The sequence below is a fragment of the Myodes glareolus genome, chromosome 12, assembly GCF_982192425.1.
Source record: "Myodes glareolus chromosome 12, mMyoGla1.1, whole genome shotgun sequence".
Classification (NCBI taxonomy): Eukaryota; Metazoa; Chordata; class Mammalia; order Rodentia; family Cricetidae; genus Myodes; species Myodes glareolus.
Window position 1 is genome coordinate 4634038 of NC_142037.1, and position 288358 is coordinate 4922395.

At 40.8% G+C, this 288358-nt stretch overlaps 2 protein-coding genes and 2 pseudogenes across 4 annotated transcripts; 2 read left to right on the top strand and 2 right to left on the bottom strand.

Moving 5' to 3' along the window:
- Nucleotides 1-5906: 5906 nt before the first annotated feature.
- On the bottom strand, nt 5907-118599 carry Gng2 (G protein subunit gamma 2). 3 transcript variants are annotated; one of them, XM_048426481.3, is made up of 5 exons: nt 118320-118599; nt 103764-103804; nt 102789-102834; nt 21756-21871; nt 5907-9325 (listed from the first exon to the last, which is right to left on the bottom strand). In XM_048426481.3, the coding sequence occupies exons 4-5, from the start codon at nt 21840-21842 to the stop codon at nt 9197-9199; spliced, it is 216 nt and encodes a 71-aa protein (XP_048282438.1). In that variant the 5' UTR covers nt 21843-21871; nt 102789-102834; nt 103764-103804; nt 118320-118599; the 3' UTR covers nt 5907-9196. The 3 variants fall into 3 exon arrangements, with proteins under 3 accessions (XP_048282438.1, XP_048282436.1, XP_048282437.1); XM_048426479.3 differs by lacking the exon at nt 102789-102834 and having other exon boundaries at nt 118320-118471; XM_048426480.3 differs by lacking the exons at nt 102789-102834; nt 103764-103804 and having other exon boundaries at nt 118320-118477.
- A 27766-nt stretch (nt 118600-146365) lies between these two features.
- On the top strand, nt 146366-147071 carry LOC125395209 (tropomyosin-2-like; annotated as a pseudogene).
- A 34-nt stretch (nt 147072-147105) lies between these two features.
- LOC125395208 (U3 small nucleolar RNA-interacting protein 2 pseudogene) lies at nt 147106-233112 on the top strand (annotated as a pseudogene).
- Nucleotides 233113-274306: 41194 nt separating this feature from the next.
- Saysd1 (SAYSVFN motif domain containing 1) lies at nt 274307-281612 on the bottom strand. Its single transcript, XM_048426488.3, has 2 exons — nt 281338-281612; nt 274307-274835 (listed from the first exon to the last, which is right to left on the bottom strand). Exons 1-2 carry the CDS (start codon nt 281545-281547, stop codon nt 274509-274511), a joined length of 537 nt encoding a protein of 178 aa, XP_048282445.1. The 5' UTR covers nt 281548-281612; the 3' UTR covers nt 274307-274508.
- Nucleotides 281613-288358: the final 6746 nt, after the last annotated feature.

The window sequence follows — 288358 nt, forward strand, 5'->3', positions numbered from 1 at the left end:
TCCCCTCCTGAAAGTCTTCAAGAAATAAAGCAACTATTTGCATCATCCCTAATATAATAAATCTTCTTGGTTTTTCCTTGTACAGGCTCCATGGTATCAAGAAATATTCTCTGTGCAAGGCAATCCTAATAGTTCTGCTGACACTGTCTAGGCCCCAAGTTAGCTTAGTGAATAAATGGCTAAGTATTGACTTACAACACTGATTTCTTCATTCAAAGAGGTAATCCAGGGGATTGATGTTGACAAACTGTGTACTTTCTAAAAAGCAACACAGTCAGAACTTTTCCTAAAACCCTCCCTTTTTTTCACTTGCACTCCAATCTACACTCTAGGATAGTAATTAAGAGCAGAGTCTTTGAAATCAAGAAGAATCTACATGATGAATTCATCTGCTGTTTGGGAGAATGCCAATCTCTCAAATCTCCAGTTCTTTATCTACCAAACAGGCTGGATTTGTTTGAGTACTTGGTATGTCAAGGCCTGGGTCTGTGGGTTGAATGCAGGAAGTTTATTGAGAGAAAATGTTGAGAAAGAGTGAGTGCAGCAGACACAAATGTAATAGGAGGAAAGGAGGCCCCACTGGAGGGATGTTCTCCATTGTTGGAGCACCTATTACTCTTACAGAGGATCAGGGTTCAGTTCCCTGCACCCATGTTAGTCAGCTCACAACTGTCCAACTCCAGCTGCAGGGTATCCACCCTAGGGGCATCTGCATATAGATATAGTCTACATATACATACAGAGAACTAAAAATAAAAATAAAATTTAAAAAGTTTTTTTTAATTTACTTATTTATTTATTTATAAAAATTTCCACTTTCTCCCCTCCTCCCAATACCCTGCCATTCCCCCCACTCCCTCTGCTCCTCCCTCTCCAGTCCTAAGAGCAGTCAGGGTTTCCTGCCCTGTGGGAAGTTAAAGTTCCTCCCCCGTCCCTCCAGGTCTAGGAAGGTGAGCTTCCAAACAGACTAGGATCCCAAAAAGTCAGTACATGCAGACGAAACAAGACTATGAAGAAAAGGAGGCAGTTTGAAGATGCAGAAGTCACTGAAGTGCTTGTTGGGTTGGTTTCTATTGCAGTTGACTGGGAACAACCCTGTGAGGAACTCTCAGGTCAGCTATAGACTGTGCCCAGAATGATCCTTCTGCTGGGTGGAGTTGCTGACATTGCCCCAGACTCTTCTTCCTCATTGGCTGAGGATTGTTTCAGGGCAGAGGAAGTTGGGAGGAAGGGAAGAGTAGGAGAGATTGGGGGTCCTAGTTTCCTCTGGGAAGCTGTATCCTGCTGAGAACACTCTGCCACAACTGCTTCTGAAGTCAGAAGTGGGCCATTTATGTGTTAGGAGGCAGGAAAGGTATCCGCTTCAGAAGATGCATGGTGTTCCTTGAATTACTGTGGGAATTGAGTGGAACATTGTGTACAAAATGTTGGGCCTAGAGCTTGATGCTCAGTTAAGTACTTAATGCATGTTCACTTTATTGTGGCTGCCTTATTGCTCTTATCATCTTCATGGTTTTTCTCATTGTACTTTTGTGAGTGGCAAACAGGTGACAATGTGTGGCTTAGAGGTTTCCAGGAATGACATAATCCACAGCCTGTATGACTTGCATGAACTATGGTCAAGTGTGCCAATAGTGGATTATTATAGAATAGCTGCCCCTTAGGGGGACACTGTTAGCTTTCTTATAATACATAACCTCATGTTAATACTATGGTAATACTATGGAAAGAATAATCTTATACTGTATTATATAGGGACTAAGGACAAGGAACAAAATCATGACATGTTTGACACAGATGAAACTTTTAAATTTTTTCTACCCATAGGTGCTTCTGCAGCTGCAGAACCCTTGGACAGCAAACTCATATTGAATTTCACTTTCTCTTTCTTCCTTTTTTTTTTTTTTTAAAGATGCATTAACAAAATTTGAGTAAGGATAAAGTACACTCAGTCAGTTCTCAGGGGTGGAAAGCCAGCTACCATTGCTCTAAAATAGCATATGACAGATAGGACATATCTGCTAGGATAGAAATATTCTGTATCTGTGCCATTCAATATAGTAGCTGCTTAGCTGCTAGCTGAGTGTGGCTATTGGACACTTACCATGGGATTATCTTATCCGAGGGATTGAAATTTAATTTTACTGAAGCCTAGCTAATTTATAGCTAACTGTGAATAGGCAGAATGGAGAACAATCAGATGGTGATCTCAGTGACAGAGGAAAAGGCCCTTTCCTCAGCCCTAAGCCAAAGATGAATTTTGCAGTCAGCCTTGTAAGCCTGTAATCACTGGCCCTAAAGAAGCCCACTGACCCCTCAGTTATCCCTGAGGCCAAGGCATCACTGGCTGACAGAATGCCCTGGCCATAGCATGGGGCATGGAACTCATTTACACAGGTCAGGAAAGGGTGCCAAGATCTCCACTCAGCTTTGGCCCATTGTTTTGTGTGGAGAACTTCATTCTCAGTGGCCTTAAGACTGCAGAAGGAATAAAGGGAAGTTTCCAAAAGGGGTATCCCTTACTCCGGAGATGGCTACTCTGATTCTCACATGGTGGACTATTAACCATCACCCTTCCAGTTCATAATCCACCTCTGCTTTCCTCCCAGCTTCCTGGGTCCTTGGTAACTGGCAATTGACTTTACTTTGCGATTAATCCACAGGTTCCTTAAAACCAGAACAGTGTTGTCTACTTTGAAATATTGCAAAATATTGGTCTGTTTGGAGGTGAAAGGGGTAAAGCCATCCAAAGACAGCACAAACTTCAAACTGGCCTCTGAAGAGGAGCAAAAGGAAGTTGCTCAAAGAGTTGTGGCTTTTTATTTGTTTGGTTTTTGATTTTCAGAGACAGGGTTTCTTTGTGTAGCCTTGGCTGTCCTGGAACTCACTCCATAGTCCAGGCTGCCTCCTGAGTGCTGTGATTAAGGGCGTGCACCACTATTGCCTGGCTTAGGAGGCGGGCTTTGTATCAGTTATTTTTCCTGCCACATTTAGTGGCAGTCCAGAAGTGGGTAAGCCCATAAGCAAAGGGGTTGAGGAAGTAGAGAGTCACAGGGCAGTGAAAGAGGAAAGAGGCCTGGTGAGACAGAAAGATTGCAGAAGCAGGGCCTAGTGCCCTAGAGCCTGTGCCTTACAGGAGTACCTCCAAGCAGAGCACCATGGGATTCTGAATTTGGCGATAACAGTCTGGCAAGGAGTTCAGTTTCCTCCGAATCCCTGTTCTGCCCTCATGGCCACACTGAATCTTCCCGCAGTCTATATTGTGAGGTCATTGTCCAGGGACATGGCCAGGCACTTTTTCTGGGACTGTCATTGTCTTTTTCCTGCAGTTGCTGGTCTGGTCAGAGCTGACAGTATCACGATGCTCCAGAGGGAAACACAGAGGAGGACAGGGACATGTGAAAAACTCAACTGAGCACTGGGATCCAGCTGGGCAAACAACGGACCCGCTTAGGCAGTTAAGAAGATCTTGTCTCCCATTCAATCAGGTTGAGAGCACTGACTACTCTCCTAGAGGATCCTGGTTCAATTCCCAGCACCCACACGACAGCTCACAACTGTCTTAACTCCAGTTCCAGGGCTTTGACATACCCTCACAGACATATATGCAGGCAAACACCAATGAACATAAAATCAAAGTAAATTATTTTTTAAAAAAGATCTTGCCTGACTCGGGAAGCAGATGCAGGCAGATCTCCGAGTTTGAGGCCAAGTTGATTCGCAAAGTTGAGTTCCAGGATAGCAGGGACTAAACAGAGAAACTCTGTCTTGAAAAATCAAAGGGGGAAAAAAATGATCTTGCCTCCTGCAACCGAGGGAGCCTGATTATTACAGACCTCTTTGGTTCCATTGCTGAGAGTGGGAGGCTGTGAGAGTGATCGTAGCAGTGGGTGTGGTCAAACTCAGACTCAAGGGTTTGAGCCAGGGGCGTGGCTAGAGAGGAAAGTGTTTTCAGGAGTTGAGGCAGGGCTGCCTAGTGTTTCCATTTTCGAGGGTTGCCAGCAAGTAAGGGCCACCATTCTTCATCACTGCCTCCTCCATGATGCCTTTCCGTCTGCTTTGTTTCATTTGGTTTAGACACTTTGTTTTGTTGCTCGTTTGTTTTTGGCTTTTTGAGACCGGGTTTCTCTGTATAGCTCTGACCGCCCTGGAATTCATTCTGTGATCAGGCTGGTCTTGACCTCAGAGATTATCCTATCTCTGCCTACCGAAGGCTGGGATTAAAGGTGTGTACCACCACACCAGGCACTTTGGCTGCTTTGTAAGACAAATAAATTCAGTAGTCTTCCCTCAGTTTTATAACTTGGAGAGGTTAGGTGTCTTGGAGATCACATGGGAACCTGGCGCCTTATTCTGATTCTTCAGTACAATGGGCTCATAGTGAATGCCAAATGTGCTCAAGGCCACCAGTTACCATCAACCTGTAACTTAGCTTAGGGCTGCAATTTACCAGCTACAGTGGGAGTTCTCACTGGGGAAAGGTTGGGAACCCAATGACCCTTTCATTGAAATCAATTCTGTCTAACTCTCCTGATTCTAAATAGAAGAAAATGTAGATTTGGGGCAGAACCGAAGGGAAAGGGATTTCCCTTGGCAAATTACTTGCAATTTGTGGGTTGGAGCTGACCCAGCTCCAATTCCCTCTGTCGTTGTGAGCACTGTCTAAAATGTGACTGGCTTATTAAAGAAGTGCTGGAGGGGATCCTCCCAGAGGGACTGAATGAAACAGGAACAGAGCCAAAAGCTCCCCCCCCCTCCGCATCCTCCTGGCGAGGGTTCAGACCAGGAACTGCCTGGAACTTTACCTGCTGTTCTGTGTTCACCCTTGCAATGCTTGTGATCTGTGCCTTTCTTCAGCATTAATGGGAAAGCAAGCATTGCTGGATACTTAGAGAATAAAACTCAGATGGTAAGCAGCATGCAAAAGAATGCATGTTGTTAAGTCACCATCAGAGAATATGAGTGTGTGTGGAGGGGTGCAGAGCAGGATCTTCCCGTTTAAAATACATCTCAGGTGATTCTGAGGCAGGCAGTCAGCATTTGAGAAGCAGTGATGGACTTGGAACAGTCGTGCACCAACTCCACCGTGTGGCTCCTTCACCTCTGGGTTGTAGCTGCTTCTGTTGCTAGTACAAGTCCTCAGAATCCAGTGCTTCTTTCTTCACTAGCAGTAGCTACTACTGGTGCAATCTGAGGGATCATCAGAAGGCTTTCTTAGAGGGGGTCTGGTGGGATAGACCTACAACCCCAGTTACTGGGGGGAGGTAGGGTTGAGACAGGAGGATTGCATGTTTGAACACTGCCTGGGGTATGGGATGAGTTCGAGGCCAGTCTGAGCAATACAGCAAGATCCTGTTGATGTTTTAAAAAGTAGAAAAAGAGCTGAGCATATAGCTCAATGACAGAATGCTTTCCCAGCATTTATGCAACCTTAGGTTCAAATCTAGCACTGACAGAAAGTCTTTGCTGACTGAGAAAGGTCTTTGAGGAGACTGCTGAATCTAGAATTCAAAGGTTCTATCTTCTCCAGTACAGTTTTAAAATCACAGACGGATAATAACACACCCCACATACAGTGAGGGCAGGGGTGTAGTTCGAGCAGGTTAAAATATCTACACAACTAGAGTCTCTGTCTCTGTCTCTCTCTCTCCCAGCCTTCAGAGTCCCGAGCACTCTCCCTCCCTTATTTCTTTGCTCCCAAGGGTTGAACATGAGGCATAGGGACCAAGGGAGAAGTTTTTAGACAGAGCTTCAGATGAGCTGTATTTTCTCTTTTTAAAATCTGCTATGTACAGACTCCTAAAGAAAACCATGGATCTCTGTTTCCCCATCCCCGCTTCCCCAGGTCAGCACTGACATGGGAAGTGGTCCATAGATCTTTGCAATGAAAATGACCCCATAGGAAATGAATCTGAAAATTCCATTTATTAAAACAAATACATGGTTTATGTGGGACAGAGATGTGCACACTACATTCAGGTTCTCCTACTTTAACATTCTAAGCCAGGCATGAAGACTCCCACCTTTAATCCCAGCATTCAAGAGTCAGAGGCAGGTGATCTCGGAGTTCGAGGCCAGCCTGGTCTACAGAACAAGTTTCAGAACCGTCAGGGCTACATAGTGAGACCCTGTCTTGAAGAAAAAAGCAAACAAACAGATAAAATCCAACCCAAAACACAACAGCCGCCCCGCCATGTTCCTGTTCCCTTTTCTTTAAAGGTACTTTCCAGAGATCTTATACAGGAAAAGTATGGAGATCTCTAACAATTGTTGGGCTATGAGTCAGTATTTGACACATAATATCCATCATTTCCAGGAGCAGTGAGGAGCAAGCACTAGGGAAAAAGGAAAGGTATAAAAATCTCCTAAAGCCCACTGGCTTGATTTTCTCAAAATTCATTATGTGGATATAAGCATATGAGGAAAAGTATGACACTTAATTTTTCTTTAAATCCAATGATTTAAATTTTATCTTACTTGCTTTCAAATTGAAAAACATTTTAAATTGGAGTTGGTGTTGAAAATGGTTTAAGTATTTTAATAGACATTGCATTATAAGTATGACATTTAATATCTCATAATTCCATGGCAGATTTTAACTACTATGCATATAGAAATGAGGTTCTTAAATAACTGAGTTGGTTTTCTATTAGTTATCTTAAGATAAAATTATGCTGATGAAAATTATGGTTGACATTCAAAAGAATTAAGCTCCTTGGAGACCCAAGTAAATGAAAACTTTTCCTCTTTAATAAATACAGACATTAATAAGTCAGAACTGATTTTGATTATAGCTCTATACTGAAGGATATGAAATTGTGAAAGAGACAAGATAGTTTCCTGAAACTTCCTTTCAGAAGGGGAATGTATTTCCTGCCTTCTCATTCTGTAGGCATGCTCACAAAATATTCATAAATCCTTTTCATTGTTAGACCTGTACAAGGTGTGTCGTGAAGACTGTGATTACACTTTAATAGCTGCAGAGGTCTAAATTTGCACAGAAGACCAGAATCCTAGTGATGCCCTCTCACCAGCAATGAGTACCCCTAGTTAACACATGAACACATCTTTTTGTTTAAATGTGTGACACTGTCAGCTGACTCCACGGTATTCTCAGTTGCACATGATGTAGTTCTGTAAAGACTGATAGCTTTTTTTTCAACCACTAAATCTTCATGAGCATCCCACCAACGATAACAAACACCCAAGATCTGACCAGAAGAGAATTCGTGGAAATTGCATTCATGCATTGATAAATGTTCTGGTATCCTCTTCTTCCCACCTCAGGCATCAGTTTTTATTGGACGTATTTATTCCTTTATCTGAAGACCCATAAAAGAGTTAAGAAAAATATTTACCAAATCTATTTCAAAATGGGTCATTTCATCTTATTCTTCCCACAAAATACCCCTCCTCCAAACACACAACACACTTTTAAAAAATGAGGGAGAGAATGACAAGAAGAGATAGTAAAGTTAACTTGGATTTGGTGGTCTTTTAGGATTTGAAAACAAACAAGATGTACAGGAGACTCTCTTTGACTGGGAAGAATGCAGAAAGCATATAAAGGCTTCCAGGGCCTTCCATTGCTGCTGGAGGCTACAAGTACAATGGAAAAGAAAAGAAAAGAAAGGAAAAGGGGAGGAGAGGGGAAAGGAGAGGAGAGGAGAGGAGAAGGGAGGAGAGGAGAGGAGAGGAGAGCAGAGCAGAGCAGAGCAGAGCAGAGGAGAGGAGAGAAGACTCAGTGTTTTTTGTGGGAAGAGAGAGTGCTGGCCAAAGGAAGCTGCAAATAGGGCAAAGAGGCTCTGACAAACAGAGTAGAGAACAAAGCACTGATTGCTTTGACATTTTGCAGAAGTGAAAAATGAGGACCATGTCAGTGGGAAGAAGGGCCGGCTGTGGGGTTACTCAAAGTGTGCTTGGGGTGTTTTGTCTCTCAAACAGCTGGTATTCTGAGGGTGCACCTTCTTAGAAGCTGGGAGTTTATTCCTTCTGATGTGTGAGTTAAAGAGCCATAGTTTTCTAGTTATCAACATAGAAAATATCCTTTTGCATATGATTTTCATGATTCCTGGAGAGTGATATTGATGATATTCCGACAATGCCTTCCTAAGTCATGGTGGATCCCTGCCCGACATTCAGTGTGGGTTTACTGCACTATCCTGGATCCTGGGTAAACCCAAATGCTGTGGATTGGGGGAATCTGATGTGAGGTGCTTATACCACAGTTCACTAGGAGGTATTTCAGGCATGGCTAAGGCGCTGAAGTGATCTCAATTTTCAAAATACAGAGAACTTTTTCTCCCCTCTCTGGCATATTTTTCTCTCTCACTTTTCTTAGCTTTCCAGTTGAACAACAAAACTTCTGAATGGATGCAACATGGGAACATTTTCATGCAGTATTACTCAAAAACTATCACAAAGATATGAAAGCACCAGTCACAACACATGATTTACATTTACTTGCAGAATCAAAACTATTATATACAAATATTAGGAACAGTGGTAAGAGAACACAGACAACCGGCATTGTGTGTGTGTGTGTGTGTGTGTGTGTGTGTGTGTGTTTGTGTGTGTTCTTTTTTTATTATTATTCTCGTGGAGACATACCGTGGGGAACATCTTCCTAAACATCACAGCTATTCAATTATCCTTAGAGTTCAGTTTAATACACAAACCCAGCCTTATCTCCACAGTATTCTAATAGGGAGGGGTAGAGAAAGAGAAAGGGAAGGAAAAGAACAAGGCACGAAAGACTAAACATGGATGCCATTAAATAGAACTGTGGCAACATGAGACAGCAGTTTATCAGAGGGCATTTAAAGACAATTCTCATTCCCAGAAGGTCAGTCATATCTCAGCTCAAGACACTGGCTTTATTGTTTATTTTGTTTTTAAATATGAAGCAGAAATGTAAGATCTTAAAGGGATAGCAGAAAAGAAGTGACACCGATTTTGTTTTTTACACATTGCCCTGCTCCAGACAGGTCTGCAGGGTCAGATCTCTAAAGTTGGGATGTGGAATCGGCTTCCATTCTCACAAGGGGACAATTCTTTAGACATGCACAGCCTGGAGTGTCCAGGATGGTTCTCCTTCCTCTCTTTAAATGCTGCAGACCAGAAAGGCGCCCACCTTGATAGAAACTCTACATTAATGTCCCAGGAGCCCCGGGGTCTTCATCTTCCTCTCAGAGACTTAAAGGATAGCGCAGAAGAACTTCTTCTCCCGAAAGGGGTTTTCTGAGGCCGGGACCGGGGTCAGCAGTGGGTCTTCCTTGGCATGTGCCTCACAGTAGGCCATCAAGTCCGCAGCCGCCTTGGACACCTGCAAGGGAAGGCAGAAACTTGAAAGGACAGACAGGCATGGACCCAAACACCCCCGGTGCGGTTGCTCAAGTCTCAGCTTTCTGGTCCACCACGTTTGTGTTCATTCAGTTCAAAGGCCAAAGACTGAAAGTGAAGGGAGACATTCCACCTGCATAAACTTGGCTTCTTGACCGCAGACAAGGGATCAATGGAATTGAGCTGACAGGACTGTTGCCAGGAGGTGAGAATCTAGCGTAAAAGGAGCCTCAAAGGCCAAGGTCACGTAACATCAGGGTTCTGCAGGTGCCAACCCTGTTATTCTACTTCTGTGTCCTACACTTTAGGTGCTGTACCTGGTGGCAAGGATTATACAAGTGAGATAATCCAGAAAAGACATCCAAGACCTCATGTACAGGAAGCTTTTCACAAAGGATTGTTACTATATATCTGTAGATAACATATATATTATAGAATACATATACTCATATATGTGTGTATATACATATCTATAGCTATTCTCCTGCTTTTCGAAATTCTACTAGGAATGCCAAAGCTAGACTGGTACTACCAAGGAGGCATAGTTTCAAGTATACACACACATGGTGATATCATGCAGTACTGAATATATACATTACAGTATCACTGTTTGTGGTCTCCAGTAGAGGTGCTGCCCTGCTTTTGGAGAAGATGGGCTGCACATCCCAGCTCCTTGTGAGAAGTTGCCAGTGGTGCTTTCCTTTGTGATTGTTGCACATTTTTTTGTTACTTGGGGAGGTAAATTTAATTCCACTAAGGTGTCCTATCTGCATGCAAAGCACTCAAATCCCTGGCTAGTTCCAAAGGTGGAAATTAATTCTTCACACATCTTTACCTAACTTGATAATAGCAAAATGAAAGGTAATTGACTGTTCGAGACACAGCTTCCCGAAACAAGAGCAAATGTCAGACTTAGAGTAGGAATCGCAGCAATTTTTTCTTGTCACGACTTTTACTTATTTGAGCAATATTCATTAAACTGGAGCTTAACTGCTAAGTAGCAGAGATTATAAAACAGCAATACTGAAATCACATTTGTTAGGAAGAGATCTGGTACCATCCACACCTACTCACCCACGATGCTCACATACAAACACGTGACATGAAGTTTCTGAAGCAGAAACTTTTGTGAGATTTTATTTTTATGTGTATGAGTGCTGCATGCATGTCTGTGTATCCTGTGTGTACATTGTTCCAAGAGATCAGAAGAGGGCATTTGATCCCCTGGGACTGGAGTTACAAACTGTTGTGAGCTGCCATGTGAATGCTGGGGACCAAACACAAACCCAGGTCTTCTGGAAGAGCAACCAGTGCTATTAGTCACCAAGTCATCTCTCTAGTTCCCAACATGCTTTTTATGACCCAGAAGATACTAGAATGAGAAAAATTAATAGCATGGAGTTGCTCATAGTTTATATTTGAACAAATTATTATAAATGATTTCCTTTTCAAAATGTATTATATTTTGTTTCCTCAACTAGATTGCAGTCCCCTTGGATGATAATCTAACACAACATCAGAATCTTATTAATAACTCAATAATTGCTGATATCTGTGACCTTTGCTATGTGTCAAAAGCGTGTAAACCATGTTATACCAATCTGTAGATTGTATTGTACATAGTCTGTAGAGTAGTACCATGTATCTGTAGAGCAGTACCGTGTATCTGTAGAGCAGTGCCGTGTATCTGTAGAGCAGTACCGTGTATCTGTAGAGCAGTACCATGTAATACCGTGTATCTGTAGAGCAGTACCGCGTATCTGTAGAGCAGTACCGTGTATCTGTAGAGCAGTGCTGTGTATCTGTAGGCCTTTAACATCCTCATGCTTTGTTCTTTCTGGTTTTTCACTCCTGTTTTTCTAGCATTTTTTTGAGGGGGGGTGGACAAAATCTTACTATGCTGCCTTGGCCTTTGCTATGTAGTTCAGGCCGGTGTACAACTTGGGATGCTCCTGTCTCAATCCCTTAGACACCAGGCCTACGGATGTGTTCCGTCATATCCAGCACTGTCCTCACCGTGTGTGAATTCTAGGCCTCACTAAGCAAGTGCGTGGCTTAGGTCTCAGCTCAGAACAGCCAACTGTGAGTGTTCATGTTCCTGATTTAAACTCTGCTTAGACTATCACAGTTTCCCTTACCTTAGTGTAAATTATGCGACAATCTGCCTAGATTTTATGCTCTGGGCTTAAACACTTGGCACGTGAATTATTTTTATATTTATAGGCCCAGTGTTCTATGAAAACTTGTCTCAGCACTTCAGAATAGTTTTTACCTTTTCTGTCCTGTTGATTCATCCTCCAAAAATGTGCTACATTGAGATGCCTTGCTGTCATCTCCATAGAGTAAAGCACCATCTTCTCTGTGACAACTGAAATAGCTGGTTATATAAAAAGTCTGTAATTTGGATTCCCCAATGGGCCTGAGGATAAAATTTAAAGAGTAACCTATGAACTTTGATGATAAAAACTATTCCTTTATTTTTTCTAATGTCAAATGAAAATTTATCATCTCCTTTCTTTATAAACAGGGATGCAAGCATGAGCTGTGCAGGCAAGACAATCAGTTAATGAAATCAGATATTTTCAATCATATTACGGTCATCTTTACATCTCAACATTGTATTTATATTTACCCACTTTATGGTTATAGACATGGCATTAGACTATATAATAAAGGAATATATCTATAACCATATTATATATATATATATGTTTTGAAAATATTTTTCAAGGTATGCTATTATCTAAAATATTTTAGAAAAATATTCTAATACACTGTATTTCAGCATAATTAGTTTCCTTTGTAGTTTAAAAAGCATCACTCTGAGAAGGGGACCATAAACTTCAGCAGACAACTAGTTAGGTCAAGGATACCAAAATGTTTAGGAAGCTGAATGACTGCTTTTGAAGCTGTCACAAATGTTGTCATCATACTCTGGATGTAAAGACAGTTTAAACATTCAGATTGCCTTATGTAACTTCCATTTGAAATCGTCAGTTGTTCCCCACTATACTTCGTAGAAACAAAAACATCATATAGTAGCTTGTGGATCCAGAAAGTTTGGGACTTGGTCCTCTCTAGTTTCATAACTTCCTACTTTCCCCCATTAATTTTGAAAACTCTGTAGTCTTTTCTGCCTCATAGTTTTGTGTATCTGATTCTGAAACATTGTCTTTCTTTACATCCTCTGCAGTCGGCTTTATGTTTTTTTCTGCCAGTAATCAATAGAAACCCAGTTCCTGACAGGGCACTCAGTGATCACCTTGTCCAAACTCACTTTCTTCATCTTTTTCTGTCCAACTGTGAATCTTCTCATTCACGGACACCATGCCCCTACCAGTATGATCATCTTCTGAGCTTGTTTATTCGTATTTTCTAACTCTGAAAGTACTCTTTGGTATGAAGGCAGTAATTCCTGTCTTATGCATTGCTGTATCTTCAGTGCTAACACATAAAAGAGACTCAAGCAATTACTGAAATAATTCTCAGATGTAACCTTAGTCAACAGATATTTCATTCAACTACTAGTCACCATGTGTCTAATGCAGGTTCTACGTGCTACAACCATCAGAGAGCACAATACAGAAAAATGCCTGTTCTCAGAGAGCTCTCAGTAGTCCAGACTTCCACAACGGATGGTGATGGAGTAACAGAGACTGAATTCTCCCACCTCAAATCAACTGGACAAATAAGGAAATATTTTCATGATGGTGCATAGGCAGCATATGACAATATCACCTTCATTCTGTCACCTCGGCTACAGCAAGGAAGAGGGAAGTCCAGAATATGGCAGTCTTCATGAGTTGAAAAAAAGGGTAACAGAGAAGAAAGAGTTACATGGGGAAGAGAAAGTTTCAGAGGCCCAAAGGGCTCCTCTTGACTCTGCTGAGCACTGAGGAGAACCTGTGTGAAGGGCATGTAAGGCTCTTCAAAGAGCAGTAAGGATATCCCTGGAGATGGTACAGGATCTGAGCAGTGTTTGTCTTCACCAGACAGAAGAGAATGCCTCTTCAAACACAAAATTTCGAGTAAGGACTCCAGAAAGGTATATTCTTTCTGTGGTAGAGGCTGAGGGAGGGGGTTCTTTTATCAAAGTATTAAAGTCCAAATAGATTTAAATGTTTCTGAGCAACTTAACTGCACCCCACATTAAAACTCAAAAAATGTAAAGGAATATTAAAAGTTACAGTATGCTTCAAGATCAGATTCACAGTGTCTAATCTCTACAAAATACTGCCAACTGCAAAGAAGCAGCAGGAGAGTTTCACTGTAGTGGTGAGACAGACATATGACTGATAGGATCCATGAAATGGGTAGATAAGGATGGGGCCAATGAAACTATTTAAATATTCTCTATATGATCAAGAACACAGAAAACATGAAAACATGACCAAAAGAGACATGGAGGATGTGCAAGGCATCTTCTGTGGCAAAGAGGATGTGCAGAGTGGAAGCTTGGTTCCCTGCAGGAGAGGAGGCAGACAAGGTTGAGACAAGGTGTTGTCTCACTGTCAGTAAAGGGGGTTAAAATTGTAGAAATCAAAAAATGATGCTGCTCCTTTAAGGAATAGAATAGGACTTGGTGGTTTGGGTATAAATACATGCTTATATATACACATACATACAGACAAAGGAAAAACAGATACGAAGTGTACATGAATGCTTATGTGTTGTGTGTCTATATGTGAGCATGCATGTGCATTTTCTAGCTCCATCCAGGGAGAGGACCTGGGAGCAATTAACATGCTGCATATCTAGATCTTTGTTTTTAAAAGCTGTTCTCAAACGAGTCAGGGCTCATTGGAGGAAAGGATGACTCCAAGGCTGGGCAAGGAAAATGGAAGGAGCACCTGCTTTTGCTCCAAACTAGGCAAGTGCTCAAGAAAGGAGTGATTCACACCAAAAGGACCCAGTAACTAGCTCTGAACCCATGATAATTTAACATAAAAATAATAGACTACAAGGGTTGAAGTAATGGTTTGTGTGGTTAAGAGCATGACTGCTTTTCTAGCCAAACGGGGTTCAATTTCCAGTATTCACATGGCTGCTAGCAGGGGATCTGGTGCTCTCTTCTTCCCTCCCAGAGTGCCATACACATACATGGTGCACAGACTCACATGCAGACAAAACATGAGCACATATAAAATAAAATAATGAGAAATCTAACAAAGATTATCAACCATTGATTAAAAGGGGACACCCTGAGCCCATAGCAATGTAATTAAATACATTTAAAAACGGAATGTTTTTGAGGAATAAGAGAATTAATTACACAATCTAGAGCGACCCAAGAACTGAAGACCTGCAAAGGGGAAAAGAACTGCTTTTCACAGAGAAACATTGAAGACAATATCTTAGTCAATAATCAAAGTTAACATTACTAGTAACTGATAACTCAAAATCAAGTCTTACTTGAGGGAGGAGGCACAACAGAAGAACACTTCATATGGTCAAAGTTTTCTAACTGGAATTTATTCAGAGAGAAATAGCAGATAAGGGGGACAGCAAAATGGCTCAGTGGTTAAATGTCCTTGTGGCCAAGCCTCCGGAGTTTGATCCCCAGGGCCCACGTGGTGAAAAAAAGAAATGTCAGACAAGCCCAAACTGAGTGACCTTGCATAAAATAAATGGCCCACAATCTTAAAATCTGTCAAAGTCAAGAAAGCAACTGTGTTACACAGGACAGTTAAGTGCAAAACAGGATTTTCAATCAGATCCTTTACTAAAAAGGGTATTATTGGGGTAATTTTCAATGTTTAGATGGCCCATTCCTTAACTTATTCCAAGTGGTAGGAAAATAAAAGCCCTCGGCACTGTACCTATGACTTGTCCATAACTGAGATGTGATGTCTCTAGACCAGGAGGTTACTTATGACAGCAGCATTTGTCTTCCAAGACTGACAATTGCTGAACTCCAGCTATGCTTAACCTCACTAAATACAAACCAAGGAGCAAGGAGAGGGGAACTCTGGACAGCCCCAATAAAAGCCATCAGACTATGGCTGTAAACTCTGAAATAAAAAGAACCTGTTCTAGGTAGACAGAGATGCCTTGATGTCTCTGAGAAGTTGCAGAAGAGGCAGCTTTCTATTGAAATAAAAAACAGATCTCCCACCAAAATTAAATGAAACGAAAAGATACAGTTCCATCTATACTACATTCCAAAATTGAGTTTCCTCCTCAAATCGATGTCACAGAATGCATGCAGGCTATCAGGCAAAGAAACAAACCCCTGAGAGGCCATCATTGCCTCTGCCTGTGGGAAGTTGCCTTGTGTTGGAGGGTCTCAGTCATGAAGTCGCTTCCTCAGTCGGCTCACCTGCATTAATGCAGTCATCCAGGGCTATATCAGTCTCTGGTGCAGCTGGTGTTACAAGCTTATTCCATCAGGTTTGGCTAAGACTCCGTTTTCCCTGAAAACTAGGCTATTTTAAAAAATTAATTTCCCAGGGATTTGAAACTTCTAAGGTTTTATAGTACAAACGAGGATCTCAAATGCTTGTATTTTGTGTTTTGAAAATTTTTAAGTAAAAATGGAACTAAATATATATATTATAATATCATACATATATATGATGAGACGTCTTATGGATAACATGTCAAAACACAAAAATCATTTACATTTTGCATGTCTCATGCATATAACCTGAGATAATGCTACATAGTATTTTTGGAAAGCTTTTGATTTTACTACGGTCTGTCAAATGAGGTCAGTGTGGAGCTTTCCTCTGATAGCAGTGTCTTGGTGCTTAGGAAGTTTGGGAAGACTGAGTTTTTTTCTTTTTCTTTTCTGTTGTTGTTGTTTGTTTTTGTTTTTGATCTTTTGAGACCAGGTTTCTCTGTAGCTTTGAAGCCTGTCCTGAAACTAGCTACTAGCTCTTGTAGATTAGACTAGCCTCAAACACACAGAATCTGCCTACCTCTGCCTCCTGAGTGCTAGGATTAAAGGTGTGCACCACCACCGCCTTGCTAAATTTGGAGTGTTAGGGTATAATGTTTTCCTAGTAGCTATGTACAATGCATAAGGCTAAGTATATACTTTCTGATGGAAAAATAGTCCTCGATTGTTAAAAACTGTACCAGCCCTCAAGAAACTAAAGTCTCACACTCATATCAACACAGAACAGAATTTAATTGAAAACATTTGCTTCAGTTCCAGAAACTGCAAAGACTTGAGGCTGACTGTACTTGAAAGTCTGTAAGTTCTTTGCATGCTTTATTGATTTTATCATCCATAGAGATGTTCTCAATTGTCCTATAAAGAGGACTATAGCATATTCTTTCTAATAAAAGTAAACATATTGCTTTGAGAAAGGAATATTAAAGCTTTCAACTTAAATGCTGGAAAAAATATTTGCAAAGCCCCAAACCTAGGCTATGCCCCCACTCCCAATCTCTCTCTTCAGAGTCTTGCTGTGCAGTTCAGGCTGTACTTGAACTAGCAGCAATTACCCTGTCTCTGTCTCTCAAGTGGGATTACAGGTGCACACCACCAGACCTTGTCCTGGTGGAAACTATCTTGTCTCTCAGTACAGCACTCTTTGAAGTTCAATTCCTACACACTATGAGTCTATCATTATAAAGATGATCTAGTTATTAGAAATGCCTAGACTTGACTCACTAATTTATGTATTTTTTCAATCATTAAAATTAGCCTACCTGTTTATTTTTGAATTGTTTTAAAAGGTGCACTGCAAATGGAATTTACTTACAACCACACTATGGTACACAATAATTTGACTTTAAAACCACCCATCCTACCCCCCTTTTATACAACATTTGAATTCTCTCTAATTGATGCAATTTTACTTATCTAATTACGTTCACACAAGAGTCATCAAAAAACCATGGAGAACACAAGCACTGCTTTTACCTTTCAGGGCATGCAGTCTGTTTGGAACAGTTTAGTTAATAAAAGTTAAAGTAGCAAATTTGGTAGAAATAGAAAAAGATTCATGAATGGGTGGTGATTTGAGCTGATACTTAGTGAAAGTATATGATTTGCACAGACAAGAGGGGTTTGGGGTGTGGTGTTCCAGGGAGGAACCCGGAATAACCAGGAATTACACACACATTGTTAAAGCAGTAACGAGCATTGGTTGAAAGGAACATTGGAAATAATTAGGAGAAATGAGTAAGTTTGAAATCTTTATGTGAGATTAGTTTATGAGACTTATCAGTTAAGAAACGACCGTTTCCTTCATACTCCTAGCCTTGGATCCGCCCCCTTCCTCTAGATTATTTTTATAATGGTAAAAGTTGACTCTGTCAAATAATATCACCCTAACTTACAACAGTCCCTGGCCACTTTCTTATCCGTACAGGAGGGTTAATTCCTAGGAACCCTGATTTCACACTGTGGTGTGATCTTGATAGCAGGAAAGTAAAGCTAGAGGTGTCTGCGTCTTGCTAAACAGGAACGCAGCCAATATCTGCTACCCTTATGGAGACAGTGGGTGGCCACCTTGGGTCTGTCATATGCACCAGTCATTCCAAGAATCCACTCTTCCCAGGAAACCCAAATGGCTCATTATGGAGCACTCATGGTTCCCAGTGGCTTCCAGTTGTCCCTTCAACTGCTGACCCCACTGCTTTTCTGTCCATGTATTCTGAAACACCTTATATCTTCTATAATTAATCCTCACTTTCTGCTTAAGCTAGATAGCTTCGGTTTCTATTTGATACCCAAAGAGTTCTAATATGGTGATAATAAGATAGTTCCTGAAACCCTGCTGTCCTCTACTTCTGTTTGTGCTCCCTGCCCTCCTTGTTCTACTGTTAGTGTTTGTATATGTCCTGCTTTAGAAATTCAAGTGCCATTCCACAGCCCCTCACTACTCTTCCACGCTGACTCCCTTGTTTTCATTCCCTATCCTTGAAGTAAATGCTAAGGAAGAGAGGAAGGTCGTAAGTGTCATTATTATATGCCTAGGGCTTATGAACAGATAAGTCCAAATCTCCCAGGAGATGTGATACAAAGTTTCAAAACAAAAAGTGTTATTCAGGTCCAATAGAGCAGGCTGGATCTTTCTAGAGACCACCTGAGGGATAAGGTACCTCTTGCTTACATGAGACCTTTAGAAGCTCCAGGCAGCTGTACTCTATCACCTCTTATTAAATTACCTTAGCCATAGCTGATTCTTCCAGAAGTGCATAAAGCTATCATATAATGAGGTAACTGCTGTACCTGGAAAATCATCAGCCTGGCATCCTCCAAAAGTCCCCCCCCCTTCCATAGAAAGAGGGTGGAGAAGTTAGAAATCTTGGGGCTCTTGAAAGACCCCTGAAAGCAGATGACCAGCTAGCTAGTGTCAATATAGTTACAATTTTACCCAGCGGGGAAACTAAAAATAATCTGTTACTTCACCCCAGCATGCCTGCCTGGCTGTGTGATGCAGAACAAATGTCCTAGTGCAGGCGGTTGCTGGATTTCCATCAACAGAAGGTATGAGGGCCACAAGAAGATTTCAGACATGGAGATAAGACTGCCTGGGAGGTGGTCACCTGGTGCATGAGCTCGCTCTCTCTCTCTCTCTCTCTCTCTCTCTCTCTCTCTAGCTATTTATTATTTATATCTCTTCAGAGGGCAATTAGGAGTTGGCTTTGACACCTTTGGTAATTATGCTTCCTGGATATTTTTGCTTATTTTGATAGTAAGTCTTTGTTCATATCTTTTGTAACCCCTCACTGTGAGACAGATTATCAATGTTAAGACATGTTTCTGTTCATTCCTACCTCTAAAAACCTATTAAGTACTGGCAGTATGGAAAATAATTTATTAGACAATAAATTAAATTTAAATTGTCAATAAAATATTTATTAGACAAATAGATGAATAAATGGACAGATAAAAAACATCAACCTCACAAGGAGGTCCTGGAAACCTTTATCAAGAACCTAATGATTGGTTTGAATCTTAGGGAATCAGTATCATTTTCCATTAATGAGGTGAAGAGGTGGACAGTCAAAGCTTGGAGGTTCCTTTTGAGGGAATCATAAGTGGTTGACAGTTTAAGATTCGCTGTACAAGGGATGCGGAACTGGGGTAGAACAAAGTTTCCAGGGGGAGAGGAAGATGGCTGAGGAGGGCATTTCAGCACCCTTGCCTGTGATCATCTTTAGCACCCATCAGAACGCCACACTCTTCCTCAAGAGCAGTGTCTGGGGATTCTGAGGAGTGACAGAAAATGCCAGCTCCAGCAGAGTTTCACAGAGAGGCCAAAATCACTATTTCTCAGAAGGAGGATGCGAGGCTCTTGCATTCCCCTTAAAGGAGAAAGGAATGTCCCTGGGACACCTCCCTTCTCCTAACAGCTAGGGGATGAAAAAGAAGAGGCAACAAAGGAGGAGAAGGCGGAAGGCGACAGAGGAAGAAAACACACAGGAAGGAGCCCTCATCTCATTCACAAGCAAAGAAGAATAAAAGCCATGGCAAACAGAGCAGGATCTGATTGCAGCATGGCCCTCCACCAGGAGTCCAAGTTTACAAAGGAGGTTTCTAGTGGATGGGACATGTCCTGGATGTTTGCCCAGATTCTTTGTGAAGATGAATGAGCACCTCTTTCACTATCCGGGACTGAGGAAATGGTGGTGAGAAGGTTCAAACCTTTTGCCCTGAGGAGGCCGTTCTTAATTGTGGCTATTATATTCGAATTAACTGAAAAATAATAATTAAAAAAAATACTGATGCCTGACTCTTAAACCCAAGAGATCCTAATTTAATTGGCTTTTGTTTTCGTGTGCTTTGGGAATTGGTCTGTTTATAGAGTCCTTTGGGTGATATAAACATACACATGGGCTGAGAACAACTGCTTTAAACCAGGAGCCAGCAAACTTGTTTCATAAAGGAACAGAAGGTCATCATTTGGAGTTTCATGGGCTATGCAATCCCTGATAACACTTCTGTTCTGTGGCTGGAGTGTGAATGGAGCCACACACAAAATATAAATGAATGAGTATACTTGTGTGTCAATAATACTTTATTTATAAAAACATTGTGTGTGGCATACCCCAATGTATTCACTGAACAATCCAGACTTTTTAAAGTGTAGAGAAAAAAAGAAAAATACTAAAGTTTTTTTTAAATGCATTTATAATAATGTTCTATTTTATTTTATTTGAGTACAATGGGATATGTTTCTGAGCTCTGTTTTCTAAAATGCTTTTGAGAAAGTAAAATTGATTATTGGCAAAATTTATCTTACCATAATCCATCTTTTAATAGCTATCTACTCATAATGACATAGTGGGGTTAACTTCACATTTAAAATATGCCAAACTAATGGTTTGAACAAAAACCTTGCATCTCAGCCAACCTCAACAAGCTGATGAAGTCTGAGGCATGAACGAAAAAGTAAATTACTAACATTCATTAAACTTTTCTGCTATTTTATTATTTTAGAGAAACCAAGTATGACTTTGTGCTTGTGGAGGCCAGGGGTGAATGCCAGACATCTTTCTCTATCACTCCTCCCTCCCCTTATTTTTTGAGACAGGGTCCCTAACGGAGCCTAGGGCTCACTGTTTCTATTAACTGTCAGGCTAGCAAGTCCCTGAGATCCGCTCGTTTCTGTGCACTAACACATTTGGCTTTTTTCTTTTTACATTAATTTAAATCACCCACCCACACTGTGTGTGTGTGTGTGGTATGGTGTGGTGTTATGTGGGTGTGGTGTATTTATTGTATTTGGGTGTGGCATATGTAGTATAGTATATGTGCAGGGTGTGTATGTGTGATGTGGTATGTGGTGTGGTGTGTGTGTGTGTGTGTGTGTGTGTGTGTGTGTGTGTGTGTGTGTATACTACAGTGCACCTGTGGAGGGAAGAGGGAGTCAGTTCTCTCTTTTACTAAGTGGGTTCTGGAGACTGATTAGATTGTCTAGTTTGGTAATGAGCAAGCGGCTTCACCATGGAGCCATCTTGCAGGCCCCAGACTTGACTTTTTGCGAGAGAGTGCTAGAGAGCCAACTCAAGTTTCCACGCTTGCACAGAATGTGCTTTGCCCACTGAACCATCTACTTAGCCTCAAGTGTGACTCTTGTGCTTTGAAGAAAAAAAAAATTTAGTAAGACACAAAGATGAAATTTTTTTCCAATGGTGAATGAAAAAAACAGAATAGACTTATAAAACAGTCACTTAGTCTTAGGTACTGAATGTGACAGAAAATGTTAGAACCCAGAATGAGAAAAGCATCCTGATTGGATCAGGGAGGTGACTAGAGGGTGGAAGTCTCAAGTGCTCTCCTATTCCCTTGGGACACCCCAGGAAGGTAGAGGTACCTTAAAAAGATGAGTATCACCAGGATTATTAAACCCACTCCTATTCTTTCTGATATTGCCCATTTTTACAGAAAAATCAAATAAATGGCTGCAACTTAGTCAAGCTGGATGAACTACAGATGATGATACCCTCACCTTTATCCTGTCGATGTTGGCTTCCATCTTCAGCTGTTCCACCAGTTTTCTGGCTTGTGCTATGCTAGCAGTGTTGTTACTGGCCATTGGAGAGCAGGATTTGGTTTGCAGGCACTCTAGAAAGCAAAGAGGAAGACTGCATTAGAGAGTTCACAAACTGCAGAACATACATTTCTTCACAGCAGACAGACCTCAGAACAGTGACAGGAACTTGGCCCAGTTCCCTGGTCATCTATATCCCAGTCAGCATTATGTATAACTAACAGGACTTGATTTCCCTGTCCCAAAGACATGTTCACCAAGTCAGACAGAGTAGAATATACTGGTATGATACGTGAGTGTGTGTGTGTGTGTGTGTGTGTGTGTGTGTGTGTGTGTGAGAGAGAGAGAGAGAGAGAGAGAGAGAGAGAGAGAGAGAGAGAGAGAGAGAGACTAAATCAACTTGATTTATAAAATGCTCTGAAAGTGGTAGGATACTGGTGTATACTACCACTGTGTGGTTGCTGTGGCTGCTGTGGGTTGTGGGTGCTCTGTTGTCAGAGGTTGGGTAAACTATCCTTACAGAATGAGAAGGCAAGCTGAGCTGAGAAGTAGGAGAAAATTCAACGGTCCTTCAGTCTCAACACTATTTCCCGTATTCTGATAGAATCAAGCTCCACCCTGCTGCTTAGATTGGTTACCACAGGGACACTACACTAGGACAGCAGGGGTGGTGGTGGATGGGAAGGGTGTAACTTTTCAATGCCACTTAATTGTACACTGTGAAGAGCCATCCCTCCACACTTGGAACTGTGACCGAGTTCACAGTTGTTTTTCCCACAATCCTTCAGGAACACAACTGCATTGTCAAGGGGAGACAGAACCATATCTAAATTGATGTCTAAAGGACATTAATTAGTTTAATAGCATTTTTCTAAACTAAACACAAAAAACTTCTTCTGGGTCATGGAAACTGTGCCCTTGTGCTTTGAAAATTACGTTCTCTCTCTGTTGTAGATCATGGGACAGCATCTCTGCTACAACTTTCAGGGCCCCTCATATGGTGGGTCCCCACAACCCTTCCAAACTTTTCCTAATTTTATTTCTACTCTCTTTCTTGACCCATCATATCATTTTCCTCTATTATTATTGTTCCTTTTTAAAAAGCATTCTGCTTTGTGTTTGGAGTCTTCCCCCAGATTTGATGGGATCTTGCTCTTATCAAGGTTCCATGCTATTGGTGCGGGAGAATTGTCTGTATTCTGTCAATCATGTATTTTAATAAAACACTGATTGGCCAGGCAGGAAGTATAGGCGGGTCAACCAGACAGGAAGTAGAGGCGGGGCAATGAGAATAGGATAAGGCTAGGGAGGAAGAAACTCCCTCGGCCACTCCTGCACAGATCACTGAAGAAGCAACATGTAAGCTGCCCCCGCTGGAAAAGGTACTGAGCCATTATGGCTAACATAGATGAGAATAATGGGTTAATATATGTTATAAGAGTTAACAAGAAGCCTGACCTAATGAGCCAATCAGTTTATAATCTTATGAAGTCTTGTGAGTGATTTTCTTTGGGCTTTCCAGTTGTGGGGTACTGGGCGGGACAGAAACCCCAACAAGCTGGCCCTCATGTTACATATGGCGCCCAGACGTGGATAACTGAATCCACAGAAAGCTTGAGAAAGCTTGGGAAAGAATAGAGTAAAGCATGTTTTGTTGGTAGCAGCAATTTCTCGGGTCTACTTTGCTTGCTAGAGGCAAGCAAGGCTCTCATCTAAGAGAGGCTTCCTGACTCAGCTTTAGCTGCAAAACTTTGTAGCTCATTAAGAGGTCCTGCCACGAAACACTTAAACGGTGTTGGTGAAAAACTGAATGCATGCTTTTCGGTTTTCAGCCGTAGCAGGAAAAAAAAACCTGCGCTGTTTTAAAATGCCGTCTTTCTGGGCTGCCCTGCCAGGGCAATCTCTGACTCTTTCAGGCAGGCAGTCTGACTGAGAGTGGTCTGTGAGCAGAATGCTGCAGCTTGCTTGCTGACAAGGACCTTGAAACGCCATAGAGTTGTGACAGTGAACACAGCTCTGGCTGGTACCTCTACCATGAGTCTGGAAAGCTAAGAAATGGACTGGGTCTAGCCATCAAAGCCACGGTTTTAGACTCATGTGGTCAGAAAAAGCGATATACAGTAAAAAGAGAGTCAAAGAGGAAGGAAAACCTCTAAATGGTTTACTATGAGTTAAAAATATATGTAGGCTAAAGGTTAAAGTTCTTACGGTAAAAAAGGAAGAAAGAGAGTAGTTGGGTGTGGTGGTATACACCTTTAATCCCAACACAAGGGAGGCAGAGATAGACTGACCTCTGTGTCCTCAAGGTGTGGTAGTACACACCTTTAATCCAGTGCCTGGGAGGCAGAGACAGACAGATCTCTGTGAGTTTAAGGTGTGGTAGCATACACCTTTGAGCCCAGCACTAGGGAGGCAGAGACAAGTGGATCTCTGTGAGTTCAAGAACAGCCTGGTCTACAGAGTTATTCCAGGACAAAGATATATACAGAGAACCTGTCTCAAAAAGCCAAAAGTTAAAAGAAAAAATAAAAGAAATAGAGGTTAAGATAAAGTTGCATAAAGATGAAAAATACACAGAAAATCTTGATACTGTATGCTATTATGCTCTCTTTGACTTGTTTGAATGCTGAGGAAGGAGCAACAGCTGCTAAAAGACTTTTGTTTATAAATGCTGCTGAATTAACCCAAGATAGGTATTTTGAAAATACCTTGGATTCAGAACTAAAGTCAAAGGGTATGATACTTTGGAGAAGGGATTTTGCTTTTGTTTCCACAGAAAATGAGAAGCTGTGGATTCATTCTGAGTTAAGAAAAATCAGGTTCGAAAAAGGAAGGCCACCTGAGAAATCTCCGATAGGAACAGATGGCCCAGAAGACAGAATTCTACATCCAGAACAGGTTCAAGACTGCTGCCTGAGATGATCAAGACTCACAGGATACTTCAGTCAGGACTTGATTATAACTCTACATTTTCTTTAGGTCCCCATAAGATTATCAGCACCCCCAACCAGCAGGAAGTAGCCTGAAATACTACGCCCATATTCCCAACAAATGGACTATGGGTATTTTCCTTTGTTTAAAAAAAAAAAAAAAGAGGGAAATGGTGCGGGAGAATTGTCTGTATTCTGTCAATCATGTATTTTAATAAAACACTGATTGGCCAGGCAGGAAGTATAGGCGGGTCAACCAGACAGGAAGTAGAGGCGGGGCAATGAGAATAGGATAAGGCTAGGGAGGAAGAAACTCCCTCGGCCACTCCTGCACAGATCACTGAAGAAGCAACATGTAAGCTGCCCCCGCTGGAAAAGGTACTGAGCCATTATGGCTAACATAGATGAGAATAATGGGTTAATATATGTTATAAGAGTTAACAAGAAGCCTGACCTAATGAGCCAATCAGTTTATAATCTTATGAAGTCTTGTGAGTGATTTTCTTTGGGCTTGCCAGTTGTGGGGTACTGGGCGGGACAGAAACCCCAACAAGCCAGCCCCCTCATGTTACATGCTATCATTTAAAGCTACCCCTGGAAGTTACTGACATTTGGCGGGGTAGCAATGACCTAGAGCTTTAATTTAACTAGAGTGTCAGACCCAGGAAATGAAGCATGATACACGCCATTGATTGACACTGATAGTCTTGTTCTTGATTCATTATACTACAAGTTGTAACCCTGGCTCTCTTTGGGAAACTTTATTATGTAGGGATAGAGTGGGACAAGATTCTTCATCTCAAAAAAGAACAAGGGCATAAAGAAAGCCTAAGGCATGAAGAGTAAACCATAATAAGTCATAGACAAATTTACCTAATCACTAAAATAAAATTCTGCTTTGTTGTCATTTTAATTACCAAAAAGCAAAAGATATAAATGATCTTTCTAGTATTAAGAAAAAATGATATGAGATTCCCCTCTGAATACTGTGACTATTAGTTAATAAAGGAACTGCTTTGAGCCTATAGCAGAGCTATAGGGAAACAGAGCTAGGCAGAGAAAACTAAACTGAATGCTGGGAGAAAGAAGGGCAGACTCAGAGAGAAGCCATGAAGCCTCCACTGGAGACAAAGGTGCTGAACTTTGCTAGTAGGCCATGACCTTGTAGTGATGCACAGATTAGAGGAGATGGGTTAAATTAAGATGTAAGAGTTAGCAAATAAGAAACTAGAGCTAATGGGCCAAGCAGTGAACTACATTTAAATAACATAGTTTCTGTGTGGTTACTTTGGGACTCTTGGGCATCTGGGAAATAAACAAGTGGCCTCTTTACAACAAATTGGCACCCAATGTGGCCAACTAAAATTCACATAAAACCTGAGAGGACTTGGAAAGGAATTCTAGACACTAAAAAACAAAGTTTAGCCACATTTTTGTTCCGAATGGGCTTTGTTTGCTGATTGATTGCCACAGCTCTCATAAGAGAGGTCTTTCCAATTCAGTGATAGTAGAAAAAAAGTCACACCATTTTGAAATGCTGTCTTTCTGGGCCATGCTGCCAGCTCAACTTCCAGTTCTTTCAGAAGTCCGAGCATTTAAATGGGGTTTGTAAGAAGAGTGTTAAAACTTGCTTAGTGACAACAGAGACCTTGTGTGCCTGAAAATGGGGTAATGTGCATGGTCTGCAGAGGCAATAAATGGACTTCCACCATATTGAACTATGCAGAGCAAGCAGGAAGTACTGGAAATACCCTAGAAACGCCACAGCTTAGATTCTTAAGTGTTTAGCATTTTAAGAAGTGCTTCTAGTCAAAAAATATTACAGATATGCAATGAAGACAAATCCAGATTTAAAAAGATCTCTAAATGGGTCACAGTGTTGAGTAATTGTACGTAGGCTTGGGAGAGAGAAGGGAAAGAGTATAGTGAGTTGGAAAAGAAGTAAATTGTTTTTAAAAATAGTCTTTAACGAGACAGAGTACAGTCAGAGATTAAAAGGAATACAGAAAAATAAACCACATAAAGATGGAAAATTCATAGAGTCTGGATTATGTATATTAATGTGTTTTCTTTGAATTTTTTGACTGTGAAGGAGCTAAGTAACCAACATATACATTTTAAAGGTAATCTTGATTTCAGAATTTGGGACTAAGGATATGTTGCTTTGAAAAAGAGGTTCTTCTTTTGTTTCCACAGAGGATGAGAACTTATGGATTGCTTCCAGACTAATATGGTTTGATGCAACAAGACCCCAGAAATGTCACTATAAAAAAGTACTTCACCCAACTGCTGACGTAAATGAACCTAGCACACAGGATACACCATGAAAGACCCGATTAACAATGCTCCTAATCAGCAGAAAGTAGTCTAGAGGACTATGCCTATACTCCCAAATATTGTTTATAAATGTTTATTTACATTTAAAGGGGAATATGCATTAGAGATTTGCATTGGTATGGATTTTGGTCTATTGATACAAATTTAAGGTCAATTTTGTTATCCTGTGTGTGTGTGTGTGTGTGTGTGTGTGTATGTCTGCTCTTGGTTAAGGTATTGTGATTGTGCAGATCATTTAAAAATGTAATGTATAATTAAGAAATATAGGTTAATAGAGAGTCATTTATAATAGTCAAGCCTGTAGTCACGTTAGTTAGATTTTCTAGATGTACAGAGATGTATTTCAGATGGATAAGGACTCTTCAAACCTTTCAAAGACTTCAGAACATGGCATTTAAAGTGTTTTTAAAACTTAGAACTTTTTATGACAATGACACACTTCTGCTCCTGGCAGTACCAATCTAATTTAAGAGGAAGATGGGCATCAAAGAGGCTCCTGGTGGAGTTTGTTAGCCATTTGGGCAAGAAACTGCTCTTGTCTAAACTGCTTTATGATATGCTGTGTAAACTGAACATGCAGGACCCACAGAGAGATGACTGCTGAACTTGCCTAAAGGTGAGATGAACCTTTGAGGTTCCTGGTTCATGAAAGAGTCTGCTAGACATTCTGCAGGACATAGAAAATAGTGACTGACAAAATGCCAATATAGGTGGAACTATCTTTAAAATTTCCTGCTTCATGGAAAAGTCTGCTGGATACAATGGGCCTACAGGTGAAGATGGGTGCTCCAATAGTACAGAAGAACTTTGGGTGACTGTCCAGTCAGTGAGATGTCTCTGTCAATTCTAAAGTTTTGGAAGTTGCTTACAACACACTTCCTGTTAACTTAGGTAATATTATATCTTTCTGCAGTCTTTGATGGAGTTGAAGAATTTATAGTTATAATTTTCCTTAGTTATGATAAAAAATAAAGTATATATAAATATTGTAACTGTAATTCTTGCTTGATAAAAGCTTTGTTATATGTAATTTTATTATATTAAAATTAAAACCTTCCTTTTTATTTAAACAGGAAAGGGGAGGTGATGTGGGATTTCCCTCTGTATGCTGTGAATATTATTGGTTAATAAAGGAACTGCTTTGGGCCTATAGCAGAGTTATAATAGGGGAACAGAACTAGGTGGGGAAAATTAAACTGAATGCTGGAAGAAAGAAGGGTGGAGTCAGAGAGAAGCCATGGAGCCTCTGCCAGAGACAGAGGTGCTGAAACTTTACTGGTAGGTCATGACCTCGTGGCAATGCACAGATTAATGGAGATGGGTTAATTTAAGATGTAAGAGTTAGCAAATAAGAAGCTAGAGCTAATGGGCCAAGTAGTGATTTAAATAATATAGTTTCTGTATGATTATTTCGGGAGTCTTTGACAACCAGAAATAAACAAGCAGACTCCTTACAACAGAAAAAGTCTATAAATTATCTGTTTAGTAATTTTTCATATATAATTCTTCAAGATAAAAGAAGACATTATGTATAATTCTCTCTTGAGTCCCTTCTGAGACAGTTAGAGTAGTGTGAATGCTGCAAAACAAGCTTCCCAATATTTTCAGTGTAAGGCAATTAACTGTTCCCTCAACTTTGTTTCAAAGGATTTGGAGATAATACAATATGAGGGAGGAATTGAAGCAATGTCTGAAGCAACAAGGAACTCCAAACTGTGCCTTCAGATATTTGAAGACAAAGAAAGGGAGAAATTCTTTTAAAAATAAAGAAGGAGGAAAAGAAGAAGGAAATAAGAAAGAAAAAAAGAAAGAAAGAAAGAAAAAAGAAAGAAAGAGGTTTGAGGGATGGTTCAAATCGTAAATGAACTTGCTGCCAAGTCGGATGACTTCAATCCCTTGAAGGCCCACATGGTGGAAGAAAAGAAATGATACCAGCCAGTTTTCCTTAGATCTCCATACGTGCACCCTATGCATACACACACAAACACACACACACACACACACCACCACCACCACCACCACCACCACCACCACCAAATAAATTTAAAGGCTATGATTTAATCAGCATCATTAAGAACCTAGTCATTGCACAGGGAGAATGTGTTTCCAAAACCCAATAAATATTTAAAAATCTAGCAAAACTTTACAAAGTCAAGATGGAGTATTTAATATCCCAGTCAACCTGGCGATAGAAATGGCCAGGGCCATGGTCCCTGAACAATGATTTGTGAAGCTAATGTTTTTGCTGAACTAGAATTCATTCATCACATTAGAATGCAGATAATCATAGAGTGACTGGACCTGCCTGGACCTGATTTAGAAGTCTTGGTCAACTATTCTTCTGTCTTGAATTGAAACTAAATGATATAATAACCTGAAGCACAGACCATAATTTGCCTCCCATCACTCTTTCCTCTATTAATTAGCAACGGCACTTTTTTTTATTCCTTTCCTTGAGTGTATATGTGTGTTACCTGTTTGTGTATGCTCATAAGTCATATGTGTATGGGTATGTGAGTGTGTAGGCTAGAAGCCAATGTCAATTGCTCTTAACCTAATTTTTTGAGACAGATTCTCTCATTGAATACAGAGTTTACTGAATTTTCTAGGCTGGCTAGCCAGTTAGCCTCATAGGTTCTCCTGGTTTTACCTTCCCAATCCTAGGATTACAGGATAGGCCTCTGTGCTCAGTGTTTTTACATAGGTTCTTGGAAATGAAACTTGGGACTTCATACTTGCTTGTAGAGCACTTTACCAACTTAGCTGTTTCCCAAGTCAACATTCTTTTCTGTTTCATAGAGATTACAGGAACCCTGAAGCATAGCTGAGTATTATCTACTCAATGATCTGTTTTCCAGCCTCCCTTACAACTAGAAATGATTCTCTAAGTTTTGGTCAAGGAGTGATTTCCTTGACTGAAGTACTTAGCCCTCATTGTCATTTTCCCTCCTGTTTCTGGCAACCTTGAACATTTCAGGATGAGTAGGAAGAATGTGCATTTTTTTTTCTTTTTAAGTTTTAGGGTCATACCCTTTCTTTTTTAAATAAAAATTCATTTAAAATTATGTGTCTGTTTGTGTGTGTATGTACACGTGTATGTTTGTACAGGTAGAGACTAGACGAGTGTGAAAGATGCCCTAGAACTGAAGTTACAGGCAGTTATGAGACACCTGATTTGGATGTTAAGAACTAAACTCAGATCCTCTGGAAGAACAACAAGCTCTCTTAGCTACTAAGCTGTCTCTCCAGGTCCATAATTTGCCTTTTGATGGCATTGTAGAGCTACCGGGCCAGCTGTGGACTTGGCTACCTTTTATGTGAGAGAGAAGCAAGGGGCATTTTGCTCACAGTTCTGTTACTGAGAGTGGTTGCTGACCACTCCAAATCAGCTATTAAACAATTAAATGTTCCAGTCTTGTCTCTTGGATTCTGGGCGGAGTCTGTGTCCTAATGTCTTTCCATGATCTGGAGGGAATGGATTTAGAGTGTGCTGTTTTGCTATTGCAGTAGTGTTCTATGGACATTCAACTACTGAAACAGCAGAAAATTATCCTGCAATCTGGGTATCTGAAATGTGGGATGGATCTCACTAGGCTAACATCCAGGGGTAAAGAGGATAGGCGGGACTCTCTCTGGAGGGTGCTGGCCTGGCGAAGAACGCATTTTTATTTTCTCTCGGCTTTCAGGGCATTCTCTATGGCTGAAGAAGGTGAGCTGAGTCCTTCTCACATTACTTCTTGGCTTTCTGAAGTCATATCTGTCTTTGAATCTTATTCCTATTCCTCCCACCTCTGCCAGTATCCCTGTAACTCCATTGTGACTTCCCAGTCATCCCAGATACTCTTCTTCTCCTTAAGTCAGCTGGTCAACAGCCTTAATTCCATCTGCAACCTGAGTCCCCTTTTACAGGTTCTAGGAATTGGGACCTGACCAAGTTCAGGGAAGTTGAAGTAACCAATTCTTTCTCATTGGATTTAAGGCCCACTTCATGAGATAGAACCCATAACCAACACTGTTAAAATATCCCCAAACCCAAGAATAGATAAGTCATGAGTCTAGGGGAAAAACTCAAACTGCCATTCTGCTAAAGGAACAGCAATACATTGACTTCTAATGACATTCTGCTATATCCACATATCAGTGTCTTATTCACAACTGGACATTGTGCAGAGAGTAAGAGCACACAGCCCTAAATGGGGTGCTCGCATTTAAGTCTTCCCCTCGGGGAACTATGTAAAAGAGGAGATGGAAAGATTGTAATGGCTACAGGCAATGGTTGACTCCAAAAAATCAGTGTCTTCTAGACATCACAGGACTGATGAACACATGAACTCACAAGAGACTGTAGTAACATGCACAAGACCTGCCTGCACAGGCCCAATCCAGAAAGGGTCGCAGAGAAATAAGCAGACTTCAGCCCCTAGCCAAGAAGCTGCCTCCAGTTGATGCCCAGGGGCAAAGGATATATCAGCTTTCTCCTATGGAGTCTCACAGGATATATTAACCACACTTCAGGGCAGGCCCTACCCCATGCGCAGGAGTAGTTGGCTAATACAAAACAAACTATATGATACATTTGTAATCTTTTTTTTTATCATTTTGCTTTTTTTTTTTGTCTTGTCAGCCTTTTACTTGTTTATTTCAATTTCTGGTGTGTGTGTGTGTGTGTGTGTGTGTGTGTGTGTGTGTGTGTGTTTCTTGTTTTGTTTTATTTTTTTAAAGAGAGAGGAAAATGACTGGGCTGTGGTGGCACACTCCTTTAATCCCAGCACTTGGGAGGCAAAGGCAGGTCTCTGTGAGTTCGAGGCCAGTCTAATCTACAGAGTGCTCTACAGCCTGGTCTACAGAGTTTCAGAGGAAACCCTGTCTTGAAAAACCAAAAGAGGTGTGTGGAGGGGAGACATATATGTGGGAAGGATCTGGGTAGAATTGGGGGAGGAAAACATTAAAATGAAAGAGAGAGAGACAGAGAGGGAGAGAGAGAGAGGGAGAGGGAGAGAGAGAGAGAGAGAGAGAGAGAGAGAGAGAAGGGAGGGAGGGAGGGAGGGAGGGAGGGAGGGAGGGAGGGAAAAAAAAAAGAATTAGGCCCTGGTTTTCTGAAGTTCATGCCCCTAAAGAATTTGTACTTGTATTGAGACTTATGCAAAATTTGAAGATCAGTAAAGGTTAACTTAAGTCTCTCAATAGCAAATTCACTGAAACCCAAAAGCAAGTTTCAAAAGGCTTTGAAAATGATGTGGAAGAAAACACATGCAACCCTGCCTTACGACTACTTCAGAAACATGATGTGAACTTTATTTGGGTTTATCTAAACTAGCAGTCCTCAACCTGCAGGTCATGACCGTTTTGGGGTCACATATTAGATATCCTGCATATCAGATATCCACATTACAATTCATAACAGTAGCAAAATTACAGTTATAAAGTCGTAACAAAATAATTTTATGGTTAGGAGTCACCACAACATGAGAAACTGTACTAAAGGCTTCAGCATTGGGATGGTTGAGAATCATTGAACTCTATAAAGCCAAATACTACAAAAAAGACCACAAATCCAGAACCAAGCCCAAACAAAAAAAAAAAAACAAACAAAAAAAGACTGAAGCAATATGGGAGAAAGAAGAGATGGACCATTCTCCTGTTTAAGTGTTGTAGGTTTAAAAAAAAAATTAGCCTATTTTCTAAGCTTTTACACTATGCACACACATATCACCCCCCCACACACAAACACATACCTATTCTGAAAAGAGACTTCTACATCACTAATTACTATTAACACCTTTGCTGTAAAATTCACAGTATATAATTTATGATCTTAAGTCATTTTCAAGCATTACTTCAATAGTATGAAGGACATTTTCAATGTATAGAACCATCACATTATTCATTTCCAGAACATTTTTTATCTGAAACCTCTACAAACAGTAATTTACACTTCCCTTTCTCCAGGCTTCACCATCACAGTTCCATTTTTGGCCTGTGGTGGTTTGAAAAAGAATGGTTCCCATAGGCTCACAGATTTGAATGTTTAGTCATTAGGGAGTGGTGCTATTTGACAGGCATTAGGAGGTGTGGCTTTGTTGGAAGAAGTGCATCAGTGGGGGTAGGCTTTGGGGTTTCAAATGTTCAAGCCATGCCCAGTGGCTCTCTCTTCCTGCTGCCTGCCGATACAGATGCAGAATTCTCAACTACCTTTTCAATACCATGTCTGCCTGTGTGCCACCATGCTTCTTGACATGACGATAATGGACTAAGCCTCTCAAATTGTAAGCCAGCTTCAATTAAATATTTTCTTTTATAATATTTGCTATGGCGATGGTGCCTCTTCACAGTAACAGAACACTAAGACAGTACCTCTGCGATCTTGACTACTTTAGGATACTTCTTGGGAGTGAAATCACAAACTTGTCTATTTTGTGACTGGCTTATTTAATATAGCATGAGGACTTCAAGGTTCATGAAGGATGCAGTGTATGTCAAATATTCTTTCTCTTACAGCTGACTGGTATTATGTGCATATATCACATCTTAAAAATCCATTCATTTGTTGAGGGACATTTTGGTTACTTCCACATTTCAGCTTTTTTGAACACTGCTTTGAAGTTGGGTACTGCATACATTTTTCATACCACGTTTTCAACTCCTTAGGGTAGAACACAAAAGGGGAGTTATAGTTTATATATGTATATGTAAAGATATAAACATATAAATAGAAGTAAAATATAAAATATATAAAAACAGACGATACAGACTACACAAACATAACAAGAATGCATAAATATGCAAAATTATATACAATATATTAATATATTTGATATACAGTATGTATTTTGTCTTTGTAACTACAATATTGGTTTCTAGCATGACTATGCCATTTTTATTTCACCAAAAGTGCACAAGAGTTTCAATTTCTGTACATGCTAGACAGACTTGTTATTTTCTGTTATTGCTTTTTCAATTGTAGTTATATTTTAATGGATGAAAAGTAGTTGATGTTCATGTCTGTGATCAGTGCTGTTGGACATTTTTTCACGTGGAAATGGTAGCTCTCTTGCCTTCTTTGGAGGAATATCTGCTTGAATCTATTGCCCATGTTTTCAATGAGGATTTTGTTGTAGAAGTTGAAAGGTTTTCTATTTACTCAGGATATTATGATAAATACCTTACATATTTTCTCATTATATGGACTGCTTTTTTATTCTCTTTAGATTATCCTTAGATGCATACCAGTTTTAAACTTTTGTGGAGGACAGTTTGTCAACTTAATGTGGTTACCTGAGTCACACACAAGGAACAATGGCCACATTCATTGTTGCAAAGCTTTTACTCCGTGATGTCTTCTTGTACCAGATTTATAGTTTTAAGTCTTACAATCACACATTTAATCTTTGACTTGGTGAAGGGGTTGGGCTAGAACCCAGAGCTTCATTCCAACACTGAGCAATGTCCCAGCATTATTCAATCCATTCTTAGTTAATTTTTGTTCATCAAGTCAGGTGTAACTTTACTAATTTACCTATGGCTATCTGATTTTTCCAATACCATTTGTTGAAAACAGTATCTTTCCCGCCAGTATTTATAAACTAGATTTTTGTCTTTCCTCCTAACTTATATGTTGAAGCTTACTGCCCTCTGCCCCCCAGTTTAAAGGTGTCCTGTAACATGAGGGGCCTGCGTGTTGGGGTTTCTGTCCTGCCCGGGTACCCCACAACCGGCAAGCCCCAAAGAAAATTACACACAGGACTCCTTAAGATTATAAACTGATTGGCCCATTAGGTCAGGCTACTTATTAGCTCTTATAACTTATGTTACCCCATTATCCTTATCTACATTAGCCACATGGCTCTGTACCTTTCTCAGCTGGGCAAGTTACATGCTGCCTCTTCGGTGGTCTGCGCAGGAATGGCTGAGGGAGCTTTCTCCTCCCTAGCCTTATCCTATTCTCATTGCCCCGCCTCTACTTCCTGCCTGGCCAATAATCAGCGTTTTATTAAAATACATGATTGACAGAATACAGATAATTCTCCCGCACCAGTGTCCCTTTGGGAGGTAATTACATGAGGCAGGGGAAGACTTCAAAAATCTGATTAGGAGAGGGAAGAGATGGTCTTGTGGTCTTGTCCCCCTTCTCTCTCTCTCTCTCTCTCTCTCTCTCTCTCTCTCTCTCTCTGAGAAAAATGAAGAAAATCTCGACATCTGCAAAGTAAGAAGAGGATCTGAGACTGTAGTTTTGTTGCAGACCAAACTGAATAAGATACATGTGTACACTTGTCACAAGTCATCCAAATGCATAAAGCATTATTTTTGAATGCTCTATTTTGTCCCATGGTCTATAGAGAGGTGGCCTCTTTCTGTGCCTCTGCCATACTGTTTTGACCACCACGGCATTGGTAGGTTTTGAAAATAGCAAGTGTATGGACTACTTTAATTTGTCCTTTTGTATGATTGTTTCAGATATTTGGGGTTTTATATAAATTTTAAGATGGATTTTTCTATGTTGGAATTTTGGTAGGTATTATTATATAAAATTCTTTATAGTAGTATTGACATGTCAGTGGTCAGTCTCCAATCCATGGTTCTAGGATATATTCATTTTTTGTGTGTGCCTTCTTCAATCTTTTTCAGCAATGTTTGTCAGTTTTCATCACATGTTTTATTTCTTCAGTTAATTACTAATTATTCCTTTTTGGTGCTATTATAAGTGCAACCATTTTATTAAAATTTCCCTTCAGACTATTTTTTGTTAGTGTGTAGACATGACACCTCACTAATTCCCAACTTGAGTTGGAAGCAATTACATATATGGAGAAGCATGGGTGATGAGTGGTGTTGCATTTTGTAAACACAATGGTCTTAAGAGTATTTTCCATCTGAAGCTTAGGCATATCAGCAGAGAAGCACCAGCACATAGTTGATGCTTGGCTAACATTCCTCTTTCATTTTACATGTAACTCAAGTTAAACAGCATTTATTTTAAAAGAGAAGAAACTAATTCTAACTTGCTAATCTCTGAAGTAGCTCTAAAAAGAAAGGAAAATTCTGCTGAGATCATGCAGACAAAGCTTCAAATTGCACAAACCTCTTTAAAACAAGTGGCAAAAAAATTACTTTTTTGTTAAAGGTTGGGGTGTGTCGTAGCTTGAATGCACTTGGGCCCCATAGGTTCATAGAGAGTGGCGCTATAAGAAGATGTGACTGTGTTGGAGAGGATATGACTTTGTTGGAGGAAGTGTGTCACTGTGGGGGCAGGCTTTGAGGTTTCCTATGATCAGATACCACCCAGTGTCACAGTCAACTTCCTGTTGCCTGCAAGATGCAGGACTCTCATATACCTTTCCAGCACCACGCCTGCCTGCTCCCTGCCTTGTTGATAATGGATTAAACCTCTAAAACTGTAAGTAAGCCCCCCAATTAAATGTTTTCCTTTACAAGAGTTGCCATGGTTAGGGTGTCTCTTCAGAGCAATAAAAACCCTATCTAAGACAGGATATGTCTTAGTGGTAGAGTATTTTGCTAGCAGGCCAATTCAATCCTCAGTACAACAACAACAATGAAACAAACAAAAACCGAATCCAACTCAACCAAAACCAAACCCACAGTGATTATTTCTATACGCTGCCTCCCTGCTCTCTCATCAGCCTGGTCCTTGGTGACAAACTAGAGTTCTATAGAGCCCAGCCCAACTCTGAGCCCTTAAGACTCCAAGAGAGAAGTGCTGGGCAGTGGTGGTCATCTCGCCCAAGAGTCTGTAGGGCAGAAAGAAACAGAGTCTGATTTTAGTTAGACCTCAGAGCATTTCTGGGAGGCAACTGGGGAGATGGACAAAAGTCGGCAAATGCTGGATCATCATTCTTTAGACAACAAACCATGCTGGGCCTAGCAATTGCAGTAGCCATGACGTCTGCATCTCTTGGCAGCCATCATGTTGTATGCAATACATATAGTTACATTCTTGAATTTTGATCTCTCTCTCTCTCTTCTTTCCCTTTCTCCTTTTCCCTCCTCATTTTGAAAATGAGGCAATTTTGAATATCTTTATCCAAACCCTCTACTTGACCCATTAGCAATGATCAAAGAAGGCATTCGGAAGTGTGTGTGTACTTCTGGTTGTGACAATAAATGGAGTGGTATGTAATGTGCTGATGCAGACACTCTGTTCTTTGCAGCATACCCATAACAATGTGGTACATTGTTCCAAATGCCCCTGGTGCCCTGGTGGAAAAACACTCAAAAATAGCCATTGAGTCATACACAACAAAGCTGCTCCCAGAACACACATCATGCAGAAAGCATCCACTACCTACTTGTAGAACCTGATATTTTATGATTCTCATGACTCTCATAGTGATGAATGAGTGTTAAGAGCTCATGATCCTCATTAGCATTGCTGTCCATTAGATCTGTGCTTCCTGCTCATTTAAAATAGAACATAGTCTCTTTGTGCAGTGTCCTGGTAGACTAAGATTATGCTGAGCTGAGTCTGCCCATAAGGAAAACAAAAAACAACAACAGAACCCCCTCCAAACCCCACAAATATCTCTAAAACAGTCACAGGGATTATATGTGAGGGACTGGTAGAAGTCTGCAAGAATGTCACATCCCACCTGAATTCCAAATGCAAGAAGCACACACAAAGCATTATTGTATTCCATTTATGAGTCTCCACCTAATCCAAGGACCAGAAAAACTATATGGGGGTGATAACATTTATTTTTTTCTCAAAACACATTCAGCACTTTTCTTTTCTTCAGGAGGCATATTTCGGTTAAAGAACTGTACATTTTCCTGTCACTTGGGCTTTGTTAAAAACCATATAGCTTTTGAATTCATGGCATAAAGATAAATACATGTTTTGAAATTGGGATCTTTGCCTTGGAGTGTGTAGGTTAATTGTAGAGTATTTTATTCTTTTCTTTTTATCCTTTAATAGTTTTTATTTAAGCATTCAGACAAATTTCCTTAGGAACTTTTATTTTAATTACAACTGTGTGTTTCTCTGTACCATGCTTTTATGTTTGCAGTAGGTGGGGAGGGGTTGATTAGTTTGTTTTATATTAAATTGGTAATAAGCAATTTATAGATCTAAAATACCAATTATAGGTTATAGTTTCTCAACCACTTGATGATGTGGGAGTCCCCTCTGTATGCTGTGAATACCATTGGCTAATAAAGAAACTCTCTTAGGCCTGTGCAGGGCAGAATATAGGTAGGCGGGAAAAACTAAACTGAATGCTGGGAGAAAGAAGGCAGGGTCAAGGAGAAGCCATGTAACCCTGCTGGAGACAGATGCTGAAACTTTATGCAGTAAGCCACAGCCTTATGGCAATACCCAGATTAATAGAAATATCTTAAATTAAGATGTAAGAGTTTGTCAATAAGAAGCTAGAGCTAATGGGCCAAACAGTGACTTAATTGATACAGTTTCTTTGTGGTTATTTCAGGGCTGAGCAGCCAGGAACAAATAAGCGGGCTCTTACAACCTGGTAATGTCATCGTTATTTTCATTTGTTGGCTAGCAATATCATCGGTGTTTGGTGGTTTAGTTCATTTTAAAATGGAAGACTAATTGTTAAGTGTACCAATTTAAAAGTTTTCAGAGATTCTACAGTGATTTATTTACATATATACCTGTGTTAAGGAATCACACCATAATCATCCAAGTTGAGCTTGGGCACTTTGGCTATTAATCAAATTTATTGCAAGTACACTGACATCAAACTGACATTATATATTATATACAACACATATCATAAAGGAAATTCTGCATCATATATTATATATACCATCAAACTGATTGTATTTTATACTATATATATATATACACCAATGAGATTAGCATATATACTAATTCTTGAAACAGAACGCATAAGAAAGGAGGAACATGAATCAAATAATCCCACACTAGCTCTTAATAGGGTATACTAAGGTTTTCTTTATTAAAAGGGAAACTCATGGATCACAACGAGGAAACAGGAATTGAACCCAACATCCAGATGTGGCAAGCAGAAAGAGGCCAATGGGAAGAGGCCCAACTGGAGGAGGCCAAGCGGGCGCTCCTGTGGGATTCTGGTACCCAAAGCCTTGCCTCTCAAAGGCCATTCCCCATCACCTCCCCCTTTTGTTTAAATAAGAGAGTTCCAAACCCAATACAAAACTATATATAATAAGAACAGATATCAAGTATAAAAATTAGTATTACAACCAGTATAAGCAATACTAAGCAAGAAACAAATGCTAAATGTTTCAATAATTATTCTATCCTAAGCAGGTTAAGTCTTGTATTAGAAATGGCTTGGCTAGATCATAAGAGGAAGGTAACTAAGACTATGTAATCTTCAACCCTATTGAAGGCCTGAGAAGGGAGATATTATCTGAGTAAGCAGGAAATGCAATCAAGCAGCTTCCAAAATATTCAGTAGATGACAGAGACAACTGGCTACCTGGACAATCACCCATATTATTTAAAGCACTGCTTGGCCCATTAGCTCTAGCTTCTTATTGGCTAATTCTTACATCTTAATTTAATCCATTTCTATTCATCTGTGTATCACCACGAAGCTATGGCTTACCAGGTAAAGTTCCAGCATCTGTGTCTGGTGAGGCTACATGGCTTCTCCTTGGCTTCTTTCTCCCAGCATTTAGTTTATTTTTCCCCACCTAGCTCTGCTCTACTCATCATGGGCTCAAAACAGCTCCTTTATTAACCAATGGTATTCCTAGCATGCAGAGGGGAATCCCACATCACACAAGTATTCACTCTGTTAATCACTATTATTTTATTATTATCATTATCATCATCATCATCATCATCATTATTATTATTATTATTATAGTGAGTAAGCTCACACTAATCTATATATTTTCCCATTTAATTTCTTTTTTCTTTTTTTAGGGTACAATAAGGTTTTCATCATTAAAAGGGAAACTCACGGATCACAATGAGGAAACAGGAATGGAACCCAACATCTGGGTGTGGCAAGCTGGAAGAGGCTGCGTAGGTGCCCCTACAAGCTTTTTGGTACCAAAGTCACAACCAACCTGGTCCAGCCTCTCAAAGGTCATTGGCTAAGGAGGTTACTCATCAAATACTAGATTATATATGCTTACAATTTCACCACCAGGACACTAGTGAACTTAATGCCAGTGGCTGTAGTATAAATCAAATAATGATAAAACATGAATTTGTCAGTCTTATGGTAGATTTTGGTCTTGTATTTCTTCCTGTTAACAGTTGTCCACTTGGACTTGGAAACAGCAAAATAGCACATCGATCTCTGCCAATTAGCACACATCATTTCCTTTGGTTCCCCAGCAACAAGGGACAGTTTAAATCAATAAAAGATGTATCGTGAGTTATTGCTTCTCCCTTAACACTGTCATGCCCTGAGGTATCTGGTTTAGAATCCACATTACTTTGCTGATTCAGTCCCAGTCATGTATTTCAACAACTGGGTGGTCACAAAGATCTTCTTGGTGTCACAGTGTCTTGGTTTCCTTGCCTTTGCTCACTTTTGAGCAGCACTGTGAAGGTTTGAGAAAGAGAAAGAAAACAGATTGGGTCATGTATGTATGCAACGTGTGTGTGTGTGTGTGTGTGTGTGTGTATCCACGCCAACAGCATGGAGAAGTTTGTATGATTTGAGGCTTCGAGAGTCACTGACTTGTGTGTAGGAAACAGGGAAGGCAAGGGATGAGAGACAGAACAAAGAGGGTCAGGAGGAAGGGTGTGGAGGCTCCCAAGAGCAGTCCCCAACCCTGAATCCTCTCTCCTGGCTCTTGTCTTTCACTAAGGAACAAGGAGTTTGTGTGGATACATTTTACTTGTACACCAAAAGTTTGCCATGTGACACAGTTGGGCCAGGTTCATTCAAGCATTACTCTACTTAATCCACAGCAGGGAAATGCAAGCACTATCTCCTCCTAGGAAACTGAGGCTTGGATTGTGTGCATTTTCCAGTTCACAGCTTCAGAAGCATTGGCCTGCTCCTAATCTGGGTCTATGGCACCTGTTCAGTCATTTTCATACACATAAAGGCCATTTCTTATGCTCTGTGAGTCTCTGTAGCTAATGTGAATGAAACCAACAACCAGACCTGCTATTGGGCCAAATGGGAAGAACACTGGCTCAAAAAATGACTTCAGATCCAAGCTCAATTTCCACAAGATTTCCCTGGGAAGTGAATGTGGCTTAAGGAATGAAAGAAGGCAGGCATACTGGTTGCTGTTCATTCTGCAGGGGGGCTGCTTCCATTGTGTGGGTGGAGAGGAAGACAGAGCTTCCCTGCAAATTGCCTTTGCCAGAAAAGACAGCTCTCTGCTTCCCAGCAACCTACTGGGTTTTGTTTTTTTTTTAAATGTTAACCTCTACAAGATAGAGCCTTCCTCATGGACACAGGTTAGGTGATTGTCATGGCCTTCACAATAAGCATAGGCCTTGATTAAAATATTTCCTTTAAAGTCACAAATTTTGTAAAAAGAAACAGAAGGGAATAGGTTGTATTGTCACTCAAACATGATATGTCAGCTTTAAGTTTTCATGTGTGCCTTGCATAAGGCAATGGCTTGTTTAGGTAAATGGGAGCTGGCATTATTAGATACTAAATAAGTTTTGTTCCCACCAAGAAAAGATTAGTATTCCGTATGATATATGTTGGGTTTTGTTTGTTTTTTTTAATAAATTCTACAGATGAAAGCCTAGACCATAAACCTGAGGACAGAGAAATACAAACTAGTTTCTATGGTAACGACTGTTAACCTACCATGCCTAATCCTCCTTAATAGCAGGCAGTGGGGGTTCTGACTCGCAGCAGCCTTCTGCTTCCTTTAGGAGATTATCTATTGGCTAATTAATTTCTTTAAAAGAAGCTATTGCCTCATTCTTAAACGTTTAGTAGATCCCAAATCTAAATTATGGTTCCTGGAGTTCCGTAGATTTCCGTGGCTGAGCTGCCATGTCGAGGCTCCAGTGTCTCCACTGGCTTACGAAATGAGACAAGTCAGCAGGTCTCCAGAGATGCCGAGCTCTCCAAATGCGAACTGGGCCTGTTCCACTCAAATTTGTTTTCATTGCTGTATTGTTCGGGTGTTCCCTTGATGCAAGTGACAAATGACACAAGACTGAAAGAGCAGGCATCGGGAGACAGGAACACTGGATTCTAGTTGGTACCGGAGCTGTACTAGGATGGAAATGCAAAAATGCCAGTCTTCCTCAGCTTCTCTCGCTTATCAAGAAAGGGAACATTTCACAGGTGGGCCAAGACCAGTGTAAATTATCGAGGACTGTGCCAAGGACAGAGAACAATGACTGCTACTGTCTATGGAACGACCACTGAACATGGTGACTTAAGAATACTACATACACATACATGTACATACACATGTACAGCAAAGGACATAGACAAAGAATCAAGGAATAAGAAAGGCAAAGAAGAAAAATCTATGAACTCTATTAAGAAAGAACTTAATAAATGAGAACTTAAATAACTCAGGATGGGGTGGGCATCTGTTTTGGAGGAGGGGGTAAGGAAATCCTCACATCTACCATTGAAATTTCTAATTAATATGGACAACCTGTCCTATCAAAAGGATGGTGATCATTTGAAAATCAAGTATTGAATACTTAATGGGTGACATCCACAAGCAACAATCACATGGTCTATTAAGTTTCTATAGGAACCAGGGGGTAAGCAATTTTAGAACAAGCTGTGAGCTTCCTCAATAATGATTCTAGGATGACAGCCTCTCTTACACAGTTCCCTTTTGCAGGATAAACCCATGTCCACAAAAGGCAGCTGTAATGGTTTCTTTCTTTACTTCTTTCTTACTTATGTACTTTCTTTCTTTTGGGGATGGAGGAGGTTTGAGACAGGGTTTCTTTGTATAGCCCCAGCTGTACTGAAACTCAGTAGACCAGGCTAGCCTTGAACTCAGTGATCCGCCTGCCTCTGCCAGGCCTGTTTCCTGCATGCAAAGGACTGACACCCCCAGCAAGTATTTCTAGCCAGAGAAATGCTGCCTACCCTGGGCCCACATCAACATCTCTGATCTTCAGGCAAATCCTCTATTCTCCCAACACCTATAGCACCCGCAGTGATTTTGTCATGTATCTTTTCTGTAACCTTCTAAGCTCCTTTGACCCACAGCAGTCCAGAAACCTGCAGTACAATCCTGCAGAAACCTCCAGGATAATACAAACCATTTCTCTTTTTTGTTATTGCTTGCTGACTGGCACTATTAAAGATCATTATTTTGCTCAGACATTTATACACTAGATATTCATTAGACCTGCTACAGAACCACCACAATAGCTGTGGTATCTAGCTTCATTATACAGTTTGCTCCAGTTTCCCCCAAGGGCCCTTGCACATGCTGCCCCCGCCCCCCCGCCTGCAATGCTACATTTGTGTCAGGTAGTACTGCCCACGAACTTTTCTGACTCAGGCCCATGCTCAAATATCAAGTTTCCTGATCATGCCTCTGGAAAGGCCTCCATTCAGCTACTGCCACTCCCTGGCACACCACTCTGGTTCTTTTATTTGCTGCACTATAATCCCTTTGTACAGTATTGAATGAATTTAGTTATCAACAATTTCTTTCCTTCCTTAATGTAAACTAAGACCAACAACTTGAAAGTCCTCACAGTAGGTGCCTACTAAATACTATTTAGTACTATTTTATTGACTCCTGGTTCAGCCTTCTTATATACAGTTAAGTGCCCAGAAAATGTGTGCCCCACTTGAAGACAAGCAGCACCTCAGCAGAGACTCCTGCTTTATCCACAATGCTCATGGATACGCCTAACTGCAGGAGCTCTTTGGTGGCAGAAGGGCCACATGTCAAGTACCCAAAAGGGTACCACCAGGTTCTGAGTCTAGCCCTTCTCACCTTTGAGTATTTTCACATTCTTGAGACAAACAATAAGCCTGAGACCAGTGGGCCATCGTCCCTCTACCATTTTGTGACAACCACTCAGGAAGGGACTGAGATCTGCAGGGGACCAGATGCAATCTAGGTTGGGTTTTGTCTTTTCCCAATAACCAGTAACACACAGGCTCCATTAGAAAGTACAGACTTTGGTCCAGCTAGGATCTTCTCTATCAGTCTATGAGCATTGGTCTCCGACAGAATCACAGCCCATGGACTTGAAGGCCATGCGTGCCCCTGACTATGCAGCATACATGGTTCATCTTCCTTTTGTTTAATGTTAGGGAGAGTAGGGAGCACATTTCTACTCAATTCTCACTGTCTCTCCTTCTCTACCGTCATCTCTCTGGTCGGCCTTCCCACCTACTTTACCTTCACTCCCTTTCTCTTTTGTGGTGTTAAAGACTGAGTTCAGGACCTCAGGCTTCATGCTTGCTAAGCATGTGCTCTACCACTAAGCCATATCATACTACTTCCTTGGTTTCCATTTTTAAAAAATATTTGTTTGCTTGCTCAGTGTGTGTGTGTGTGTGTGTGTGTGTGTGTGTGTGTGTGTGTGTGTGTGCTGGGTGGATTGCACACATGCCATGGTGCTTATATGTGGGGTCAGAGTTGGTTCTCATCTTCCATCAGAGGTCCTAAGGATTTAACTCGGTTGTCAGAGTTACCGACAAGGGTCTTTACTTGCTGAGTTATCTAACCCACCCCACTCCCTTTTCTTCTTATAAAATAACTACAGAGCTGTTTCTAGGAAACCAAAAAGCATAAAAATTCAGAAAATAAGAATTCCTATAATCCTCTTAACTGTAGACTATTAAACTAATTTTTGAAGTAATTTCTCAATGTTTCCCCCAAGTTGGAGTACCATCGTGTTCGTGTGTGTGTGTGTGTGTGTGTGTGTGTGTGTGTGTGTGTGTGTGTCCCACTGCTGAGAAAGTAATGTTCGCTAATATGTGGTCATTTGCTGGGCCCCGTGCAAGACTGACTTTCTGGAGTGAGTTATTTTTATCTATACTGCAAGAGTTACCACTATATAAACGCTCCCTCTAGAGAATGGAGTTTTTCCTGTCACACATGTGTCAAGGTTTATAATGAGCAGTCCCATTAGCAATGCTACACAGAAAAGAGCCTCTTTTTATTCCTGCAGTCAATACTGCTTTAAATTCCTCCTCTAAGTACATAAAAATAAATGGCCATGCCAATATCCCTTTATTAATAAGAAGTGCTTAAAGGCAAATGTAGAAGAGGCATGTAACCTTTCCATTCACAATGTCACTCAGGTACAGTGTAACAGTTACTGCCTTTGCTTATTCAGAAATGCCCAGGTTGGTGGGATAGTGAACCAAGAAGGAGCCTTCTCAAGAGAGCTCTACATTTACTTCTCCAAAGGATGGAAGAATTTACTTGAATGTTGACTTGGGAGCTGGGTGCTAAAAAATGCAAGATGATACAAAAATTCCACTCCTGACCTTGGTGACAGATTGTGGGCAAAACACAGAAATACTAAAAACACTATATAGAATTACCATGAGGATCTCTGGAATATCTCACTATATGAGAAAGTCTTCAAAGTCCAGGACAAAAGAATCCACACTTCTGGGTCCAAAGTTTTATAAAGACAAGCTCAACTTGCAATATATACACCATGCATGTGTTCCTTTACCTCACCGGGGGAGCCAGTAACTGTGCAGTTCTGAAACCATCATCGCTGCATGTCCTAATTTAGGGAACTGTTAAGCCATGTCTGATGCTCTTCTTCTTCCATTCCATCCTACCATCATAGAATGAGAACCTAAGCACCAAGAAAGCACCAAGAGCAGTTCCGAAAGGGCCAATCTCAGGTACCACACCAGAAATCCTTAAATCCCTGAGTTAAACAGAAGCCAAACATTGTCCTGTAGATACAACCATCTGTCCAAAGCTGGAATTTCTTTTATAGCTACCAAGTAAACACTTTAAGCATTTGTCATACAGGTTTATGAAATCCCTTCTAAACTATAGCGACCAGGGTGATATTGTTTTACTTAACAAACATGGATTATATTTGGGGGGTGGTGACTAGCTCATGAAAAAAAAGTCATCACCAGGAACTGGCTGAGGATTTTTCTGGGAATAGACAAAAAATGCTCTAACATCCATTTCTTTCATATACTTTAAACAGGCATGCAATGTGAGGCATTTGAAGCCTATTGAACCACGACCTGGGTAAATTAAGCACAAGAGACAGAACAATTACCTGAATTGCCTTAGGAAACATGACTACAAAGAAATGTCTGAACCAAGTGCTTAAAATCATCGTTCTCATCTTTAACCTACTTAGATGCTCTTATTTACTGGTCTTAAAATCTTAGAAAAGCATTTGACAACCCCTTTCCCTAACACTGGGAGCATTATTGAGGCCCAGACTTCTCACTAAGTAGTCTTTTCCTTCCCTTCAAATCATCAGCCACAACTAGAGCAACCCTGTGAGCAGAACATAAAGACAGAGTCAGTGAGGAACCCTGACAACCTGCCAGCTCCCAGTGGGGTCTGGTGGGGGCTCTGCAATGAGATCAAAGGCACCAGCCTTGATTTGCTCACCTTATTATGATGTCTATTCTGTTTTACCAAGACTTAAAATGAAAGGGGGAAAAAAAGTGAACTACAAGCCTTTCTGATTAGAGTGTAAATGGTATTTGCTGAGCAAGTCTCTGCACGTCAATAAAATAGGTTTAATGTGCGGAGGGAGAAAAGATAATTGTCTGGATCTCCAGGGAGTTTTTACAGGACATTTTTCATTTGTAAATGTGGTATCTTGTGATGGAAATTGGAAAGGAAAGACAGAGAATCTGGGAAAGTAGGAAAGCCAGGAGGCTGTGACCTGAGACAGGGCATTAGCAGACAGCCCTGGCATGCAGACCACAAGGAGCGGCTGAAAGCATCGGAGTAGAGAGGGACACAGTGCCGAAAGCTCAGGCTAGAACTCTGGATCTGAATTTCGGCTTTACTGAGTGATTGTATGAGCTACTTCATGGAGGGATTTCCAGTACTGTTCATGATGGCTGCCAATTCCTTTCTGGTTCTTTCTGTTAGCCTTCTTATTTATTTTTTAAGAGACCTGGTGTGGTATTTTTAGTTTTCCTCCAGTATCAGTGAGTCCCACAGATCTGGACTCTGTCAGATTTTGGACACTCCGAAATCAAATACCTAAGAAACATGGGTAACTATACGGAAAATTTCTGAGGTTAACAGCAGCACAGGTAAAAAGGCAATTTCAGACATTCCCACCAGAGTTATCGTCTTCCGGCTTTCAAGGACACTCTTGGGCATGTACCCCGACTCTTCCTTGATCCAGCTCCCTGACCCCACCTCAGACTGCTAAGTTTACTGCCTTTCCATGGTCTCTCAAAGCTGTCAGACCTTACCAGGCTCCCATCCCGATGTCTCCCTTTGTCCCTCCCAGCAACCTTGCCTGGCTCTTTCTCCATCACACCTACTGGTAAGACTCCCCTACCCCAGGCCTGGCTAGACAGTGCGTTTAGGTGGATCTAGAGCAGTTGAAGGGTGTTAAGTGAGCACATACCACATGGCTCAGCTCAGTGAGAACTCAGAGTTCACTACAGTGGATCCTACTTCCCACCCACAAATCCATTCCTAGCTGCCATTAAATGATTTTTCCACTCTTCCCTTCTCTCCTCAAACCTCTTGTACCTCCTTGCTCCCTGTGCCTACTCTCAGCTGGTGACTTTGCTTCTCATCTCAGTAAGAACACAGTGACAGCTAGAGGAGAATGTGCCCAGTGCTCTTATTTAAAAAACAAAAAACAAAAAACCTGTTCCTCCAGTGTTGTTGGGTGAAGATGGGGTGAAGGAAAGAAGATTGCTAGAACTCTAGATTCAATGAGAAACCCTGTCTCAAAGGAAAAAGCAGGGAGTGATGGTGAAGACCACTGACGACCTCTTACGTATACTCCACATTATCCAGCTAGCCGGTGATGGACAGTGGGCCCTGCCACTGCTTGCTATTACAGATGCTGCTACGTGAACACAGGTGTATTGACAGCTTCTTAAGGTCTTGCTTACAGTTCTTCAGCTGTCCATCCAGAAGTGGGATGGCTGGATCCTGCCATTCCATTTTTATTTTTTTGAAAGTAGATCTCACCAGGGGGCTTAGAACAAGCCTTCTACCTCAGCCTCCTGAGCTACTAAAGCCAGCGTCACAGCATCATGCTTATTGTCAGTTTTTTGAGCAATCCCTGTACTGTTTTCAATAACATTGGCACTATATTACATCACTAGCAACAGTGCTCAAAGCTGACTCAGTCTCCTCTGGTCTTCACATATGGAAGAGCTGCCCTGATTCTTCAGTTCCTTAGCCCATTGCCTGACTTCATTCACTTGGCACTGTAACCACATCCTCGTTAATGCCTGTTGGTTTAGGCTTTTCTGGATTCTTGTTTTACTGTCCTTTTAGTCCCTTCTCAGCTCTACACACTTGGTTTCCACTAGCTCCTGGATCCCCGTAGTATGTTTGCTCTTTTCTGTGTTCACACTCATCAACCTATGTGATCTCATTCATTGCCATAGTTACAAAAACCAACTTAGATTTCCCTGGCTTATGTTTCCAGTACCAATCTTGCCTGTGACTTCTGGAGCCACATATCCAACCACCAGCCTACTCTCTCCACATGAATGAGCAGCCCCCACTTGATTTCTTCTTGCAAATTGTCTTATCCTGTGACTTTTCCTGCCACCGTTCTACAGCTCTGTGCTTCTGGTGGTTCAGACTGAAAATTATCAGGGAACCTCATTGCCACAAGAACTTCTCCTCACATCTCATCTCCACTGTACCACCAAACTTCAGTATTCTTCCTTTAGAATGCATTCTGAATCCAGTCCCTTCTCCACCCTTTCACCATTGCCTCATAGGTCCAGTCACATGTCTTCCTTTCTTGAACATTTAAATAGCAAGCTATGGTCCCACACTCTGCCCCTCTCCTTCAGGCCACTTTTTGTACACTGCTCATAGCATTCTTTGAAAAGATACACCAGGCAGTGAGGCCTGTGATGCCAGTTACTTGAGAGGTCAAGGCAGGGGTATTTTTAGTTCAAGACCTGCTTGGTCTATTGCTTGAGCTCAAGGCCAACTTAGGCAACTCAAGAAAACCTTGTCTCAAAAATTAAAAAAAAAAAAAGAACTAAGGATAGAGATATAGCTCAATGGTAGAACACTGACTTAGCACATGTGAGGTCCAAGGTCCTAGGTTCAATTTCTATTCCTCATCACATACACTAGTGGGGTGTCGGTCTGTTCACAACTCTCATTCACAGTCACTGGTCTAAGCCCTTCTAATGGACCCAAAGTTCTGAATGGCCAGGGACCTAGAATCCCTTTTACCGACTTTCTACTAAATTCAGCTTGTTTATTCCAGTATGATTTCATTAATTTGCTACTTCTAGAACAGTCTTAGGACCTTTGTACTTCCCCATGCCTCGGTTTGGCATATTCTTCCTGTTCACAAGTCATGTGTCTCCTCTAACAACACTTTATATATATATATATATATATATATATATATATATATATATATATATATACTGTTGTATATATAAAACAACTGTTGTGTTGCTAAGTCTAGAATGGGATCCGGTTCCTGGTAGGAGGAGTGAATAAATCATGTGTTCAGTTTTGGTAACTAGTCATTGTATGAGTTAATGAATGAGGTGCACATATTTGTTTTCTGTCCAAGAGTCATCTGAAGATGGGCCTTCAGAGGTCTGCTGCTTTGGGATTTCATTAACAGCATAAGAAGTTTAATGGAAGCCAGCTTTCATTTGTTGATAAGAAGAACAGCAAATTTTCCTGAAAGATGCAGTAGTGGAACTCATGTCAAGGGGGTAACCAACAGTCACCTAATTGGAATTGAAGCCTGCTCAATAGGAGGGCAGTCATGCCTGGCACCACCATCTTAGCCCACCACCTATCTGTGGCTGTTGAGGACATGGGTCCTAGAGGACAACCTACGATTGCCACTCCCTTAAACAGCGGACTTTCTAACTGCACTCTAAACCAACAGATAAGTGTAGCTCCCATCTCTCATCGAGGGAGCTTCTCTTTGCAGTGGACAGAGACCATTACAGAAAGCCACAACTGGCTAAAAACAAAGAGAGCAACTGAACACTGGGTGCTCACCCCCAATTGATACATCTACAACACAATCCCTACCCCTAAGACTCAGGAGACATCTCAGAATAGGGGTGGAAAGATTGATTATAAGAGTCAGAGAATCAGGGTGTCTGTTGAGAGATAGTGTCTTCTATATTTCATAGGGAAGCACTCATGAAACCTCAACAGTATGATGGCCAAAACAAGATCCAAACAATGACAGTAACAACTGACATGCCAACAAGGATCGCATGACCTTATGCTGGTTGGTTTTTTTCTGCTTGGAGTCATATCGGGAGAAGGAACCTCAATTGAGAAGAGGCCTCCATCAGATTTCCTGTAGGTAAGTCTGTAGGGGCATAATCTTGATTAATGATTGATGTTCATTGTAGGAGGTGCCACCCCTGGGCAGGTTCCTGGGTTTTGTGAGAAAGCAAGCTAAGCAAGCCACATTCCTCTGGTGGCCACTACATCCATTCTTGCCTCAAGTTCCTGTTCTGTTTGAGTTGCTGCCATGACTTCCCACAATGATGGACTATGATTGGGGTATGCAAGCCAAACAAACTCTTTTTTCTCCAAGTTACTTTTGGTCATGGTCTTTATCACAGCAACAGAAAGCAAACTAGAACTGACCCCATCCATAGATGAAGGCAATTATTGACACCTGAGAGGAGAGTCCTCCAGGAACAAATCCCACGAAAGATTATCTAGTCTCAAGAGGTCATCTCTAAATACATATACATCTGAACAAAACTAAACAGACCCAGCAAGTTGTATTTACTTGTGTGTAATCATTTAATTTCATAATCATTAAAGAACAAGAGGTTATGAATTTGAGACATGGTGGCAGGTACAAGAGCCGTTGGAGGGAAAAGAGAGAGAGGAAATGGTAAGAATCAGTACTTATGCATGAAATTCTAAACCAGAAAAAAGATTTCCTGTTGGCCTCTAAGCTTTGCTCTTACCTGTAGATAAGAAAATTAGGCACCTGCTTTATGTGGCACCTCTAAGACTTATTATTTTTATTTAATATTTAGAAAGGTAGGTAGTAGAAAGAAAGGTAAACATCAAGGATTCATTGTATTTTTCTGTTTAGGGGAAATACCACTAAGGTAAAACAGAAACAGATTTTGTGGTTGAAGAAACAATAGGGAGTCAGGTGCCTGACTGAGGTTCCAGACTGACTGGAAGTGATCCTCACACCTTGACAGCTAGTGCTCACACTAGAAACCTCCAGTAAGTCAGAATCCTTCCCCAGAAAAGGCTCAGCCTGCAAAGATGACTCATTTCCATCCCAAATTTGGGCCAAGGACAAAGCTCACATCCTGAACCACTTAGCTTCTGGTAGGTAGGAATTAGTCACTCTCATGGTTATACTGTCCATTATTACCAAGACAGGATGGGGCTGGACAAGCAGAGGCGACTCTGCCAGGGGGAGCAAGAGTGCTTTCTGTAGCACACTCACCAAACACACTACAGGAAGTTCATATGAGAGAACAGAAGCCAATTCCTGCCTGGCTAGGCTGCCATTCACTTGGCTGAGTGCTGAGCACCAAGTTCTAAGTATTGAGACTGAAACAAATGCTCACTGTTGAGAGCAAAGCATGAAGGTCGTTGTTCCCACAGATCTCTAAATAAACCAGGAATGCTAGTACACAGGATTGTCTTGCCAAAGGGAAAGACATAAAGCCTGTTCTTCCATCCAGAGAGCTGGGGACTGGGAGTGATTAACGGCCTGGTAATCTGCATTATCTGTTGGGTGAGGCCATGTCAAGCTCCAGCCCAAATAACCTCTGTGCTATCTGTCTGCTGGAGATCAGGCCAGACTTTCCCTTAAACTAGTACAGGTAGCCTATCTCTGGAATCCATCTTCCTGGAAGAAATGACACATAACCTGAGTCAAATTTTGTTGTAATTAAGCTTCCTTGTGCCTCAGGGGTTGTATTATACTAGGAAACTTTTTTTCCCTCGAATTACACTGTGTTTAAATGTGTTGATAATAAACTGCCTTGCATCAGACTCCTTGAAGGTTAACAAAACCAATCTAAACTGAGTTTTAATTCTCACCTCTTCACAGTTTGCTTCCTGCTGTGACCAATTGCAGGGTCCCCCTCAGTTCGCTGCATAGAAAGGGATAGGAAGGGGATTTACCAAATTTCTAGAGGCAAATGCTTGATTACTAGGGAAATTAAAATAAGAGAAACACACGCTCTGATAAAAGCAAAAAACATCATCATAGCAAATCTTTCTCAAGGAATTCATTACCCATTAGAACTGCTATTTGCCCGTCCCACTAGAATCAGGACTGTCTGTACCAAATGACCTCTGTGCTCCTGTGGCAAGCAGCATTAGTATTATCCCAGTGAAAATTTCCATGACAATCCAATCTTAACTGAGTAAGAAGTCAGCATTGCTTCCAGATCATCGCCTCCAGCCACCTACGCTCACTTTTGGCTGTAGTGACTAGAGTCTTTATCCCGTGCCTCACTTAGAGGAGCAAATTCTGCTGGAACTGCTGGAGGATAATGTATTTGTGGAGATTCATTTTCTGAGGCTCTGGAAGGTTGCTTAGTGAGTACTGGCTCCCAGCAACCTCCTCCCTTTTCACATATGCAGCCAACAGAACACTAGATGAGTCATGTTGGGATGAGATACAACTACCACTGTGGTAAAAATTAACACCCGGGGTGCTGTCTTGTTTGATAGTTGCTAAGGGAGGGCCCAGTTCACTGTGTGCGACGCCACTCCCTGGGTAGGTGATCCTGGGGTATAAAAGAAAGCCGATTGAGCAAGCTAGGAGGAGCAAGCAAGTCAGCAGTACTCTGCCAAGCCACAGCTTCCACTTTGGTGCTTGCTTCCAGCTTCCTGCATCCAGGTTCCTGACCAGTTTGAATTGCTCCTTTGACTCTCCCCATTGATGGATGGGCTATGCTGTGCAACTGTAGGCTCAAAGGAACCCTTCCCTCATCTTGTGGTCATGTGTTTTATCATGGCAATAGAAACCTTAACTAAGATGGTCATCCGTCTTCCTCCTGCCCACTCCCCTCAGTGCATATGTGCACCTCCATACCTGACCAGCAAGCTTCCTAATTCCACAAAGGCCCTCCATCTGTAGTACGCCACTTTGACATCCTAGCCATTCTAAGATATGAAGGCAGCTGTAATCACTCTTATTTTCAGGTTAGAAACTTGAGTTCAAGTTCATCAGTTTATTCTAACAATATACAAAACTGTCAAGTAGCCCTTGGTTAGGAAATCAATGTTTCTGATGTGGTCTTTGCAGCCAACCAAAATATTGCTTGCTTAAAGTAATTCATACTAAAATGGCCGATACCTTACACTTATCGAAAGACACGTGCATTTGGAAAGAGAACTACAAAGGTTAATGGATTTATAATTACGTGACAAAAGTGGGGGTAGAGAGTGGATGGAGGGCTTTCTGAATAGAGAATCTTTCTGATTTTTTTTCCTCATTAACAGTGACCCACAGTATCTGCTGGGTGAAGAGAGAAGGGAAGTCTGTGAGCCCATCCTGCCTTAGACAACTGCTCCCTAAAGTCAAGGCCATCTTACTTATTAGCCCATGCTTTGTTAACAACAACAAAAAAGGTACAGTGAAGTAAAACTTGTACCATTCCCCCACTGAAGAAGGTGTTTAAATGGGATAGAATCTGTTTAAAGTTTGCCAAACAAATATCTTTCCACTGAAATTGAAATCAAATGCCCAGGCAGAATGGGGAAACACAAATGTGTGTGCATATGGATTTGCATATGCATGGTGTAGTCAAACGAATCTGCATCTCTGCTTTCCACAGGCCCATACATCTCCCTACATGGTCCTCTGTTCCGCCACAGTTCGGATCCATACCTCCAGTTTCCTGGGAGCGTGGTTGCCCCTTGTCACTGTGAGATAGATACATAGGGATGTTGGGTGACAGTCCCTCACCGCAATCCCCATAGGTTTCTACAGTTCATTGGCTTAAGACCCCAGTGTTCCACTAACCCTCAGCAGAAGGAAACCTCACACAGAAGACGGCATTTCCTTCCTGGTGACTATTACTTCCTCTGCTCAGGGTGATATTTTTAAATAAGAGTATTATGAAAAATAGACCCCACCTACCCACCATACCCACTCCTCCTCAACCTGTGAGAAGTCATAAACGAAGGTGTTTGCCAGACAGAACTGCTCGACTCACAGATGCATATCTTCCTGTTTAAACAGGAGCTCCAGCAGCTACTTAGAGTAAATCCTGTGCCAAGTGTCTGCAGGGCAGTCTGTGGACAGAGCCACCCTCACCGGTGCAGGACCACCACCTGGCAAAGTGGCTGCCATCTCTTCCTGGATCACTAAGTCACCCACCCCACAGCGCAGGAATGGTAGGCCTGGGGCCGAGTGAAAGGGGTCTTTGTGCACTGAAAGCCGTTATTTTTTCAGCAGACTCCCACATAAAGGCCTTTTTGTTTTTTTGCTCTTTAGAAAAGCTGAGCTCCTTCCCAAGACTTTGGGGAGGGTGGGAATGCTGACTTTAGGAAGGATGGGGGTGTCCTGCCACCTCCTGCGGAGTCTGCGTGCTCTCTCACGTGTAAGATGTGGCACAAGCTTTAAGGAAGAGCGCCCGCAGAGGTGCGTGTGCTGTGCTTCCTGCATCGGAGCCCTTGCACTCTTGGCATTACCTGCTTATGTTCGAAGGAACACAGTCTGGTTTCTTCTGGAAAGGAAGATAGGATGCTTAAGTTCCCAGAGTCTACTGATGAGCCATTGCCATACACAGGAGTATGTGATGCTAATGGAGGAAGATGGGTTAACATTCAAGGCTTCTTCCCTTTTAGGTTTCCAGGTTTAATCTGGTGCTTAGTAAATAAAGAACAAACGGCGGCAAACTTAATTAAGCAATTAAGACAGATTCAGCAAAGATGGGATAAGGTTAGAAGAGAGAGATAAATGCCTGTAACATCTTGAGATTGGTTTGGGGAAAGGTTTGAAAAGGAGTTAGAAATATGGAGAAGAAGGAAAGAAGTTCTTCTGCATAGATGGCAGAAATACAAAAAGACTGGAGACTATGTGACTGTTAACCACAATTGCTTGCTCTTAGCTCAAAATGCCATGAACTTATAGCCTAGATAAAGATTTATATCAAAACTAATGCCAAGCCATGTCTAGCATGACCAACCGCAGACTCACACCGGGGACATCTGTCTGATGAAATTCTATTCTCATGTATCTGATATAATGATTCTAAGAATATGTACCACATGAAAAAAGCAATACATGCTGTTAAGCAATCTTCTCTGTATAAAGGATGAGCCTCATGCCTAGTAAAGACGCAATCAGATGCAGTTCCTTTGAGTCTTGTGTCTGTCTGTCATTCGCCGACTCCTTACCGACCTATTTCTGAGCCCCTGTCCTGTTGGTCCCAGGGCCCCAGGTGAGCTGGTCCGTTACAGCGGGTGGGGAGGGACAGGACGTAGACACGGAGTGGGAGGACGGTTGTGGCATGAAGCTGGTGGTGCAGGAGGATTAGTGGCACTGCTCTGGGAGTTGAACCCTGCTTTTCCAAGGTGAAGACAATGGTGTCCGGTTGTTGCTGGAGAGTGGGGCCAGGACACTGAGATTCTGGCTAATCTAGTTACTTGGAATACCCCTTCCCTCCAAAAAAATAAGACAGTCCCAACAAGGTATATCTAAGAGACACACTCAGGGTTCCCCAAGAAAATTTCAGCTGAGTAGATCCTAAATAAACCTAACCTTTCCTCTGTCTCTCTGTCCCTCCTATCTCCTTCCCTCTCTACTTTTATTTCTCCCAGAAAAGCCACTTCCTCTGTTTGACCAGATTCAGGGCAGGCCTGGTGGCTCTCAACTGTAATCCCAACACTTGGCAGGCTGAGACAGGACAACAGAGACCTGAAGGCTAGCCTGGGCTGTAGAGTGAGACCCTGTCTCAAAGGTTTACAAGCAAACTGTTCTCGTCTGGTATTGCAAAAGTGGTTCCTGGTTTGTTCATTTACTTGTTTTCCACGTGTATGTGTGGTGTGGGTGCATGCATGACCCATGCTGGTTTGTATGTGTGTGTATACATGAGTATAGAGGTCAAAGGTCAACATCGCTGGCTTTTCTGATCTACATCTCTTTATCTACAGAGGTCAAACTTACCAAAACTATATTAGACATTCCCAAATCCTCTCTGCAGAAGGCAGAGAAGGCTAACCTTATACACACCCATACAAAGTCTAATTTATTTATTTATTTATTTATTTATTTATTTAGAGGCAGGCTCTTCTGTAATCCAGGCTAGTCTTGACTAAGTAGGTAGATGAATTCCTGATCCTCCTGCCTCTGTCTCTCAGAGATGGAATTCCAGACATGCACTGCCACACCCAGTTCATGTGGAGGTGGGAAGAGATAGAATCTAAGCCTTCGTGCATGCTGGGCAAATACTCTACTAACTGAACCATACCCTCAGAGTTAGTTTATTCTTTATTAATTTAATATTTAATCATAATTTATCACTATATAAAAGCATTATATAAAAGGCAATATCATGAGATTTATCCTGAAAATGCTAAGAAAATAGTGTGGAAGAAATGACAGAGCCATCATGGTGGTACATCATGAAATGATGAGAACTCAATGCCAGCTGGCTTGAAGCTGAATGGGGGTTCACTGAAACAATCTCCATGGGAGGCAAGCATTGCCTAAAGTGAGTGCTCATATGTTTTCTAAAGAATATTCTCTTGATTTGAAAAAACGCAAAAACAAAACAAAACAAAAAAAACCTTCACAAGTTTCATTCAGAGAACTCATTGCCTTACTTAGAAACACCATCCTAAGAGAATTCAGCTCGGCCAGGTCCTTCTGCTGTTTTGCTGTCTGGGGTGCAGGTTGAAAGCCAGGTAAAGTGAGCGCTTGCTTAGTATGTTGCACACCTCATGCTTGTGGGTGGGATGTGCTTAATTCCCAGCTGAGAACTAGAGAAGACAGTTCCCCAAGCGTGATGTAAAGCTCCCGGTGGTGCCCCCTATAAAAAGGTGTGCATGCTTTCAAAGCCTACAGCAGAGGGCTGTGCTAGAGTCCCAGACTGGCACACTCTTCACCCTCACACTGTCTGTGTGTTCATCCCTGCAACTTTGCTCCATGGGGGCCTGGTCCTTAGAGGAAGTGGCATGCTTTGGGGGATGTGATCACAGTCTTACAGGTCCTGTTCCAAGTACTGAGTTAACTCAGCGGCATTGTCTAGTCTGTGATGAGCATGAACATACCCCAGCTTCACTGTTTAGGACGTGAACTCACAGACTTGGTGAGAAGCCTAATGAGCCACACCGGGAGCAGGCGGCAGAGCCAGGACACTCTTGCAGAGTGAATGTGGCAAATGAGCTTGAAGTTCAAGACACCAAGCAGTCTTTTAAGAGTTTAAACCCAAACGTACCTAGGGGTTGACTTTAATTATTTCACTTTAAAGAAGAAAAAAAAAATATGAAACACTAGGAATTTAGGTGGGCCATCAGGGGAGGACAGTTGACTCTTGGCAAGGTTTCAATTGAACCAGATCCTTCTAATCCTGATGAAGTGTGAAGTGAGTCCAAGTCCTCCCCGTCCCAGCTACACTGCCTGAGCAGCCTGGCTCACAGGGTGATATGACTCTGGTGGTGGCAACTCATCTGGCCTGTGTGAATTCACATCTTGTGGAGGCACAGGTAAAACTCATAGTGGGAACATTCCTGTCATCTTTCTTCTTATCAATGCCTGCAGATTGGAAGGGAGCTTGGGTCTGCTCCAAACATTTATTCTAAAAGCCTAAGCCCTCCAGGGTGTATCTAGACCTCTGCTTATAAATTATCTCCACAGCAAGTCCTTCCAGCAATATTTCATGGCCTTGTGTCTCCTGCTCCTTCCCCTCAGACCAGTTCTGTGACATGATCTGCAGTTACATCTAATTGTGCGTGCATCCACTTCCCATGTCAGCAGCTATTCTGCATGTTCTGTGGACAGGGGCCGTGTGCTTTACCCAGAAATACCTAGAACCTGGTATATAGTATCTCCTTGAGTACAATGTGTTAAACAAATGTATGCCAACCTCTCAGCAGCACTGTTTGAAAGATGAACTTAGCCACCCATATGCTGCCTAAGAAGCAACTGCTGTTTCGAACCCATGTAGTATGCTATGTCACCTTGTCACGGGATCATGTCACCAAGGCAGAACATATTCAAATCAACAGGAGAAGCTCACTTGACTTCCAAATCTTTCTATCACTGAGTGTTCAGAATCCCTCTAAGGTATCCTGGAGGTAGGTCAGGCAATACTGCAAAGTTTCAACGCAACACTTAGTAGACACAAAATGGTCAGTATAAAATGGCTAAATTATAGTCTCTATCAAAGAGATAAATAAAATGATTTGGGGAAGGGAGTAGGGTGGCATGTTCAGTAATTATGTCTAAAAAGCTATTTTCTCCTTATCCTTCCTTTCTTCCTTCCTTCTCTCATTCCTTCCTTTTAAAGCCAAGCCCTCTCAATATTGTTTAGGTTGTCCTTGAACTCACTGTTTTCCTGCCTACACTTCCCAAACTTTTGGATTACAGTCATGGGTTCTAGAGATCAAACTGAGGTTCACCAGCTTGGGAAGTGAGTACTTTACTCACTGAACCCATCTCCCCAGCTTCATTTGTTCATTTCTAATATAATGTATCTGATGATTAAGAAAATGTTCAAAAGTTCAGATTTTCTTGTGTGATCAAAATAATAACAATTAACAAGTTCAGTGGTTCAGATTTTTTAAAAAGACTCAATTCCTTTTTACTTTCAGGGAACAAAAATCTCCTTTGACTAATTCCATATACTTTTAATTTGAGGAAGTTTGGTGTCTGAGGGATTAATTCCGTTTGCTGGATGTTAAGTGACAGAAAAGACAGAATTCTAATCAACTCTGCCCCAGGCTAGGATTTCAACACTAATCCTCCGAGGATGGTGATCTTTCAGGAAGATTACAGAGGCCACTGCAATATGAACTCCACCAATCACTGCTTTTCAAAAAATGGAATGCTATTTTCTAGCAGTTTCTTTCCTCCTGGGGTTCAACAGGCGCAATGTGGAAAAAATATTTCTTCCCCGTTCCTTTTCTAGCACTATCTCGGAGTTCAGGTAAGTAGGGGCATTCACCATCACTGCCTGACACTGTCCTGTTGGTCACAATCTTCTAAGGCCCAGGAGGTCCCGCTGCCCCGCCCCCAATGTCTTACAACTGGTTCTCCCTGGGCAGCTCCCCTATCCAGTCTCACTTGGTAGGACTTCAGACACTCAAATCCTGTTCCCCGAGGGGAGTGTGTTCAGTTGAATTCCACCCCACCCCCACCAATTATTTCTGTGAGAAAGTTTCGCACGTTAGGCTATTCTCACATTGGTAGAGACTGAGATATGAACTTTCTCAGCATCTAACAGTCATCCTGGGAGGTCAGTATGCAGAGCAATTTTTCTTAACATGTTTTTGGAGTTGCACCTCTGGCAACTGTTGCATTTATCTATGGAGGGCACAAGATGGCTGTGTTCTAGCAGCCACTCAACTTTAGTGTTTTCTTCTGGCTAAAATAACGAGTGCTAAAAATAAGGCTTTTGCCCGCAAATTAGCCCTGCTATCACTGATACCAAGACATTTCACATGGAAGAAAAGGACATGGAGAGAGGGGACAGGGCTTCATTCACTCCCCCAGTTGGTACTGACCATTTGCTGTATGCTGTAACACAAGAAGAGACTGAGCTTTGAGGTCAACGTTTGCAGTCCCACTGTGCCTTTGTCTTGCTAACACCTCCCTCTCAAAATGACCGGCCATAGGTCTATCTGTCTAATGAGCATCATCAACTATCACCTACCACCACAGTCCCAGGAGAATTGGCAACTGGATAAGGCACTTGTGGTACGCTTCTGCTGGCATGTTTCCAAGGCCACGTAACTCACCTGGCAAGTGAAAGTGCTCCTACCAGGCAGAGGATATGTCCCTTTGAGAGCACTTGTTTAGAGCAGCAGCATTTTATTATGAAGTATTCTAGAGAGGGTGATGGGAGAGCATGAAGGAGTGACAGTGTTTAGAATGCATTATGTACCATGTATTAACTTGTCAAAGAATAAGTTTAGTGTTGTCTGAGGTTTTCTGTCCTGCCCAGCTCCCGCAATCGTTAAGTCCCAAAGAAATCACACAGAGGTCTACATTAGTTATAAACTGGCCCATTAGCTCAGGCTTCTTATTAACTCTTATAACTTATATTAGCCCATTATTCTTATCTATGCTAGCCTCGTGGCTCAGCCCCTTATTCGTCAGGGCAGTCACATCTTGCTTCTTCTGTGGATGGGTCACAACAACTGCAGACCAAGCTTTCCTCTTTCCAGTATTCTTTGTTCTCATTGACCCACCTCTACTTCCTGTCTGGTTGTCCCGCCTATACTTCCTGCCTGGATACTGGCCAATCAGTGTTTATTTAAAATATAATTGACAGAATATAGATTATTGTCCCACACCAGTTTAGTTAATTTTAAAAAGCATTTTAGAAAAATATCAATTTTCTATGAACGAGTAAAGGGCCTAAAGGTGAACTTATGTTATAATCACCGTTACTATGTAGTTTGTTTGCCCAATACCCCAAGTTCCTTTTTTCTTTGAGCTGTTTTCCTGCTGCCTCTAATCGGAGTTCCTCCTATACCATGTGATAGCCCAGCTATCTTGTGAGCTCATTCATGCCCCTGCTTCTGTGCTTTAACTCAGGGCACTAACAGTGTACAAAGAACAAAACACTGTTAAGTCTGCCCTGGCTACTACACTCAGAGACATCCTTTCCCTCAGAAAGGAGCAGAGGTGGAAAGTGTTGAGGGGAATTTCATGTGCAAACATTGACATTCTTACTTACGAGAGTCTTAACTGCCTGTACCAATTGTTTGCTCTTCTTTCTTTGGTTCTTCCTGATGGTACTTTGAGTGACCATTGGCTATAGGGTAAGGATAAACCCTGTCTTTCCCATGCCTCCCATGTTAACTGAGAGACCCAATATACTGTCACCAGGTTTCTCTCAGAGCTACCAATGGGAGGCTGGTAGACAGCAGGACCTGTTCACCCCACATGATACTTAGGCCACAACAGTATTCTTCTGCCAGCATCTGAGAAAGCATGAGGGCCGGTCCCACACATGTCACCAGCAAAGATCTTTTACCAGATCCACCAGAGTAGGCTGCTGAGGCACTCCCCAACCTGCTTTAATTAGGCATTTCACTTACAAATGAATGAATGAATGAATTAGAGAGCCACACCTGGAGTATCTTACGCCTGAGGCCACTTTAAAGCTTTAAGCAGATTTAAAACAAAAACTACAACAGAAACACTGACACCACACTCTAATCAGACGCTGTTACTTGGAGTATAACACCAAAGCAGGCAGAAATGACAGATCTCTTGTATGCCCTGGGTACCCTCAAGATTCAGAGGAGGATGAAAGCAGGAGCAGGGGCCTGTGGGTGTGGCTTCTTCCTCTGCTTTGGACAATGGCAGCCTAAGATGGCCATCCTCTCCCACCAGCCTTACTCTGACTTACCTACTTGATGTTTTCCAGCGACTCCTATCCAGATACTTGCAGCTGTATCCCAAAGGTGATGGGGTGGGACAGAACTCAGTGGACAGAACTCTTGCCTCGTCTGTGTCAGGCCCACAGTCCCATTCCCAAGACCACAAGGAAACAAAAATAGAGACAGACATGCCCATGAGCCCAAACTGGGCTACTGCTTTCTCCAAAGTTAGAAGTTGACTGTAACCTAAGTACTATGTGCAAAACAAAAAAAATCAAGCAGGTGAAGTGGTGCAAGCATGCCTGTAATCTCACTGTTCAGGAGGTAGAGGCAAAAGGATAGGGAGTTCATGTCATCCTCGGCCACATAGCAAGTTTGACATCCAGCCAGGTTATTGAGATTCTGTGTTTTCTGTGTTAAAGAACCAAAGACTGTGAGGGAGGCAAACAAGCATACAAAACCCCCTGAACTTTCCCCTAGCTAGGGAGAAGCCCTGTGCCATGGCATATGGCTGAGAGAAAAGGTTCAGTAAAGACTACCCATGGATCCTGCTCTCTTGGGCGGCACCTCTGGCCTCTTATTAGACTCACTGACATCTCAGGAGAAAGAATCTAGGCTGCTGAGCACAGAGGGGCAGGGACGAACTGACTCTGGAACGTCAGATTGGGTAAATCATGCAGTTATGTTTGGGGAATTTCCCCCCTGAGGAACTCCTGGTGTTTCCGAAGAGGCCCAGGAGGAATGGAAGCAGACAAAGCACAACTGGAAGGAGGGCCTTACAAGTGGCACCAGGTGGTTTCATGGAATGCAGGATGTCAGAATAGGGCAAAGGGTGGGGAGGGCCTCTAGTCCTGCCTGTGGTAGTACAGCATGACACTGCTTTCTTCTCTCCCTCACTGGACATAGGCACTGGACACCTCCTAACTTAGCTACCTCATGTTGCTCCCTGAGGTGGGAGAAAGCTGGAGAACAGTTGAAGCAAGCACTGAGGGATGGTAGCTCACACGTACTACTCCTGCCTTCAAAGTGATGCAATCGCTCAAGTTTACATCGAAGGGTGTGGAAGGAGGGACAGTGATGTGGGAGTCCCCTCTGTGTGCTGTCATTAATGAATGAAGAAACTGCCTTGGCCTGTTGATAGGGCAGAACTTAGGTAGGTGGGGAAAACTAAATGGCATGCTGGGAGGAAGAAGGCAGAGTCAGAGAGACGCCGTGGATCCGCTGCCTGAGATGGACATGCTGAAACTTTGCTGGGAGGCCACGACCTATATGGTGATACACAGATTAATAGAAATGGGTTAAATTAAGATGTAAGAGTTAGTCAATAAGAAGCTAGAGCTAATGGGCCAACCAGTGATTTAATGAATACAGTTTCTGTGTGGTTATTTCGGCTCTGGGCGACTGGGACGAAGAAGCAGCCCCCTCCTCCTACAGGACAGGAAGTAGACTCAACTGTTGTCAGTTGAGGAAGATGGTATATGTACAGTTTCTTGATGGATTATTCAAAGGCTCTGTGTGCTTACCTCTTACATTTAAGCATGATTTTCTTCTTGCCCTTGGTGACAATAAAAGCTAATACTTCGCTGTAGCTGGGAAAGATGTGAGGCAAGGCAGATAAGAGCTTGGATGGGTCCTACTGCTCAAAATCCAAGTTCTGCTCCACTACTAGAGATGTGATTTGTGGAAAGTGATACTGTCTCTGTGCCTCAGTTTACCTTACCACCATGCCCAGTTTATGTGGTGCTGGGAATAAAGCCCAGGGCTTCATGTATGCTAGGCAAACTTTCTACCAACTGAAACACATTCCTAATCCTCATGCTGCAATCTGTGAGTTATATGCTGAAGTTATCAAATGGTTGAATATCACCAGCAGGTCTTGTCCCAGTTCCCAAGGCCCTAGCCACATCGCTTTCCACCCCACAGTAGCATCAATAGGTAAATTCATGAGCTAGAAGTACAGATCCATTTAGATATCAGTTCTTTGTTAAACAATAGTTCAAAACTAACAGGAATCACAGCAATATAACTCAGGAGTTCAACAGCTAAAGGCAAAGAGAGAGGAAGTAGATTGTTCTGGACACTATGATGGCAAATTCCATGTAGACAGGTGATCCACATTGTGTTAATTAAGGGCTACTGCAGAGGTCCACCACAACAGGCTTATTACAGCTATGAACACTGGAAGGTGACATGGAGAAGCATTAAATCTTCTTGAATGTTCCAGGGCCTCTCATAATTCAATTCATAGCATGGACTTTTGTTGGAATGCTCCCAGTTGGCAGAAAGGCAAAGTGGATATAAAAGAAGGTCCTGGCAAAATGCAGTAAAGATTAGTACAATGGAACTTTGCTTGCACAAATCCCAGGCAGACAATGAAGACCAGAAGGTATGGGACCAACAGAAACTCAAGTTGTGCATTTTCCTAGCTGATGTGTCTCCTACCAGTCCAATGGCAAATACCACTTCTGTCCCTTCCTGTGTCTCCCTTTAATGGGTCCATTTCTTGAGTCTTTCTCTGAAAACACTACTTCCAGCAGCTTGTGTGGGTTCTGTATGGCCTGGATGCTCCTTCCTCCTTTGCCATCCATCTCTAACTGTTCAGTCACACTGGCTTCTCTCACAGTCCAGCTATTTTCTACCTCAGAGCCTTTGTATGCCTTTGTGACTTGGCTTTCTGCCTTGCACACTCCTCCCAGCTTTCTTTCTGAACTCAAACTCATCCTTTAGATTTGACCTCCTGGAATTTCTGAAATATTCCTCATTTCTTGGACATAGTTATAGTTTGCATATTTGTGACTATTTGATTGCTGTTTATTTCCCACAGAGGAAGGAAGCTCCATGTCTACGTCTGTTGCCACTCATACCCAGGGCCTCATCTAGCTTCTGGCACGCAATAACACTCTCTTTACAGCTGAATCTGTGAATGAGTGGATGAATGGAAGCTGTGGTCATCACAACATGTAATCCAGTGAATGAATGAATTTCATTGCCATAGTTAGTATTCAAGAACTGGGAAGTAGTGACCTTGCTTGTGCCTTACTGGTTAGTCTCCATGCATTGCTTTCCTCAGATGATCTGTGGGCCATTTAAAGGCTCTTGAGTCTGAGGCATTGACCACAGTAGTGTGAGATTTTCAAGAAGAAAGATGGTGGTTGCTGGGAAGAACAAAGGGAAGCTGGCTTGCCGTGGTCAACCACTGACTTCTTTTCCTGCCATTTTTGGCTTCAATGGACAGAGTTGTGCCTGACACCATTCAGAGAGAAGCTGGGTGAGCATCTCGAATGTCCATGCTCAAAGTGGAGAAGCTGTGGACAACTCTTGGAGGAAGTATTGCAGCCCAGCAGCCAAGGACACAGAAACTTTGTGCTCACTGGAGTTTCAGTTCTCCCTTTTTTTTCTTTTCTTGACTTCTTCTGCCAAGTATATTGTGCCTTCCTTAAAGTCACAGCAGAGTGTACCAAAGTAAAGCAGTACTAACTTCAGAGGTCAAATAGTCCTGGCCCTTTTGTCACCACTGACAAGATGGAATTGGATCCGCACTCTTTATCTGATAGCTCGACAATATCTAGAATCATTGTAAAGCTCCAGAATTCACCTTTTGAAAGGTGATTTATCTTGAAAATTCTCACAGTACATGTAGAGTTACAGGTATAAATAAGACTTTCAAGCAGGTGGAGGGAAAAACTCAACTGCCCAACAATGGGGACTGGTTAGACAACTCTAGATAAGGGAATTCAATTTGTTGTAGCCATTCAGTATAATGTTTCAAAGGTAGTTAAAAAACAGATTTTATATGACATTATCAGATATCCATGATATAGTAGTATAATGAAAATAAACCAAGCTTCACAATATTGAGTATTTTTAAGTATATATATTTTATAGTGAAATACAAATATTTGTCAATAACCATGGGTATTACTGAAACTTTTAATTTCTATATTATATACTAGAATATATTATCTATATATTAAGAGTATATTTTATTTATATATATAAAATTTTACATTTAAAAGCAAACACATAGCTTTTTTTCAAAATATGACATTATTATTACCTCGATCAAATGTCAGAATTACAAAGAATGCAACTATTGTGCTTCCTAGAAAAGCTAGCCACCTGAACCTTCAGCAGCCTGCCTCCAAAATGACCTAGAATTATCCCTTCCTGGTATTCACATCCTGTGTGACCATCAGAAGTAGTAGAAATGGGGTTGTGTTACTTCTAAAACTAGGCTGTAAAGACGATGGCTCTCATCTTGCTCTCTAGAATCAGTGGTTCTCAGGCAAGACTTTCATGGGAGGCCTTTGGAGAAGTCTTCATGAGGAACTGAGGCCACCTGCCAACAACAGTCCCACAAATAAACTTCAAACTAGATGTCCAGCCACAGTCTGGACTCAGAGGCTTCAACCCCAGCTCACATCACAATGCAACTTCATGACAAGTCCATATATCCAGAAATGAGCTCAGGCTAGACCATAGGAGGATTTATATAGTTACATGGTCAGACAAAAGCCAGCATTCCTCAGAAACTTGTAGCACCTAGTTCCGTCTGTCAAAGGGAGTCATTTCCCTTACCTCTGGCAGAAGGGACATGTGACTTTCCACTGATATCTACCTGTGGCTGTATGTCAAGCCCATGCTGGACTACAGGCTTCCTCAGGCCCTACTCACATTACTGGTTACACATTTCAAAGGTCTCACAGCAATCTCTGGTCCCTTCCCTTCTTGCAAACGCCCACCCTCCTTATAACCTGCTATTCTCTACAATCCCAGCACATACTTTCTCTTATTCTCAAACTCTCTATGCTTTATTTTCCCTCCCTCTCATACCTGTTATCTCCTCTATTCTCTCCCACTCTCCTGATTTTCTAGTCCTGGCCATGTCCAGGCGGTTGGCCATAGTGAGGCTATTTCTTTCTATCTCTGTAGCAGGTACTTCTGGCTGCTGTCTCTCATAACTACAATAAAAATCTTAGCCATATCACAGAGTGGTCATGTTGGCAGTCTCTTTACTGTAGCCCTTTGCATACACTCATGTGAAGTAAATTCTAGATGGTGTGTGTTTGCAAGTTTTCCATACTGCACTTGGACCTAGTCAACTCAAAGTTTCCAAGCCTGTTCCCAAATTGTGGATCCCTTCTCCACAATCTAAAGTTTTCTCACAGTATTCTGTGTGCCAGCTCCATGCTGTTAAGGATCATGTGCTGGAACTAGTGCAAAGTATTTAGTTCTGCCCTCAGGGTGTCTGCAGCCTCAGGAGGAGAGGCAGGAAATGAGTTGCAATGAAGGTCACAGGGATCATAGGAGCCAAGGGACTGATGTGTGCCCAAGCCTTCAGATTCAAGTCCTGAACTTCTAAAAACAAGACGTCTGCCTTTTCTATTTGACACAACTAACTGTTATATTATTGATCCAGACAGCAGCTCAAATTAAATGTCATAGGAGCACACCCTAACAAAGAGAAGAGACTAGCATACTGGGAGAACTGCCTATTATTCTCCTGCTAAGTAGGATCTCTGATGAGTAAAAAAAAAAAAAAAAAAAAAAAAATGGGCTCCTTTTGTAGGGATGCATAATTTCCACTAATGCCAAGGGCACAGAGGGAAATGAAGTTACAAAATTCTCTGCCACCATTATTGCTAGTGTGTTCCCATTCATGATCCCCAGTTTCCATGGTTCCAGCCAAGAGAATTTGTTGAAATACAGCTAGGATGCTTCTTCTTTTCTGTGTGACATAGTTTGTATATGTGTCATTGTTGTTGTATATATGAAAAATGTGAGCGCGAATCAGGACCTCGGAAATTAATGGGAGGTCGGAGAAGCGGGACAGCATGAGCAGAGCATCGGCCTCTTCCGCGGCTGCCCCACCTGTGCTTCCAGCCTGGCTTAACAGTGAAGGCACGGAATTTCTGTGAAGGATTCGCCAGTAGGCTGTAAGTAAAACACATTCTATATATACAGGCATTTTCATGGATTTGTGAAAATGTCAGTGATAGATTGAATGCAAATTCACTTAAAAACACTTGTCAGTAAATAGTTTCCCAAATAACAGATATTAAAAGTTCATCTCCAGTGGCTGGGGAGATGCTCATTTAGTAAAGCGCTTGTCACCCAAGCATGAGGACCTAGTTCTATTCCCAATACCCATATTTTAAAAAAAAGTTTAGGAGGGCCTGTTACTGGAGAGTGGAGACAGGAGGGTTTCTGGGACTTGCTGACCTGTCAGTCTAGCTGAATTGTGCAGCTCCAGGCTCAGTAACAAAGTGACAATGATTAAGACAGACACCAATTATCTATTTCTGGCCTCCACACACATATGCTTGTCTCCTACAAGTTACTGCACGGAGATTTAAGAAGTAGTGTGGAGGGCTGGAGAGATGGCTCAGTGGTTAAGAGCACTGCCTGCTCGTCCAAAGGTCCTGAGTTCAATTCCCAGCAACCACATGGTGGCTTACAACAATCTGTAATGAGGTCTGGTGCCCTCTTCGGGCCTGCAAGCATGAATGTAAGCAGAATACTGTATACATAATAAATAAATAAATCTTTTTTTTTTAAAAAAAAAAAAAAAGAAGAAGTAGTGTGGAGAAAGGAAGACTTTTCCAATTTGAAATTTTGGGAGCTACCGTTCTGGTGATGTTGCAGGTAGACTAAGCATCCTGCTTCAGCGAGACCAAAAGGCCATCCTACACCATGAACCCACCCTCCAACAGGAAAATCCACAGCATTGCTTAAACTAAGTAATGACTTAACCAGGAATTTACATTTAGAGAACACATTTTAATTGACAAGTAAACTCACAAGTGGTTGAACATGGTGCAGAAACTAGCCTATAATGTCCTAACTCCTAGTATGCCAAAAAAAAATATAAAAGAGTAAAATCAAAACAAGAAGGTAGAGGAAGGAGGGACCTGAAGCCAGATGGTAGGAAAGAAATAGAAACCCTTGCCTCATCTGAAAAGTCTGAATTCTAGCAATTTCCGTGGCACAGAAAGACAGCAATATTTATCTCTGAGCTTGCTAACTTCAAGCCATGGAGGGAAATGCTGCTGGTCTCGGGTGTCTGTTGTATTTGATGGCATCCTGCCAAGGAAAACCTCTCCTGTTGCATGGCAGACCTATCCCTTGTGACGTTCTGATCCTGTTCTTCGTAAACCTACTTAATCTTGAAACTGAAGAAGCAAACTCATCCAGCTGCTCCAAGGGCATCTTTGCTTTAAACTGATGCGTAGTAAGGTAAGAGCTAATATACAGATATATAATGTACATCATGACTGAGCAGATTGTATTTATATATTTCAGAATACATACACATGTAAAAAAAAAACAACTAAAACACTATGATTTTGAAAGAAAGCAGGATAGGGCACATGGGAGGAGTTGAAGGAAGGAAAGGGGAGAGAAGAATGATGTAAATTATATTATAATCTTTAAAAATATTTTATAAAAGTTAAGCGTTAAATGTATTCATGGGCTACCATGTGATTTTTTTTTCCTTTTCATCCAATGTTGTATTCAGGAAAACTTCCACTGAATCCGGTAGGAGATTTGTCTAGATGGAAGTTGCACTGCGGTTTCAGCCACAGTAACTACCAGTGGTTGTTTTCAAGTTGTTGACTTTAGTGTTCACTGATGTGGTAAATAACCAGAAAGCACAAACCTTTTCCAAAACCCCAAACCACAGCTGTCTCAAAGAAAATTTAAATCTATTACAAACAAAACTCTTTCAAATAAATTATTACTGACTGAGGAGGAAGTCTAGGGTTTCTTGGGGGCTGGAGTCACAGAAAAATGTAAATAGTTATTTGAGATTGTCTTAGTTACTTTTCCATTACTGTGATAAGACACCATGATCAAGGAAAGTTATAAAAGAAAACATTTATTTGGGACTTAGCAGTTCCATGGATTACAGTCCATGACCATCATGGCAGGAAACATGATAACAGGCAAGTAGGCATGGTGTTGGATCAGTAGCTGGGACCTCGCATTTTGACACAACCATGAGGCAGAGAAAAAGAGAGAGAGAGAGAGAGAGAGAGAGAGAGAGAGAGAGAGAGAGAGAGAGAGAAACCGGGCTTGGCATGACCTATTGAAACTTCAAAGCCCACTCCCGTTGACATACCTCCTCCACAAGGCCACACCTCCTAATCCTTCCCAAATTGTTCCCTCAATTGGAGACCAAGTATCTGAATACATGTGCTGTGGGAGAATCCTTCTGTATGCTGTGAATATGGATTACTCTCATCGGCTAATAAAAAAAAAAAACTGGTTGGCCTATAGCAAGGCAGAATAAGATTAGGCGGGAAAGTCAAACTGAAAATGCTAGGAGGAAGAGGGGGAGTCAGAGAGATGCCAGCCAGTCACCCAGGATGCAAGACATGCTAGAGAACAGCTAAAGTCATGAGCCATGTAGTAATACAAAGATTAATAGAAATGGGTTAATTTAAATGTAAGAGTGAGCTAGTAACAAACCTGAGCTATTGACCGAGCTTTTATAATTCATATTCAGTCTCTGAGTCAGTTATTTGGGACTGGGTATTGGGACAAGAGATGCCCATTTACATCTATGAGCCTATAGGGACCATTCTCATTCAGACCTCTACAGGGACCACTCCTTCTAGTTCCTGGGTAAGAGGATGACTCAGAGGCAGAGAAGCAGAGGGCCATCAATTCAGACAACACAAGAGTACAACCCAATCAACCTCCTACAGCCCCTCCCACTCATAGAGCAAGACATTTAAGTGACAAATATTAAGCCAAGTAAGAAGATCCAGACAGGCCAGAGTTAAGAGACAGCATGGTTTTCTTCTTCCCAAGATAAACTCTCTGATTAGGATTGGATGGAAGCACTACATCCCTCTCTGCGTTCTTCCCAAAGCACAGCCTTGAGAGTAGTTATCACTATCTAGCTTTGTGGGGACACAAGCAAAAAGTGCTGCATAGGTCTACTTAAAAGAACAACATCATCTCAGGATTTATTGTACATATCCATGATTCTCAAATAACAGTCTGTTAGAAAAAAGAGATATGAACAATTGACCTGAAAACCTTCCAGAAAGATGAAAATTCTTGGCTCTTCTTTGGAATGTGGGACTCAGAGATCATACTCGGGTCCTCAAGGGTGGCAAGTACCTTTACCCACTAAACCATCTTGTGAATCCTCAACTGTCGTAGTGTGCTTCTGTTGTGACAAACACTGGCCAAAACCAACTTGGAGAGGAAAAGGTTTAAGTCATCTTATAGCTTTAGTCCAACATGAAGGGAATTCATGGCAGGAATTCAAGCAGGGCAGGAACCTGGAGGCAGAAGCTGAAGCCAAGACCATGGTCTGCTTACTGACTTGATTCCCATAGCCTGTTAATTTTCTTTTTTTATATGACAGTAGACTGTGGTGTGGGAGAATTGTCTGTATTCTGTCAATCATGTATTTTAATAAAACGCTGATTGGCCAGGCAGGAAGTATAGGTGGGTCAACCAGACAGGAAGTGGAGGCAGGGCAATGAGAATAGGAGAAGGCTAGGGAGGAGGAAACTTCCTCAGCCATTCCTGCGCAGACCACTGAAGAGGCAACATGTGAGCTGACAGCTGAAAAAGGTACCAAGCCATATGGCTAACATAGATCAGAATAATGGGTTAAGATAAGTCATAAGAACTAATAAGTAGCCTGACCTAATGGGCCAATCAGTTTTATAATCTTATGGAGTTTTGTGTGTGATTTTCTTTGGGACTTGCCGGCTGTGGGGTACTGGGTAGGACAGAAACCCCAACAAGTCGGCCCTTATGTTACATAGGAAGTAGCCTGAAATACTACGCCCACATTCCCAACAAATGGACTATGGGTATTTTTCCTTGGTTTAAAAAAAAGAGGGAAATGGTGTGGGAGAATTGTCTGTATTCTGTCAATCATGTATTTTAATAAAACGCTGATTGGCCAGGCCGGAAGTATAGGTGGGTCAACCAGATAGGAAGTGGAGGCAGGGCAATGAGAATAGGAGAAGGCTAGGGAGGAGGAAACTTCCTCAGCCACTCCTGCGCAGACCACCAAAGAGGCAACATGTAAGCTGTCACACTGAGAAAGGTACTGAGCCTATGTGGCTAACGTAGATAAGGATAATGGGGTAACATAAGTTACAAGAGCTAATAAGTAGCCTGACCTAATGGGCCAATCAGTTTATAATCTTGTGGAGTCTTGTGTGTGATTTTCTTTGGGGTTTGCCGATTGTGGGGTACCGGGTGGGACAGAAACCCCAACAAGCCGGCCCCACATGTTACAAGACTGGGCCTTCCCACCGTAATCATTAATCAAGAAAAATGTCCCACAGAATTACAGATGGAGACATTTACTTACCTAAGATCCCTCTCCCCAGAAGACCCTCGTTTGTATCAAGTTGACAAAAAAAAAAAACAAACAAACAAACAAAAAAAACTAAAGAGCAATCCATCTTATGTTTTTGAGACAAGGTCTCACACCAAAGCTGGAGTTGGCCATCAAGCCCCAGGGATCTTCCTTTCTGCCTCACTACTGGGATTGCAGGTGTGTGCCACTAGGCCTGGCTTTTTATATGGGTGCTAGGAGTCTGGGCTTAGGTCCTCAGACTTGCAAAAGTGCTTTAGCTACTGAGCCATCTCCCCAGGCCACATCATGCTGGTCTTGACATGGTTATATCCAAGTACATTATTTCAGAGGGCTGCATAACAGTCCATGGAGTAGCTGGGTGTTCAGCTTGTGTCTTGTTTCAGTGTTAATAGCTCTACAACAAACAATGTTTTCACCATTGTTTCCTGAGAGCAATTCTTCAGAAGAGGTTGAAGAAAGTGAGTGGTCCTAGGTGATACAAATGAATAGGTCCTTTAATAAGGGTTGTGTTTTCCTGAAGACCCTTTAGTATGGATTTTGTTTAATTTTGTTGAATTAACAAATATGGAATTATATTTCATCATTGCTTTCATTTGCACTTACTTAATTAGTAGTCAAGCCAATGAGTTGCTCATGTCCCGACTCATTTTCTCATTTAATCAATTAATCTTTATCAAGCCTGGCATGGAGGCCAGACCCAGGTCAGCCACTGTCCCTTCTTCCCTCAGGAACCTTTTCTATGCCCATCATTGCTTCTTTACAAATGGCCTATTAGATTTTAACTATGTACTTAGTAGAAGCGTCTATAATCTTTTAAACTGAATAAATACTTTATGCAAATTTAGACAATGCTTCTTTTAAAATACATTTATTGACTAAGTATGTGTGTGTACGTGGAGATAGGAGGACAGCATGTGGTAGCTGGTTCTTTCCTTCTACCATATGGATTCTAGAGACTGAGCTCAGAAAATTGGACTTGGTGATAAATGCATTTACCCACTGAGCCATCTTAGCAGCCCTAGAAAATAAGACTATTATATTGCCAATATCATTTCTTTTCTTAGTTTGATGGTTTGGCTAAAATAATTTCAATTTTTATATATTCAGAAGAGCCATACCCAAAATGAAAATATTTTTAAAATAACCAGATAAAATGTTAATGTATAATGTGATAAACCAGAACTATTTAGCTAAAAGATATTTAACACTCCTTTTATTGGTTAAGTCAGCTGCACCATTAACACACACACACACACATACACACACACACACACACACAAATGATGAACTGCAGAAGAAATTATTTGCCAGTGTACTATTGATATTTTCAAGTCCTTTCCTGGATTTTTACAAACTACTGTTATGGGACTGGGGAATGTAGCTCAGTTGGTAGATTACTCACCCAGCATGCACAAAGCCCTGAGTTCCATTCCTAGCACAACACAAATGGCTTGTGAAGACACAGTGGGGAGGTAGAAGCAAGGTTATTCTCATTTTACATAGGAAACGTAGCCTGGGCCACATGAAGACCTCTCATAAAACAAACAAACAACAAATCAGACTTCTTCAGTGGTCTTCACTGATGCTGTAGTTGCCCAGCTAAGTGATATCCTGGCCAGACCACACAAGAATGATATTTAAGACTTACTTTTATACTGACATCCTTGAAACTCTAATGTCTGTTGCAGCAGTGCAAGCCACAAAGCCACCTGAACAGTGCACATCTGAATGCCAGGCCCTCCCAGCAGGCCTTTGCTTCACTAGGAATTGGCAGCACAGGACCACGTGGTCCACTGTCCGTTCTCCTCTCCTTATGTCTCCTAGGCAGATATGGGTAACTGATGTACCTCCAATGTTGCCCTTGGGCACTGAGTGGCTGTTGCAATTCACATTTGTCTTGGCACTCTTTCCAAGTCCATTAGCACCTGCTGGCCACCAATGGACCACATCATTAGGTACTTTCAATCTTAGTGAAGAGAAAAATTCATTTTAGCAATTGGTAAGAGTCCATTTCAGTATATCAACACAGAGCTTCCCTGATATATAGGACTTCTGGGTACCCCCAAACAAATACTTTAAATGATAGTTCAGAAAGGTCAAACCTGAGGTTTACCATACTTAGACAGCAAGTCCTACATATTTTCAAGCAGTAGAGATAGTTAACATGGCAGGATGTAGGAAAGTAGGGATATCAAGTTCTACATTTGAGCTTTGTGTGCATTGACTATCTAACCCACATAAACAAACCCCAGAGTCACAGAGGAGAGAATTTAAATTGTGAGCACAATTACCCTCATGAAAATGGTACTACTCTTACTGGCAATTAAATAGTATATCCCAAGGTATTTTAAAACAATTTTTAAAATATTGCATTAATTAATTTAGTTACATATGTGGTGTTTGCATGTGTGCATGCATGTGTGAACTGTGTATGTGTGGGGGGCTATATGTGCTATAGTACATAGGTAGAGGTCAAATGGCAACTCATGAAAGTTGGCTCTCTTATTCCACCATGTGGGTCTTGGGGATTGAACTCAGGTCATCAGACATGGAAGCAAGTGCCTTTACCCACTGAGACATTTTGGAGGCTTTCAACGTGCTTTAAGGTCATGGCTGTCATTTTAAAATCCTAGACATTGGAAAGATGAACATTCTCTCTGTTCTTCCCGCAGATTCATCAATATTTTCTTGCAGAAAACAACAACAGCAACAAAAAAGATCTCTCTGTGTGAGCAAAATGTTTAAGTCTGCGAAGACAATGTTTTCAAAGCTTAGAAATAGAAAAACAACTGTGTAAGTTCATCTGACACTGCTCCCTGCTTGTAGGACATCTTTTCATTTAATATATATTAGAGCCATGACTCCAAAAAGCTTATAGAGTTGGTAAATCGTCAGCTAGTTTTGCCTAGAAAATGTGCAAATCATCTGAATGAGGAAATCATCCAAAATGTCATATCTCTCCTACTCTGGAGGATAATAACTGGGTTTTACAAAGCATAGCAACCTTACTTCAGCATCCTTCTGTGTTCCTCAGAGTATTTGTATTTTATGTTTCTTTAAACCAGGCTTTGTATTGACTTGTCCTCTAATGTGTTACCTAAACGTTTGCCTTGTTCCTATCTGTGTGACATTCGTGTTTTGATATTGTAATAGCATAATGGGCTCTGACAGAGATTTGCAAAGTTAACATCAAAAGCAGACAATGGTCTCCAGACAGGACAGTGAGTTGACTGAATCAATTCCATCACAAGTTGATGAGGAAGAGAAACTTGGAAGCTTCAAACCAATGTCAAATGTTGGGTGCTATCAAGACAACTCAGTACAATTGTTTGTCATAAAAGCTGATTTTGAACCTTGGAACCGTTGGTGGAAGAAGAAAATTGATCCCCAAAAGCTTGGCTTAGTTTTTCATGATAAACATATAAATCTGCAGTGCCATGTGGCCTTATACTCTTGTGCTTTGTGGGACCTGACGGCCTCTGACTGTGGAAATAATCTCTACTTGTTTTACTCAGTTATATATAAGGGCTTGTATACTGTGGTCTGTTCCAAACTATGTGACTCTTCTAAGAGAAACCAGAGTGAACAATCCATATTGAGGATATGGTTTCATTTGTCCATTTTAAAAAAGATATCTTATTCTATTTGTGAATGTGTGTGTGTGAGTTGTCTGTGTCTGTATGTCTGTGTGTCTGTGCAGTGTGTACAGGTGCCTACAGGGGGCATCTGATCTCCTATGGGCTATCTGACATGGGTACTGGGAACTGAACACCCAGTTCTTTGTATGAGCAGAAACACTCTTAACTCCTGAGCCATCTCTCCAGCCCCTATTTGGCTGTTTTTAATTTCCAGTGCTGTGCAGTCTGGTGCTATTTTAAAATTCCAATAACTGTAACATATAACTAGAAAAATGAAACAAAAATGTCATTGAAAACGCATTCATTTTTTAAAATTATTAGATCTAAAGAGTCCAAATTACTCTATGAAACAGAAGCTTCTTTGACAATGTAAAAAGCTCCTAAGAGCTCACTCACCATTAACATTAGCCTTAGGTGGAGGAAGGACACGTCATTCAGAACTTGCTAGAAGTACAAAGCCTCTGGCCCTACCCCAGACTCACTGAAGCACAGTCTCTGATATGGGACCTAGCAACAGGACCTGAGTGGCTTGGCTGCATGTTAAATTTTAAGACTCACTGACAGAGAAGTACTCTAAAGTGGGAGTCACAATGTCAGATGTCAAAGGGAACAGGTCTGTATAGAAACACAAATCTGAGGAGATGAGCGGCAGATGTCCTGGGAAAGGAAAGGATTGAAGGAAGGGCATCCCAACACAAGCAACATACAAAATCCACTCAAGAATGTATGTACACACATGGATGCATGCAGCTACACACACAAGTCACACCCCACAAATCCACACATTCTACACAAGGCTTCTACTAGCCAGCATGGAGCAGGGTTTATTACTTTTTCAAATGTAGACAAAATCTTAATGAAACAATGACTTAAGGAAACAATAAATTACTTTCCCTGCCAACTACAAGTGCAGTATTGTATATTAAATCCTAAGTGTATGAATGTTTGCTCTTGAGCTCTATGTTTTGTATGATAATCTATATTCCTATCTGTAACTCTGTCTACTCCACGCCATTTTGAATTGTGACATATTAAAATGTACATTAGTAACTAATGGGTTTACTCTTCCTTGACTTCCATAGATTGTTTGTGAAATTCGTTTTTATCAACCAGTTTTAAAGTGACTTTATTATCATTGATAAAGTGTCCTTTCTATCAGTATTTCAACTGAAACTGTTAGCTTGGTTCCTATGAATTGACTTGGTGGTGAAACAGAAAGATAAAAATAGACTCAGTGACTTCGAGTTTGGCAGCAAGATAAGGTCTCTGCTCCTGGGAAATAGTTGTAACATCTCATGCTCAGGCCTGCTGAAGAAATTAATTAAATTACCTGGGGGATGGCAGGTGCCCCAAAGAGACATAGCTCATTCTCATCTCATTCTCAAGCACTGTCCGTTCGTTTTCTTCTCTACATAATTAACAGTGTCTTTATTCAAATGAAGACAGGAATGAAGAATAAAGCACTTACAAGCAGTGTGTTTCCTTTTTATAGCTGTTTGGTCATGACAGGTGTATTGTAAATATAGTTGTTTTTAATCAACATAATTTTGGGAAGAGATGTACTATGGGTTATATACTTTCACATACATAACTTCTGATTTCTCGGGTCTAACTAAAATTATCAATATGCTCAAAAGGAGGATTCATTTTTATAGCTTTTTTATACTTGAGAAAAAAATACTTTTCATAGGCAACTAAAACAGGATAATTGGGGCTAGAGAGATGGCTCAGCAGTTAAAAGCACTTGTTCTTACAAAGGACCCAGGTTGTATTTCCAGCACACACATGAAAGCTCACAACTATCCATAACTCCAGTTCTGGGGGATGTAACACACCATTTTGACATCTGAGAGCACCAGGCATGCACATGTTGTGTGTGTGTGTGTGTGTGTGTGTGTGTGTGTGTGTGTGTGTATATATATACATATATATATATATATATATATATATATATATACATGCAAGCCAAAGGTACTCGTACACATAAAATAAATACACCTAAAATTGTTTTAGTCAAGATAATTAATCTGAGCCACAAAGGAGAGGCTATCCAGAGTCTGTGACATACCAGTCAAGAGCTGGAAGGCCAGAATGGATCAGGTAAGCCCTAACAGCCCCTATTCAAACTCACTTTAGTCAGAGAGGGCATGGGATCAGAAGTGTGTGACAGAGACAGGAGAGACATTCAAAGGGCAAGTCTCATCAGCACTCACTGAGTTCCTGAAGGTCTCTTCCATAGTAGAGCTGTGTTTGAAAATACCTCAACAAAGAATTACCATTCAGGAAAGTCTGACCATAGCTATACTCCTTCCCCTCTGCTCCCACCTCTCCTCATTTTCTTCACAATCCTGTCTTTATGAATCAGTGGTCTGCTTGCTTCACCTGAAAAAAAGAGTTGACAATGGTCAAGTGCTGTTGTTGACTGCAAAGACAGCAGGGTTGGCAACTTGGTCCTAACTCAGGGCTGCAGAGACAGGCCTCATTGGGAAGGCTGCAAACTCAGAGAGCTCAGGGCGTCTGCAATGAATAAAGCATTCTGCAGTCAACTCATGTCTTACCACTTTGTTATTTTTAATTTAGACAAAGAACTTTCCCGGGTCCTTTGTGTATGTTTTGTTTCTTCCACTGGGCTTCTGCTGGAGCTGTTATTTTAACTCTCTCCCTTTAATGAGGTTCTCTTTAGGCTTTGTTTCATGTGTCTTGTATCTTTCACTTTTATTTAATGAAGATGAGAAAGCGCATGAGAGCATCTTTCCCCTGGAAGGTCTGGGCTGTTCTGTTGGACAGATCTAGATCAGACACTGCGTAATGTTCCTGAGAGGGAGGAGAACCTGGCCAGAGGCCCCAGTATAGAGCAGTAGCTGTGTGGAATCTGAGTGTAAGTCAGTAACGGCTAAGGGCTGGTCGGGTATGTGGAAATCCTTCTTGAGTTTTCCCAAATGAATGATCATCTTGCCTGAATTTTTTTTCTATGAATACAAATACAGCTGCTATTTCAGTTCCTTGGAGAGTTCATAATCATAATAGTGACTGCACTGGAAATCATACTTAGAATGTCATCTGGCCTTACATTTTAGAAACTGCAGGGTGTCTTCCACACAAGAGTTTGAAATGTTACCAATCCAACCTCAGCATCTTCCCCTGGATGCTAATTTACACACATATGCCACATCTTTAATTAATTCTAGGAATACTTTATCTATCAAATTGTTAGCTTTTTAAAAGCTATTTATTTTGACCAGCAATCTGGGCCAGGGAACACCAGGAGAGCCGGAGTGGATCCAGACCAGAATCATTTGCAGAAGCAGGACTGGGCCAGCAACCTAGACCAGAGCAAGACTGAGGTGGTGAGTTCCACAGGAGGGAGACTGAACCAGCTACCTAGTCCAGATCGGGCCTGAGAAAGCAGCTCCATGGGAGCAGGAGTGGATTCAGACCAGGGACATTTGCAGATGCAGGACTGAGCCAGCAACCTGAGCCAGAGAAGGCCTGAGACAGCGAACTCCACAGGAACAGGTACAGGGCAGCAACTGCTAAGTGAATGGGCCAGAGTCAGAGACCACTGAGGGTCCAGAAGTGAATCTGAGACCTTCAAGGCAGTAGACCTAAGTTCGGACCCCTGTGGGTCTGGGTGTGAGTCTCGGACCTCTGAGGAACTACAACTGAGCTAGGACCCTGCGGGTCTGGGCATGAATCTGGGACCTCCAAGAGAGTAGGCAGGAACCAGAGATCTGTGCAGGTCTTTGCATGAGTCTGGGACCTCAGAGGGAGTAAGCCTGAGCCAGGACCTCTGTGTCCGGGGCATTGGTCTGAGACTTCAAAGGGAATAGGCAGGAACCTTTGCATGAGTCTGGGACCTCAGAGGGAGTAAGCCTGAGCCAGGTCCTCTGCGAGTCTGGGCACACCCAAGCCTGAAAACTCTGAGGGAGTAGATCAGAGACAGAGTACTTTACAGGACCAAACCCAAGCCAGGGACCTCTGCAGGACTGGATCCAGACGAGGGACATTTACAGAAACAGGTCTGAGTCAACAACCTAGGCTAGAGCAGGCCTGAGACAGCAAACTCCAAGGGAGCAGAGCAAAACCTGGGAGTGCTGAGCAACCTCCAGGAACAAGGAGTGACCAACGGGGTAACTAGAACCATGGCACTGATGGTACCACGAGGAACAACCACCTGAGCCTTAGATTCATTGGCACCTAGAAGATTATTCAACAGAGTTGCAGACAGCCCCAACCACACCTATTAGAGAAAAAGATGAGTAGAAAAGGTAAGATCACATGCAACACCACAGGAAGCAAAACGACACTACTAAAACCTAAGGACCCTACAACAGCAAAACTTGAACAACCAATTATAGATGAAACAGAAAAAAATGACCTAAAAAAAAACTTCAGGAGAATGTTTGAAACTCTTTAAGAGGAAATGAGAAATTCCCTCAAAGAAATGGAGGAAAAGACAAACAAAAAATTGGAGGACATCAGCAAAACCCCTTAAAGAAAACCAAGAAAAAAACAATCAAATGTATGAAAGAAACTATTCATGACTTGAAAACTGAAATAGAAATAATAAAGAAAACACAAACTGAAGGAATTATGGAAACAGAAATCATGAGAAAACAATCAGAAACCACAAACGCAAGCATAAACAGCAGAATACACGGGATGGAAGAGAGAATCTCATGCGCTGAAGATGCAATAGAAAACATTAAAACTAACAAAAGCTTAACCCAAAATATCCAAAAAATATGGGACACCATGAAAAGGCCAAACCTAAGAATAATAGGTACAGAAGAAGGAGAAGTTCAACTCAAAAACACAGAAAATATATTCAACAAAATCATAGAAGAAAACTTTCCCAACCTAAAGATAGATATGCCTATGAACATATAAGAAGCTTACAGAACACCAGACTGGATCAAAAAAAAAAGTTCCCTTGAAACACAATAATCAAAACACTAAACATATAGAATAAAGAAAGAATATTAAGAGCTGCAAAGGAAAAAGGCCAAGTAACATATAAAAGCAGACCTATCAGAATTACACCTAACTTAATTTGAAACATTGAAAGCCAGGTTGTGGTAAAACATTATGCAGACATGAAGAGACCACAGACGCCAGCTCAGACAATTATACCCAGCAAAACTTTCAATCACCATAGAAGGACAAAACAAGATAATCCATGACAAAACTAGATTTAACCAATACCTAGCCACAAACCCAGCCCTACACAAGATACTAGAAGAAAAACTCCAACCCAAGGAAGTTGACTACATCAACAAAAACACAGACAATTGATGATCTCATTACAGCAAACCCCAAAGAAGGGGAAAACGCACAAATTACAATCAGCAACAATGAAAACTAAATTAACAGGATATAGCAATCCCTGGTCATTAATATCCCTTAATATAAATGAACTCAACTCACCTATAAAAAGGCACAGGCTAACAGATTGAATATGAAAACAGAATCCATCCTACTTCTGCATACAAGAAACATACCTCAACCTCAAAGACAGACATCGCCTCAGAGTAAACGGTTGGGAAAAAATATTCCAATCAAATGTACCTAAGAAACAAGCTGGTGTAGCTATCCTAATATCAAACAAAATAGACTTCAAGCTAAAATCAATCAAAAGATTCATATTAGCCACAGAAAAAAATCCATCAAGAGGAAATCTCAGTACTGAACACCTATGCCCCAAATACAAGGGTATCCTCACATGTAAAGAAAAGCTTCTAAAACTTAAATCATACATTAAACCCCACACACTAATAGTAGGAGACTTCAACACTCCACTCTCACCACCGGACAGGTCAGTCAGACAAAAAATTAACAGAAAAATAAGGGAACTAACAGATGTTATGACTCAAATGGACTTAACAGACATCTATGGAATATTCCATCCAAGCACAAAAGAATATACCTTCTTCTCAGAACCTCATGGAACCTTCTCACAAATTGACCATATACTCAATAACAACACAAGCTTCAACAAATACAAAAAAAAATTGGAATAACCCCATGTATCTTATCAGATAACCATGATTTAAAACTAGAATTCAAAGGTAATACTAATTCCAGAAAACCCACAAACACATGGAAATTAGACAATGCTTATCTAAATCATCAATGGATCAAGGAAGAAATAGAGGGAGAAATTAAAACTTCCTAAAATTTAATGAAAATGACCACACAACATACCCAAATTTATGGGACACAATTAGAGCAGTGTTAAGAGGCAAGTCCATAGCACTAAATGCCTACATAAAGAAATTGTAAAAATCCCACACTAATGAATTAACAGAACATTTGAAAACTTTAGATCAAAAAGAAGCAAATTCACCCAAGAGAACTAGAAGGCAAGAAATAATTAAACTAAGAGCTGAAATCAACAAAATAGAAACAAAGAAAACAACACAAAGAATCAATGAATTGGTTCTTTGAGAAGATAAACAAAATAGACAGATCTTTATCCAAACTTACCAAAACACAGAGAGAGAATATCCAAATTAATAAAATCTGAAATGAAAAAGGGGGCATAACAACAGATACGGAGGAAATACAGAGAATCATCAGGTTATATTTCAAAAACCTGTACTTCACAAAATTGGAAAACTTAAAGGAAATGGATAACTCTCTGGATAAATATCACTTACCAAAATTAAATCAAGACCAGATAAGCAAATTAAACACACCTATAACTGCTGAAGAAATAGAAACAGTCATCAAAAGTCTCCCAATCAAAAGAAAGCCCAGAATTCAGGTTTCAGCTCAGAATTCTACAAGATTTTCAAAGGAGAACTAATACCAATACTCCTCAAATTATTCCACACAATAGAAACAGAAGGAACATTGCCAAACTCTTTTTATGAGGCTACAATTACCCTGTTACCTAAACCACAGAAAGACATTAATAAGAAACAGAATTACAGACCAATCTCACTCATGAACATTGATGCAAAAATACTAAATAAAATACTGGCAAATCGAATCCAAGGACACATCAGAACCATCATTCACCATGATCAAGTCGGCTTCATCCCAGAGATGCAGGGATGGTTCAACATATGAATATCTGTCAACGTAATCCACCATATAAACAAACTGAAAAATAAAAACCACAGATTACCTCATTAGATGCTGAAAAAGCTTTAGACAAAATCCCTTCGTGATAAAGGTCTTGGAGAGGGCAGAGATACAAGGAACATACCTAAACACGATAAAGGCAATATACAGAAAGCCAACAGCCAAAATCAAACTAAATGGAGAGAAACTCCAAGTGATTCCATTGAAATCAGGAACAAGACAAGGTTGTCCACTCTCTCTGTATCTATTCAATATAGTTCTTGAGATCCTAGCTAGAACAATAAGACTCCAAAAGGAGATTAAGGGAATACAAATCAGAAAAGAAGTTAAACTCTCACTATTTGCTGATGATATGATAGTTTACATAAGTGACCCCCAAAAATTCTACCAAGGAACTTCTACAACTCATAAACACCTTCAGTAATGTAGCAGGATGCAAGATTAACTTGAAAAAAAGTCAGTAGCATTCCTGTACACAGATGATAAACAGGCTGAGAAAGAAATCAGAGAAACATCACCCTTCACAATAGCTACAAATAGCATAAAATATCTTGGAGTAACTCTAACTATACAAGTGGAAGACTTGTATGACAAGAACTTTAAATCTTTGAAGAAAGAAATTGAAGAAGATACCAGAAGGTGGAAAGTGGAAAGATTTCCCATGTTCTTTGGTAGGTAGAGTTAACATAGTAAAAATGGTGATCTTACCAAAAGCAGTCTATAGACTCAATGCAATGCCCATCAAAATCCCAGAAAAATTATTCACAGACCTCAAAAGAACAGTATTCAACTTCATATGGAAAAGCAAAAAACCCAGGATATCTAAAACAATCCTGTACAGGAAAAGAACTTCTGGAGGCTTCACAATCCCTGACTTCAAATGCTACTACAGAGCTACAGTAATGAAAACACCAAGTATTGACATAAAAACAGACAGGAGGACCAATGGAACCGAATAGAAGACCCAGATATTAATCCACACACCTTCAAACACCTGATTTTTGACCAAGAAGCAAAAAGTATCAAATGGAAAAAAGAAAGCATATTTAACAAATGGTGCTGGCATAACTGGATATCAACATGTAGAAGAATGAAAATAGATCCCCATATCTATCACCATGCACAAAACTCAAGTACAAATGGATCAAAGACCTCAACATAAAGCCAGCCACACTGAACCTTATAGAAGAGAAAATGGGAAGTACACTTGAAAGCATTGGCACAGGAGACCACTTCCTAAATATAACCCCAGAAGCACAGACACTGAGATGAACAATTAATAAATGGGACCTCCTGAAACTGAAAAGCTTCTGTAAAGCAAAAAACATGGTCAACAAGACAAAACAACAGCCTATAGAATGGGAAAAGATCTTCACTAACTCCACATCAGACAGAGGTCTGATCTCCAAAATATACAAAGAACTCATCAAAAAAGATCTTCACTAACTCCACATCAGACAGAGGTCTGATCTCCAAAATATACAAAGAACTCATCAAAAATATACAAAAATACACAAAGATACAAAAATATACAAAGAACTCATCAAAAATATACAAAGAACAAAAATTCAAAAGAACAAATAATCCAATTTTTAAAAAAATGGAGTACAAACCTAAACAGAGAACTCTCAACAGAAGAATCTAAAATGGCTGAAAGACACTTATGGAAATGTTCAAGATCCTTAGCCATCAGAGAAATGCAAATCAAAACAACGCTGAGATTCCATCTTATACCTATAAGAATGGCCAAGATAAAAAACACTGATGACAACTTATGCTGGAGAGGTTGTGGGGTAAAGGGAACACTTCTGCATTGCTGGTGGGAATGCAAGCTGGTACAGCTCCTTTGAATGTCAGTGTGGTGACTTCTCAGAAAATTAAGAAACAACCTTCCTCAAGACCCAGTAATACCACTTTTGGGTATACATCCAAAGGATGCTCAATCGTCTCACAAGAACATGTGCTCAAATAAGTTCATAGCAGCTTTGTTTGTCATAGCTATTTTATTTTATTTATTCATTTATTTATAAAAAATTTCCACTTCCTCCCCTCCTCCCAATACCCTCCCATTCCCCCCACTCCCTCTCCAATCCCAAGAGCAGTCAGGGCTTCCTGCCCCGTGGGAAGTCCAAGTTCCTCCCCTGCTCCCAATACTCTCCCACTCCCCCCACTTCCTCCCCTCCTCCCTCTCCAGTCCCAAGAGCAGTCAGGGCCTCCTGCCCCGTGCGGGAAGTCCAAGTTCCTACCCCCTCCCTCCAGGTCCAGGAAGGTGAGCATCCAAACAGACCAGGATCCCAGAAAGCCAGCACATACAGACGAAACAAGACCCAGCGCCATTGTCAATGGCCTCCCAGTCAGCCCCCATGTCAGCCACATTCAGAGAATCCGGCCGGATCACAGGCTCGTTCAGTCCCAGTCCAGCTGGCCCTGGTGAGCTCCCACCAGACCAGTCCCCTTGTATCAGTGGGTGAACGCACCCATCGCGGTCCTGACTTCCTTTTTCTTGTTCTCCCTCCTTCCGCTCCTCATTTGGACCGTGGTGTTTGTCATAGCTAAAACCTGGAAACAACCTAAATGCCCCTCGACCGAAGAATGGATAAGGAAAATGTGGTACATTTACACAATGGAGCAGAAAAAAAAATAATGACACAGCAGGAAAAAATAACGACTCTATTTTGCAGGCAAATAGATGGTGCTAGAAAACATCATTTTGAGTGAGGTAACCCAGACGCAGAAAGACACTTATCATATGTACTCACTCATAAGTGGCTTTTAAGTATAAAGCAAAGAAAACCAGCCCACAAATCACAATCCCAGAGAACCTAGATACCAATGAGGACCCTAAGAGAGACATACATAGATCTAATCTACGTGGGAGGTAGAAAAAGACAAGATCTCCTGAGGAAATCGGGAGCATGGGGACCTTGGGAGAAGGTTGAAGAGGCAGGGAGGGGAACAGAGAAAAATTTACAGCTCAATATCAATAAAAATCAATAAAAGATTTATTATAGTAGTTCAAGTATTCCCGCCATCATTTTAAAATTTAAAAACTATATATTTTTTAAAGTAATAAACTAAGTCTCATCCTAGAAATGGGTCAACTTGATCTGGAATTATTTTTCAAAACTTATTTAAACCTTTTAATTTCCTTTTTGATTCTATAATTAATAAACATGCGTACCTAATTAGGGCTAGCCTCCACATAACCATGTAATCCTTTTTACCTTTCTCCCTTTTTAACTATTTCTGGAAACACTCTCAATTGTGACATTGTAGTTTTCTATGATACAGCTTTGGTTTCATGGATTTTATCACTTTTTCTCTTGTAGACTACTATTCAGGTCGTCAGCTTTTGTTGCTGTCTTACTTCTTATTGGTATTTTAATGTTGTTTCCAATCAGACTACTTTAAAGTTTGTTGTTCTTTTTGTCCTATTCTCCTGTAGATTTGTTCTTTAGAGTCATGACTTTTAAAAATGAAGTGGATACTTTGGAAAATTCCTCTTGAACTTGGCACTTTGGAGGCTGAGGTTATATTGTTTGGAGGCATTTGTCCATTTCTGCAGGTGTTTTCTTAGCCCCGAGAATGGCATCCACATTGCATTGTATCTTAGAAGTAAGCACATTCCACTTACAAATTCTAGTCTTTGGAAATGAGCACACATACAACAACTATAGATCAATTTTTACAGATAGCAAAATTCCTTCAACAAATGATAGCCCTTATCTGACAACAGCGTGCATCCTGTGGGTTTTGTTGGAAAATGAACCTCTATCCAATAGATAAGGCTCTGCTTCATGGAGCATTTACACTTAAATATGATAATTCATCTCCTTTATTCAGAATATATGTTAGCAAAACTGTGGCTTATTGAGAACTGAAAGCAATGGCATTCCTGCTCACAGGCAACTCCCAACACCTCTGACAAGCACTGTGATAGTGACCTGAGTTCAGAGGGGCATAACCTTAAGCAAACCATAGCAATATATTTCATAATATTTGCATATATTGAAATATATACAAATATATGAAAATATATTTTAAAATACCAGAAAACAATAAGCAATCTGTTTCTATTAATTACTCTGAGTAAGAGAAATGTCCCCAAGCAAGGTAAGAAATGAAGAAGCCACACAAAATAAACATGTGACTAAAAATGAAACAAAACCAAACCATTATAACCAAACTAAAGAGCAATGATAATCAGGGAAATAGATAACTGTACTAGAGAGAGCAAAGCCATATTGTCACCCAAATAAAACTCAATGCAAATTGAGAAAGAAGCTGAATAGACTTGTAGAAACATAGGCAAAGGATGAGAAATGAGAGCTCACAGAAGAGAAAATGCAAAAGATTGATTAAAACATATGAAAATACTCTCAGCCACCCCAGATTTCAAGAGGATGCAAATCCTAGAACATTCATTTTCATGTCTGTTTGCACAAGCTACACAGCCCATCCTCTCACGGCAGAGTCCTCATAGTCACCTTCCTGACACACTTTGTGTGACATCCACTACTTGGGTTAGTAGACTATGACCCAGAGACACATACCTCCAGCACCTCGACCTCCAGTGCCAAGGTAAAATGTTTTGCAGTGTACCAGAAGTTAGAGAACAATAGAAAACAACAGCTAAATGCACATATCACTTTAAAAGTTTTCAAGTCACTTTGAAAAAACAAAATTTGCCAAATTACAGCAAAAAGCAAAGGCAACATTTCTGAGTAGAATCATCAGGTTTTGTGTTCATCTTAGGGTGCCAGTACCTTGCATTCACCTTCAGGTTTAAAGCAAATGACTTCAAAATTCAAGCCTTGGCTAGTAAGATTTTTCTCAAGGGAGAGGAGATGGGGAGGAGGTTTTTCTCTCCTGTAAACCCAGGAAGCAAAACAGGCTTACCAAATTAGACGAGGTGGGCTCTACTCGTGGTGACTAACTGCGGTCAGGGTTATCCTGCATCACAGCATCCAAACTAAAGAGGCTTTAAAGGGGTAATGCTTTCCCAGATGAAAGAAGAGAATTAGAAAGGAAGAAAGTCTGTTCTCAGTTCACCCTGCACTGCTGCCTGAAACCCAAGCTGCCCTCTGACTGAACAGCCACACCCCTGAATTTGGCTCCTTGTCTTTCTGGGGATTACAACAAGCATTCAGACTTGCACCTCTCTTCCACTGTCAGGTATTCAATGAATCATCCAGCAAAACTAAGACACTTGCACACAGGATATCTTGTATCTAGTTAACACTGCAAAGCTAGGTGTTTGAATAATCAGGGTGGTGCTACTTTTGAAAGGAAGGAAAAAGACCAAAAAAAAAAAAAAAAAAAAAAGTCAAGACGGCTTCAAGTCCCTTATTCTCTCAAGTAAACCAAAACAAGATGACGCTGAGCCCCCTTCTATCGGTGAATACCATTTATCTTCAGGTTACACATTTCTACTACCTACACCTGGAATGTTCTTGGGGAATGACTCAGTAAAGTATTTGACACAAAAGCAAATGACCTGAACTCAGATCCCTAGCATCTGTGTAAAAAGCCAGGCATGGTGTTTTGTACCTGTAACTCTAGTGCTAGGGACTCGGGACAGTATAATCTCTGGGGCTCACTGGCAAACTATTCTTGCCTAATCAGTAAGTTACAGGTCTGGTAAGAAAACCTATCCCAGAAAATAAAGTGGGTAGCAATAGAGGAAGACATCCAACATTGATCTCTGGCTTCTATAACAAGTGCAGCACACACAAACACACCTCCACACACACCCACATAGCTTTATTGGGATACAACACGAAGTTTCCATCATCTTTATTACATTCCTGAATATTTTCACAGCAGAATCATATTCATTTTTTCCTGCCTCCCACCAGCTCTCAATAAAACCCATCTATTCTGTGGATTGTCCTCTTTTGAATACGTCAATGAGTAAAAACACACAGTATGCGGTTTCTGTCACAGCATAATGTTCTCAGGATTCATCCATGTTGAAACATGCATCTTCAGATGGATAAAACAGACCACAGTTTTTGTTAGGCATTCATCAGCTGGTGGTCACTAGGTTCTTTCCACCCTCTTGCTTGTTTTTAGTAGGCTTAGGAGGCTGAATGAAGCAGGCTTCAGCTCTGAACTCAAGCAAAACCAGACTTTAATAAATGCAATTACTGCTCTGTCTGCAGTTGTGCCCAGTCTTTGTTTACTGTGCTGCTCCAAAAGTGTGATAACAGAGCTGTCAACTATAATAACATGGGATTCTTTAAAAAAAAGTTATACTATTAATGAGAAAAAAAAGAAGGGAAAAAGGACCAAAAACCTAATTGAATAAAATTCACCAAGAGGCAAACAAAATTAACCACAACTTCTCAATGTGATTATGCTGGAAATGGGGAGGGGATCTGGTTTATCACTGTGATAAAGCAATTTTTTGGTGGACATCATTATTATATTTATTGTGGCTATGGTTTTATACTGTTTACATTCATCAAATCATACTCTAAATGTACCATTTATTATGTATCAATAAACGTAAGAAGTAACAATTTTATAAAGTGAGTCTTTGGACAAATCTAATTGGAAGTTTTCTATTTAGCTTTGTTTTGGAGACAAGATCTTGCTACATAATCCAGGCTCACTTCTAATTCTAATTCTCTCATTTCAATCCCACGCGATGGGATTGCAGGAATGTCCTCCCATACCCTAATCCACTGTCATATTATAAACATTAAAAGCATGCATCATTTATCAGCTATTCTTTAACCATGGTGTTTAAATATGGACACATATCTCCCAAATATATCATCACTATTGGATGGAAAGCAATGCCTTCATTTGGCATATGCAATATCAATTAATTTTGAAGTAAGTCAAATTATTCTCATGGTGCCCATGAGGAGAATCTGAAGTAAAGTTTAGTAAGTCACCAAGGGTCACAGGCATTATCACATTGAGACTATTTATTCCATACCTGACATCCATGTTATTTTTCTTCTTCCCAGGTCTTTCATTGTTCCTATTATATACTCAACTCTGCCCACCGGGATTTACTAGATCCACAGAAGATGTTTACAGTACAGAGTAGGATGGCACATTTGCTTTCTTTTGACTTATTTCCCAGTGCCTTTGCTAATTATAAAGGTGTATCTAGCTCAAAGGATTCACTCATTTTCAGTAGTTCAAAGCAGATCATCTAGATTGATCAAAGTAAGAAATAGTGATTCCTTTGGCAAATGAATGAAAACAATTGAACTGATATTTTAAAAAAAAGAGCAAACAAAAACCTGGCTCCTCAGCCATCTTGCTGGACCTGTCAGTTCTTTTGAATATCAGCCGATCCTTTAACTGTGAGAAATTTCTGACTGTGGGCTACAAAGATTCCTCAGTGATTCTCAGCTGAAATATTCTACTAAGTTTATTGAAGTTGCCTTTCCAGCTCTGAATAAGACAAGAATGAGGGTGATCTCAAGACCTGTGGCCTCCTTCAAGTCATCATTCACCAAACAGCTCTGCTCAAAAGCTACCGTTGTATTTCGGTTCATTTGAACATGGGCTACAGCCTTGATTAAGTTAAATTAATGGAAACATGAACATTTACTAAAACAATGTTTTGGGAGGTGGAAGGGTTACATTAGGGTTAAATGCAGTCATTTGTTTCATGCAAGACTTTCTTTCCTAGGTGGACTAGGCTCACATCTCCCATTTGTTGTCCTCTTGGTTCTGTGCCCCCAGGAAACTAAACCACATGGACTCCATAGCAGGTAGCCTGGCTTTTTGCCTGCCAGAGGTCTTGCCCAGCAGGGAATGTGAGAAGGTCAGAGGGAAGAGGGAGAATCAATTCTTGCCTCTTGTTTCCTGGGAGTTCTGTTTACAGGATCATCCTTTCCTGGTGACTTCAGCTCCACTTTGAAGGTTCTCTCCTCATTTCTGTCATTGCTTCAGGACAACCTGAACAATTCTTTATTATTTTCCCTAGACTCGGCCTATTTCCTTGAAAATCACTCCCCATATTAAGCTCTACTAAAATGAACCAATTTGAGGGTTCCATCTGTTTCTAATTCAGTTGGCATTTTCTTCAGCTTGAAGACCCAGAAACTTATTCATAATATAAACTTATTCTAAGTCCTCAGTTTACATGAAAACACTGGCATTCTTGACATCAATAGGTGAAGGGTGTGTGTGTGTGTGTGTGTGTGTGTGTGTGTGGTGTAGGGGGTCCACTAGCACAGATTCAACCTCATGCCCACACACACACTGGTGACTGTCGGATAACACATCCTCATAGACTTCTGATCCCAGGGAAGGAGATGAACATGTTTTCCAGATTTTCCAGTATAAGAAATGCAGAGCATCTTGAGGTTGACGGGTCGTGCTCCTCTCATATTAGTAAACCATATTTTCACACTGGCTTCAACCTTTATATAAGCAGTTTCCTATCAGACTGAGGCCTTAAATAACTTTGGGGGAGGTTCTAATTATCAAATATAAAAGAAATTAATATATAATACAATGAACAGACAAAGCCAAGGTTTTGTGGAAGCTCCATCTGTTTTACCTCATTGAAAGGTACCATTAAATATAGTGGAAAAATACTAAAAAACTGAATTATGAGTCTTGCATTATGAATAAATTATAATCTCAAGACTTCAACCTACTAGTAAAATATTCTCTTTTAAAAAAAAGGTGAATTCTGAGTCTGTCTAAATCTAGAAGCAAACAGCCTCCAACTCGCAGAATCACCTACACAGTATCATTCTAAAAGAGATATAACAATAATAGCTGCCTTAAGCTCTTACATATTTTTTTCTTTAATAAAGACAAAATGTTTTTAGTATGAATTGGTGGAGCTCTTTGGATGACAAGCTAAAATGCCGAGTGTTAATATGATGCTGTGTTTATGTGGCGGGGGTGATAGAAGAAGGCAGAGGGGAGAGGAGAGACCTACTGGACTAACTCAAGTCTATCCTTGTGTTCATTGTGGGAACAAGTAGAGCTTGGAGGACTCTGAAAGTAGATCTAAGAAGAAAAACTAGGGAACTCTGGCAGCTTCCTTAAGACTAGATGACTCACAAGTTCTCATTTCTAATTTTCCAAATGAGTGGTAACTCCATCCTTTATTTTCCTAGTTCAATGTAGCATCAGCAAAGAGTGCCATCCTGCATTTGTGTCACATTTTACAATTTATAATGTGTTTTCCTGTCCATTCCGTTAGCTGCTGCTTGTAATAGCTCAGATATAGTCGGAGCTACCACAACCCCAGCTTACAGGTGAGAGAACTGAAGCCCGGAGGTGTCGGTCAGAGCTCCCTTAGTAACAGCTTGGGTTAAATTGGGCAAAAAGTGGAAATGCGCTGGTTCACACAGGCTGGATTCTTGGAGCCCAGTTTTTTCTAGGCATGCTGGACCTCATTCTTTTCCCTGCATTGTCTTTACTCTTTTGTTCTTTCCATTTTCTCTCCTCCTCTTTTCCCTCCCTCCCTTTATCCCTGGCTTTCTGTTCCCCACTCTCCTCCCCACTGTGCTCTGGACTTCATCATCTAAATAGACTGAAACATAGCCAGACACAATTCCTACTCCCTCAAATCCAGAAAAGATGGGGCCTTCCCTTGCTTAACTTTTAGATGACCCAAAGAACTCTCTGACCCCTGCTGGTCACATGCCAGTTCTTTAAACTAACCCTTGTGGTCTAGGGATGAAAACATATGGCTTTATCAGTTTGGCTCGAGGCCTCACCTTGTACTCAGAATTACCTAAAGAAATAAAATGGGCACAGAACAGCCACTGGGGAAACTGAAAGGAGAGAGCTGGCTCCCCCAGTTTGCACTGTGACTGGCAGAATCAGAATGACTGCATAATCAAGTCCTGAAAATTCACTGACCCTCTCAGTCAGACACTTCAGGAACCACAGAAGTGTGGTTAACCTCATCTTCATAATCATCAATGTGCTCTGAGTGGTAGTTTGAATAAGGATGTCTCCCATAGGATCATATATTTGAATGCTTAGGGAGGTGAACTCTGAGGTTTTAGAAGCTCAAGCCAGGCCCAGAGACTCTTCTCTCTTCCTGCTCTCTGAGACCCCAAATGTAGAACTCTCAGCTCCTTCTTCAGCACCATGACTGTCTGCATGCCACCACACCATGTCCCCTCCATGATAATGGACTAAATCTCTGAACGGTAAGCAAGCCCCCAATTAAATATTTTCCTTTTTAAGAGTTATCATGGTCCAAGGATGACCTCAGATAGACTCCTAGCAGTAGTGGAGAGGGTTCCTGAATTGACCTTCCCCTGTAATCTGATTGGTGAATACCCCAACTATCATCATAGAGTCTTCCTCCAGTAACTGATAGAACCAGATGCAGAGATCCAGAGCCAAACGCCAGGCTCAGCTCCAGGAATCCAGTAAAAGAGAGAGAGAGGAGGAATTACATGAGCAAGGAGGTCAAGATCATGACAGGAAAATCAACAGACAGCTGAACCATGCACATGGGAACTCACGAACTCTAGACCAACAGCTGTGGAGCCTGCTTGGGACAAAACTAAGCCCTCTGCATGTGGGAACCAGTTGTGTAGCTTGTTCTATCTGAGGGGCCCCCGGGAGTGGGACCAGGGTCTAGCCCTGGATCCTAGTTATTTGGAATCTATTTTCTATGATAGGATGCTGTGCTCAGCCAAGGGAGGGGTTTGGTCCTGTCTCAACTTAATGTGCCAGGCTTTTTGTTGACTCCCCATGGGAGGGCTTTGGGAGGAGTGAGTGAGGGGTGATCTGGAGGGGAGGCAATAGGGGGATGGGAAGAGGGGTGGGAGCGAGAACTGTGGCTGGAATGTAAAATGAAATTAAAAATAAATAAATAAATATTTAAAAATAAAGAGTTGCCGTGGTCATGGGGTCTCTTCACAGCAATAGGACACTGGCTAAGACAGGCTGAAACCCAGTGTCTACTCTGATCCTGTCTCCACCGATCACTATGAGACCTAATGATCACGGACAAATTGTCTAACTCTGGGAACCACAGCTTCCTGTTCTATAAAGTTAGCAGTTGCTGTGTCACAGGCCACTTAAAGGACACAGGGACATCGTGTACTACAGGCGATACGACTGTTCCTTGGCTGTCGCTCACTGACTCTTCCTCTGTCCCCCACGCCCTCAGCCCTAGCCACATTGACCATGGCAATTTTTAAAAGACACATTTGAAAAAGAAGTATCAAATAGCATTTCAAAATTAAAAGATTCAGCTTAAGAGAGAAGATGAGGGACAGATGGCTGTATACGACTTAACACACCCACCTTCTCTCTGCAGAGTAAGTAGGACAGGGGAAGTCTCTCCAACACATACCACAAACTGTTCACTTCAGTCACCGCTGACAGGGACGCTAGAAACTGATGGAGGAAACCCCCTTTACTTTTCACTTACGTCCATCTCTAATACTTTAATTTTATTAAGAAAATGCTAATTAAAAATTTTAAATCATGGTTATAATCAAAAAGGAACACAGCACCTACCTAGACAGTGCTTGAGATATAAAATGCTTCTGATAAGTTCTTGCTTACTGACAAAACTTGGTATTTCTAGTTACCACATAAACAGTACAATATAACCAAGTTCATTAGAATAAAATCCAGTTTTCTTTTCTAAGATATATATTGTTTTCATTAATCATGCTGTGGAAAACACTCATTTCTACCTACTGAGGACAGAAGTTTAAACTTTTATATGTTCCCACATTAAAAGTGATGTCACAGGGCATGGAGAAATCAAGTTAGTACTGACCAGGAAGTGTCTCCCTGATGAGTTTTCATAGTTCTGGAAGGAACTATGCAGGCTGCTTGGGGGAGGATTCATCAATAGTCTCTTAGCTACTGTGAACCCTGTGAACTACAATAATGACCAACCAATGTGGCAATTGCCCATGGGTGCATGGTGCGGCACAATTCTATATTCTGTCGACTATGGTTTAAATAAATGCTGACTGGTCAGTAGCCACGCAGGAAGTATAGGCGGGACAGACAGGAAGTAGAGGCAGGGCAATGAGAACAGGAGAATTCTAGGAAGAAGGAAGCTCTCTCCCCAGTCCTGTCCAGACACTGAAGAAGCAGGATGTGACCTGTCCTGCTGAAAAAGGTACTGAGACATGTGGCTAACATAGATAAGGATAATAGGCTAATATAAGTTACAAGAGCCACTAAGAAACCTGAGCTAATGGGCCAATCGGTTTATAACTAATGCAGACTCTCTGTGTGATTTTGGGGGAGTGGCTAAATGGCTGTGGGAACTGAGCAGGACAAAAACTCCAAGAAGCAGGCCCTCATGTTACATGGGAGAGGGGGCGGAAAGATTCTGGGAGCCAGAGGTTGGATAGGACTGAAGGAAAACAGTGTCTTCCGGGCATGATAGACTGCTGCACTCCTGAAGTCGTAGCCACCATGACTGCCTATGTTTGACCTGCAAAGATCAAGTCAGTCATGGGAAAAGAAAAGATTAACGAGATTACATCATAACTGAACTAGATGGCCTCTGGGAGAGGATCATTTTTCTTCTGGATGTGGTTCCTGGTTGGCCCGCTGACCAATTTACAGTGAATGGCCCCAGACTTAGGAATATATTGACAGCACTAATTGGAGTCAAGGATTATTTTAAAAAGAAAGAAAAAAGAAAGCATGAATCTGAGGTGATAGATAGATGGGGTAGATCTGGGAGGAGTTAGAGGGAGAAGCAGGGTGATTATGATCAAGATACAGTGTAGAAATTACCAAAGGATTAATAAAAGTATTTTTAAAATATTGTTATAGCTTTTTTTAAGTGACACCTACTACCTTAACCTAAATTATAAAGCACAGTGCATGTGGCCACTGTCAAACCACATCATTGCTCCTGTGTACATTCTGCCTTAATGCTGGGCTTCTAGGAACCACACCATGATCCAGGTTGGGGATATGTGATATGTGTGATATTTTCAAAGAAAATAAAGGTTACATGGCAGCATATGCTAAAGCTAAAGAAGAGATTTAAATAGTATTTCTAAAAAAAATGATGTAATAGTTATACACTTTGGGTGCTGTGCAGAGACCAAATACTATATTGGTTGCCTAGTTACATCTCTGTAGAAAGGTTAAAATGGTTATCTATGAATCTTGCAGATATTTAAAGACACAAGACTTCATAATTAATCCCACATTTACTCATGCTCTCTTGAAAGAAATCCCCATCTATTATTGGCCCTTGGAATGGCTAAGGAGATAGTTTAATAAAAGATATTTCTATATATGAAATATGCTACCTGGCACACATTTTATTAAAATTGACACATCTGAACTTCTTCCATTCTATTACTTCCAATTACAGTCTGTACTACAGGATAGTAAAAGCTTACAACGGTTCTCAAAGGACTTCTGTCCCACGACAGGTGGAAAGAAGCCAAGTCTCTTTAAATTGCTAAACTTTAAAAAACGTTTTATTGTGATAAGCTTTGCCGAAGATAGACCAGTTGGTAGCCTAGTGACAAAAAAAACCAAGCATTTTGACAATGAACAATTCAACAACTTCCTCACTCAATACCACCATGACTCTGAGGTTAATATTTTCTCTCAGTAATGGAAAAGAACAGACAATAATTGAGGGCTAGGGCTTTAACATGAGTGCATTATAATGGCTACAGATCTTTCCCAGAATTTGAAGATAAGAAGAAGCAGCTTATTTTCTTCTCTGGAAGTTTAGTTTTTTAAATTAAGGTAAAATTATTCACTTTTCATTAAAGCAAACAGTGGGATGGCATTTAGGAATAATGCAAATGTCACCTCTACCTTCTTTCCGGACATTTCCCCAATAGGAAACCCTGTTCCCAGGACAGGGTCTTTTTTTTCTTTTTCTTCCTTCTTTTTCAGTTTTGTTTTGGTTTTGGTTTTGGGTTTTTTTCTGTTTTTTGGGGGGGTTTTTTTTTTCTTTTTTAAGACAGGGTTTCTCTGTGTAGACCTGGCTGTCCTGGAACTCTCTCTCTGTAGACCAGACTGGCCTCAAACTTAGAGATCTGCCTGCCTCTGCCTCCCAGATGCTGGGATTAAAGGTGTGTGCCACTACCACTGCCCAGGCACTAGGCAGTTTGATCCCTTACTTGCATGTGTCCTCTAATCTCACTTTTCAAAAGAATAAAAGAATCTGGGCTTAAGTAATTGTATAGTTTCTTATAGAACTTGTTAATTCACGGAAACACCAGTAGGGTCTTGTTGTTCCAATGCTAAGACTCAAACCAGGCCTTCACCAGAGCTCGACAAGTACTCTACCACTAAATTACGTCCTTAGCCCCAAGGTAGTCTTGGTAAAATGACACCAGGGTTGCCATGTCTGGCATGCAAACCCAAAATCCCAGCATTTGGGAAGCTACACGGTGAAACACTGACTCAAAACATAAATAAATAGATTAATTTATTAATTAATTTAGTGGAGATCAGAAGACTTAGGAAGAAGTTCCAAATATGATTTAGTAGAAAATCAAAGCAATTCACAAGTCTGGTGCCAGGGAGTTGTCTCAGCACATTTTGGGGCTTGTAGCAAAACTTTACTCCCTGAGTTCAATCCCTACAAACCTACATGACAGAAGGAGACAAACAATTTCTACAAGTTGTCTTCTTACCTTCAAACCAACATTGTGTGTATAAGCCATGGCACATGTGTACACACACACACAAATACCATGCACCCACCTGCACACCTTTATACAAGAAATAGATAAATAAACAAATTAATAGTAAATTTGCAAACCTGTCCAGGACCCCTGTTCAAAAATATAGCTACCTCAATAACTGATAATGTCAGATCTTTTGGGAGAGTGAAAAGAAGAAAATTCCTTGGATCTATCAAGTAGCATAGTTTGGAAGGTAGGAAATAATGAGTCGCATTTAAAAAACATCAATTAAAAAATCAACAACAGCTCAAAACCCTGCTGACTCCTGAAAGTCAAACTCCTGCCTGAGGAAGTCAACATATTGCTGTTTCCAGTACGATTATAATTCTCTTTGTTTAGTCCTAATGGTTTAGAGAGATTAAAACTCCAAATAAAAACCACAGAAGAGCAAGGGACACTGCCCTAGGACTCTCAGCATCTTTTCTGTTAGGCTTTGCTTTGGACAGCTAAGCAGGTGTCATTAGCAGATGCAGCAATATCCAAATCATTGTCTGCTCAATCCCGTCCCTTAGAGCATCCACTCTTCCAAACACTCTACGCTGTTTATTAGGAGGTAAGTGTTCAGTTTTGTAACACAAAACACAGGATAAAAGCTAAGAGAACTCCATGGCAGACTTGGGTATTATAACCTCTATACATGCTGACATACTGAAGAAGATATAGGGAGGTCCTATGACTACTAGGTAAAACAGTTCTTGAAGCTTCCATTATTGCAGGCAGCACACAGGAAGAAGCTGTCACTGGGGAACTAACTCGGCAGGAAAATACTTTTAATTGACCTTGTGATTTCACAAATGTTACTGGTTCTTCTAAATCCTAAGAATTGTCATTACTGTGTTGACTCTGCGTGTGTCAAGCCATCCTGGCTCACGGGGTACCTGTGAGAGACTATTTGGATACCAAAATCTGTAGCTGTTAAATTCTTGTGTCAAATGGCATAATATTTACATATAACCTCATATGCATCTTCTCTTTGAATTGTCTCTAGATTACTTGTAAATTACATGGTAAATGCTATGAAAACTTTATTAGGCTGCATTATTTGTGGGATTACCAGGAAAAAAGCATGTAGACGCACACTACAGAATTGAGGGGTGTTTGTTTGTTTGTTTGTTTTTGAAACAGGATCCCATGTATCTCCAGCTAACCTTGAATTTCTATGTAGTTGATGATGCTCTTGAACTTCTGATCATCTTGTCTCTACCTCCCAAGTGCTTCTATTGAAGGGTGTACTACTACTATGTTTGCTTTACATGGTGTTAAAGATCTAACCCAGGGCTTCATGTTTGTTAGGCAAGCAGTCTACCTACTGAGATACATCTCTCACCCCCGGAAGTAATTTTTTAAAAATATTTTTCTATCTATGATTGGCTAAATCTGTTGATGCAGAACCCATGAATGCAGAGGGTGACAGATGCAGATTTTCCAAATAGGATAGATTTGCTACCATTTCAATACAAACCCTGGAGGCCATTTTCATTATTTAGTTAACTAAAACCTTTTTTTCTAAAAATCCATCAGTATGACATCAAAGTCCACTGGAGCTATTTTCTTAGCCCTTTAAGATGACCCACTATCCTGTTATGCTTAGGATTCTCCAAGTTTTAGTTCTGGAAGTCCTGTGTCTTGAGGGGAAAAAAAGGAAAGATGGTGTCCCCTTACTATTGGGAAAATCAGGACATTTTGATGCTCCACTGACAGCCCTAGATTTAAACTTCAGGCTTATGGTGCTACAGTATCTACAGTTGGTAGAAGGGAGACTTGCTACAAAGACATATGAAGAACTTAAAACCTCACCAAAATCTTCAAGCTCTCATGTTTCTTTCAAGATGGCCCTTTTAAAAATAACCCAACAACCCATTTTTTTTTCACAAGAAATAGTCTCTTACTTTCGGGGATAACCTACCTAACGTGGAGGAAGCTGAGATATGCATGGAAGCTGTCAGTAACAGTCATGCTACATAGAGATGCTGAATACTAGATCACTCCCTCCCCAATCTTCATATTTCAGAGCCTAATGAATAATACAGATGTGGCAGGCAGACATAGTAGCCTACGATAAAACCCTCACACTTTTTGGCCCTATTTAAAGTCCTTGGAACCTACGACTTATAGACAAGCACTCAGAGCTGGAAAAACACCCAAAGTAGCAATCTCTTCAGAGGTCGCACCCATAGTTCCACAGTCCAGCCAAAAAGGGGGGAGGCACTGGGCTTCAACCTTGACTTCAACCTGTCTGCTTGCTTCATTGCCAAATATCCTAAGAAAGGCAAAAGTCTCCAGTGCCTGAACCCACAGCATAGGAACTATAGAGCTAAGCCAAGAACTTATTTCATTTGCTCAGGAGCACTGAAACCCCTCAATCTGGTATAATGAAGTGACATGGACCCAACCTGAAGCATCGCTGCTGGTCTGAACAATTCCTCTTTCCTCTGTCTGTGGTAGGCAGAATAACAGCCTCTAAATAAGTCTATGTCTCAGTCTCCCAGAGCCTGTGACTGTGTAACCTGAACTGAATAAAGGGAGTATGTAGACACAATTAAATTAAGGATCTTGTGAGATTATTCCTGTTTATCTAGATATAGCTGATCTGAAGGTAATGTGCCTACAATACAAAGTCTCACAGATACACAGTGTCTCAGGCTTTAAAAATGGCATTGGAAGCAATAAAGATGAGGGGCCTTGAGCCTCTTAATATGTGACTTTTAGCCAAAGTGAGATCCCTGCAGATCCTATCCCATGGCACTGGAATATGCATATGTATGTTTTTAAGATGTTAAACTTATAATATCTTGTTATAGCAGCAACAGAAAATAAATCATCTTTCATCACTGGAGTACCATTTGTCTGGTACCTTAGCAGGATTTTGTTTCAAACCATAATATTTGACAATTTCTTACTTAGTGTTTAATTTGCTTCTCTGTTTAGACTTTAAAAAACAAACTTAGTACTAAACCAAATCTACTCAAAATCCCCGAGAGGGTACAAAATAACACCACCTTTTATATGTCTACCTTGTTTAGTTTCTTTCTTTAGTTTAAGTCAGAGACGATTTAGATAAGAGACCACCAAGACAGATAATTTTGTCTGAAGAAAAAAAATGCTTTTAGGAGAGAGTAGCAAATGACAAATAACACCTTTAAAGTTGTGTGCAGCCTAGCCTTTAACGACGGAGCCGCCCTGTAGTCTTAGTCCAGAAATGATCTGAATACGAAGATGTGCAGTCTATGTGTACGGCTGGCTAAGTAAGATAGCTTTTACAGCTGTATGTACCCCATAGGCTCCCCATTAGTCAGTGAACTCCTAAAACTACTATTATACAACAATGTTTTGCATCAATCTTATAAACCTTTCCAGTACAATATGTGTTACTTTTCTGAGACAAAACAAAAGTATATTTCTCAAGGTTCTGCTGCCTCCAGCAGCATTTGATGGGAGATCTTTAATACATTTGTAACATGCAGAAATAAATCAGATTAATGTGTTTCTTTAAAAAATTTAAATCATGTTCCAAGTTTCTGGTCAAGATTGTGTAGGATAAGTTAAACATAATTGTACTCTATTAACCAATATAAGTGTATTTCTTATGCACACAGTTACATTGAAATAAAGTTCTATAATGCAAAATAAATAAATAAATAAAGTTGTGTGCAAAGGCACAGTAGTTCTCGGTGTGTTCCTAGAGCATTCCAGAGACCACAATGACTACAGAATGCCATTGCTACAAGTACCAAGAGCACAATTAAGAACTGTTCCCGTGAACAACCACATTGAACAACCTCCATTGGGCAACTCTGCTTGGATTTACTTGAAATTTTTCAGTTTACTTTTTAACATGAAACCCACACAACATACAAAGAATGCCAGAAGATGCATAAAACATTCTTAGTATTAGTAATATTTGAAGGTATATTGGGATAGCTCAGCCCTTAACCAAAAGGTATGAGATACTTAAACTTAAAGAACTTGATTATAGGGCAGCTGAAGTTCTGCATGTTTCTTATCTACACACACACACACACACACACACACACACACATCACACACACACATGCACACATGCATGCACACACACACACACACGTGCAATGCTCACCAAGCTATCTTCACATAAGCTCGCACACAGCAATCCTCAACTCTGACTGCACTGTAAAACCATCTGCAGAGCTTTCAGAAACTTCGGCTATCCAGGCTTTCCCCGTAAGGCTTCTGATTCAACTGATCTGGGTGGCTTCTGTGTAGCCTTGTGTTTCCATGTTTCTCTATGGGTGCTAACGGACAACCCCAACTTCGTCAGGACAAGGCTGCTCTGCCTGGCAGGAAGGGGTCTACAGGCACACCCATGTTGATGAAGCCACTCCTGGAAGCTGAATTCTAGTCTCTCTTCTTGCATCTGGAGCCTGGCAATCACTCCCCAGCTCAACTCCCCAAAGAGACGTTTTGAAGCATTCTATATGCTTTCTCCCCTTTATTTCTCACTCCCATCATCAATTCCACCAGTTCTCCCAAACCCAACCCCCTCTTAGACCCATGTCTTCCCACTGGCCTTCCTTCCATTTCCCCAGCTGTCTGTAGAATCATCTTTTCCAAGAAAAAAAGTCTCATTGCATATTCTTTTCTGCCTGCCCACCCAGATTACAGAATCCCTCCACACTTAGTTGACCTGCCTCTTCAGTCAGTTGCACTCTGACCACTTGAAATCTCTGAAGGTTTTCAGAAGACATCATGACCTTTGGCATCTGTGTATATTCTGACATGGGACTGTTTATGCCTGGATTGAGTCCTCTCTCCCTTCCAGACTGGGAGCATCTCACCATGACTCAAAGCTTTCCTCCACAGAACCACCAGGCCAGGCCCCACTTTGCTCACACTTCATCCATGGGGCCTCTAATGCCACATTACTCTCCCATGCAATTGATAATACTGTGGCCTATGTGGTTTTCATCTGTGTACACCTACATCTGGCTTTAATTCTTTTGTTCATTCATTCAACACTTTTATTAAATAAGTAACAAATGCCAAATGTGCTGGCTGCACGCTGGAGGCAAAACTGTTCAGTTGGAAACCACGCCTGCTCTCACAAGGAGGGAGATTGCTGAAGGAACTTCACAATAAAACAGAACGATTGATTAGAGAATTGGGAGGAGTTTTGCTTTGTGTGCAGTCTTTGCAATCCCATTGTGCTAGTCAGTTAAGAAATAACGCCCCCATCTGGTTTCTAGAATTGTGATATATGTCAAATGCTTACATTTGACTGTTAAAGTTGTAGATGAATGTCATCTTTTCATTCTGTCATCAAATGAATAGCTTCACTTGATGATCTCAAAAGTCCAAATTTGAGGACCTCATTGCTGTGTGTTTGAAAAAAAGAGAAAACTTACCCTTATCCAAAGGTCTAGGGCTTGGTAAATGTTAAGCATACGTTTGCTACATGAAGAAAAAATGAAGGACAGCTTCCAGAAATCAATTAAGCCAGGTACCAAGGCTTCCTGTTTTTATCAGAATTTTGCTAAAACCGTTAAACACATACAAAGTCCAACCACCAAATGCAAGTGGCCACACAGTTCAACCCAATGGAAAAAGGAGAGAAGCAGATGAAAGTATAAAGAACAATGCTGGCTGTGAATTTATAACTGCTCATACTGGATGATGAGAACATGGGAAATTTTTATAACAATTATCTTTGCTTTGATATACACTGATAATTTTTCATAATGAAGCTGAACTTTAAAATAGAACGAAAATTCTGAGTCTCTGTCAAATGGAAACACCACTTCTAGTTTGGGATAGGCAGACTACAGTCTTACCTGACTCAGGCTAACGGGGTCTTTCAAGTTTGTAAGCAGTTTCAAATGGCTTTAACTCATCTCCAGAGTTAATTAAGGGTCTTTCAGAGAAGCCCACCAGCACTCAGCTGACCTTTTGCTGTTCTGGTTACTGCTCAGGCAAAAGATTTTGCAGTGTCTATAACCAATCCATTAAGTCAAGGCTTACCTTCCCAAGCCAGTCACCCGGAGGCTCTGCCATACACAGGGTATGTTAATGTCTGAAAACCCTTAATCACTTTTGATACAACATGGATCCCATTATTTAGGCAACAACTTCAAATGTTCTCTAGCTTAGACATTTTTTTAGAAGATAAGAGAAAATCTGGGTAAAACTCCGATTTTAACTGTCACTAAAGGGAGCCATGCTTTCTTTAGACATCAAGACTACAGCAACACTGTCCAAGACTACCATGGTTGTTTTCTATAAAGATGTCCTGGTCTGTAAGATTTCTGACATTCTCATGGTCCCTCCTAAAATTCCAGTTAGGTTTATGATGAGTCTTGAAGAAAATATCTCAGAATTCTTACCTCGTCAACTTTCAAGGCCGGAGGTTCACTGGCAGATCTGACTGTGTACAGAAAACAAAGAAAGCAAACTTGAAGAAAATGAGGAATAGAAAGATTTATAACAGCTAAGTGAGCAAATCGCTGTTTCTGTGGCCAGGGCGAGGGCTCTGTGGCTAACGGTAAAGGCAGAGAGTCCTGCGTTTGCACGCCAGACACTACATCTTTGGAAACTGTCTCTTTTTAAGAAATGTATGTAGCATGTGAAATAAGAATTCTTTGTTTTGTGAAATTCACTATCCTACAACACACAAACACACACACATATCATCCCACCATCACCAACAACAACAAAAACCACCATGAAAACACAATAGTCAGGGAGGAATCCACTAAAGCAGATTTCTTGGTGGCAGAAGCTCTGTACTCTGGGATGGGTAATTCTAAACTCTATTCTTGAGTTAGGCTGATTGGTTCCTACCAAGACCAAAGCAGACTGCATCCTTTGGCCCTAGGTCTTAGGAGAGCTAGAGTTCTCAGTCAGTGTGTACTTGACCCTTTAAAAGAGCAAATTGGTGGTTTTAAAATTCTCCAGCATGTAGTCTTTCGTAGGTTGTTTTGAGGTCTACAGGCATCTGCACTCTTCACATAGCCCCTGTGAATTCCAACTGAGTCAACTTAACTATGCCTAGTGTCTATACTTCCCACCAGAAGACACAGCCACCCCGAAGCTTCGGGAACTACCTTTCCATTCCTACTTCATTTCTGACTCAGAACAAAAAGGAGTCTTATACCAAAAGGAATGTGACTGAGGGTGGGAGGCAAATTCCTATCAGATCCTAGGACTAAATAGGTGTTGGTGTCTCCAGAGATTTCACATTGCGTGAGACCGGCATGTACGTCTTGGCCCAATCGGCTGTATTCTCAGAGTGCTAGAAGTCACAGGTTTTAAACGAACCAAAGTTATTAAAAAAGAAAATCATTATCTTGTGATTAATGACAGCAAAGGAAAAGAAAACAAGCCAAGGGCAAAAAACAACCTATTTTCAGAGACTGAACCCTGGGGATAATAATGGCTAAGTGGGACTTAGCAAATAAGCCTGTGCAAGGGTGCTCTGAGGTGCAGGCTCATATATTACGCTGATGGTGTAAACTCTCGCACAAGTCTCTGGAAAGCAGCTTGGTCTATTTATCAAGGGGTTTAGACATAATCACAATCATAATTCTAGTGAGTCAGCTCCTTGATTCTAACAACAGCAGTAGACAAAAATTATTACCAAGGGGTTAGAAATAACCCAATTAACAATAGTACCACTTCCTAGGCAACGGGAACTCTGCATGTCGAGCCAACAATGAGTACAAGACTTTTTTTTGTTGGGGAGGGCAGTTACTGCACATTTTAGGCAAGTTTTCTACCAGAGCACTTCATCCCAGCCCAGAAATTTAAATGATGAGGAGAATGCACCTGGTAGATACGTGAAGAGAGACACAAATGCAAAGCATTGTCTCCAGTGCGGTGTCAGCTAGTCTCCTAACGTAACTTCACCCATCCATTTGAAATTTTGCTCTTTTGGGTTTTAGTTACCTGCAGTCTGAAAATGTTAATACATAGAAAATGGAAAATTCCAGGAATGAATATTCCATAAGTTTTAAACTATGCCACTCTGATTCCCTCAGTCCTGCCCAGGGCACTAATCATCCTTGTACCCAAAGTATCCACACCACATATGCTGCCTGCCTCTTCATCATTTACTACAGTCATTATTAGACATTTCATCGTGAGGTATTATAATCAAGCATTCTTTAAATAGTATCCTAATGCTTGTTACAATATCTTTATTATTTAATTACTTTGTCTTATCCTGCAGGCATATTATTATCTAACATCACCTCAAGGTGGTGAGTCTACAAAACAAAAATATTTTGAGAAAGACTACATGCCCATACATGTTAAGAGGGCTGGAGGTGTGTGCCATGTAAAAACAGAGTTTAGTGAGAAAACTGTAGAGGTAGTGTGTGTAGCTGTGGGTCCATGCTTTCTCCTCCTCCCTTCCTTCTGGGTCCTTGTCACAAGCCATCAAGAACAAGAGACCACAAGAACAAGGGAATCATGGAACAACCTGGTGGAAGAGCTAGTTCCCCCATATGATCTTGAGCACAGCTAAGCCAGCCCTTGGTCATTCATCTCTGGGTTGTTAAAAAGAATCCTTTCTGACTTCCTTCAGTCACTGTAAATCATGCGCAGTTAGTTCAACTAACAACAAACTTAATAAATGATCTTATTCTTACTTTCATTATTCATAATTTATAATGCTATTATTACCAAATTGTTAATGCTTTACATGAATTATTTTGATGATGAGTAAAATATTAAGGTTTAAGCAGAGAGAGAGCCACTATGGAGCTTCCAGGTCAGACATGCTGAATCTTTCCCGGTAGGCCACGACCTCGTGGTGATAAACAGAAAATAGAAATGGGTTAAATCAAGATATGAGAGTTAGCCAATAAGAGGCTAGAGATAATGGGCCAGGCAATGTTTTAACTAATACAATTTCTGTGTGGTTATTTCGGGTGTAAGCTAGCCGGGCAGCCAGAACAAAGGGCCCCCTCTCCCTACAACAGGGAAGTTCTGTGTGTGTCTTCATATATTTGGCTCATGGCTCTGCTTGTTATTCAGTAGAATCAAAACAAGTGACTTCTACAGAAGTCTACTGACTGGGCCCCAGAACCTCTTGGATGTCCATAAAGCAAGTGTGTGCTTTGATTTTGGTTTCCTTAGGAGCAATGACTGACTTAGCAGAACTCCTATAAGTTTGGTGGTCTCCTTGAAGACACATGGGCCTGCATTGTAAGATGGTTGCCCGATATAAAGGATTCAGATCCAGTCCATAAATAAAGAAAATATAGCAGGTCCAGGTATGAATCGGGTCAGAAACATAAAACAGCCTCTAACTGGGTAGAACATGGATGATCATTATAATCTGCAATAATGATATGCCAGAGGCATTCAGTGACTTTGAGTAGATCATTAGGGCCCTGTGCACAGACACTCAAAGCATTTTACCAGGTTGACCTTAGAGACTTCTATTAGCTGAAGAAACCATTTGTCCTTTTCTTCCCCAGAGAGTACCAATTGGTCCTTTTCTCCCCTGTGAATCGCAATCCCCAACACTAATATGGCTACTTTGTCTTCGATAGCAAGGGGAGGGGGAAGTCCAGGGTCTCTCCCCTTCCCTTCAGGATGACTGTGTTCAAGGGAAACCCCTAAATCCTCTCCCACAGTAGGCAGGCTAAAGCTGATAGTCAAAGCTCAGAGTTCAGTTTTTCTCCCATCTTCCCTCTGCAGAAACATAAGCAAGGCAGCTCTACAGGCCTAATTACCATGGTAACCACAGGCACTATGAGATTATGAGTGTGTTTGTGAAAATGACTCATAAGTTTTTCCCCCAGAAGCCCCAGACACACAGGTTTCTGACTAGTTTATAAAATCCATTTAACGTTTTCTTGCACTTTTGGCTCTTATTAGCATATCTGTTGCTACGAGGAGGGATCCATAAAATCAAACAGGCCCTTCTTGAAGATGAAAAAAAGGAAGGAAGAAAGAAAGAAAGAAAGAAAGAAAGAAAGAAAGGAAGGAAGGAAGGAAGGAAGGAAGGAAGGAAGGAAGAAAAAAGAATAGAAAGAAAAGAGTGAATCAGTTCCCTCTATTTACCCCAGATTTACAAAAAAAAAAAATTGACTTGAATTTATCTATGGAAGATAACTATTCTTTTCCTAATTTAAATAATTTAATTATTACATGAAGTACTTTTAGAGACTCCAGTGAAATAAGCAGGTGAAATAAAATATTTAATATGAAATACCAAACAAAATAACCTAAATTGGAGAGCACAAACAGTTCCAGAATAATTTAAAATCTTAATATCAAGGTATTTTGAAACAGATGTCCTAAGTTAAATAGTTTATTTTTAAAATTTGAAACATGAAAGAATCTAGACTTCTATTTATGTAATAAGCATCATTTAAGGGCATGTATGGACTATTCATCATTGTTTGTAGCTGGGAAATGGCCGCACAGCTTAGGGGACTTGCTCCAGACAGAGGCCATGGCCTGGCCTGGCTGTCCCCTTCTCTTTGAACTCTCACAAAGCACCTTTGTGGGTAGAAGTCTCCTGGCCTGCTGCATGCCACACGTCTGGCTTTGGCTTGACTACTGACTCCCTCAAAGGATGAGATCCTGGTGGTTTTAGTGTACGGGTTTCCTCCTCTGTGTGAAATGGAAATAAACCTTATTTTAAAAAGAAATTAAAATGAAAATTACTTATATAAACTTAATTATCTTCCTCCCTCAGTAACATTTTATACACATCAATGCCACAAAATGGGCATTTAAAATCAGCATCTTCCGAATTATGTACATGTTCATGTACTCGTGTCAATAACCACCCCCCACAGTTTAAAGGAGAAACTAAAGTGACTATCAGTGTGAATGGCAAGACTGCACTATAGAACAGCCATTGTTATATAGCAAAGCCTGGTTCTCCTCACTCCACAGTCATTACTGGCCAGGGCATGGGGCTTACTCTTATCTTTGCAAATCAAAGCCCTCGCTGTCCTCACACCACTGTAATGGCCAGGGAATAGGCTTGTATATTGTTCTTACAGCATCTTTCAACAAATGATGCTCCACACTGCTTACTTATCTTGGGCCAATGCTGGGCACTTGGCTACACCTCACAAAAGCAGGTTTGGGCTGTGTAAGTCTATTATGAATAGACTTCTGGAAGTGGTTATGGATAAGCTCATGGGTTCCTAGATAAATGGTTCAAATCTGAGACTAACACTCCACTAAATCAGGGCATTGACAGCTCTCTGCAGCAGGGAAAGGGGCTTTCTCAGTCAACTCCAAACTCCAGTGATGAACACTGACTGGATGGGAATGTATCCTTCTGCTAGAGATTTACCTACCAATTAGACCCTGGTCAAACTAAAAGACACTCTCCTTGAGGTTTAAAGCAACATAAATTATAGGACTATCTCCATTTCCAGAACAATCACTATAGTTCAGGCATATGACTATAAACACTTTACACCTGTCAGATAAGGGAACTGAGGTATAGAATGTCTAAGAAACATCCCCAAGTGCTGCTGACTCCACACCGATCTCCATTAACTACCTAACTGCTGAATATTAACCTTACACTCTTGTTTTTATACACAGCTGTATTTTGGATTTTTCAAGACAGAACAAAAGATATATTTTGGCCTAGAAATTCTCACTTTTTTTCACATTTTTTTATTGAAAAAAAAATCTTAAAGTTGTTCAGTATTAACTTTTTTGCTTAAAGGATAAAAATAACAATAAAACTGTTAGTGAAGTGATTTAATAATATACATGGATATCAGTGTTCCATAAAAGCATTCATGAAGTCTTAAAGAAAAAAAAAGATCAGATCACTCCACAGAAACCCTTAAAAATGACAGTGAGGTTTTTGTTTCTATATAATGTTTTTTTTTTATATGCTTGACACAGATAAGACAAATACCCTTCTTAAACAGGGCTCTGTTGACATTAGACATTAACTGTACTTTCCTGTTTAAAAATGCAAATATAAGAGTAGGAGGCACTCCATCATCCACGGCAGAAAGAGCACTCCCACTCCCGCCTGTCTGCTAGGATAAGAATACACAGAAACACATCTCAGCGACAGGCCGTCACAACACTGAAATCTCTCCTTGTCCCTGTTGCTGTGGCACACCTGAGCAGAAAGCAGGAACGAAGGCAAATGGAGCACTGCTGGAACCATGCATTGTCCACAGAACTAAAGAGTAGAAACCTATTGTCTAAGTAACTTGTAATCAGAAATGCCAGCGATCATTCAGGGCTCACTTACAGGCATTGTAATCAACAAAATATACCCCTTGGGAGAGAAAAAGTCTTCTCATTTAAGTTGGACAGATGAGTCGTTGTCCTCTGAGCTTATTCATTACTCAGTCCAGGCTGGCTTTTATTTAGACCAAATTGATTTACATGTTCAGTCACAGAGAACCAACACACACACACACACACACACACACACACACACACACACACATATGCAGAAATGCAGGGCTAATGTCTAAAGTAAGTACTTTTTCTATTGCCTTTATGGGACTTGCCATATTTCTTTCAGAACTATCAGGACTATTCTCTTCAGATCACCTGTTTTACCTCAGCTTTCTATTCCCGCCCTCTCCCCTGCCCACCCACCCCCACCTGCTTGGAGTTCTTTCTCCATTCTATCTAGATCACCATCACCAGCAAAATCAAGTTTTGGCATGTGCATAAGTGGTGAGTGCTCGAGTGTGTGTGTGTGTGTGTGTGTGTGTGTGTAGATATATGTGTGTGTGTTTGTGTGTGTGTGTGTGTAGATATATGTGTGTGTGTGTTTGTGTGTGTGTGTTTGTGTGTGTGTGTGTGTGTGTGTGTAGATATATGTGTGTGTGTGTGTGTTTGTGTGTGTGTGTGTTGCTCTCAAAATGAAATGCAGAAAAACAACTCAGGTCAGGCTGTAAGGTTTGGGCCCAGGAGCTATTTCATCTTCAGTGCCCTTACTTGCAAAATGGAACTAGTAATAGCAAGATATATTGACAGCCTATCTAGGAGCCACTAACCCCTTTGTTTTTGTTAATAATAGTGGACCTTTCTCCTGGTTCTGGTGACCATGTTTTTCACAGAGGTTGGGATGCTCCAAGGCCTCTGGAAGGAAATTCCCAAATTGGACAATCACAGTGGTTCCTTCTGCTTGGTCATGTGTGAGTCAGGAGGGGAATCCAGCTGGAGACATCCTTTTTCCTTTCCTTTTCTTTCTTTTGCAGTGCTATGGAGCACACTGAGGTCTTGGGCATACAGGCAAGTGCTCTGTGGTTGAGATGCATCCCCAGCCTTTTTTTGTAGAGATGGGATTTGACCCTATAGCTTCTAATGGCTTTGACTTCACTATGTAGCCCAGGTTAGCCTCGTACTTAAGAAATTCCTGCCCATATCTCCCTAGTGTACAGGTGACTCCACAGGCTTCTTTTCAGCTTTAAAAGGAGGTGCATGAGTGACAGGTATACCTATAATCAGACCTATAATCCCTGCAGTAGGTAGCCTGGGACAGAGGACTGTCACAAGTTTGTGGCATGATGAACTCTATGACTCTGGTATACTGAGTGAGAAACTGACAGAAATGAATGCATGAGCTTCATGAGAAGAACTTAGCCCCTCAGCCGTGCTTGGAGGCACTGAGCTGCCCTTAATCTGGACTTTAGCAGGCATCTCCACACAGTTAGGAGAGCTGGCTCAAGAGCACATCAGCATGCTGAGGCTACCAGAGCAGGAAGAATAAAAGAGTTCAGCTCATTGAGGACACTGCCCAGCTGCTAAATAACAGACTCTGAATCTTGAGATAAATTTCCCATTGTTTCCACTTAGGCAGCAGCTTTTTCCGTCACCAGCATCTCAAAATATTCTGGCAGAAAAAAATGTTCATTTCACGTGGTTAATTTAAAGATGAGCTGGAAACAGTACATTTAAAGTTTAGGGCACAGACTGAATGCTCCTCAAATGCTGGTTCTCAACTGGTTTGTGAGGGTGGAGCTATTCCTCCCCCTAAAGGAGGGAGTGCTTTACTTCGTGTGACTTGAATGATTCCTCTGTAAGGGTTTTTGCTGCTTCCCCCAAACACAATTAAAGACAGAAACCATTGCTTTCTCTTCTTTATTCAACTAAGAGATGAGTATCATGCATCTTAGGTTATTTTAAACAAAAAGGATAGTGTTTACTTCAGACAACAAGCCCTGTTGAGTTGATTGCAGTGTAGGAAAAATCTATAATTAAATGGAGACGTCTTCCTGGCTGTGCAAATCAATTTAATCTAAATAAAATCTAACCCAGGCCAAATATTCAACAGCATAGTCAAGCATTCTGCCTTGGAACCTGTCTAGGTTGACTGAAAAGTGACTTCCAGTAGAAGAAAGTCTGTAAATCACCCTGCTTCTGTGGGAAGAAGGGCGTATCGCCTCTGGGGTGTCACCTCATCCTTACTGCAGAAAAGTATTTGTATTTTCTGCTTGGAAGCTGGTACGGCCTTCAGCTTCACATGCCTGACTCCTTAGCAACCGAGGTCTTAGCCCCAATGTCACCTCTTCAGAAGCCTTCTAAGATTATCAGAAAACAACAACAACAAAAAGACCTAAGTCCTCATCATTGCATATACAACCTATATGACGCCACGACCCCTTTCAGCTAACATAACACACAATGGTAGAAGATACTTTCTTATCCTGTAAATTGTCTCTGCCCATGGTTTCCAATCCTGGGTAACCCTGAGTTCATAGTCTGGGGTGAAGGTGGGGCATAGCTTTTTTGTCTCCTAAAAGACCCCCTTGTGATTTCTAATGTGCAGGCAGATCTAAGAGCCTCCGGTTTATGTGTTTAATTGAGTATCTCGTAAAACTAGAATTTAAGTTCTAAGAAAAGAAAGAACTGGCCTGTTTTGTTCCCTGGCATCTCAAAGGGCAGGTGGCACAGGGCAGACATTCATTTGAGACTTGTGGACAGACTAACTGAATCGTAATTACTCCTGCATCTGCCTGTTTTCCCCAGTGGTCTGTGAGAGCCCGGAGAGCAAGTTCTATGTCTAGTTCACTCTGCGTCAAAAACATGAGTCGCTGAAGAAAGTTCAGTAAATAACTGGATGATAAGCAAATTGCATTGCTGTGAGGGAGACAGAGACAAAATTCAATGTAGCTGTATCCTCAACGTGTTTGCTGTGTGGTTAAAGGGGGAGTGCGTGTACAAGATTAATACACACACCAAAAGGAGCTAAATACTCTGGTGTAAGAACAAATATCAGGGGAGAAAAAAAAGACTGTTGTTTATTTAGGAAGGAGGAGAAGAAACCAAAGAAGGCTTCATGAAATACATAACCACCGAACTGAGCCTAGTTAGAATCTAGCTCCTTGTAGAAGCAAGGGCTGTGAGGTGAAATACAGAAGGGGAAGTAGGAAAGCTAATCGACTTTAAGGGGAAGGACAAACCACTCCTGGAGCAACCACAAGGCCTGAACCAAGAGGCTGTTATCACCATAGAAACGAATAGAGAGTATCAAGGTTTGCTTCCAATCCCAATTGCAAGAACTATTCAGCTTACTGCTGCTCGCTCAGGTTGGTTGCTGAAGAAAATAGGAAAAGTGAGATTTTCGAAGTAAGAATTGAAAGAGGAGAGTTTTATCCATTAGTAGCCACGGCACTCGGGAAGGAGCAGATTTGAGGTGTAAAAAGGTGATTTGAGTGTTGTCTCAGACATGAGAGTTAAGTTGGATGCTCTAGTGAGTTTACTACGTAAGCTAAGAAATCAGTGAGAGCTCAGAGGGAACTGAGTTGGGGTGACCCCCACACAGCAGTGATTATAACCAGAGGAAAGGATGTGAGTTGGCGAGAGGGAAAGAGGATGGGCAGAAAAGCCTAGCATTCTATGCAAGAGTGAGTGGAGCTGGAAGCCTTCAAGTGGTATGGAGGAAACAAGAGAGTCAAGTGGTTAAAAAAGTCAAGCTAGGCATGATGGCACACACCTGTAATCCCAGTACTCAGAACACTGAGACAGGAGAATCCTGAGTTTAAAGACAGCCTGGGCTACATTGTGAGACCCTATCACAAAGGAATAAAGTCAAGGTCAGAAGATTGTATTTATTAAGTTCTGCGTGTAAGAAAACAAACTAAATGAAGATAATAGGGAAGCAACCAATTAAGAAATGAAATCTGGAACTGATGAGGTGGCTCAGCAGTAAAGGTGTTTCTCACCAAGCCTAACAACTTGAATTCAGTTCTTGGCATGCACATGGTAGAAAGAGAACTGACTCCCGCAGATCATCCTCAGACCTCCACACGTGCATACACACGAGTAAATATAGTAAAAATAATTATTAAAAGAGAGGAAACCCAATATGGAGGAAGGAAAATTATTGTGAGAACATCATCAGTTAGGCAGTAAGAGGAAACATTCTAGAGTGAGGGATATACCCTCACTTTGAAGAAAAGGCTAAGAAAAGAACACAGAATTAATGGGATCTGGTCCAGACACGTATACGCCTATTTCCATTCATATGTTAGAGTCTAACCCTTAGTGTCACTGCATTGAAGTCAGAGGAGGAGGGACCAGTGCAGAGATGATCTGGTCATGTATGGGATTGATGGGCCTTCCTGAACATAGAGGAAACAAGAAAACAGCACCTCAGAAGAACAGGTCCTCACCTGATCCACTGGCACCATGATCTCCAATCTCCAGGATCAAAAACTGTGAGAAATGAATTTCTGGAGTTTTTAAAAGGACTGGTCTGTGGTAATTTGTTATTGCAGTCTAAATGACCTAAGATAAATGAAGACAAAAAGAAAATTTGAAATAATAAGAATTGAGGAAGCCACCAAGTGGTGGTGGCACACACCTTTAATCTCAGCACTTGAGAGGCAGAGACAGGTAGATCTCTGTGAATTCGAGGCCAGCCTGGTCTACAGAGTGAGTTTCAGGACAAGGACAGGCTCCAAAGCTACAGAGAAACCTTGTCTTGAAAAAGAAAAAAAAAATTGAGGAAGCCTCTAACATATGAACATATGTTAGAAAAAGGGAGGATTATGCCAATTATAAGGAACAAAGTGAGTGAATAATGGCTGGGGCTGTACAGATTTCACTATGAATGCATGGGACAGCGTGAAAGTGAAATACAAAAAAAAAAGAGAAAAAAGAAGGAAAGAAAGAAGGAAGAAAAAGGAGGGAGAGGGCTTTCAGAAAACACCCTGTGCTTGCTGGCAGGGTGGCAAAGCACAAGGTGAAGCAGTCAACCTAGTTTTCAGGCCGTCTCTCCCGCCTCAGAGCCTAGGCACAGGGGAGCTGACCATGAGAGTGAATGTCTGGCCCAACTAGGCCAACGAGAGTGGAGGAAGCAGTCAAGACGCTGACTGGCTTCTCAGTCCTCCCACTAAGCGCTAGCCCTTCTGCTCTTACTTGCCCAGAGATGGACGGTTCCTCCTGCCTTACTCAGACCTCTGCAGTAAAACTGCCTCAAAGAAACAAGCAATCAAGCCAAGATAACTGACCACCCTCTGCTGCTGACTGTGTTGTTCCTGCAGAGTGTGTGTATGTTCAGATGGAGTTACTTGAGGTTCTATGGCCATAGCCAGGAAAATGCAAACCCAATCACAAAGAGATTCCACTTTCCACCCTAGGGTGGCAATTAAAAACAAATAAACAAAAAGAATTAGCCTCCGGTGTTGGTTAAGATGTAGGTGACCTGGAACCACTGTGCCCTTCTGGTTGGAAAGATGTCAAATTGTTCAGCTACTATAGGAACAATATGATGGTATCTCAAAAACTAACACAGAAGCCAGGGACTCTACAAACGTATATTCACAACTGTGTTGTTTGTAATAGCCAAAAACTGATCCAAGCATTCATCAAAGAATTAATAAACAAACAGCATGTGATAGATATAAGAGATGGAAAGTTATTCAACTTAAAAAGGTAGGAAATTCTGGCATGTGCTTTGGAGACAATATAGAAGATGAATTAAGCTCATTATGAAACATTGTATGATTCCTTCTCTATCACGTTCTCAATCAAATTCGTAGAGACAAAGTGCGATGGTGTTTGACAGAGCCTGGGCTACAGGGAAAAAGGAGAGTTACTAAGTAATATTACTGATTTTCTGTTTTACAAAATTTTAAAAAGACAGGCTATGGTGGTGCACACCTTTAATCCCAGCACTTGGGAGGCAGAGGCAGGTGGATCTCTGTGAGTTTGAGGCCAGCCTGGTCTACAGAGTGAGTTCCAGGACAGCCAGAGCTACACAGAGAAACCTTGTCTTGAAAAATAAATAAAATAAGAATAAAAAAAGAATTCAGGAGTGGATGGTAAGAAAATAGCACAACAATGTGACTGTACTTAACACTATGGAACTGCATGCTTAAAAGTGAATAAAATGGGACATTTTGTGTTAAGAATATTCTTTACAATAAAGAAATCTTTGTTCCCCCAGGCAGTGGCAGAAACCAAGCTAACATTTCCTCATGCCACTAAAGAACACAATGACACTTCAACTTCTTTTTATAACCACACACAAAAGCAAAGTCTGCATCACATAAAGCCCTGACTATGTGCTGTTATCTCTTTTTCACAAGGAATTAACTAAATTCACAAATGATTGTACTGAGTCAGGTCATAAGAAGCAGTGGCAGGACCCAGGCAGACCATTCTGCCTCCAAAACCTGCGTTCTTGGCGCTGTACGCCAGTCCTTTCTTTGCCCCACACTGATCTCTTGTGAACAGGTTTTCTGCTTTTAGATTTAAAAGTCGGCCCTGCCTTCTGAAGCAGACTAAAAAAGTTATTCGATTAAGCTCATCACTATATACCCATCACACGAGGCCCAGGGCCGGCCATAAACAACAAGACATGTTTCCATTCAATCATCGACCATATGTCAGAAAGAGGGGAGAAAAAAAAGCACATAATTAAAATTTCAGAGTTTGTCCATTGCTTCTAGAGCCACCAAACATCCTGAGCAAAAGAATGCCTGCTGGTATCCTATGCAGCCAGAGGACTGGGAATAGTCTCATTGTATATTGGAGAAGCAAGCCCATCTGTTTCTTGCTTAAGAAAGACCCCTGTCTTCATCCTAACCCATCTGCGGCTCTTCATTCACGTTTTGCCTCAAGCTGGGATTTCACAATTAAAGGAGTGTTTGGTGCTGTGCAGAAACAGGCGCCTCTTAGTTGTTCTCAGAAAGGTATCAGGGGGCCCCTCGACTGTACTCTGCCTACTAGCCAAGGTTTCATCTTCTCAGTCTCCTGCGAGACATGGGGTGGGGGTAGGGCGGGAGGGAGAGTGAAGTGTAACACATTTTCTAGACATCCCAAACAAAGCCGGGTGTTGGCATCATCTGGGGAACATAGGCTGTCGATGATCAGGAGAGAGGGAATGTCCTCCAAATAGCCCAGAGGCCCAGCTTCCTATTTCATTTAGAGACACCGGGCTAAGTCTAGCCTCGGCCCCATCCAGAAGATCCGCGCTACATATTTTACTTTAGGATGCAGTGGGGACTGTGGAACCTGACACGACTTGCTTTGATTAAATTCAAGGAATCCTTCCCAAGAGCCCCATGGTTACAGCAACTCCTACACATACTCAGGAAAATATAAATTTATTTCTTCAGTGTCCATGAAAGCTTCCTGTCTCGGAAAATGCACTGCTACTCCACAAAGTCTGAGAAACTAAATTAATTTCATAAAGATAACAAAACAAAGCAGAATCCCCACCATATGGCTCCTTCAACTGACAATAGTGTTACCCCAAAAGTACATACTTTCTCCGTGGGCATATTGGGTTATTTAAAAGTGTATTTTAATAATTCATGAGTGCCATTTTATTGTTTTCACTCTACCACCCGAGCTTCCTTCTTTGTTTTGAAAAATTATCTCTTTTCATTATATAAAATTATTTTAAATCAATGCTCTCTTTTGCTTAGCCACACACTTTCTGTTGGAGATATTTTTAAATTATGTCACAGTTTATTAAACTGTTTATCCTATATATTCTGCCAAAGTAAACTAGCAATCTCAGTTCAAGCCCATTAGACCTCTTTATTGCACTTTTACGTGTATCATTCACAAACACGAACGAGTTTTCAGTCCCAGACTCGTTATCAGCATTGGGGAAAATGCAGAATAAAAATTGTGTCTTGATTATATTACTTCAGTGTACAGCATACACCGACAAGGAGATAAACCAGCTCACTTTGATATTATCTCTGTCTGGAATTAACAATCGCTTTGATCTAGAGATGAATAAATTCATACAGGCATAGAATCCTATATTCACACACCGGTATCCGATTTGGAGCAAGTTACCATCTCTAGTTGGTCCATGGTCCTTTGAAAGAGGATGCAACTTTAGGGCAAGACCTAGCTGGCTCTGTCTGAGGTTACCCTGCAAGCAGCTGCACAGAGCAAACAGAGGAAGACACTGGTTCCTTAGTGGTAAATAATGCCTGCCCCTCACTCGCGAAATCTGAGCTTTTGTTGGGGAAAAAAAAAAATCTATATACAAAAGGATCCAAACTCCCGAAAGCCAAAGCACAGCCATAATGTTGCAAAGAAATATATGAATGTGCTTAACGTCTTTCACTACTTACATCCCAAAGCAAGGGACTGCCACGCTCGGATGCCCAGACTGCAGCTTCACAGCCCAGCTGACTGCAACTCAACCCTGCCTGGCTGCCGGGCTAGCTAAGCAAACCACTTCTTACATTCAGCGTGTTTTCTCAAACACTGAGGGTGGCTCCCCACACCCCAAACAAAAGGTGTTATAAATCTGACCATCCTTCTTGGGAAAATAAATAAATGAATAAAACTAAAAGCCCCACCTGAGCCACTTTCCCAAAGCCTGAAACAATGTCCCTCGAATCCCGAAGAAATTCGCCCTAAAACCCACAGGCACAGTCATTTTATCTCTATTCCTAAGGAGCTACGTGGAAAAACAAAAACAAAACCAAAAACGTGTCCTTTACCTTGCTTGGCTCCCGAGGCTTGGTTAGAAAGCAGCTTCTTCTGGCGGAGCTGATGGGTGGTGAGTTTGGCACGCCCAGCCCAGCCCAGCCCAGCCCAGCCCCCGCACAGCCCAGCCTCGCCGTAGTAGGAGTTGCCCACCGAGCGGCGTCGAGTGTCTGTCTGTGTTGCAGCCACCGCAGCCCTGGCGTGAGTCCCCACCCAGCTTTGTCTTCAATCATAATTTCTACAGGAAGCAGTGCATCTCCCACTTCCTCCTCTCTTAGTATCGGGTAGCAAGCCAGCTTTCTTGTTTGTCTCTCACTCCACTTCAGGGCTTCTTCTAAGTGACTTTGCCTACGACTGAGGGTAATTTGGCTCTAATCCCCTGAACTCCTTTGTTCCGGCGCCCCTCCACCCCCACCTCCCTACTTGCTGTCTTCTTTCCCTGACTCATCCCCCAAGCTTCATCTCCCAGCAGCATCCACAAACTGCCTCAGTGGGTCTCGTTCTCAACACCTAAGCTGCTTTCTCATTCTGAATCGCAGCTGCTGTTTTTATTGAGTCAGTGGCCCCCATCAGCTCTGGTCCTGAGATCCGGCTCCAACCTCCACAGCTCCTTCTGATTTATGGCCTATCCGCATTCCGGGGTAGCTTGCAGCTTCTTGCTGCCGAGTTTTTCCTTTGTGGCCAACCTTCCCGAAGCTTCATTCCCTCAAGGTCTCCCTGCCACTGAGATTTTATTTAACCCATATTCTTAGACAATAATGGCCCCACAGGACTTCTGGGACATGGAAACTAAGCCAAGTCCTGCAATGCTGAGGTAGACCTATCAGTGAAAACAGGAAAGAAAAAAAAAGAAATAAGGAAAGAAAAGAAAAAGAAAAAGAAAAAAAGAAAAAAAATGAAGGGAGTGGGTGATCCCCAGTGGCCTGGATTCCCAGCCTAGAAACAGATCCGCTCTTCCACCACCCATGCACTTATTGGTAGGGCTGAGAGGGTCTTCATGGCTTCTCATCCCCTTCATTTTTGGTGTCATGGATAAAGGTAGAACTTATAGGCTGTCTGTCCATCAGAGTTAGAATCTGAGCTATCATCCCTGCCTGTGAACGTAGACAAATTACTTTTATATGTGCCTCAGTTTCTCCACTTGCAAAAAACGAGTTGATCATACCATATTTCATAGTGAAAATTCTAAGAACTAAATAAGACCAGACAGACATATGGTGCATCTCATAGTTCTAGGAACAGGAAATATTCAGTACATACGAGTGCATATTATTTATAGGAGCTTGAAACTCAGATGTGACAAGTGACTTGAACAGCCAAACCAGGACCAGTGTTTGTTCCTCTGGCTCCCCAACAGTTAGATTCACAGCTGACCCTGATGCCCATGGTAACAATATAGCCAAGGCTTGAGTTTTTCTCTCTCTTGATTAAGGAAACTAGTTTAAACACAGACAGGGAGGTAGGGCGGGAGAGATGGGGTGGAAAAGTAAGTCCTTGTTTTAAAAAGGAGGTGGTGCTTTACTAACTGGGTGTGGTAGACAAGAGAATCACTTTGAGCTCAAGGCTCTAGTGGGGTACATGGTGAGACCCTGTCTCAAATGTAAATAATTAAATAAATGAGTCCTCCCTCAGAAGCAGGGCCTAGAAAGCTACCCTTTTCAAGCTTTGGAAGTAATCTTCAACTGTATTTTTAAGGTCCTATCCTACCTTCATCCCCCAGCAAGGAAACTGACAGGAACATTAGAAATCTAGGATTGATGCAGGCTCATCAAGTGAGACTTCCTAGCACACCTTGGGGACCACAACATGTCACCAGGGCAGGTATAGAATTTAATCTCTGTGAAGTGTTTTAAGACAGTCCCAGGTTTTGATTTCAAGTTCCATAAAGTTTCTTGGAAATCTTTTTATTGTAAGGGATCCTGATGCAAGTCAAGCTAACATCTGAAAATTACAAAGGAAGTTGTTGAGGTTTATTTGTTTGTTTCCATATTAAAACCAAGAAATCACCTCTGAAGTAACAACAAATAGGAGTGCTGTAACTTCTGTCTGTCTGTCTATCTATCTATCTATCTATCTATCTATCTATCTATCTATCATCTATCTATCTATCCATGAGAAAGGGGTTGGTACTGTTGTTTAAGCTTTTATAAGAAAATCTCTTTTGATTAATAAATCACTAGGAATTCATCCTTCCATCTCTGTTCATGAAGCTCACAGTAAGTTGAGCTGCCCAGCTCAAGGAGCGAGCAATCAAACTCCTCAAACTAAAGCACTAGCTATTAAGATTTCCTGCCTGTCATTGGCCACATGGCTTTCAGCTAGTTGTAGCACCTTCTTTTTTCATGAGACGGAAGTCCATGGTGTGTGTAGCTCAGCCAGGGAAGAGATTGATCCATTTTAGAACCCAAACACAAGCATAGGAAACCCTGACACCGGGTCTACAAAGTATTCATTTCAGAGGAACGTGGTAGCATTTTTACCTCATGTGGAATGTTTATGCCATCAATTGCTAGATGCAAGCTACCTTACATACATTTGATGATATGTTTAGGGCTGATGGGGACACAAAAGACATCATTTTAACCTGATGTCTGTCCTGCATTTTTGAGCATTCTGTCTAGAAGATTCTTTGGAATTCTAGACATAACTTTTACTAGAAACTTATTCCTCTTTCTATATTTGTATTTCTTTTTAGTGAGGCACATCAACCAACTGTACACACAGTACTAGGATGACCTCAGACCCCCTTTTCTTTGCTATTTCAAAGTAAATCAGTCTTTGATTGTTACCTCCAAGGTATCTCCTTACTCAAGATATTCCTTTCTTTTCCCCTACCGCCACCTTCTGTCCTCCCTCCTTTAGGTTTCCTGTGCAACTGCAATGTTCCCTTCTACCTCCAGCCATTCTTCTAAGTCATCCTCACCAGAATTACAGTTTCAAAATGAAGAGTTGACCTTGCCCTGTTTTCATCCCTCCCTTTCTGCCCTTCCCATGGCTTATGAGATACAGGCCTAAACCCCTCTGCACAGTACACAGTGGTGCTCCCCACAGGACGTCACCTGTCCACACTCCAGCCTTATTGCTTCTTTTAATCCCATGTCTACCTTCCCAGTGGGTGAATGGTAGAGCCTGCTTCCCACTCTCCACCTCTGTACCTTGACACCTACCATTCCGATCTCTACACACACTCTCATCCTTCCCCCCATGATAGTATTCTGGAAAGCCCTGTTTATCATTTAAGACAACCTTTCGTAGAAGTCTTCTTTGATGGCAATTTTTGTTGTCAGCTTGACTGGGTTTAAAATCACCTGGGAAAAATCTCTGGATTTGTCTGTGAAGGCATTTCCAGGGGTGCCTAACTGAGGGCGGAAGGTAAACCCAGAATGTGGGGCGCACTATTCCCTGGGATGGGAGCCCAGACTGAATTAAAAAGGAAAAGGAGGAAGGCAAGCTGAAATCCAACTCTCATGTCTTCCTGCTTCCTATAACCAGACGCTGCATACTTCCTCCACCATGCTGTCCCAACCATGACAGATGTAAGCCACCCTAAATGTGAACCACCAAAGACCCTTCCTTCTTTAAGTTGCTTTTGTCGAGTATTTTATCACAGCAGTGAGAAAAGAAAAAAAAATTCCCAGCCATGTAAGCAGAGCTAGTTCTCTCCTCCGACACGGCGTCCTGCCATGGGGCTTCAACCTTGGTTGTTTTAATGCTGATCTGCTGGTTTGGGCCCCTTGTGTTTTCTTAACTAATGTAGCAGGTAGTTCAACAGTTGTGGCAGAAATTCCCAAGCATTTGTATTTCTTTGGGTACCTTGGAAGGGGATCAGGAAGAAAGTTTGAAATGAGAACTTGGTGCAGACCCCACCCACTGAAAAACTTCAGGAAACCATGTTAGTGTACACCAAATTTGAACATTTGTTGTGGCCACATACCTGACAGAAGCAATTTAAGATGTGAGAAATTTATTTTGCCTTATGGTTAGATATAGTCCATCTTCATGGGGGAAACATGGTGCCTGAAGTGGCTGGTTGCATAGAGGCAGGAGCTTGCCAAGCAGCTTGTTTGCATTTTGGTGGGTTGCCATAATCCCATCAGCAGGGAACAAAACCTTCAACACATCAGACTTTGAGGAGACTCTTGAGATAACAGTCATAATGAGTTTATTCTGACTAGTCAATGTCTCCACAATGCTCAGTGCAATGTAGACATTAAAGTTTTGCTAAGTTGATGAAGAACCCCAGAAATAAGAGAGACAAGTTATAATACTAAGAAAATGATGAAGTCTAGTGCTGATAAGACTCATAGCTCCTAGGCTATGATGGCTCAGTGGGTAAACTATTTTCCACATAAGAACAACCACATTGAGTTCAGTCTTTGGAACCTACATAAAGGTAGAGGAAGAGAACCAACTCCCAAAAGTTGTCCTCTGATGCCCACCCAAGCACTAGGACTGGTATACACTCACGTGTACCCTGCCCCCACAAACACACACCACTATTGCTACTTTTAATAGTAACAAAAAGTGTCAAGAGGTGAAGGGTTGCTGGTGAGGACTTCTGTGTCTCTGGTGTGCAGCAATGAATCTGTGGCCATGGCATCAAGTCATGCCTTTTGATACTAGATTCTCTCTCTCATCCAAAGGAAACTGCTTTATACCCTGAGGGTTTGATTTCTCCCACTTAGTACCTGGCAAGTGGTTCATCTACACTGTGTCTTTAGGAACTGAGAGGAGAAACTTATCCTTACAAGGATAGATGTCGCCATATTTGGATCCATCAGCTGGAGTCATTCCCTGGCGCTAACAAAGACATGCTTTCGCACTATGAGCTGGTCTCTCCCTTGCATCCGTCACAGCATGTCAGTGAGCTTCCACATCTCATCTGTCCTGCGAAGGACAAGAAATTCCCCTAGGTGCTGTTGGCACATTTCAAGAAGGACAAGAAGAATTTGTCTCCTAAGGATCCACTTTAAAATAAGATCTCCAAAAAGATAACTCCAAAATGACAGCCATACAAACAAAACACAATTTAATGTGTTCTTATTTTAAGAGGGAGAAATGTAAATAGTTACTTCTATGCTTCAGCACCTTCTTCCACCTGAGACAAAATAATACAATTTTCAAATGAAAGTAGAAGAAACTGAGGAGGGAAAATAGGCAACACATAACAGCTAATAACAAGGGGCTCAGAGACAAAACTGAGTTCACCAAATAGTATGATTTCATTCTTTTTTGTTTTTGTTTTGTTCTGCTTTTTGTTTGGTTGGTTGGGTTTTTTTTGTTTTTGTTTTTGTTTTTTGTGGGTTTTTTGTTGTTTGTTTGTTTGTTTGTTTGTTTGTTTGTTTTTCAAGACAGGATTTCTCTGTAGCTTTAGAGCCTGTCCTGGAACTAGCTCTTATAGACCAGGCTGGCCTTGAACTCCCAGAGCTCCGTCTGCCTCCACCTCCCAAGTTCAGGGATTAAAGGCATGCACCACTACCTCCCGGCTGATTTCACTCTTTAGGCGAAAGAAGAAAATAAATTCAGTTTAAAAGGAATTGAAATATTGCTGGAATTTGTCATTTAGTAGCACTTACTTTTTCTCTAAAGTTGAGTTTAATTATATGCTCAAACATGCAAATACTTTTTAGGAACTGACTAAGAAACAAAATGGAATATGTCACTCGTTTTACGAAGTTTATGTGATCAAAGGGAATCAACAAAGAAAACAGTTAACAGATAAATATCTATCATGTAACATTAAACCCTGTGAAGGAAAATGAAGTACTAAAGGGAACAGAGTGGCGGAACACATGCTCTATTTTAAGTGATAAGGTCTTCAAAGGGTGCTGACTGTGCTGGGTTTTTTTTTTTTTTCCTTTGATCTTTCTCTTCCCCTGATCTTTCTAATCCATTCCCTGGTTTTCTGTGCTCTGTTCTCTGTGTACAGGGTTTTCAAGATGGGTCTTCCATCATGACTATTCTTACCATTTCTGGTTACACTTGCATTGAACTTACCTGTGTAAGCCACAAAATGTAATAGAGTTCCCATGTAGCCTCTCAGATCAACCAGTCACAGGGTTGTCGTGTCCTGAGAATATCCAAGCAGCCCTATGGAGAGGGAAAGGCTCTTAGATCCCCTGTCAAGAGCCAGCCGAGTCCTGAAAGCCTTGGAAGTGAGTCACTTTGGGAGTAGATTCTCTAATAGGGACAAGCTTTCAAACAGCTAACATTCTGACTATATAGCATCTGATGAGAAGGGGCCTGGAAATACAAAGATTGGCTCCCAAACTCCTGACCCACAAAAACTATAAGAAATGGTTGATATTTATGGTTTTTCCATCTCCTGTGTTAGGGAAAATTCACTGTGCAAAAACTCTGTCACTCCAGTTCTTTCTGCCTCTGCTTTCTGTCTGTGTTGGCCAATGGGAAGAAAGTGAGGTCAGCATGTTCTTTAACACATTGCTTTGGTTCTGATTTCCTTCCACAAAAGCCACAAGTCCCTGGACATCCCCACTGTTTCGAGGACAGCAGCTGTTTGCGCTCCTGTAGCTCTAGCTCCTTCAAGTCTGGATTCGGCACTGGATCTTGCTGTGTGTGATTCCCTTAGCCCTGCACACACCTCTGTGACTAGTCCTGTCACTTTTGCAAAATAAAATAAAATAAAATGTCAGCCTTCTGTTTCCAGGCTGGTAGAAATGAATGTTCTTCTGTATGAGAGGGTCTCTGAATAGATAACTGGGGTGAGGGGGCTCTAATTTCCAGGGCACAGTGTTCAACAAGTGTGAAGCCCTTGGGATCAGCAGATGTTTCCAAGGAACATAGAAGAGTAAAAATGGGCAAGAAGCGCACAAATAGAAGAGACTTAGGGTGTGAGAATGGGGACATGGTCAGGAGCTACATCTGTAGAGGTTTGGTGGTGCCCGGTTAGTGGGTGTGACGCTCAGCAATGGGGTGGAGTGGGGCGGTATGGTCTGAATTGCCTGACAAGATGAGAATGCAGATTTTCAAAAAGGGAAGTGCAAGGATAATCAGAAGCGTTTTGTCGTTGTTGTTGTTTGTTTATTTATTTAGAAAGATGTGGGGGCATGGTTCAGGGTGACAGATAATAAGGGTGCAGAGAACAAGTTAGGGTATATTTTCAAAATAAGGTTGTGAGAATTTTCTGCTAAATTGGATGTGAGAGAAGGAGAGTGGGGGGAGGAAAGGTTCAAAGTGAATGGTGGATGTTGGAGCCCTATGCAGAGATGGAAACAGGGCTGCAGGAGACAGTGTCAACTGTTTCCTCATCTCAGCTTGGAAGGGGAAAAGAACAACCTACTTTTCTTTTTTAAGGAAGATGTTATTTTACTATCTCTTGGCTTGTTCCAGTATTGCCAATAAAAAACTTTAAGAGCAAATAATGTTTCCTCAACTTTAGAGTTGGATGGACTCTTGACAATCTTCCTATAAAAGTCACACCAGTAAATCCAGGAAGTAAGTCTGTGCCCAACCAGGTCTAGATTCCTCTTTGTTACCAAACATAAATCTGCCTGTAGCTGGATGGTTCTGCCCCATTTTCCTCACTGAAGAGTCTAATGACCAGGTCTATAAAAAAGACATCACCCTGTTTAGCCTCACCCACTTTGAATTTGAAAGCTGATTGCTTTCAACTCCTAAACCAGTGGTTCTCAACCTTCCTAATGCTCTACAGTTCCTCATGTCATGGTGACTCCCAACTTAAAATTATTCCGATGCTGCTTCGTAACTGTTATTTTGCTACTGATATGAGTTGTATTATAAATATCTGATCTGCAGGATCTCTGCGGCCTCTGTAATAGGATTGTTTGATGCCCCCACAGATTAAGAACCACTGTCCTTAATAAACGTGACAGGAAAGAAGACTCAGCAGATACTTCTGCTTTTCTCAGGACAGCACCTTTATCTCTGTTTCCATGCAGCCATAAAAGCAGAGCAACTGCCTCATATAGCAAGGAAACCTGCCTTTTCCTGTAGACTACTAGTTTCAGGCCTCATTGGTCGAGCTGATCACAGACTTTCTTCAGCTTGCTTGACTTGTCAGAGTCCTGGGTCCTATGTAGAGGTGAGAAGGAGAAGCCCTCCACCCTCTATGCATCTGCAACAAGCCCAGCACCTTCCTGCTTGATGATGCCAACACACACACAGGCCTGTCTTGAGGCCAGAGTTTGGGGGTTTTCCTTCCTTCCTTCCTTCCTTCCTTCCTTCCTTCCTTCCTTCCTTCCTTCCTTCCTTCCTTCCTTCCTTCCTTCCTTCTTCTCTCCCTCCCTCCCTCCCTCTCTCCACCTCCCTCTCTCTCTCCCTCCCTCCCTCCCTCCTTCTCTTCCTTCCTTCGTTTTTCTTTCTTTCGGTTGCTGTTTTCAGAGTGACCTTTGTCTAAAAAATTTTTCCAGTAAGGGACACAGCCTACTGTGATAAATGGACCTTTCCCTTCCCCCACTCTGGTTACCACGGCAACAACGAATGACTGATTTCCTGGTTGCCATGTAAATGCAGTGGGATCCCAGCCTGCTCTATCACACAAAGACGTCAGTAATAAAAGCAAGGAAACAAAACAGATCGAAAATCATATTCGAAAAGACAATTTCATTGCCAGTTTTCTTGTCTCACACAAAAAGCGAGGAAAGGAGCCAAATGTAGTTAGAAATAGTGCTCCCGCCAAGGTGGGGATGTGTATCATTCCCACATTGGTGGGAAGAAAGAAAGGGGGAAATCCCGAGCAGTTGGCATGGCGACAGAAAGAAGGATGCCTTTCTCAGGTGGCTGGAGCCCTCCAGCAATCAGTCCCACCAGGAGGAAATTTGAAAGACTTAATGGGCATGGAAAAATTAAGTTAGCAAAGGACAGCTCTTATGGACCCTTTTCAGAATGCTTTTGAGTATTTAACGTTAAAAGACCAGAGTGGAGATTCTAAATGCTTTTGTTTCATGTTTGGTCATGTGGAATTTTATTTCTTTCCAATAATTTTGTAAAATTAACCACAAAATATTAACTATGTTTCTCCCTTTTATTGATATGTAACTCCCTGATTAAAACTGTGTACCAAAAATTGGTCAATCAAGATTTCTCTAATATCATAGCCTGAATATTTACCTTAGTAAATACATAATGCACTTGTTTGAGGGAAAAAAATGTAAAATATGTATTACTTTAAGTATGCATACAACCCTAAAATTGTTGATAATTCATCTGAACTTTTCATCATTGTATTACAGAAATGTATGAAATTTATTTTTTAAAATAAAATCATTTTTTCTACAAAATATCTTCTTGCCTTTTGACAAATTCATCATGTTTTTAAAATCTTACTTGATAGAGTTTTCCTAGATTTTCTAAAATACACACTGATAAACTGCTGGAACCACAGGTCCCTTCATAAAATCTGTCTTATCAGAGTTGATGCAGCAGTGAATTCCAACCTCTCCTTTTTCAGATGTTGATACCTGAGTCACCAAATAGACCTCAGAGCCATGGGACTACAGAGTACAAACAAATAGATTTCTGCAAGGGCATTTCTTGCATTCTTTGTAATACTCATCCTAAAGTTAGTATGTCCCAAACTGAATCAGTAGACATCACATAGTGTGGTGGTTTGAATAAGAATATCCCCCATAAGCTCATATGTTTGAATGCTTGGTCTCCAATTGATGGAACTATTTGGGAAGGATTAGGAGCTGTGGCCTCACTGGAGGAGGTATATCTCTGAAAACAAGCTTTGAAGTTTCAAAAGCCCACACCACTCCCAATGTCTCCCTCTCTACCTCCTGGTTGTATCTCAAGATGTCAGTTATCAGCTACTGCTCCAGAACCATGCCTGCCTACCTGCTGTCATGCTCCCCACCGTGGTCATGGACATAGCCCTCTGAAACTGTAAGCCCTCACTAAACTCTTTCACAAGTTGCCTTGGTCATGGTGTCCTATTATAGCAATACTAAGGTAGCTAAGGTACAAAGTTGGGATAGAAAATTAAGAACTTTAATAATTTTATGAAATTCTCATCGTGTAGTACCTATCAGATTCATTTATTGCAGACCTGTCAAGGCTTGTTGATGTTCTGATATCTATGATGATTCTCTGAGACAGGAGTCTAGAGAATATAGGGTCTCCCAAGTATGTTTGACTACTGAACACTATCTTCTCAGAACATCACTTGTGTTTTCAGAACATATTTTGAGAACCATGGGACCAGGTTGTTTCTAAAATGGAATATAAAGACATATGGATTTTTATTTGTGTTTGAAGTTGTATAATTTATAAGATCCCTAATTGATCCCATAGACACATTCCTTAAAGAGTCAAATGGGGGAAAGAAAATGATGAAGAAAGAACCCACAGTAAATAATAACTATCTTGTATTTTAAACCTAAGTATATGAGCACATTTAATTTTCAAGATTTTATTCATTGTTCTGCTAGGAGAAATTCTCTAACAATAAAATCCACTGGAGGTACAGCATGTTTTATGAAAATATTATGGGAAGGGGCAAAGGAGAATGAGTGGCAGTGGGGTGACGGGATGCCTCTAAGTTGGAGTCAGCAGGAAGATGCAATTGAGTCTTGGAGGGAGTTATCATCAGTGGCTAGGAAACTTTAGGAAGGTTTTACGGTACATGTGTGAGTATATATGCATGTGTACATGATGATATGTGTTTGCCTGTGAAGGCTGGGTCTTGTTGCTGAGTGTTTTCCACTATGATTCTCCAACTTGTTTTTTGGGGTTTTGTTTTGTTTTGTTTTGTTTTTGGTATAGAACTCGCCAGTTGGCTAGGCTGAGTGGCAAGCAAGCCTCTAGGTCATTCATGACTCTGCTTTCCAGTTCTGGGATGTTTGATATGTGTGTGTGTGTGTGTGTGTGTGTGTGTGTGTGTGTGTGTGTGTGTGTGTGCGTGTGTGTGTGCGTGCGTGTGTGTGTGTGTTGGAAGTGGGTGCTATGAATTCAAATGCAGGTCATTCTGCTTGCACAACAAGCATTTTATACCCATTCATCGAGTCATCTCCCCAGACTGAACAGGAGGCTTTCTTGATATGGTGTTCTCATCAGTGGAGATCTAAGGCCATGACAAGTTTACTCATTACAGGATATTCTCCCGAGCCCTAAGAAGAAAAGAAGAATTTCCGCAGCCTCACCACCACTAAAGGCAATAAAAACAACAGGGACAAGAGGGCCCCTTCTCTCCCTCTCCTTCTTCACATACCATAAGAAAGAAGGGGGCACTGCCACAGAATGGATCTGCCACTGAATTGCTTCCCTGGGGAGCAGAGAGGTTTGAGCCAAATATTCAATAGTTTACAGGAGCAAAGTGTTTTAACAAACACAAGTGACTGAAGAGCTATGACTTAGAACAAAATGTTGTTATAAGAGCCTGCTGCCCAGAGACACAAAAGAGCAGATGAGAAACACAGTCAGTAGCAGCCATTTGTAAGTTAAAATTAGTCCTATGTTTACTTCAATGGACTGAATGTCTTCAGTCAAGCCAATTGAGTAGCTGGGGACTGCCATATAAGCATTGTGGAGGAGTTCAGAGGCAGGAAGGGAGGAGAGAGCATCCAGGGAGATAAATTTACTTTGCCTGGGTTACCAAGAGAATCTGTACAACAGACCAAACTGAGGAGGTAGAAGAGAAAGGGGATTGTGTGGGCTAGGGTAACCGGTGGCTTAGAGGCATGAGGCATGACATGCATGGCTGCATGGCAGGAAAGATTTGGCATCATGGAAGTAAAAGGCTAGAGTGTATTGCTTGGTTCATACTGTGAGTGGAAGAGGTGGGTTAGGGTGGGATGGGAAGTGCTTTCCATGATGCTTAAATCAACATGGAAGTCATGGAAGACTTTTGTCTAGGCATTGGCATGCACAAGTTTATGTTTGAAAAGCAAGTCCATGACAATGAAGATGAAACAAGAAGGGCCACACTCCAGATACTTGACTATTTCCAGAGAATTTTATGGTCAGGCATTTAAGGGCATGGGTTGCCGTCCCAGGGAATAAAGCAATGAAGAGGCCAGGCTTACTCTCTTAGGCCGACTGCCTTCATTCAAGCCATTCAGCAATTATTCATTTACATTAACATTAGCCTTTCCTTTTCTCGGCCCTGAAGACCTTCCCCATAACTTAGACTAAGGAATGTGTTGATTAAAAGCACCTGAAATAGTTCAGCTTATTATAACTTAATTGGATTGCTGGTTCTTCCTCTCTATAATGATACCAGTGGGTCTTCAGCAGCTGCATCGCAGACTGTGGCCTTTGTGACAACAAGATTACTTAGTGGTAGTGTTCTCCAGAGAGGGGGAAATTATTTTTTCTTTAATTCTAGTAAGTGGTTGTCCTTTGTGAAAACAGGTCAGTCACAGGTCACCCCGTTAGACAGATAAGCCAAATCACCATCATGTTAAATAAGCTTGAGTCTGTGACTATTCTGGTAGGACCTCAGAAAAGTCACTTCTGACTTATAACAGGAGTGCCCTGCCCCTCAGCATTTATGATGCTGTGCTATGTATGCAGAACCCACAGCTGCTGCACATGAAATTCTGCCTGCCAATCACAGGTTTAATCATTGGTCGGCACAACTTGGACAAAATGAATCGTTCTAGTTTTCCAAGAAAGCTTTGTACTCTTTCCTTTTATAAAAATAAAACATTAAAATTGGATTTCAGAAAAATGCATTTCAAGACACCCACTTTAAATTAAAGGATTCTAATTGTACCTTCCTTTGTGGATTGCTACATCTAGACTAGATATTATCAGTTCAGTCTTCTGAGATCTGAATATGCTCTCTGTGTTCTGGCTCTGGAAGGATTTTTTTAATATTTATTTATTTATTATGTATACAATATTCTGTCTGTGTGTATGCCTGCAGGCCAGAAGAGGGCAACAGATCTCATTTCAGATGGTTGTGAGCCACCATGTGGTTGCTGGGAATTGAACTCAGGACCTTTGGAAGAGCAGGTAACGCTCTTAACCGCTGAGCCATCTCTCCAGCCCTCTGGAAGGATTTTTTGAGGATCTTGGTTTCATTATGGTTTAGAAACAAGCATGCCACTGAAGTTGTCATCTAGGTTAGACAAGAAGAAGCCCTTTAAGACAATAGGAATATACTGCACAGTGGGCTAAGTGCACCCTTAAAAGGAATGTTCAGAAACCTATCATGTTTTCTTTGGTGGAATTTTTACATTGTTCTGTATGAAGAGTTAACTCATGTTAAAGCTTATACTAATTTTTCCATCATACTCACTTGTAAACAATTTATTCTTTCCTGATAACATTTTCATTTTCTCAAGACTGTCACGTTAAGATCTCACTTCGGGACTCTGGAAAATAAGTCAGAAGAATTGAGAGTTTGAGGTCAGCCTGAGCTAGGTAGCAAGACCTCGTGTAAAACAAAACAGAATCTCTGCTTTTATTCAGTATACAGGCCTGAAGTACAGTGTTCCACAGGATCTGTGCCTATCTCTAGAAGCCAGAACTCATATCTGGTTTTCATAATAACCTACTGATTCCTGTAGAGTCATTTTCTTATTGGCCTCTCCTTTTTCCCTACTCCATTCCTTCCATGTGCCTAAATGGTTTGTTAGCATTTAATAGTTTTATTGAAACTTCAGTGTGGACGCTGTGAAACAGTCTACTCCACCACCTATGGAAAGACTGGCCTATCCATCAGCCTTAGCATTCTTGCCTGCAGAGTGCTCATATCAATAGTGGATTACATGAACTCAGAGGATCACATGAACTCCTGTAAGACAGTGCCAAGCTTGCTTTCTGATAGAGCTTCTGGCCACAGGGTTTCCCAACTTGGTCAAATATCAAAATGCCCTTGCAAGAAATATTACAGCACAGACTCCTGAGCAAACCTCCTGTAGTTGACACAGTCCTGAGGAGCCTGGTGTCTGAGTGACATCTGTAAACCTTTGCATGAACTATGAGTGCAGAAGGGCTTTCTCCTCTGGTGCTGTCCTTTTGTAGATCTATATATAGAACTACCCATACTTGCTTTATTGTGGAGCAAAATATTTTCCTGATCCTTGGTGTGTGCAGATGTGACATCTTCTCTTGGAGAAAAGTGATCAGCTGCAGATGTTTAACTGAGCCTGTTTGCTGTGGTCCAAGGACCAGGGTAACTGTAGCCTCATAAAAAGAATTTAGGAATGTTCCTTCTCTTTCTGTTGCGTGGAACAATTTGAAGAGTATTGGTACTGGTTCTTTTTTGAAATTCTGGTAGAATTCTGTGCTGAAATCTTCTGGCCCCGGACTTTTTTTTTTGATTGGGAGACTTTTGATGACTGCTTCTACTTCCTTAGGGGTTATAGGTCTATTAAAATTGTTCATTTGGTCTTGATTTAATTTGGGTATGTGGTACCTATCCAGAAAATTGTCTGTTTCCTTTAAATTTTCCATTTTTGTAGAATACAGGTTTTTGAAGTATGACCTGATGATTCTCTGCATTTCTTCTTTGTCTATTGTTACATCTTCCCTTTTCATTTCTGATTTTTTTAAATTTGGATATTCTCTCTGCCTTTTGGTTAGTTTAGATAAAGGTTTGTCTATCTTGTTGATTTTCTCAACGAAAATTGTCTCATTGTCTCTTTGTATTGTTTTCTTTGTTTCTATTTTATTGATTTCAGCCCTCAATTTGATTATTTCCTGGTGTTTACTCCTCCTAGGTGAGTTTGCTTCTTTTTGTTCTAGAGCTTTCAGATGTGCTGTTAAGTCACTAGTGTGAGATTTCCCCAGGTTCTTTATGTAGGCACTTAGTGCTCTAAATTTCTCTTAGTACTGCTTTCAAAGTGGCCCATAAGTATGGGTATGTTGTGCGATCATTTTCAATGAATTCTAGAAAGTCTTTAGTTTTTTATTTCTTCCTTGACCCAGGGATGACTCAGCTGAGCACAGTTCAATTTCCATGGGTTTGTGGGCTTTCTGCATATGATCAAATACAGGTTATTCCAGGTTTGTTTGTTTCTGCATATGATCAAATACAGGTTATTCCAGGTTTGTTTGTTTCTGCATATGATCAAATACAGGTTATTTCAGGTTTGTTTGTTTCTGCATATGATAAAATACAGGTTATTCCAGGTTTGTTTTTCTGCATATGATAAAATACAGGTTATTCCAGGTTTTTTTTTTTTTTTTTTTGTATCTGGTGAGACTTGCTTTGTGACTGAGTATGTGGCCCATTTTAGAGAAGTTTCCATGAGGTGCTGAGCTTGTTTCCTCAGGCCCTCTCTGCCCTAGGTGTCTGGTTCAGTTCCACTGCTACGGAATTTGTTGCCCAAGGTGGAAATTCTTGCCTCAGGGCAACTTTGGCCTAGGTTACTGGCTTTGACCTGTATCAGGCCTACTCTTTCTGAGGTTCCAGGTTCACACCTGGCTCCTGCCTATTACCTCAGAGGACCCAGGTTCACTCACTCAACGCCCAGACTGGCAGAGGTCCTGGCTCAAACCTAGTTCCTGGGAAGTCCTAGACTCTGGCCCAGACCCACGGGGTGTTGGCTTAGGTCTATTCGCTTGAAGGTCCCGGATTCACGTCCGAACCCTCAGCAGTCTCTGGCTCACTCGCTCGAAGGTTAGTCCCCTGTACCTGTTCCGGTGGAGATCCTGTTGACTCTGGATCTGGTCGCTGGCTCAATCCTGATCCGCCCATATCCCGGGACTGGGTTTGCTCCTGGCTTCTGCTCCTGGTGGAGCTTGTTCTCTCTGTGTCCTAGGTAGCCGGTTCAGTCCCACCCCGATTCCAGTGGAGATCACAGACTCTGAGTCAGGTCGTTGGCTCACTCCTGATCTGCCAGTGTCCAATTGTTTACTCAGGCCCTCTCTGTCCTAGGAGTCTCGTTCAGTTCCACTCCTGTGGAATTTGTTCTAGTCTGTGTCTTTTTATAGGTGAATTGAGATCATTGATATTAAGAGATATTAATGACCAGTGATTGTTAGTTTTTGTTATTTTGTTGTTGGTGGTGGTGGTATTGTATATGTGTTTTGGGTTTTGCTCATGTGGGATTATCTATTGCCTATGTTTTTGTAGGTGTAGCTAACTTACTTGGGCTGGAGTTTTCTTCCTTCTAGTACTTTCTGTAGGGCTGGGTTTGTGATTGATATTTTTTAAATCTGGTTTTGTCATGAAATATTTTGTTTTCTCTGTCTAATGGTGATTAAAAGCTTTGCTGGATGTAGTAGTCTGGACTGGTATCCATGGTCTCTTAGTGACTGCACAGTGTCTATCCAGGACCTTCTGACTTTCAGAGTTTCCATTGAGAAGTAGGGTGTAATTCTGATATGTATGTCTTTATATGTTATTTGACCTTTTTCCTTTTCAGCTCTTAATATTCTTTCTTTATTTTGTATGTTTAGTGTTTTGATTATTGTGTGGCAAGGAGACTTTTTTTTTTTTAAAATCTAGTCTATTTGGTGTTCTGTAAGCATCTTATACTTTCATATGCTTGTCCTTCTTTAGGTTGGAAAAGTTTTCCTCTATGATTTTGTTGAACATTTTTTTTCTGTGCCTTTGAGCTGAACTTCTCCTTCTTCTATCCCTGTTATTCTTAGGTTTGGTCTTTTCATGATGTCCCAGATTTCTTGAATATTGTGTGTTAAAAATTTTGGATTTAACATTGTCTTTGACTGATCTATTTCCTGTGGCTTGGAATGTCGTTTGTTTTTGTTATCATAGCTTCTAATGTCCTTCACTGTTCCTTGCTCATGACAGGGTTAGTCATTGATACAAAATAACAATGACAATTTTCTTGGCCAAACAAGGGGGCCTTCCTGCTACATTTTCTAATGCTTATTGCAAGACAGCTTGTTAAATAACAGGCTGTTCTGCCAGAGTACCCAGCTGCTGACTAAAGTTTTGGAGCTGCTGGAGGTCTGCATCCAGAACTGAAGGAAAAGGCCCAAGTGTGAAGCGAGACATGGGTCTGCACACAGGCTGCTTCTGCTTATGTGTTACAGAGTGGACAGTAATACTTCAGTACAGCTTGGTCTTTTACCATCTATTTTAAAAGAGAATAATGTACAACTTGAACAAAAACTTTGCACTTTAAAAGTATACTTAGTTATGTGAGATTCGACCACTGTGTACAACAAAGTCACTGTTGTGATAAAAGTGCGGACTAACGGCATCAGTTTCCCAAATTTATCACCCTCTTTTCAATTCATGCCTCCCTGCTGTCTCTTTATTAATTTTTCCTTTTCCAGAGTGGTCAGTTAAGCAGAGTCACACAATCTGTAACCTCTTCAGTGAGGTTCTGACTCAGTATGGTATATTGGAGATCCATCCAGAGTGCTCTGTCCTCAACAGTCCCTTGCTCCTAGCATCTTTCTCTTCTGGTTCTGAGGGTATCTGGTATAAGTTGGTATGGGAGATTGTGTGGATTGAGGGTAGAATAGTCAAAAGGGATACAAAGAACTCTTTTTAAGAAATAAAGACTATTTGAAGCAGGATTTCTAAACTTATTTTACTGCATGAGCATCTGTACTTGGATTGCTGTGCTGGCCTAAGAGCCTTACAAATAATGCTGAATTCTCAACCTTCTACGCAAGAGCTTTCACTCCACTCTTAGCAATATGGGAACTGAGATTCACGGAGATTTGGTGACTTGCCAAAGATCCCACGGTGAGGTGAGTAATGGGAAGAAGATTTGAAGCCTGGCAGCTTAGTTGTCTTTTTCTTGCCAAAAAGTTAGTCATCTATCAAATCTCACCCACTGGCCCCCTGGAGGAGAGGGAGGCCAGAGCAGATTTTAAGTCTGGCCATTGATGGATAGCAGCATCATTCAGAATCCTAGGTTGTATAAGTCTGTGCAGCAGGAACAAAAATAACTACAGATTCAGAAATACAGTTTTAAACCAGTTAAAATATAAAGTCAGGGTATCTACAGGAGGAGGGGTTACAGACTTTCTGTACATTAGTACATCTGCCTTGACAGAGGCACATGATCTTTGGGTTCTACTGGGACAGAACAGACAACAAAACAGAGCACACCCTCAGCTTACTCTGTTCTTGCTCTCTTACTAAGACAGGAATCATTCTGAAGTTAGATATCTGAGTTTGATGTGTCTGGATTTCTGCTTAAATTTGTTTAGATGTATGCAGTGCTTTGCATAGTGTTGATTCCCAATTTTGTCATTGTATGTAATACTAAATTACCAAAAAATCCTATTTTGGCACAAATTTTTGTACCAAATAGACTGAATTGGAAAAACACCATCAGAATTGTGGCACCCATATGAGAAAAAGGATGTAGGAGCAATTGTGCTTCAGTATATAGAACGCTTCTGCAAAAGTAACAACCCAATTGGAAGCATGAGGCCATGCACTAGTCCCAGATAGTCATTGTTAATTGCTTTGTGAGACATTTGATCAATAAGGTGTATTTCTGACATCTTGTAGAATGTGCAATTATTTCCTTTATTTATAGTGGTATCTGTATCAAATGTAGCATGTAGGAGCACTTATGAATGCTGTAGAGTGGATTAAACTAAAGAGTGGTGCATCAAGTGTTGGTGGGAAAATCTTGTTGGTGGAAACAGAAACTAGTGCGCTCACTTTGGAAAACATTCAGCAGTGCACACGGTGCCTACTAACTCTAAGTGGACATATGACTACCCAGCAGTTCTCTTCCTGAGTACTCAGCCAGTAAGAATGGTAGCTTATATCCCCAGGAATTTTTTTTAAATGTTTCTAATTTTGTGCATTGTAGACAAAATTAGAAATTACTCTTTCTTCAGCAAGAGAGTAGATACGTGACTATACATCCATCTAATGGAATAACTTTGTAAAAACTGCTGCACACAAGATTGTGGGCGTATGTTGTACCATTATGAGAGACACCTTGAAGACCCAAGAAGACACAAGCTATATATACACCATCTCATTTTATGGAAAACAGGCCAAACTAATCCACAATGACTGGTGTTAGAAAAATCTACCCAGTGGTTGTAGTGGTGATGGCTCTTGTACAGAAAAATACACAGAGAACCTCTGGTGCCGTGCATGTATTCTACAACTTCATCTGGTTGTGGTGACATGTGTTTGTCCAAAGACATAGAAACACATGTAAAAATGTCATCATGGTGTACATAAATGCTGATTTGTAATTCTCTTTCTTCCTATTGTTAATGTATACCGTGGCACAAGGTCAAAGCTTTTACAAACAGATTGGGGCAATCATTTGTTGTGTGAATTTGGTGAAACTTCTTGATCTATCTGGATTTCAATTCCTTCATCAGCATAAATTAAATAATTCAACACTACCATTCAGAATTCTAAAGTTCTCATGAAATGTTAAATTCTGCAAGCCATGGTGTATAATGGACTGTTAAGTTTAAATCAAATAATTAGAAATGTAACAAGTCCTTTTTATCATTGGCCAGGTCTTGTATTTGAACCCAAATGGGGGACTTTCCTGACTCTCAGAGTAACCACTTTTGTTTGACTTGCCATTTACTATAGATTGGGATATTTAACAACTGAAAGTATAAAGGTTAATTCCTATAAAACTGTTATTGGTCAATATGATTCTCCTCAAAGAGTGATGTTCAAAGGAGAAAATAATAATCTGGGTGGAGACAAACACCCTAAAATTACAGAATTACCACCCTGTGAGGTAGCAGAGACGTTTGCATCGAAATTATGAATATTATCCAAGTATTTTTATTTGCTTTTCAGCCTCTATAAATGCTTAATCTTTCTGTGTCTTCTTGAATCTTCTTCGTAGTTTCCTTGTTAATGAAATGTGTGTGTGTGTAAGGTTTGACATCAACTGTATTTTGAGTGACTCATGCTTTCTTTCATCTTTCTATCTGACTATGTAAGAGGGTTTCATAACAACATGTGATAGATAATTTTACCTTTTGTTCTCATTCAGAAATTATCCTTATGGGGCTGGAGAGGAGACTCTGAGATTAAGAACACTAACTGTTCTTACAACGGACTTGAGTTTCGTTTTCATTATCACACGGCATTCACAATTGTCTGTAATTCCAGTTCCATGAGATCTGATGCCTTCTTCTGAACTCTACAGACACAAGGTACCTGCATGGTGCATAAACATAGATGCAAACAAAACACCCATACCCATAACATTTAAAAATCTTTTTTTTTTCTTCCCTGTTTTGGTATGGGAAGTAGTATAAAAGTTGGTATTTTTCTTTGTAACTGGTTTGACTTTCATTTTGTTTGTCAATGTTCAGATATGGCCACCTAAACATAATACTGAAAATATTTTATGGAGTTTGTAAAAACTAGTTTTTCATGATGGATTGGCGTTGATATCTTTCTCTCCTGGGAAACTAAAGGTTAAGGGCAGAAGGGGAAAATGCTGCACGGGTTCCTCTTGGTGCTTGTGTACAGATGGATCTGTTAGGTGAGAGGAGAATGAGAAAAGGTGAGAAGAAGGTCAGCTTTGTCAGACTTCAGTCAGGTTACAAAACCAGTAGTCATTGGTCTGCTTGTTAGAGTTCCAGGAAGACAAGACACTTGTGCGTAAGTGGTATGTAAAGGGAATACTATAAAAACATTAATTTGAATGACTTGTTATCATCCTTAAGACATTTGGATATTCATCATTTCATTAGATGTCAAAACAATGCCATACAAATATGATCTTACGTTTCATGTAAAAGAAAGTAGAGGCAGAAAATGTTCAAGGTCATTCAGTGACTGGCACTTTACAGACCAGATACCAGCTCCAAGACCATACTGACTTAACATCTCTGCCCAGAATCCACATACTAAAGCCCAAATCCCAAACGTGGTGGGAATTAGCCTTTGGGGGGAACATGAGGGGAATGGTGTCCTGTGAGACAGGAGTGAGGTAGATGAGCACCTTCTCTGCTCTGATGCATAAGAATGCACAAGAAGACAACTCTACGTAAGATAGAAGTGGCTTCTGGTCTCCAGGGCCTTGACTTTAGACCTTCTAGTTGCTAAAGTTGTGGAAGATGTCTGTCATTGTAGCAACCCAGCAAATTTGACCTGGACACCTACCAAATCTCCATGTAATTGAAACTTTCCTTTACAATTCTTACCCAGAAATTTCTAAGGCCAGACATTACTTCTTTGTAAATAACCCTGTTCAATAAAGGATTAAACAGTAACATGGCTACATTTTTGCAAAACCTTTCTTCTTTTATTTTTGAGACTATAATTATCTCATTTGCTCCTTCCATTTTTTTCCTCCAAACCTTCCCATATGTCCCTCCTCACTCTCTTTCAAATATATGGTCTTTTTGATCAGTAATTGTTGTTACATTCATGTATTCCTAAATTTATAAACACAACCTGCTCAGTCTATATAACATTACTTACATGTATATGTTTTCAGGATATTTTGGTACTGGATAACCAATGGTGTGCTCATCCCTGGGCAAGACAATTTCTCCCACTTTCAGCATTTCTTAGCTATTCCATCCACTTTGGCTTTCCATTGTGATCCTTGTTCAGTTTATGGTCAGGTAGCCATGTTCCTGAGATTTTATAGGTACCATTTCTGGCATTACTAGGAGAAACAATCTCACAGCAAATTCTCTGGTTTTCTGGCTCTTAAAATCTTTCTGTCTCTTCTTCTGCAGTGTTCCCTGAGCCTTGGGTGTGTGAGTTAGTTTGTAGATCTATTCACTGGTACTATGGTGTAGAAAGTCCTTCTGTATATGTGTTGCTTTTATTAGTTAATGAATAAAACTTCATAGAAAAATGACTGCTGAATTTGCCTAAAGGTGAGACAGTCCTTTGGGGTTCTAGCTTCATAAAAGAGTCTGCCAGACATTTTGCAGCACACCAAGGGAAGTGACTGACAAACTACCAATATAGGCAGAACTGTCTTTGAAATTTCCTGCTTCATGGAAAATTCTGCCAGATACTTTGGGCCTGTAGACTGAAGATGGGTACCCCAATGTTACTAAAAAAACTTTGAGTGACTGTCCAGGCAGTGAGATGTCTCTGTCAGTTCTAGAGCTTTGGAAGTTTCTTACAAAGCACTTCCTGTTTACTTAGGTAATATTATATTCTTCTGGAGTCTTTGATGGAGTTGAAGAATAGACAGTTATAGTTATATTTTTTCTTAGTTGTCATAAAAATAAAGTCAATATAAACATTGTAACTGTAATTCCTGACTGATACCTGTTTGTTATATGTAATTTTATTGTGTTAAATTTAAAACTTTCATTTTTATTTGAGCAGATAAGGGGAAATGGTGTGGGAAGTCCTTCTGTCTGTATTGCTTTTATTGGCTAATGAATAAAGCAGTTTCAGCCAGTGGCTTAGCAAAACAGAGCAAGGCAGGAGCTGCAAGCAGATAGAGGAGGAAAGAAGGCAGAGTCAGAGAGATGCCATGGAGGCACTGTAGGAGATAGATGCCTGCAGGAGCCTGATGAAAACTTGCCAGTAGGCCACAACCTTGTAGCAAAGTACAGATTAATAGATATTGGTTAATTTAAGATATAAGAGCTATCTAGCAATACACCTAGGCGTTGGCCAAGCAGTGTTTTAATTAATACAGTTTCTGTGTGATTATTTTGGGTCTGGGTGCTGGTAATGAAGAAGCAGACACTGACTACAGGACTAGGCCCCACCTCCTTGTATATTGACTAGTTGTGGTTTTCTGTAATGGTCTCTGTCTTCTGGAAAGAGATATTTACTTGATGAGGGGTGAGGCCTACACTTCTCTGTGAGTATAAGGACAACAAATATTTAGAGTGTAGTTAAGGATTATGCTGGTTTAGTAAAGTGGTGGTTGTAGGTTTTTCCTCCAAGACCCATGACTTCACTAGTTCCTTGGGTAGTTGACTACGTTGCAGTACCAGATGTGGTCTCCCTCTTGTTGAGTGGTCTTACATCCCATTAGCGAGCTATTGGCTATGGCTAAGTTCTGTGTCTACTACTGCACTCTTAGGGTTGCTGTGCCATGATGGTCATTGCTGTGGTTCCTAGACATCATAACAGGGTAGGATTGTTGGTTGCTTCCTTCCTTTGAAAACTTGCATAGCATCCTGGTACCGTGAAAGCTGGTCCTTGTATGACCCACCCATGACCAGCACAATAGAGGCTGAGTCTCAATAGTTTACCCTAAGATAATGCCTGGTTCCAAGAAAGACCACAAACTGAGACTACCCAGGCACCACCTAGGAAAAGACCACCCAAAGGAAATTCCTAACTTTCCAACCATTGTAGATAAGATCACCTACCAGCACACACCCATTGCTTTTCACCAGGACACCCCCTAGACTGATGGCAGCCAATCAGGGGTCCTGAATCTTAGAAATCCCTCACCACAAACTTTGCTACTACCAAAACCCAACCCCATCTGAGCTTGGAGCTCTCTGATCACTTCAATACACTGGGACACAGAGAGTCCGAGTTTGCAAACTTGTGTGAGAATAAAGGCTTTGCTTTTACATACAGGACTCGGTCTCCTTTTACGTAGTTGGTTTTGGGGGAGAGGAAGCATTCTGTTCAATTCTAGCTCAGGGCCTATGGATCCTGTGTCTGGAGTACATGATGAATGACTAATTTTTACCAAGCAGAAGGGAAAAAAAATGCACCATTTTAACTTAGATACTCTGTTGTGTAAAATGTTCATATTAATTTTCTGAACACCAAGTAGAACAATCCTTTGGACTCAGAATCCTTCATATTTTGAGTCTTTTCTTTATGGAGAAGATTTGAGTAAGGAGAAGAGTGGATAGTACAGTTTAGTTTAAAATGTTTTTTTTCAAGCACCTTTGTTAGTAGGGAACTGAGGTTCATGGGAATGCTAGGAAGGTTACATTTTGACTACTGAGTCATCATATCCCAGACTTCTCATGCATAGTCTTCTGAGCTCTTGTCAGAACTGTGAGAAATGGAGAGGTGATCAGAGTCTGACTTCAAAAAGCACTCTCTTATTTGCTTAGATATTCTTGGGCCACTGAAATATTACTGGTCAAGATAACTGAGAGATGAAAATATAAGTAATTTAACATAGGAAGGTAGACTTAAATGCAAAGCCTAACCTCCACTGACCCACCCCCTTTTCTGTCTTGGATGCTTTCTTCCTCTTATGCAAGCTTGGCACTTCTCCCTCTGATGGTAATTTCTGACTTGGCTCTCCCTTCTCTCCTCTTCTGAACTCTGACACATTAATAAATGTCCGCACAGCCTAGGAACTTTTTCGGCTTGATTTCACTAGTCTCTCGTAGGGGAGCTTTTATATTTTACAGAGTTCTGTTCATTTACATTCTGCTTGTTTGTTGAGGCTTTTCTGACCCTTTATGGCCCTTGCTACTCTGAGCTCAGAATTCTGTCCTTATTCAGCTGCGTAGTAGGGAATGCTGAGGCACATAGTATAATGGTCTGTCCTGTCCCTTTAAGAGACAAGCTCTGCCCACTCCCTCCCCTGTCCATGACCAAGGCAGGCAGATCTTCTTTCTTCTTCTGGCCTGAGCTTCCTCCCTTACTGTCTCTCTCCCAAAGAGGTAGCTGCTGCCATGGCTCCTCTCCTCTCTCTTTCTTGCTCTGCCTCTCTGATCTTCTCCCTTCTCCCCTTCTCCCCTTTCCCCTCTATAACCATTAAATAAAGGTCCAACCTCACTCTGCACAGCATGCATATCCACCTGTCTCTCACCCACTGGAGCTGCAGCCCCTTGTGTGACCAGTTGCCCTGCTGACTGACTGTTACCCACTGTGTTGTTCTCTGCTCAGGATCAGCTGCCTTCAGGGACCTGCGGTGGCACTGTCTCATGGCCTGCTGCCTACTGCCACCACTTGGGGATCTGAGGCATGGTCTTATGTCCCACTGTGCACTGCCACCACTCAGGGACATTGGTGCCTGAGACTCAGGAGGCTCTCCTACCCTTACCCAGGAGCTGGGACTCAGAGGTTTGTCTATAACAGATGGTACTCCCCGAGTTCCATCTGCCTGAATGCCAGCCTCTACCACACCACCAGCTTTGGTGGTAAGTTTTCCCCTTCCAGTCAGCCAACTGTAGCCTTTACAGCTATGGTTGAGTCTTTCACTCACATTTATCTCTGGTTGCTTTTTATAGCTAAAAACATAATGGTACAGTAAGCTTGGACCCAGCTCTCCAGGGAGTTTCTATACTGTAGTTATAACTCATCTATACCAAGTAAACAGCCCTCAACTGCTCAGAGATCTGGGGAATATGGCATTTAAATGCTTAATTATTAAAAAATTTTCATAACAAAAAAAGACAGGATGACTCCTAGCAGCAGCACTTTGTTTCCTCCAAAGAAGACAGATGACAGATGGGCACAGAACAATGTTCATCCACAATTCGCTTCAACTGCCAAGTGCTGACCACTGGGAAAAACTACCTTTCATCTAAACTGAAGATCACCAGACGTGGACAGAATCACTGGCATCAACAGCCTAGCTGCTCAGGTCAAAGTAGGCTTGTCTTCCTACAGATTTCTTAGCCTACAGGATCTTCTGGAACCTGGCAGGCCCTGTACTAAACAACAAAAGAAAAATACAACCCTCAGCAACCATGGAGGACCCTGAGGAGTAGCTCTAGGTGCCAACCAAGTAAGTTCTCTGTTGTTTTTAAATCAATAACTCCTCAAATAAAATTATATCCTTCTCAAAGATCTCTGATGTAGTTTGACAGCTTAAACCTCACCAAACAAATTTCAGCAAAATGCAAATACTAGTTATTAAGGTGTGTACCTGCAAGTTATAAAGGTGTGAGAACAAGAACACGCTAACAAATTTCTCTCTCGTGCTGCTTTCATAGTCTTAAAAATACTTTTCATTATGCAAAAATATCTGTCACAGTCATTCTGATGTCTAAAACTTAAGTTTTCCCAAACCCAAAAACTTCTTGTGAGTTCCAAGAAGCTGGATTGAAGGGTCTATCTTAAACAGGTCAGATACACCCCTCTCAATTCCTGGCCCTAATTTTTTTCCCTAAACTTAACTTTGTTCTCTGTTCTGCCAACACCTTAAACAGGTATAAAAGACACCAGACATTTGCATACCACAAACACCAAATAGAAACAAAGAGACCAGCTGTGCCAGGATGTGACCAGCACCCAGCTTTTTCACCTGCCCTCCAAGACGATGCCTACAAATAAGCAAGAAGCAGTCTTGAGAATTCACTGCCCCAATTCCTCTAACCTGTTGTGCCTAACCTCCTACCTTTTTATTATAAAAAAGAGATGGGAATGTAGTGGTCTGTCCTGTCCCTTTAAGAGACAAGCCCTGCCCACTTCCTCCCCCATCTACTGCCAAGGCAGTCTGATCTTCATTCCACTTCCAGTCTGAGCCTCTTCCTCTTTTCTGTCTCTCTCTCAAAGAGGTAGCTGCTACCATGGCTCCTCTCCTCTCCCCCCACCCCCCACCTCTCTCTGTTCTTCCCCCCTTCTCCCCTTTCCTCCTCTGTCCTTCCCTTCCATAACCCACTAAATAAATATCCAGCCCCACTCTGCATGGCATGCCTATTCATGTCTCTGTCTCTCATCTGCCACGTGGCTCCCTGCCTGAGACCAGCTGCCTTCAGAGACCTTTAGCATGGTCTTGTGACATGCCTATCCATCTCAGTCTCACCCACAATGTGGCTCCCTGCCTGGTACTTGCTCCTTGCCTCGGATTGGCTGCCTTCATGGCCCGCCATGGTCTCATGGCCCACTGCCCACTGCTGCCACTCAGGGACCTGCAACATTTCTGCTGCTGTGTCTCTCGGGAATCTGCAACATTTTATTTAAACCATAACACATAGGGTATCTACTCTGCATGTAATACAATGTGCTAATGCCAGCAGGACAGAGCAGGAACAAATGGAATGTCCTAAAAGGAAGAGAAAGAAAATACATATCTAGAACATTTGCCTTTTATTGATGAGTATGTATGGTTCTCCACAACTCTGCATGCCCTATAGAGTTCCCTTCATGGGTTTCCGGAAATCACTCGAGCAACACCCCCAAGGTGATCATTTTCTTCCCTGACTGAAAAGGTTTCCCTTTACAGTAATCTGTGCCTGTTGGGCATGTTCTTGTCCTTACTTGGTATCCAGTGGCATCTGCAGCCACACTGTACAGAAGCACAAAGCCTGCTGCACCTGAATTGTCACCCTCTGGAGGGGATAACATGAGCATCTCATCAGCCTTTCATCTGCCACCTTCACCCAGCACTTGGCTCTTGTCTCCCTGCAGGCTGACAAGCTCTGTTTTCAGTCACCAGGGAAAGGCCTCTCTTCCACTTGGATCTGACCGCAGCAGGGGAGCCTGAGGTTTGCAGAAGCCTGGCAAGCTCGACAAGATGATCAAAGAGCAGGCATCAGACTCTACAACTCCAGGTCAGGGGGTCATGGACAGAAGAGAAAAAGTGCTCTGAATGTTATGTATAAATATAAGTTTGCATCCTGGTTCACAGACAGAAGAGAATTCTGAAGAAATCCCTGCTTTCCTTTCCCAGTGAACCCCTTCATAGGCCTTCCCCTTCTGCAAAAGTTCCAGCATGTCTTTTATTTATCACAACTTCTGGATGAAGTCAAAATTTCATTTGACCTAACCATGCTTACTAATGCTTACTAATCTGTAGGTATTGATATTACAGAATGAAGGGCTGTGTTGATTGCCTCTCAACATCTACAGTAAGCTATAAAAACACAGTATATACAACACTTATGTCATTGTTAAAAAAAGAGAGTGGATGACAATGGTTCTGATGCAAGAATAATTTTATCTATCATACAGATAGATAACCCACAGGGCTTTTGTTGTGATAAGTGACGGGAGTGGTGCCCTAGATATGCTGTTCCTGACAACTGTTCTAAAAATAAGTTAGATCATTATTTAACCTCAACTCTCTTAACTCTGTCCTTGTCTTCTGAAATTTAAAAAAAAAACAGTAAATAAATATTTATTTTCATTTTTTTAAGAAAAGTTTTCTTGGCTACTGTTAAGTAAAAGTTTTTTTGACTACGTTCCACCCCCAGGATGGCCTCAACTCCTGTACTCAAGGGTTAATTTTCTGCCTCTGTCACTCACATAGCAGACATCTCCACCTTCATGTAAGGAGGCATTTGGGCTTTGGCTTTTAAAAATCAAGAGTTAAGGAGAAGCGGCTACAATGCCGAGCGGAGGAGGTAGGACCCCGAATTCCAGAAGCAGCTGGGTGGGCACCATGGCCAGGCTCACCACCATGGAGGCGGTGAAGCGCAAGATCCAGGTTCTGCAGCAGCAGGCAGATGATGCCGAGGAGAGGGCCGAGCGCCTCCAGCGGGAAGCGGAGGGAGAAAGAAAGGCCGGGAGCAGGCTGAAGCCGAGGTGGCCTCCTTGAACCGTAGGATCCAGTTGGTTGAAGAGGAGCTGGACCATGCTCAGGAGCGCCTTGCCACTGCTCGGCAGAAGCTAGAGGAAGCAGAAAAGGCTGCTGATGAGAGCAAGAGAGGTACGAAGGTGATTGAAAACCGAGCTCTAAAAGATGAAAAGATGGAACTTCAGGAAATCCAGCTAAAGGAAGCAAAGCACATTGCAGAAGAGGCAGACAGGAAGTATGAAGAGGTGGCTTTCGTAAGTTGGTGATTATTGAAGGAGACTTGGAACACACAGAGGAACGCGCTGTTGCCTAGAGATGGATGAGCAGATCGGACGGATGGACCAGAACCTGAAGTGTCTGGGTGCTGCTGAAGAAAAGTACTCTCAGAAAGAAGACAAGTATGAAAAGGAGATAAAGATTCTTACTGACAAACTCAAGGAGGCAAAGACCCGTGCCGAGTTTGCCGAAAGATCGGTAGCCAAACTGGAAAAGACCATTGGTGACTTGGAAGATAAGCTGAAGTAAATTAAGATAAGCTGAACACTTCTGTACACAAAGGATGTTGGACCAGACCCTGCTGGACCTGAAGGAGAAGTAGAGCACCCCTAGTCTCCGCCCTGAGACCGCTCCTCCCTCTGACCCTGTCTCCGCCTGAGGCCAGCCTGCTTGAAGTTGACCTTGAAACCGAGGGCTGATCTTTTTAACTGAAGGCTGCTTGCCCTCCTGCTACCCCCTCTACCCTTCACGTCTTTTTCATAAAACTGTGTCAGCCTCTTCCCAGATTTGCAGCTGGAGGGGCTGAGCACCTTTGGGAACAATATTTAAGGGAGTGTGAGGACAACGCATTTGTCTTCAGTGCATTTGGAATCTGCGCATTGTGATTCCTTTGTCTTAGAGACCATTGTAGCATTCCAAGCACTGCCACAGCTTGGAGCAGCAGCCCAATTCCTTGTCACTGTTGGAAGGTGGACACTGCTCTCTCCATAGAGGAGGAACACGGGGTTGGGCCTGCCTTGCTGACAGCCAGCAGAGCCCAGCAGGCTCCACTGTGGGACACCTCGGTTCTCTGCACCAAGTCCTAGCTAAACAATAGGGAATTCTAGGAAGTTGGCCAAAAACAAAAAACTCTTCCATCTTTTATATCTTTGAACAACTTTAACCTTGTTTTTATGTTTTACTTTTTCCATCAGACGTGACCAAATGAGCCGGTGAGGCGTCTGAGATGCACCACTCCCAGGCCTTGTGCATGCCAGGCAGGCATGCTACCGTGCGGCCCCAGCCCCGGGACCCATTGGTCTCTCCTCCACTTCCTAACTGCTCACACGAATCATGATGCCCCTTAGTGTTCACCTGCCCCGAGAGAGAAAGAAAAGGAAGATTATGTTCGTGCCACTGATTTAGCCGTGTGGATCATCTCATTGCCTTTCCCGAAGCTGCTGTCTCTTAAAGTGCCTTCTCGTTGTGCTTCATATCAGTCAGTGCTGGAGAAATCTTGAATAGCTTATGTAAAAAAACTTTTTAAATTTTATATTATTTTGAAATTTTGTTTTGGGGGACTTGGGCTATCTTGGTCAACCCATTGGCTGTGAGAATCCTTTGCAGTCTGTGGGCTGGCAGTGTGCCGATCTTTCTCGTGTCCCCGCCCAGTCACCCTGTTCAGGCAGTCTCTGCAAGGCCTGTTGTAGCTTCCTGGCTTATTTGTACTCCTGTTTAGAGAGAGAACCCCATAGTGCAACTGTTTTGATACTGAATATCAACACATGACATTTTGAAATAAAGAACCAGTCCTTCCACCCTCACAAAACAAAAAAACAAAAAACAAAAAAAAAAAACAAAAAAACAAAAAACAAGAGTTAATGGAATAACATGGTTATATTTGTATTTGTCGTCTTATCTCACTCCTGGGTTTTAGGGGACTCATTTTACTTCTCATCAAAAGGTAACAGGAAGCAAGAACTACACGATACTTAGATAAGCTGATGTGTTTGTATCATTTTTAAAAAATGACACAAACCAAGAATAATTAAAGAAGAGTTGAGTGAGGACAGGTAAAGCCACATTGATGGAGATTTGCACAGAATGCCTAGAAAAGAGGACATGTCTAGACATGGGGTGGCAACTGCTAAGAAGAGAGAGTAGAAGGAGATTGTCCCCAAAGTTCTCACCAGTATATTTTCCTTCTAGGTCCCAGGAATTTGGCTTATGTTTCTGTGTGTTTATTTTATATTTTTGTTACATAGTACCTGCATCTACAAATTACATATTTGGGGCTCCATAAGTGTAAATCATAAGTGAGTTTATAGCAAAGCAAATAGATTATGTTAATTGTTTTTTTCTGGTCTTGAGAGATGGCTCAGTAGGTAAGTTCCCTTTCTGCTTTTTCAGAAGACCCAGGTTCAATTCTCAGCACACACACTGAGGGCCTCACAACTGCCATGAGTCCAGTTTCAGAAGATCTGATGCCTTCTTCTGACCTCCTCGGGAGTCTGCATGTATGTAGTGCACATATGTGCACTCCTACACACACACATACATACATGCATACACATAAAATAAACTAAAGAAGATAGATGATAGATAGATGATAGACAGATAGATAGATGATAGATAGATAGATAGATGATGATAGATAGATAGATAGATGATAGATAGATAGATAGATGATAGATAGATAGATGATAGATAGATAGATAGATAGATAGATAGATAGATAGATAGATAGATGATACACAGACAGACAGATAGAATATTGTGTACCATCCCTGTCATGTTAGGACAATGAACTTATCTAAAGGTTTCCTGAATATAGAAACATATGAAATTGCCCAACTGACTAACAACAAATTATTACTATTGCTATTGTTTTGAGACAGGGTTTTACCATGTAGACTTGGCTGGCCTGGAACTCGCCATAGGCCTGGCTGACCTCAAACTTACATAAACCTTCTTGCCTCTGCCTCCCATGTGCTAGTATTAGAGGTATGAGCCACTACACTTGGTTAACTAGATCATTTATAGCCCTGTAAGTGCATCCTTTAAGCTGCAAAAAATAGTCAAGTTATATCATGATCCTAAATAGTCTTATCAGTAAAAACTTAGAGTCTGATATCAGGGTAAAAGCTGAAAGATCAGAGAAGCAAAGGAGCAGCCACAGTCACCTCTTACTTCTCTAAATTCTTCAAACAAAAAGGGCCAAGATTGTGTCTATGCCCTTCCTTATCACTTCCTGTCTCCTGTCTCTATAGACCTCCAGACCTCTGTAGTTAACTAGCAGCTAGCTCTGCCCTCTGATCTCCAAGCAAGCTTTATTTGTCAGAATACAAACAAAATATTACACAATCTTTCCCATTTTATCTAAAGAAAAAGTGAAAAAAATTTAATTAGATAGAAAAACTACATGTAATAAGTATAATAACTATATGCAATTATATATAGACAATAATTTCATTAACAATGTCTAGTCCATTTGCATTTAACAAATTCAGAAAAGAAACTCACAAAAGAAGTTATTAGAAAGGGGAAAATACTGTGGAATAATCCTCTTGTACACTATAAAATTTTGTAACTCAAACTGGTTTAATAAAACACTGATTGGCCAGTAGCCAGGCAGGAAATATAGGCAGGAAGACCAAACTAAGGATAATGGGAAGGAGAAGGGCAAAGAGAACAATATACGGAGAAAAAGTGCCACATGGCGAACATAAATAAAGAATATGGGTTAACTTAAAATGTAAGAGCAAGTTAATAGTAAGCCTGAGCTATTGGTCAAGCATTTATAAGTAATATTAAGCCTCTATGTGGTAATTTTGGAAGCAGCTTCTGAGTATTTCAGACTGAGTGGCTCCAAGACAGAAAACTTCTCTATATTGATACCAATTTAAGGTTATTCTTGTTAGAACATACTACACATAAATTTCTAATCTTGTTCAAGGTATTGTACCAATATAGCTCATTAACAATGTTGTACAAATTTCTAGTTCTTGAATTTATTATTGGAAATTATTTAGAATAATAAAGAATTATAAATTAGTAGTTAGTGACCTATTATAACCAAGTCAAGTTAGGTATATTTTCAAGGTCAAACAGAAATATTTTAGATATACAGGTAGTCTTCAAACACTTCAGAGATCTATAGAATATGGCATTTAAAATATTTTAATAACATAAATCTAATTTTTATGGCAATGAGACATGTTTGCTCCTGGCAACACTGTTCTACTACAGAGAAGATGATGGGCATCAAAGAAACTCCATATGGAGTTTACTTTTTTGTGGCAAAAGTTAGTCACTGGAAAATAAAGTGCCCTTTCCTTGACTGCTTACAGTATGCTGCTCAAATTGGACAATCAGGGCAAAAAGAAAGTGATTGCCAAACTTTTCCAAGACAAGGTAGGACAGTCCTTCATAATATCCTACTTGACAGAAAAATCTGTCGGATATGCTAGGCCTGTAGGCTGAAGATGGATGTCCCAGTGTTAAAAACCTTGGGTGACTGTCTAGGCAGTCAGCTGCTTCTGTCATTTCTCATATTTTTGGAGTCACTTGCTTGTTCTTCTTGCTTACTCAGATAATATTATTTCCTTCTTGGGTCTCTGAGGGAGTTGAAAACTAGATATTTATAATTAATTATAGTTTTTCCTAGTCATGATAAAAAAGGGTATATTAGATATAAAACTTTAAACTCACCAAGATAGGATAGATAATTTAACATTTTCTCTGATTTTACAAAATACAACTAGACTAGATATTGTAACTATAATTCTTACTTGATAAGTGCTTTGTTATATGAATTTTAGTATGTTAAAGTTAAAACCTTCCTTTTTGATTAGACAGAAAGGGGGAAGTGCTGTGGAATAACCCCTCAGCATGGTATGAATATGCTTTATTGTTTTTATTACCATTGGTTTATAATGAAACTATTTTGGCCTACAGCAAGGAAGGCTAGAGCCAGGTGGAAATCCAAGCAGAGATACAGGGAGAAGAAGAGCAGAGTCAGGGAAGATGTCAGCAAGCCTCCAGAGCAACAAGATATACTAAAGAACAGTATGCAGCCTCATGGTAAAATAGATATTAACAGAAATAGGCTAGTTTAAGTTATAGGAACTAGTACTGATAAGCCTGAGCAATAGGCCAGTTTGCAATTAATATTTAGCCACTGAGTGGTTATTTTAAAAGTAGCTGCAGGACCAGGCAGAACAGAATAGGCTCCATTTACATCAAGATGCAAATGTGTTTGCCTATTGCTATGGATAGAATTCTTTCTTCCCCATCACCCCCAAATCCCTAGTGTTGAATGCTTTAGTTCAATGTGATGATACTTGAGAATGAGTCAGTTAAGTAAGAGGCAACTAGATTTAAGTGAGGGCAAGACGGTGGAGGGCCCTGTGAAAAAGTTCATCCCCTTGAGGCTCTCAAGAGCTTACTTTCTATCTCTGTTTGTTCCATGTGAGGACACAGAGAGAAAACCTCATCTGAAAAATAGGAAGAATGCTTTTATCAGAAACTGATCAATCAAAGATCTGATCTTGGACTTGTCAACCTTTAAAACTGTGAAAGAATAAATTTCTACTGCTATAGCTACACATTCTATGGTACCTAATAATAGCAGCCCTAACCACCTAATACTGACCGAGAGAGAGTTCTTTCCAAGTAGAGATGCAAATTATTTCTGAAAGAAGAAAAGATAACCCCAAAGCAAATAATTTCTTGTTATGTGGTGAATTAATATGTATTCCATGTAAATAACAATCTTATTTCTGCAATTTCTTTTCAATGATTCTAAATGTATTATCTTTCAGATTGATTGAACTATATTCAACATTTTAAAAAGTTGAAATAAAAATTAACACATACTCACTATGGATTTGTAAAATAATTATGTTTTTTAATTTTAAAAATGATATTTTGGAAAGAGAAGAGAATCTTAAATTTACACTGCGTGTTATATACTGCATTCTACTTTTATATCTTCACTTGAGCTCATTAAGAATCTAAATTACTTGTTAGGCATTGTATTGTGATTTCTTTTAAAAATAAAATATGCTGGCATTGTTCATGCCTTAGTTAGACTTTCTACTGCTGTGAAGAGATACCATGACTGTTATGGTAAAAAATAAAACAGCATTGCTCTCTGAGTGGCCCATAAACCACAAGGGGCAGCAGATCCCAGGCAGGGAACAGCGTGGTACGTGAGAGACCAAGACAGATAAGCACACCATGCAGAGTGGGGTTGGATATTTATTTATGAGATATAGAGGAGTAAAGGGTAAGGGGAGAAGGGAGAAGAGCAGAGAGAAGCAGAGAAAGGAGCCATGGCAGCAGCTACCTCTTTGAGAAAGAGACAGAAAAAAAGAGAGTTCAGGACAGAAGCAGAAGGAAGATCTGCTTGCCTCAGCAGTGGATGGGGGGAGGAGTGGGCAGGGCTTGTCTCTTAAAGGGACAGGACAGATCATTACATTCCCATCTCTATTTTATAATAAAAAGGCAGGAGATTAGGCACAACAGGTTAAAGGAATTGGGGTGGCAGATTCTCAAGACTGCTTCCTGCTTATTTGTGGGTGTCATCTTGGGGAAGGAACCTGAAAAAGCTGGGTGCTGGTCATATCCTGGTGATGTAGGAGGGTCATCTGTCTATGTGTTACTTTCATTGGTTGATAAAGAAACTGCCTTGACAGCAGCTTAGGTAGGCGGAGTAGACAGAACAGGATACTGAGAGAAAGAAGCAGAGCCAGGCAGATGCCATGGAGCCAGCCACCAGGTCAGACATGCTCAATCTTTCCCGGTAAGCCACCACCTCGTGGTATTACACAGATTATTAGAAATGGGTTAATCAAGATATGAGAATTAGCCAATAAGAGGCTAGAACTAACAGGCCAGGCAGTGTTTAAATAAATACAGTTTCCATGTAATTATTTTGGGTAAAGCTAACCAGTCAGCCAGGAGCCGGGCGGGATGAAAAGCAGCCCGCTGTTCCCTTTACATCCTGGCACAGTTGGTCTCTTTGCTCCTGTCCAGTGTTTGTGGTATAGAAATGTCTGGCGTATTTTACACCTGTTTAAGGTATTGGCAGAACAGAGCACAAAGTTAAGTTTAGGGGAAAAAATTAGGGTCAGGGAATTGAGAGGGGTGTATCTGACCTGTTTAGGGTGGATCCTTCAATTTGGCTCTCTGGAACCCAAAAGAACTTTTTGGGTTTGTGAAAACATAAGTTTTAGACATATACATTGTATAAACAGTTACATATTTATGTCAGAATGACTGTGACAGATGTTTTTGCACAATAAAAAGTATTTTTAGGACTATGAAAGGCAACATGAGAGAGAAATTTGATTAACTTGTTTTGTCAGTATATGGTGTGGGAAGTCCTTCTGTCTGTCTGTGTTTTGCTTTTATTGGTTAATGAATAAAAAACTGCTTTGAGCCTATGACAGAGAAGAACAGAACTAGGTGTGGAAAGCTTGGCTGTATGTGGAGAGAAAGGTGGAGTTAGAGAGAAATTCATGGAACCACCGGAGATGGACGCTGGGAACTTTAGCCAGTAAGCCACATCCACATGACGAGACACATATTAATAGAAATGGGTTAAATGAATATGTAAGAGTTAGGCAATAAGAAGATACAGCTAATGGGCCAAGCAGTGATTTAATTAATACAGTTACTGTGTGATTATTTCAGGTCTAAGCAGCCGGGAACCAACAAGTGGCTCTCTCCTTCTACAATTATACCTTTATAACTTGTAGGTATACACCTTAATAACTTATATTTTGTTGAAATTTGTTTGGTAAGGTTGTCCTTTAAAACTAGCAAAACCTCTCAACTGTCAAACTGCATCAGAGATCTTTGAGAAGGATAAAATTTTATTTGAGGAGTTATTGGTTTAAAAACAACAGAGAACTTACTTGGTTGGCACCTAGAGCTACTCCTCAGGGTCCTCCATGGTTGCTAGGGGTAATATTTTTCTTTTGTTGTTTAGTACAGGTCCTGCCAGGTTCCAGAAGATCCTGTAGGCTAGGGAATCTGTAGGAAGACAAGCCTACTTTGACCTGAGCAGCTAGGCTGTTGATGCCAGTGATTCTGTCCACATCTGGTGATCTTCAGTTTAGATGAAAGGTAGTTTTTCCCAGTGGTCAGCTCTTGGCAGTTAAAGCAAATTGCAGATGGACATTGTTCTGTGCCCATTTGTCTTCTGTCTTCTTTGGAGGAAATAGTGTACTGCTGCTAGGAATCAAACTGTCTCTTTTTATGAAAAGTTTTTTAATAATTAAATATTTAAATGTCATATTTCCTAGACCTCTGAGCAGTTGAGGGCTGTTTACTGGGGATAGATGAGTTATAACTACAGCATAGAATCTGCCTGAAGAGCTGAGTTCAAGCTTGACTGTACTGATTCTCAACTTAAAACATAAGATTTACACTCATAAAAAGACAGAAAGAAAAAAACTTGCTTACAATGAAGGTTAGCAGCAGAACTGACAATAGTAGAAAACAACTTAATATATCTTTAAATGAGGGTTGAATTAAACATAAAGTAATTTTGTTTAAAACATGGTACTTATTGCTTTGTAGTCTGGATTGAGATATAATGAGCAGACAATTATAACATTAGCAGTAAACATAGGTGTATTTAAATTACACGTATGCATACACACATAGTGAACAGGAATTGGGTGAAGTGGATGCTCTTGGTGGGCCCTACTAAGGGCATGCCACCACACAAAACACACATGTAATAGAGTCAACACCAGGGAATCAGGCAGAAAATACCTCAGTAAAGATGACAGAACTTGGTCACCTGACATGGCTCTCTGTTAAGATGGCAGTGAAGTCACCTGACCTCAATTAAGATGGTGGTAAGGTTACCTGACCTCAGTCAAAATGGCAGCAGTCACATGTTGTATGGAAGAGAGACCTAGAGGCATGATCAATCTTGTCACCAAGCTGGAATTGAAAACAGCTGCCTCGTGGATCCGATTAATCTTGTTGGCAGCAGTGGCAGGTAGGCTTGAGAAAAAGAAGAGCTGGCAGGACACTGGCAGAGCATAGTTTGAGGGTTTATACCATAGCTGAAAATGTGAAACCCCATGAAAAGCAGCACAGGGCCTATTGAAGAGCATCCTCTCTCTACAGGTAAGATGTTAAAGCCTGACTGGCTCCAGTCCAGGTGACTGGGAAGCCAAAAGGGCTAGAGGCCACTCCAAGATGTCTCTCATGGCGGGGACCACTGATGAGTGGTACAAGAGAAAAGAAAGGAAAAGAAAAGAGAAAGAAAAATCTGAGAAACCCTGGGCCTCCAAATCAAATGCACTGCACAGTGTGTGCAGTACTAGCACGGGAGGACTGGCCCTGGGTTGTCTGGTCATGTTTTTAGCTATGGAAGGCAACCAGAGATGAATGTGAGTGAACGGCTCAACCATAGCCATGAAGGCGGCAAATGGTTGAATGTAAGGGGAAAACTCACCACTGAAGCTGATGGTGTGTGTGGAGGTTGGTATTGAGGCAGATACAATGCAGAGCTGTCGTAAAGAAGCTTGGTTCCACGTGTCCTCAGTCGGCCCACCTGTGGGCAAGAGGGAAAGTGGAGAGTCTGGCCAAGTCACAAGCTCGAACGTTATGGTAAAAATAAAACAGCAGACCACTTGGGGCAGCAGATCACAGGTAGGGAGCCATGTGGTGGGTGAGAAACCAAGACAGATAGACACAACATGCCGAGTGAGGTTGGATATTTATTTAGTGGATTATGGAGGATAAGGGGAGAAGGGAGAAGAGCAGAGAGAGGCAGAGAGAGTGAGGCCAGGGAGAAGAGCCATGTCTACAGCTACCTCTTTGGAAGAGAGATGGAAAGGAAGAGAGCTCAGGCCAGAAGCAAAGGTCATATCTGCCTGCCTCCTTGGTCTCGTTAAGGGACAGGACAGACCATTACAATTACCACAATAACTCTTATAAAGGAAAACATTAACTGGGATAGCTTACGGTTCAGTGGTTTAGTCCTTTATCATCATGATGAGGCATGGCAGCATGCAGGTGTGCTGGAGGAGTTGAGAATCCTACATATTGACCCACAAGCTACAGCAAGTGAACTGAACGAGGCATAGACTGTCAGGGACCAGCCTCGACAAAAATACCTCTCACCAGGGTAAGGGCATGGGGATTTAGAAATATAGTAAAGAATATGGAGATACAAATGAAAATAATAAAACGGAGAAACATAAGATAGTATTGGGAGGGAATTTTTCAGTGAGTACTGAAAATTCGCCTGTGTTTAATTTCCAACTGTTTAAAATACCCTTGACCCCAAAAGGTAAGAGTAAGACAAAATACTGCATTAACGTGACATAAGGAAATGAACAGACCAACTGAAAGTTGCAGGACTAAATTCATACTTAAACATTCTATTGCTAGAACAAAACAAGTCACACTCATGCCCTAGACCAAAACACTCTGTAGGCAAACCACTCCCTTGGTGGAATTCCCAAGTTACTTCCATATAGGGAACTGGAACTTAGTTAGATCCTTGGACTTTTGTTTGAGGTAGGAACAATCTACTTCTCTATTCCAGGAACACAAAGCATTAGCTGTACCTATTGACAATATTGATATTAATTGTACCTATTGACAATAATTTTGAGAGAGCAGACCTCTCTGATTAACAACTATGTGGTACCTTTGTCTGAGGTAGAAGCACAATAACCTTGAAGGAACTGGAAACAATTCCCAACTCTCTGATCTTTGGACAAAGTGGAAATAGGCCCTTTTGGACCTCCACAATAGATTAAACATAAGAAATCTAAAATCCCACCCCACACTTCTTCCAACAAGGCCATACTTTCTAATAGTGACACTCCCTATGAGCTTATAGGGGCCAATCACATTTAAATTTCCACAGTTCATGATGTCACTCAGTTACATCTAGACTCCTCCAGTGTATATGTAATTTGAATTTATTTTTGAGGTTCGCTTTCCTATAGGCCATGAAATGAGGTGGGAGGGGATTGTCAAACAGTTTTAACTGCTAAAAAGAAGTGGTTTTCTCCTTTCCTTCCTCCAGACTTGACAATTCAAACAATATATAGCTTTGTTATAACCCATTTTTTTCTGCAATACTTCTTATACTGTTTATTGGTAACTTGTTATTATTCTGAGGCCATGCATATGCTGAGCAGGTAGTCAATTGAGCTATGATCCTCAATCCCTAGTCTCTAGTACTGATTTCTAGATTTTTATGAGTCAAGATTCTCTTGCATGTCTACTTCATCTTTATTCATTGATGTATTTTTAAAATGCTTATCAAGTGATAATGAAAAATACTATTCTGTGCCCTGAGGACTGCACAGTGGTTTATACTGGCATTAAATCCTGTGTGCTCTCATTCTGATTGAATTAATTAGGGAATATACACACAAAATACATGAATAACTCAAGACAGCATGTCAGATGCAATTAGGTATTAGAAATAATTAAAAAGAAAAATGTTCTTTTAGAAAGTACAAAAGAAGTTGAGAAGGAAGGTTGAAATGTTTAATGCAGCGATATCTTGAAATGTGACATTAAATCTGTTGTGTTATGTACTTTTGGAGTCAGGGAACTGGCAAAGCAGAGACCTGGAGAAAGTCTGCAGGCCAAAGGACTAGCAAGTACAAAGCATGGAACACGGGAGGATGTGGCACATTTGTCAGAGAGTGGGAGGACAAGGACAGAAAAGAGCACAGCCAGAGAGACTCAATTTGCTGTGGATTCAATCTACAACAAATCCTAAGGATGTTAACTTCTGAAATTAAATTATAAGTGAAATATAAGATTTTTTGCAAACTTTTAGGTGAGAAACATCACCTCAGCTGCAGTAAGAAAACTTGACTTGAAGGGGATATGGTCAAAACCAAAATACTAATCAAGAGATTATTTTGATGAGTCAGGTTAGAGATGTTAGTAACTTGGGTTATGGTAAAGATAATTGGGATACTAAGAGTTGGTTGGCTGTTACATACAAACTCATGTTTGCTGCTAGCTAAAAACCTGCTTATGCATGAATGTAGATTAAAGGGTAACACAACAGTAAAATGACTCTGACTTTCAATTTGAGTAACTGAAAAAAATAGAATTTCCTGTTAGCTGAGCCGGGAGAAGTAAGAACAAGCTTAAAGATACCATCAGGTGTTCCATTCTAGACACACTAAAGATGAACTGTCTTTTCTTTTCCTCCATCAAGAATTTGAGAGATAGTTGATATAAGAAGTCCTTACTACACATGTAAACTTGAGAGTTGTCAAGGCAAAGATGGTGATCCCATGAGGACAGTAGTCCAGTAAAGAGGCAAACATCAGTACTGATAAGGTCCAAAAGAGGAGTCTTGAAGAACACCTTGATTCAATCAATACTATGAAAAAGATTTTAAAAAATTATATTTTGTGACCATTAGAATGCTTAATAATAACTGTTTGTAATCCATTCTAGAAACTTCAGTATGGTCATGAGTTACACTGAAGTTTTCAACCAAATTATTTGTGTCCAGCACAAATGACTGGTGCTCTGCCTTTGTTATTATCTCCTTGATCTATTCATTTCTCTCTGCCTCCTCCTGCATCCCTCTCAGTCAAAACAATAGCTGGCATTTTTAAAAGAATCTTCTGGTCTTGAGAAAACTTACAATAACAACTAGGACCTGGAAACATTTTGAGGCAGGCACAACCCTCTGCCAGGAAGCATATTCTTGACTCTGTACAGTTTTAGTGGCTCACAAATCTCTGGACAGACTCAGCCACTGCTGGTTCAATTTGAAGGCAGTTTACCAGTTCCTGCAGTTGCCCTGCCCATCACAAAGCAACCTTGCTGAAAACCGTAGACTTCTGCCACAAGGGCACAGATTCCATGCACTCTTTAGGATGATCAGTCACAGTGACACCAAATAACTCATGTCAAGAAAGCAAATCAGTTGGACCAAGGCCTTGCATACTGATAGTCATGCCACACTGTCAGATAGACTAATAACACTTGGTCTCCCCTACCTTTCTACACCCAAACATCTATTGTATAACTTTATTTCCTTTCTGATTTCTTCCCCCCTCAGCCTCTCTCTACAAGCCCTTATCCTTTGAAGTACACCCCCATAAGTCCCATTTTATAGAACAGAAATGCTTCAATATTTCTTTGTTCTACTTCCTCTACCCCTTCCTCCCCTTCTTTCCTCCTCTCTATCACTTTTTTCCTCCTCTTCCTGCATCTCCTTATTCTTTGACAGAGTTTCATGTATCCCAGGTTGATCTCGAATTCTCTATTTTCCTAAGAATGACTTTGAACTTGTGATCCTCCTGCCTTCATCATGTCCTTTCCAGAAGTGGAACTATAGGCATGTATCACCAACCCATACCAACTGAATAAGAATGGTCCGCATAGACTCAGATATTTGAATGCTTGGTCACCAGGGAGTGGCACTATTTGAAATGATTAGGGGAGGTGGTCTTGTTGAAGGAAGTATGTCACTGGGGGTAATCTTTGAGGTTTCAAGAGTCCAAGCCAGACCCAAGTGTCTCCTGTACATTTACATGTACATGTACATTTACATGTAGAACTCTCGGATACTTCTCCTGCACCCAGGTCTGCTTGCCTTCTGTCATGCTTCCCACCATGATGAAAATAAATAAACTAAACCTCTGAAACTACAAGCAACATCCAAAAATGATTTCTTTTATAAGAATTATTGTGGTTATATTGTCACAGCAATAGAATACTGACTAAAATACCAATGATAAGACCCAGAGTTTCATGCATGCTAGGTAAGCTGTGCTATGTTCAATGATTTCTTCTTGACCATGTCTTTCCACCACCATTAGATGTAGCCTATATTACCAAACATAGATGATCTCTTGCTTCTTCACTGGTAGAGGCCACTGTTCCCCATGCATAACCCTAGATGGGAAATGCAGATTGGAAGCAAAATACATAAAGCTTTGTAATTCTGCTTTTCATCATTTATAATTTCCATCATTTATAGCATTTCTTATATTAACTTTTGTGTCACTGAATGTTCTCACTATTTTAAATCTCTTGTAAACATTGAAAGTCTAGACATGTGATCAGCATTATAAGTTTGCCCACCATCCCCAAATCCTGCCACATTCCTTTAATATTTAAACATACTTGTAGGCAATCATCCAGTGCACCAACCAGCTTTTACTTCCTTGACCCTTTTGAGGCTCAAAACAGAGTTAGCTATAATTATTGCTGCCTGTCAGTGATTATGAGTCCTTCCAGACTCCTCACTACATCTGCTCTCAGGGTACACCAGAACCAGTATACCGTTCTTTCTTCCCATTTGGTGACTGTCAGACTTTATCAAAGAGAGCTGAATTCTGTGGGAACTCCTTCAGCCAATAGCATTTAAGATACCAGCCCACTTGGGCATGATCTCTTATACTATAAATACAGCCATAAAGCTTGCACTCTCTCCTGGCTGCTGGATTTGGTCCCAGTTCCCTCTTTGTTCAGAGGACTGTGATCTTTGAGTCTATCCCTAAATAAATAAACAACCCTTTATTATACTCAGTTCTGAGCTAGTGTGGGCTTACTATATAGTGTCCATCTTAATCGGGCACCCACATGAATCCCAACTCCACACCTACCAAGATAAACCCCAAAAGGCCCAAAAAGTCTGTGGCCCAGAAGATCTCCCACGCCAGCCCATCTGGCTTGATTTCACCTACTAAGTGATTTTTTGCCAAAACCCCACCACATCAGAGCTACTGCTCAGTGACTTGGCAATTTTCCAGCCTTGTGCACACTTCCACCCCTGTAACTTTCCATGCTCCACAGTGACTTGTGCAGCTTCTGGACAAGCTTGTGTTCCCTGGTCGAAAACTCTGGGCTCCTTGGCATTCCGGCCACCAAAAAATTCTCTTCATGTACAAAATTGATTTAATTGCTCTAAATTTGTAAAGCAAACCATATTTGCCAGTATTTAACCAGGCACCAAAACACACAGAACCAAAGTGGTGTGGGACAGTTTGTGCTGCTGCTGGTAGTATCTCTCCACCATGTGGCTGCAACTGCGACACCTGTTGGCCTACAAAGAGTATTACACATACAACAATTTATTGAAATCTAAGTAAATTAATAGATTTGAAAGTTACACTATGGCAACAACATTACCATTCAGGAATTTAATAACCTTTTTGCTTATACTATGGATGGTATTCTGCAAGGCTTAAATGGTTTTCCTGATACTTCCATTTATTGGATATTGGGACTTAGTTTCATTTTCATATTATATCCTTAAGAAAATAGTTTGATAACAAAGCTAAGAATCAGGCACTTTTAAAAATTATACAGTCTTTACAGAATAAAAATGAACAGCTAGCTGATAGGATTAAACCATCAAAAATCAAAAGTTATCTGAAAAAATTAATTCTTTTGAAAAGGATAACATTAAATTGACAGACAAAATTCAACCCATGTCAAAGGGCACTGAGAAATTATTTTAAAGAATTCATACCATTGAATTTGACAATCAAAATCTGTTAAAAAGTTATGATAGGTTATCAGATAGAGTATCTGTAATGGATTAATTAAAAATGCTGCAAGATCCCCAGCAGCAGCAGGTAGCAGAAGCACTGCAGGCCAGTGGCAGGCATCAGAAATGCTGCAGGTCCCCAAGTGGTGACAGGCAGAAGGGAATGGGTCCTGAGAACAGCCAGTCCCGGGCAGGGATGGCGCACGAGACCACACAACAGGTCTCCGAAGGTGGCTAGTCCCCGGTGGCAAGCCACGTGGCGGTGGAAGAGAGGCAGATGGATAAGCACATCATGCAGAGTGAGGTTGAATATTTATTCAAGCGGTTATGGAGGGGAAGGGAGAAAGGGAAAAGAGCAGAGAGGCGGAGAGAGGGGGGGAGAGTAGGGAGAGATGGAAGTTGCCTCTCCGAGAGAGACTGAAGCTGAAGATCTGCCTACCTCAGTGGATGGGGGAGGGGCTGGGCGTGGCTTGTCTCTTAAAGAGACAGAATAATCATTACAGTATCTCTTCAGGATGGCAATCTGCACACTATCAAAATAATGTCCAAGGTTGAGATGTTGTCTCAAATGAAAAAACTTCATACCTTGGAATCACATGTGCAGAATGAAGACCAGAGTTATTTATATATATGGGCATATTCAGGCTTTACAAAAGACAGTAGTAAAAAAATTTTAAACAACTGAGGAAACTGTTGAAGCTGATGAGTAAGGAAAAAAGGTAAAGGAACAGGATTTAATATCACCAGTACATGTAAGAGTCAGAGATGACTTACCCAGGGCTTTAGATTCCTACCCTGTAATCACCTCTGAAAAAGCATCAAGTGCTAAATGCCCAAAAGGATCCAAAAAGAAATGAAGAAATGAAACTTATAGGTATGAATGATCTATAAGAAATTAAGCAAGCTTACATAACTTACGGCTTGCATTCATCATTTGTTAGGGAGCTGGTAAAGATATTGGCTTCCAACAATAAGGCTACCCCACACAAGTGACTTCAATTGCTTTCACAGATCCTAGAAGACAGACCACAACTACTGTGGAAATGCTATTGATGAGAAGAGGCAAAAATTTTAGAACAACACAGAAAAGCAAAAGGATTTGAGGCTTCCCAATATCAAATTCTTGGCAAGAATCTTTATGGTGAACATGTCTTGTCCCTATGGCACACAGCAACCTTAAATGCTTGGGACAGGATTCAAGAACTAAGAAAATGAGTTGAATCATATATTAGGGTTAAACAGGGCCAAAGAGAACCCTTCAGTGACTTTTGACAAAGATTAACTAAGGCTTTACAAATTGTAGTAGCAGACCCAGAAGCTACATAAGTACCTATGGAATCTCTGGTTTTTGAAAATACCAACTTAGGATGCAAAAAGATACTCAACACCAATGAATGAATGAATCCTGAATACAATGAACAACGAGACATTTGACTATAATACTGAGGCTTGGGTAGGAGAAGGAATTTCTAAAGGAATGAAGAGATATCAAAATGCCAAGTGTTTTACTTGTGGTAGAATAGAACATCTGCGAAGGGATTGTAGACAAGGAACTCTTAGAACTAATGTCTACTCTGAGAATGGCAAAAATAGAAGGTCTCAAACTTCTGGATTATATAGAAGATGTGACAAAGGCTAACATTGGACCAATGAATGTAGATCAACAAAAGACAGACAAGGCAACCAGATTCCATTGGGAAACTCCTTGGGAGGCCTCTTGCAGGTCCCCAAGTCAAACATACTCCAGTCATTCCCAGTCACTATAGAGGACATGTCTCACCAGGAAAATTAAAAAATTCATTGCCTGCAAAAAAAAGCCATACTCTTCTGGATAATGGAATAAGCATGGAAACATGGAGAATAAATCAAAATTCTAGTAGGAAATAGAAAACCTATTTTGGCAGACTTGTATAAATGATCAAAGACCAAAGCTAAAATGTATATAAATAACATTGTAATTGAGGGATTACTGGACAGAGGTGTGTTTGTGACTATGATTACTCCAGAATCTTGGCACCCAAATTGGCCTCTTCAAGAGGCAGCTGCTCAGTTCCTAGGAATTGGAACCCTATCTCAAATGAAACAAAGCACGAGATGCATTGAATACACAGGGCCAGTAGAATAGAGAGGAAGGCTAAGACTGCAGTGAATATATGGGGTCATGAGCTGCTGCAGCAATGGAATACCCAGGAACTCACGTTTCTGGGAATGATATTTTAAGTTACTATAAACAAAAGTGATCAGCCATTGAGGCTGTACAAGAACACAAAGCAACTAGCAAACTTTTAGAGGTACCACTGGCATTACCTTTAATATGGTTAACAGAGAAACCAATATGGATTAAATAATGGCCTTTAACAAAAGAAAAACTGCAGCCTTTAGAATAGCAGGTACAGGAGCAACTAAATGCTCATCATATTGAAGAATCAATCAGCCCTTGGAATTCTCCTGGTGTTTGTTGTTAAAACGAAACCTGGAAAATAAAGAATTGTGACAAATCTAAGAGTGGTCAACAAAGCAATTCAACCTGTAGGCCCTCTACAATCTGGAATTCCTTTACCTTCCCTATTACCTAAAGGATGGGCTCTTATAGTTACTGATTTAAAAGATTGTTTCTTCACTATACCTTTACAAGAAAAACACAGAAAATGTAGGCTTCAGATGCCTACTTTAATTCTCAGCCTACTAAAAGATATCAATGGACCATCCTCCCACAGAGAATGCACAATAACCACACCCTGTGTAAATACTTTGTAACTCAGCCATTGGAAATAATACACAATTTCCTAAATCAATAATTTACCATTACATTGATGACATTTTGCTATCTGGTTTAAACATAAAACTTTAGGAAGAATGTTTAAAGAAGTAAAGAAAGTTTTGCCTAAATGGGGGTTACAAATTGCTCCTGAAAAAATACAGAGAGGTGATTCTGTCAATAACCTAGGTTATAAAATAGGTTTATATAAAATTATAACACAAAAGGTACAAATTAAGAGAGATCGATTGTGGACTCTTAATGATTTTAAAGTTTGTTAGGAGACATTTCCACTCTATGAATGGCTGTTGGGATAACATCTGATCTAATAATTCATTTAAACAAAACCTGAGACAGTGACAAAGACTTCAATAGTCCCAGGGAATTAACAGCTGAAGCTAAGAAAGAATTAACTGTTGTTGAAGAAAAATTATAGGAACACATGTGTTTGGGTGAATCCAAATCTTAATTGCATTCTAGTCATATTACCTTCCAGAATTTCCCCTACAGGAATTTTAATGCAGAGAGAAGATATTGTCTTAGAATGTATCTTTTTATCATGCAAATCAAGTAAAAAAATAAAAAACTTATGTGGAAACGGTTTCTGAATTAATTATAAAAGAAAATTGAGACTTCATCAACTAGCAGGAATAGACTCAGCAGAGATTATAGTGCCTTTTACTACTAATGAAATTAAAAAATTATGGAAAGACAATGAGTCTTGTCAAAGAGCTTGTGCAAATTTTTTAGAACAGATTAATAGTAATTATCCTAAAAGTGATAGAATTAAACCTGTAAGGAGAATTATTTGGATTCTTCCCTGCATTGTATATGATACATCAATAACTGGAGCCCATACATTTTATACTGATGCAAATAAATCAGGAAAGGCAGGTTACAAATCAGAAGTTTTAAGTAAGGTGAAACAAAGCCCTTATAATTCTGTCCAGAGGCAAGATTATATGCTATTCTCATGGTACTAAGGGATTTTAAAGAACTTCTCAATATAGTTACTGATTCACAATATGCAGAAAGGGTTGTCTTGCATATTAAAACCTCTGAATTTATACCAGATGACACAGAATCGACTTCATTATTCATTCAGGTTCAAGATATAATCAGGAACAGTCTTTGTTCTATACTCATAACACACATTCAATCCCATATGAGTCTGCCAAGTTCTCTAGCAAATAATTCAGAAAATGATTGACTAATGATTGGACATGTGCTTAAGGCCTCAGAATTTCATGAGAAACATCATGTCAATGACAAAGGTTTAAAGAAAGAGTTTTCTATTACATGGTACCAAGCTAAGGAGATTATAAAGAGATGTCTTACTTGTTTTCTCTATAACCAAATACAATCATCTGCAGGGAGTAACCCAAAGGATACTCAAAGGAATGAAATCTGGCAGATGGATGTGTTCGACTTTGCAGAATCTGGAAAATTAAAATGTGTATACCACACCATTTACACTTATTCAAATTTTCAATGAGCAACTGCTTTGAGCTTAGAAAAGGTTGATTCAGTAATCACACATTTATTAGTTAAGGCCATCATGGGTATACCTGCACAAATAAAGACAGATAATGATCTAGTATATATCTCTAAGAAAATGAAACAGTTTTTTGCTTATTATAATATAAAGCATATTATAGGTATACAAAAAATTCTACAGGTCAGGCAGTTATAGAAATTTCAAATCAAACTAGAAATGATGTTAAACAAACAGAAAGGGTTGGGAAATACCTCCAGAAATAGATTGCATAATGCTTTATTAAGCTTGAATTTTCTTAATGCTAATAAGAAAGGAACAACTGCAGCAGAGAGACATTGGATAATACAACAAACTTCTGAATTGAATCAACCAGTATATTTCAAGGATGTGTTGATTTCACAAACATGAATGGAAATCAGAAGATGTGCTATGTTGAGTAAGGGGTTTTATTCATTTCCACAGGAGAAGAAAAGCTATGGATACTATCGAAATGAATAAAGATTCCGTTTTAAACAGAAATCTTTTGAGAAAGAGAAATGACAGCTTATCCACAGAGGTGACAACTCTACAGATGGTAAGGAAATTTTATAAGGATTGGGGTGGGATTCTGTTTCTGTCTTTGCAGGAAAATACTCATCTTTTAAAGGTCACGAATCTGGACATTTAGATGCATAAAGAAGAAAAGATAGCTATCCAGAAAGGGTCACTGAGCAAAGAGGAATATGACTTACGAGGATAGGTCATCTGTGGGGTAAAATCTCTGAACATATATACTTATCCCTACTACCTAGTAGAATAATAGACTCACTTAAAAATCAAAGCTGGCTTTGGAGTTGGACAATGGCTATCCTCCTCTAAATCTAAGCAAGAAATTCCAGAGTTTCTGTCTCATGTCAGGATCCACCTCATATGAACAGAAAGAAGAAAGCATTCAGGAAAATTTTTACTTTTCTCCATACCTATTTTTGTCCACATAATACTTTTTGTTGAATATATGCCTATATGAATAATGTCTAAGTTTCCTACAATGAACAATAGATTTTCCTGTAGTAATATTTGAAATTTTGAGGAAGAAGATGGGGCCCTAAAACAATGACTTCACCCAGTTGACATGATGTCATGATGTTGATAGCACTACTATAAAACCAGTTTGGGGTACCAGCTGCTCAAAATGGTTCCAACTTGGTTAATAAAATGGTGTATGTTCTTATAACATTCTGGCCAGAACTCTAAATAGGAACCTCAGAAAAACCCTACCAAATACTCAGAGACTATTTGCAATTATACAAAACAGTAATCTTTAAACTCAACATCATTTTACTTTTACAGGATCCCAAAGAAAGAACATCTCCCCCTGCTAGTTTCTTTGGCAGAAAGGGCAGGGCCAGAGCTGGACCTGTTGGACTTTCCATCGGCCTGAGCAGGATGGTGAGTGTCGATGACACACCTTCCCCCTGGCCACCTGGAGAAACACACACTGAGTTGGGAGTCTGTCAAAGCAGGATCTCATGTAACTGCATCAGAAAGGAACTTATATAGGCTGATATAGAGAATGGGAAACTTGGGATGGGCTGAGGTGGAGTAAGGATTAAGAGCCAATAATATTCTGCCATGCTAGCGGTGGCTGAGCAGAGGTGGGCCTAGGTTGAGTTATGCTGAGTCACTCCTTGTGTGAAAGTTATAGCCAAAGATATGTCTCCAAACTCAAGCTAGGCTCAGGAAGTTACACTGAGCCTCATGCTCAGGTCTCATGAGCCCCAACATCCCCCATGAGAGCTAGAAGTAATTCTAGAAAACTATGTCCCCTCTCCCAACTAAGTTTGTCCTCAGGGTTAGGAGCATCAATTAGGGGTTGATTATAACTGGTATAGGGTTAGGGGTTGAAGTGGAAATTATGTAGGCTCAGGAATCTTTATAAAAAAGGAAAGTTGGATGGGTAATATATAGATTAGTGTGAGTTTACTCACACTACTAGTAATAGTAGGCAATTTGCATTGGTATAGATTCTTGTATATTGATACAAATTCAAATTATATTGGAGATGTTCCTATTTCTGTTTACAATATTTGTACACCTAGGCAAAGCTATTTTGTCATATTGCATGCATACATGCTTCTACCTCTGCTTAAGACATTTTGTATATTGATACAGTTTTAGGATATATTTATCATATTGCACTATACATTTCTACCTCTGATCAAGATACTTATACATTGTTTACATTGTGAGGTCATTGTCCTCATTTGCTGCACAGTTGTTTAAAGATTATTTAATATTCTAATATGTAGTCTTAGTCTTTAAAGTTTATAGGTATTAAGAATTACAAGTCAGCCAGTCAGTGGTGGAACATACTTTTAATCCCAGCACTTGGGAGTCAGAGGCAGGTGGGCCTCTGTGAGTTAAAGGCCACCCTGGTATAGAAGCTCCTTCTGTCTATGTGTTACTTTCATTGGTTAATGAATAAAGAAACTGCCTTGGCCTAGTTGATAGGGTAGAACTTAGGTAGGCAGGTAAGACTAAATGCTGAGAGGAAAAAAGGCAAAGTGAGGAGAGAGACATCATGGAGCTGCCAGAGACAGACATGCTGAATCTTTCCTGGTAATCCACTGCCATGTGGTGATACACAGACTAATAGAAATGTGTTAAACTGAGATGTAAGAGTTAGCCAATACTAAGTTAGAGATAATGGGTCAAGCAGTGTTTTAATCAATACAGTTTCTTTTCTTTCTTTTTAATTAATACAGTTTCTATGTGGTTATTTCAGGTATAAGCTAGTTGGGGGCTGGGACAAACAAATAGGCCCTCCCTTCCAAAAATTGGCACTCCAATGTGGTCAACTATGCCCATATTTCCAAATATTATTTATAAACATTTCCTTACATTTAAAGGGGGATATAATATAGATGTGAATAATTTGCATTGGTATGGAGCTTGGTTTATTGATACAAATTTAAGGTAAATTTTGTTATATTGTATTTGTATATTTCTGCTCTTAATTGTGGTATTATGATTGTGTAGCTCATTTAAAATGTAATGTATAATTAAGAAATGTATCTTAATAGATAGTCAACTTTAATAGTCAAAATTATAGTCATGTTAGTTAGATTTTCTAGATGTATAGAGATATATTTCATTTAATTAGGTGTTCTTTAAATCTTCCAGAGACTTTCAGAATATGGCATTTAAAATGTTTTAATAACTTAGGACTTTTCATGACAGTGAGACACATCTCTTCCTGAGAGTGTCAAGATACTTCAAGGGAAGATGGGCATCAAAGAGGCTCCTTACAGAGTTTGTTAGCCATTTGGCCAAGAAACTGCTCTTGCCTAGAATGCTTAACTGGACATGCAGTACTCACAGAGAAATGACTACTAAACTTGCCTGAAGTTCTGGGTTTCTGCTTCATGAAAGAGTCTGCGAGACATTCTGCAGGATTAAGAAGTAGGTAACTGATGAACTGCCATTATAGGCAGAACTGTCTTTGAAATTTCCTGCTTCATGGAAAAGTCTGCTAGATACTATGCTCCTATAGGCTGAAGATGGATGCCCCAACTGTACAGAAGAACTTTGGGTGACTGTCCAGGCAGTGAGATGTCTCTATCAATTCTAGAGTTTTGGAACTTATTTACAATGCACTTCCTATTTACTTAGGTAATAGTATATCTTCTGGAGTCTTTGATGGAGTTAAAGAATTAATAGTTATAGTTTTCCTTAGTTATGATAAAAGATAAAGTACATATAAATATTATAACTGTATTCTTATTTGATACCTGTTTTGTTATATGTAATTTTGCTATGTTAAAGTTAAAGCCTTCCTTTTTGTTTAAACAGAAAAGGGGAAATGGTATAGGAAGTCCTGTCTATGTGTTACTTTCATTCGTTAATGAATAAAGAAACTGCCTTGGCCTAGTTGATAGGGTAGAACTTAGGTAGGTGGCTAAGACAGAACTGAATGCTGGGAGGAAGAAAGGCAAAGTGAAGAGAGAGACACCCATGGAGCCACCAGAGACAGACATGCCAAATCTTTCCCAGTAAGCCACTGCCATGTGACGATGCACAGATTAATAGAAATGGGTTCAACTGAGATGTAAGAGTTAGCCAATAAGAAGTTAGAGCTAACAGGCCAAGCAGTGTTTTAATTAACACAATTTCTATGTGGTTATTTCAGATGTAAGCTAGCCAGGTGACTGGGATGAACAAGCAGATCCCCCTCCTTGCAACACCATCCTGGTCTATAAGAGCTAGTTCCAGGACATGCTCCAAAGCTACAGAGAAACCCTGTCTCAAAAAGACCAAAGAAGAAGAAGAAGAAGAAGAAGAAGAAGAAGAAGAAGAAGAAGAGGAGGAGGAAGAGGAAGAGGAAGAGGAAGAGGAAGAGGAAGAGGAAGAGGAAGAGGAAGGAAGAAGGAAGAAGGAAGAAGAAAAGAAGAAGGGAAGGGAAGGAGGGAGGGAGGGAGAAAGGAAGGAAGGAAAGAAGGAGGGAAGGGAGGAAGGAAGGAAGGAAGGAAGGAAAGAAGGAAGGAAGGAAGGATCATAGGTCAATAGTTATCCATGCTTGCCATACTTATAGTTAGACTAATCAGGTTCTTTAAATACATAGAGATTGTATTCCACATAGATTAGTAATCTTCAACTACTTAGAAAAACTGTAGAATATGGCATTTAAATAAATTAGATTTCTGTTGACATGAGATACAATTGCTCCTGGAAGCACAGGTCTAGTCCCAAGAAAATGCTGAGCACTGAAGACACTCCAGTTGGAGCTTGTTTTCTTCTTGGCAAACTGGCCTTTGGGAAAGAAACTGCCCATACCTCAATAACTGACAAAATGTATAGTATCCAGACAGGAAAAGCAGGATATAAGAAAAAAGACTGCCAAACCTTGCCAAGACAGGGTAAGATGGTTCTGAAAATTTTCCTGCCTCTGAAAATGGTCTGTCAATTACTCTATGTCTTAGCCAAAGTTGGTTGCTTCAATGATGCAAACAGGACTTTGGATGATTGTCCAGGTAGCTAGTTGTCTCTGTCATGCACATTTTGGAAGTTGCTTGATTTCACTTCCTGTTTACTCAAGTAATATTATTTTCCTTCTCAGATCTTCGATGGGGTTGAAGACTCCATAGTCATAGTTACTTTCCTCTCATTACTTGGCCAACCTATTTCTAATACAAGACTTACACTCCTTAAGTTAGGATAATTATTGAAATATTTAGCATATGTTTCTTGCTTGATATTGTTTATGCTGGTTGTAATTCTAATTTTTATCTTTGATAGTTGTTCTTATTGTATATAGTTTTGTATTAGGCTTAGAATTCTCTTATTTAAACAAAAAAGGGAGGTTCTGTGGGAGCTCCTTCAGCCAATAGCCTTTAAGCTATCAGCCCACTTGGGTGAGCTATCTTATACTATACATGCAGCTGTAAAGCTTGCATGCTCTCTCCTGACTATTTCCTGTTCATGCAGAAGATTGTGAGTCTACCCCTAAATAAATAACCCTTTATTATACTCAATTCTGAACTAGTGTGGGATTACTTTATAGCATCCATCTTCAGCTAAAATCTACATTTCTAACTTAGTAGGCTTGGATGGAGCTGGAGAACATCTGTCTAGGTCATGCTGATGCAGCTAGTTTTGGAAGTATCCTTTGAAAACTATGGGTCTAATGTATGAACCCAGTATTTTTCAAAGTTGTCTTCATGTAAGATTATCTGGGCAGCTTCAAAGAGTGCCAGTGTCTATGTCCTGCTCCCACCAGCAACCGTCTTGTTCGCCTTCCGTCTAAATACTTGCTCATGCCTTTAATATCAGCACTTGGGATGCAGAGGAAGGCATATCCTGTGAGTTCAAGGACATTTGGTATACAGAGTGAGTTCCAGGACAGCCAGGACTACAGAGAGATACCCTGTCTCAAAAAAAAGAAAGAAAGAAAGAAAGAAAGAAAGAAAGAAAGAAAGAAAGAAAGAAAGAAAGAAAGAAAGAACTAAACACTGGCCCTGGAGTGGCTGGAGAAAGCCATGCAGCCTTCACATTCTATGAATTGTTCTATTAATGTTTAAGCACCAGTTTTCTTTCCCCAAAGGAATACTTTATTATCTATAGCCTCTACCTCCAGCCCTTCTCTACCTTTCACTTATAATTTCAAAACAGCCTTATTCCAATTCCCCTTCCTTAAACTCTACAGAAGACATCAAGTGCTATCTCATGACAGAAAATAGATTATATGAGTTATGACATATTCCTGTTTTTATTCCATGCATGCAAAACATTTATCTATAGCAGCTGATATTCCTTCCCCCTCATCCCTTCATCTCATAGGATGATGTATCCTACTCTGAGTAAAGGTCAAGGCCCTCTCTTCATAGCACTGCAAGTTACACTTAACCAGGATCATTCCAGCACCTGCTTGCTCTGCTGTCTTCTGCTCAGCTTCACCAGTTCTCCCTCTTTTCCTTCTTCTCTTGCTCACCCATCTCCCTGTTTGTTGGTTTTTGTTTCCTGTTGTTGTCTGCTGATGGCAGATTCAGGAGGGGTAAATTCTTCTAAATGCCTCTTGGATTTGGTATTCAGAATTGAGCCCTTGTCCCACTCTACCCCCTGTACGTGCCTTACCACAGGAAAAGAGACTTTGCACATCCGCATCACAACTCCATTGATCTGAAGCTGAATTTCTTGGTATGCTAAGTACCAGTGAGAAAACTGTTCAGAAGCATAAGGCACCATATTGATGACATGTTTGCTCCTGACATGCATGTGCTGCTCAACAAAAGGGAGATGTGTTGCTTCCATCAGCAAATGAAAATGCGGCAATCAGAAAGACCGCGGGAGACCATTTGTCTAGGGATGTGAGAGTATCCTGTCCACATAGTGACAGTTCCAGCAGATTCAGGAAAAACACAAGACAAAACACTCTACACATAAAAGAAAATGTCAAAAACACAAACAGGAAAGAGCACAGGAAGGAAATCAAAAGGCAGGCAGAAGAGTCTCAACGTAATTTTGTTTACTCAACTAATACAATTCAATAAAGCCTTGTTTAGGAGGTTGGCCTGCACAAGAGGTGCTGTATTTAGTATCTTGTATTAAGAGGTAAAAGGTACATTTCATTAATAGTAGCTTTGAAAACTTTAAAATTATGACAGGGTGCTACATCTGATTTTACTCAAAGTACAAAGTAGGTCAGATGAAATAATGAAGAAAACTTTGGCACAAAATTTCCTCATAAAATATATTTAATGTAATATTAAATATTATACTTAAATAGTATATTGCATAGTTTAATATCAAATATTGTATATAACTTAGTTTTGACAGTATATAAAGATATTTATATCAAACTTGTGATAGGTAAAACAGATAATTGAGTTTTACTAACATTAAAATCTTTTGTGCCTCAAAAGATTTTAAGTCAGGCCTGGTGAGCGGCCTATAATTCTAACTATATGAGTAGCTGAGGTAGGAGGATTCCAAGTTAAAGGGCAGACTGAGTTACAGAATGAGTTCCAGGCCAATTTGTAAAACTTAGTGAGGCCTTGTCTTAAAATTAAAAAAAAAAGTAAAAATGAAGCTGGGATACAGCTCAGCAGCAGAACACGTGTCAAAGATAACTGAAGTCCCAGGTTCAATCCCAACATCCCGAAGGTATTAAGAGAATAAAAAGATGAGGCACATGCTGAAAGATGTCATTTACAAATCATACCTCTGTCAGATAATCTGTAGCCAGAACACACATAAAAATTCTACAGCTCGATAATAAGAAAACAATCCCAGTTTTTAAGCATTAAACTTCCTTATTCTTCAGAATTTTGCATATATATAAAATATATATGAAACATGATCATAGTCAACTTTCTTTTCAAACTCCCCTAAAATCCTTCCAAACTTTAACCCTGCCTAACTTCATGTCCATTAAAAAATAATTTAGAGGGCAATAGTTCTATGGTTGGGGCAGACAATGGGGTCACTGGCAGTGAGACCAGGATTTATCCCTATTGCTTGTATTGGCTTTTTGGAACCTAATCTCTTTGGAGGGATAGCTTACTCAACCTAGATATAGTGGGGAGGGTCTTGATCCTGTCTCAAAGCAATGTTTGACTTTGTTGACTCCCCATGGGAAGCTTTACCTTCTCTGAGGAATGGATGGGGGTGGGTTAGCGAGTAAAGTGGAGAGAACAGGAGGAAGGGAGGAAGTGGGAATTGAGATTGGTATGTAAAATGAGAAAAGATAACTTTTTAAAACTAAATAAAAATAATTTAGATATTGCAGAAACAGAGATTAGGATATGAAAAGATGTTCAAGATAATTATTATTCATACAATGCGCAGCAAAACCACAATGAGATGCATGACATATTGAACAGAATGGGATTAATCAAGAAGACAGACAATACTATGTATTGGCAAGCACAAGATTAAAGGGGAACCTCCACAGATTGACAATAGTAAATTAAAATGATACATATTCTTTGGGAAAAATGTTTAGAAGTCTCTGAAAAAAAAGCTAAGCAAAAATACTGTATGACCCGGTAATGCCATGCTTGTCAACTTTCCTAAAAGAAAGGAAAACATATGTCAAATATAAAAGCATGCATGTGAGTATGCATGTGAGTATGATGTGTGAAAATTCAGACAAAACTTCCCAAGCAGAGATTAGGGACACAAGGGACATATCTCAACATAATAAAGGCAGCTTAGAGCAAACAGAGTCAGCATCAACTTAAATGGAGAGAAGCTCAATGCAATATCACTAAAATCAGGAATAAGATACAGCCTCTTTATACATATTTAATATAGTACATGAAGTCTTGGCTAGAACAATAAAACAACTGAAGGAGAGATCAAAGGGACACAAATAGAAAGGGAAGAAGTTAAGATATCTGTATTTGCAGATGTTATGATAGTATATATAACTGACCCAACAGATTCCCACCAAAAAACTCCTATAGCTACACTTTCAGCAAACTAGAAAGATACTAAATTAAATGAAAAAGAATCAGTAGCCTTTCTATATATTGTATATATAGAACAAACAAACCAAGAAATGGCCTTAAAAATATAAAATATTCTGGGGTAACTCTAATCATCAAGTGAAAAATTATAATATATAATATTATATATGATATATATAAATATAATAAAGACATTGAAGAAATTGAAGAAGATATCAGAAGATGAGATCTCCAATGCTCATGAATCAGTAGGATTAACTTAGTAAAAATGATCATCCTATCAAAAGGAATCTACAGATTCAGTGTAATTCCTATCAAAATTCCAACACAATTCTTCACACAACCTGAAAAGACAATTTTCAGCTTCATACTGAAACACAGAATACCCAGGAAAGCTCAAACCATCCTAAACCAGAAGAGAAGTACTTGCGGTATCATCATTCATGATCTCAAATTGTACTAGAGAGCTACCATAATAAAAACACCATGGTATTGGCACCAAAACAGATATCCTGATCAATGGAATAGAATTGAGGACCCAGAAATAGGTCTACACACCTATGGACACCTTAGGAAGGGCGGATATAGAAGCAGGGAAGAAGATACCTACAGTAAGGGATCCATTTTAGGGTTGGCAAGAGACTTGGCTCTGGGGGGGGGGGGGGGATCCCAGGTGTCCACAGGGATGTCCCCAGCTAGGTCCTTGGGCAGCAGAGGAGAGGGTGCCTGAACTGTCCTTGCCCCACTATCACGCTGATGATTATCTCGAATATCACCATAGAACCTTCGTCCGGCGATTGATGGAGATAGAGACAGAGACCCTCATCAGAGCAAAAGACTGAGTTCCCAAGGTCCAGTAGAAGAGCAGAAGGAGGGAGAAGATGAGCAAGAAAGTCAGGACTGCGAGGGGTTGGTCCACCAACTGAGGTAGTGCGCCTGTTTGAATGGGAGCTCACCAAATCCAGCTGGACCAGTTCTGAATGAGCATGTGATCAAACCGGACTCTCTGATTGTGGCTGACAATAAGGGCTGAATGAGAAGTCATTGATAAAGGCACTGGGACTTGATTTTATGGCATGTTCTGGCTTTTTGGGACCCTAGTCTGTATGGATGTACAACTCCCTAGGCCTGGATGTAGGGGACAGGGCCTTGGACCTCTCACAGGGCCCTCTCTCAAGCAGGGTGGGAGGGGGAGGAGGGGATGTGGGGGAGCAGGAAGGGATTGGGAGGAGGGAAGGAAGTGTAAATAATTGAATGGAAAAATAAAAATTAAAAAAAAGAAGCCAGAAAAACACACTGGAAAAGAGATAGCATCTTTCTTCAATAAATGGTGTTGATCAAACTGAATGACTGCATGTAGAAGACTCAATTCCAAATGGAGCAAAGACCTCAACATAAAACAAGATACACTGACCTGACAGAAGTGAAAGTGGGGATTAGCCTTAAACTCATTAACACAGAAGACTTTCTGAATAGAACACCCATAGTATAGTCATAAGATCAACAATTAATAAATGGGATCTCATGAAACTAAAAAACTTCTACATGGAAAAGTATATCATCATTTGAACAAAGTGACAGCCTACAGAATAAGAAAAGATTTTTGTAAATCAGATTTTGCAAATCCAATAGATGGCTAACATCCAAAATATACAAAGAACTCAAAAATGAACACTAAGAAAACAACCTAATTTAAAAATGGTGTACATATCTAAGCAGAAAATTCTCAAAAGAGGAAATTCAAATGGTTGAGAAACACATAAATAAATTTTCAACATCCTTAGTTAACAAGGAAATACAAATCAAAACGACTTTGAGATTTCATTTTGCAACAGTCAGAATGACTAAAATCAATAAAACAAATGATAGCTCATGCTGGCTGTAATTGGAGACTGCCTTTTCATTTTCTGGCCACCCACACCTGAATAATCACATAAATGCTATTAATTACAACATTGTTTGGCCAACAACTCAGGCATATTTCTAGAAACTCTTATATCTTAAATTAACCCATTCCTATTAATCTGTGCATTGCCACGAGGCTGTAGCTTACTGGTAAGATTCTGGGTATCATTATCCTTCCACAGCTACATGGCATCTCCCTGACTCTGCCTACACTCTCTGTATATCTCTGTTTGTATTTCCCACCTGGTTTTACTCTGCTAAGACATTGGTCAAAACAACTTTATTCATCAACCAATAAAAACAACACATATAACAGAACAACATCCCACATCAGCTGGCAAAGATATGGAGCAAAGAGAACACTCGTCCATTGCTGACGGGAGTACAAACTTATACAGCCAGCATGGAAATCAATGTGGTAGTTTCTCAGATCCAGCTATATCACTCTTGGGCATATATCCAAAATATGTTTCATCCTACTATAGAAACACTGACTTGCTCAGTCATGTTCGTTGCTGCTCTATTTATAATAGCCAGGAATTGGAAACAACCTAGATGTCCCTCAGAAGATGAATGAATAAAGAAAATGTGGTAGCTTTACTCAATGGAATATTACTCAATCATTTTTTTAAAAAAAGTCATGAAATTCTCTGGTAAATAGTTGGCACTTTAAAAAATCATCCCAAGTGAGGTAACATGGACCCAGAAAGACAAATAAAGCATGTGTTCACTTGTATGTGGACGGTAGTTGTTAAATCATTGATAAACAAGCTATAGTCTGTATAACCACAGAAGTTAGGTACAGAGTAAGGGGCTAGTAGGGAAAAAAATACAACTCCCTAGGAACTTATGAATGGATGGGAGTCGAGTGGGGACTGGAATGGGAATATGAAACAGGAAAGGGATGAGGAAGGAATACAAGAGGGACATCTAAACCTAAAGGCCATGTGGAAACCTAATGCAGAAGGAGCTTCCTAAAAAAAATACTATTACTCTGCTAAAAGGGGACTCAAAGAGACTGTGACAGCATTCACAGTCTTGGCTCTGGACCAAATGCAGTAGTAGAACTAAAAGCAGAAGTGGGCACATGTCCTCATTCCTAAACCAAAAGCCATCCCTAATATATAGCTACGTGCAAATTAAACAGTCTTTTTTTAACAAAGGAGTCTCACTGAGGAAACAAACCATTCTTTAGGGCAGGCCCCATGCTCAGCAGTAGATGGCCAGCACAAAACAAACTCAATAGCATCTTTGGAGGTTCTTTGTCTCATAATGCTATGTCATAACATTTTTTACAGGTCTTTTGCATATATATTATGGCTTCTGGTTTGGGGTCTTTGTGGGACTCCTGCATCTGCAAATGTGTGTGTCTCACATCTAAATGTATTTCTTGTTCTTTTTCTTTGGCTCTTTTTCTTGCTTGGTTGTTTGTAATATTCTGATTTGTTTATATTTGATTTGTCTTTGTCTCTTATTTTTATTTTATTATTATCCCTTAGATGCCTGTTTGTTTTCTAAGCAGAGACAGAATGGGTATGGATATGAATGGGAGGGGAGGTAACAAGGAACTGCGAGGACTGTGGAGAGGGGTAGCAGTAATCAGAATATATTGTATGAAAAAAAATAACTATTTTCAATAAAATAAAAAAAACTACCCAGGCATATTCACCTGGAGAATAGGTGAACTGTATGGTAAATCCGTACAGTGGAACAGTTAGTAGTCAACGCTTAAAATGAAAGTATTATGGATTGTTGAACTAGGATGTAGCTCAATTGGTAGAGTGCTGGCCTAGCATGCACAAAGCCCTGAGTTTAATTCCCAATACCATGTAAACTGCTCACAGTAGTACATGTCACCAGTAATTCCAGCATTTGGGAAGTAGGGGTAAGAGGACCAGGAGTTCAAATTTATAATCACCACTATATACTGATCAGCCTGAGATATAGAAGACCTTTCCTCCAAAGCAAACAATAAACTCCAGCTGATTTATGTTGCAATATAGACGAACTTTTACAAAATATTGAGAGAGGCCACATTATTGTATGCATGTCTCCTTTGTCTCGTGTGTTTAGAATTCATTCTGTTTACAGAGTCAGAGACAATCTCTAATGCCTAGAGCTGGAGGTAGGAGCCATGATGTACAAATAGGCCTGAGGAATCTCTCTGAGGTGAGACAAAGACGGTGTAGATGTGGAACTTCAGCTATACCTCAGTAAGAGGGGAAAAAACAACTACTTAAATTACCACTTAAACAAATTCTGTATTTTATTGACCAAACTACAGGTTTAGACATTTATGACACACTCTCAAGAAGAGGCTTCTGGGAGGTTCCAGTGGCTCCTACTGAATGGACACTGAGATCGACCATGCAAACATAGCTGGTGTTGACAACCACTTGAAATGTCTGTACTGCTCTCTTCTCCATTCTCCTTACAAAGAGAGGTGAGCCAGAGGCCTGAGTAATCCAAGCTGGATCACACGTTATACTTTGGCAAAACAGCTGACTCATTTTCTTGCCTGTTACCAGATTCGCCCACCACCAGCACCCCTGCCCCATCCTCATGTTAGCAGCACCCCTGCCCCATCCTCATGTTAGCCATTGCCACAGCTTGTCTTACTCATTCCTAAGGACCATCTACAACACAGATGTAGTACATCTGCTATTTTCTTGTATGGAACTGTCTAGGAAATTGTGTACCACACCAACTCCATCCTCTATATTCATGGAACATCTTCCCTGTGCGAGGCACTAAACTGTCCCATGAACATACACAGGTGATGCACTCAAGCACAGAAATACCTGGCCTGGAAGAAGAGAGCCAAAGAATGATTAAGAAAACATTCGTAAATGACAAGAAAATATTAAAATCACAGAAATCCTTGTCACACAACAGCCTTTCATCTGATTTAGTTTCTTTCACCTTGATTTGCAACCATACAGTATTTAGAGCAAAGCCTGTATAATTTGTATACAGGCTGTTTATGCATGTGGCCTGGTAATTTACAGATTTGCTGTGCTCATGATAACTACTTATTTAGGGATTTTTCTTGATCTGTTTCATGAATTGCAACATTGTTTTTTTCCAAGTCAGGCCTTGTAAGTAAGCTGAGCCAAACATATGTGTGTGCACATATGTAGGCATATCCGTGCATATTTGTGTGCATACATATGTGTGTATATGTATATACACATATAGCCTATACTTATGAGTGAGTGAAAGTGTATGTATAAGAATGTATATGTCTATTTGTGTGTGCATATGCACATGTGCACATGTGAATATGTATTTGTATATGTCTGTATGTGAATATGTGTGCATAAATTTATATGTCTACATATGCACATGTGTCTGTATATGTATTGTGTGGTTATGTGTATCTATTTATGTGTGTATGTCTGTGACTATTTGTGCATGTGTATATACATGTATTATATTCTGTTGATGCTCTAAATAAATAAATAATATAAATCTGAACTGGGAGGTGGTGCTGCATGCCTTTAATCCCAACACTCAGGAGTCAGAGGCAAGTGAATCGCTGAGTTCAAGACCAGCCTGGTCTACAGAGTGAATTCTAGGACAGCCAGGGCTACACAGAGAAACCCTGTCATGAAACCTTCCCCACAAAAAAAAATCTGAGGCATTTGCAATCCTTGCACATGGGTGAGTAAATATGGTCCCACCTGCATTCAATAAGAACAATGCACACACATAGTAAGCCACCAGGACAAGACAATCCATGAGACCTAACTAGGAGGTGAGACTGCTATCATTTATAAAGAGCTGGTGAAGTACTGGTCCCATGAGGGGCGATGGTGGGTCACCCGAGACCCCTGTTGGTCCCCTGGCAGTGTGTGAGAGAAATTTGATAACTTGTATTTGTCCTCACACCTTTATAACTTGCAGGTACACACCTTAATAACTTGCATTACTTAATTACTGAACTTTGTTGGGTGAGGCTGTCCTTTTAAACTGACAAAACCTCTCAGCTGTCAAACTGTATCAGAGATCTTTAATAAAAATAAATTTTTACTTGAGTTATCGATTTAAAAAAGGACAGAGGACTTACTCTATTGGCTACCTAGTGATCAGTGTCCTCTATGGTCACTAACGGCAAGGGAATCAGGACTGTATATGTCTTCTTCTGTTAGAAGCAGGGCCTGCCAGGCTCCAGAAGATCCTGTGGGTTAGAAAATCTGTAGAAAGACAAACCTACCTTGACATGAGCAGCTAGGCAAGTCAATTCCATTTAATTCTTTGCCCACATCTGGAGATCTTTCATTTTAGATGAAAGTCAGTCTTTCCCAGTGGTTAGTGCTTTCACTTCATGAAATGAATTGCAGATGGACGTTGCCCTGTGCCCATCTGTCTTCTGTCTTCTTTGGAGGTTGCTAGGAGCCAACCTGTCTCTCTGCTATGGGAAGTCTTTTAATAATTAAACATTTAAATGCCATATTCCCCAGATCTCTGAGCATTTGTGAGCTCAGAGATAAGTTGGGTATAGATAAGTTATGATTATAGTATAGAATCTGCCTGAAGAGCTGGATTCAAGCTTGACTGTACTGGCTTTTAACTTAACAGGTGAGATTTATTCTTTTGAGAGACAAAGAAGAAAAAACTATTTGCAATAGAAGCTTAATGGTAGAACTGACAATATTGGAGAACAGCATAATATATTTTAAAGCAGGGTTAGATCACATATACAATATTTTTGTAAGAGATTTAAGAGTACATACCAATTTAAAACATGAGACTTATTGTTTTCTTAGTCTAGAATGAGATACAATGAACAAGACAATTATAACATTTAACAGAAGTAAACATATATTTACATCCAATCGAATTTAAGTTTTATGCACATATACACATAGAATTAAAGCTAATGTATGTTTATACATAAAGTTAACTCAAAAGTCACATGCATACATATATTAAAGAGGAGTTGGGCAACGTGGATGCTTTGGTGGGCCCTACCAAAAGCATGCCACTGCACAAAACACACATGTAACAGAGTTAATAATCAGGATTTAAAGACAAAAATGTAAGTAACTGTGAGATTAGGCAAGGAATACCTCAGTAAGAATGACGACTTGGTCACCTAACCTGCCCTTAGTCAAGATGATAGTGAGGTCATCTGACCTGACCTTAGTCAAAATGGAGGCAGTCAAATGCTGTACAGAGAAACCATGTTTTCAGAGCTGCAGCGGGAATTTTAAACAGATACAAATTACAAGAGAAACATAGAGGCCATGTAGAACTTGCATTTAAAACAGAATTACATCCACGTGACCACACCATTCACATATTCTTTCATACATGAAGTAGACAAGAGAATTACTTAGCGCTGCTAGGCATTGTGGAAGCCAGGGCTGGGAGTTGAACAGCCACATCAGGTCTGGCCAGTTTTGCTGGTTACTGCGGGACCAGAAGCTGTAGCAGTGGCAGAGACAGAATAGGAGCAAGAAAAAGAGCATTGACAGGGCATGTGGGGATGGGACTGCCCAGGGAAAGAAAAGGCAGATGGACGTGAGACACCTGCGGGACACTGGCAGTGTGGAGCATGGCTGGATAGAAACTTTTAAATCTGCCTGTGTGCTGACAGAAATTAGAAAGCTCCCATTTTAGGTTGTTACTTAAGGATGCGTAGGCCATTTGTTAGTGTAAATGTGGGTAAGGTTAGGAATCTGTAAGTAAGGTAGAGGTTTTAGGGTCTGTAAAAGACATACCAGGGGAAGGCTGGACAGATAGTTTTAGGTCTATTTTCCAAGGCAAGAACATGAGAAAAGCAAGGACCCAAGAGCTCTTAACCAGAATGTCTTCTGGATGAAGTAAGGGTCGAAGGCTAGGCCAATCCAACTTGAAACTCATCAGTACAAGAATTGGGGGCCAGAGAGGACCACTCTGAGTGGCTGAGAGAGGACAAAAGTCCGAGTGGTGAGAAGCCAAATCTCAGTCCTTACTTGTGAGGAATAACCAGAGAGGAATGTCAGTGAAAGCTGACTTGGAGAAGGGGCTCTTACCATTTGCAGCAATGGAGTAGGCACAGGATATTGGAAAATGGTTGAAGTCCAAGGTTCCCACGTGTCCTCAGCTGGCCCACCCATGAGTGGGAGGGAATGTGGAGAGAGCCTGGCCAAGTCACACACCAACATTATCATTTATAAAGATTTGATGGGGGACTGATCCCATGAAGGGCAGCGATGGGTCACCCAACGTCCTGCTGGGTCCCCTGATGGGTGGCCTGAGACCTCAGCAGGAGACAGACTGATATACCATGCAGAGCTTCGGTATAGAGTTTATTTAGTGGGTTATAGAGGGGAAAGGGAAGAGGAGAAGCGGGGAGAAGAGTGAGAGGCAGAAGCTGTCTCTCCAGAAGAAGGACAGACAGATGTGGGGGGTAGGAGATCCACTTCCCTTGGCAGAAGGGGAAGGTAAGGAGTGGGTGGGGCTTGTCTCTTAAAGGGACAGGGTACCCAGGTGACAGACCAGTCAACAGATTACAGCCACACACCATGAAACCTACTACGAGGTGCCACAATCCATGAGACCTAACTAAGAGGTGCCACAATTAGGTCTGGGGTTTGCCTGTATTCCATATGAATTGAGATTTACTGAGTCAAAGATTCTAAAAACTTTCTACTCACTGAGATTGACTGAGATTTCCTAGAATTCTCCACTGTCTCTGCCATCTTTAGAGCTGAATTTGTTGAGGGCAGAGACACACTCTTCTACTTTCCAGGTCTGTTTGATTCAGTCTAAAACTTGGGGTGAGACATTTCTAGGAGACTGGATTTGGCTTCTGGTTTTGATTTTCTTCCTCACCTGCTCTAAATTTTCTGTAGAACTAAAATCAGCAACTCTTCTTTGTCTTTCAGTGCAAAATTGGCCTCAATATACATTGGACAAATGGCTATCACTGGCCCAAATTCAGAACTTTTGATTTTTAATATAAAAACTGATTTAAATAATGTCATAAGACAGACTATAATGGTTTAGATAATATAGGGCAGTTCCCTGAAAGGTGGCAGCGGTCCATGAGGGGCAGCCAGTCCCACCACCCAAGGCCTATGTGGGTCCCAGGTGGGTAGGAGGCAGCAGGAGAAATGGATAGGCATACCATGCAGAGGAAGCAGACATAGTTTATTTAGTGGGTTATGGAAGGGAATGGGGAAAGGGGGGGGGGGAGAGAGAGAGAGAGAGAGAGAGAGAGAGAGAGAGAAAGAGAAACAGAGAGAGAAGGAGGGAGGAGAAGAGAGGGAGAAGGAGGGAGAGGGAAGGGAGGGAGGGAGAGGGAGGAGAGGAGAAGGAGAGGGAGGAGAGGGAGGGAGAGGGAGGAGAGGAGAGGGAGAGGGAGAGGAAGGGAGAGAGGGGAGGGAAGAGGAGCAGAGGCAGCAGCCACCTCCTCCAAGGAGAGACAAGACTGGGAGGGGGAGTGACAGAGAGGAGAGATGGAAAGAGAGAGAGAGAGAATGCAGGCTGGAGGAGGTGGGATATCTGCTTCTCTTGGATGAAGGGGAGGGGTTGGGAGAGGGTGGGGTTTGTCTCTTAAAGGGATGGTGTACCCAGGTGACAGACCAGGCCGGCAGATCATAACAATAGATCAAAACATTCCCATCTCCCATTTTATCTAAACCATTACATTGGTGCTCCATGACTCAGCCAGGCTCTCTCCATGTTCCCTCCCACCCACAGGTGGACTGACTAAGGACATGTGGGGACCCTGGACTCAGACCGCTTTCCAATGTAGCAAATGGTAAGGTTCCCTATCAGCTTCTTTCTAATTTCTGCCAGCAAACAGGACCGCCCCTATCCCGCCACCATCATCTCATGTCTGTTTTTCCTCTCATTGGGCAGTCCATTCCCACCCACCTGTAAATGCTCTTTTTCTCTCGCTCCTACTCCTTCTATTCTATCTCTGCCACCACTACCGCTGGTCCCGTGGAAACTGACAACATTAGTCAGATCCACGAGGCAGCTGTTTCCAGTTCAAACCCTTGTTGCCTGTTGCAGCTGGTGATGCAGTGACTCAGCCACAGGACGGCTTACGGTGCTGAATAACTTTCCTGTCTACTTCATTTATGAAAAAAAAATGTGAATGGTGTGGTCACACAGATGTAATTCTATTTCAAACGTATGTTCTACACAGCCTCTATGTCTCTCTTGTTATTATATTTAAAGCTCCTGCAGCTCTAAAAACGTGGTTTCTCCATACAACACATGACCATTTTGACTAAGGCCAGGTGATCTCACCGATATCTTGAATAAGGTCAGGTGACCTCACTGCCATCTTACCAACTAAGGGCAGGTCAAGTGACAAAGTCCTGCCACCACCTTTACTGAGGTATTCCTTGCCTAGTCTCGAGGTTTCTGTCTCTAAATCCCTCTTATTTTTCCCCCTCCTCTCTCTCTCTCTCTCTCTCTCTCTCTCTCTCTCTCTCTCTCTCTCTCTCTCTCTCTCTCTCTCCCCTTCTTCTAGAGAGGCAACTGCTACCTCTCTCCCTTCTCCTCCCCTGTTTTTTCTTCCCTTTCCCCTTCTCCCAGTCAAGCCCTGCTCTGTCTCATGGGCTTTGCTCTGGTTCCCAGCTTGGGGACATAACAGGCATTCTGTCCAGCTGGCACCCCCTCTTCTTGCTGCCTCCCACCGCAGGAACAGAATCTGTCTCTTTTCCATTCATGGAGCCCTGTTTCTACCACTGCTGTGCTGTGGGCAAAAATCCTAAGGCTGGACCTTCTGCCAGTTCACTTCCCAACTTTCTGTCAGTACACTGGGACAATTGGTAAGACTGTTCCCTTTTTGGCCTAGAGCCTCTCACAAGGTTGCCCTTTCTCTTGTCCTCCCTTAGCACTGCCCTCACTGAGCAGTGCGTTCATTTCCAGAGCCCAGGACCCCTTGTATATTTTTCTGTCTCATTGTTTCCCATAGCTAAAAATGTGAGCAGACCACTCAGAGTGGTCCTCACACTGTTCAGATTTGTGTGTGTGTGTGTGTGTGTGTGTGTGTGTGTGTGTGTGTGTGTGTGTGTTCTTTATGGGCAGTCCTAGTCCCTGGTTCCTGAGCTGATGGGCCAGGAATCAGCTTGGCTTTATTGTCAACCCACACGCTAGCCTGGAAACATCCAGCTAGTTGCCCCGAGGTTTGTGTCATTTTAACCATTCTCACATTCTCAGCTATGGAAAACCAACCACATTTCTAACATTTACCAGTAGATGGCTAAATTTAAATAGTCACACCATGAGGACAACCATGGCTACTGCCATTTTGTTTGAACTTAACAAAGGGAAGAGCCAGACGTTCCGCACTTAGTCAAAGGACACAGACAGTAGGATCTCCACATGAGGTCCGGCTCCTAGCCAGCTTCCTATTACTCACTTTTCATTTAACTCTATGTGTATAAAGCTTAAATTCAACTGGGTGTGAATACATGTATATTACTGTTAAATGTTATAATTGTCTGTTCATTGTATCTCATTCCAGACTACAAAAACAAAAGGCCTCATGTTTTAAATTGGTATGTACTTTTAAGTCTCTTACAAAAACTACTGTATGTAGAATCCGACTCTGCCTAAGGAGTTGTTGAGCTGTTCTCTACTATTGTCAGCTCCACAGTTAAGCTTCTATTGCAAACAGTTTTTTTTTCCCCTTCTTTGTTTTTCACAAGTACAAATATCACCTGTTAAGCTGAGAACCATTACAGTGAAGCTTGGACTCAGTTCTCCAGGCAGTTTCTATACTGTAGTTATACCTGATAAACAGCCCTCAACTGCTCAGAGGAGGAACATACCAGAGGGGAATATGGTATGTAAAGGTTTAATTGTTAAAAACTTTTAATAATAGAGACAGGTTTGCTCCCAGAAGTACTCTATTTCCTCCAAAGAAGACAGAAGACAAATGGGCACACAACAACGTCCATCCACAATTTGCTTCATCAACTGCCAAGTGCTGATCACTGGGTAAAACTGCCTTTCATCTAAACTACAGATCTCCAGACATGGACAGAATCACTAGAATCGACAGCCTAGCTGCTCAAGTCAAGGTAGGCCTGTCTTCCTACAGATTTCTGACCCACAAGATCTTCTAAAACCTGGTAGGCCCTGTGGTACATAGCAAAAGGCAAATATGACCCCCAGCGACCATGGAGGAGTAGCTCTAGGTGCCAACCAAATAAGTTCTCTGTCGTTTTTTAATCAATAACTCCTCAAGTGAAATTTTTTCCTTCTCAAAGATCTCTGATGCAACTTGACATCAGAGATGTTGGTTTTGTTGGTTTAAAAGGAAAGCCTCATCAAACAAATTTCAGTAAAGTTATTAAGCTGTGTACCTGCAAGTTTTAAAGGTGTAGGGACAAATGCAAGTTATCAAATCTGTGTCTCCCACTGCCTTCCATAGACTTAAAGATACTTTTTCATTGTGCAAAACCATCTGTCACAATCATTATGACATAAATATGCTGCTGTTTATAGAATGTATTTGTCTAAAACTTATGTTTTCACAAACCCAAAGAACTCTTGTGAGTTCTAGGGAGCCAAATTGAAGCAACTACCTTAAACAAGTCAGATACACCCCTCTCAATTCCCTGGTCCTGAAACTTTTTTTTTTCTCTTCCTAAACTTAACTTTGTCCTCTGTTTTGTCAACACCTTGCCAGGTCAAAGAGATCCCAGACAGTTTCATACCACAAACCCTGGACAGGAGTAAAGCGACCAGCTACCCCAGGATGTGACCAGCACCCAGCTTTCTCAGCCCCACCCCCCGCAAGACAATGCCCACAAATAAGCAGGAAGAAGTCTTGAGAATCCGCCATCCCAATTCCTTTAACCTGTTGTGCCTAACTTACTGCCTTTTTATTATAAGAGAGAGATGGGAATGTTATGATCTGCTACTGACTTGTACTCTCCTTTTAAGAGATAAGCCCTGCCCACTCCTAACAAATAACAGATAAGGACAAAACTATGAAGAAGGTCTATGTATATGTTTGATAATTAAGGTTATAAATTCCATAAGTTATAATAGTCTATTCAATCTAATAGAAACTTACTTAAAGATGTCTAATCACTTATATCTGTTAAGTTTCAAACCTAGGAAAAAAGACTGAGGTGCCTCTTAAACATATCAAAGCTGACCTGGCTGCTAGCTAGGTTTTCCCAGCATCCATCAATCCCTACCTATTGCATGGTATGACTGGCATACCCTGCCCTCTACACTGAACTCTCCAGACCAAGGCTGGGCTGCCCATCCCCAGCAGCTCTACTTATACAATCCAGACATTTTGGTTACCATGCCCTTTTGGACTTCTGTCCTCTTGATTGCTACAACTGATTCTCTTCTTTCCCCTCTCCATTCTCCTCCCCCTCTCCCACATGGTCCACTTTAGTCTGGTCGTATCCTCTCTGGACTCTACCAGATATCCCTGCCTCTGGCTATGCTCTTCCATGTATCTACAATAAACTCTCTCCTCCACTACACCTAGGAACAGTCATGTCCTTTCCTTTCCTTTCTTTTCCTTTCTTTCCCTTTTATTTCTTTTTTTTCATTCAATGTGTTTACTAATTTTAAGTTTTAGCTGTTTGATGAAACTGAGTCACATAAAGAACTGGCATTGTGTAAAAGTATACAATAAAAGGATCAAGAAAATGAGGTTTGTAGTCTCTCTGTGGACTTATGACTTAAAGTTTATTTTGATACTAAAGAATCTTCAATTCTAAAATTATAATTTTTAGTACTTAAAATTATAAAATTCAAGTCCAAAAGGATCAAAGACTTCAACATAAAACCAACCACACTGGACCTCATGGAGGAGAAAGTGGGAAGTACACTTGAAACACTGGCACAGGAAACCACTTCCTAAATATAACCCCAGTAGCACAGACACTGAGAAGAAACAATTAATAAATGGACCTCCTGAAACCGGTAAGTTTCTGTACAGCAAAGAACATGTTTAGCAAGACAAAACAGCAGCCTACAGAATGGAAAAAGATCTTCACCAACCCCACATCAGACAGTGAACTAGTCTCCAAAATATGCAAAGAACTCAAGAAACTTGACATCAAAAGAACAAATAATCCAATAAAAAAAATGGGGTACATACCTAAACAGAAAATTCTAAACAGACAAATCTCAAATGACTGAAAATCACCTAAGGAAATGCTCAACATCCTTAACCATCAGAAAAATGCAAATCAAAACAACTCTGAGTTTCCATCTTACACCTGTCAGAATGACCAAGATTGAAAACACTGTTGACAGCTTATACTGAAGACGTTGTGGGGTAAAGGGAACACTCCTCCATTGCTGGTGGGAGTGCAAGCTGGAACAGCCCCTTTGGATATCAGTATGGTCATTTTTCAGAAAATTAGGAAACGATAGCTCAAGACCCATCAATACCACATTTGAATATATACCTGAAGGAAGCTCATTCATACCACAAGAACATACCCTCAACTATGTTCATAGCAGCATAATTTGTAATAGCCAGAACCTGGAAACAATCTAGACACCCCTCAATCAAAGAATGAACAAAGAAAATATGGTGCATTTACACAATGGAGTATTATTCCGTGGTAAAAAAATAATAACATCTTGAAATTTGCAGGCAAATGAATGGATCTAGAAAAAAACATATTGAGTGAGGTAACCCAGAACCAAAAAGACAAATGTAATATATACTCACTCATAAGTGACTTTTAGAAATAAAGCAAAGAAAATCCAACCTTCAATCTTCAACCCCAGAGAACCTAGACAAGAAAGAAGATCCTAAGAGAGAAAGGGATGTATCTAAATTGGAAGGAGAAAAAGACAAGATCTCCTGAGTAAATTAGGAGTGTGGGAGTCGTGGAAGCGTTTATAAGGGGAGGGGAATGGAGAAAAAAGTATAGCACAATAAGAACAATAAAAAATAAAATAAAATTCTAATCTTACAAAAGAACTACCAACACAGTAAACTATTAAAGATAATTAATATACACAAGAGTTCATGATACCATGTACTTTATTTACAGAGACAAGCTTGGAGGGAGAGAACTAGTTTTATCTCCCATCATATAGTCTTCCGTTATCTCCCATCTTATAGCATTCTGCATATATTGTCTAAATTAACCCAAGCAAGTAAAGCAAAACAAGTTAAAGTTAACTTAAAGTTTGTTTAAAGTAAAATAATAGTTAAAATCAGGTATATTTTAAAAATCAGTTATAAAAGATGATGTTTGAGTCAAATGGGTTAAATTTACAATATAGTTTCCTGGCAGGAAACCCCCAGGCTGAAGTAGTTCCCTCAAGTGAGCACCATCCCACCATGTAAGTTGCGTGTTAGCCTAAACATAGGACACAGATGCATGGGAACAAGGCCTGCCAGAAGTTTGTCCCTTTGACCTCTGGCTGGGTAGGCCTGATCAGTTCTGGACATGTAGGTCAACCCAGAAAAAAAAAACTTTATGTAAAGAAAAGATGAATCATGCCTCATGTCTCACATGACAGGCAAATGTATTCTTTTGCACAATGGAGGATCTTGGTGTCTGCACCCACATCCCAAATGTCTCAAACAACATGTAATTCCTCTGACCTCAATGTCTTCCAAACTAACATATGAGGGTCTTGTAAATGGTAACCACTTGACTAGATAGGGCTGCATACCAGATCACTTGACCATGCCCTTTGCCCTGGCATTTCATTCTTCCTCTTAGCAAAAGCTAATTTAAGGGTGCATGCCCTAGCCACCAGACTCTGTCACCAAGCTCTCGGCTTTGCAGAGTTATTCAGAATATCCAAGGGGTGTCTTTGACAATTAGTTTTATATGTATAAAGTCAACAAATGATTCTATTAAGTGATCTCCTCAGCTCTCAGATTCTTCAAGATAAGATGACTTTGATGAGGGAACTCTCTTCAACCTGGGTTCACCTGTGGCGCTTTGAAGATATAACCTAATCTCCACCTAGATAGAGTGGTCTAGGGCCAGCACCTGCATTCTCACCTTGAAGTCTACAAGGCCTACAAAGACTTTGGTGGTAGATGCTTATAGATGTTTTCTAAGCAATTTCAAAAACCAGTACCTCTAAAGTTTATTTAATATTGTTATCTTGGTTTACAAATTATGCCTCTAAATAACCAATCTATTTTTAAATAGAGCAATGTTAGTAAATTTGCTTACTGCTATCAGTGTGTGATGACCTAAAGCTCTGTCCATCCACAAGGAGAGAAGAACTGGCCTTGCTAATTCAGTCTATAATGTAAATTATTTATTACAGATTTGATATGACTGACTGCTTTCATCTTTCATCTGTTGGTTGAGTGTATGAAATGAGAAAGTTAGAAATTTTTAAAAAGTTCTGTTAATAGGATTGGTTTTAGAAAACTTTGTAAAGTAAATCATCTTTTTTTGGCATGACTTTCAAAATTTTACTTCACCAAATTGTTTCTAACCAAAAGTTGTGTTTCACTTGAGATACTCTGTTTTCATTAAATAATAAATGGTATTGTTAATAAATGAAACAAATATAGAAAGTTTATCATACGTGGAAGCAAGGAATACCACTTAGACACCTTCTGTTCAGATTTACCCCTCGGATGCTGACTTTAGCTTCTTTTACACAACTGCCAGGTGCTTGTTCCTCATGCAGGAGTCTGATGTAACAGACTACTAATCGCAGTTACCTTATCCTTCTGCAGAACTCTGGTCCTTGTCCAGCTAGTTGTATAATTTCATTTAAGTTTATGTTAATTCTATATTTAACCTTACATTATATTGATTCATGCTAACCTTGATGTAAAAGTTTTCCTCTTGTAACTTTATCTCTTAATGCTCCCCACAAATGCGTACAAATATTATCTCCTGATTTATGTTCTGGATCTTTGTCAGCTGTTAAGTTTTACTGTGACCCCTTGTGATATAGGAGGGTCATCTGTCTATTTGTTACTTTCATTGGTTAATAAAGAAACTGCCTTGGCTTTTGGTAGGACAGCAGCTTAGATAGGTGGAATAGACAGAACAGAATGCTGGGAGAAAGAAGCAGAGTCAGGCAGAGGCAGAGAGCCGTAGCCATGAAGCTGCAGGGTCAGACATGCTGAATCTTTCCTGGTAAGCCACGAGCTCGTGGTGACATACAGATTATTAGAAATGGGTTGAATCAATATGTGAAAGTTAGTCAATAATGGGCTGGAGACAATGGGCCAGGCACTGTTTAAAAGAATTCAGTTTCCGTGTAATTATTTCGGGGGCAAAGCTAGCCAGGCGGCCAGGAGCTGGGCAGGACGAAAAGCAGCCCGCCGCTCCTTCTACACCCCTGGATGAACCTGAGGCACTCCAACTGCCACCCTTCTGTTAACCTTGAAGCAGTTACTGGGAGATTGATGCCCTAACCCCCAAAACCCGTTTGGGTGATACCTGAAAGGGAACTAATGAGCCGCGAGCCATCCAGTTCATCCCTCTTCTTGCCGCTCTGGACATTGTTTCGGGGACTCGGAACTCGAACAACTGTACTGAAGCCGTCTTTGCCTTAGTCAGCCTCTGTCTCTCCAGCTCAGATCAGCTTAACTATCCGTCAGGTCCAGTTCGCCTCCCTGACCACTGCAGTACTACATAGAATAGTTATGACCTCAGCTAAGAATGGTTTGTGCCTTCCTCCATGATGCTGCTTCCACACCAACAAATCCTAACTTGTTTGAAATGGGGCCGCCTAGAGACAGGGACTAGGCAAAAACTTAATGACAAAGCTCCTCCTCCTATATAGGAGCTTCTGGTTCTCTCCACCTCTGGCTCCTCCCCTGGCTCACTGCTTTCCTCCAAATTATTCTCACGCTTATGTTTTTGCCCTGTGTTTTAAATGTTTTACTTACTGAACTTCGTCTTACACTCAAACAAATGTTTCACCTAAGCTCCCCCAATAGCCCTCACCCTACAACAGCTCTATTTGTTCCTAAATGACATTTGCAAAAAGACCTTTTAGATGCTGTGTAGAAACTGACTAAAATGGACCTCCATCCCTTTAACCCCAGACCACATGCAATTCTTTACATTAGTCCTCTATTTTTTCTTCTCCCCTTCCTTTGATCGCTCCCTGCTACTTCTGCTAGTTAGTTTTTGTTTGTTTGTTGTTTGTTTTATTTGCTAGTTAGTTTTGGTGTAGCTGTCCCGGCCATGGGACCAATGCGGTCATTCTGAACCAACTCTATGCTCACTTTCTCTCCCTGGTTCACTCTGCTCTTCTCCTTCCCCTAATCTTCCCAGGAAATCTCTCAGTTCTACTGTAACCAAATTAGCTGATTACAGTCCTCTAAAAGCTATCTTCCATGTGTTTTAAAAAATGCAGGATGGCAATCACCTGATCCATCGCAGCAGGTCAAGTTGACTTACCCCTGCTACATGACCAGAGGACCCCCTCTTTGATGGACCCAGAACTATCCCCTCTTACAAAAACCCTCCTCAGCAGAAAACAGTTAAAATACCCCTACCCTGAATTTTTTTATCTTCTCAGAGATATAATTCTATCTCTATCATTCTATCTCTGCTAAAAGACTTCCCAACTACCCTTGTGGATTATAGAAGTCACTTCTGTCCCTATATGAGGCTCCATCCCATCTTCTTCCTTAGGCTTTTAGCCATTCACACACATGAGTTACAGAGATACCCCTGGCTAATAATAAACATGGTCCCACCTCCTGTCAGACCAAGCCTCCCTTTTTTTCTACCTTCTCTACCGTTGCCTTTTAATAATCTTACAGCTTTCAATGTAGAGAGCATTTACTCACCCACACCTCAAACTCATAAAGTGAAAAGTCAGAGGTCTGGGATGCACCATGAATCCAGGGATTCTGGGAAAGCCAAGTTGTGCTCTGAAAGTAACATACACAACTCATCTGGGTTTATGAATACAGAGTCTGTAGGGAACAACTACTGCCTTTGGTCAACCTCCTTTAGCCTTAGGAGTGAACCTAGCTTCAAAGAAAAATTTTGAGAGTGGGCTTTGTGAGGGAGCCAGTCATCAAAAGTTACTCATCAAATAAGAACATTGTTACAAGATGAGGATTGTTGCCATATTTCTGTATCCAAGAAGTCGAGGTTTTCCAAGAAATTTTCAAGAACGAGCCCTGTGTTCTTTACTCTACCTGGGTAGAATAGAGTATCCATGTTGCTGAGTTTGTGCCAGGGAGGCCTTGGTTTAAATAAGACCTTATTTCTCTTACTGAGTGTTACAGTACCCTGAATAAATGTTTGTTTTGGTTTTTTTTGCAAAAAAAAAAATAAAACAGAACAAGCCTTTCTGTTATGATGACAATTTTAAAAGGGCATTTTACAGATTGCTCAGGACTCAGAAGAGCCATGGTAGTTTGCTTTTGGCCTCAGTCAAACCCAAAAGTCCTTGCCAAGCAGTGTAGGCTTCCTAAACAAAACTTGTCTTCCTAAACAAAACCCAGATCTTTCCAACAAAGGCAAACAACTTATCTCATGCTTGTCACTCTTGATCCATATACACAGGGGAGAGAATGACCTCAATAGTGATTCCTATCCTCTTGGAGAGCCCTTCCTAATTTGTGAATAAAAGTATCATTAAGGCAACCTAGGTTTTTGCAGAAAAATGTGAACTGACTCTATTTATAAAGAGATCCTATGATCTTTAGCATATTTAGCATTGTGTAGAGATGGAAGGTGTTGCTTAATATGCGGTCAAAATTTAGGTTTGTTTAGATGTGAAGTGATACAAATTAAAATGATATCTCACCCATCTGTTCCTTATTACTCCTATCTTTCTGTATTTATAGACCCCCCACAAGAAATGGGAGTGGTGATATCCTATCCAGGCATTGCTAATCAATCATTTGTATGTATGATTGCTTCTGGGGCTGAACTTCCAAAAGACTCCTGCATTTTATTTTTATCAGCCAAAGATACCTTCTGAAGTGGAATTCAGCTGTCTTCCCTGGTCTTAGTCATATCTGACCCCACTCTGCCCTACTCCTGGGATAGCAGATCCTTCACTTGCATTTCAAATTACATTAAGAAGAACTTTAATTTAATCATTAAACATTATCCTGACTTCCTATTAGCAATTTTGTTTGGAAATGCAATTCAATGAAAAACATTATAATGTTACCAAGAGTCATGTTTATGCAACTGCTTAAGTTTTAAGACAAAAATATTCGAACTTTACTTCACATGACATGCCAAAATAAATTTGAGTAGATTAAAACATTAAATAAAAAGAACATCAAAGCAAAAGCATGCAAATGTGGAAAGATAGTTAATATTTGTTTTATGGACAAAGAAGCCCTTTCTAAGGTTAAAAATCAATAGAAAAAAATCATAACAAAAGATATTATTAAATAAAGAGTAAGATTCCCCTATATTAAAAGAGAAAATAGACCCTGCTAGCTTCCCGCCAGCCATCCCAGCTTCCATCCAGAGGGCCTTCCCGAGTGCTTCCCGCCAGCCATCCCAGCTTCCATCCAGAGGGCCTTCGGAGTGATCCCTTATCTGGCATTGGATGACGAAACAGATGGAGGCCCGCGTTGGAGCACCGAACTGAGCCCCCCAAGATCCAAACGAGGAGCAAAAGGAGGAAGAAAATGACGAAGGACTGCGAGGGATACTATCACCCACTGATACAAGGGGTCGGATCTAATGAGAGTTTTCCAAGGCCAGATGGACCGTGACTGAACGAGCATGTGATCCAACCAGATTCTCTGAATGTGGCTGGTTTTTCTGAATGTGGCTGGCCTGCAGTCTTTCCGAGAAGCCATTGACAATGACACTGGGACTGGTTTCCTCTGCATATACTGGATTTTTGGGATCAAGTCTGTTTGGATGCTCACCTTCCTGGACCTGGAGTGAGGGGGGAGGAACTTGGACTTCCCACAGGGCAGGAGACCCTGACTTCCCTTGGGGACAAAGAGGGAGGAGGAGAGGGAGGGGGGGGAGTGGGAGGGCGTTGGGAGGAGGGGCGTAAATGGAAACTTTTTATAATTTAATAAAATTACAAAAAAAAAATAAAAAAAATAAAAAAATAAAAAAATAAAAAAAAGAGAAAATAGTTAATAAAATTAAAGCTGTAACAATAAGCTATGAAAAATATAAAATATAAACAAAAGTATTTGATATAAGAGCAATATAAACAATGTAGACAATGTCTACTAAAAACTAAGGTCTCAAAATATATAAACAAGCAACTTATAAAAGAAGCCAATTTATAAATGGCCATTTCAGAATATTGAGGACTTCAATCTTGTTCACAGTGCAAGAAATAAAAAATGAAAATGGCAGGGTCTCGGGAGATGGCTCCATTGGTAAAGTGCTAAGCAAGCACGAGAACCTGAATTCAGGTCCCCAGGCTGTGCGCTAGAGCTCAGTGTGGTGCTGTGACTGTAACTCAGCACTGGAGACAAGTAGATCACAATGCTTCTCGGCTGGCTAGCCTAGCTGAATGCCAAACGCCAAGTTCATTGAGAGACCCTGTCTAAATAATAAGGCAAGAGAAGGAACTGCCATCCTAATGTCAAAGTTGGGGCTCCACATGCGCACATAGCACCCTTCTCACACACAGACACACAAAGAAAAAGAAAGAAACAACAGTAAGAGCTAGCATAAATCTATAATTTTAAGTGTTTGTCAATCTGACAGACAATAGTTTCTGAGTATTGGGAAATAGTTTAGTGAGGATGCCTTCTCCAGTTTAGCAAGGAGAAAGCTGGCCAAATTAAAAAAAAAAAAAAGAACCTTTCTGGAAGGAAGGCATTTTGACAATGTATATCAAGCATCTTAAAATAGTCATGCTTTGACAGATGAATTTTACTAGCAGAAATTATGAAAAACAGGCACACAATGATATTTAATTGTTATTTGTAACACTTTATAACAAATTAGAAGCCACCTGAAGTTCATCATTAGAATGATGGTTGGGGGCCGTGCATAAGTCTTTAATCCCAGCCAGAGGCAGACAAATATCTGTTAGTTGGAGGCTACCCTGGGATACTTAATGAGAAGAAGGAAGAGAGGAGAAAGGGGGAGAAGAAGAAGGAAGAGGAGGAGGGAGGCAGGACAGCCACATAATGATTTGGTCATCATTATAAATATTTGGGAAATAATTCAAATTATGCATAAAATATTTCTAATTTAGGATATCTAAAAGAATCTAAAGTTGTGTCTTTATTATTCCCTTAGTAAATTGCTAGTGTATAATGCAATAAACAATCCTGCAATATTTGGCTTTCAGCATCTGTTGGCATAATGTTTTCTAGGTTTATTCATAGTTTCACAATGGCGGGATCTCCTCTTTTACTTTTGGAAAGGCTGAATAGCTTGATTTTCTTTTGTGTATGTGTGTGTACAAGAAGATATGTTACAATTTATTTATTTCATTAATGGAGACTTCATTTGTAAGGACAATGTCTTACTAACAGTGGCTGGCACAAAATATGAAGACTCTAGGATGGCACTGTCGCTTCTTGCTCATGGAGGAGGATGTCCTCTGAAAAGGGTAATTCTGTTTTGAGGTGAGAGGCTGCTTTCAGTTTTAGCTGTGTTGAGCTCAGGGTTTCTGTGGGATATCTTGGTGGATATGTCTCCGAATGTGTGAACTTTGAGAAAGAACTGAGAAGGAGTTCCTGGAAAGTTTAAGTTATGGATTTGGGTGAGGGACCCAAGGAAAAAGATATGGAAAGTGGAACCCTGAGCCTGGGACAGGGCTCAGAGGAAAGGAGACAGTTAATGGTGAAGTTGCCTCAGAAACCCCTAAGGAACCAGGAGAGAGTGAGGACCAGGAGAGAGAGAGGCTAAGGGGAGACAGGACAGGGGAGAAGAGGAGGTGGGCAGGCCATAAGCAAGAAGCCTGCCTAGGGCTAAACTGAGCCTGGTAAACAGCGGGCTGCAACAGGATGGGAGGAAGGAGGGGGAGCGACAGGGGAAAGAGGAGCGGAGAGGGGTATTTGTGGCTGACGGTGCCAAGAGCTGTAGACTGGGCAGTGTGAAAGCTGAAGGGCCACGTTTGGGTCAATTATGTATTAAATTTTCAAGGCAGTAGGGTAGCTGGGGAGAGGGAGAAGGTGAGTTTAGGGAGAATGGTAGAAGGGATGGAGGCGTTGGTCTGATCTGGGCACGTGCTGCCCATTATGTGCCTGGAGTAAGGACAGGGCACTAAGGGGAAGACACACCAACCCCACCCCACCTCGACTCTCTCTAACTGTTTAGATATTCACTGTCCTTACAAAATTTAAAATGCTATTTAAAATGCTATGTGAGCTATAGCAACACCCAAATGACAACCTGCCTTTCTAGAAACTTCTACTAAACTTAACTCATGATCACAAAATGTCACACGGCCAATGGATGGCTGCCAGTAACAGATGCCTAGCTCTCTGGAACTTGAGTTGAGACCCCACCCCAGCTCTGATAATGTCATTGCCAAAGCAGTCCTTGTCCTTTCCTATCCAGTCACACCTCAGCAGGCCTACCACCAGACCCATGAAATGCTCTCTATTCTCGGTCACCTTGGAGCATTGCCAGGACAATATCACCATCCAAGAGCCTCTGTCTGGTACACTTATCTGTTGTCCCAAGAAAATGTAGTGTCTGCTTAAAGGGCAAGCAGACATAGACCTGGCCCCTGTAGGTGTGCACACCAGAAGCTGGAAACCTGCCTGTAGCTGAGTCCAGTACACTGTAGGACTGCGACAAAGGCAGGCAGGGCCTGGTGTGGAGTGGAGATTTGCAGCTAGCTACAAGGTATACTCTGTGATGACTCCCTCCATCTCCTGTACAAACTATTTGCTCACTTCTCTTGGTTATTGGTACTGATGGCATGTGACGATGCGTGGGAGTGGGAGTGGTGGTGGCTTTTTGTTTGTTTCATTGTCTCCTCTTACAAAGTTTGCAAACTTGAGAGGAAGAGAGGCTGAACCTGCCTTTCCTCTCATGCCCCACAGATTGCAGCACACTTTATATTGGATTTTACAGCCTGTGACATGCCCACTCCTGCATATCTCTCTGCTTTGAACCCAGACAACACATTTGGAACCGAAGCTGTAGTCTTGGGATCGTGATGGAAAGGTGAAGTGTGTCACCAACTGTTCTAGCCATGAAATCATCAAGATGCTGCATTAGTGCCAACAGCCAGCTAGCTTTAAAAGCAGAATTTCAGCTACAGAAAATAGTGTAGTTCAAAATGTGATGAAAACAGTGGCTAACTCTACCCTGGTCAGCCTGACCCAGCCAGAAGAATGCTCTCATTTATTGAACTTCAGGATCCTAGGTAAGGTAAAGAATTTGAGTCAAGTATCCCCTATAGTTGGGTGTTAGGAGCAGGTGAAGTGATGGCTTTCAGTGCCAGCAGGACCTGAGAAGGACAGGTTGAGGGATTCTTCTGTGATCAGAGCTGTGTCTCCTGTCCTGGGAATTCTATCAGATAACCCTTAAATCTCTTCCAGATCCTTCTGCGTCTGTAAAGATTGAGGGCCCTTGTGAATGATCTGTGACTGTCTGGAGCCACCAGTACAGTGTCTCTGACATATTTTGTCTCAAGAAGAAGAGTACCTTCACACAAAACAGGTTCACATAACTGATATAGAGCCCAGCACACAATGGTCACAGCAAGGTATGTGTTTAATAAATGGGTGAGGGGGGCTAGACAGCTGCCATTGTCCCTAGCTCCTCTTCCTTCATCCCTCATTACCTTCAATGCATATTTCCAGTATTTTTTGTTTGTTTGTTTTTGGTGTGGGTTTTTTTTGATTTCTTGGGGGTGGGGATTTGTTTTGTTTTGTTTTCTTGCTCAAGTATTCAGTTCTGCCTATGGATGTATGATGTAGCTAGCCCAACTGCCTGAGGTCAATGGATTATTCCAGAAACATTCTGTGGAAGATTCTCTCAACTTCTGACCCAAAACTGTTGGTCCAGTACATTTTTAGAAACCCTGAGTTGAGAGAAGCCTTCTGAAAACACTGCTCAGTGTAGGGGAGATCTCTGAATTCCAATCCACTGCCAGCTGCAGTAACTGTGTCTTTCACACTTTTATTTGATGTCAAGTCCTTCAAAAGTGAGGTACGGTCATGTGCTTCAGCTATGCATGGTGAAGGAGTTAGAGGATATGTTCCTAAAAATATCCAGCATGTGTCCACCTTGCCTTTGATATCTGGAAATGTGTAGTTTTAAAGGTCAAAAATTTTACTCTGATTTTCCAGTTATGGGTCGCATTAGAATCCAGTTGTTGGAGGGGAGAGCTGCTTGATTGTTCCTGGCTGCTTAGCCCTAATCACACAGAAACCATATTATTTAAAGCCCTGCTTGGCCCATTAGCTCTTACATCTTATTTTAACCCATCTCCATTAATCTGTGCATCACCACAAGGTCGTGGCCTACCAGCAAAGTTTCAGTGTTTCTGTCTCTGGTGGCTGCTCCACGGCATTTCTCTGATTCCACCTTCCTTCTCCCAGCATTCAGCCTAACTTTCCCTGCGTACTTAAGTTCTGCCTTGCTATAGGTCCAAAGCAGTTTCTTTATTCATTAATGGTAATCACAGCACACAAAGGGGACTCCCACATTATCCAATAGGCACCCTGACTGTCAAGTATGAGCAATAGCATAGCCAAATTAAATGTTCACTTTTTCTTTTTCATTATTTGTGTGCATATGTGGAGGGGGATGGAGGGATGTGTGTGTGTATAGGATGTGTGTTCTATATGTATAGTGTATAGTATGTGAGTTCCCAAGATGATCAGAGGAGAGAGTCTGACTCCACATTTAAGATAAATCTTCCCACATCAGTTAAGGTAGCCAGGATAACACTTCAGCTGAGACTCCCTAGTCAGGTTATTTTAATATATGACAATTTGGTATTAAAACCAACCATCATACAGAGAAGTGACCTCTGCATGAGCTTGCACCATGCAAGTGTGGCCTGTCATTTTTATGGAAGGTTTGAAAGAACACAGAAAGGAGAGCAGATACTTCAAAAGTCCTAAAGCAATGAGCTTCTTTGGATGCTTTTAAAATCAAGTTTAAGGACTCTTTTTCTTTTCTTCATTTCTTTTTGGGGGGGGCATGGGAGAGAGGTGTTTTTTTTTTGTTTGTTTGTTTGGGGGATGTTTTTGTCTTTGTTTTTTTGTTTTTTGTTTTTTTAGACAGGGTTTCTCTGTGTAGCCCTGGTTGTTGTCCTGGAACTTTCTCTGTAGACCAGGCTAGCCTCAAACTCAGAGATCCACCTGCCTCTGCCCCCCTAGTGCTGGAATTAAAGGTATGTACCACCACTGCTCAGCCCTGCCTCCCTTTTTTTAAGCTTGATACTCTTTTCCTACAAAAATTAGCTCTATTGTTTTAACCCAATTCAAAAGTACAAGACTCACATACATAAACATATGTCAAGAAAGAAACATGGAAGGAAAGCTTACTCAGTTATTCAAAGATTTCCACAGGTACCATGGCAGGTGGGGGACCCTGGCTGGGAAACAGAATACCCATGCAGAAAGAGCTTGGGTATGGAAATTTAGAGGATATTGGGAGGATATGAGGAGATGAGAGAGAAAGGGGTGGGGAAAAAGAGAGAGAAGAAGGGAAGGGAAAGGGAGGAGAGAGACAGAAAGAAGCCTCTTTAGAGGAAGTGGGGAGCTGAGATCAGCTTTCCTCACTGGGAAGGGAGAGACTGGGATTAGGTGGAGCTTGTCTCTTAAAGGGACAGGGTACTGACAGGGGAGGTCAGCATAATCATAACAACTATCATGAGAGAATTTTTGTTTAATCTTCATAAAACAATCTGACAGAATTTATAGCCACCTAGGAGACATACCTCTGGTCATATCTGTGAGGAGGGTGCTAGATTAAGTTAACTGAAGTGAGAACACCCACCGTAAGTGTGGGTGGCATTCCATGGGCTAGAGTCCTGGGCTGAATTAAAAGGAGAAAACCAGTTCATAACAAGTATCTTTTTCTACTTCCTGACTATGGCTGCAAGGTGACCAGTTACCCCAGCCTCCTATTGCAGTGACTTCCCTGCTATGATGAGCGGTTTGTACCCTCAAAATGTGAGCTCCCAAAAGAACTTCTTGATTTGTAGTTGTCAAGTATTCTGTTGCAGCCATAAAAACTAATACAACTCTTTGACTGAACACGCTTGCTCAATAAACTTGGGTGTTCTTTCTCCCACAATGCTTTTTTGCCTCACACCCTTCACCCATTTCTGCCTTTCCATTAGTGTTAGTTCAATTCCAACTCAGTATTCTAGTCAGAGTGAAGTGGTAATTCTACCAGTTAGAATTATAGATTCCTCATTACACGCAGGCCCTAGGAGAAATACTTTATTGCTTCATTTGACTTACATAATAATGTCATTTGGGAGAAGCAATTTTTAGCCTTACCTTTTAGATGAGAAAAGCATAGAGAGATTGATAACATCCCAGGGACATGCTACAAGGGAGACATAGGGCGGTAATCTCTAGTTCCTAGTCAACTATATTGAAAAAAGAATCCACTCTTGGCACACTTGCAATGAATCCCTTAAAATTTTATTTTCAGTGCCTACATCCAAGGAACTATACCCTCTCACAGAGACTAACTCTTTCTTGATTGGTATATGATAAATGGATCATATTGTTATGCGCAAGTTTCTGTTCTCAAGAGATAATGCCCATTTCACAGCAGTATTAATTTGTAATACTCAGCTAATGCTCTATGGCTCCATGGTGATTTAGGGTATACCTTAGGAGGTGTGAATTGGTTTTAATTCTATTCAGTAGGCAGATAGTGAAGCTCTGGGGGAAGATCTAAGCACTTGAAGACAAAGTTTTTATAGTAAAAAGCATAAAATTATGTTTTTTGAAGAGCACTTGATGATATATTACAAACTAAGCTCATGATGTAGTTGATAAAAAGCAGGGTACAATATCAGCTCATAAATTAAATTGAAAATCTTTGTTGAGTGGCTAAAGAGGTAGCTCAGATGTTGAGAGCACTGGCTGCTCTTCCAGAGGACCCAGGTTCAATTTCCAGCACCTACATGGCCGCACACACATGTCTGTAACTCCAGTTCCAGGGCTTCTGACACCCTCACACAGACATACACGCAGGTAAAACACCAGGGAACATAAAATAAAAATAAATTGTTAAAAAAAATTTGTTGAGCCAGGCAGTGGTGGCGCACGCCTTTAATCCCAGCACTCGGGAGGCAGAGGCAGGTGGATCTCTGTGAGTTCGAGGCCAGCCTGGTCTCCAGTCCTGTAGTTCCAGGACAGGCACCAAAAACTAAAAAAAAAATTGTTGATAGATGCCTTCTTTAAAGTCCAGGAGGAAGAACACTGAATCTTATAATAGGTATTGATGGCAGAATATGACGTGGCTTTCATTTTCTTCTTCACATGTTCCTTTATACTTCTGTTTTTTCATACCATGAATTGGTATTGTTTTTATAATCAGAGAAGCAAAGCCACAGTCCACAGTATAAAATAATTAAGGCTTTTTCTAGAAAATGGCAGTGTGCTTGTCTGGGGCAGGAAGAGTTCAAGGTGAGCTTTGACATGTTGTTCCAGATTGAGGAAATGCTCAAACACTAATGGATTTGTGTCAGAAGGTTATAGATGCTAGCCTGAAGGGCTCTCACTGGCCAAATTTGGAGCAATTAGAGCATTTAAAATAATGAATATAACTAATGGCAATACATTGAATAACACTGATGAAAAAGAGAAAGGAATAATGTGGATAAGAAGTAAAGACGTGAGTTTAGAAAAGTAGTCGTCTGTGGGTTGATGCTATAATTCAATGTGCAGAGCACTTGTCTAGCATGCACAAAGCCCTGGGTTTGCTCCCCAGGACAGCATAAAGCCAAGCATGATGGCTCACACCTGTAAGCACAGTATTTTGCAGCTAGAAGTAGAAAGAGCCTTAGTTCCAGGACATTTTCAGCCAGCCACATAACAAGTTTGAGAACAGTTTGGGTACATACAGAAGACCTTGTCTAAAATGAATTTTAAAAGAAAAAAATGCCATCAATACCCAATGTAATCTTTAATTAAGGCAATAATGATCAATAGATGCTAAAACTACCACGCAAAAGACTGCAAACGGACCAGATCACAGTCTTGGATGGAATATTCAATCAGTGAAAAAAGAAAAATGTTTCTATAATAGGAAGATGTGGAACATTCTACACTAGCCAAAAATCTAAAATAGATAAATTAAAAAAATAGCAATTCAAGACTTATTATTCACTTAATATTTGAAGAAAAAGCTAAGGAGTTAAATGTAGCTGCCACAGGGAAACAGTCATCAGGAAAGGCAAGTGGTGGGACAATGTTTGGTTTTTATTTATAAACCTTTAGCAGCAAATTAATTTTTAAGTATATGCTTGTTGTTATAGAAACAAAGTTAATGAAAAAAGAATACGTGATAAATATTATGTCAACAGCTCTTTAAAAAGAAAAATGTATTTATGAAACACAAAGGTTTCTTTTATAACTTATGAAACATAGTATTGCATAATTTTCAATAATGATATTTGTTCTTTAAGAATTTCATACATATATATATAAATTATCCTGACTACACTCACCTCCAACCTTTCCTTGCCTCCCTTCCACGGCTCTCAGAACCTTCTTCCTACAGATTCCTTGCCTGCAGTCACACCTTTTTGTTTTGTTTTATCACCCTCTGAGTTTCAACCAGGGTTGTTTGTGTGGCTGTAGATTTAGAGCTACACCCTGGAGCCTGGATCCATACTACACTGACTCGCCATGGAATGCAACTGAAGGCCATGACTTCCTAAAACCCATCAGTAACTAAGAGTTTGGAAAGGAGGTGTAGAGTCCCATGAGCGTTTGTCCAATCCATGGCTGACTGCAGACAGGGCCAGTTTTGTGCAAACCTGATACAGGTAATTGCAGTTGTGTAAGTTCAGAACCATGATGGCTGTGTCATACCCAAATGACAGCATTTCCCCATCTTCCTGCACTTACATTTTTTTCTGTCTCTCTTCCATGATGCTCTCTGTTCCTTAGAATGGATTACATAACTGTCTCATTTAGGTAGGGATGAACATTAAATCATCATATATTCTTAACTCCTTGAGTAGCCACAAATATCTGCATCCACTATCATTTGCTGCAAAGAGAGGCCTAATATTGAAAGTAACTTTGGTTCTAGGTATAAACAAATATTTAGAAGGCAATTTGGCACCAAGTCAATTTAGCTAAACAGAAGTAGTAAGTTCCCCTAGAGGATGTGACTGGTCCAGTCACATGTTTTTGATCAGGTTTAGTACCAGGAATAGATTCCCTCTGTGGACTGGGTCTCAAATGCATTTTAAAAAAAACAATTGGTTGTCCCTTAGCTGTTGTGCCACTGTTGCACAAGTGAACTCCTTGTGCTGCAATAGTCTGTATTATAGTTTGTAGGTTCCCAATTGGGTAAGACTGGTGATGCCATTTCTTTCTTGGTAACCTGCATAGGACCTCCCAGAATTATTTAAACTAGCCAGAAAGAAGGAAGTCCCCAGCTCATTTTGAGCTTGCTTCTGTATACTTCGTGTCTGAGATGTATGGTGCTTCTGCAATACAGTCTCATCCTCTACTTGTGGCATGTAATCAAAAAGAATGGCAAGAATTGTATTGTTTGGGGGCCTCTAGAGACTTCCTGATCAACAGCATATAAGGAAGCCTCCCACACCTGGTGCCAGGGTTTGTGTTTAGTGACATATAGTTTCTAGGAGTAATATTTTTCAGCCATTCAGGGAGTTTATCATCTACCTTTTAAGTGATATTTGGCTATAACTTTTGTGAACAAGGTTGAGAGAGCCAAGTCCTGAGTATTGAACACTGAACATTGCAAGTTGGGAAGCATGGTAAACATACATACATATATGCATACATGCACACATACATACATATGTGTGTGTGCATGTATGTGTGCAGGTGGCAATCTGAATGAGGGAAGTTCAAGAAAAGATGGGAGAAGAAGAAATGTGTTCAGTTTTGTAACATGAGGTTTTACTTGTTGGAGTTTCTGTCCTGCCTGGTTTCTGTCCTCCCACCAGGTCCCACAGCTGTTTAGCCCCAAAGAAAATCACACAGAGGTCTCCATAAGTTATAAACTGATTGGCCCATTAGCTCAGGCTTCTTATTAACTCATAACTTATATTAACCCATTATCTTTATCTATGTTATCCACATGGCTCAGTACCTTTTTCAGCAGGGCAAGTCACATCCTGCTTCTTCCATGATCTGGGCAGGACTCAGGAGGAATGGGCTTCCTTCTTCCTAGAATTCTAGTGTTCTTGTTGCCCCACCTCTAATTCCTGTCTGGCTGACCCATCTATACTTCCTGCCTGGCCAATCAGCGTTTATTTAAAACATGATTGACAGAATGCAGACAATTCTCCCGCACCACAGTTTTCTCAGTTTTAACAGGCTTTTTTTGTGCACAGTCTTACTTCCAGAATAGTCAAATTTAGTCATTTTTTTGTGGTTCTTATTTGCCAGGTGTCCTTCTCCAAAAAACATCCTTACATTTTCTTTCCAAAGTTATGACCAAAGTTTTGTTATTGTTTTAAAGACAAACACAGTCATAGAAGTAAAATATTTTAGTGTAAAATAAAAAGTGGAGACACTCAAACTTTCCTCTCATAAACTTCCTAACTTCCTGAAACAAAAGGTCACATCAGAAACAGGATATATATTGAATATTCCTCTTATGGTCTGTCTCCTGGGGGTCATCAGCCCTCCAGAAAAATCTGAAAGATAGAAGTAGTCATGATATTTTTATGGCTTGAGAGCTTCATTGAAAGAAAAATAAGTGCATGCTGGTCTTCGCTGACTATAGTAGTATATTACTTGTGTTTAATAAGCAAAACTTGCCTGAAGCAAAACAGCTATACTAGGCAGTCAAACAGGACATGGAGTGTTGGCACACACCTTTAATCCCAGGATTTGGGAGACAGAGGCAGACAGATCTCTGAGTTCAAGGCCACCATGAACTATACAAGATTGAATCTATCAAAAAAAAAAAGAATCAGAGCTCATACAAAGATGATCCCAGTACTTGGGATCACATGCCATTAATCCCAGCACTATGGAGGTGGAGACAGGAGTGTATGATTGGGTGGAGAGAGGAATAAAAAGGGGAAGAGACAGAAACTCAGTGGAGTGTGAAATCTGAGTATTTGTGATGACAGGATCTCTCCATTTTGGTCTGAAGATTTGGTAGAGGTAAAAAGTCTCTCTAGTGGTTGGCTGCTTTGTTTTTCTGATCTTTAGGTTGAACCCCAATAACTATCTCTGAGTTTTTATTATTTGTGCTACCACTGGTTATGAACAATCTTTATTCATATAACTAACCACTAAATGATAACTTAGAAGCATATTAGTAGAAGTGGGTATATACTTATATATATACCTTATAGATACTGACCTGAATGTAGATATAGTACTAATGGGTATTGTAGCACACACCTTTAATCCAAGTAGCCATATTAGTTAGCCATAGAAACCAGATTGTAGGATATGTGCCTTTAACCTCAGTATTACTGAGAAATATAATAGGTGTCAGCTCAGTCTCATTTTGAAGATTCATGGAGACAGGATCACCATTTTCAGTCTGAGGCAGAGGTTAGAGCCAGAGACTGGCTGCTTTACTTTTCTGATCTTCATGTTGAACTCCAATATCTTGTCTCTGGATACTAATAGGAAGTGACACTATTAGGGTGTGTGGCTTTGTTGGAGTAGGTATGGCCTTGTTGGAGGAAATATGTCACTTTGGAGGTGGTCTTTGAGGTCTCATATATGCTCAAACCATGCCTAATGTATCAGACCACTTCCTGTTGCCTGCAAGTCAAGATGTAGAACTCTTAGCTCCCACCATGCCTGTTTCAGACCACCATGTTTCCCATCATGATGATAGTGGACTAAACCTCTGAAACTGTAAACCACCAAGTTAAATGTTTTCCATTATAAGAGTTGCCATGGTCATGGCACCTCTTCGCAGCAATAGAAGCCCTAACTATGACAGGTGTATAACTTGGAGGTATTGACTTGGGTGCTACTGAATCAAACTCTGAATTTAACAAGAATAATTGATTATTCCTATCCTCATCCAAACATGAGAAATATAGCCTTAACTCACAAGACAGAGAGGCAAGCAAGAAATAGATCTCAAAACATTGTATCTTCCTCCAAATGCAGTGTCTCTCAAATTTACCTATACATTGAAATTTTGCACAGCATAGATGCACAAATTCCTTTCCAAGAAAACCTTATATGATTGCTCCACCCACAGCCTGGGAATTTAAGTGTTTAAAATTTCCTCTGGGAAATTCTCATGTTCACACAAGGCTGGAGTACATGATCCAAATCTATAAATTAGAACTTAAAAATTCAAAATTATTTCAGTTTCAAGTAACAGAAAACCCAAGTAACAGTGACCCAAACTATTGTTTCTCAAACTGCTGTGAATTAGTCACTGGAAGAGATTTATGAAGTCACAATGTCCAGGCTGCATCCTGGGGGACCTGACTCAGCTAGCATGAAATGCAATTTGATGGTATATTCTTCTAGGCTGGTGAATCAGCTTACTACAGCTAAAGAATATACAGTTTTTCTCCCAGCCCTTTTGGAAGCCTTTGTTCCAGTGCCTAGGTGCTTTACACTGTAGCCTGTGTGGGAGCAAAACATTCCTTGACCATATTCTTTCATACCCTTTCCATCTGTTTTTAGAATGGTGATGACTTGCTTAACCTTGGAAGGCATGAACTGAAGACAGCTCTCACATGAATTCTTCCATGAAGATGTAAAGAACCACCCACCAGCTTGAAGCTCAGTCATATGAAGAGAAGCAATCACCTGGGTACTTATATTAGGGTGTATAGTCATTTCCCCAATTATTCATAAGGCACCATCTCTCTTGACATTTACAATGACCATGCGAAGCAAGTGTTGCTATATCTATCTTATGGAAGAAAGGCTAAGACACAGCTGGTTTCAGTAACATTCCCAGAGATGTACAACTAAAAGGTAAAGGAGAATAGACTGAAACATTCATTTTAAACCTCAGGTAACTACACAGCATGTTTATGTCTATGGATCTTTGAAAGGAAGAATATCCATAGCTGAAAAAACTAGGTAAAGAAATGATAGAGGCTATGGTTTGTCAGGAAACATCTGTGCCTCAAAGACTGATTCTGCATTGACTGGCTTTTTGCTCAGTGATATTCAACAGCATCTGTTTAGCTCAGCAGTCAGTCCTACCCAGGCCTTTCTCCCTCACATCTGTGTGTTCATATTTTTGTTCTCTGTGCTGCTATTATATTAGCATCCCTAAAAAATGACCACCACATCCACTTCCTCCTTACAAATCTCTGGAACTTAACAGGTAAAGTCCAAACTTCTTAATGTGATAATAAGACTTTACTCCATTAGTCCTAATCTCACTTTTTGGTCTTTCCCTACAAAGGTTCTCTATTGCTCTTTCAAGGCTGAGGAATTCAACAGTCGTCTGTATCAACTACCAACCATGTTGTAACAGACCACTTCCAAACTTACAGCCTTGAGAGAAAAATTTACTATTCCTCAGAATTCTTTGTGTGACTGGGTAGTTTTCCAGTCTTCAGTTGCTATTACTCAGGTGGCTCCATTTGACTGGACCTGAACTGGACTCAGGATCCATCAAGACCTCTCTAACATGCCTGGGTCTTTGTTCTGTCATCAGGAAGCATCAGTGTCCTCTCAGATGGACTCAGCCACCACACCATGTCTCATCCTTCAGGTCCTCTCCACATGGTGACTCTCTCCAAGTGACTCTCAGAGATTCTCCACATGGCCTCTGTCTCCTTCAGGACAGTGTGGGCTTCCTTACAAATACTGATTTTGAAAATGTTTAAAACTGAAGTAAATAGAAGCCTTTAACATACACAGGGAACTTGTTGCCACATTCTGTTTGCTGGAGCAAGTCACAGATACTCATCTTTTTTTTCTATAAACTGATTGGCCTAGTATCTCAGGCTTCTTATTAACTCTTACAACTTATATTAGCCCATTATTCTTATCTGTGTTAGCCACATGGCTCAGTACCTTTTTCAGCAAGGCAGTCACATCTTGCTTCTTCTGTGGCTAGGCCAGGACTGCAGACCAAGCTTTCTTCTTCCCAGAATTCTCTGTTCTCATTGACCCGCCTCTACTTCCTGTCTGGTTGTCCCGCCTATACTTCCTGCCTGGCTACTGACCAATCAGCATTTATTCAAAATATATTTGACAGAATACAGACACCACACCACTTCCCCCTCTTTTTTAAAAAATAACAAGAACTCTGAATCTAATATCCTTTGCTTTAGCTTTTCTTCTGACCATTAGCCATAACAACTTGTAACCAACATTCTAAACAAAGGAAAATATTCATAGTCCATTTTTTGGGAATGTGGGCATAGTTCTCCAGGCTACTTCCTGCTGGTTGGGGGTGCTGATAATCTTATGGGAACCTAAAGAAAATTTAGAATTATGATCAAGTCCTGACTGGAGTATCCTGTGAGGCTTGATCATCTCAGGCAGCATTTTGAATCTGTTCTGGATGTAGAACTCAGACATCTGGTCCATCTGTTCCTACTGGAGATTTCTCAGGGGGTCTTCCTTGATCAAACCTTATTTTTCTTAGCCCAGAATAAATCCATAGCCTCTCAGTTTCTGTAGAAACAAAAGTAAAACCTCTTCTCCAAAGTAACATATCTTCTGACTTTAATTTTGAAGTCAAGCCATTTACAAAATATTTATGTTTTATTAATCCAGCAGTATTTATATTTGAACTTTTTAGCGGCTGTTTCTCCTTCCTCAGCTGTCAAGCAATTCAATGACAACATAATAACATACAGTATCCAGACTCTCTGTGTATTTTTCAAATTTACGTGGCTTTATTTTAACCTCTTTTTTTAATTTTTACTTTTAATTCTTGGCTTTTTGAGACAGGTTCTCTGTGTAGCTTTGGTTGTCCTAGAACTCCCTCTGTAGACTAGGCTGTCCTTGAACTCACAGAGATCCACAAGCCTCTGCCTCCCAAGTGTTGGGATTAAAGATGTGTGTTACCACACCCAATTACTCTCTTTTTTTCTTTTTTCTCCCAAGCCTACATCTATTTTTAAACACAGTAAACCATTTAGAGGGTTTTTTTTGTTTTTGAATCTATCTTTACTTTTTATCTCTCTCTTTTTCTGACCACACGAGTCTTTAATTTGCTAAGCAATGTGGGTAGGATTAAAGGTGTGGCTTTGATGGCTGGATCCAGCTCATTCCTTAGCTTTCTGAGATTCTGGCCTCATGGCGGAGGTACCGGCTGTAGCCATATTTATTGCCACAACTCCATGGCATTGCTTGCTGCCAGCAAGCAAGCTGCAACAATGTGCTCACAAACCACACTCAAATACTCTGTGGTATACTAGAACCTCCTGCCTAAAAGAGTCAGAGTTTGCACTCACAGGACAGCCCAGAAAGCTGGCATTTTAAAATGGTGTCACTTTTTTCCTGCTACAGTTTAAAACAAAAAAAGAATGTGTTCAACTTTTCATCAACATCATTTAAGTGTTTCATGGTAGGACCTCTTAAAAGAGTCGCAAGGTTTTACAGCTAAAGCTGAGTCAGGAAGTCTCTCTTAAATGCGTCTCTAGCAAACAGAGCCCACCAGAAAAAAATGCTGCTATCAATAAGCCGTGCTTAACTTTATTCTTTTCTGTCTAGAATAACTTCCCAAGCTCTCTCAGGCTTTTAAGAAGATTTGGTCAGCCCCACATTGGCATGCCATTTGTTGTCTGGGGTTTCTGTCCTGCCCAGTTCCCACAATCATTAAGTCCCAAAGAAGATACTCATTTTCTTAAGAGGGTTGTATCACCCTTTGGATATCTGTATGGCAATTTCTCAGACAATTAGGAAACAACCTTCCTCAAGACCCAGAAATATCACTTTTGAGTATATATCCAAAGAATGCTCAATCATGTCACAAGGACATGTGCTCAGCTATGTTCATAGCAGCATTGTTTGTCATAGCCAGAACCTGGAAACAACCTAAATGCCCCTCAACCAAAGAATAGATAAGGAAAATATGGTACATTTACACAATGGAGTACTACACAGAAGAAAAAAAAATAATGAAATCTTGAAATTTGCAGGCAAATAGATGGAGCTAGAAAACATCATATTGAATGAGGTAACCCAGACCCAAAAGGACACTTATCATATGTACAAACTCATAAGTGGTTTTTAAACATAATGCAAAGAAAACCATTCTACAAATCACAATCTCAGAGAACCTAGACAACAATGAGGACACTAAGAGATGTATACATGCTAAAATTCTCTGGATTTTTCTTTTACTTCTTAAATTTTATTTATGTTTGAAGTTAGCTTTCAGAGTAAGATGCTTCATTGTGGCATCTTCATACATGTGTGTCACTATCCTTTAGTCCCATTTGTCCCTCCTCTCCCCTACAGCTTCTCTCTGTCTCATACTAGATGGCTTTCCTTCCTCAGTCAAGTCTCCACCCTTCTTCTCATCACATATATGCTCATCTAGATCTGATTCTCAGTTCTACCACTAACATACTATGGATGCTTGAACAAGTTACTGCATCCAGTTCAGCCACCTAGTGTTTTAAAAGTTAAATGGAATATTCAAAAGTCCTGGAACAATGACTAGCTTTGTCAAGTGTTTCATGAATATTATCTATTGCATTCGGTGAGTTAAGTTCTTAGTTGATGTATAATGCAAAGAAGTCAGATGAAGTCTGGTGTTTAGACTCCAACGCAGGAACATTACAAGATTATACATATAATCCCTAAGGAGTTCCCCTTCTCCTAAGAAACCAAGGCTTGAGACCCATCACCAGAGGAATGCTTCAGGGAAAGACGCTAAGTACTTTTTTACTTTGAAATTGTTCCTCGTAAGACAGAATCTTTATTTCAAGAGGACCAGAACTCTACATCTACTGCCTAGTGTGAAGCTTAGAATCATCTTAGAGACAGCTTTTCCAGCTTAGCAACTCCACTTCAGCTTCACCTGCTCAAGTCCAGAACTCCCAAATTCTTTTTTTTTATAGATTGATACTTTCCAAATGCAAAGCATATTGAGGTAGCCAATTATGTCTGCAGGCTTCTGGATTCTGGTGGTTCCAATCTTGATGTACAGCATACTCTGCCCTGAGTGTCAAGGATCTGAAGCAGTAGTCCAGACAGTAGAGTCAGCAGTTACTTCCCTGTGTGACAGAATCCAATCCATAAAGCAACTGAGAGCATAGAGCAGACCTCTGGGTAAGGCAGTCTCTGCCTGACCATTTGTCACATTCTGTGACTACTCATTTTTTTTCTGTTGCATTTGTTGATAGACAGCTTAATCATTGTGCTTTCTAAGAAAAAGAAAGGGGAAATGGATTTAAATGCACCCACAGACTGAAAATGGTCATATTAATGGATTAAGTCAGATAATTACTTTGGAGCAGAATTGCTATTAAGCTGCCATAATTCACTTGCAAGTTCTCTGACAAGTCCTCCTACTATTATTATTTGTTTTGCAACACAAAACATGCCAAGTGAAGCCTAAAAGATAAAGTGGTATATAGAGTTTATGCCTAAAATTCTGAAATGAAATTACTTGTGTATCTTCACTCTTTAATTCAAGTAATCAGCTAGAAGTACCAAGTATGTATATAGAGTATTAGAGCAAAGGGGACAAAGAAAAGAGAAACAGATGTTTAGTGAGTATTGTATGACACTATTCCTAAGGAGACATGAACAAACATCCCCTCACCTCAGATTCAGATGCAAGTGTTACAGCTCTAAGGAAAAGGTATCCTGTTGAGTTGTATAGTCCCTGAGCTATAGGATGAGGCTACTATGGAATTTTGTGTGCTGTGAATATGTGTTGTTCCCATTGGTTTATAAATAAAGTAACTTTGGCCTATGGTAAGGCAGGATAGAGTCAGGCAGGAAATCTAAGCAGAAATACAGAAGAAGGGTTAAGTCTGGGAGATGCCAGCCAGACACCCAAGGAGTAACATGCCAACAAACGGGTAACACCATGGTCATGTGACAATACATATAATAATAGAAATTGATTAGTTTAAACGTAAGAGCTAGTTAGTAATAAGTCTGAGCTATTGGTCATTTATGTTAAATAAGCCTCTGAATGGTTGTTTGGAAACTGGCAGGCAGACGAGAAACCTCCAATTACTTGGTATAGTTCACCTCCTCTTAGAACATCTTGTTATTTTACCCCCTTTTTAATATTCTGCACCTTGAATAGCTTCCCTCCAAAGTGGAAAATCTTAACTTCAGAGGAAACTGCTACACAATACAAGCCATGCTAAAATTCATCTAAAACAATGCCAGATTCTTTTTTTAAAGTATTATTGTGTGTGTAGGTACACATGCCAAGATGAGCATGTGAAGGAGAGTATGGAGCTAGATCTCTCCTTTTAACCTTCTTATAGTTTCCAAGGATCCAACTCAGCTGCTCAGGCTTGCATCATCAATTATAAGCACCTTTCCTCCCAGGCCAGCTCACCAGACCCAGTATCAGATTTCTGACAATCCCTGTCTTCAGTAGCTTACAACAGGGAAGAGGAGATGGTCTGCACACAGACAAAAGTGTAGATATAAATTAAAAACATGTGACAATGTAGTAATATTAAGAAAGACAATGGGGCTAAAGGAGAGTGTGGAGTGTAAGTGTGAACTATTATTGTCACTTAAGCCTTTCTTCTCAAACAGATTCCTGGCTGACTCAGTCTGGAAAGCTATGTTCATAATCCAGGGCTCTCTGCCTTGAGGGAATGTTTCCATGGCAACTGGAGCTGGTTCCACTGTACACCAGCTGTGCAAATCTGGCTGGCTGCTTGGTTCCAGTGTGCACTCTTCTTTATCTGCAAAATTGCCATGAGTTACAATTGCCTCCTAGAGTAGTTAAAGTATTTCAATAAAAAAGGCACTGAGGCCATCAGTACTATGTATGCACTGGATATGACAGTATTATGGTCCAAATGAGCAGAGAAAAAAGGGGACTAGCCTATCCCATGTCTGCAACAAAGCATAATGTAAGCCACCTGCTATAGGGCAAGAAGGATCATCATGAGTTGCCAGCCCCCGACTCTCCACCAAGAGTATGTGGGACACAGAGAGAAATTAATGGCAACAGTAGTCACTGTAGCTAGCCTTTTGTGTTCCTGTTGATTTTCTTCAAGGGTACCCAGAAGGGTTTTCACTTGCGTCTCAGTAATTCCCGCCTTCTAACTGCTCTTTCTTTAAATGTGGCATCGGTATTGAGGTCAGACCTCAACCTTCCCCCAGTGAGAAATTCTTAACCCTTGAAAATAAAGGATGATTTTGATTGGTTTGTACTATAACTTTCAGCTATTGCTTAAAGAGGCACAATTCTGACCAGAGATATTTTGTGGTTTATAAAGGGTTAGGCATTGGTATAATCACATGACCATCTTAGGGTGGTCTTTTTAGTCCCATCCCAAAGGAGGTATTTCCTAGGACTAAGCAAACTTTACAGAAGCTGATATTTGCAGGTTTCTGGTTAAGAGAGTTTAATATTAGCAGGATCTGCTAGCTGAGTGGATGTTGGTGGTGCTCACTTCTCGAGTAAGAAGAAGAGAGACAGAAAGGGGCAAGCAGGTTTGCAAAGGCGGAAGTCAATAACTCTGCATTTGCTCTGTAATCTCAGCTCACAGGGAGAGTTCTTTATTCCTAAGTAAGCTCAATCATATTTAATTAATGTGAACGCATGCTATTTCCCTTTTCTCCTTTGTAGGAAGAGACATGCTTATTTTCCCATAAACTAAATAAGCATTTTCTCAGCCACTATGCAGCCTTGGGGGCACTATGCTTTATTGTTTTGTAAAATATCTTGACGTAACCTGGACCACACCATTTGCCTTTTTAGATGTTGTGCAGTTCTGGCTGCCCGCATGAGCATGACAGTTAGACTTACCTGCTTTGCCTGCTGACCACAGTGCTGTGCCTGAAACAGAGTGTGGTAATTATTGTCAGTTTTTGAAAAGGGGATTTTCTGGGGTCAGCAATAAGCCTGCTATTTAGAAGATAATGCTTCAGCATTAGCTAGTGGAAATCTTTTGTGTTTTATACTCTTAGCTTGAATGTTACTTTAGCTCACAAGACTCTTCCATTTGAAGGTAAGACTGGATGAATTGTTTTTGTTTCGGGTACTGCATCAGCAGGATGCAGAGGCCTTGGGCTTGGAATAGCAGCCCCACCCTGGTTTCCTACCAAGGAGCAGGCCTTTATTAATGTGCTAGAGCTAGGGCTGTAATGCTATTAGAGCGGTATAATTGGTTTCCTAGTCAGAGAGTTGTGACCATAACTGGAAGGCACACAGAATGTTTTTAATAAGTTGTACTTTGTTGTAGGATGCTAAGAAACATCTTAACTGTAAACTATGGAAAAACCAGCTCATCAGCCATTGTGCAACTTGGATAATACCATAGAAGAGTAAGATACAGAGATAGATTCTGGATTTATGTTTTCCTATCAAATGATTTCATTGCATTAGAAATTCTTACAATTGAAAATACAAGTTTAGTATTTGAAGTGTTTACATCACCTTTTCTCACTGTCTCCAAGCCAGTAATGATCAATAACACAGAGTCTGTATTGAGTTTGGGTTTGGAGTTGTGATTAGGTGCAGTTAGATTGTGATTAGGGGTTAGGGCTGGGCTTGATATCTAGACTGGAATTCAGATTGGGCTGTGGTTCATTTAGGTTGGCATTAATGTTTGGTTTGTTGTTAAGTTTGGTTTGTGGTTATTGCTGTGGTCCCACTTAGCGTTGGAGTGAGGGTCGAGGTTGGGTTCAAGGTTGGGGTCTTAGTTGGAGTTGGAAGTGGGGTTACGGATGGTGTCAGGTCTTGGATGGGTTTTGTGAGTGTGGTTGAGAATGGGATTAGGGTTGGGACTGGTGCTGGGTTTGGGTTGTTGTAGTTAAGGTTGGGGTTGAGGTTGGGGTCATGGTGCCCAGGGTTGGTGTTATGGCTGGGCCAAGGTTAGGAATGGGGTAGAGGTTGGGTTTTAATTAGGTGTTGGGGTTATAGATAGGATTGGTGTAGAGCTTGAGGTTTGGTTGAACTTGGGGTTGGGACTGAACTGGGGAGTGTTATGGTTCAGGTTGGGTTTGGGATGCAGGCTGGGACTAGGTCTAGTTTTGTGGTTGGGACTGGAGTTAGATTGGGTTTTGGATTGAGGTTTAGTTTGGGATTTAGTAGTGTGGTTGCTATTTTTTCATTTTCAATTTGACTGCATCTAAAATTAACTAAATTCCAGTGGCAGGGTACACTTCTGGGGGATTTTTCTTAATTAAATTATTTGAATCGGAAAGACTCTCCCTAAATCTGGGAAATACCTTCTGGTGGCAGACTACATAAAGGACATGGAAGAAAGAAACACTTGCTCTGCCTTAATGCACTAACTCTCACTAGTGAGTTCATCCCTTCACTGTCATTAGAGCCTATTTCTTTAGGATTCCAGCATATATTGAAGACCAGCTGAGACACACAGCATCATGGTCTGAACAACCACTGGATCTTTTACTATCCACTGATAGACAGCCATTGATGGGCCAGCTGGACCACAGCCTGTAAACCACTCTAATAAATAAATAAATATTCCATGAATATATATATATATATATATATATATATATATAGTCTGTCAGTTCTATTACTCTAGAGGACCCTGATTAATATAGTAATACAGTTGGGATTGGCACTGGTGTTGCTTTCAGGATTGATGTTGAGATTATAAATAAAAACTAACCCAAACTAAGGAATGACACACCCATATGTAACATGAAGGCCGGCTTGTTGGGGTTTCCATCCCACCCGGTACCCCACAGCCGGCAAATCCCAAAGAAAATCACACATAGGACTCCATAAGATTATAAACTGATTGACCCATTAGCTCAGTCTTTTTATTAACTAATTCTTACATCTTATGGTAACCCATAATTCTTGTCTGTGTTAGCCATGTGGCTCAGTACCTTTTCCAGCTGTCAGCTCAATGTTGCTTCTTCGGTGGTCTGGGCAGGAATGCTAGAGGGAGCTTCCTGCTTTCCAGAATTCTCCTGTTCTCATTGCATCACCTCTACTTCCTGTCTAGTTTTCCTGCCTATACTTCCTGCCTTGTCAATCAGCATTTATTTAAAATACATGATTGACAGAATACAGATAATTCTCTTTCTTTTGGTTTAAACAGAAAAAGGGGAAATGATGTAGGAGAGTCTTCTATCAATCTGTTGCTTTCATTGATTAATTAATAAAGAAACTGCTTGACCTGATAGGTCAGAACATAGGTGGCTGGAATAGACAGAACAGAATGCTGGGAAGAACTCAATGAGGCAGACACCATGCAGCCAGCCGCCAGGTCAGACATGCTGAATCTTTCCTGGTAAGCCGTGACCTCGTGGTGAGACACAGATTATTAGAAATCGGTTGAATCAATACGTAAGAACTAGCCAATAAGAGGTTATAACTAATGGGCCAGGCAGTGTTTAAATGAATACAGTTTGTGTGTTGTTATTTCTGGGTGTAAAGCTAGCCATGCGGGAGCCAGGCGGGAAAGCAGCCCGCCACTTCTTTCTACACCCATACAAATGCAAGAAGCATACAGAGCACCAAGTAGACAAGACCAGAAAAGAAAATCACCACAGCATACCATAGTTATATACATAACAAGTTAATTGAGAGCTTTGAAAGAAAAACTACAAGTCACATATAAAGAAAAACACATCAGAATTAAAGCTGATTTCTCAATGGAAACTTTAAAAACCAGAAGAACCTGAAGCAATGCCTTCCAAATCCTAAAAGACTATAAAGGCACACTTAGGCTAATATACCGAGATAAACTCTGCCATAATTGATAAGAAAAGAAAATCTTTACCACACATAAAGAAACTAAAAACATTTGTATCAACAAATGAAGCCTGAAGAAAATACAGGAATGAGCAAAACAGAGAGATTGTGAATAGAAAGGAGAAAGCTATAATTATTAAAACATAAAATACCACTGAGAACACAAATGACACAAAAAATCAACAACAAGCACATACATTCCAATAATAACTTCAAATATCAATGGTCTCGATTCTCCAATCAAAAGATGCAGGCTGGCTGAATGGATCAAGAAACAAAATAAATCTATCTACTGTCTACAAGAAACACATCTTAGTTCTAAAAACAGGCCCTGCCTTAAAGTAAAAGTGTGGATGTAAGTATTCCTTCCAATCAAATGGCACCAGTAAACAGGCAGGCATAGCTATTCTAAAGTCTGACAAATTAGATTTCAAACTGAAATTAATCAGAAGAAATAAACAGAAAAACTTCCTTCTTGCTAAGGGAATAGTTAACCAAAGAAGAAATTACTATCCTGAACATTTATACACTAAACCACGGGTGCCCCATTCATGAAAAATCTCTATTGGAAATAAAAGACATGGATTAACATCTATTCATTAGTAGTAAGGAGTTCAATACCCACTTTCTCCAATAGATGGGTCATTTGAACCAAAATAAAAAACAGAAAGACGTCAGAATTTATTGACTCCATACATCAAATGGACTTAACAGGTATCTACAGAATATTTCACCCAAACACCAAAAGATACATTCTACTCAGCATCACATGGAAATTTTTCTAAAACAGACTACATTCTGGGACACAAAACAAGTCTTTACAAAATCAAAACTATTGAAATCACTCCTTGTATCCTATCTGACTACGATTCAATAAAACAAAATGGACAGAAAATGAAACTCTAATAAATACACAAACTCATGGAGATTAAACAGTTTATTACTGAAAGAAGAATTGGTCAAACAAGAAATTAAGGAAGAAATAAAAACTACCTGGAATTAAATGAATATAAGAACACAATTCAACAAAACCTTTGGGATACATTGAATGCAGTCTTAATGAAGCCTGATGAAGGCTTTAACTGCCTGTATTTAAAAAAAAAACAGAAAGAACAGATACAATTGATTTAAAACCAAATCAAAACCCTGCCAATGGAAGAAATATAAACATCAAAATAAAAGAGAAAGAAAGAAACATCAGAAAAATCAATTAATCTAAATAAGATTGGGAGAACCTTGGCCCAACCAACCAAATGAAAGAGAGGACTAATACTATTAAGTCAAAGTTGAGCAGTGAAGCATCACAACAGACAACAAAGAAAGCAAACATGGGTTCATTTTAAAAATTTGTATTTTATTAAGCTGGAAAACTAAAAGAAATGTATGAATTTCTAGATTCTGCCTAACCACCAAAGTTAAACCTAAAAGAAGTTTAAGAGAGAGAGAGAGAGAGAGAGAGAGAGAGAGAGAGAGAGAGAGAGAGCTCCCAAAATGAGGATTTTGAAATAGTAATAGTAACCATCTAGCTTTTTTTAAAGATCAGATGTGGTAGTAGTGCAATGCACACTGATGTCCTCATACTGCAGTGCACATGCATGTACTACTACTGCTGTGTACACGGATGTCTTAGTAGTGCATTGCACACTGAAGTAGTAGCACAGTGACGCACATGGATGCAGTAGCACAGTACTGCAATGAAGGTAGTAAAATAACAGTGCTTGGTGTTCTTGTACATTCACAATCATTTGCACTATGGCAGAAGGATGTCTATTTTGGCCTTTCCACTATTACACTGACATGCAGTGCTTTAGCAATAGATCCTTATGTAGTGCTCTACTGGTACACCCATGTGTATTGCTGTAGTAACACATCCATAAGTGCTGGTGTATTAGAACTTACTGACCTACTGTAGTAGTACATTGCCTTGTACTTCCATGAGAGTACATCTGTGGGTATGGTGACATTAGTATACCCAGGTGTGCTGTTGTACCAGTACACTACAATCACTGCTATACTAGTAAGTGCACAAGTGCTACTCCATCCAATTATTTTGCTGTGCCAATACACTCATTTTTCATTGCTTTACTAATATATTCATGTGTGCTGATATATACTAGGACATACAAGTGCTCTGTTGAACTAGCACATCCGTGTGTACTGCTGTAGTAGTACATACGAGTGCTGTTGTACTAGCACATCCGTGTGTACTGCTGTAGTAGTACATATAAGTGTTCTGTTGTACTAGCACATCCGTGTGTACTGCTGTAGTAGTACATACAAGTGTTCTGCTGTACTAGCACATCCGTGTGTACTGCTGTAGTAGTACATACAAGTGTTCTGCTGTACTAGCACATCCGTGTGTACTGCTGTAGTAGTGCATACAAGTGTTCTGCTGTACTAGCATATACATGTGTACTGTTGTAGTAGTACATACAAGTGTTCTGCTGTAGTAGTATAGCCCTGTGTGCTGCTTTGAACCAAAATAAAATCTCTCTCCTATAAATGGTTTTGTCAGGGTATTTTGTTGCAGTGAGGGAAGCTAAGACACACAGCATTCTCCAATCATTTTATGTTCTTCTAAGCAGGTAGACTGATCTTCAATTTCAAATAATTCCTTTAAAAACATGCCTCAAGTCTACAGCAAGCATAATAACTTTTCCTATTCTTTTCCCTTTAAGAATAGGGTAAATACCAAACTAAACAAGCTTTAAGTTGACAGACACAAATATTTCACATGCACAGAATAATTTGTAATTGAATTTAGTAAACAATTTAGTAATTGTGTTTATTATATTAATAGAAAATCATAATTTAAAAGATTTTATTGTATATAAGAATGTTCCAAGTGTTTATGATTGGTTAAAATTTCATCTTATAGTCCCACACTGAAAATGGTTCCATTTACTAAAAAGAAATGCCTAAAGTATATACATAACTAGTTGAATGTATTGGGATGACTTTGTGATTTTTTCCACATTATCTCTCAAAATCCCATGTGGCTTTAGTCTGTTTGTTTTAAAGCGACATTAATAAAAAGTCTTTGCTTGAGACTTAAGTCTGTGTGATTTTTAATTGACATTAATAAAATTCTTCTCTTAAATAGAGCACCCTTCGTCTTTTATCAGATAAAATATGACCACTCTGAATATACCATTTCCCTCACAACCCTCTGCAAAAGGATGTGAGAACATTAATTCACAGTTTATTACTAGTTGTATACTATTTCAAAAAATGCTTCTGTCTTCTTTGCTGACACTTCCTACCACCACCTCCTAATATGATATTCTTTATGACGTTGGTTAATTCTTTTTTCAGACCTTGCCACCATCCTTAGTAACATTAACATTCACATGTTACCAGAGGCAACAACTTAGTCAACATCATGCCCCCCTCCCCTTACATACTTTCTTTCTGTATTTCCTCAGTCAGTCAACTGTCTTTCTCAATACAGTCACAAACTAGACTTTGTCTTCATGAGAAACTGCATTGCCACTGAAATCTCAAACTTTTTAATTCATTCTATAGCCTCCACATCTGACTCCACCATGTCACATGTTATAATAAATCTCTACAAAATTACCATCCCGCTTAGGCCTGCAATTCATTCACTGGCTGGCGTCCATCAAAACACAGTGCCTACTCTCCTCTTTAGTTTTGGTTTGTTAATATATAATCCCTTTGACAAAGCCATCAACTTTATTTCTCCCTTCTACCAAGCTCATCTGGGAAATGCAGCTTGCACTTCCAAACTGCAAAGACATGATTTCTCATTCATTGCTGAACAGATGAATGCTGGCAATGAAAAGTCACAGAGTCTGCCAGGCATCTTCCATCAGCGCTAGGCTTACGGGGTCATCTGAAACTGCCGGCCATACTGTCTCCATAACAACAGTGATTTCCTTCCTTTCTTCTTTGCAAATGTCTCCACACCCTCTCAGGCACTTCTGTAGCGGAGTTTACAATCATATATACCTTTGATGAGTGAGAAAAGGGGGCAGAGGGAGCCCCTGCAGCCCTCATAGAAATCCTCCCTATATGCATTCCTGTCTTCTTGTTCTTTCCTGTTTGTTAATTAGAGAAGCTGGCCACAGATAAGATGAACAAATGTGACACACACAAACAATGAAACAATCTCAGTGACAGAATGGATCATGGTTCTAACCCATAGTCACCTTCATCTGATCGTAATGCTATGGAGATCCCAAAGTCAATGAAATCTTGATTCCTATTGTTACCTGGGCTCCCCTGCTCAAGCACACAGCTGGCATTTTACTTTTATGTCAAAGGTTTCCCAGACTTGCCCCTGCCCAAAAAAAACCTGATTCAGGATGTCTCCCCATTCTGGCACATCATCTCCAACTTTTTTAAAAATATTTTCATTCTTCAGTACTCAATGTGAATATTATATACTAGTGATGATTTCTTAACGCAGCCCCCAAAACCTAATATAAAGTCTTACATAGGAGAATTTACAAAATCAAAGTAATTAGGTGATGAGTGGAGCCTATATTTTAGTAAAGAGGGACTTTGGACAGTCAATATACAATGTATGATTTTCCTTAATATAGAAAATGAAAATGATATAACAAGACTCCTGGAATCCATTCTAAGCAACTCAACACGGGGAATTTATTGGATAATGAGAACCGCAGCAGTGCTACATCATCATTTATTTAGATGTCCTCCTTTAGATTCCCCCAGTATTCTCCTCTTGTTCAAGACCCTCACGCCCTTCTGTCCCTCGTTAGAATTAATAAATACTTACTTAATGAGTTCATTGTAAACAGAATTGTGGAGTGCGTTTAGCTGCTTACCTTGACACTGTTATGCATCATGCAGCTCTTTTTGGAATAAAGGGAAAGTTTTCCTGCTTTTGCTTATCAGATAATTTTTCTGTATTCATTTTGTGTTTCAGAACTGTAAGTCTATAGAAATTATCAGCACAGTCAACAACTTTGGATATACTTTGTGCATCAGAAGTGAGCTGTCTTAAACAGCTCAGCCAATAAATTTCTATAAAAAATGCTACTCTATTCTCTCCAGCTCTCTTGCCTGATTTTCTCCACACATCTGCAAAAGCTCCAACAGCATGCCTACAGTTTTAGGCATCATAAGCAGCAAAAATAGTTTGCTCAGACTTTGCTACATTCAGCAACACTTGAACAGCATATCTAATGACTTCCATGCAAGAAACATTATGACTATAACTTCAGATCAAAACAAATATTTAAAAAATTGCTCCACTCAACCATTTGGGCTTTTTTTCTCATTCTTTCCTCTTTGTGATTATTTTTTTGAGATTATGATTACAGCATTGCTCCCTTCCATTTACACCTCCAAACCTGCCCACATGCTATCCCCTGCTTTCTTCAGATCCATGGCCTCTGATATGTGTGTAAGTGTACACACACACAAATAGAGATAGATAGATAGATAGATAGATAGATAGATAGATAGATAGATAGATAGATAGATAGATGAGAGAGAGATGATAGATAGATAGATAGATAGATAGATAGATAGATAGATAGAAAGATAGACAGAAAGAAAGAAAGAAAGAAAGAAAGAAAGAAAGAAAGAAAGAAAGAAAGAAAGAGAAAGAAAGAAAGAAAGAAAGAAAGAAAGAAAGAAAGATAGATAGATAGATAGATAGATAGATAGATAGATAGATAGATAGATTTCTAAATACAACTTGCTCGGTCTGTGTGATGCTACTTGTATATATTATGTTTTCAGGGTTCAGGGATAACTAACTATTGTGCTCTTCCTAGGAAGACTATTTCTCCTACTCTCCACATACCTTGGTTGCCTGCAGTTCTTCTGCATGGTTGATGCCTGGTAGACTCTCCCCAATCAATTTGGGCACATCTATTGACATCATCCTTATTCAATTCATGTTTAGGAGTCATGTTGTTAAGACTTTATGAGTATATTTTATGACATTACTAGGAGACACAATTTCACAGCGAACTCCCTGATCTTACAATTGTTCTGCCCTCTCTTCCACTGCATTCCCTGAGTCTTAAGAGTGGAAATGCTGGATAATGTATTCACTAGAACTGGGCTCTAAAACTTTAAATTTTGTTTTGCTGTGATTTGTTGTTGTTGTTGTTGTGTGTGTGTTGTTCTTGATCTTTTGTTTTGTTTCGAGACAGGGTTTCTCTGTAGTTTTGGAGCCTGTCCTGGAAGTAGCTCTTGTAGACCAGGCGGGCCTCGAACTCACAGAGATCCGCCTGTCTCTGCCTCCCGAGTGCTGGGATTAAAGGCGTGCACCAGTTCTCTCCATCTGCTGCTGTAAAAGGAAGTTTCCTTGATGATGAGGGAAGACTACATTTATTTGTTGGTATAAAGTAAAATGTTTAGATTGTTGTTGGGATTATGTGGGTTGTTTAATAAAGTAGTGTTTCTACATTCTCCTCCAATATCCATGACGTCATTAAGAGTGAAAAGTTATCAAGGTTTCCAGTACCAGATATAGTTTTGCTCCTGTTGAGCAGGACCTAAGCCCAACTAGAAACTGCTGGCTACTACTTAGGTATTTGGAGGCTTTGTTTGTTTTTGCTTTTGTTTTTTTAAATTATTGATTAATTGAAATTTCACATACCAATCCCAGTTCCCACTCCCTTCCCTCCCCCCTCTCTCTACCTTCCTTCCTAACTCACCCCCACCCCACTACTGTACCACTAAGGTTATCATGTTATACTGGTCATTGACGTGATTCATAAGCAACATAGCTGAGTGGGGCTATTGGTTGTCTCTTTGCTTTGGAAGCTAGCAGGTGCCTTCTGGTACCAAGAAAGCTAGTCCTCAGGGAGGAGACATTGAGATCAGTTCCAGATCAAAGGCCTCTAGGCCCTGAATCTGAAGTGCATGGTATCTTCTGCAATAGGGACTCACCTTCCATCTCTATGGAGCAACCAAGAGTAATATCAGTAGGCTGTGTGTTTTGGTAGTGTCTAGGACCCCTTTGGCCAACATATCAAAAGGGGGCTTCTCATGCCTGGCATTGGAGTTTTTGTGAGGTGGTTTTAGTTCTTGTAGGAAACACTGTTAGCTCAGATGTGAAATGTTCAATTTTATATATATATATATATATATGTGTGTGTGTGTGTGTGTGTGTGTATACATATATATATAATTGTATATAGTTTTATATTTGCATAGAATTACACTTATTAAAGAGGTTTTGGTATATAGTTAATAGTAAGATTCCTTATGACTTTTTCAGATATCTTTATTGCTATTTTACCCTCCTTCTTCTGTACCTATGTCTCCTCTTTTCTAAAGACTCCTCCTTTCCCATTTCCCCAATCGAGCACTTGTACCCTGTAATTCCTCTTTCCATAGCTCCCAACACCCTTCTGCTGGTAATGGTTCCCTTTTACTTTCCTGATTTCTGCAGAACTTCAATCTATGAATGTCTGAAGATGTGGAGTCAGGCACCTCTGATGAGGGAGGTTATGCTATGTCTTTCTGGGTCTTGTCTACTTCACTGTATATGATCTTTTCTAATTTCATTTATTTACCTTCAAAGTTCATTATTTCATTTTTATAGCAAACTATTATTTCATGCTCTCTGTATACAATATTGTCATTGTTGATTCCTTTGGGCATATTCTGGATAATATGGCAGACTTATTTTTAGTTTTTGAGACTTCTCCAAACTGATTTTCATAGTGACTATGTCATCCTGCAATCCCAACCACAGTGAATAAAGGCCTCCTTTGTCTACATCTCCTCTGGCATTTGTTGTTGGTTATTTTTGTTGATTTTGACCATTATAACTTAGGTAAGATGAAATCTCAAAGTTGTTATGATTTTCATTACCCTAATTGCTAGAGAAAATGAACATTTTGAGCTATTTTTCAGTCATTTTCCCCCTTCTTTTGAGAACTGTCTGTTCAAATTCCAGGTCCACTATTAGAATGGGTCATTTTCAACTCTTTGTTTCTTTGAGTTTTTAATATATTCTGTATATAAATACCCTGTCAGATATATAGCTGGCAAAGACTCTCTCCCATTCTGTGGGTTTCCTCTTCATCTGGTTGACTGTTTCTTTAGCTGTGCTAGAGCGTTTTAGTTTTATGAAGTGCCACTAGTCAATTGTTGGCCTTAATTCTCAGTAAATGGAGTCTTATTCAGAAAGTCCTTCCCAGCTGGGGAGTGGTGGTACACACCTTTAATCCCAGCACTTGGGAAGCAGAAATAGGAAGATCTCTTTGGCACCAGCCTAATCTACTGAGTAAGTTCCAAGACAGTTGGGGATTAAACAAGAAAGTTTGTCTTGAAAAAACAAAAACAAAAAAAAGAAGAGAAAAGAAGAGAAGAGGGAGGAGAGGAGAGGAGAGGAGAGGAGAGGAGAGGAGAGGAGAGAAGAGAAGAGAAGAGAAGAGAAGAGAAGAGAAGAGAAGAGAAGAGAAGAGAAGAGAAGAGTTGTAAGTCCTTTCCTACACATACATCATCTAGCATACTGCCTATGTTTTCTTCTAGCAATTTTAGTGTTTCAGGTTTCAAGTTTCAGATTTGAAGTTAGCTTTTGTATAAGGTTGTAGATTCTAGTATAGGTACATCTAGTAACTATATTCTAAGTATAAGATTCTAGTATAGTGGACTTCCAGTACTCGTAGCACCATTTTTCAGTTTATGTTCCAAGTCCATCCCTCAAACAAACGACCCTGATGCTAAACCAAACCCAACTCCAATCTATGCCAAACCAACCCCAACTTTTTTGTTTTGTTTCAAGACAGGGTTTTCTATATAACATTGGCTGTCCTGAAGCAGGCTGACCTGGAACCCAGAGATCCACATACCTCTGCCTCCTGAGAGCTGAGACTAAAGGCATGGTCCACCATAGTCAGATCCATGACCTCAACTTTAATTCAATCCCAAGAGTGACCATAAATCTAATCATAAGCACACTTCCAACACTAACCCCACCCTACCCTTTAACTTTAACCTCAAACCCAATCTTATTTCTACTCTAAACAACCACAACCTAAACCCCGACATTAACCCCAAACACATCCCAGTCCTAACCCTAAACCCAACATCAACCACAAAACTGAATGAATCCCAACCCTAATTCCAATGACAACCATAGTTCCAAACTCAAACCCAACTCCTACCTTTTCCAAACCCCTAATCCCAATCCCCAACACCAACCACAATCTCAATCTCAATCACCCAACATTACCACAACCCCCAAACCAACCATGTGATGGCTATTCTTGGTTGTCAATTTGACTACATCTGAAATTAACTAAAACCTAAATGTCTGGGCACACCTATGAGGATTTATTTTTGTTTGTTTGTTTATTTTTTTAATTAAATCATTTGAAGTGGGAAGACTCACTTCTAACATAGATCTTTGAGGGTTTGAAGATAACCCTTTAATTCAGATTTTTTGAGTTGGTAAGATCCACCTTCAATCTGGACCATGCTTTCTGCTGGTAGTCTATATAAAAGGACAAGGAAAAAGGAAGCTTCCTCTCTTTGTCTGCTTGCTTTCCTCCTGACATTAGAGCCTACTTCTTCAAGATTACAATGTATACTGAAGATTAGATGAGAAATCCAGCCCAAATCTCAAAAATTAGCTCTGAACTTAGCATTATCCCCCACATAAATCGCAACCTAAATGGCAACCCTATTCCAAAATCCAACCGTCAAGCTTTAAAACAGCCCCAACCCTAAAAACAACCCCAAATTGAACTCCAGCTTAAACTCCAAGTCATACTTCAAACCAATAATGATTCCAACCCCAACCCAACTCAACTCCAACTCAAATAGCAAACCCAACTACTACAATAACTCAACATGAACCCAAACACAATCCCAATTCTTTATTCAACCCTAATACTAATCATAACCTAAGCCCAACTCTAACCCCAAATTCAACTAAAACCCCTACACCAACCCCAAATCCAAACCCAAACCTAACCCTAGCTTCAAACACAAACTCAGTCCCAACACTGACTCCAAATTCAAAATAATCCTAACTCCAAACTCAACAACAAACACAACCCCAACCCCAACTCAACTCCAACCCTAATCTCAACCCCGTTGCTAGTCATCACTCTAGCCTCAACCCAATCTCAATTGCTATCTCAACTTTTACTTAAATTTGAGTAAAACTTTTGAATAAACTCAAACCTTCTGTCTGATCCCTACCCTGACCTAATCTAATGCTTGGACAATCCCAAACATTATCCCAGCTACAACTGCAACCCCAACCCTAACCTCAACTATAAACACAACTATAATCCATAGGAGAAAACTTCCCCAAATTGAGGAAAGATTTACCCACACAGATATAAGAAGCAAATAAACTCTCTATGGCGTATTATACTTAAAAGACTAAATATACGTAACAAAGAGTATTGAAAGCTGCAAGAGAATAAACAAAATTCACATATAAAGAAAAACCCACAAGAAAAAAATTATTTCTCAATGGAAGCTTTAAAAGACAGAAGAACCTAAAGTAATATAATCCAAGTCCTAAAAGACTCAAATGGCAACCTACACTGCCATACACAGCAAATTATTTGCCCTTGTTGAAGTAGAAAGAAAAAGTTTCTATGATCCAAACAGGATAAAAGAACTCATGTTTATCTACTCTCTACTACAGTGAATATTAGAAACAATATTTATGACTAAAGAGAAAACTAAGTACAGTAAAAAGACAGGAAAAATCAAAACTATAATCACTGAAACACAAATTATGAATAAAAACCAAAGCAAAAATAATTACTGTAACTAACAAATGCTTCTAAATAATGAGTAACAATAATGGTCTCAGCTCCCTAATCAAAATACATAGGTTAGTTGATTAGATTAAGATACAAAATTCATCATTTTCTTTTCAAAAGGAACTTAGCTTTAAAGATAAACACCACCTTAAAGTGAAAGTTTGGAAAAACTATTCCAAAAAAATAGAACCCAGAGCAAGGAGAGTTTGTCATCTTAATATTGAGAAGATAGAATCAAAACTAAAACTTACTTATCAGTAGATAAAAAAGAAAACACTTTGTTCTAGTCAGGGGAACAATTAACTGAGATATTTCAATCCTAAACATATATACACCAAATTCAGGTGCCCCCAATTACATAAAAACATACTACTGGAATTGAAGACACAGACCAGTATCAATACATTTATAGTAAGTGATTATAATACCCAATTTTCTCCAATAGACATGTCACAAAATAAAATAAAAAGGAAAAACATCAGATTTAAATGACATCATACCTCAAATAGACCTAACAGATACCCATAAATGGTGTAGGAGGTCCTTCTGTCTATGTGTTGCTTTCATTGTTTGAATAAAGAAACTGCCTTGGCCTAGTTGATAGGGCAAAACTTAGGTAGGCGGAGTAGGCTGAATTGAATGCTGGGAGGAAGAAAGCAGAGAGCAAGAGAGAGAGGGCCTCCATGAAGCCGCCAGGTCAGACATGCTGAATCTTTTCCTGGTAAGCCACAACCTCGTGGTGATAAACAGATTAACAAAATGGGTTAAATTAAGATGTAAGAATAAGCCAATAAGAAGTTAGAACTAGTAGGCCAGGCAGTGTTTAAATGAATACAGTTTCTGTGTGGCTATTTTGGGTATAAGCTAGTGGGGCAGCTGGAACAAGAGGTCCCACTCCCTACAACACATAAACCATTCCACCCAAAGAACAAAGAATATATATTCTACATAGTAGCATACATAAGTTTTTCTAAAATTAAACTCCAACCTGGTATACAAAACAAAACTTAACAAATTCAGAAAAATTTAAGTAACTCAGTGTATCCTATCTGATCACAACACAATAAAATAAAATCAACAGCAAAGCCCCAGTGATTGTACTAACTCAAGGAGGTTATTTTGACAAAGAAGCCAACAAACAACAAATTGTGCTGCTAAAACTTCTTCTATGTGTAGAAGAATGAAACTCAAACTTCATTTCTCACTGTCGACAAAACTCAACACCAAGTGGATCATGGACCTCAATGTAAGGCCCAATAGCCTGAATCTGATAGTTGAGTGAATAAGTAATGTCCTTGTACTCATTGGCACAGGAAGGAACTTTCTGGACAGCATGCTATTAACACAGGCATTAAGAACGACAATTAATAAATGAGACTTCATGCAACACTGGAAAAAGAGGCAGTCTACAGAATTAGGAAAAATATTAATAAGCTATGCATCTGACAGAGGGTTAGTATCAATACTATATAAAAAATTAAAAAAACCTAAATAACAATAGAATGGATAATCCAATTTAAAATGGGGCATAGAACCAAACAGAGTTCTCAAAGCATGAAATATAAATGATAGAGAAACTCTTTTTAAAATGTTCATCATCCTTAGCTGTCAAGAAAATGTACACGTTGAGATTCCATCTCATCTCCAGTCAGAATGGCTGAGGTAAAAAATAACAAATGTCAAGTATTGTCACAGATTTGGGGAAAGGGAACACTTAGACACCACAGATGGGAATGCAAATTGATGTGGCTGCTATGGAAATTAGTGTGATGGTTCCTCAAAAAGCTTAAAATAGATCTACCATATGATCCATCTACAGTGTAGATTCTACACCATTCTTAAGTACATACTCAAAGGACTGTAGAGATGTATGTTCTGCCATGTTCATTGCTGCTGTGCTCAGAATAATCAAGAAACGTAAAAAACCTAAATGTCCATCAACTGATGTTGTTTACATAACAGTATATTATTCAGGTATTAAGAAAAATAAAAGAGTAAGGTTTAGCAGCAACTGTGGTACCTTGATGAGCATCTTGTAGCAGCTCATAAGTGGGCAAACTGGTTCTGGAACCCAGTCAGTGCAGTGCAGGAGCTAGCAATCCTTGGAGAAAGGCTGACTCTGCTAGATTTAAGAGCACGTTGAACGAAACCAAAACTTGACTCCAACGAAGCCAAGAGGAAGAGGAGTAGCTGGAGGAGACTGCAGAGGAGAAGAAGCTATGCTTAATTGAGTCTACCTTGAACAGCTCAGGCAGAAAGTAAAGCCATTTGAGAAAGATCAAGTGGCAAGGCACTTGAACAGAGAGTCAGGTTGCAGAAATTGGTTGTGAAGGAGATCCAGCCCCCTGTGCCCACCACCACTCAAGTTTTAGAGGCCCACCTGCTTTCCACCACATGTTTGATGGAGTGTTTGGTCACTCCTCATGACCTGGCCATCTTTTCTGCTGCCCAAAACTGCAGAGCAGAGTCAGGTGAAAGCTGTGTTTGATTCCTTGAGCTAAAAGAGGTACCCAGGGGCAGCCTTCGGGCTGTAGCAGCCACATCACCTGCATGGCTATCTCCTCTGGTGACCACTGCAAGCTCATTCCAATTTAGGAGACCCAGAGCTGCCAGCACCTATATACACCTTCACAGGACACTGGGGCAGTGCTGGGGACTGGCCTTTCAAAGAGGTACCTTCTCTACAGATCCCACAACTGCTCTGTGGAGGTGTGGAATGTAGCAGAGAACTCCTATGTGGAGGCACTGTTTGGGCACAAGGATACTGTGGCTGCATTGGATGCCCTGAGTTGAGAGTGCTGCAAGATGGGACTATGTGGAAGATACCAAAGGAGTCTTAGCTTGTCTTCTAAGGTTACCAGGACTCCACTGACTATATCCATCTGATCAATGAAGAACACATCGAGTCCTGAAGGTATAAGAACTCTGAGGCCTTGTGGGGCCTTTCCAAGAAATGGCCACTTGCCCTCCAGCATGAAGCTCATGGGATGCATGTGGTGCCAAGCCTGGAACAGCCCTCTGGGTATCATCGGTGACAGCCCTACTCTATATAGACTTTGTGGTCAAAGGAGCCCACAATGCCTGTGTGTGGTTTAGGCAGTGTGAAGGGGACTTCCCGTAGCCCAACCCTCTCTGTGACATCCCCCTGGTGGGTTTTATTAACAGTGTGAAGTTCTCCAGCACTGAGAACTTCTTGGTGACTGGAGTGGGACAGGAACACAGACTTAGCCAATAGTGAGAAGCAGAGGATCAGAACTCAGTCTGCATCATCCCACTCCACAGAATTCGTGCACCCACTGTTGCTGGCTCGGACACTCATCCTTGTTTAAATACTTTCCTGGCTCTGCTCGCTGCCCCTTTGTATTAAAGCTTCCTATTTAAAAAGGAGAAAAAGGATGAGGAGGAAGAGGAGGAGGAGGGCTGGAGAGATGGCTCAGAGGGATAAGAGCACCAGCTGCTCTTCCAGAGGTCCTGAGTTCAAATCCCAGCACCCACATGGCAGCTCACTGTCTGCAACTCCAAGATCTGACACCCTCTCAAGGATACACATGCGGGGAAGACACCAATGTATATAAAATTTTAAAAAAGAAAAAAAGAAAAATATGAAATTCACATGCAAATGAATGGAACTGGCCACAATAATTCAGAGTCAGGTAATTCAGACCCAGAAAGACAGATGTCAAGTGTTTTGTCTTGTCTGTGACTGTTAGCTTTGAATTTTCAGATATGTGTGTGTGCTTCATTTGAAATATCCATAGAGGTCTGAAGTTACTAAGAGGCCATGGAGAAAGACTTTCAAGGAAAGAGAGTGTCTTAGTGAGGATTTTTATTTTCCTGATAAAACACTATTACTAAGAGCAACTTGTGGAGGAAAAGCTTATTTAATATTACAGATTGCAGTTCATCATGCTCGGAAGTCAGGGCAGAAACTCTGGGCAGGAACCAGGGGGCAGGAACTGATGTAAAGGCCATAGCAAAGTGCTACTTACCAGATTACTCCTCTATCAAACAAATTGGTTCATTGCTTTTAAGTTGAACCTCAGGTTGGCATCAATATTCATAAAATTGGTAACTGAGTTACTTTATAACAGGGCAACAAGACACCAGAAGCTAACTAAATTTTTCATTGATCCCCAAATATTACATTCTATTGCCATTGCTCTTGGTTACCCTCCAGAACTTGACAGTAAAACCCTTTCACTGAAGATACCACATTGAAAATCAAGCTTCATCAATTTTGGCTTGTTTTCCTAGTGTGAGAGGTGTCTATGAAGGCTACTAGAGGAGGAAAGAACTGCTGCGAGAGCACCTTCCACTCCTTCAGCCAATAGTCTCTGAAGCACGAGCCCACTGTGCAGTGGGAGTGCCTTCCGCTCCGTCAGCCAATAGCCGCTGAAATACCAGCCCACTGGGGTGTGGTCTATTTCTCTTTAAAAAAGAGCAGCAAGCCTCAATTCGCTCTCTTGGTTCCTTTCCTGACGGTTGGTGTTTTATAAATTTTACCCCTCCCCAAAAAATACCCCTTTAAAACCTAACTGGTGTGGGATTGTTTCACACATTATCTGGAGCCCAGAATTTGGTTTTAGAACCACCCCACACACCCCCATCCCCCGTCTGGGCTTGGCCAGCTCGGCTTGACACAAGCCCTCCCTCAGCCATAATCTCCACCCCTCCCAGGATACACAGGTTAGGACAGTCTCTGCCGGCCTAATTTGATCTGTTCTGAGGGGATTTTTAAATTTTCCCTTGCAACGTGAGTCACAGAGCTCGCAGCGCAAGCTCCAGTCCCAGAAACTGCTGTTTGAAATCCCCGCCATAACTGATTGGGAGCGCTGCAAACAGCTTGACACTTAATCCCAGCACAGGGACACGGGGCCCACAGCACTCAGCCTCTTTAGCAACAGTGCAGTGGCTGTGTCACACCTTCTGCATCGGGTTGAACAGAGCAGCAGGGCAGGCGAGCCCAGCCAGGGTAGGCCAGGCTGCCTTGTTTATTGACCACTAGAAGCTTTCTGTTCCTGGCCTCTGGATTTTCTCTCTGTGTACATCTGATCTCTCAATTGACTCATTTCCCCCAGTTTTTTTCTATTTTTTTTAATTTACTTGTTTAATTATTAACAATTTCCACCTCCTCCCCGCCTCCTTTTTCCTTCCCCCTCCCTCTCTAGTCCTAAGAGTAGTCACAGTTCCCTGCCCTGTGGGAAGTCCAAGGTCCTCCCACCTCCATCCAGGTCTATAAAGGTGAGCATCCAAACAAACCAGGCTCCCACAAAGTCAGTCCATGCAGTAGAATCAAAACCCAGTGTCATTGTCCTTGACTTCTCAATCAGCCTTCATTGCCAGCCACATTCAGAGTGTCCAGTTTGATCACATGCTCTAGCAGATTTTAAAACAGGATTTATCCTGATGCCTGCAGTGGTTCCAGTTGCGACTTGGAGACATCGCCATCTGGTGGCTGACAGGTAAAATGGCAGGTTTCTTTTTTAATGGGACTCTAGCCTCTGCTTTTGCTGTCATTTTGGTAGAAATCACAAGTGGCCTATATGCCAATGGAGGTACCTCGATTTACTGGTTATTAGGTTTTAGTTTCTTTATTAATGTAATACCATTGTGGAAATATGTGGCATTAATAGATAAGATTAATGCCATGATAGGCAAACTTGACTCCTTATCTAAGGGTTCTAGGATCTTACCTGAAAGGGTTCAAGCTGTTGAATTTGACTTTCAGAAGTTATCACAGAGTTTTGATAAGGGAACAGACAGAATATACTTCCAGGATGGCAACTTACATGATATCCAGGGGCAGTTCAACGAGCAGATAATCTTTAAAAGGAAACATTAAGACCTTGGAGTCACAAGTGCAGAATGGGGACCAAAAAATTGATACCTTAGTGAAATCACTAGAAACACATGCAGGTCAGGAGATTTAGGATTTAAGAGAGACAATGATACAAAGATTTAAAATGATTGAAGAATTATTGGAACTGATGAACCAGATGAGAAGATACAAGGGCAGGATACAATGCCACCACCAGCTGTTAGGACTGGCTTACCTAGGGTTTTAGTGACACACCCTGTAATTTATTCTGACAAAGCATCAACTTCTAAAGGCTCAAAGGGAGCCAAAGAAGCTAGATGGACACCAGTAGGAATGAATGACCTAAAGGAAATTAAGCAAGCCATTGTTAATTATGGCTTGCACTCTACATTTGTTAAGGAAATGATAAGGACTTGGGCTTCTAATGTCAGGGCTATTCCCCATGATTTCTCACAGTTAGCTTCAGCGGTCCTCGAAGATGGACCTTCCTTGATGTTTGGAGTTTATTTCAGGGAAGAATCCAAACATATGGAACAGCAAGGAAGAGCAAAAGGTGTGGAGGTTTCACAGGATCAAATTCTTGGTGTAGGAGCTTATGCTGATCCACAGGTCCAAGCTCTTTATGATGATGAAGTATTGTCCCTATGCCACAAGGCATCTTTAAATGCCTGGGATAGATTACCAGAGCCAGGAAGAAAGGTAAAATCATATACTAGGGTTAGGCAGGGACAGGGAGAACCCTATACTGACTTTCTGCAAAGATTAATTAAAGCTCTGAACACAGGAGTAACAGACCCAGAAGCTAGATTCTTGAATCACTGGCTTTTGAAAATGCAAACGTAGACTGCAAAAAAGATAATTGGGCCTTTAAGGTCTAGATCAGCACCTATGGATGAATGGATCCAGCATACCATGAATTTTCAGACCTTTAATTACAATGATGAATCTTGGGTAGGAGAAGCTATTTCCAAAGCAATGAGGGGACATCAACCTGCCAAATGTTTTAATTGTGGTAAATTTGGACATCTTAAAAGGGATTTCAGGCAAGGTATTTCTAGGAATAACACTTTATCTGGGAATGGCAGGAATAGGAAACCTCGGCCTTCAGGTATATGTAGGAGGTGTGGTAATGGATGACATTGGACAAATGAATGCAGATCAACAACAGACAGACAAGGCAACCCAATACCATCGGGAAACTCCCTGAGGGGCTTCTCGCAGGCCCCCAAGCCAAAAGTGGCCCAGTCATTCCCAGTAACCGTGGAGGACATGTCACACCAGGAAAATTAAAAACTCTAGAAGCTTCTGTACAAGATCATAAGGTTATAAATGATGCAAATTTGGAGAATAAGTCAGAAATTCAATTAGGAAATAAGAAACGTATATTTTGGCAAACTTCTATAAATGATCAGAGACCAAAGCTGAGAGTACGTATAAATGGAATTGTGATTGTTGGCTTGATAGACACAGGAGCAGATGTGAGTATCATCATTCCAGAATCTTGGCATCCAAATTGGCCTCTTTCAAGAGGCAGATGTTCAATTACTAGGAATTGGAACTATATCTCGAGTTAAACAAAGCACAAGATGGGTTGACTGTATTGGGCTAGAAGGTCAAAGAGGAAAGTTAAGGCCATATGTAGCTGATATTGCAATAAATTTACGGGGCCATGACCTGCTACAACAATGGAATACCCAGATTAAAATTCCTGCAGTCTCAGGAACTCATAATTCTGGGAAGGATGTAATAAAGTACTATGCACAAAGGTCACCAGCCATTCAGGCTGTACAAGAACATAAAGCAACTAACAAACCTTTAGAGGTACCAACAACACTACCTTTAAAATGGCTAACTGAGAAGCCAATATGGGTTAAACAATGGCCTTTAGCTGAAGATAAATTGCAGGCTTTAGAACAATTGGTACAGGAGCAATTAGATGCTCGACATATTGAGGAGTCCACTAGCCCTTGGAATTCTCCTGTGTTTGTTGTAAAAAAAGAAATCTGGCAAATGGAGAGTGGTGACAGATCTAAGGGCTGTCAACAAGGTAATTCAACCTATGGGCCCTCTACAGTCTGAACTTCCTCTGCCTTCTCTGTTACCCAAAGGATGGCCTCTTATAGTTATTGACTTGAAGGATTGCTTCTTTACCATACCATTACAAGAAAAGGATAGAGAAAAATTTGCCTTCACAGTGCCTACTTATAATAACTCCCAGCCTACTAAGAGATACCAGTGGACTATCCTCCCATGGGAATGCTCAATAGCCCCAGCCTGTGTCAATACTTTGTAAGTAAGCAATTCCGTAAATCTTTAATATACCATTACATGGATGACATTTTGCTATCTGATTCAAACATAGATACTTTAGAAAGAATGTTTGAGGAAGTAAAGATAATTTGGCCTAAATGGGGATTACAAATTGCTCCTGAAAAGATTCAAAGAGGAGATTCTGTTAATTACCTAGGTTACAGAATAGGTTTACAGAAGATTAGGACATAAAAGGCACAAATTAGGAGAGACCGGTTATGGACTCTTAATGATTTTCAGAGATTGTGAGGAGACATTTCCAGTCTACAACCGGCTGTTGGGATAACACCTGATCTAATAATTCATTTAAACAAAACTTTAGATGGTGACAAAGATTTGAATAGTCCCAGAGAGTTAACAGCTGAAGCAGAAAAGGAACTTTTGATGGTTGAGGAAAAATTACAGAAGGCACATGTAGATAGGGTGGATCCAAATCTTAGTTGTATTCTAGTCATATTGCCTTCCAGAATTTCTCCTATGGGAATTTTAGTGCAGAGGGAAGATACTATTTTAGAATGGATCTTTTTACCACAAAAACCAAGTAAAAAATTGAAAACTTATGTAGAAAAGGTCTCTGAATTAATTATAAAAGGTAAACTGAGACTTTGTCAACTAGCAGGTATAGACCCAGCAGAATTATAGTGCCTTTCACTATTGATGAAATAAAAAAGTTATGGGAAGACAATGAACCATGGCAAAGGGTTTGTGCTAATTTTTGGGAGAATTTAATAGCAACTATCCAAAAAGCGGTAGACTTAACCTTATAAAGAGAACTTCTTGGATTCTTCCTTGAATTGGATGCGATGCTCCAATAACTGGAGCCTGTACATTTTATACTGATGCTAATAAATCAGGGAAGGCTGGTTACAAATCAGGTAAATTGAGTAAGGTGGAACAAAGCCCTTATATTTCTGTCCAGAAGGCAGAATTATATGCCATTCTTATGGTGCTAAGGGATTTTAAAGAACCTCTTAATATAGTTACAGATTCACAAAATGCAGAAAGAGTTATCTTGCATATTGAAACCGCTGAATTTATACCAGATGATACAGAGTTGACTTCATTGTTTATCCAGGTACAAGGCATAATCAGGAATAGGCTTTGTCCGAGGTACATAACACACATCTGGTCCCATATGGGTCTGCCAGGTCCTCTAGTACAAGGTAATGCAGAAATTGATCAATTATTGATTGGAAGCATGTTGCAGGCCTCAGAATTTCATAAAAAAATCACTTCAATAGCAAAGGTTTAAAGAAAGAGTTTTCTATTACCTGGCAACAAGCTAAGGAGAGTGTAAAGAGATGCCCTACTTGCTCTTTATATAACCAAACACCACTACCTGCAGGGACTAACCTAAAGGGTACTCAAAGGAATGAAATCTGACCGATGGATGTGTTCCACTTTGCAGAATTTGGAAAATTAAAATATGTACATCACACCATTGACACTTAGTCAGGCTTTCAGTGGGCAACTGCTTTAAGCTCAGAAAAGGCTGATTGAGTAATCACACATTTATTAGAAGTTATGGCCATTATGGGTATACCTGCACAAATAAAAACAGATAATGGTCCAGCTTTTGTCTCTAGGAAAATGAAACTTTTTTTTTTGCTTATTATTATATTAAGCATGTTACAGGTATACCATACAATCCTACAGGTCAAGCAGTCATAGAAAGATCAAATCGAACTATAAAGGATATGTTAAATAAACAGAAAGGGGTGGGAAATGCCCCCAGAAATAATTACATAATGACTTATTAACCTTGAATTTTCTTAACGCTAATGAGAAGGGAACAACAGTGGCAGAAAGACATTGGATAATGGAAAAGTCTGCTGAACTAAATCAACTGGTTTATATCAAGGATGTGCTGACCTCTCAATGGAAGCCAGGAGATGTGCTACATTGGGGAAGGGGTTTTGCTCTTGTTTCCACAGGAGAAGAAAAGTTGTGGATACCATCAAAATTAATAAAGGTTAGATCTGAAGAGAAGAAACCTCTTGGAAAGGAGAAATTACAGCATCTACAATGATGATAACCATACAGGTGGTAAGAAAAACGTAGAATGGGGGCAGGGTTCTGTTCTTATCTCTATAGGAAAACACTCATCTTTGAAAAATTCAAGGGACCCTGGATGTTTGAATACTGACAGATGGAAAAATAACTACCCAATAGGGACTATCAAGAAAATTGAATAGGTTCTGTGAGTCTGAAGCTCTGGAATATACTAAATAATATTTTTGAATTTATAGAGCTGGTTTTGGAGTTGGACTCTTGACTCAGTCCCTCTCTAATTCCAAGCCTGTTGTTAAGAGAAAAACCCAGAGTTTCTGGGGTTTCTGTCTTATGTCAAGAGCCATGATATGAGACAGAAAGAAATATGAGTTTAGAAAACATCTTTGCTTTTCTTCATATCTATCATATTTTTTATTGAATATGTCTATCTATAGCAACAACTCCACTCGGTTGATATGACATCATGATACTGATAGTGCTACTACAAGTCCTGTTTCGGGTATCAGCTGCACAGATGATTCCAACTTGGTTAGCTGAAATGGTGTACATCTTGTACAACATTCTGGCCAGACGTCCACAAAATACTCAGAGACTGTTTGCAATTTTAAAAGACATTGATCTTGAAATTTAACCATCATTTTACTTTCACAGGATCCTCCAGAAAGAACGTTGCCCCCATGACAGCTGGAAGTAATTCTAGAGGACGATGTCTCCTCTCCCAGCAAAGTTTGTCCTCGGATTTAAGGACAATATTTAGGGATTGATTATAATTAGTATACGGTTGAGGGTTGGGAAAGGAATTTTATAAGCTCAGGGATCTTTTTGAGGAAAAAAAGAGGGAAAATTGGATAGATAATAATGGTATTTGTGAGTTATTGTTTATAGATAATTACATTGGCATAGATTTTTGTATATGGATACAAAGTTTAATTATATTGAATATTGTATGCATGTATGCTTCTACCTCTGTTTAAAACATTCTTTCTGTATTGATAAATACATTGTATTGATATATATATATTATATTGCAGTGTACATTTCTACCTCTGATTAAGATACTCATATATTGTTTATGTATTGATATTTATTGTTTACATTTGGAGGTCATTGTCCTCATTTATTGCACAGTTGTTTATTCTCTTAGTCTTTAAGTTAGATACATGTTAAGAATTGTAAATCAATAGTCATCTATGTCTGTCATATTTATGGTTAGACTAATCAGGTTCTTTAGATACATAGAGATTATATTTGTATAAATAGTCTTCAACCTCTTCGAAGAGCTATAGAAAATGGCATTTAATTTAATCTTAGAGTTCTGTGGTAGTGAGACACAATCACACCTGGCAACACTGACCTATTCTCGAGAGATTGTTGAGAACCAAAGACACTCCACTTGGAGCTTGTCTTCTTGACAAAACCAGCCTCTGGGCAAGGAACTGCTCATACCTCAAGTACTGGCAAAATATGCAGTATCTGTAAATGGATAAGCAGAACTGTCAAATCTTACCAAGACAGGGTAAGACGGTTTTGAAAAATCTCTTGCCTGTTAAAATCCGGAAATGGATAAAATCCAGAAATGGATAAGCAGAACTGTCAAATCTTGCCAAGACAGGGTAAGATGGTTTTGAAAAATCTCTTGCCTGTTAAAAATAATCTGTCAGTTATTCTAGGCCTTAGTCAAAGTTGGTTGCTTCAACGCTGCAAATGTGACTTTGGTGATTGCCCAGGTAGCCAGTTGTCTCTGTGATTTGTTGCATGTTTTAGAAGTTGTTTGATTGCACTTCCTAATTACTCAGGTAACATTATTTCCCTTCTCGGATCTTCTATAGAGTTGAAGACTAGATAACTGTAGCTACTTTCATATCATTACTTGGCCAAGTTATTTATTATGCGAGACTTAGGCTAGTTAGGATAGGATATTTGTTGTTATTGTATATAATTTTGTAGTAGGTTTAGAACTCTCTTAAACAAAAGGGGGAGGTGCTGCAGGAGCACCTTCCGCTCCTTCAGCCAACAGTCACTGAAGTACGAGCCCACTGTGCTGTGGGAGCGCCTTCCACTCTTTCAGCCAGTAGCCGCTGAAATATCAGCCCACTGGGGCATGGTATGTTTCTCTTTAAAAAAGAGCGGCAAGCCTCGGCTCGCTTTCTTTGTTCCAGTGCTTGGTTCCAGCTCCTGCTCCAGCGACGAGGCTCCTTTCCTGACGGTTGTTGTTTTGTAAGTTTTACCCCCCTCAAATAAATACCCCTTTAAAACCTAACTGGTGTGGGATTGTTTCACGCATTAAAGAACCATCTGTCAAGATGAGCTATTAATTCTATGAGCTAAAATAATGATTAGCCTGGCAAGAAATGTCCACTGGCATGAACATCACAGTATCAACCAATCACTTTCTGATTGAATTTATGTCCCACTGCACAAAATAAAACCTGTATCTAGCACCATTATCAAACCAAGAATATATGTCCAGATATCTCATAGATCCTTAGGGAGAACCTACTAATACTGGTGCTCAATATATATTATATGAAACTGATTCCTAATGACACTATTATACCCATAGATCAATACATCTCTCAATCCTTATTGGAGAAGCTTCTACTTGCTGTAGTTGGGAATTTAACACAGACTCACAACTGGTCACAGTGTTGGGAATAAGAATATTCTGTTCTAAAGGGAACTACATGTTGTGCCAACTCTCAAATCTTAAGAATCTAACTTATTGTATCAGCCCCTAAAGCTTAAAGATCAAAGTGGAAGAAGGAGTTCAAAGAGGATAACTGTCAGAGGTGATGGTTAGCTACAAGGAAACATCATCTGGACATGGCAGAGCATGGACTCACAGCAGTTACAACAGCAATCACAAGCCAGAATGAGTACCAGCATGGGGAGGGGAACTGGGACACAATCCCATCTCTAACTGGGAGCTATGGACACTTGTTAGCTATCAGGAAAAGGAGGGTCAGGCTTTTTTTTTTCTAAAAATGTAATCCTTAGTAAGTCAGCCATGCTGAAGTGGAAGACCACACATTTGAAAAGCACAAATTGGTCTTGAAGGACTTTTTTTAAGGATCCAAAACTGAGAAGGGGATTGAATATTAGAAGACTTGTAGGGAGCCACCTGGAGGCACAGGTGGTCCTGCAGTTTGGAGGTATACAAGTCCATACCTGGCTTAGCCACGTGGGGCTGAGCACCCTTGCCTGCACATGCGCAGACCAGCAAATGGCATCAACCAATCAGCATTCAAGCCTCTCCACCATTTAAAAGCAGCTGCCTCTGGGCTCTACTTCCTCTCTCTAAGCTTTCTCTTGTCCCTGCACTCTCTCTTCCCTTCCCCCAATTTTCCTCAATCAAGGGCTCCGAATAAAGACGTGATCAGGGAAGGAATTCTCGTTTTTCGTGGCGTTCATTCCTGCTGGTCAGGAAGCGCGCTGCAACTGGTGCTGAAAGCCCGGGAAGAAGGAGCTGAAATCAGACACTGGATTCTCAGAGAGCCGAGATATTTCAGAACACTGCACGTGGAGCGGTGAGTGACGTCAGTTAAATCCTCCAGAAAGGGGAGGAAAAAGAATGGAAAAAGTATAGGCCTAAAAAGAAAAGAAAATAGAAAGAATCAAAGTTAAGGTATCTGAAAGAAGGTACAAAAAGCAACGGGGAAGAAAAATCCCTTAAGTTCAGTGCAGGAGGAGTTTAATAAAACAGCAGCAAAAAAGCGAGGTAACTAAAGGCGGGACTATGAGGACGATGGGGTATGGGAGACCGCAGCTTCCACCCCCTCTCCGTCCGCCTGCGTACTCGCTGATAGAGACTCGGGGCAAGAGTCTCGTAGGGAGGCGGGTTTGATCGTGTTTGACGACTGCCTTCCCTGTTCTTAAAGAGCCACAGAGTTTTTGAGGTGATTCTCGCCTAATTTTGATGGGAGAGCTCTATGCCTGGCTCTCATATGCATGTTTGGAGTACTGGGCAACCGTTGCAGCGGCTAACTGACGCGGAAGTAGCCAGGCACGATGGCGCACGCCTGTAATCCCAGCTACTCAGGAGGGAGATGCAGAACTGCACCGGAGAGTGCTAACTCGTCCGGGAGGCGTGGCCATGCTAACCAGATGCTGGCGGGGAGTTTGCTGGAGTCCGCAGAGGCGTACGAAAAGCCAGGTCGCTGTGGCGACATGGGCGGGCTAAAGTCCGAATGACATCAGAGGCTATGTGTCCCGGCCTTCTGGCGGGGCTGTGGTTTTTGGAGGATTTTTTCTGCACCTGAGCAAACTTGCCCTGACTGAGGCGGAAGCTGCGGGGTTAGCAGCGGCGCCGTAGAAGGCAGAGAGGGGCTGAGCTCTGAGCACGGGCTCGGCGAAAAACCGTGTTTCCATAGCAACATGGGCGGGCTCATTCAGGGTGCACAGATCGCCCGCAGAAACACGCACGGCCCGGAGCGGGGCCATGCCTTTGTTTGGGCCAGGCGGAGCGCGCCACAATGGGCCGTGCCTCAGAGGCGGAGCTGTCGCAGCCGCCGCCGCCATCTGCTGCTGCTGCCGCAGCTCACAGCCAAGGTCGCCAAAAATTCAGTCAGATAAAAACATTTGCCGCCAAAAATTCAGTCAGATAAAAACATCTATCCCCCCAAAAATGTACATCGTCCCTTCTTCAGCAGGAAGCAGCTAGATTGATTGTCGACGTCCATTTTCCCTCAAAGTCTTCAGACAAAGCTGGTCGTAATTATCATAATAAAAGCGCATCAACCTGGTTACCGGTATCCTAGGTAACAAAGGCGGACCTATTGTCTGAGGCAACGGGTGGGATAAACAATGCTAGACCTAGAGGTTTTTTTCATCTGAATAGAAGGAGCTGGGGAAATGGCTCAGAGGTTAAGAGCACTGCCTGCTCTTCCTGAGGTTGTAAGTTCAATTCCCAGTGATCACAACTATTTTGGTTTTAGGCAAAAGAGGGGGACTAGCAGTGACAGCTTCCCCCAGAGAAAGGATTTCTCTTGCATTCTTTACACTTAATTTTTAATTCAAAATTTTGCTGGAAAAACAGCAACAGACAGACATGCTCTGTTTGAAAGCAATTCCATCTAATTCTAAGGCCTGCTGTAATGGCACAAGCAAACAAGATTTGCTCTTTGAAACAGAGACCTACAGGTCTTTAAGTTCAAAACCAGTCTACTTCCAGTACTGATTGTGCTGAATTTTTACACTGAGAGTTTTTAGTACTCTTAAATGTTAATTTGGGAGGAGAGCTTTGTTTATGTTTTTCTAGGAATGCTGACATACATCTGGATGCCAGCGAGACTGACAGGAGAAATAAAGAAGAACGATGACCCAGTGGATGCTGAGTGTCCTTCTGTGGAAGATTCATGCGGAGACAGCAGAGATGACACTCTGGGCGGTGTCAAGAGCAGCTGTTTCACGTTATCACCTTGAGCAGCACCCTGTGCAACCTCTTATCTCTTAACAATTTTCTGACTGACTCTATTTTGCCTTTTCCTTCCTTAGGAATGGGTGGGAGCAGAGATATTCTTGGCATGCTGTGTCTAGGTGGAAGTGCTGTATGTCTTTGATTGGTGTGCTACCTGCTAGCCCAAGTGAGGAGGGACAAGGTCTTTGTGGCACAGGCCTTGGCAGCCTTGGAATGTGTATCCTCACCCCAAGTTTGGCTCTCAGCCTTAAAGAGCTCATAGGCAATTAGCCATGCATAGCCTTAGCACCCTCTAGGGACCAGATAGTCCCACAGGCACAGAGGAAGGTATGCATTGGCGGAGGGTGTGTCTTGTTTTTCTTTTCTTTAATCGGTCCACACATCATGAGGTGGGGACCAGATTGGAAAATAGTTTTGCCCTATTGCTCTTATTAACAATAGTAGGGGGAGCTGTAGGGAGCCACCTGGAGGCACAGGTGGTCCTGCAGTTTGGAGGTATACAAGTCCATACCTGGCTTAGCCACGTGGGGCTGGGCACCCTTGCCTGCACATGCGCAGACCAGCAAATGGCATCAACCAATCAGCATTCAAGCCTCTCCACCATTTAAAAGCAGCTGCCTCTGGGCTCTACTTCCTCTCTCTAAGCTTTCTCTTGTCCCTGCACTCTCTCTTCCCTTCCCCCAATTTTCCTCAATCAAGGGCTCCGAATAAAGACATGATCAGGGAAGGAATTCTCGTTTTTCGTGGCGTTCATTCCTGCTGGTCAGGAAGCGCGCCGCAAAGACTGAATATAACCAAACCATTAGCCAAAGGACTAATAAAAATGGGCTGTTTTCAAGAAAAAAAAGGAGGAGGAAGAGGAAAGGAAAAAGAGAAGGAGGAAGAGAAGAAGAGGAAGAAGAATAGAAAAACAACAGTAACTGGAAAAATTTTGAAATCTTATCATAATATGTTATTAATAAGTATATTGGAATAGGAAAAGATGTGGGATTTCCCTCTGTATGCTGTGAATACCATTGGTTAATAAATAAGCTGTTTTGGACCTGTGATAGGGTAGAGCAGAGCTAGGCCGAGAAAACTAAGCTGAATTCTGGGAGAAAGGAGATGGAGTCAAGGAGAAGCCTTGTAGCCCACCAGAGACAGACGGTGGAACTTTGCTGGTAGGCCATGAACCTCACGGTAAAATATAAAATACTGGAAATGGGTTAATACTAGATGTAAGAGCTAGCTAGCAATATAATTAAGTGATTAGCCAAGCAGTGATTTAAATAATATAGTTTCTGTGTGATTACTTCAGGAATCTGGATGCGGGGAAAACAAACAAGCAGCTTTTTACAACAAGGAAAGTCAGTCAAAATTAAGAAAATTCAAAGAAAAATATAAAAATATAATTGTCAAAGAGGGAGAAATTAAGAGGAATATATGTAAAATGTATTGTTTTATTTTCTATCACAGGGTGAAATGAGACAAATTTTATTTTTAAACACATTAGTAAAGGAGCTGGAAAGATGGTTCAGTGGTTAAGAGCACTGGCTGTTCTTCCAGAGGACCTGGGTTCAAGCCTGTACCTACATGGCAGGTCAAAAACATCTGCAACTCCATTTCCAAGGGATCCAACATTCCATTCTTTCTTCCAGGGTCATTGTACAAAAGGGATGCACAAATATACATGCAGGCAAAATACCCATACACACAAAATAATAAAATGAAATAATTAATAAACAAAAAAGAAATTAGGAAAGGCACCATCTGGTGCCAATCCACACCCAGTCAACACTTCTCTAATGTGGGAGTCTGTTCTCAAGGTCATATCCTGCCCTCAAGGTTGAAAGATTAGTGAAGCATTTGCTTATATTGTTCTATTATTAAATAAAACTCAGGAGTCAGATATGGGGTAAAAATTTGATTGATCAGAGAAGAAATGAAGAAGTGAGCAGTGACCTCCTCTCCCTACTACTCTCTGTGTCTATCAATATCTCTATGACTAATTCTGATCAACTAATTGCTAACTCAGCCCCCTGATTCAAGGTTATTTATTGGCAGTCTCAGAGTTAAAGTATGAATAAATATATCCATGACATGTTAGTGTTAGGTTTAAGCTTAGGGCTAGTTTTAGAGCTAGGGTTAGAAATAGGGTTAGGTTTAGGAGTAGGGTAAGTTTAGGGCTGGGGCTAGGTAAAGGGTTAAGTCTAGGGTTAGGTTTAGGGTTCAAGCTAGACTTATGGCTCTGATTAGACCTAGGGCTGTTGTTAGTATTAAGAATGAGGATAGTCAGTCTGTGGTTGCGCATGCCTTTAATCCCAGCACTTGAGAGGCAGAGACAGGCAGAACTCTGTGAGTTCAAAGGCAGCCTGCTCTGCAGAGCAAGTTTCAGGACAACCATAGCTACACAAAGAAACCCTGTCTTGAAAAACAAAAACAAAAAGCAAAGCAAGGGATGAGATAGCACTAGGATTAGGACAAGCGTGTAGGATTAACATGTGGTGTAGGGAGAAGACTAGGGTCTGAGTTAGTTGTTGGGCAAAGCATATTATTTTGGGTTAGGGCTAAGGTTTTCTTTAGGATGGGGGCTAGGGTCATGGTTAGGAATAAGGCTAGAACTGGTACTGTGTTTAGGATTGGACCTTGAGTCAGTGTTAGGATAGAACTAGAGTTAGGGTTTGAGTTTGCTCTAGAGTGAGGTTAGGGTTGGTGCTAAGTTTAGAAACAGGGCTAAAGTTAAGGTCTACAGTTAAGTGTTGCTGCTGGGACTAGCATTAGGGGTGGGGCAAGGCTTAGGGTTAGTCTCAGGGCTATATTTATTTCTAGAGCTGTGGTTATAGTTAGATTAGGATTAGGCTTAAAACTAGCATTAGGGTAATGGTTAGGGCTAACTTTAGGGTCCATGATGATCTAGGGTTAGAATCAGGATATGATTATGATTAGTTATGACTCTAGATATTTTGGTACTGTTGTTAGTTCCAGTTAGGGTTAGAGCCTGTGCTGGGAATGGGGCAGGGCTGTAGTTATTGATAGGTTATGTGTAGGCAGTGTCAGGGTTTTTGGTGGTATTATAGTTAGTCCTATGGTTAGGTTTTGCTAGGGTTAGGTTTTGAGTTAGTGATAGGGTTAGGGTTATAACAGGCTATGGTATAGTTAGGTTAGGGCTATGTTTATAGTTAGGTTTAGAGTTAATGCTAGGGTTAGGGCTGGAACTATGGTTAGGTTAACAGTTAATGCTAGGATTAGGATTAGGGCTATGGTCATGGTTAGGTTCAGAGCTAGGGATAGGTTTAAGTTTGACTTAATTTTAGTTCTTGGGATAAGGTTAGGGTTAGAATTAGGGTTAAGGTTAAGTCTAGGATTTGTGTTATTGTTATTTTGTTCAAGTTCCCATCTTGGGTTCATGTTTAAGAATGGCCAGAATTTGGGTAAAGTTAGGTTTAAGGTTTAAGAACATTTAGGTAATTGCAATGTTTAGATTTAGGACTCAGTACTTTGAACAGGTTTAAAGTTACAGTTTTGATGATACCTAAAGACAGATTGAGTTCTTAGGCTCTGGTTATAGTTAAATCTGGATATTATGAGGTCCAGGGATATCTTTAAATTTAGAGTTAGGTACCATATTATAGCTCTTGTTAGTGTTAGAGCTTTGGCTGTGATAGTTTTATGACTGTGTCTAGGGTATGCTTTCATTGTGTTTCCATGGTTTTATATTTGGTCATGTTTTGTGTTAATGTTATTGTCAGTGCCTGTATGAAGAGAAGAAAGTCCTGATTAAGTGGTGCTCTGATATAGCATGTTTTTTTTTTGAAAAAAAAAAAACAAATAGTGTTTGGTTAGGGTTGATGTTAGGTTGGGGTTGTATCTGGCACTGGTGTCAATATTAACTTTATGGTTAAGGATGGAGATAGGTTTATAGTTATGGCATGGGCAACATTTAGAATTAGGTCTACGTTTAGCACTGAGATAGAGTTAATCTAGGTTCAGGGTAGGGTTAGGCCTCAGTTTATGTTTAGGCTATTGAGTTATGTTAGGGTTAGGGCTAGATTTGGGTGCAGGGTTAGGGTTAGTTTTAGGGTTAACATTAGGGATAGGCTAGTCTAGGTTCAGGTCAGGATCAGGCCTAAATTTAGATTTAGATTTAGGGCTTTGGTTAATGTTAGGGATAGGTTTATGGTTAGAGGTAGACATAGTTTTAGGCTTAGATTTGGTCTGAGAGCTCAGGTTGAGGTTAAGAATGCATATAATAGGGGCTGGAGAGATGGCTCTGTGGTTAAGAGCATTGCTTGCTCTTCCAAAGGTCCTGAGTTCAATTCCCAGCAACCACATGAGGTCTGGTGCCCTCTTCTTGCCTGCAGACATACACACAGACAGAATATTGTATACATAATAAATAAATAAATATAAAAAAGAATGCATATAATAATGGGGCTTAGGCTATGGTTAGTGTTAGATCAGGGTTAGGGTTAGGTGTAAGGTTAGGTTATGGTTGGCATAGGGTTTGTTTTAATAGTTAATACTTTAGGTTATTAGGTTTATAATTATTGATAGCGGTTTTTGTCTTGTATTAGTTACCCATAGCACTTGTCTAGTATTAATATTCATGTTTAGTATTAAGGGTATTATTTTATTACTAGATTTAGGGTTATTAGTAAGGCTGATTCTTTTCTTTTGATTGGGCTAGAGTAAAATTTGGGGTTATGTCTAGTGTTTTCATAGGATTAGCTATGAAGTTAGGTTGAAGTCTGGATCTAGCTAAAATTTGTGGCATGGCTTAATGTTAAGTTTAGGAATGTGGTTAATGTTTGATCTAAGGCTAGTGTTTCATTTAGTTTTATGTTGGTGGCTAGAGTTAGGGTTACTGCAGAGGATAGTTAGGGTTCATGCTATGGTTAAGTGAAGAGTTGTGGTTATGTTTAGAGCTAGAAATGGAGTTGGGGCTATATTTGTCCAGTTTTATGGTTCGAGCTATGATTAGACTTTAAAATAGTGCTAAGTTAGCATTAAGGTGAGGACTGTGGTTAGGGTTAAGATTTGGGCTAGTTTGAAGGTCATTGTTAGGGCTAAGGATACTTCTAGTGGTGTGGTTATGGTTAGGGGAAGGGCTAAGAGAAGGACTAGGACCAGGACTACCATAACGCTAAAGATAGGTTTAGGGATATGGTTACAGTTAGGTTTAGAAAAGTCCTGCTTCCAATGAGGTGAGATCCAGGAGGGCCTACCTGAAAAGATGCTAATGGTAGGGCAGGCAGACAACTGTGAGAAAAGCCTAACCTCTCTTCACAGCTGTGTGTTTTGCTCAAGGGTGTCTTGCAACACCTGCTGGATAGCTGAGGCCTTAGTCTATCCCCCTGCAAAACTTGCAGTATCCACTGGCTCTAAACAAGGCGCCTAACAGAATCTCTTTCCCAGATTGACATCTGTGTGACCAATGCATTCTCCTCTGTATCCATGCTGTCTATGCCAAGATTTTTGTGGGGTTATACCTGTGAGTCCAGGAACAAGTTTCTTGGCCCAGTCTTTATCTTCCATAGTAAGTACTGCTGGTGGCTAGGAAACATTCTCCATATCCAATGTCATCAGGCTCACTGAACCTGGAAAAACTCCTTCCTGTTGCGTGCACTTTTCTGTGAACTCCCACACCCGATTCAGGCGCGTGCCTCCCAAATCAAGTCCACGAGAATGGATAAATATCCTAAGGGTTGAACAGACACACACAGAGACCGGACTCATTTACCAAAGGAGTAAATGGCAACTTTATTAAGCACAAGTCGGGCATATATACTATGGGGCAGAAGGGCAACAGCCCCGCATCGGGAACAGGGAAAGAAAAAGTCAGGCGCGGGCTGTGCCCAAGGTCAGAGAGCAGCTGCTAGGCAGGAACCTTGCCTGCAGTGGGGACCTTGCTTGCAGGTGGAATTACCATAACAAAAGAGGGCGAGTTCTCTCTAAGCTAAACCCTCAGGCTGCTGCAGCGAGCAGCAGAGAAACCAGGAAGTCAGAGGAAAATGGCCCGGAAAAAACCTGGGTACCGACACCTTCCTGTGAAAGTGAGTCTTCTTTACTCTCAGGAAAGGTACTGTCGAAGCTGAGGCAGGAAAGGAGGGCTGCTCTGAGGCTGTGTCAGTGACAAAGCAGGGATCAGAGAGCAGTGTCCATAGGGTGCTGTCATTTGTGGAGGGAAGCTGGGGCGCGTGTAGTTGCAGCTCTGCTTGGGTCTGTGACATAATGGCAGGAGATCCTAGAAAGAGTAGGGAAGGGTCCTAAGAAAATATAATAATATAGCAAAGTATAAATATTCCGTAATACATACTTATGACAAAGTTAACTATTTTGTCTGCAGATGGTATGATAGCATGCATTTTTATTTTTATTCTTACTATTAATTGGCTTTCTGCCACTCCTTACCATAAGTTTTTCCACCAGTGCAGTAAGCCAAATTAAGCCGAATTGAAAGGCGTAACAAAAGGTTTATTTGAGCAAAGCAACTTCTGAGCAGGTTCTCCAGTCCCAGAGATAGAAGTCAGAGAAGCTGTACCCCCCCCAAACTAAAGCAGGGAGACTTTGTAAGTTGTAGTTAAGAGGTGATGATGTGTCTGCCACAAGCTGGGTTGTAGACAAAGGCAGGGATTTGAGCAACTGACCCTAGCAAGGGAGCAGCAGTTCCAACAGTCGTCAAGTCAAGAACGCAGAATTGGACTTTTTGGTACTTTTTCTTTATTGGAGACTCTCTGAGCAGGCGAATTTGGAGAGAGAGACCGGATTGGGGCTTTCCATATCTTGCAGGACAACTATTACTGTGTGCATGCGTACACACACTCCCACGTTCACATGCATGGATGCAAGTGTATGCAAGTACCAGCCCATTTGTTTCACACAGAACTCTATTCTTTCCAGGCAGTGTCCCCAGTGGCTTTGGCATTGAGCCATTCTACCTCCAGATGGTTGCTTCAGGTTGACAGTGTTACATGTAACATGGGGTTTGGTGCTTTATTTTGGTGCCTAATTCTAAATCTTATTTTTATATAAAAAAGTATTTAATTGGGCTTATGGTTTCTGAAGGATAGAGTTCATCATGGCAGCAGGTGTGGCAGCAGGAACAGCAAAGAACAAAGGTGCAGCAGCAGAAACAGTAGAGAGCTAACATTTTATCTGCAAGTAGGAGAAAAAAGGAGACTAAATTTTAATTTTAAAAAATATAATTTAATCTTATTTTTGAGTCAGGTCCCCTGGAACTGGAGTTACAGGTGGCAGTGAGCCACCATGTGTTTCCTCTGCAAAAGCAGCAAGTACTCTCAAATCACTAAACCATCTCTCCAGCTCCCTAATTCTAAATTCTAAACCACAGAAAATCTACGCTCTGGAAACACCACTATGCCTTTCCCTTGCCTTCCCTGTTCCATGGGTCACTTTGGTTTCTTTCTAGGATCTCCTGCCATTATGTCACAGACCCAAGCAGAGCTGCAACTACATGTGCCCCAGCTTCCCTCCACAAATGACAGCACCCTATGGACACTGTTCTCTGACCCCTGCTTTGTTACCAACATGGCCTCAGAGCAGCCCTCCTTGCCTGCCTCAGCTTCGACAGCAACTTTGCTGCAAGAGACTAAAGTATAAATATATATTACAAATTATAAGCTTCTTATATTAAATTGTATTATATTATACCAGGGAGTATTTATTATATATAGTATATATTTATATTATATTTATATTGTTATATATTAATATAACATATTAATATATTTTATTATATTATTAATATATAATATTTCTTGTATACAATAATATATTATATAGTATTATGTATAATTATATTATTACTATTATATTTTAGTATATATTATATTATATCAGGGAGTATTTATTATAGATATAGTATATGTTATATATATAGTATCTACTATAACTTTCTATATACAGCTGTGTATATAGCTGTATATAGATAGGACCCACACTACCTTCCAATTTATGGCAGTGACAGGGCTTAAACCATCACCTTCCTTCATTCTGACTGCAGCAGAATGACACAGTCCTCACTCAACAGGTAGGGAAAGGAAGGATGGTGATTCTGAGACCTCTTCTGGCAAAACATCTACATGTTTTTGTCCTCAGGAAATGAGGACAAAATGCCAGGCATGGGGTGCCACCCTGTGGAAGGAAGAATTTAATGCAGTTGAGCAGCATCCACTGCCATTGTTGCTTTTGTCCTTCCCAAAGCTGAGTGAGACAGACCTGGGTCGCTCTCACCATAGAACAATTTCTCTCTCAAACAGAAACCCAACTGTCTTAGTCAGTATCCTATTGTTGTGAAGAGACGCAGTGACCGTTAAGTTTTGAATCTCTGGTTATTGGAAATCTGCCACCACGAATGTAATAAGCCAATCAAACCAAATTAACAAAGCCAGGTTTAATCTGAGCAAAGCACTCCTGGGTAACACTCAGAAGGTAATCACATGGCAAATATGGCTACAAGGTCTTAAGTAGCTAGCCTACAGGAGTGGTCTTGAGCGGTCCCAAGGAGGGGCTAACTTTTGGCTGGCTTTCTCAGGAGCAGAATTTGAATATGGCAGCTTCAGGGGAGGGGCCACGGCTAGGTGCACTGAGGGTGGGGTTTGGAGAGGGCAGCTCCAGGGGAGATGTTGCTCTGGGTGATGACCGCGGGATCTGAAATGGGGCTCCAAGCTGGAGATTCCAAACAATGACCACTGCAACTCTTAGAAAACATTTCATTGAGGCTGGTTTACAGTCAGAGGTTTAGTCCATTATCATCATGGCAGGAAGCAAGGCAAGTTGCTTCAGCAACTACATCACATCTCCTTTGACTTCATCCACCTTCCCCCTCTATCTCTGTTCAGATTTCCTGCCTGACTTTACTCTAAGCCATTGGCCAAAACAGCTTTATTCATTAACCAAATAAAAGCAACATATATACCACATCACTTCCCCTTTTCTATCTAAATAAATTTAAGGGAAGGTTTTAACTTTAACACAGTAATCAACCCCCTTTAAATGAAAATAAACATTTATAAACAATCATTTTGGAAATTTGGGCATAGCTTTTTCCAAACTGCTTCCTGCTGTTTGTTGGGTGAAATATATTTTAGGATTCACAAAGACCTTTCAGGAGGGTCTTGTTCCATCAAACCACATTAGCCTGAAAGGAAACCACAGGTTCCCAACCTCTGTGGAAACAAAAGCAGAACCTCTTTTCCATAGTAACATATCCTTAGACTCATATTTTGAATTCAAGATTCTTTTAAAATATATATGTTGGTTTAGCCTAGCAGCCCCCAAAATAAAATGTCTCTCTGCAGTCAAAAAATTCAAAGAAAACACAATAATATACATAATCCAGACTTAGTGTGTCTTTCATATTTTTATGGCCCATGATTCTTTTTACTCTATCTTTCCTTTAAGAATCTCAGTTTAATATCATTAAATCTATGACTCTATCTTTTATCCTATCTGTCTTAAGCCCGTGCACACTTATCAAATTTATGGTAGCCCATTTAAAGGCCTTTATGTCTGAATCTGTTTTTACTGTGTATCTGTAATCCTTTTCTGACCAGGAGAGTTGTTTTAAATGCTAAGCGGGTATGGCTAGGACTAATGCTGTGGTTTTGCCTGTTGGCTCCACCCCATCCAACATGGAAGAGGTATGTTTCCTGCCTCTGTGAGCCATGCTCACCACCCCAGCTCCAGGGATGCAGCTGGTCTATGTCACCTTTAAGCAACTAGTAGCATGCTGCTCACAAACCCTATTTAAGTGATTTGTAGGAGGACCTCCCAAAAGAGCCAGAGCTGTTCATGCCACCAGCACAAACCAGGAAGCCATTTCTTAAAGAAGCCACACCTACCTCTGCTCACAGCCAGCAAACAGAGCCTATCTGAAAAACTATAGCTACCAAGAAGCTGCAATTGACTCCTATTTGGGGGGTCTAGAAGTGCTTTTGGTTTTCAGCATGCTTAGGCTTTATGTGGATGTACATTGCCAAATGTTAAGCACCATTATGTAAACAGAGACTGTACTTTCATTTCCCTTCTGCCCAAACCTGAATAATCACATGGAAACTATATTAATTACAACACTATTTGGCCAATGGCTTAGGCATATTCCTAGCTAGTGCTTACATCTTAAATTAACCCATTTCTATTAATCTGTGTATCACCATGAGGCTGTGGCTTACTGGTGCAGTATGTTACTCCTTCAGCAGCTCCATGGTGTCCCTTTGACTCTGCCTATTTTCCCTCTCTATCTCTGTTAGCAACACATATACAGAAGGATGTCCCACATCAGTAGATGGCATGTCAGCCTTCTATGAACCTCTTCATTTCCTTAGGACAAATGTCTGAAGGCACATTTGCCAGAAGAGGTTACCCAAACACCACCTTTAGTTTTCCACCCATTGAATGGAAAACTTCTCTACACATAGCACAGGGCTGTGGTCAGCACATTTCTGTGCTGGAGTTACTTTTTTATGTATATGTGGTTGGAGGGTATTCTGCAGTGTGTGAGAGAGGTTCAAAAACAAATAGGTGTCCTTTTTCTGCTTCTAACATATGGGTCTGAAGGATGCAACTGAGGTTGTAAGACTCACTGACAAGTGCCTCTACCCTTTGAGCCATCTCACTCCCTGGCCCTAGGTAATTTGTCTGGGACATGGTTTGGCTATGCATCCCTTGCTGGCCTGGAATTTGTTATGTGGAACAGCCTGGCCTCAAACTTACAGAGAGGCCTCTCTCTACCTCCCTAGTGCTGGGATTAGAAGAATGCATCACCATGCCCAGCCTAGATATTTATTTTCATTTAATTTTTAAAATTTTGAGACATAATATATTGTAGGATCCCGGGTTTTCCCCCTGCTCCTTGAGGTGCAAATCGCAAGGGCTGTTTGGGTAGTCAACTAGCTTCCTGCTAATTTCTGTGCTCGTTCTGCTTTAGCCTGGTGATTTAGCTGCAGGGCTTTGTTTTACTATTGGTATGGTAATTTCCCACCTGCCCGGGAGAACACAGTGCCAAGTTCCCTCTCCACTGTCTGTCGCTGATCTCTGCCCCCAACCCCCTGCCTGGGTAGGAATTCCCACACAGCACCAGGCTCCTCGCACTGTGCTTTCCTGTCTGGCTGGGAGGGAATTCCTCTTCTGGGGCAAAGGTATATTAACTTTGCAGAAAGCTAAATAAAGTGGCATTCGGCTATTTCTTGACGAATGACCCTGGTTTCTTTGTGTCGTGTCTTTTGTTCAATCCCCAGGCCTTTGCCCAAGCTCGTGGCCGGTATGGAAGCGCGCGAACCGTGCCGGGAAGGTGGTGCAGATTCGGATGGAACAATATATAATTATATTTCTTCTTTCCAATTCTTCCCTCCAAACTCTCTCATATATCCTTCCCATTCTCCTTCAAATTCATGACCTCTTTTTCAATAATTTTTCTTGCGTGTATATAAGCATGTAAATATTCCTAAATATAACCCATTCCATCCATATATATTACTTGTATATTTTTCAGGGATGACTGTTTGGTACTAGACAAACAGTTGGGTGCCTCTCACTCCCAGCTTTCCTCAGTTGGCTATAGTTCTTTGGGAGGGGTTGAGGCCCCGTGGGCTTTTCCCCATCCAGTTTGACATACTCACTAGTGTCATCCTTGTTCAGCTCACATTGGGCAGTCATGTTGGTGGGACTTTTTATGGACATAGATTCTGGTGTTATTAGGGCACACAACCTCACAGCAGACTCCTTGATCCTCTGGCTCCTACAGTCTTTCCATCCTTCTTCCACAGTAGCTCCTGAGCCTTAGGAGTGTTTATAGATATATCCTTTGGGACTGGGCTCTAAAACTGCATTTTGATTTACTGTGGCTCTCCATAGTGGTCTCTGATGCAGAGAGGTTTCTCTGGTGAGGGTTAAATACTGCACTTACCTGTGAGTATAAGGACAAATATTTATAGAGGGTTGTTAGGGATTGTACTAGTTTGGTAAGCTGAGGTTGTATATTCTCCAATAACTGAAACTTTACTAGCACTAAGATGTTAATTAGGTTTCCAGTACCAGACATGACTTCCCTCTTGTTGAATGGGTCTTATGTCCAGAGAGCTGTTGGTTACTAACAATGTATGCATACCACTGCTACACCCCTACGGTCATTGTGCCCAGTAGACATTGATGTGGTTCATAGGCATCCTGTCTGGATAGGACTAGTGGTGACCTCCCTCCTCTGTAAACTATGATGGTGCTGTCAGGTCCCATAAAAGTTAATCCTCATGGAGGCATTCCAGTCAGTTTCAGTTCAGGGGTCTCTAGGCCGTTTCTGAAATTCATAGTGTCTTCAGCAATAGGGACTTACCTTCCATTTCACAGAGATAACCAAAGGCAACAGCAATAGACTAAGTTTTAGGAGTTTCTTGGAAAATACTGGTCAACAACTCAGAAGAGGGCTTCTTACATATGGTATTAATGTTCTTGTTAGATGTCTTTAGCCATCAGCCCAGATAAGAAAACTTTATTAAAGCTATAAATGTAGCTCACAGTCTGGGCTGGCAGAAGGTGTCCACAGGCCCACCTTGTGCCACTTGGCTCAGGTGGGTAAGATACCCATGGGCCAGCCTGGGTTCTCACAGTCTATGCTGGCATGGGCCTGCTTAGATACTTGTGGCATCAGGAGGGTAGGTGTCGTTAGGATGAACAAATATATGGTAGAAAGATGGGAAAGAAAGAAAAGCAGAATTATTCATGTGCTGTGGAAGAAGGCAGAACTAAAGACATGAACCCAGAGAAACAAGGCTGATGTGGATGGACCGCTTGACACCCGAGGCCAGGGTAATGTCCCACCCCAGGTTGCTGCCAAGGGCCATGTCTGGGTCCATGGCCCTCCCACAGCTACAGTCTCTGTTGATATCCATGACCCATGTTGCTACCAAAAGCCACAAGGATGCCTGGAGTCTGGGCAGTCACTTGTGGCCATATTGGTGTTCAAGAACTGCGCCACTAATGGGGCCATGCTAATCTGAGTGGCCTGTGTACCACCTAGGAGCCATGATGACATCTGGGCCTGGGCTGTTACCAAGGGCTATGTCTGGGTCCTTGGTATCACTCACCTGTTATCACTGAGGGCCATGTAGATGCCCAAGGTCTGATCAGTCAACTGAAACCATGTTGGTACCTGAGTAACATGTTGCAGCTACGGACATACTTCTCTGGATGACTGTGCTGCCTACCCAGGCCATGGTGACATCTGGGCCTAAGCTGATGCCAAGGGCCATGTCTGGGTCTTTGGTCCTCTGCAGCTGAGGTCTGTGTTGATGTTCACAGCTGTGTTGCCACAAGGGAACCATTCATGTTGAAATCCAAGAGCCATGCTAAGCCAGCTGGCACTTCACTGGCCCTGGGATATCTGGCCCTGCCCCTTACTGGACACTACAGCAGGAGAGCTGGTCCTGCCCCTCATGGAAAAGCACTCGCTCGCCCAGACTCAAGAGAGATGGTTCTGTCCTTCACCTGAAGGAGCAGTCTCAGTGGACCAGACAAACCAGCTCAGCTACCACCCAGATCCACATCCTGGCCCTTGGGTTGGCCCACCCTAATATCTAACTCATCTATGACCTGCTGGAGTACATGAAGGGATTGGTCCTGTAGAACAATAGCCACATGATCTCCATGACTGGGGCAACAGCAGGATCTCCAAGAGGAGTTTTGGTGAGGGTTCAGTAATGATGATATAGATTAGACAAAAGGGTATTATGGTGATATTTTGTTTGTGCTCTAACAAATAAGGCTTGCCTACAAATCAGAGTGCAGAGCTAGCCACTAGTTAACCATAGAGGTCTGGAGGTCTGTACAGACAGACAGGAAGTAATAAGGCTGGGTAGAGAATATGAGGCAGGAGGAGACAGGAGCTTGGCCCCTTTTTTTTTTAGCTGAGTTAGCAAGTTAAAAGTTGGCTGTGGCTTACTCTTTTGTCTTTCTGATATTTCAGCATTTACCCTGATATCCGGCTCCAGGTTTTTATTATTAAACTCGTGCAACAATCAGCACTCACTTTAGGGCATGAATTCATGAAAAAGTTGCTTGCCTGAGGTTTTGCAGCAACTGGCACACACCAGAACTGCACATGAAGGCTCCCACCAAAGTCACTGCCACACCAGCTAGGTTTTTTTCCTCAAGCTTCTGAGTGAGTTCAAGATTTTCTTATTGCAGCCTTTCTACAGCAGTCTTCAGCTGCCACCCTAATTCCAGAAGCACCTGGGCTTCAAACACCACAGGACTTACCCACCTACTTGCTCTGCCTTCAGGCAGCTCCTGCCACATGTACTTCTTCTGCACAATCCTGTGTGCATTTTTTTCAGACAACTGACTCTCTCTCCCTTATGGGTTTCCCCAGACACCCTCTCCCTGGATTGCCACTCTCACCTCATAGCTACATGCCAGAGCTGCGGCTGTCCTCAGCCAGGCTGCACCACCTATGTTCTCCACTCAAATATGCTACACCTTACATTTCACTGTCATTCTCAGCAATTTGGTAAGACAATTGAGAATTTGGGGGTGGGGCTGATTTTTCAAGACAAGGTTTCTCTGTGTAACAGTCCTAGCTGTCCTGGACCTAGCTCTTGTGGACCAGGCTGGCCTTGAACTCACAGAGATCCTCCTGCCTCTGCCTCCTGAGTGATAGGATTAAAGATTTGCACCACCACCACACAGCAACAATTGGGAATCCTTAAAGGGAGGAATTAGTTTAAAAAGACAATTCTTTCCCACATTAAAAAAAATGGGAAATACTATTACAATGGAAGGAGTTAAGTCTCTTTATGATAATATGCTTAATGGTTTGAAAATGGAACAATTCAAATGAGAGGGTAACTAATCTAGATGTGATTTACATAATGTCAACTGTAAGCATTATGTTTTATTATTTTTTATCAATAAAGTTAGTTAATCTGAGTGCTAAAATATAAGTTTCAGAAAAGCACATTGAAACAGATCACAGAGATATTCAGAACCAACAAAGGAGAACCAATCTCAGCTTTGCACTCTAAGGTTAGAGAGGAACAGCCTAAGGTTTTCAAACAGCCTACATTAATTTATTCAATAATCTTACAGGAACAACTGCCAAATGATAGATATCCCCAAGGCTGTGCAAGAGCTGAATGGACTCCTATGGAAATGCTAGATTTAAGGAGATTAAAGGAAGTGATAGTTTCATATGGCATACATTCACCTTTTGTGAAGCAGATGTTAAACTCATGGTCAATTTATAATAGAATTATCCCTCGAAACTGGAGAGAGTTTATTACAGCAGTCTTGGAGGCTGGTCCTCAATTACAATGGAGGACCTAGTGGAAAGATGAGGCTAAGACCATTGAACAGTGAAATAGGGCTAGAGGTATGGAAATCTCCCAAGACCAACTTCTTGGGGATGGAGATTATGCTAATGTACAAAGTCAATCTCTATATGATGACCACATCTTGTCTGTATGCCATACATACAGCAGCTTTGAATGTTTGGGACAGAATAGAAGATGTAGGAAAGAAAATTGAGTCATTTACTGAAATTAGGCAGGGCCCAAAGGAAACCTTCATGATTTCTTACAAAGATTGACTTCAGCAGTAAATAGAATGATGCCAAATTCAGAAGCTAGACAAATAATAATTGACTCTCTGACTTTTGAAAATACTAATGTACAATGCAAAGGGGTAATTAGGCCATTAAAGGCAAGATCAGAACTCTTAGAGAAATGGATCTGAGATACAATCAATATTGCATCTCAACCATGATGAAGCTTGGATAGGAAAAATGATTTCCAGAGCTTTGACAAAAAAATTTGAAATGTCAAGAGACTCAATTTCAGTAAGCAAGACCACCTAAAAAGGGATTGTAAATAGAGAATTCCTAGAAACAATTTTTTTCTAAGCATTATCCAGACAGAATGCCCCCTTCTGGATTATGCAGAAGGTGTAGCAAGAGCAGGCATTGGACAAATGAATGTAGATCAACAAGGGACAGTCAAGGTAATCCTTTGCCATTGGAAAATGCCTTGAGGGGCCTCTGGTAGGCCCCCATGCCAAATTCCGTTCAGTCAGTTCAGTTGTTTCCTGTCATCATAGAGAAAACTCCTTCCCAGAGCAAAAGAATCTAATGCCTATAATAAGAAACCATACTACTCTGAATGATAAAAAAAAGTTAGAGGAGAGAACAAAAAAATTCAGGAGAAACTGTAAAGCAAATATTTTGGCAAACTTCTATAAATGAACAAAGACCAAAATTAAAAATACAAATAAATAATGTTGTCATTGAAGGTGCAGATGTAACAATAATTTTATCAAGATCTTGGTGTTCAAATTGGCCTCTTCAGGAAATAAAAGTTCATATTTTAGGGACTGGAACATTGTCTCAGGTAAAACAGAGCATGAGATGGGTCAAATGTATAGGGCCAAAAAGACATAGAAGAAAATTAAAACCGTATGTGGCTAACATAGCAATGAAATTGTGTCTATGATTTGTTATAGCAATGGAATACTCAGATTAACATTCCTCCAATCTCAGAAACAAACCATAAATTAATGTATGTTTATGGGAAAAATATGAAAAGGTATTATAAAGAACTGTCATGACCATTCAGGTTGTATAAGAACAGAATACAATGGCTGTTGTACAAAAACAGGGTACAATGGCTACTAATCTTTCAAAGGCACCAACAACCCTAGCTTTAAAATGGTTGACAGACAAACCTGTAGGGTTGAGCAATGGCCTTTAACAACAGAGAAACTGCTGGCATTAGAACAGCTGATACAGGAGCAGCTAAATGCTCAGTATATTGAAAAATCAACCAGGCCTTGGAATTCATCTGTATTTTTATTTTAAAAAATCTGGAAAAGGGAGAATGGTAACAGATCTAAGAGCTGTTAAGAAGGTGATTCAGCCAATGGTCTCTCTACAGTCTGCAATTTCTTTGCTTTTTCTATTGCCTAAAGGATAATCTCTTATAGCTATTTATTTTTAAAAAATGTTTCTTCACTATACCTTTACAAGAAAAAACAGAGAAAACTATGCCTTCACAGTGCCTATTTATGATAATTTTCAGTCTCTTAAGAGATTTTCCCACAGGAAATGTTAAATAGCCCCACCCTGTGACAATATTTTGCACAGCAGCTGTCAGAAATGATATGCAAGCAATTTCCCCATCTACAGTTTACCATTATATGCATGATACTTTACTAGCTGCCTCAAATGTAGATACTTTAGAATGTTTAAATAAGTAAAGAAAATTTTGCCTTGTTGGGGATTACAAATTGTTCCTGAAAAAAAGATACAAAGAAGAAATGCAATTAATTATTTAGGATAAAATAGATCTACAAAATAGGTCAACAAAAAATTAGAGTCCATAATGTACAAATTAGAAGAGATCTATTGCAGACTCATAATGACTTTCAATTATTGCTAGGAGACATTTCCTACCTACAGCCAATTATTGGGGTAAAAATTGATGAACTGAGTAATTTATTCAAAACCTTAGATGGTGACAAGGACTTAAATAGTTCAAGAGCATTATCAGCTGAAATTGACAGAGAATTGGCTTTTGTGGGGGAAAAAAAAAGTACAGGATGCACATGTGAATCATTTGGATCCAAAGTTTGAATGCATTTTGGTTACTTTACCCTCTAAGTATTCTTCTACAGGAATATTAATGCAGGGAGAAGATATTACCTTAGAATGAATATTTTAACTACATAAAAACAGTAAAAAATTTAAAACCTATGTGGAAAAGGTCTCTGAGTTCATTCTAAAAGGAAAATTGAGACTTATCAATTAGTAGGAATATACCCAGAAGAAAATGTAGTACCTTTTACTAGTGATGAAATAGGCAAATTATGGGCAGAAAGTGAACGTTGGCAAAAAAGCTTACAGTAATCTCTTAGCAGAGATTAACAATAAATATCCCAGAAACAAGAGAATTCAATTTATAAAGAGAACTAACTGAATTCTTCCTCACTTTATAAAGGGAACACCAATATCTGGAACCTCTACATTCTATACTGATACAAATAAATCAGGAAAAGCAGGTTACAAATCAGAAAATTTAAGTAGAGTGGTTCAAAGCCTTTATGATTTTGTCCAAATGTCAGAATTTTATGCTATTCTCGTGGAATTAATGGACTTTACAGAACCTCTTAACATAGTCACTGGTTCACAATATGCAGAAAGAATTGTTTTACACATTGAAACTGCTGAGTTTATACCAGATGATAGAGAATTGACTTTATTATCTATTCAGTTACAAGAAATAATTAGGAATAGAAGTCATCCCATATATATATAACACATCCATACAAGTTTGCCAGACCCTCTAGCACAAGGTAATAAAGAAACTGATCAATTGTTGATAGGAAATACGCTGAAGGCATCAGAATTTCATTTAAAAAAAAAAAGCATGTCAATAACAAAGGTTTGAAAAAAGATTTTTCCATCATTTGGAAACAAACCAAGGAAATTATAAGGAAATGTCCTACTTGTTCTTTATACAACCAAACCCCATTACCTGTAGAAAGTAACCCGAAGGGTACTCAAAGAATAATGTCTCGCAGATGATGTGTTCCATTTTGTAGAATTTGGAAAATTAAAGTATCTCTACCATACCATTGATATCTATTCAGGTTGTCAATGTGCAACTACATTGAGTTCTGAAAAGGCTGATTCGGTAATCACACATTTGCTAGAAGTTAGGCCATCATGGGTATGCCTGTACAAATTAAGATTGACAATGCTCCAGCATATGTCTCTAGTAAAATAAAACCGTTTTTGCTTATTACAATATAAAGCATATTACAGGTATACCACATAATCCTACAGGGCAAGTAGTTATAGAAAGACCAAACTGAACTCTAAAATAAATGCTAAATAAACAGAAAGGGGCAATAAAGATCTCTAGAAATAGATTTCATAATGCTATATTAACTTTGAATTTTCTAAATGTTAATGAGAAAGGAACAACAGCTGTGGAGAGAAATTGGATAATAGAGAAAACTATAGAATTAAATCAGCCTGTATACTTTAAAGATGTGACAACTTCAGAATTGAACCCAGGACATGTGTTATGTTGGGGAAGGGGTTTTGCTTTTGTCTCCAAAGAAGAAGAAAAGCTATGGATACCATCAAAACTAATAAAGATTTGAACATGAGAGACCTCTTGATTAGAAGAGGTGATAGTCCATCAACCAATATGATTATTCAATCTAAACTAACTTATATGATTAACAAATGCTTCTCATTGGATCAGATATAACTTGTCAAAACGGAACCTCCTAAAAGTTAGGGTTGGGGGGATATAGAAATAGGATAAAAAGGTAGATTATTGAACCTACTTTTAAACCAAAATAGCAACTACTAGTTTTAAATATTTTACACTGATATGGATTTTTGTATATTGATACAAGTTTAAGATTATTTTTGTTAGAATATATTATACATACATTTCTACTCTTGTTCAAGGTATTATACCTATGCAGCTCATTTAACAAAGCAATGCAAATTTCTAGTCCTTGAAAGCTATATTACCAACTACTTAAAATAGTAAGGAAATGTAAGTTAGTAATTAGTCACCTATTACAATCTAACTTGTAGTCATATTAGGTATGTTTTCAAGGTCAAACAGAGATATATTTTAGATAGACAGGTCACCTTCAAACACTTCAGAGATCTACAGAATATGGCATTTAAGATGCTTTAATAACATAGATTCTTTTCTTTTTTATGACAATTAGACATGCCTGCTCCTGGCAGCACTAATCTACTTCAGAGAAGATGATGGGCATCAAAGACAATCAACGTGGAGTTTACTTTCTTTGTGACAAAAGTAAGTCACTGGGCAAGAAAGTGCTCTTGCTTCAAATGCTGATAGTATGCTGTCCAAATTGGACAAGCAGGACATAGAAGGAAGGACTGACAAACTTTGCCAACATAAGGTAGGAGAGTCCTGCAGAACATGTTGCTGCATAGAAAAGTTTGTCAGATATGCTATGCCTGTATGCTGAAGATGGATGCCCCAATGATGAAGAGGAACTCTAACTCTGGGTGACTATCTAGGTGGCCAGCTGTTTCTGACATGTCTCACAATTTTTGGAAGTCATTTGTTTGTACTTCCTGATTACTCAGTTATTTCCTTCTTGGGTCTCTGATGGAGTTGAAGACTTTATAGTTATAGTTTTCTTGCTACTAGATTCTGAAAAAAAATTCACTAAAGATGTGTAAAATGTATAAGGTTGAGAGACATTAAAAGATAGTTTTGGTAATGCAAGTTAGAATAGAAAGTGAATTAGGTACAAACTTTTGGACTCATCAAGATTAGGATATATATGGAGCATTTTCTCTGAATTTATCAATTGCTAATGGACTAGACATTGTTAATGCATTTATTGCCTGTATATATTGTATATTGTTATTGTACTTATTACCTATAGTTTTTCTTTTTAAAAAAACTATATTAGTTATAACCTTTTTTAGACAAAAAGGGGGGGATGTGGTGATACTTGTTTGTGCTGTAACAAATAAAGCTTTCCTGAAGATCAGAGGTTAGCCACTACTTAACCATAAAGGTCTAGAGGTCTGTAAAGACAGATAAGAAGTGATATGATTGGGCAGAGAGAGGAATACAAGGCAAAAGGAGACAGGATCTTGTCCCCTTTTGTGGCTAAGGAGTTAGCAAAGTTGGCTGTGGCTTGCTCCTTTGTCTCTCTGATATTTCAGCATTTACCCCTTTATCTGGCTCTGGATTTTTATTATTAGGACCAATTAGAACTCATGCAGGGTATACTGCATGACACACCATAGCTCCCAATGCCACTAGGACAAATAAAGAGGTGTTAAAGAGACAGGAAAGATTGAAGAGGTGGGGGCTTTTCTTTGTTTGTTTTGAATTAATTTTTGGGATGTTCTTTTTCAGGGAGATGCTGCAGGGGTGAGTGGTAGATAAGAAGGGACTTGGAAGTAAGCAGAATTGGGGTACATGATGTGAAATTCCCAACGAATCAATAATTATGATTTTTTTAAAAAAACATGTATATTTATACATGGAATTGCATGTATTATATTTTTTCTTTTAGGTAAATAATTATTAGCATAATCCACTGCAGCTTTTCAGATATTCTTACAGTTATTTTATCCACCTTTTTCCTTCTTCCCTATTTATCTCCCTTTTCCCATTTCCCTTACCAGATCCCTTGTATTTTACTATTCACTTTTACCCTTCTTTCATCTTCTTTATTTACCTCCCCCTCTTCCTAAAGAGGACTTTTACCCAATTCCCTGATCAGATCACTTGTTCCTACTAATCCCCTCTCTTTTGCTCCCCAACATCCCTATCTTGCCATTGGTCCCATTACACTTTATTTATTTCTATAGTTACAAGTTAAACATTCACATCTCAAGATTTGGAGCTAGGAGCCTCTAGTAAGAGAAAACATGTGATATGTGTCTTTTTGTGTCTGGATTACCTTACTCAATATATTTCATTTTGGCGGGGTTGTTTGTTTTCTGCTTTATTGATATTTATGGAGCTCTATTTACATTCTTCTCTGCTCCCCTCCGTGCTTTCAACCCACACAGTCCCCATGCTCCCAATTTACTCAGGAGATCTTGTCATTTTCTACTTTCTACTTCCCATGTAGATTAGATCTATGTAAGTCTCTCTTAGTGTCCTCATTGTTGTCTAAATTCTCTGGGATTGTGGTTTGTAAGATGGCTTTCTTTGCTTTATGTTTAAAAACCACCTATGAGTGAGTACATGTGATAATTGTCTTTCTGTGTCTGGGTTTACCTCACTCAAAATAATGTTTTCTAGCTCCATGTATTTTCCTGCAAAATTCAAGATGTCATTATTTTTTTCTGCTGTATAGTACTCCATTGTGTAAATATACCTTATTTTCCTTATCCAGTCTTTGGTCAAGGGGCATTTAGGTTGTTTACAGGTTCTGGCTATAACAAACAAAGCTGCTATGATCATAGTTGAGCACATGTCCTTCTGGCACGATTGAGCATCCTTTGGATATATACCCAAAAGTGGTATTACTGGGTCTTGAGGAAGGTTGTTTTCTAATTTTCTGAGAAATCGCCACACTGACATCCAAAGGGGTTGTGCCAGCTTGCATTCCCACCAGCAATGCAGAAGTGTTCCCTTTTCCCCACAACCTCTTCAGCATAAGTTGTCATCAGTGTTTTTGATCTTGGTCATTCTTACAGGTGTAAGATGGAATCTCAGAGTTGTTTTAATTTGCATTTCTCTGATGACTAAGGATCTTGAACATTTCCTTAAGTGTCTTTCAGCCATTTTAGATTCCTCTGTTGAGAATTCTCTGTTTAGGTCTGTACTCTATTCATTTATTGGATTATGTGATCTTCTGGTATCCAATTTCTTGAGTTCTTTGTATATTTTGGAAATCAGACCTCTGTCTGATGTGGGGTTAGTGAAGCTCTTTTCCCATTCTGTAGGCTGTCATTTTGTCTTATTTACCATGTCCTTTGCTTTACAGAAGCTTTTCAGTTTCAGGAAGTCCCATTATTGTTTCTCAGTGTCTGTGCTACTGGGGTGTAACATGAGGGGGCCGGCTTGTTGGGGTTTCTGTCCCGCCCGGTACCCCACAGCCGGCAAATCCCAAAGAGAAATCACACACAGGACTCCATAAGGTTATAAACTGATTGGCCCATTAGGTCAGGCTTCTTGTTAACTCTTATAACTTATGTTACCCCATTATCCTTATCTACATTAGCCACATGGCTCCGTACCTTTTTCAGCTGTCAGCTTACATGTTGCCTTTTCAGTGGTCTGCACAGGAATGGCAGAGGAACCTCCCTGCTTCCCAGAATTCTCCTGTTCTCATTGCATCACCTCTACTTCCTGTCTGGTTTTCCCGCCTGTACTGCCTGCCTGGCCAATCAGCATTTTATTAAAATGTGATTGATAGAATACAGACAATTCTCCAACATCACTGGGGTTATATTTATGAAGTGGTTCCCTGTGCCAATACATTCAAGTGTACTTCCCACTTTCTCTTCTCGTGGCTTATATAGGTCTAGTTAAATTGTTCACCTGGTCTTGATTTAATTTTGGTATATGGTATTTATCTAAAAAAATTGTCCATTTCTTTTATATTTTCCAATTTTGTGGAGTGCAGGTTTTTGTAGTAAGACCTAATGATTCTCTGAATTTCCTCAGTGTCTGTTATGTCCCCCTTTTCATTTATGATTTTGTTAATTTGGATGTTCTCTCTCTGCCTTTTGATTAATTTAGATAAGGGTTTGTCAATCTTATTGATTTTCTTATTTGCAGTTATTTTTTTGTCCAGGGTGATAAACACTTGTCAAGTTTCATCCTTCTGCATGGAGACACCTAGTTTTTATTAATTCATGTTTTGTCTGATTTTAAATGTATGTTGTTAAAGCTATGGAACAATTTTCATGTACCTCAAGATTTTGTTGCTTTCATTTTCATTTAGTTCCAGGATGTTGTTTATTTTTTCCTTGATTTCTTCATTGGCCCAAATCATTTAGTAATGAACTGTTTCATCTCAACAAGTCTGCATCTTTACTAATTTTTTTTGCTATCAATTTTAAATTTTATTACAGAAAATTGCCACAGTTAGGTGTTATGGTGGTTTGAATAAGAATGGTCCACACAGGCTCATATATTTGAATGCTTAGTCACTAGGGACTAGCACTATTTGAAAGAAATAGATGGATTAAGGTGCTGACCTTGGAGTAAATATGATACTTATGGATCAAAATGTAGCTCTCAGCTACTTCTCCAGCACCATGCCCACTTGCTGCCATGCTTTCAGCCATAATGTTTCTGTAACTGTAAGCAAGCCCCCAATTAAGTGCTTTCTGTTATAAGAGTTGCCTTAGTCATGGTCTTTCTTCACAGCAATAGAACAGTGTTTCCTCAGACAATAGACTGGAACATCCAAGGAACCAACTAGGATCACTCGCACATTGCTCTACACTCTGCAGGAATCTTCAATGCTAAGCTGGACATGCACACAAAACAGGGCAGGATGCTCTCCCAGGTGCTCACCACCTCTCTCAGGTGGTACAAACAGTGACCATTGTCACCACCAAGCAGAGAACTATGGCTGATAGCCTCAGGCTCCAAACACTATGACAGGAAGCTATGAAAACATATTGATAATGAATAATTACTAAGAAATGTTATTAGGTTAAAAACAAAGAAAGCAAGTTGGATGTAGAGGCACACACCTGAGTGCTAGCGTGTGGAAGTCGGATAACCACTTCAAGGCCAGCCTTGAATAATGTAAGATAGAGAAAGCCTAGAAAAGAAAAAAAAGGAAGAAAATCAGAAGCAAGGAAAGGGGAGTAGGGAGAGAAAGAGAGAGAGGAGGGGAGTAGGAGGGAAGAAGGGAAGGGAAAGAAGTAAGGAAATAAGCAGAAGATATCAAACGTTACTGAAACTGCCTCATAACAAGTCCTTCACTTTGTTTCTCTTATCATACAAGTCCCCAGAATCCAGTCATTTTCTTGGGTATATCAATCTCTCGGTGATTATCACCGTTCTCCCAAGATGTTTCCTTACACAGAAGTGTCACCTCTTTGCTCCCACACTCTTTTCTGGTAGTATCTGGTCCCCCTTCAAGTTTAGTATAGTGTCCCTGCCTTCAGAAATCCTTCCAGACTCTGCAAGTGGTTGGTGTCCCTTCCTTTCCTTTGGCCTCCCTTTGACACCACATACTGCACTATAGCTCTTACTCTGGGCTGCCTTCCCCATCTGCCTAAGAGTAGCCTAGGAGACCAAGCCTCCTATGTGCTGACAAGATCAGGTTCTCCATGCAGGCTGGGGAAGCCACCTACCAACTAAGCTGTGAGCCCAACATACCACTTTTCAGAACATCTAATGTGGGAGTAGTAGCTCACACCTCTAATCTTAGCACTTGGGAGGTGAAGAAGGAAGACTGGAAGCTTAAGACAAGCCTTACCTATGCAATAAACTTGAGGCTAGCATGGGCTATCTGAGACCATTGCAAAAACAAATAAACAGCACCCTATATAGTACAGTGGCCTCTCTTTTGTTTGCTGTGGTTTCTGTTACTTGTGTAGTCGACAAAGAATAAAACATACTAAATTGAAAAATTCACAAGTTTTAAATAACATTCATTACAGTATATTGTTATAACTGGTCTGCTGGACTATTGGCTATCTCTAACCACTTGCAGTGCCTAGATTATAAATTTAACATTATCATAGATACATATGCAAAAGAAAAAGTTTTATACTAAGATCATTTCCATTCATGGTTCAGAGTATCTGCTAAGGAGTATTATGATGTATTTCCTGTGGATTTGGGAGGTGGGTGACATCTAAAATTCACAATTAAAAATGATTTGGGGCAGGGAAGATGGCTCAGTGGTAAAGTGCTAGCTGCACAAGCATGAGGACCTGAGTTCAGACCCCAGTACCACATAGAAGGCTGCTTGTGTGTGCAATCGCAGAGCTGGGGAGGTGGAGTCAAGTGAATCCCAGAGCTGGCCAGTCAGATAGTCAGCTGAATTAAGGTTCAGTGAGAGACTTTGTTTCAAGGAATATGGTGGAGTAACTGAGGCCAACATTCCATATCAGCCTTTCACCACAAGCATAGGTATTCATGTGCACTGGCACCCACATGTATATCCGAAGCCCACATATCACACACACACACACACACACACACACACACAGAGAGAGAGAGAGAGAGAGAGAGAGAGAGAGAGAGAGAGAGAGATTGATTTCTGTCTCTGAGCCAGCTCTCCCAACATACCTGCCCCCTATGACATGGTTCTCTGTGTACTCAGTTTTTTGAGAACAAAGTCTAAATCTTTGGCCCAAATGCTCAATGTTTCAAAATAAAAATGCAACAGAAACCAAAGCATTGAGTTCAAAATCTTACCCTCTTTAGTTTGGTGGCCAAGTTTTCTGTTAGCTATGTAAGATCCTAGTCATTGTGCCCCAGTTCCTTTGAAGCTCAAAAGTGGACAGGGAATTTACAAGGCTGCCTGCTAACCCTAGAGAGGGGCTGCTGTTTTATCTTAAAATATGTGTATAATATATCACTGCTGGGAGCTGTCAGAGCCTTCCCAGGACCTGTGATGAGGTCTTTACTCTATGAATCTTGAAGTGGAAAAAAAATGCCTGAAGGAAAAGACAAAAACAAAAACAGAAACAGCAAAAGTGGTTCCAAGAAGCATTCCAGAGGGTCTTCTTCTTAATGTAAATGATCAAGTGTGAGGTGAAGATGCAGGCAAGGCTGCAGCAACTCTCTACTGCCCCTGGTGGCAACACGATCCTCAGGATTCTACCCCACCCTTGGATTCATTCTTCGTTTCTTTTCCATCCATGGTTTTCAAGGGGCTCTCTGTGTGCCAAGACCAGCGAACCTCCAAAATTTTTACTGAAGTGTCAGGAATCTAACACATTGTTCCCATTTTCTTTGCTTCTGCCCAGATGAGGATGGCTGGTTCTCATGACTGTGTAACTTCCTTTCTGTAGCAGACCCAGGTGCCTAATCTGACCGTGCAAACCAACCAAAGGCAACAGGGACAGATTGCCATGCTCGATACATAGTCCTGGCAGCATAAACTTACCCTTAGTAAAAACTCCCCAGCCTGAAGCCCCCAGAAAGGGCCAGTGCTGTGACGAATGCTGCTTCTGGAGTACCATTCCCATGATAGCCTGAGAGGGGGGAAGAGAGAATCTGATGGCCCACCAGCCTGCAGGTCAGTGTCCAGGGGCTCGCAGGTGCCCTAAGATTAAAGTAAAAAGGAATGAACCTTGGTGGCAGTCAAGGAGCTAAGCTTCCCCCAGGAGACAAATTCCTAAAGAAGCTCCTGAATCTTGAAATTGGACTCTTCTTGGGGGGGGGGGTCACTAGAAATCAACCCTCTTTACTTGGGGATAAATGTGGCCCTGCCTATGAGCAGACCAGGCCAGATACTGTGAGAAAGAGCAAAAGCAATGTGCCTGTAAGTCCCCAAAGGTGACAGAAATAGCCCTCCCACATGCAACTACTGCGGTGCCTTCCTGTGTCTCTCTGTCTGATGACAGAGCTGCCTTTAATGGCAATCTCATTCAGGGCAATTGGTAAAGACTCAAATGGCCATTCTGAGGTCATGAGGTCTAAATCCAGAAAATTGAGGCTGCATCAAAATAAAGCTTAATAGTCTGACAAAAACAGCAAACATGAATTATCCTTGCTTCTCCTCCCTGCAGATATGTAACTAGCTTGCACCTCATATTTCCTAGAAGGCAAAGCCAGTAGTACAGACAACTTTTAAGGAGAGGTAAGGAAGAATGTACAACAGGGCCATGACTAGCAAGAGGTCTATGTGTTTCCTATCATGGATAGGAGGGTGTTGGTACTCAACAAACAATAGATAAGTTTAGTTAAAACTAAATTTGCTTCATAAGTAGAACATATAAGGAAGAACAAAAGAATTAACAAAAGATCTCTACTATTTAATATTTCACAAGTATTAAAGTTACCTTCTGAATCTGGAGAGATGGCTCAGTAGTTAGGAGAGCTTGCTGCTCTTTCAGAGGATTCAAATTCTCTCCTCAGCATCCTCAATGGGTGGCTCACAACAGCCTGTGTAATTCTAAAACTGGGGGACCCAATATTCTCCTTTGGCTTCTATGGGCACCAGAACACACAAATGAAGTTACCTTCATAATAACTTACAAGTTAAGTTATAGCTTAACTCTGAAAGTGAAAAATTACTGAAGGAACCAGTTAATTTCTTAAAACCTTAAGTGTGAACAAAACTGGAGTCTTTATTCACCAGTGTGACTCACAAAAAAAGGTGTGTGTGGCCAGAGTTCAATGAAGCTAAACTCCACCATTGGGCTGGAAGCCATATTCAAACCAGGCCTAATGGCTGCTGTCTACACAGCCGCCAACCAGAGCCCACAGACAGAGACCTGCTGAGTCTACATTAGCATGAGAGGCAGAGTGCTTACTTAAAGTGTACGCAGCGCCAATATATAAACCAAAACCACAAAAGTGTGAGTTCCACAGGAGACCCTTTCAAAAATACATAAAAGAAAATGAGACATGCCCAATTAGTAAGTCAGTACACAGTCCTATTTCCTGGCCCTTCCCCTTTGCACACACAATTGAAAATTTCACCTGATAAACTTAGCATTAATAACCTCTTACCAAATCTCCAATATTGGGGCTGGAAAATGGCTCAGAAGGTAAGTTCACTAGCTGCTCTTGCAGACGACCCAGTTCCTAGAACCCACAAGGCAGCTCAAAATCATGCATAACTCCAATTCCAGGGGATTGGACACCATCTTCTTGGCCTCCACAGGTACCAGGCACACATGTGGTACACATATACACACGTGGACAAACATTTATACAAATAATTTTTTGTCTCTAATATTGGCTTTGTCTTGCTGAGACTGTCTCTTCTTCCCCAGGTACAGACAAGGCAGCAACATGATGAAAGCTGTGATGGGCAGCATAGGGGACCTGCTCTGGGAAGTATCCTAAAGACATTTTAAAGTTCAGTGATATTGATGACCAAAAAGAGAAGCAAGACACAAAACTTTCTAAAACTTGCAACTTAAACCTTTTGGGAAAATAATTCTGTAAATTTTTTTGAAGGGCTAGAGAGATGGCTCTGTGGTTAAAAGCACATTTCTTGTTCTTGCAGAGGACTTAGGTCAGTTCCTAATACTCACAAAGTGGCTCACAGCCATCCATAATTCAAGTTTCAGAGGATCTGATGTCCTCTTTTGACCTCTAAGGGTACCAGGCACATTCAAGCAAAACACTCACACATTTAAAAACAAAAAAATTGAGACAAGTCCACCTGGATGACCTGGAACATGGCTATCAGCAAGTATTAAAATACTTAAAGTATTGGATGTAATACAGAGCCCCAATGTGCCTACTCATCCATCAAATCACCGGGTAAACCAGAGGATCATGCAATGCATCTGTAACATGTCACTATGACCACTCTCCAGTAATGAGACAAACCAACTTCCTTCTCATATGGCTTTTATAAAATGCACCAGTTCCACAGTGAATATCTTTTAGAAAATTTCACCTAAATCAAAGAGGAGTCCAGAAATGAAACTGCAGCAGATGAGGGGGAAAGTGGAGAATGCGGCGGTCACCCTGGACGCTGACCTTCGTTCTCCAGAGTCCATGCTCAAGGCTAGAAGGATCAGCTGAGGCAGGTCCTACCTCCCCTGCGGGGGCCTGAGCTGTAACTCGCGCTCCAGCTGCTCTGCAGTCAGGGTGCCCTGGATGGCTTCACACCCGGGGTTGAACACAGAGTAGGCACTCTTCTCCCCCTCTTTCTTCTCCTCGGGACCCCGAGTCCCTACATACATCCAGTAAAACATAGACAGGACAAAATAAGCCAGGCCAAATTCCAGTTCCACAAACAGACCCAGCAGGACCAACCAGAGAAGAACCTTCAAGAAGGTGATGTTAGTCAGGAGAGACTGGTGTCGAGATGAAGGCAGATGGACCGCTGCACTCTGTGGAGGCTGCTGAGCTTCTTCCTAGGACACAGAAGTAAGGAAGTAAGAATGGGAGGGAAACAGAGTCAAGAGGATCCAATTAATTGGAAAAGGCAAAACTTAACTGCTCTAGGTCAGTTGCTAGCTCACTGATTTCTATTTTCTTGCATTCTTCTCTAAAGCAATCATTGCCAGAGCGCTTAGACGCCCTTGTCCAAACAAATTAACACTGATTGGCCTTAGTAATATGCGACCCCCACAAAAACCTGCCAGTATTGAGTATGAGATCCATTCATGGGAGCCATTTCTTCAGATTAGTTGGCTGCTAACAAAACCTCCTCTGTGCCCCCAACAGAACCTGACCAATAATTGATAACTGTTGTATAAGGGGGAGCGGGCCGCATCCTGCAGCCAGGCTAGCTTAACCCCCGAAATAAGCACACAGAAATTGTATTAATTAAATTACTACCTGGCCCACTATATCTAGCTTCTTATTGGCTAACTCTCACATCTTGATTAACCCATTTCTATTAATCTGTGTTCACCACGAGGTTGTGGCTTACCAGTCTAACTACTAACTAGCGTCCGTCTTGGGCAGGAGAAGCATGGCATGTGCCATACTGCTTTCTTCCTCCCAGCATTCTGTTTTGTCTACTCCACCCACTTAAGGGCTGCCCTATCAAAAGGCCAAGGCAGACTCTTTATTCAACCAATGAAAGCAACACACAGACAGAAGATCCTCCTACAACAGATAATGCCGCAGCTGCAGTACTTGTCCCCCAGTCACAGCCAACACACTTGTGCTGATTTGATTAGGTGGGTTGAAATATCCAGAGTAACTCAGTTCTAAAATGGAGACCATACCCAAAACAGGAAACAAAAATCCCTTTCACATTAAAAAAAAAAGGCCATGACGCCCACTAAGGTCATTACCCTACACCACACTATCCTATCCATGTCTTCATCGTTCATCCCAAGGCCTGGGAAGCATCTTCTAACGAGATTCCTTGCTTCCTCTCTCTTTTCACTCCCCAAGCCAGCCTGTGCACAAATGTTCAACGAGTTCTCTAAACTAACTACCTTTACCCACACATCTGCAATAAAATCCAATGGCCTGCATGTTAAAAGTCAAAATTCTTGTGGGAAGACCCAGGTCAGGTGCTAAGGGAAGCCCCTGGTATGTAGGTCACTTTAGGAGCTTTGTCTGCTATTTTCTAAGTTTTTGCAAGTGTCTTTTGGATACATAGCAAGAAATAGGTTTTATACTATAGCCCAGTACACAGGTGTATAGAAACCAAAATTAGTACTATCTGCCTGGAAAAGCTCTCTTGCATGCCAAATTATTCAGCAACTTTAAAGGGAACAAGATCCTATGTTGATTTTACCATCCATGAATGGGTCATGACTTGCATCTTGAAAAATGAGGGCCTAAAAATTTCCTGCCCTTTTTATTTAATTAGGTGCTGAATGTGGGATAGGAAGATGGCAAACAAAATGCCAAAGGGAACGAACACAGGAGAACATCTGAAAATTCCTCTAACTGACTGAGAACTGTGTCTAATCCCGTCTCCCTTTTCCACAACGGCAACGTACAAAGTGTTTGTGCTCATACATTACTAATAGGCACGACTCAAAAAGCACATTTCCACGACTCCAGTAGCAAGCTGCTTCCTAGCTGAGGGCCCTTTCCAGAGGAGGACAAAGGCAGAGACAAACAAAGGTTCAGAAAGTGAGATTTGGGTTGGGGAAGCGCACTAGAAATTGACATCGGGTGTCACTTCTATTGCTTTCCACATTTATTTTTGCCACAGGATCTCTCACTGAACCTGGATGTCATCAATTAGGATAGACTGGCCAGCCAGAGGAGCTAAGATTACAATTCACCAAGTGCAGCTTTTTGTGTGGGTGCAGGGGATTGCACTCAGTTCCTCACACTTGCATGAGCTGTCTCCTTAGCTCCAGAAAGACCATTTGAACAATCGAGCCCTTTGAATCAAAGATGGGAGGTCAGGAGTTGCAGACCAGGATGGAGAATGAACCTTCAGGGCTGAATTTCTATATTAGGGGCTTTTCTAGATAGGGCCATAGATGGCAAGTTCCCAGGGGATTGAACAGTTACAAGCTTTTAACGACAAAGTGACACAACCTCAACATTTGGGGGACTACTTTCCTCCAGGAAAACTTGTGGAGGGAGATGAAGGACATGGATACTGCAATTTAGAAAATTGTAATAAGAATTTTTTATACCATGGCAAACACAGAAAGGTTAAATATAGTCAGTGAAACGAACCTCAAGTCAAGTCCCTTAAGAAAGGGAGAGTGATTAGTGCCACTGCCAGTCCCAGTCCCACCCCAGAATTCCCTCTCATCAATTTCCACATTTTTAGTAAAAGAAGCTTTCTCTTGAGTTGAGCTTCTCTAGGCTCAACTCAGTGATTTCATTTTCCTTCAGAAATGAGTTGAGAATGCTTTGTGTGGGTTAGACATTGTCTTTGTTTGTTTGTTTGTTTGTTTGTTTGTTGAGATAGGGTTCTGAAGCTCCTGTAGACCAGGCTGGCCTCGAACTCACAGCAATCCGTTTGCCTCCGCCTCCAGAGTGCTAGGATTAAAGGTGTGCGTCACCACTGCCTGGCTAGACATTGTCTTTAAACTGGAGCCAGTGGCAAGGGCAGAGAGGGGAAAAGATGCATTCTCAAGCCTATTCACTGATGCCTAATCACAGTTACCCAAAGACAAGTGAGCTGTACAAACTGCACCAAAGGAAATGATGGTTGAGTGGCTGTGGGGTGGGGGGAACCTAAAGACTGCAGAGAGAATAAAACTGAGCAGCCATGTCCTACTAAAAGAAATTTCCTTAAACTAAATATGTTCAGTTTCGGGGATACTTGGGGAACCAGGAATGTTAAACATGCAGAGGTGATTCCTCAATTAAGGAAATAAAATGCCCGCATCCAGAAAGCTTGGAGTGGATATTGTTAATGACCTGGTGACCTTTTACTTTCTGTAGAGGCAGACCTCATCTAAACCCCCAGAAGCATTATCTCAGACTCTCCCTCCCTACACCCTCATCTTTATCTCCCAGTTCAAAGAACCCATCTTGAGGGGAGGTGTCACATGTACTTTATAGCCTGCTGACCTCTGCTGTCTCAATCAGAGACCACACCAGGTCCTAGGCCTTTAGCTTCATGGTCACACTTACTTTGTAAAGAAGTTTCTAAGTGGAGTACAGACCTAAACAGAAAATTCTCAAAAGAGTTCTAAACAGAGTTCAGCCACTCTAAAATTGCTAAAAGACACTTAAGAAAATGTTCAAGATCCTTAGTCATCAGAGAAATGCAAAACAACTCTGAGATTCCATCTTATACCTGGTAAGAATGGCCTAGATCAAAAAAAAAAAAAACTTATGCTGGAGAGGTTGTGTGGAAAAGGGAACACTTCTGCATTGCTGGCGGGAATGCAAGCTGGTACAACCCCTTTGGATGTCAGTGTGGCGATTTCTCAGAAAATTAGGAAACAACCTTCCTCAAGACCCAGTAATACCACTTTTGGGTATATATCCAAAGGATGCTCAATTGTGCCAGAAGGACATGTGCTCAACTATGTTCATAGCAGCTTTGTTTGTCATAGCCAGAACCTGGAAACAAACTAAATGTCCCTCGATCAAAGAATGGGTAAGAAAAATGTGGTACATTTACACAATGGAGTACTACACAGCAGAAAAATATAATGACAGCTTGAATTCTGCAGAAAAATGAATGGAGCTAGAAAACATTATTTTGAGTGAAAAAAACCCCAGACACAGAAAGATAATTATCACTTGTACTCACTCATACGTGGTTTTAAAACATAAAACAAAGAAAGTCATCCTACAAATCACAATCCCAGAGAATTTAGACAACAATGTGGATACTAAGAGAGACTTACATAGATACAATCTATATGGGAAGTAGAGAATAGAAGAAGACAAGATCTCCTGAGTAAATTGGGAGCATTGGGACCTTGGGAGAGGGTTGAAGGGGGGAGGGGAGAGGCAGGAAGGGGAGCAGAGAAAAATGTAGAGATCAATAAATATTAATAAAATAAAAAAGAAGTTTCTGAGTAGCCAGACCTTAAGCTTTACTGTGTAGTTGGAACTGGAATAACTTGATTGAAAGCCTTTTTCCAAAATCTATTGTGTTTAAATATGCCTACAATAAACTACCTGGCATCAGATTTGCCAAAATTTGATCCATATTGATGGAATCAGTCTGAACAGTTTTTATTCTTATCTCTTCAAGTTTCCTGCCATGACACTGCAGGGACTACCCTCATGCAATAATGGATCAACTTAAAGGAAATCATTTTTAGGGTGGGGGGAGTTCAGACAGGGCTTCTCTGTGTAGCCCTGGCTGTTCTGGACCTTATCAATAGACCAGGCTGGTCTCGAACTCACAGAAATATGTCTGCCTCTGTCTTCTGGGTGCTGGGATTACAGTGTGTGTCACCACCACCCAGATAGGAAATAATTTCAATGTGAGCAAGATAAGAAGTTGTTTCTGGTACAATATGAACTGGGGATGAAGTTCAGCTTTGTTTTTGACATGGTGTCTCACTTATATAGCCCAGACCAGCTTCAAGTTCACAATCCTCCTGTCTTAGGCTCCTGAGTGCTATGATTACAGGCATGCACCCACTATACCATTTTATTTTGGGGGTGGTCGTGAAGATGGTCCCAAGGCCCCTGAACATGTTAGTCAAGTGCTCTACTACTGATTTATATTCCTGTATTTATTTATTAATGTATTCATTATCTTTCTCAGCAGTGCTGGGGGTCAAATCTAGTATATCATGCATGTAAAAGAAGCACTCTACCACTGAGCTACAACTCCAGCAATTAAACTTTTTTAAAAAAAATTCTGAGACAGGGTCACAGTCGAGTCTTGAACTTGCAATCCCCTGCCTCAGTCTCCTAAATAACTAGGATTACAGGTCTTCACTGTTCAAGAAAATCCCCCCCGCCCGTTCCCAAACAAGGACCATAAAACACACCAAAGACTTCAAAACAGCTGCCACTCATGGAATTCAGGAAAGCAGCCCACCCCCATCACACACACCAGGGCCCAGAGGTCTCACCCTGAGTCCAGAGGTTGTACAAACAAACTGACTCCAAAGACTCAAAAAGCAGTTTATCCAGAAATGCAGTTTCTGGCTCTGGCAGTCACTCTCTCCCCTCCCCAACCCTCCATGGCATGTTCCCTATACTCTCAGACAATGAACTGAAGGGTTTGGGTGTGTCAACTTCTTAGACCAAGAAATCTGTTCTCACTGTTAAGAGACCAAACTGAGTCTATCCTTCCATTTCCTCTGCTGACTTCCTACAGCTGGCAGACCCAGGTATGTATTTGGCTTGTTTTGTTTTGTTTTTGTTTTTGTTTTTCAAGACAGTTTCTCTGTAGCTTTGGAGCCTGTCCTGGAACTATCTTGTAGACCAGGCTGGCCTAGAACTCACAAAGATCCACCTGCCTCTGCCTCTTGAGTGCTGGGATTAAAGGCGTGCACCACCACCGCCCGGCTTGTATGTGGACAAGAAACTAAGGCCTTGTGATTGCTGAAAAAGCATAGTGTGCTGGTTCATTTCTTGTCACGCTGACCCAAACTAGAGTCTTCTGAGAAGGACTCTCAATTGAGAAATGAGATCTGCCTGTAGACAAGTCTATGTCCTGTAAATTAAAATAAATCCTTTCCTCCCCAAGTGGCTTTTGGTTATGGTGTTTATCACAGTAACAGAAACAAAACTAGAACACACATTTTCTCCTTGGAGTGTTTTATATTTCCACCCAGACATTCCCACCTCACAGGCAAGTCTCCCTGCCAGGATGAGAACTACGTGAAGACACAGATTCAATTGGATATTAATCCAACTTTTTCCACCATGATCACTCACGATTAAACTGGAATACCCTTCTCTAGTCCAAGAGTGACAAGCAAGTTCATGTGCACCACCACAGACAGTTACAGTGACCACACTTCAGAATGTTTTGTAGTCAAACCCTTTTCCCCCAGGCCTGACCCTGCTTAGCTTCAGAAATCAGTTGCATACAGGATGGTATGGCCACAGTATCAAACCTTTTCTCACCTCCAAATCCCCTTTCTAAAACACAAGTTACCTGAGACACTGGGTACCTCTACCCAAGGTGTGAATAAAGTGAGGCCTCAATCACTGCCACTTTTGATCAACAACCAATTAGACCTCTTATCCTCCACTAGCAGTGAATTGTAGTTGTTTCTCAAAGCCACTTGGCACCTCTATTAACTGGCTGTGAACAACTCAAGTGCAGAGATGCTTCTTTCTTCGAGGTCCCCAGACCTTCGCTTTCTCTTTGCAATTAGTTGCTGCACAGGGCCGTGTCTGGGACGTGCTGACACACATTGAAGAAACACGGCATTTCAGCCACTGTGCATGAGACGAGAGAGCGCACAGGCTGAGAAGGGCGTTGAGCGCCAGAAGCCGTGGGCGTGGCCCAGCGCGGAGGCGGGGCTTCAAGGTGCTGGCCTCTCACCTCACCTGAGCCTGGTTGGGCCGGGCCCGCATAATGGCAGGGCTTGCTTTCCACTTCAGGAAGCGTCGCAGCCAGCCCATGGCTGTCTTTGGGGTCGCCGCCGCTGGCTCAGCCTTCGTTGTTTTGGTCTGCTCGCCCTGGCTGGCCGTGGAGGACTGGCTCACCAGTCCCGCCCGTTTGCGGGCCTCCCGGAACTCGGCTAACCTCCGTTCCATAGCGTCCGTCCGCCAGCTATCTGGCGCGTGCTCGGCCCTTCCTCGGCCGCCTTGCGCCTGCGCAGGTGGCTCACTGTTGCGCCTGCGCGTTGCGGTCGCGTCTGGCCGGAATTTTACCAGGCATTGTGACGTCCTGTTGATTGCTTGTACACTGGAGCAGTCCTCTCTTCCTACGCTCGTGGACAGCGTGTCCATCTCCTCGGGCTAAACTATGAGAACCGTCGTGTATTCCTGGGTTTTGGTTGGGCCGCAGAACTCAGTTCTGACGTGTTTGCACCTCACCTCAGCAAACTGGTCCCCACCGTCCGGCCTCAGTTCCTTGGAGTATGCCTGCTGGGAGCCAGTGATCCGCACCACAGTGAGAAAGCCATCTCAGGACAAGGGAGGAGGCCTGTGATGTTTGGGAAGTTCCCCGTGTCATGAAGGCAGGACGCTTCCTACCTTCTTCTTGTTATGGGGTATGCCAACCTCGCTGAAGTTTGTGCACACCTCCATTTATTAATTTGTGTGTGTGTGTGTGTGTGTGTGTGTGTGTGTGTGTGTGTGTGTGTGTGTGTTTGCTTGCTACACTAGAAAGGTGCGCTGACACGACAAGTCAGAAATGTAAAACAAACGAACTTACTGCGGTTCAATTTAAAATATACAAATCTAAAAGGGGCTCAAAAGAGTGTAAGGGCCAGGGGTAGGAGGGGACCGGACTGAATCAGTGTCTTCTGGCCATCACGGGACCACGACACTCATGAACTCCCTGCAGCTGTGGTTACCTGCACAAGCTCAAACTAGCCGACATTCCTGGATAGGCTCGCAAGGCCCCATCCTTCTAGGGAAGGGGTAGTCAGTTTATGTGGGCTCTGGTGGATCAACTATACCCCAGTGGGTAGCGCACGAGTGGGAATCTATGGGCTATTTTCTAAAACCTGAAAAGGAGACAAGGTGGGAAGGGACCAGTGTGGGAGGAGTTAGGTAGAGGAGTGGGCATGAATATGACCAAAATATATTGTATGTGAACTTGTCAAAAATTAATAAAAAATAAAATATGCAGATTTTAAACTGTAGCCCCAGCTGTGCACTTGTGTAACTATTACCCAGGAAAGATCATTTCTAGAACTCTGGGTGTGCTTGCTTCTTCTCCCAATTTAGTATTTACACCAAAAATACAATTTCAGATCTGTTTTACAGATTCTTAAAGCTATAACCTAAGTACCACTTGCAGAATTGAGTCTCAGATATTTTTGGATATTGCTGAGTTTGAGTCAAAGAGCCAGAAAATTGAGTCCCATTCATTTACTAAATTTATGTTTGTCTGGGCTGTGTGTTGAGTACTGTACCAAGCACTGAGGATTGGGGGCAGGAGTCAGGGGGTCTGAAACGAAACAAAGACCATTATTTTCTACATGCTAACCAGGACGATGAGCAGCAGACAAATAAGCCACTTCATATTTAATGTCAAGTGCTGGTAAATGCTGTGAAGCCAAGCAAGAAATGGAGATGACGGTGCAGCTGTGACCAGTGGTCAGGGAGGACCTCTGGGGAAAAGTGGAGGTGGTGAAGCTGTGACCAATGATCAGGGAGGACCTCTGAAAGAAATGGAGATGGTGCAGCTGTGACCAGTAATCAGGGAGGACCTCTGAAAGAATTGGAGATGACAGTGCAGCTATGAACAGTGATCAGGGAGGACCCCTAGGAAAGAAATGGAGATGGTGCAGCTATGACCAGTGATCAGGGAGGACCTCTGAAAGAGGTTGCTATTCAAGCAGAGACTAAGTGAGACAAGTGACTGAAGCATGTGGCTGTCTAGTCAGGAGTGCTTCACTCAGAAGAAAGGTCAAGTTCAGGGTTCTGAGACTGCAGCTAGTGTGCTTGACCCCACAGAATCCTGAAAACCAGTGTGACATAATAGGAGGAAGGAGGGGCCGTGCCTTAATCTGCTACCTGTTTTGGTTGGAGCTGTTGGTTAGGAATTCAGTCTAAACCAATTGCCTCCAATATTATTTTCTATCTCTACTCATTACTATCCTGGATGAGTAATGCTGGGGGCCTCTCCTTTTCTGGAAGGAAACTGAAATAGAGGGATAATGGAATAAACATTGAAAATTTTGGCTATGGGTCTGGGGTGCCTGTTCTACATCCAGATGAAGGCTATTGGATAGTGACAACTGGATTTAGGAAGAAGTAGTAAATGAAGACCTGTAATGGGAACAGTTGGCTATGTGTGACATTTAAGCATAGAGGCCGAAATCAACTAGACAGCAACTGTGCACCAGAAAGTTATGTGAAGACTGAGTCATGAGTAAATTAGAGATGATAAGGTAGTGGAAATGGTGGGGTTTGTTTTGTTTTTGTTTTAAGATTTTAAATTATGTGTTTGTATTGTCTGTGTGTGCGAGTGCAGGTGCTTGTGGAGACCAGAGGAGGGTTTTACAAGTAGCTTGGTGTGGGTGGATTCTGGGAACTGAACTCCTGTCCTCAGCAAGAGCAGTAAGTGCGCTTAACTGCTGAGCCATTTGTCCAGCCCTCAAAGTGGAGTTTCTGTGCCCGTGTCATTTTAAGAAATTTCTTGTCCATCAGAAGTAGTAGGTCTGCTTTTCCCTAGAGACTGCAAATCCTTTTTGTTCATTGAATTTGTCCCTAAAACCTTGAAGCTGTGTTTATGATCCACATCTTGAAGGTATATAGAATTAATAGCATTAATGGGCTGTTGTGATCAGTATCCTTCATAGGAAATATGCTGCAGAAGGACCTCCAGAGTGGAGAGACTCTCACTCAAGTCTCGGGATAACACGACCCCCCAGGAACTCATGAGAGACCATCCTTGCTGCAATCACACGAGGTTTATTGACAGGACAGGAACCAGTGCACTGGGGCCGAAACTCATTTCCCATGCAGGGGGTAGAGAGTTTGACCCCAAGTAGCTGGGAGAAGGGGTATTTAAGGGAAGAAAATACAACCCAGTAATCCAAAGAGGGTAGGGAGGGCGTCATTGGAAAATTCCGAAAATACCAGTGATCATTGAAAAATTCAAAAAATACCAGTGATAATCACAAGGGGGTAACTCCCTGTTTCTCAAGATTATTCACGATTATAATCTAACTTTATCTTCAGCGAGTTCCTGAAACAGAGTCACTGAACCGGCTAACCTAGATTTTTGGCTCTTCTCTTCCAGCTAGAAGGGTCTGGATTTATCTGGGTTTTTCACTGCCTTCAATGGATTAAGTGAAAAGGGTTAATTAGGAAGAACTGACAGAATTAGGAAACCAATAAGGGATGATTCAGAGGACATCTTGCCAGCTTCTGGAGCTGGAACAAGAGGAGACAAGGTTGCCTGTGAAGGAGCACAGAGTGGGTAGGGAAGAGTGGGGAAAGGATCAGCTGAAGCAAATCGGGACTTTCCAGGCAAGGTCTGACTTTGTCCCTGTTGTATCTTAATTTGGTGACCATTTTGCATCTGTTGTGCTTTTTCATATCATGAATTTGTTCTGGTACTTTGTAAACTTAAGTCCAAAAGGAAGAGGTTGAAAGATAAGACAAAAGAAAAGATGAAAGATGTGATCTGCCAAGTCAAGTTCATTTCCTCTTGAGACAGACTGTGGGATAGACAAGGAGCTCAAGAGGTGGCACTTGCTGCTCTTGTAGACTGGAGGCCGAATCCCACCATCTGCATCAGGATGCTCACAGCCACCCTTGTAACTCCAGCTCCAAGGAATCCAATGCCTCTTGCCTCCTCGGATGCCCATATGAACATGCATATACACAGACATACACAGAATTGAAAATAATAAAGTGAATCTTTAAAAATAAAAGGAACTGTGAGAGAGTAAATAATTGTTTCCTAGAGGACTGGAGAGATGGTTCCAAGGTTTAGAACACTTGTTACTCTTAGAAGGGACGGTTCAACTGATGGTATTAAGGTTCCAGTATCACTCCCTTGAGTCCCTGAACAGACAGAACCTATGATTGAGTCCTATCATTGGTGCTTGTGAAGGGGGAAATGTGGGGGCCAGCCATGATAAGCTAATGGGCAGGTTACCCAAAGGAAGTTCTTTACTTCCAACCATTATCACCTGCCAAAGTAGAACTCATCATAAATTTAAATGGAGGCCTGAGTCTCAGTAGTTTACCCTGAGGCGATGCCTGTTTGCAGGAGGAACCACAAACTGAGATTACCCAACCGCCACCCAAGAATAGATCATTCAAAAGAAATGCCTGGCATTCCAACTGCTGTAGATAGGATCACCTGCCAGCACACACTCAACAGGACACCCCTAGACAAATGTCAGCCAATCAAAAATCCTAAATCTCAGAGACCCCCTCACCCCACCTTTACTACTATAAAAACCCAGTTCTAACTGAGCTCAGGGCTCTTCGTTTATTCCAATACGTTGGACATGCAGAGAGACCGAGTTTGCAAACTTAATTAAAATAAAGACTCTTTTACATATGGGACTTGGTCTCCTTGTTGGCTTTTGCAGGGACTTCGTGGATTTGGGCATAACAGATAGTACACAACCCTTCTGTAAATCCAGTTCCAAGGGACCCAACATCTTCTGTCTTTCTCGGGCACCAGGCATACATATGTTGCATGTACATACATGTGGGCAAACTATCATAAAATATAAAATAAACCTTTACATTTTTGTAAAAGAAGTGTTCTCTAAAATGCATTTAGTGTGTGATTTTCATGAATTTACTTTCCTTTGGGAAAGCAAAGGGGTGAATGGGTCTCACTACTGTCACCTAGTCACTGAAGCCAGGACTCTTAAATTTCTGACAGTACATAGAACCAGCCTAGATAGCAAAGAAGTATTTGGTTCAATATGCCAATTGTTCCAGTGTTAAAACCCCACTTAAGCAAAAAGAATGATAGTCTCTTGAAGCCTGGACCTAAAAAGATGTGTGTGTGTGGGTATACATTGTGTGTGTGTGTGTGTGTGTGTGTGTGTGTAGTAAACTTGTACAGATATCTCTTTCTTATCATTATCTAAATAAAAAATAAATTGTAGCTTCAAAAATAAGAACCACCTCATGCAATCCTATTGCCCAGTGTCACAAATCTAGGCCACATTCATGTTGAGAGACAAATTCAACCTTTACTGGAATAAACTACAAAGAATGTATAAATATCTATTATCTGCCACAAAACTAGATGCTTTGGAGTAGGTCAAGAAAAGCTGAATCTAGTTTTATTATACTCTATACAAAATGATATATCACATATATGCATATGTGTGTGTAAGTCATAACCATGTGCCCTGTGGTATATTTTGAATATAGGTTACATTTATGTACTCAATCTATCAACCCCATTTTAGTCTGTGTGTACTTCTCCATTCTTTTTAGGTTTATTTTTGTTTTTAATGATATGTGCGTGTGTGGATCTGTGTAACATGTTTTTGTGCATACAGAGGCCAGAATCCCTCAGATCTTCAGGAGCTGGAGTTACAAGCTGTTGTAAGCAGCCTGATGTGGATGCTGGAAACTGAACCCATATCTTCTACAAGGGTAGTATGTACTCTTAACTGCTGAGTCATCTTACCAGCCCCTGCCTCTCCATTTTTTTTTTAACTTATATCTCAAGCCATGAAAGTTGCTTTGTCAAAATAGGATGGTGGCAAGGGTATTCATCAGGGGCTTGAAATGTATTCTGTTTGTAAGTGAGCCTCAGTACTAAATATTGTTGTGAAGAGAACTTGCAACACCGAATCAACTGGTCCAGAAATAATGACACAGCTGGACCATGGTTACTCTACCAACCCATAGACCTGCGCTTTCAAGCTGAACTGTCCAGCTGAAACCCATCTGGGTAAACTCCTGGTTTACCCAAAATATGTAAGGATTTATATTTCATATGCTTATTTTATTTTACTTTTATGCTGAAAGTTATTTGTTATTGGTTACACAGTAAAAAACTAACCGCTGTATATCCACTACTGATGAAAACTAATACTTCCTTTGGAGTCCTTTGTGGTCCTGTGTCCATTTCTGATTCTTTCTCATCGATCAACTCAGTTGACAGATTTTCTGTTATTAAATTGTAAAACTCTAGGATAACTCTAAAGCCATTTCTGACAACTCTGAGGCCATTTCTCAGCAGCAGTGCCCCCCTCCCCTGGGAACCAAGGACCTAACAACTATCTTCCTGAGTCCTTGTAAGTGTTCTCCAAATAGAGCTCTGTTCCTGAAATTGGGACAAGATAACCCACAGATATCCACAGATGTTTTGACTCAGTCCCTGGGAAAGGGACAACATAACCCTCAAATGTTTCCTCTTACCTCATCTGGTCTGGCAATTTGCTCTCCAGCCAATTATTGGTAATAGCCCTTTGAATAAGCCAATCATAATAGTTAAAGAACAACCCCCAGCCACCCCCTTGTTTCTGTGGCTTTTTGCTTTAAAAGTAGCCTGTACCAGTCATTTGGGGTCTTTCTGGCTTCTCAAATGATGAAAGACCCTGTCATGACAGAATTAATAAAATCCTCATGCTTTTACATCAACTGTGGTGTGAAAGATGGTCTCTTGGGGCGACTCCTCCTGGTAGTTGGACTTCAGGGTCCAACAAAATGATATTTTTAAAAATTGCTTTTTAGATTTTCTTATTTTGTGTGTATGAATGGTTTGCCTGTATATATGTCTGTGCACCACATGCACTCCTGCTGCCCACAGAAAAGGACTTCAGATTTCCTGGAACCTAAGTTACAGATGGTAGTAAATCACCATGTGGGTGCTTGGAATCAAACCTAGGTCATCTGAAAGCGTCCTGCTAACCACTGAGCCTTCTCTCCAGCCCTGTTAACTGTCTTTTTTATCCTTGGA

Coding starts and splice junctions, on each gene's coding strand:
- Saysd1 (XM_048426488.3), bottom strand. CDS start 281,547: ATGGAACGGAGGTTAGCCGAGTTCCGGGAGGCCCGCAAACGGGCGGGA. Junction 274,836..281,337: donor CCCGGCCCAACCAGGCTCAG/GTGAGGTGAGAG, acceptor TCTGTGTCCTAG/GAAGAAGCTCAGCAGCCTCC.
- Gng2 (XM_048426481.3), bottom strand. CDS start 21,842: ATGGCCAGTAACAACACTGCTAGCATAGCACAAGCCAGAAAACTGGTG. Junction 9,326..21,755: donor CCAACATCGACAGGATAAAG/GTGAGGGTATCA, acceptor CTTCCCTTGCAG/GTGTCCAAGGCGGCTGCGGA.